At 43.1% G+C, this 239,533-nt stretch overlaps 4 protein-coding genes across 4 annotated transcripts; 2 read left to right on the top strand and 2 right to left on the bottom strand.

Annotated features, from left to right (window-relative positions):
• Positions 1-21,666: 21,666 nt before the first annotated feature.
• On the top strand, positions 21,667-68,756 carry LOC311131119 (complement C3-like). The gene is made up of 41 exons (XM_084163934.1): positions 21,667-21,772; positions 24,281-24,476; positions 27,271-27,439; positions 27,957-28,027; positions 28,227-28,315; positions 28,405-28,487; positions 30,319-30,406; positions 32,180-32,282; positions 32,448-32,568; positions 32,670-32,785; positions 32,986-33,138; positions 33,231-33,440; positions 35,395-35,589; positions 35,825-35,980; positions 40,795-40,924; positions 44,911-44,979; positions 45,377-45,571; positions 45,732-45,849; positions 45,968-46,047; positions 46,129-46,268; positions 46,534-46,746; positions 48,605-48,665; positions 49,003-49,089; positions 49,664-49,867; positions 50,559-50,634; positions 54,982-55,141; positions 55,373-55,474; positions 55,653-55,800; positions 56,012-56,175; positions 57,266-57,424; positions 57,718-57,777; positions 57,882-57,972; positions 58,197-58,245; positions 58,417-58,504; positions 63,703-63,792; positions 63,918-64,023; positions 64,349-64,438; positions 64,814-64,897; positions 65,071-65,154; positions 66,271-66,406; positions 68,438-68,756. Exons 1-41 carry the CDS (start codon positions 21,699-21,701, stop codon positions 68,580-68,582), a joined length of 4,953 nt encoding a protein of 1,650 aa, XP_084020060.1. The 5' UTR covers positions 21,667-21,698; the 3' UTR covers positions 68,583-68,756.
• Positions 68,757-68,843: 87 nt separating this feature from the next.
• LOC311131120 (nidogen-1-like) lies at positions 68,844-136,705 on the bottom strand. The gene is made up of 20 exons (XM_084163935.1): positions 136,416-136,705; positions 114,259-114,561; positions 113,628-113,860; positions 112,904-113,355; positions 111,653-111,793; positions 111,169-111,420; positions 107,925-108,125; positions 106,194-106,427; positions 88,319-88,456; positions 87,436-87,564; positions 86,925-87,068; positions 85,601-85,729; positions 81,093-81,329; positions 80,478-80,650; positions 79,444-79,570; positions 79,098-79,269; positions 78,658-78,815; positions 78,163-78,286; positions 77,054-77,166; positions 68,844-73,767 (listed from the first exon to the last, which is right to left on the bottom strand). Exons 1-20 carry the CDS (start codon positions 136,617-136,619, stop codon positions 73,649-73,651), a joined length of 3,783 nt encoding a protein of 1,260 aa, XP_084020061.1. The 5' UTR covers positions 136,620-136,705; the 3' UTR covers positions 68,844-73,648.
• Positions 136,706-139,414: 2,709 nt separating this feature from the next.
• LOC311130476 (cytochrome P450 2B4-like) lies at positions 139,415-145,183 on the top strand. Its single transcript, XM_084163213.1, has 9 exons — positions 139,415-139,783; positions 141,804-141,966; positions 142,196-142,348; positions 142,697-142,857; positions 143,183-143,356; positions 143,720-143,858; positions 144,042-144,229; positions 144,391-144,532; positions 144,689-145,183. The coding sequence occupies exons 1-9, from the start codon at positions 139,622-139,624 to the stop codon at positions 144,880-144,882; spliced, it is 1,476 nt and encodes a 491-aa protein (XP_084019339.1). The 5' UTR covers positions 139,415-139,621; the 3' UTR covers positions 144,883-145,183.
• Positions 145,184-161,494: 16,311 nt separating this feature from the next.
• On the bottom strand, positions 161,495-175,567 carry LOC311130416 (uncharacterized protein). The gene is made up of 4 exons (XM_084163140.1): positions 175,018-175,567; positions 173,828-174,069; positions 169,011-169,209; positions 161,495-163,788 (listed from the first exon to the last, which is right to left on the bottom strand). Exons 1-4 carry the CDS (start codon positions 175,352-175,354, stop codon positions 162,401-162,403), a joined length of 2,166 nt encoding a protein of 721 aa, XP_084019266.1. The 5' UTR covers positions 175,355-175,567; the 3' UTR covers positions 161,495-162,400.
• Between the last annotated feature and the right edge of the window lie 63,966 nt (positions 175,568-239,533).

Here is a 239,533-nt window from a genome sequence, read left to right as displayed (position 1 = left end):
GCATGAATTGGACCATTTTCCTATCCTGCTAAGCATTCGAAATTTAGCGAGTACTTTTGGGTGTCAGGGAAAATGTATGGAATAAAAAGTACAATATTTTCTTTAGGAATGTAGTGAAGTAAAAGTTGTCAAAAATATAAATAGTAATTTAAAGTACAGATACCCCAAAAAACGACTTAAAAGTATTTTTACTTAAGTACTTCTCACCACTGCTCACAGCCAAGGTAAAAACCCTCGATTCCAACATTGATTGTACAAACCAAAGCATGCGTGAAAATCTAATATTTTCACGGGGAGACAATCCATAATATAAATCAGCTGCCCTCAAGAGATACTCTGACAACTCCTGCTCCTGCTCCTGCTCATCCACGAAGACCCTGTTTCCACTACGGTAGCCTACATGAGGAAGCTCTCTCGACCCCTTCTCCAGTAGCTTCTTTCTCTTTGCAGAATCCATACAGTCACATTTACATTTACATTTAAGTCATTTAGCAGACGCTCTTATCCAGAGCGACTTAAAAATTGGTGCATTCAACTTAGGATAGCCAGTGGGACAACCACCACTGGGGGAGGGGGAGTGTAGAATGATTACTGTTAGACTATTCCAGGTATTCCTTAAAGAGGTAGGGTTTCAAGTGTCTCTGGAAGGTGGTCAGTGACTCCGCTGTCCTGGCGTCGTGGGGGAGCTTGTTCCACCATTGGGGTGCCAAAGCAGCGAATAGCTTTGACTGGGCTGAGCGGGAACTGTGCTTCCGTAGAGGTAGGGGGGATAGCAGGCCAGAGGTGGATGAACGTAGTGCCCTCGTTTGGGTGTAGGGTCTGATCAGAGCCTGAAGGTAAGGAGGTGCCGTTCCCCTCACAGCTCCGTATGCAAGCACCATGGTTTTGTAGTAGATGCGAGCTTCAACTGGAAGCCAGTGGAGTGTGCGGAGGAGCGGGGTGACATGAGAGAACTTGGTAAGGTTGAACACCAGACGGGCTGCAGCGTTCTGGATAAGTTGTAGGGGTTTAATGGCACAGGCAGGGAGCCCAGCCAACAGCGAGTTGCAGTAATCCAGACGGGAGATGACAAGTGCCTGGATTAGGACCTGTGCCGCTTTCTGTGTAAGGTAGGGTCGTACTCTACGAATGTTGTAGAGCATGAACCTGCAGGATCGGGTCACCGCTTTGATGTTAGCGGAGAACGACAGGGTGTTGTCCAGGGTCACACCAAGGTTCTTTGCACTCTGGGAGGAGGACACAATGGAGTTGTCAACCGTGATGGCGAGATCATGGAGCGGGCAGTCCTTCCCCGGGAGGAAGAGCAGCTTCGTCTTGCCGAGGTTTAGCTTGAGGTGGTGATCCGACATCCACACTGATATGTCTGCCAGACATGCAGAGATGCGATTCGCCACCTGGTTAAGGGGGAAAGGAGAAAATGAATTGTGTGTCGTCTGCGTAGCAATGATAGGAGAGACCATGTGAGGATATGACAGAGCCAAGTGACTTGGTGTATAGAGAGAATAGGAGAGGGCCTAGAACTGAGCCCTGGGGGACACCAGTGGTGAGAGCACGTGGTGCGGAGACAGATTCTCACCACGCCACCTGGTAGGAGCGACCTGTCAGGTAGGACGCAATCCAAGAGTGAGCAGCGCTGGAGATGCCCAACTCGGAGAGGGTGGAGAGGAGGATCTGATGGTTCACAGTATCAAAGGCAGCAGATAGGTCTAGAAGGATAAGAGCAGAGGAGAGAGAGTTAGCTTTAGCAGTGCGGAGAGCCTCCGTGACACAGAGAAGAGCAGTCTCAGTTGAATGACCAGTCTTGAAACCTGACTGGTTTGGATCAAGAAGGTCATTCTGAGAGAGATAGCAGGAGAGTTGGCTAGAGACGGCACGCTCAAGAGTTTTGGAGAGAAAAGAAAGAAGGGATACTGGTCTGTAGTTGTTGACATCGGAGGGATCGAGTGTAGGTTTTTTGAGGAGGGATGCAACTCTCGCTCTCTTGAAGACGGAAGGGACATAGCCAGCGGTCGGTCACGACATATGCCATACAACTGATCTGATTGACTTCCCCTGCTCTCCTACATCATTTGACACTCTTTTTAAAGTGTGGAGAGGTACTCCTGTCTTTATTTTCCTTGATCTAGGCATGCTACAGTATGGTTGCAAGCATCCTCAGTCATGGGATGAGACTCTATGGCGTGAGCAGACTGGTTCTCATCTTACCTAAAGCGGCACCCTACTCTCTCCATTAGGAGTGCTGAAGCAACTAGTCTGTCACTGGCCACAAGTTTCAACAGAACAAATGTGGCAGAGTTTTTCAGCAAACTAGGAGAGGTGATAAATAAATACAGCTTTGATGGCAATGACATATGGAATGTTGACGAGACAGGAATAACCACAGTACAAACACTTGATAGAGTGGTCGCGAAACGTGACACCAAACAGCTTGGAGCAATCACCTCAGCAGAAATGGGTACACTAGTGTCAATGGCATGTGCTATAAATTAATTAGGAAACTCAATCCCCCCAACTTGTGTTTTCCCATGATAAAGAGACCACGATCAATTTGTATGAGTTGGACCAATTATGGAAGTGGAAATGGCTCTGGCTGGATGCAGCAGGATGACTTCCTAATTTTCCTTGAACACTTCGCCAAACATACCAAGGTCAGCCTGAAAAGGAAGTTGGTCCTTCTTCTGGACAACCACAGCTCACACCTGTCTATCAGAGCCATTGATTTCTGTAGGCAATCTGGCATAGTCTTGCTTTCTTTCCACCCACACTGTTCACACAAGCTCCAGCCCCTGGACAGGAGTGTGTATGGGACATTGAAGAAAATTGTGAACTCTGTCAGTAATGCCTGGATGAGGATGAACCCCGGAAAGACCATGACCATATATGACATTCCAGGCCATGTCAAACAGCACTTCCAGAAACGTTCAGGTGTTTAGTTTAGCCTAGTTGTTGTTTGGTTGAGAAAGACCATTTAGTGGATTGTAAAATAATAAACATTTTACTATTTATATTTATTATTATTTCTGCCAAACAAAATGTTAAACATGGCAATGTTGCTCTCATGGTCTCAATAAAGGCGTTCAATAACTAGTTGGATGTCATGATTTATGCACTTTTTCATTCTGTTAAAATTCACGCCAAGCACTGTTACAACTAACCCAGACCATGGGTTAAAATGTAACACTTCACTCCATGTATTTAAGACAACACCATGATTTGCACTTTGATTTACATACGGTGCATTCGGAAAGTATTCAGACCCCTTGACCTTTTTCCACATTTTGTTACGTTACAGCCTTATTCTAAAATGTATTACATTGTTTTTTCCCCTCATCAATCTACACACAATACCCCATAATGACAAAGCAAAAACAGGTTTTTAGAATGTTTTACAAATGTATTAAAAATAAAAAACGTAAATATTAGATTTACATAAGTATTCAGACCCTTTTCTCAGTATTTTATTGAAGCATCTTTGGTAGCGACTACTGCCTCAAGTCTTCTTGGGTATGGCGCTACAAGCTTGGCACACCTGTATTTGGGGAATTTCTCCCATTCTTCTCTGCAGATCCTCTCAAGCTCTGTCAGGTTGGATGGGGAGCGTAGCTGCACAGCTACTTTCAGGTATCTCCAGAGATGTTTGACCGGGTTCAAGTCCGGGCTCTGGCTGGGCCACTCAAGGACATTCAGAGACTTGACCCAAAGCCACTCCTGCGTTGTCTTGGCTGTGTGCTTAGGGTCGTTGTCCTGTTGGAAGGTGAACCTTCGCCCCAGTCTGAGGTCCTGAGCGCTCTGGAGCAGGTTTTCATCAAGGATCTCTATGTACTTTGCTCTGTTCATCTTTCCCTCGATCCTGACTAGTCTCTCAATTTCGGTGAGTCTCTTATTCAATGGGTAAAGTAGTGTATTGCAACCCCAGGTGTAAAATAGTAAATAGCGGATACTTCTCAGATAATTTTGAACTGTCAAGAGGAGTTAAACAAGGGTGCCCGCTGTCACTATATCTATTCGTTATGGCCATCAAAATGCTAGCTATTAAAATCAGATCAAAAAACAACAATAGAGGATCAGAAATCCAAGGCTTAATAACAAAGGTGTCCATGTATGCCGATGACTCAAATGTTATATTAAGTCTGCAAGCTAGATCCCTGCAATGTGTCATTGAAGATCTAGACATCTTTTCTGGCCTCTCTGGACTAAAACCTAATTATGTGTATGAAGTGTACCATATTATGTCTTGGCTCTTTAAAAAACACAACCTTTACATTACCCTGCAGTTTACCTATAAAATGGGCTGACGGTGAAGTAGACATAGTTGGTATTCATATCACAAAATATATAAATGAGCTCTCCACAATTAATTTCAATAGAAAACTAGTAAAAATAGACAAGATCCTGCAACCGTCTATTTATGGAAAAATGATTAACTCCTTAGTCATATCTCAGTTTAACCACTTACTTATGGCGCTGCCTACTCCTGATGATTCGTTTTTCAAATCATATGAGCAAAAAATATGTCGCTTTATCTGGGATGCTAAACCAGACAAGATAAAGCGTGCCTACCTATATAATAAATATGAACTGGGTGGGTTGAGATTATTAAATATAAAAGCGCTAAACCTCTCTCTAAAAGCTTCACATATACACAAGTTTCACTTGAACCCAAAATGGTTCTCAAGTAGATTGCTAAGAAAATCTCATCACTTGTTTAAAAATGGCCTTTTTGCCTTTGTGCAGATTGCCATGTCTCATTTTTGATTAATTGAAAAAGAAACCTTGTTCAAAGTACTGTATCTCTCTTTTTCAAACAGACAATGCAGAAGTGGTTTTGTTGCGAGGATACAGAATCAGTAGACCATTTGTTCTGGTATTGCCCTCAGGTAGCCTGTTCCCACTCTTTCCAGACAACTACCTGTCCTCCTAATGTTTATTTATGGTTGTTCCATAACGAAGCAGAGCTTGTCAGGAAAGGTGAAGATGTCTCTCTTATGTATCTGACGCCATATTTCTTAGTATGGGACATTATGGGATTCTGCAGTCCCACATTTAAGTGTTGACTCAGATAATATGATGCTCCAAATGCGGAATTAAGTTCTTCTTCCATGTTAACCCACATTGGTCTATTAGAGTTCTCAATAAAGAGAGAGCCTATTTGGACAGTTATAAAGGCTTATGTTTTGTCTAAGAAGTTGTACTTTTAACTCATCTGTCCATATAACATTCTTCCAAGAGTCTTGATGACCATCCAGGTGCTTCCAGGTGCTTTTGGGCAAACTTCAGTCAACTTTTTGGACATTTTACATTTTAGTCATTTAGCAGACGCTCTTATCCAGAGCGACTTACAGTTAGTGAGTGCATACATGTATTTTTTATTTTTTATACTGGCCCCCCGTGGGAATCGAACCCACAACTCTGGTGTTGCAAACGCCATGCTCTACCAACTGAGCTACATCCCTGCCGGCCATTCCCTCCCCTACCCTGGACGACGCTGGGCCAATTGTGCGCCGCCCCATGGGTCTCCCGGTCGCGGCCGGCTACGACAGAGCCTGGATTCGAACCAGGATCTCTAGTGACGCCACAACACTGCGATGCAGTGCCTTAGACCGCTGCGACACTCGGGAGGCGAGATGGGTCCCATTATGTCTGGTGAAGACCAGTGGTGTAAAGTGCTTAAGTAAAAGCACTTTAAAGTACTACTTAAGTAGTTTTTTGGGGTATCTGTACTTTACTTTACTATTTATATTTTTGACAACATTTACTTCCCTACATTCCTAATGAAAATAATTTACTTTTTACTCCATACATTTTCGCTGACACCCAAAAGTACTCATTACATTTTGAATGTTTAGCAGGACAGGAAAAGGGTTCAATTCACACAATTATCAAGAGAACATCCCTGGTCATTCCTACTGCCTCTGATCTGGCGGACTCACTAAACACAAATGCTTTGTTTGTAAATTATGTCTGAGTGTTGGAGTGTGCCCCTGGCACAAGAATATGGCGCCATCTGGTTTGCTTAATATAAGGAATTTGAAATGATTTATACTTTTACTTTTGATACTTAAGTATATTTTAGTAATTACATTTACTTTTGATAGTAGTATTTTAATCAGTGATTTTCACTTTTACTTGAGTAAATTTCTATTAGGATAACTTTACTTTTACTAAAGTATGACAATTGCGTACTTTTTCCAACACTGGCGAAAACCAAACACTGCATTCCACAGTAAGAACCTCATACCAACGGTCAAGCTTGGTGGTGGTAGTGTGATGGTTTGGGGATGCTTTGCTGCCTTTGGACCTGGACGACTTGCCTTAATAGAAGGAACCATCAATTCTGCTCTGTATCAGAGAATTCTACAGGAGAATGTCAGGCCATCCGTCTGTGAGCTGAAGCTGAAGCGCAGCTGGGTCATGCAGAAAGACAATAATCCAAAACACACAATCAAGTCTACATGAAAATGGTTAAAAAGCAACAAATTTGAAGTTTTGGAATGGCCTAGTCAAAGTCCAGACCTAATCCCAATTGAGATGTTGTGGCAGGACTTGAAATGCGCAGTTCATGCTTGAAAACTCACAAATGTTGGTGAGTTAAAGCAGTTCTGCAAGATTGGGACAAAATTCCTCTGATCAACAACTACAGGAAGCGTTTGGTTGCAGTCATTGCAGCTAAAGGTGGCACAACCAGTTGTTGTGTGTAAGGGGGCAATTAGTTTTTCACACAGGGGAATTGGGTGTTGCATAACTTTGTTAATTAAATAAAATAAGTATAGTTTTTTGTTGTTATTTTTAAAACCAGGTTCCCTTTATCTAATATTAGGTTTTGGTTGAGTATCAAAAATAGAGAAAATCTGAAAGGGGGCAAATACTTGTTCACAGCACTGTATAATTACATGTTAGGGAGCTTTAATCTTCCCTTCTTTGCCTGTAATCTAGCTAGGTTCATCCTTGCACTTTTAATAGTTCAAATAAACTGAGTAATCAATTGATCTATGGTGTTAAAGGTGTAGGCAGGTATGGACAGTGGAAACATGCTGATGACATAATTGACTTTAGGAGCTATAACCATCTTTATAACATGTGGCCAGCCCCACAAGGAGATTTGTAGCTTATCCCAGTTCTTAAACTGGAGTTGAATTTAGTTCAAATATACAGAATGGAAAAGAAACATGTCCCTTCCCTTTCCCCTAAGAAACAACTTCTATTCTCACATACAACAAGAATACAAAATGACACAAGACATTCACCATTCAGTTAGTATTGGAAAAGACAAAGGAATTACACGGAACACACAATAATCACACTGGATTGATTGATCGATTGACTGTAAATACATTCAATCACCATTCAGGTAGTATTGGAAAAGATAAAGGAATTACACAGAAGACACAATAATCAAAATGTATTGATTGACTGATTGATTGATTGACTGTAAATACATTCATTCACCATTCAGTTAGTATTGGAAAAGACAAAGGAATTACACAGAACACACAATAATCAAAATGTATGTATTGATTTATTGATTTATTGATTGATTGACTGTAAATACATTGTCACCATTCAGTTAGTATTGGAAAAGACAGACATCGTACTAACAGAACAAATAATAATAATATGCCATTTAGCAGACGCTTTTTTTAATCCATACATTTTTACGTATGGGTGGTCCCGGGGATCGAACCCACTACCCTGGCGTTACAAGCGCCATGCTCTACCAATTGAGCTACAGAGGACCACAAACAATCACACTGTAACTACACTGAACAAAAATATAAACACAACCTGCAACAATTTCAAAGTTTTGACTGAGTTACTGTTCATATATGGATATCAGTCAATTGAAATAAAATCATTAGGCCCTAATCTATGGCTGGGAATACCTTAAAAAACACGTAGATCCAGAGCATCCCAAACATGCTCAATGGGTGACATGTCTGGTGAGTATGCAAGCCATGGAAGAAGTGGGACATTTTCAGCTTCAAGGAATTGCGACATAGGGCTGTGCATTATCATACTGAAACATGAGGTGATGACAATGGGCCTCAGCGATCTCGTCACGGTATCTCTGTGCATTCAAATTGCCATCGATAAAATGGAATTGTGTTCGTTGTCCATAGCTTATGCCTGCCCATACCATAACCCCACCGGCCACCATGGGGCACTCTGTTCACAACTTGACATCAGCCAACCGCTCGCCCACACAACGCCATGCACGCCATCTGCCCGGTACAGTTGAAACTGGGATTCATCAATGAAGAGCACACTTCTCCAGCGTGCCAATGGCCATCGAAGGTGAGCATCTGCCCACTGAAGTTGGTTACGACACCAAACTACAGTCAGATCAAGACCCTGGTGAGGACAACGAGCACGCAGATGAGCTTCCCTGACACTGTTTCTGACAGTTTGTGCAGAAATTCTTCGGTTGTGCAAACCCACAGTTTCATCAGCTGTCCGGGTGGCTGGTCTCAGACAATCCCGCAGGTGAAGAAGCCGGCTGTGGAGGTCCTGGGATGGCATGGTTACATGGGGTCTGCGGTTGTGAGGCTGGTTGGACGTACTGCCAAATTCTCAAAAACGACATTGGAGGCGGATTATATTAGAGAAATGAACATTAAATTATCTGGCAACAGCTCTGGTGGAGATTCCTACAGTCAGCATGCCAATTAAACGCTCCCTCAAAACTTGAGACATCTGTGGCATTGTGATGTGACAAAATTGCACATTTTAGAGTGGCCTTTTATTGTCCCCAGCACAAGGTGCACCTGTGTAATGATCATGCTGTTTAATCAGCTTCTTGATATGCCACACCTGTCAGGTGGATGGATTATCTTGGCAAAGGAGAAATGCTCACTAACAGGGATGTAAACAAATTTGTCGCCTAAATTTGAGAGAAATAAGCTTTTTGTGGGTTTGTAAATATTTTATTTGGGGTCTTTTATTTCAGCTCATGAAACATGGGACCAACACTTTACATGTTGCGTTTATATATTTTTTCAGTATAGTTTGTTAACACCATCTGCCGTAATTTGCTCTTGAAACAGTAATTCAAGAAGAACTAAATGCATATTCCAATGAACCTGATTGAGATCAAATTATTAGCATGCTGACACAATTTAGACATCTCACTGGTAAAACGTGAACAATTATCATTCATGATTGACTGTAATGATGCCATGGCCTATTTTGAAATTAGGTATGCCTAACTTGGTGTTTGAGGGTATTAAAAATTGTGTGGGCATTGGCAGACGTTGTAATTGGAGGATGTATTTTATGCATATTCTATAATGATAATCAATAGGGTACATCTGTCGGTACACACTTTGAGAAATGATGACGACATTTACATTTGTATTGCTCTCCGGCAACTAAACAATTAGCACTACACCATGAACGGAAGGGGGATTGTTGTTTGTGTGTGTCCCGCAAAATCATCCTGTTGTCCTCTATTTGGGTATTTTAAATGTGATCACCCAACTGCCATCAACCATTAATATTAGTATTTCCTGTGCAGAGCCTTGGTGTAGTGGTAACACTCCCCGGCACATGTCGCTTACAACTTTCCACCTGAGAACAGGGATCAATCCCTGCTTCCAACCTTCCCACTGTTTCTCCCATTTCCCTGTCTCATTTCATTACAGTCTGAAAAAAGTGTCAAACCACCTAATAAAAAAGTTATTAGCATACTTAAAATGTAATCTCCCCAAAATCTTGAATTAACAAAGTTGTTTCATTTTTTGTGTTAATTTCATGTTCAAAGCATCCTGAATACACATGACCTGTGTTTTTTTTTAAATAAATTGTCCACCCTGGTCATAGGCCTAAGCCATGCCAAAATACATAGAAGTGCAGGGGTTGTGCAAGAGGGCAATGAAATTCACATAGCAAATCTCACTCCAAGGTTTCTTCAAAAGTTGCCAGCCCTGATTTTGGTAGCCTTGTGAAACCAGACTGACCGTTGCACTCACGTTTTGTAACAGTTCATGTGAGATGAGGCTGGTTTAACATTTACGAGGCTAACATTTTGGCAATGTTCATTGGCTTTCACACGACTCTGTTCAAAATGTATATTGACGAAACCAGTTGATTGGTTTGGTCCCCAGGTAAAAGTCTCCAAAATGGAAGCTTCTCCAACACTGTCCCTTCCTTCCTGGCAGTAAATCACAAGCCTGCTTAACCTGTCTACTGCAGACCTGGGTCAAATAAGTATTTGTTTTCTTTCGATTAGCCAAGGTTTGTTTGATTTCGCTGACTGGGCAAGCAAAATTACCTAACAAACACTGATGTTTGGAGAGATAAGAGCTGCTGGGAAATTTGGTTTAAATGATCGATCAGTTATACTAACACAACACACACACACACACACAAATCAGCTAAATCCCAGGTATTGGTATTCCCAGGTATTATTAGGTAAGAAGGGCTCAATCTTCTGTTTGATCGAGGTTGATAGTTCAAATAGACATTTTGCATCTATCAACAACCTATGTATCCTATTGTTTTTCTCTTAAAGATGATCCCAGTTGAATGTCCAGTGTGCTGGGTCCATAGTAAGGCTTCTACAATAGCAGGATAGCTCATTTGTATTGCATGTGCACTGAATAAAGGTACACAATTGCTGTGTCAACATTTTTGTTTGGATTTGTGTCTTTCAACGTATGGGAATTTATGTGGAAAAGTGGCAACTTGATTTTAGCTTTGTAGTGTGGTGTGCGTGTTAATATACTCTTGAACTTTGTGTATTTAATTTTAATTTAGTTTTTTGAGATACCCCTACCCGAGGTAGAACAAAACACAACCATGTCTCTTATTTCTCCCATTTATGAAATGGATGGTTGTGTAAAACACCCCCTAAACAAAAAAAGTGCTTAATAAGCTATTTTAACCCAATATTGCAAGCTCTGATATTGCTCAAATGTGGAATACAAGTATTGTAATCTGCTATAAGGAAAACAAGTGGGCTCAGACATCAGAATTAGATTTGTTGGGGGTTCAAGGTTCCTTGAAGGATTTTGTATTTTCTTTGGGGCCAACATGGTTAAACCATGTGTAAATATGAATTTGTACAACTCATGCCCATAAAGAATGTTTTGGTGTAAATAACATTTATTCTGAATCAAATATGGCCAACATGATTACACTTGATTACAACATGAATACACTTGTTTATTTTGTATTGTGTATTCTGTCTTTAAAAGGGTTTCATAAGGCTCTTGGTATTACTAGGACCATGAGTGGCACTGTCATGCCTCTGGTCTGCTTGAATAGCTGAAGCCAACTAGCTTTTCAGTGTGTATTCATGTTTAAATCTCATTCACACACTTACAGCATATCAACAATGGGCAATTCCACAAAATATAATAACAACCTTTAACAACACAAGCACATACAGTGCCTTCAGGAAGTATTCATATGCCTTACTTTTGTGAGTTTAATGATAAGAATAAGGCAGATTAACAAAACAGTAGAAGCGTACTGAACGTGACCAAAACCAATACTGACTGAGGCTACTGAGGGCTAAATAGAGGGAGAGTAATCAATGTGATGATGAGGTCCAGGTGTGCGTAATGATGGGGAGCAGGTGTGTGTAATGATGGTTGCCAGGACCGGTGGTTAGTAGACCGGTGACACCGCGCGCTTGAGCGAAGGAGCGGGAGTAAGCATGACAGTACCACCCCCGACGCGCGGCTCCAGCCGCAGGACAACGCCGGCCAGGAGGACGGCCGCCGGGACCCAACAGCACTCCTCTGGGCCGTACCCCTTCCAGTCCAACAGGTACTGGAGTCGACCCCCACGACATCGGGACTCCAGGACGGACCTGACGGCATAGGCGGTGTCCCATCGATGTCCAGGGGAGGCGGAGGGGTGTCGCGGGGGACGGCACCAGCCAGGGGACCAGGAACCACTGGCCTGAGGAGGGAATTCTCTGTATCAGAGAATTCTACAGGAGAATGTCAGGCCATCCGTCTGTGAGCTGAAGCTGAAGCGCAGCTGGGTCATGCAGAAAGACAATAATCCAAAACACACAATCAAGTCTACATGAAAATGGTTAAAAAGCAACAAATTTGAAGTTTTGGAATGGCCTAGTCAAAGTCCAGACCTAATCCCAATTGAGATGTTGTGGCAGGACTTGAAATGCGCAGTTCATGCTTGAAAACTCACAAATGTTGGTGAGTTAAAGCAGTTCTGCAAGATTGGGACAAAATTCCTCTGATCAACAACTACAGGAAGCGTTTGGTTGCAGTCATTGCAGCTAAAGGTGGCACAACCAGTTGTTGTGTGTAAGGGGGCAATTAGTTTTTCACACAGGGGAATTGGGTGTTGCATAACTTTGTTAATTAAATAAAATAAGTATAGTTTTTTGTTGTTATTTTTAAAACCAGGTTCCCTTTATCTAATATTAGGTTTTGGTTGAGTATCAAAAATAGAGAAAATCTGAAAGGGGGCAAATACTTGTTCACAGCACTGTATAATTACATGTTAGGGAGCTTTAATCTTCCCTTCTTTGCCTGTAATCTAGCTAGGTTCATCCTTGCACTTTTAATAGTTCAAATAAACTGAGTAATCAATTGGTCTATGGTGTTAAAGGTGTAGGCAGGTATGGACAGTGGAAACATGCTGATGACATAATTGACTTTAGGAGCTATAACCATCTTTATGACATGTGGCCAGCCCCACAAGGAGATTTGTAGCTTATCCCAGTTCTTAAACTGGAGTTGAATTTAGTTCAAATATACAGAATGGAAAAGAAACATGTCCCTTCCCTTTCCCCTAAGAAACAACTTCTATTCTCACATACAACAAGAAGACAAAATGACACAAGACATTCACCATTCAGTTAGTATTGGAAAAGACAAAGGAATTACACGGAACACACAATAATCACACTGGATTGATTGATCGATTGACTGTAAATACATTCATTCACCATTCAGGTAGTATTGGAAAAGATAAAGGAATTACACAGAAGACACAATAATCAAAATGTATTGACTGACTGATTGATTGATTGACTGTAAATACATTCATTCACCATTCAGTTAGTATTGGAAAAGACAAAGGAATTACACAGAACACACAATAATCAAAATGTATGTATTGATTTATTGATTTATTGATTGATTGACTGTAAATACATTGTCACCATTCAGTTAGTATTGGAAAAGACAGACATCGTACTAACAGAACAAATAATAATAATATGCCATTTAGCAGACGCTTTTTTTAATCCATACATTTTTACGTATGGGTGGTCCCGGGGATCGAACCCACTACCCTGGCGTTACAAGCGCCATGCTCTACCAATTGAGCTACAGAGGACCACAAACAATCACACTGTAACTACACTGAACAAAAATATAAACACAACCTGCAACAATTTCAAAGTTTTGACTGAGTTACTGTTCATATATGGATATCAGTCAATTGAAATAAAATCATTAGGCCCTAATCTATGGCTGGGAATACCTTAAAAAACACGTAGATCCAGAGCATCCCAAACATGCTCAATGGGTGACATGTCTGGTGAGTATGCAAGCCATGGAAGAAGTGGGACATTTTCAGCTTCAAGGAATTGCGACATAGGGCTGTGCATTATCATACTGAAACATGAGGTGATGACAATGGGCCTCAGCGATCTCGTCACGGTATCTCTGTGCATTCAAATTGCCATCGATAAAATGGAATTGTGTTCGTTGTCCATAGCTTATGCCTGCCCATACCATAACCCCACCGGCCACCATGGGGCACTCTGTTCACAACTTGACATCAGCCAACCGCTCGCCCACACAACGCCATGCACGCCATCTGCCCGGTACAGTTGAAACTGGGATTCATCAATGAAGAGCACACTTCTCCAGCGTGCCAATGGCCATCGAAGGTGAGCATCTGCCCACTGAAGTTGGTTACGACACCAAACTACAGTCAGATCAAGACCCTGGTGAGGACAACGAGCACGCAGATGAGCTTCCCTGACACTGTTTCTGACAGTTTGTGCAGAAATTCTTCGGTTGTGCAAACCCACAGTTTCATCAGCTGTCCGGGTGGCTGGTCTCAGACAATCCCGCAGGTGAAGAAGCCGGCTGTGGAGGTCCTGGGATGGCATGGTTACATGGGGTCTGCGGTTGTGAGGCTGGTTGGACGTACTGCCAAATTCTCAAAAACGACATTGGAGGCGGATTATATTAGAGAAATGAACATTAAATTATCTGGCAACAGCTCTGGTGGAGATTCCTGCAGTCAGCATGCCAATTAAACGCTCCCTCAAAACTTGAGACATCTGTGGCATTGTGATGTGACAAAATTGCACATTTTAGAGTGGCCTTTTATTGTCCCCAGCACAAGGTGCACCTGTGTAATGATCATGCTGTTTAATCAGCTTCTTGATATGCCACACCTGTCAGGTGGATGGATTATCTTGGCAAAGGAGAAATGCTCACTAACAGGGATGTAAACAAATTTGTCGCCTAAATTTGAGAGAAATAAGCTTTTTGTGGGTTTGTAAATATTTTATTTGGGGTCTTTTATTTCAGCTCATGAAACATGGGACCAACACTTTACATGTTGCGTTTATATATTTTTTCAGTATAGTTTGTTAACACCATCTGCCGTAATTTGCTCTTGAAACAGTAATTCAAGAAGATCTAAATGCATATTCCAATGAACCTGATTGAGATCAAATTATTAGCATGCTGACACAATTTAGACATCTCACTGGTAAAACGTGAACAATTATCATTCATGATTGACTGTAATGATGCCATGGCCTATTTTGAAATTAGGTATGCCTAACTTGGTGTTTGAGGGTATTAAAAATTGTGTGGGCATTGGCAGACGTTGTAATTGGAGGATGTATTTTATGCATATTCTATAATGATAATCAATAGGGTACATCTGTCGGTACACACTTTGAGAAATGATGACGACATTTACATTTGTATTGCTCTCCGGCAACTAAACAATTAGCACTACACCATGAACGGAAGGGGGGATTGTTGTTTGTGTGTGTCCCGCAAAATCATCCTGTTGTCCTCTATTTGGGTATTTTAAATGTGATCACCCAACTGCCATCAACCATTAATATTAGTATTTCCTGTGCAGAGCCTTGGTGTAGTGGTAACACTCCCCGGCACATGTCGCTTACAACTTTCCACCTGAGAACAGGGATCAATCCCTGCTTCCAACCTTCCCACTGTTTCTCCCATTTCCCTATCTCATTTCATTACAGTCTGAAAAAAGTGTCAAACCACCTAATAAAAAAGTTATTAGCATACTTAAAATGTAATCTCCCCAAAATCTTGAATTAACAAAGTTGTTTCATTTTTTGTGTTAATTTCATGTTCAAAGCATCCTGAATACACATGACCTGTGTTTTTTTTTAAATAAATTTTCCACCCTGGTCATAGGCCTAAGCCATGCCAAAATACATAGAAGTGCAGGGGTTGTGCAAGAGGGCAATGAAATTCACATAGCAAATCTCACTCCAAGGTTTCTTCAAAAGTTGCCAGCCCTGATTTTGGTAGCCTTGTGAAACCAGACTGACCGTTGCACTCACGTTTTGTAACAGTTCATGTGAGATGAGGCTGGTTTAACATTTACGAGGCTAACATTTTGGCAATGTTCATTGGCTTTTTACCTAACAAAATTACCTAACAAACACTGATGTTTGGAGAGATAAGAGCTGCTGGGAAATTTGGTTTAAATGATCGATCAGTTATACTAACACAACACACACACACACACACACACACAAATCAGCTAAATCCCAGGTATTGGTATTCCCAGGTATTATTAGGTAAGAAGGGCTCAATCTTCTGTTTGATCGAGGTTGATAGTTCAAATAGACATTTTGCATCTATCAACAACCTATGTATCCTATTGTTTTTCTCTTAAAGATGATCCCAGTTGAATGTCCAGTGTGCTGGGTCCATAGTAAGGCTTCTACAATAGCAGGATAGCTCATTTGTATTGCATGTGCACTGAATAAAGGTACACAATTGCTGTGTCAACATTTTTGTTTGGATTTGTGTCTTTCAACGTATGGGAATTTATGTGGAAAAGTGGCAACTTGATTTTAGCTTTGTAGTGTGGTGTGCGTGTTAATATACTCTTGAACTTTGTGTATTTAATCATCAAAATCAATAGTGGTGATCGTGTTCGGAATAACCTGACAACCCTCTGCAGCACCCTGGCCTGCACCCCTGCCTCACTACTTTCTGAAACCAGGAGTTGCTACTACTGTACTTAGGCCAGGATTCAATCTGAGCCGCGTTATAACGCAGCTGCTCTAGACAGCCAACAATTTGCCTTTTAAAGCTAATTTCCCCTGCTTTCACTCAATTTGCATTCATGGTAATCGCTGTGGATGTCGGCTTAAGTTTACATTTCCTTTAATACATGCATTGTCGGCTGCCTAGCGCAGCTGTGCTGTAGTGCGGCTTGGTTAGAATCCCGGCCTTACACTTACTAGGCTAATGGCCAATCAAAAAAGGGCTTTAGTTTTTTGAGATACCCCTGCCCGAGGTAGAACAAAACACAACCATGTCTCTTATTTCTCCCATTTATGAAATGGATGGTTGTGTAAAACACCCCCTAAACAAAAAAAGTGCTTAATAAGCTCTTTTAACCCAATATTGCAAGCTCTGATATTGCTCAAATGTGGAATACAAGTATTGTAATCTGCTATAAGGAAAACAAGTGGGCTCAGACATCAGAATTAGATTTGTTGGGGGTTCAGTGTGTGCAAATGTAAAAAAAAACAGTGTGTGCAAATGTAGCAAGTTATGGAGGTAAGGCAATAAATAGGCTATAGTGCAAAATAATTACAATTATTATTAACACTGGAATGATAGATGTGCAAGAGATTATGTGCAAATAGAGATACTGGGGTGCAAGTGAGCAAAATAAATAACAATATAGGGATAAGGTAGATCATACCCCTCCCGGTTACGGATCAGATTGTAGGCACACCGCAGGTCCAGTTTAGTTTTTTTTAACGGGCCCTGCGGAGCTGTTCGACAGCGGCCGGCACCAACGGGATAGGATAGCGGTACTTGGTGGTGATGGAAGTGAGGCCTCTGTAATCGATGCACGGACGTAGACCTCCGCCCTTCTTTGCTGACGTAGAGAAGGTGAATGGGCGGATGAAACCCTGTTGGAGAGCCTCCTGGACGTCCCAGCACGCCAACTCCGTCTATACCTCCTCGCGCAGTCCTCTTCGGAATAGGGTGTAGAGTGCCGGCTCATTCCATCCTCTGGAGGCTGCCATGGTCCAGAAGGTGAGGGCGTAATCCGCAGCGGTCTGGGCACCCTGCCGGAGTTGGAGTAATCGCTCACCTCCCTTTCTGCCCTCCGGTGGATGGTCGAAGACTGCCATGAACAGAGCCATGAACATCTCGTAGGAACCCAGCTCTTCCTCTCCTCTCTCCAAGACGGCCGTAGCCCACTCCAACCCCCACCCAGTCAGCAGGGAAATGACCGTGGCAACCTTGGACCTGTCGGTGGTGGGGACTCCCGTCTGATGTGCGAAACAGAGGGAGCACTGGAGTAGGATGGAGTCCCGTCATAGGGACAGTCGGGCATCGCTGACCTAGGCGGACTGCTGTCTAGGCTGGGGGGCTGGTTCGCTGGGATGACTCGTGGTAGGAGGCCCTCCGCTAGTTGGAGGTAAATCCTCTCGGGTGGTGTCGAGGCGGTGGAGGACGCAGAAGACCTCATCCATAGCCACACCTAGTTGCACCAGCTGATCGTGGTGTTGACGGAGTAGGTGTCCCTGTTCGCCAGCCGTCTGGGAGATGTCTTTCTCTTCTTCTGCATCCATATTTTGGGAGCAGGAAGCAGGTGCAGAAGGTGAGTTTAATGATAAGAATAAGGCAGATTAACAAAACAGGAGAAGCTTACTGAACGTGACCAAAACCAATACTGCCTGAGGCTACTGAGGGCTAAATAAAGGGAGAGTAATCAAGGTGATGATGAGGTCCAGGTGTGCGTAACGATGGTTGCCAGGTCCGGTGGTTAGTAGACCGGCGACATTGAGCGCTGGAGCGGGGGAGTGGGAGTAGGCATGATACAGACTGTTGGAAAGCAGACTGAACCAGGTTTTCCTCAAGGATTTTGCCTGTGCTTGGCTCTCTTCCATTTCTTTTTCTCCTACAAAACTCCCTAGTCATTGCCGATGACAAGCATACCCATCATGATACAGCCACCACCGTGCTTGAAAATATAAAGAGTGGTACTCAGTGATGTGTTGTGTTGGATTTGACACAAACGTTACGCTCTGTATTCAGGGAAAAAAAAAGTAATTTCTTTGCCACATTTATGCAGTTTTTATGCAGATGAGGTAGTCATTCAAAAATCATGTTAAACACTATTATTGCACACAGACTGAATCCATGCAACTTATTATGTGACTTGTTAAGCACATTTTTACTCATTAACTTATTTAGGCTTGCCATAACAAAGCGGTTGAATACTTATTGACTCAAGACATTTCAGCTTTTCATTTGTAATTACACTGAACAAAAATATAAATGCAACATGCAACAATTTCAAAGATTTTACTGAGTTACAGTTCATATAAGGAAATCATTCAATTTAAATAAATTCATTATGCCCTAATCTATGGATTTCATGACTGTAAATACAGATATGCATCTGTTGGTCAATGATACCTTTTAAAAAAAGGTATGGGCATGGATCAGAAAACCAGTCAGTATCTGGTTTGACCACCATTTGCCTCATGCAGCGCGATACAGTACATCTCCTTCGCATATAGTTGATCAGGCTGTTGATTGTGGCCTGTGGAATGTTGACCCACTCCTCTTCAATGGCTGTGCGAAGTTGATGGATATTGGCGGGAACTGGAACACGATGTCGAACACGTCAATCCAGAGCATCCGAAACATGCTCAATGGGTGACATGTCTGTTGAGTACGCAGGCCATGGAAGAACTGGGACATTTTCAGCTTCCAGGAATTGTGTACAGATGATCCTTGCCACATGGGGCTGTGCATTATCATGCTTAAACATGAGGTGATGGCGGTGGATGAATGACAATGGGCCTCAGGATCTCCTCATGGTATCTTTGTGCATTCAAATTGCCATCGATTAAAATGCAGTTGTCTTCATTGTCCGTAGCTTATGCCTGCCCATACCATAATCCCACATGGGGCACTCTGTTTACAATGTTGACATCAGCCAACCGCTCGCCCACACTACGCCATCTGCCCAGTACAGTTTAAACTGGAATTCATCCATGAAGAGCACACTTCTCCAGCATGCCAGTGACCATCCAAGGTGAGCATTTGCCCACTAAAGTCAGTTACGACGCCAAACTGCAGTCAGGTCAAGACCCTGGTGAGGACGACGAGCACGCAGAAGATGCTTCCCTGAGATGGTTACTGACAGTTTGTGCAATTATTCCTCGGTTGTGCAAACCCACAGTTTCATTAGATATCCGGGTGGCTCGTCTCGCAGGTGAAGAAGCCGGATATCAAGGTACTGGGCTGGCGTGGTTACACTTCGTCTGCAGTTGTGAGGCCGGTTGGACGTGCTGACAAATTCTCTAAAACGACATCGGGGGCGGATTATATTAGAGAAATGAACATTAACTTATCTGGCAACAGCTCTGGTGGAGATTCCTGCAGTCAGCATGCCAATTAAACGCTCCCTCAAAACTTGACACATCTGTGGCATTGTGATGTGACAAAACTGCACATTGTCGAGGGGCCTTTTATTGTCCACAGCAAACGGTGCACCTGTGTAATGATCATGCTGTTTAATCAGCTTCTTGATTTGCCACACTTGTCAGGTGGATGGATTATCTTGTCAAAGGAGAAATGTTCACTAAGAGGGATGTAAACAAATTTGTGCACAAAATTTGAGAGAAATAAGCTTTTTGTGCGTATGGAAAATTTCTGCTATCTTTTATTTCAGCTCATGAAACATGGGACCAACACTTGACATGTTGCGTTTATATTTTTGTTCAGTATAATGTGTAAAAATGTCTAAAATCACAATTCCACTTTGACATTATGGGCTATTGTGTGTAGGCCAGAGACACAATATATCAATTGAATACATTTTTAATTCAGGCTGTAACACAACAACATTTGGAAAAGGTCAAGGGGTGTGAATACTTTCTGAAGGCACTCTAGTAGCATAACTAAGTTACAGGAAAGCAACCTACTCTTGTACTAAGTGAGCCAAGTTGATTCAAAGTCTTTGAGGTGACCAGGACATGAGTGTGTCCTAACAGGGTGAGGAGACAAAGTAGCCAGTGGTGGTTGTATTTCTGGGGCCTGACCAGCTTGCACAGCTAACTGGTCATTTTGGGCAAGCTGCAGCGACAAGGCCAGTATCCTTCCTGTATGACTGGCGGGTTATTGGGGCTGTGTGGTGATCAGTTTCAAATTCTACAACAGTTGGGTGCAGGCACTCAGCAGATGCAGCTTGCATGCCAACGATACCCTTTGACTAACTGGAATGTCAACTCAGCCTGAATGATGCTGGAGATTCTCCAGTAGTGCAGTGGTGGAAAAAGTACCCAATTGTCATACTTGAGTAAAAGTAAAGTTACCGTAATAGAAAATGACTCAAGTAAAAGTGACCCAGTAAAATGCTACTTGAGTAAATGTCTAAAATTATTTGGTTTTAAATATTCTTAAGTATCAAAAGTAAATGTAATTGCTAAAATATATTTAAGTATCAAAAGTAAAAGTATACATTATTTCATAATCCTTTAATTAAGCAAACCAGACAGCAAGATTTTCTTGTTTTTTAAATTTACCGATAGCCAGCACACTCCAACACTCTAAACGAAGCATTTGTGTTTAGTGAATCCGCCAGATCAGAGGCAGTAGGGAATACCAGGGATGTTCTCTTGATAAGTGTGTGAATTGGACCATTTTCCTGTCCTGTAAATGGTGTCAGAGAAAATGTATGGAGTTAAAAGTACATTATTTTCTTTAGGAATGTTGTGGAGTAAAAGTAAATGTTGTCAAAATATAAATAGTAAATTAAAGTACAGATACCCCAAAAAACTACTTAAATAGTGCTTTAAAGTATTTTTACTTAGGTACTTTACACCATTGCAGTAGTGGAATTGTTGGTGGTAGTGGAATGGTTTTGAAGGAGACTATCACAACAGACCTGTCCTTAGATATTTCCAATGCCTAATTTACCTGTGGGTGGTGATATTTGTTGAATGTGGCAAAAGGTCCTGCAGGTCACGTCCTACATATCTCTTTATATTCCTTTGGAAGTCGGGTAGGATGATAATTTGGCTGATATTAACTGTGGGAGGTTGGCTGTGATACCGGTCTGGGGCCGGCCCAATAGAAGATGAGGGGAGTGACAGAACCAGCGAGCTGTTCTTGCCATAATATGGACTTGGTCTTTTACCAAATAGGGCTATATTCTGTATACCACCCCTACCTTGTCACAAGAAGCATTAAGAAGGAAATAATTTCCACAAATCAACTTTTAACAAGGCACACCTGTTAATTAAAATGCATTCCAGGTGACTACCTCATGAAGCTGGTTGAGAGAATGCCAATTCTGATAAGAAAAAATACAGGGTGGGAGCGTGTTGGCACCCGTTCCAATGTGGAGGTTCAAGAGCAGAACTGAGTTAAGGTCAGGAAAATGCAACTATAAAAGCTTGAGCCTGGGTGAAGCAATTTAAATTGGACTTGAATCAGACTGCCATGATGCGGGTGGAGCTGGTGTTGCTGGCCGCTGTGGCTCTGTCTCTCCCTATGCTCTCCAATGGTGAAGTGCTGTGAGTACATCATAAATAAAATAGTTTACAATGTGGTAGAACATTTGGTCCCACAATTGTAAAGGCAATACATCAGCCATCATTCCTAGAATTGTCATGGTTAACGGGTCATAGAAACATTGATAAATAATAAATATTACTCCTAAAATTTGTAGTATTAATAGCTAGGTTTCCATCCAATTGGCGACAGATTTTCATTTGAATATTCTAGAATCCGCATAACGGATTTGTTGCGGATAAAATGGACTTGTACCAAATCAAAATCTAAGGTTCAATATGTTTCCATCGCATTTTCAACTCTACCAATAGTTTTGTCACAAAAACTGTTGCGTTAAATAGCAAATGTGCCTACTCTGGTCTTGGCACGTCCGCTCTAGCCAACAGCTCCCAGATACAGTGCGGGTAGGATAGTCTAGATGATGAGATTATTATGGATAAGAGCGAGATTATTTGTATTTGTCAAACGGCAGTCAAGCATCGATCATCATATCGCCAGAATAAGACCCTCAATATTTATTGGAAAGGAGCATCAAGATCACTGTGCATTTTTAACCACCCTGTGAAGTTCATCATAACTTCATAACTGAATCTGTAGCCTAATAAACTGCATGGTTTCCCGGATCGTAGTGGGAGGACCACACACCATATCATCGCGTGACTCCAAGTTTAGTTCGATATGATGGTTATTATATCAGTATTTGTGCATAAAGGCGTTTCCACCGCCATTTCTCGCATAACTAATTTTACCGACACAAAAAGATCACACAATCATGTCAAACGAACAAATGATTTGTCGGCATTTATAAAATTGTACCGAAACTTTCAGTTTACATCACAGCTGTCGTGATTTTATTTTATTTTATATGATAACTTTACTGTGGATGGAAACATGGTTAGTGCTATACAATTTATTGTTTACCAGTTACTGTGCATGCGTTGTGGATTTATTCATGTTTTGTTTGCATGGTCACTGCAGGTACCATAATGTTATGACACACCAATTGAATTTTTTAACCCTTGCAATTACACAAAAAAGTCAATATATATTTTTTAAAAGGATGGGGGAAATCCTTAAAGGGATTGTTCACTTTTTAAATCAAAGAGGAAGTTCAGGATTTTACAACTTGATGTTAAGAAGTTCCTCACCCTGAAAGTAGTCTATTGGCCAGGAGAAACTGTAATCTATGGTTTGGTTTTCTTTAAACAATCTCTACAAACATCAGCTTCCTTTAGCCACCATCTCCACCTCTGCTGTCTCCACCTCTGAATGCTCTGCTATGGAAAGCCAACTGACACATAGGGTACTAGGGGGTAACTAGCCACCCCTAAGAACAATGTCTAATTGCTGACACAAAAAAGCAACCTTTGGAAAAAAATTGGTATGTGAATGAAAGTCATGCTTATGTGAATAAACTATAAAGGGAAATCAATGGCTACAGTTACACTTCTTTTAGTTATTTCATGAAATGTTGTTTATAGAAAAGGGCCAGGTTTTTTTAAGTACCTGTCACGCCCTGGCTCTAGGGACTCTTTTATGTTGAGCCAGGGTGTGTAGTGTCTATGTGTTGTGTTCTATGTTCACGATCTAGTTTATGTGTTTCTATGTTGGCCGGGGTGGTTCTTAATCAGAGGCAACGTGAATCAGCTGTTGCTTGTTGTCTCTGATTGGGAACCATACTTAGGCAGCCTATTGTGCAATTGTCTTTTGTGGGATCTTGTTCTGTATAGGTTTGTGTTGTTGAACCGTTTGACTTCACGTATTGTTTTGTTGCATTGTATAAAGTACTCATTAAAAGATGTACGCCTATCACGCTGCGCCTTGGTCCGGTTCTTACGACGATCGTGACAGTACCGGGGTAATATTCATTGAAATATAATATTGGAATGGAATATAACATTGGAATATAACATTTAATAACAATAACTTAACTAATTAATTCAGTGTAACATTGATGTGGCAATTCTCTTATGCTCTGCTATTGCACAATTCTAATTTGTACATAGCCTACTAGAACCTTGTTCAGGGGGTAATACATTTCTAACACACAATGATGTTCTCTGCAGTTTACTAAATGTTGCTATACTTTATGAATGGCGTGAGAAATGGGAACTAAAAAATGATAATTATGCTGCTCCAAACACAGCATGTTTCTGCAGACAGATGCCCAATAAACACACATGCAGACAGATGCATGTACACATTGATCAGATGTCAGTCATTCCATAACAAAAAGGTCTAGGCCGTGATTCAGTGCAAGGTGTGTTATAGTGTGGTGCACTATACAGCCAACAATATGCCTTTTAAAGGCATTTTCCCCAACGTTCACAGAGATCACATTCATGGTAAACGCTGTACATTTCAGCTCAACTGTAAATTACCTTTAAAGTCTGTTATAGTGTATTGTGCTATGACGTGCCTTGAATTAAATCCCAACCTTAGTCAAATACAAATCAATCTTCCACCCTCCATATTTTTCATCTTCCTTTCTCCTCTCTTCACCACTGCAGGTATGTCATGTCTGCTCCTAACCCGCTACGGGTGGGTAGCATGGAGAGGGTCTTTGTTGAAGCACAAGATTACTCAGGGGCTGACTTCGATGTCCAAATCATGGTGAAGAACTTCCCTGCGCAAGATAAATTGCTCGCATCCACAAGTGTGTCCCTGAATTCAGTGAACAAATACCAGGCACTTAAGGATGTTAAAGTAAGTATTTATACATACTGTATTCCCTCGCATAAATTAAATGTACAGTGGCTTCAGAAAGTATTTACACCCCTTGACTTTTTCCACATTTTGTTGTATTACAGACTGAATTTAAAATGTATTACATTTAGATGTTTTGTCACTGGCCTACACACAATACCCCATAATATCAAAGTGGAATTATGTTTTTTTGAAATTTTTACAAATTAAAAGCTGAAATGTCTTGAGTCAATAAGTATTAAATCCCTTTGTTATTGCAAGCCTATATAAGATCAGGAATAAAAATGTGCTTAACTACTCACATAATACGTTGCATGCACTCACTCTGTGTGCAATAAAAGTGTAGAAAATTATTTTTGAATGACTAATAATAATATGCCATTTAGCAGACGCTTTTATCCAAAGCAACTTACAGTCATGCGTGCATACATTTTTACGTATGGGTGGTCCCGGGGATCGAACCCACTACCTTGGCGTTACAAGCGCCGTGCTCTACCAGCTGAGCTACAGAGGACCACCTCATCTCTGTACCCCACACATACAATTATCTTTAAGGTCCCTCAGTCAAGCAGTGAATTTCAAACTCAGATTCAACCACAAAGACCAATGAGGTTTTCCAGTGCCTCGCAAAGAAGGACACCTATTGGTAGATAGGTGAGAATAAAAAAAAACAGACATTGAATATATCTTTGAGCATGGTGAAGTTACAACTTACACTTTGGATGGTACAGATGAAGTCGGAAGTTTACATACACTTAGGTTGGAGTCATTAAAACTCGTTTTTCAACCACTCCACAAATTACTTGTTAACAAACTATAGTTTTGGCAAGTCGGTTAGGACATCTACTTTGTGCATGACACAAGTAATTTTTCAAACAATTGTTTACAGACAGATTATTTCACTTATAATTCACTGTATCACAATTCCAGTGGGTCAGAAGTTTACATACACTAAGTTGCCTGTGCCTTTAAACAGCTTGGAAAATTCCAGAAAATGATGTCATGGCTTTAGAAGCTTCTGATAGGCTAATTGACATCATTTGAGTCAATTGGAGGTGTACCTGTGGATATTTTTCAAGGCTTACCTTCAAACTCAGTGCCTCTTTGCTTGACATCATGGGAAAATCAAAAGAAATCAGCCAAGACCTCAGAAAAAGAATTGTAGACCTCCACAAGTCTGGTTCGTCCTTGGGAGCAATTTCCAAACGTCTGAAGGTACCACATTCATCTGTACAAACAATAGCATGCAAGTATAAACACCATGGGACCACGCAGCCGTCATACCAACTCAGGAAGGAGACGTGTTCTGTCTCCTAGTGATGAACGTACTTTGGTGTGATATGTGCAAATCAATCCCAGAACAACAGCAAAGGACCTTGTGAAGATGCTGGAGGAAACAGGTACAAAAGTATCTATATCCACAGTAAAACGAGTCCTAGATCGACATAACCTGAAAGGCCGCTCAGCAAGGAAGAAGCCACTGCTCCAAAACCGCCATAAAAAAGGCAGACTAAGGTTTGCAAATGTACATGGGGACAAAGATCGTACTTTTTGGAGAAATGTCTGGTCTGATGAAACAAAAATAGAACTGTTTGGCCACAATGACCATCGTTATGTTTGGAGGAAAAAGGGGGTTGCTTGCAAGCCGAAGAGCACCATCCCAACCATGAAGCACGGGGGTGGCAGCATCATGCTGTGGGGGTGCTTTGCTGCAGGAGGGACTGGTGCACTTCACAAAATAGATGGCATCATGAGGAAGGAAAACTATGTGGATATATTGAAGCAACGTCTCAAGACATCAGTCAGGAAGTTAAAGCTTGGTCGCAAATGGGTGTTCCAAAAGGACAATGACCCCAAGCATACTTCCAAAGTTGTGCCAAAATGGCTTAAGGACAACAAAGTCAAGGTATTGGATTGGCCATCACAAAGCCCTGACCTCAATCCTATAGAACATTTGTGGGCAGAACTGAAAAAGCGTGTGCGAGCAAGGAGGCCTACAAACCTAACTCAGTTACACCAGCTCTGTCAGGAGGAATGGGCCAAAATTCACCCAACTTATTGTGGGAAGCTTGTGAAAGGCTACTTGAAACGTTTGACCCAAGTTAAACAATTTAAAGGCAATGCTACCAAATACTAATTGAGTGTGTGTAATCTTCTGACCCACTGGGAATGTGATGAAAGAAATAAAAGCTGAAATAATTCATTCTCTCTACTATTATTCTGACATTTCACATTCTTAAAATAAAGTGGTGATCCTAACGGACCTAAGACAGTGAATGTTCCTGAGTGGCCGAGTTTCAGTTTTGACTTAAATCTACTTGAAAATCTATGGTAAGACCTGAAAATAGTTGTCTAGCAATGACAGAGCTTGAAGACTTTTGAAAAGAATAATGGGCAAATGTTGCACAATCCAGGTGTAGAAATCTGGAGACTTACCCAGAAAGACTCACAGCTGTAATCATTGCCAAAGGTGCTTCTACAAAGTATTGACTCATGAGTGTGAATACTTGTGTAAATGAGATATTTCTGCATTTAATTTCCAAAACATTTACACATGTTTTCACTTTGTCATTATGGGGTACTGTGTGTAGATGGGTGATAATTTGTTTGTTGTTGATCAATTTTGAATTCAGGCTGTATTACAAAATGTGGAATAAGTCAAGGGGTATACATACTCTCTGAAGGCACTGTATCTGAGATCACTTTATATAAGATATTAATTTCACTATTTTACCAGTGGTTGTGTACTTTGCACAAAAAATCCTCATCACTTGTGTTTTCTCAAACTTGTCAGATCCTGGAGGGACGTGGCTTCTTTGATGAGGACTACACATTGAACCAGTATGTGTACCTGCAAGCCGTGTTCCCAGGCATCATGCTTGAAAAAGTAGTCCTAGTCTCCTTTCAAACCGGCTACATATTTGTACAGACGGACAAAACCATTTACACGCCAGAAAGTGAAGGTATGGTTTAGCCCACTGACCTAAAGCCTTCGAATTAGCATCGCTCAGCAACCACCTCTGCTCAGGGGCGGACTGGGACCAGAAATCGGCCCTGGTATTTCTAACACCCCGGACCATTTTTTTTACTTGAGGCCCCCACACGGTCATGTTTTCTTCTTGGGGCCCCCAATATTAGCCAAATAATGATCATTTAGCGCAAAAACAACTAGTTAGACCGGCCGGAAATGCCAGACGGCCAGTCTGCCCATGTGAATCAATTTGATTCATTTGGGGTCAGGTCGAAACTCACATGAAACATTCATGGACATTTAGCTAGCTAGCTGGGAGATGAACATTGGGGTGCTATTTTACCTGAAATACATATGGTTCTTTTTTTTGCCAGATCTTTGTAGAATTTTGACCCAGAGTCAAAATCGTGTTTCTCTACTTAATCCACAGATAAAAGGGTGTTACTCTATATAAACCTAACATCTTAAACTACATTATTAGTGTATTAATTCAGTAATATATGTTTCAGTTAAATACAGAGTCTTCGCCTTAAACGCCGGTCTAGAGCCTGTAACAGATAGCATCAACGTGGAAATTATGGTAAGTAGTCCTCATAAAAAATGAAACTGCATTGACAATGCTTCCTTAGTAGTGGTTGATGCATATGGCCAGTTGACAAAATAGGTATTTTCTGACATCACTCATGTTTACTACTGTCAGTCCTGAGTAGTAACAGATTCATTATCTGTGATCCATCCATGTTAGTCTTTCACATTTCATGTATATTATTTATTTATAGAACCCTGATGGAATCACCTTACTGCAGCAAGATTACAAACCAGATAATGGGATGAAATCTGGAGTCTTCGCTGTCCCAGAAATCACCAGGTTTGTTTTTGTTATTCAATCATCCTAACACACTTATCAGGAAAACTTTTGCCTGTGAACTCTTCTGCTCTCATTCTCTCTTTATATAGCTTTGGAAACTGGAAAGTGGTGGCCAAGTTCAAGAATACCCCACATAAGAACTTCACGGCAGATTTCGAGGTGAAAGAATATGGTAAGAAGGGTATTGGTTTGGGTGGACTTTTATTAAAGGACAATTCCGCCACTTTTCAACCTCATATTCATTATCTCCAGAACCATACTGTACCAGTCTAGATATGTGAAAACGGCACGTTTCTATGATCTGTGGTTAAAAAGATAAGAAGAAAGGTCCAATAAAATGCTTCTCTGTGACATCACAGGGTATGATTAAAAGTAAGAAAAACAGTGATTTTCAAAACCTGCAATGAGTTTCTAGCCAGAGGGAGGGTATTTTCTTTCTCCCCACGTCAATGCAAATCTCATAATGTTTGAAAATTACTCTTTGTTTAATGTTTTAATCTCTGACAATGTCATTGGGTAGAACATTTTAGTTTATATATTTTTTCTATAAAACATAGAAATGCGCCATTTTCAATGAGATGAAAAGTGGTGGAATTGCCCTTTAAGAGCAGGCTTCACTAGTCTAGGACTTGGAGTGTTTGTACAGTGTTTGTACTGAATAAATAGGGATTATATAAACTACATAAACTGAAAAAATATATAAATGCAACATGCAACAATTTAAAATATTTTACTTAGTTACAATTCATATAAGGAAATCAGTCGATTGAAATAAATTCATTAGGCCCTCATCTATGGATTTCACATGACTGGGAATGCAGATATGCATATGTGACCAACCTTAAAAAAAGGTAGGGGCATGGATGAGAAAACCAGTTAGTATCTGGTGTGACCAACATTTGCAGCGCGACACATCTCCTTTGCATAGAGTTGATCAGGCTGTTGATTGTGGCCCGTGGAGTGTTGTCCCACTCCTCTTCAATGGCTGTGCGAAGTTGCTGGATATTGGCGGGAACTAGAACATGCTGTCATACACATCGATCTGGAGCATCCCAAATATGCTCAACGGGTGACATGTGTAGTGAGTATGCAGGCCATGGAAGAACTGGGACATTTTCAGTTTCCAGGAATTGTGTACAGATCCTTGCAACATGGGGCCGATGGCAGCGGATGAATGGCACGACAATGGACCTCAGGATCTTGTCACCGTATCTCTGTGCATTCAAATTGCCATCTATAAAACCGCTCGCCCACACGACGCAATACATGCGGTCTGTCATCTACCCGGTACAGTTGAAACGGGGATTAATCCGTGAAGAGCACACTTCTCCAGCATGCCAGTGGCCATCGAAGGGGAGCATTTGCCCACTGAAGTCGGTTATGACGCCGAACTGCAGTCAGTTCAGGACCCTGGTGAGGACGACAAGCATGCAGATGATTTTCCCTGAGACGGTTTCTGACAGTTTTGCAGAAATTCTTCAGCAAACCCACAGTTTCATCAGCTGTCTGGGTGGCTGGTCTCAGACGATCCCGCAGGTGAAGAAGCCGTATGTGGAGGTCCTGGGCTGGTGTGGTTACATGTGGTCTGCGGTTGTGAGGCCGGTTGGGCGTACTGCCAAATTCTCTAAAATGACGTAGAGAAATTAACATTACATTCTCTGGCAACAGCTCTGGTGTACATTCCTGCAGTGCAACGCACCCTCAAAACTTGAGACATCTGTGGCATTTTGTTGTGTGACAAAACTGCACATTTTAGAGTTACTTTTTATTGTCCCCAGCACAAGGTTCTTGATATGCCACACCTGTCAGGTGGATGTATTATCTTGGCAAAGGAGAAATGCTCACTAAATTTGTGCACAACATTTGAGAGAAATAAGCTTTTTGTGCCTTTGGAAAATGTTGAGGATCTTTTATTTCAGCTCAAGAAACATGAAACCAACACTTTACATGTTGCGTCTATATTTATGTTCAGTATATTAATTCATAACTAACTTCCTATCTAGTTCTACCCAGCTTTGAAGTCAAATTGAAAGTGAGCAAGTCCTTCTTCTACGTTGACGATGATGAGCTAACGGTCGACATTGATGCCAGGTTGGAGCCATTGTAGAATATCAAAATATATTTATAGTTGTTATTTCCATGGTAACTAGTGGTAGAATTGCTACTTACAGTGGGGGGGGGAAAGTATTTAGTCAGCCACCAATAGTGCAAGTTCTCCCACTTAAAAAGATGAGAGAGGCCTGTAATTTTCATCATAGGTACACGTCAACTATGACAGACAAATTGAGGGGGAAAAAATCCAGAAAATCACATTGTAGGATTTTTAATGAATTGATTTGCAAATTATGGTGGAAAATAAGTATTTGGTCACCTACAAACAAGCAAGATTTCTGGCTCTCACAGACCTGTAACTTCTTCTTTAAGAGGCTCCTCTGTCCTCCACTCGTTACCTGTATTAATAGCACCTGTTTGAACTTGTTATCAGTATAAAAGACACCTGTCCACAACCTCAAACAGTCACACTCCAAACTCCACTATGGCCAAGACCAAAGAGCTGTCAAAGGACACCAGAAACAAAATTGTAGACCTGCACCAGGCTGGGAAGACTGAATCTGCAATAGGTAAGCAGCTTGGTTTGAAGAAATCAACTGTGGGAGCAATTATTAGGAAATGGAAGTCATACAAGACCACTGATAATCTCCCTCGATCTGGGGCTCCACCCAAGATCTCACCCCGTGGGGTCAAAATGATCACAAGAACGGTGAGCAAAAATCCCAGAACCACACGGGGGGACCTAGTGAATGACCTGCAGAGAGCTGGGACCAAAGTAACAAAGCCTACCATCAGTAACACACTACGCTGCCAGGGACTCAAATCCTGCAGTGCCAGACGTGTCCCCCTGCTTAAGCCAGTACATGTCCAGGCCCGTCTAAAGTTTGCTAGAGTGCATTTGGATGATCCAGAAGAGGATTGGGAGAATGTCATATGGTCAGATGAAACCAAAATAGAACTTTTTGGTAAAAACTCAACTCGTCGTGTTTGGAGGACAAAGAATGCTGAGTTGCATCCAAAGAACCCCATACCTACTGTGAAGCATGGGGATGGAAACATCATGCTTTGGGGCTGTTTTTCTGCAAAGGGACCAGGACGACTGATCCGTGTAAAGGAAAGAATGAATGGGGCCATGTATCGTGAGATTTTGAGTGAAAACCTCCTTCCATCAGCAAGGGCATTGAAGATGAAACGTGGCTGGGTCTTTCAGCATGACAATGATCCCAAACACACCGCCCGGGCAACGAAGGAGTGGCTTCGTAAGAAGCATTTCAAGGTCCTGGAGTGGCCTAGCCAGTCTCCAGATCTCAACCCCATAGAACATCTTTGGAGGGAGTTGAAAGTCCGTGTTGCCCAGCGACAGCCCCAAAACATCACTGCTTTAGAGGAGATCTGCATGGAGGAATGGGCCAAAATACCAGCAACAGTGTGTGAAAACCTTGTGAAGACTTACAGAAAATGTTTGACCTGTGTCATTGCCAACAAAGGGTATATAACAAAGTATTGAGAAACTTTTGTTATTGACCAAATACTTATTTTCCACCATAATTTGCAAATAAATTCATTAAAAATCCTACAATGTGATTTTCTGGATTTTCTTTTCTCATTTTGTCTGTCATAGTTGACGTGTACCTATGATGAAAATTACAGGCCTCTCTCATCTTTTTAAGTGGGAGAACTTGCACAATTGGTGGCTGACTAAATACTTTTTTTCCCCACTGTAACATGTCATCTCATTTACAGTACTCCTCTATATTTCCCCCTCCCCTTCAATTCTCTGTGTTGATATTGCTGTATGGTTTGGGTCTGAAGGTACCTGTTTGGGGAGCCTGTGAGAGGATCAGGTATTGTGGTGTTCGGGGTGATCCAAGGAGATGACAGGACGAGTTTTCCTAGCTCTCTCCAGAGAGTGGAGGTTTGTGCATGTAATATGGGAGGGAGTTTATTTGTATGATTCGGTACACATACAGGTATTCACAAACATTCACCATGGGTAGTCTATATTTCATGAGCTTTATAGCTAGAATAACACAAGAAGTCTGACAGACGGACATCTTTGCTTTGTTTCTTATGAATGCAGCTTATGGAAGGAGTTGGCAACGCGGTACTGAAGATGCAGCACATTAAAGCAACTTTTCCAGACATCAATAAACTATTGCAGAAATCCCTATACATATCAGTCAATGTGTTAACAGACACAGGTAAGTAGTGTCTGTTTGTGGTACGCGCATACTTTTGCATCTTATGAAGTGTGTGTTTGTGTTCAGTCTCAAACAGGGAAGGTGTTGGTTTTATCCCTCAGGTAGTGAGATGGTAAAAGCAGAGAAAAGTGGAATCCGCATAGTCAAGTCACCGTATAAAATTCACTTCAAGAAGACCCCACTGTACTTCAAACCAGGAATGCCGTATGATGTCTCGGTACGTTTAAGAACATTCAATCACAGTGTTCTACATTCTACATTAACTCAATTACTATGCTAATCCAAAGTGTTGCCCAGTTCTTTTAAACATGGAAACCAACCAGCTAACTGTGGTCAAGGGGTAGGATGGTATATTGGGATTGCACTGTCTTTCCCACCTATTGGTCTAATTGTACCTCTTTCCATTTGTACCATTAGGTGTATGTGACCAATCCAGATGATTCTCCAGCCAAAGATATCGATGTGGAGATTTTACACAACGACAAAAAAGAGCAGGAGAAGACCAATGACAATGGTATTGCCAGAATGACCATTAACACGGAGGCGGGCACTGCTGAGCTGTCAATCAAGGCAAGTTCAAAACCAAAACTTGGTTTTTAATTGTGTCAAGAACAGTGTTGAAGCCTTGTAGTCATTCATTTTGTTGCTCCATTTCAACACAGGTGAAAACCAACGTCAATGGACTTGGAGATGACAGGCAGGATGAACAGAACATGACTGCCAAGCCCTATCAAACAAAAGACAACTCAAAAAACTACATTCACATAAACATCCATTCTGCAGAGGTCAAAATCGAAGATAAACTCAAAGTAGACCTAAGCCTCGGCAACAGACATATGATCCAAAATGACAAACATGAGATAACCTACCTGGTGTGTACCAGTCAACTTTAATCACTTAGACTTGTGCATTTGACCTAGCTGGGGTGCATTGGTTGGCAACATTACAGGGCAAAAATTATGCATGGTGTGTATGTATTTTACTCGAGTGTGGTATGTAAAAAAATATATACAGTGGGGAGAACAAGTATTTGATACACTGCCGATTTTGCAGGTTTTCCTACTTACAAAGCATGTACATGTCTGTAATTTTTATCATAGGTACACTTCAACTGTGAGAGACGGAATCTAAAACAAAAATCCAGAAAATCACATTGTATGATTTTTAAGTAATCAATTTGCATTTTATTGCATGACATAAGTATTTGATCACCTACCAACCAGTAAGAATTCCGGCTCTCACAGACCTGTTAGTTTTTCTTTAAGAAGCCCTCCTGTTCTCCACTCATTACCTGTATTAACTGCACCTGTTTGAACTCGTTACCTGTATAAAAGACACCTGTCCACACACTCAATCAAACAGACTCCAACCTATCCACAATGGCCAAGACCAGAGAGCTGTGTAAGGACATCAGGGATAAAATTGTAGACCTGCACAAGGCTGGGATGGGCTACAGGACAATAGGCAAGCAGCTTGGTGAGAAGGCAACAACTATTGGCGCAATTATTAGAAAATGGAAGAAGTTCAAGATGACGGTCAATCACCCTCGGTCTGGGGCTCCATGCAAGATCTCACCTCGTGGGGCATCAATGATCATGAGGAAGGTGAGGGATCAGCCCAGAACTACACGGCAGGACCTGGTCAATGACCTGAAGAGAGCTGGGACCACAGTCTCAAAGAAAACCATTAGTAACACACTACGCCATCATGGATTAAAATCCTGCAGCACACGCAAGGTCCCCCTGCTCAAGCCAGCGCATGTCCAGGCCCGTCTGAAGTTTGCCAATGACCATCTGGATGATCCAGAGGAGGAATGGGAGAAGGTAATGTGGTCTGATGAGATAAAAATTTAGCTTTTTGGTCTAAACTCCTTTCGCCGTGTTTGGAGGAAGAAGAAGGATGAGTACAACCCCAAGAACACCATCCCAACCGTGAAGCATGGAGGTGGAAACATCATTCTTTGGGGATACTTTTCTGCAAAGGGGACAGGACGACTGCACCGTATTGAGGGGAGGATGGATGGGGCCATATATCGCGAGATCTTGGCCAAAAACCTCCTTCCCTCATTAAGAGCATTGAAGATGGGTCGTGGCTGGGTCTTCCAGCATGACAACGACCCGAAACACACAGCCAGGGAAACTAAGGAGTGGCTTTGTAAGAAGCATCACAAGGTCCTGGAGTGGCCTATCCAGTCTCCAGACCTGAACCCAATAGAAAATCTTTGGAGGGAGCTGAAAGTCCGTATTGCCCAGCGACAGCCCCGAAACCTGAAGGATCTGGAGAAGGTCTGTATGGAGGAGTGGGCCAAAATCCCTGCTGCAGTGTGTGCAAACCTGGTCAAGACCTACAGGAAACATATGATCTCTGTAATTGCAAACAAAGGTTTCTGTACAAAATATTAAGATCTGCTTTTCTGATGTATCAAATACTTATGTCATGCAATAAAATGCAAATTCATTACTTAAAAATCATACAATGTGATTTTCTGGATTTTGGTTTTAGATTCTGTCTCTCACAGTTGAAGTGTACCTATGATAAAAATTACAGACCTCTACATGCTTTGTAAGTAGGAAAACCTGCAAAATCGGCAGTGTATCAAAAACTTGTTCTCCCCACTGTATATATATATATTTTTTTTTGTTGAAAAACTTAAAAGTGCAGAGGTGCCGCTTTGAGCAAGGAACAATAACCCTGGGTCTTGATCCTTACTTAAACCTGGAACTCTCTGACTCCACCAATCACTGGCTGGCACTCTTTTCCAGTTAGAGCCAGTTTGTCGTCCCCGTAGGGATGAATACTGACAATTACCGGTCTCTGTGTTCACAGATCTTGAGCAAAGGACAGCTCATTTACTCCAAAAAGTTAGAGTGGAAGAAGGGAAATAATCTGATGTCAGAGACACTGACGGTGAACAAGGATATGATCCCCTCCTTCCGTGTCGTGGCGTATTACCACGTGGGCCAGACAGAGGTTGTGTCTGACTCTGTATGGGTCGACGTCAAGGACACGTGCATGGGATCGGTAAGAATGTTGCCTTACTGTGCAGAGCCCATCGTCTAGTGGTAACACTCTGCTCTAGTCACATCGTCCACTCTCCACTGGAGATCGGGGTTCAATTCCCGTGTCCACCCTTTCTACTGTTATACCCATTTGCCTGTCTCCCCCTCTTAAAACTGTTGCCTTACTGTGTTAGTATTTCTATGTGAGGTATTGCATTCAAGACTTCTCAAACATTACCTCCGTCTGTGTCCCACAGCTAAATGTGGAGGCTGTCAGACCCAGTGCTAGTTATGCACCTGGGGAAATAGTCACCCTGTCTATCATTGGTGATCCAGAGGCCATGGTGGGACTTGTGGCCGTGGATAAGGGGGTCTACATCCTGAATGACAAAAGCCGACTTACTCAGACTAAGGTGAAGATCTGTAGACTAAACATTCCCTACTTCTGCCACCTAATTAATATTATCATCTAAATTGTGCATAATTGTTTTTTTATTGATGTTAGTCCATACCTACAGTGAGTCCGACATTATTGACACGCGTGAAAAAGATGTGTAATAATGACTGTATAAAAGAAATACTGAGCTACAGTGGGGGAAAAAAGTATTTAGTCAACCACCAATTGTGCAAGTTCTCCCACTTAAAAAGATGAGAGAGGCCTGTAATTTTCATCATAGGTACACGTCAACTATGACAGACAAATTGAGAATTTTTTTCTCCAGAAAATCACATTGTAGGATTTTTTATGAATTTATTTTCAAATTATGGTGGAAAATAAGTATTTGGTCACCTACAAACAAGCAAGATTTCTGGCTCTCATAGACCTGTAACTTCTTCTTTAAGAGGCTCCTCTGTCCTCCACTCGTTACCTGTATTAATGGCACCTGTTTGAACTTGTTATCAGTATAAAAGACACCTGTCCACAACCTCAAACAGTCACACTCCAAACTCCACTATGGCCAAGACCAAAGAGCTGTCAAAGGACACCAGAAACAAAATTGTAGACCTGCACCAGGCTGGGAAGACTGAATCTGCAATAGGTAAGCAGCTTGGTTTGAAGAAATCAACTGTGGGAGAAATTATTAGAAATGGAAGACATACAAGACCACTGATAATCTCCCTCGATCTGGGGCTCCACGCAAGATCTCACCTCGTGGGGTCAAAATGATCACAAGAACGGTGAGCAAAAATCCCAGAACCACACGGGGGGACCTAGTGAATGACCTGCAGAGAGCTGGGACCAAAGTAACAAAGCCTACCATCAGTAACACACTACGCCGCCAGGGACTCAAATCCTGCAGTGCCAGACGTGTCCCCCTGCTTAAGCCAGTACATGTCCAGGCCCGTCTGAAGTTTGCTAGAGTGCATTTGGATGATCCAGAAGAGGATTGGGAGAATGTCATATGGTCAGATGAAACCAAAATATAACTTTTTGGTAAAAACTCAACTCGTCGTGTTTGGAGGACAAAGAATGCTGAGTTGCATCCAAAGAACACCATACCTACTGTGAAGCATGGGGGTGGAAACATCATGCTTTGGGGCTGTTTTTCTGCAAAGGGACCAGGACGACTGATCCGTGTAAAGGAAAGAATGAATGGGGCCATGTATCGTGAGATTTTGAGTGAAAACCTCCTTCCATCAGCAAGGTCATTGAAGATGAAACGTGGCTGGGTCTTTCAGCATGACAATGATCCCAAACACACCGCCCGGGCAACGAAGGAGTGGCTTCGTAAGAAGCATTTCAAGGTCCTGGAGTGGCCTAGCCAGTCTCCAGATCTCAACCCCATAGAAAATCTTTGGAGGGAGTTGAAAGTCTGTGTTGCCCAGCGACAGCCCCAAAACATCACTGCTCTAGAGGAGATCTGCATGGAGGAATGGGCCAAAATACCAGCAACAGTGTGTGAAAACCTTGTGAAGACTTACAGAAAACGTTTGACCTGTGTCATTGCCAACAAAGGGTATATAACAAAGTATTGAGAAACTTTTGTTATTGACCAAATACTTATTTTCCACCATAATTTGCAAATAAATTCATAAAAAATCCCAATCTCATTTTGTCTGTCATAGTTGACGTGTACCTATGATAAAAATTACAGGCCTCTCTCATCTTTTTAAGTGGGAGAACTTGCACAATTGGTGTCTGACTAAATACTTTTTTCCCCCACTGTATATTGCGTGTCCCAAAAAATTGGGAAATTATATTATTTTATACTAATACAATTGCTCAGAGAAAGAGATTTTGTTTAACAACTAATAAAAATAAGGTAGGGGTCAAAAGTATTGACACCCCTAAAGATTCTTATAAATAAAATAGTCAAATGTTTAGTATACATTAGTTGATTTATTATTTTATACAGTCATTATTGCTGATCTTTATCAATGGTGTCAATTATTTCAGACCCCACGGAATGTATTTCATGTGGGTATAAAAAAAGTGACGTGCTTTTTAAAATGCATTTAAAAAAAGAATTCCCATGTGGGTACAGTGCATTCAGAAAGTATTCAGACCCCTTGACTTTTTCCACATTTTTCTACGATACAGCGTTATTCTAACATGGATTAAATAGTTTTTTTCCCTCATCAATCTACACACAATACCCCATAATGACAAAGCAAAAACAGGTTTTTAGAATTTAGGGCATATTTACATATATATAAAAAAACTGAAATATCACATTTAAATAAGTATTCAGACCCTTTACTCAGTACTTTGTTGAAGCATCTTTGGCAGCGATTACAGGCTCAAGTATTGTTAGGTATGACACTGCAAGCTTGGCACACCTGTATTTGGGGAGTTTCTCCCATTCTTCTCTGCAGATCCTCTCAAGCTCTGTCAGGTTGGATGGGGAGCGTCGCTGCACAGCTATTTTCAGGTCTCTCCTTCGATCGGGTTCAAGTCCGGGCTCTGGCTGGGCCACTCAAGGACTTTCAGAGACTTGTCCCGAAGCCACTCCTGCATTGTCTTGGCTGTGTGCGTAGGGTCGTTGTCCTGTTGGAAGGTGAACCTTCGCCCCAGTCTGAAGTCCTGAGCGCTCTGGAGCAGGTTTACATCAAGGATCTCTCTGTAGTTTGCTCCGTTCATCTTTCCCTCGATCCTGTGGAACCTTATATAGACAGGTGTGTGCCTTTCCAAATCATGTTCAATCAAGTGAATTTACCACAGGTGGATATCTCAACATCTCAAGGATGATAAATGGAAACAGGATGCACCTGAGCTCCATTTCAAGTATTATAGCAAAGGGTCTGAATAGTGATGTATGTTTTTTTTTATATATACAGTGGGGAGAACAAGTATTTGATACACTACCGATTTTGCAGGTTTTCCTACTTACAAAGCATGTAGAGGTCTGTAATTTTTATCATAGGTACACTTCAACTGTGAGAGAAAATCCAGAAAATCACATTGTATGATTTTTAAGTAATGAATTTGCATTTTATTGCATGACATAAGTATTTGATCACCTACCAATCAGTAAGAATTCCGGCTCTCACAGACCTGTTCGTTTTTCTTTAAGAAGCCCTCCTGTTCTCCACTCATTACCTGTATTAACTGCACCTGTTTGAACTCGTTACCTGTATAAAAGACACCTGTCCACACACTCAATCAAACAGACTCCAACCTCTCCACAATGGCCAAGACCAGAGAGCTGTGTAAGGACATCAGGGATACAATTGTAGACCTGCAAAAGGCTGGGATGAGCTCCAGGACAATAGGCAAGCAGCTTGGTGAGAAGGCAACAACTGTTGGCGCAATTATTAGAAAATGGAAGAAGTTAAAGATGACGGTCAATCACCCTCGGTCTGGGGCTCCATGCAAGATCTCACCTTGTGGGGCATCAATGATCATGAGGAAGGTGAGGGATCAGCCCAGAACTACACGGCAGGACCTGGTCAATGACCTGAAGAGAGCTGGGACCACAGTCTCAAAGAAAACCATTAGTAACACACTACGCCGTCATGGATTAAAATCCTGCAGCGCACGCAAGGTCCCCCTGCTCAAGCCAGCGCATGTCCAGGCCCATCTGAAGTTTGCCAATGACCATCTTGATGATCCAGAGGAGGAATGGGAGAAGGTCATGTGGTCTGATGAGACAAATATAGAGCTTTTTGGTCTAAACTCCACTCGCCGTGTTTGGATGAAGAAGAAGGATGAGTACAACCCCAAGAACACCATCCCAACCATGAAGCATGGAGGTGGAAACATCATTCTTTGGGGATGCTTTTCTGCAAAGGGGACAGGACGACTGCACCGTATTGAGGGGAGGATGGATGGGGCCATGTATCATGAGATCTTGGCCAACAACCTCCTTCCCTCAGTAAGAGCATTGAAGATGGGTCGTGGCTGGGTCTTCCAGCATGACAACGACCTGAAACACACAGCCAGGGCAACTAAGGAGTGGCTCCATAAGAAGCATCTCAAGGTCCTGGAGTGGCCTAGCCAGTCTCCAGACCTGAACCCAATAGAAAATATTTGGAGGGAGCTGACAGTCCGTATTGCCCAGCGACAGCCCCGAAACCTGAAGGATCTGGAGAAGGTCTGTATGGAGGAGTGGGCCAAAATCCCTGCTGCAGTGTGTGCAAACCTGTAACGTAACAAAATGTGGAAAAAGGGAAGGGGTCTGAAAACTTTCCAAATGCACTGTATTTAACAAAATTGTACTTGGGAAACTGGTTGGCTTGATAAATCAAATTAATGTATGATGAAATTCAGCTTGGAGAATCTTTCAAATAAAAACAATATGCTAAATGGGTTTTTGATAGATGCAACATTTCCGTTCGTACTATGTCCTCTTAGACTTAAATACATTTGGACAAAACAGAAGATAGCACCCTCCTTGCCCACCAACACTTGCGAATGTTTTGGGACTTAGCTGATTTGTGTGTATGTGTGTTTTTGGTTTTACTATCCTTGTGCGGACCAGAAGTCCTCACAAGGATAGTAAAATAGGAAAGTGGGGACATTTCGCAGGTCCCCACACGGAAAAGGTTATTTTAGGCTTAGGGGTTAGGGTTAGAATTAGGGTTAGAGGTTTAGGTTTAGCGTTAAGGTTAGGGTTAGGGTTGGGTTAGTGATTAGGGAAAATAGGATTTTGAATGGGAATCAATTGTTTTGTCCATACAAGGATAGTAAAATGTGTGTGTGTGTGTGTGTGTGTGTGTGTGTGTGTGTGTGTGTGTGTGTGTGTGTGTGTACATGGCATGGGTATGTACATGAATCCATCCTTAGATCTGGGACATAATAGAGAAACATGACACAGGCTGCACTGCAGGGAGTGGAAAGGACAGTATGGGGGTTTTCTACGATGCTGGGCTGGTGTTTGCATCCAACACTGCAGGGGGCACCCCTCAGAGGACAGGTATGTGAAGCATAAGGCCTCTACATAAAAGCTGCAATACACATTCAGGCCTGCCTGGTCTTGTGTGGCCAGCCTTCCAAAATCCTTTCTCGTTCACTTGACTATTGGAAGTCAGGCGAACTTCACATTTGGATTTCTAGTTTGAATGGGAACGGTCGGAGTCAATTGCATTCAGCGCTCGGATTTTATTGCCTTAGTAGGCGCACAATTGGCCCAGCGTCGTCCAGGGTAGGGGAGGGAATGGCCGGCAGGGATGTAGCTCAGTTGATAGAGCATGGCGTTTGCAACGCCAGGGTTGTGGGTTCGATTCCCACGGGGGGCCAGTATAAAAAGATATTTATTCACTAACTGTAAGTCGCTCTGGATAAGAGCGTCTGCTAAATGACTAAAATGTAAATGTAGAGGCATTTCCTTGTATTTCGCTTTTTTCCTTGTTTTGTCCGTGTCTCTGTTATGGTAGCCTATGCAGCATTTGTTTTGTATCTTATGCATTCTAGCTTGTTGCAAGTCAGAGGTATTTTTTAAAACTCAATGTCTCTTTGGAACTGCACCTATTCAAAATACTTTATTGGTTTGATAGAAGCAATGCGTCACTACCAACTGAGCACAAACTGGTTGAATCAATGTTGTTTCAACATCATTTGTCAACATATTGTAATGTTGAATCTATGTGGAAAATACATTGGATTTGAAAAAAGTAATCAACGTAAACTGTTGTTTTGAGGGTGAAATTTCAACCACAGGATTATGTCATCATGGTGACCAAATTTCAACATAGACAAACCTTTGAATTTGTACCTTTAAAACAACGTCAGATCTTCAACGTTATATCCAGTATCAGAAAAAAAAACTATAGGCTGGGCAGCACCTCCAACTGGAGACTTGATCTATCAACAGCTACCCTTTGGTCTCCCATCTAGGGTTTTAACCAAGCCCTGCTTAGCTATGATATGTGTCACTTACTATTACTATGTATTTTATTTTTATATAACTAGGCAAGTCAGTTAAGAACAAATTCTTATTTACAATGACGGCCTACCCCGGCAAAACCCTCCCCTAACCCGGACGACGCTGGGCCAATTGTGCGCCGCTAGCACATTAGACCGCTCCGCCACTCGGGAGCCCAATTATTACTAATGTGCTATCATGAGAATGATTGTTGTAAGAGCTCCACTTAAAAACGAAATAGATTCACTTTTGCTATCGAAGTCATTCCAATGGGTAGTTTTAACAGAGCAAATGAAATGTGACCATACTTTATCACTCATATACAGTGCATTTGGAAAGTATTCCGACTTTTTCCACATTTTGTTACGTTACAGCCTTATTCTAAAATTGACACACACAATACCCCATAATGACAAAGTGAAAACATGTGTTTAGAAATGTTTGCAAATTAATAAAAAATAAAATACAGAAATACCTTATTTACATAAGTATTCAGACTATTTGCTATGAGACCCGAAATGTATCTCAGGTGCATCCTGTTTCCATTGATCATCCTTGAGATGTTTCTACAACTTGATTGGAATCCACCTGTGGTAAATGTAATTGATTGAACATGATTTGGAAAGGCACACACCTGTCTATATAAGGTCCCACAGTTCACAGTGCATGTCAGAGCAAAAACCAAGCCATTAGGTCGAAGGAATTAACAAAATGTGGAAAAAGTCAAGGGGTCTGAATACTTTCTGAATGCACTGTATCATGAATTTGCAAAGTCATCAACAGCTATTGTTTCAATTCAACACAGGATTTAACAACAATTATAAACTGGGTCGTTCGAGCCCTGAATGCTGATTGACTGACAGCCATGGTATATCAGACCGTATACCACGAGTATGACAAAACATGTATTTTTACTGCTCTAATTATGTTGGTAACCAGTTTATAATAGCAATAAGGCACCTCGGGGGTTTGTGGTATATGGCCAATATACCATGGCTAAGGGCTGTATCCAAGCACTCCGCGTTGCGTCGTGCTTAAGAACAGCCCTTAGCCTTGGATATTGGCTATATACCACACCCCCTCAGGCCTTATTGCTTAAATAGACAATACATATTGTAGGACTAGGGTTTCAAGCTCTGGTTGATTTCAAAATTAATTATATTTATTGATATTGAATTATGTTTGGTGGCCAACGCTGTATCTTCTGCTTGGTAGTTCCATCTTTGCCACTGACTTAGTCTGTCTTTAATTCCAGTTTGTCTACAAATTAATAATATATATATTGGATTCACGCCTCCTTCTCAACCAAAAATCAAAGATGAAGAATAGGACTAAATCAAATCAAACTTTATTTAAAGTGCAAATGAAGTTTGATTTGATTTAGTCCTATTCTTTCATTTAGATTTTTGTTTGGGATGGAGACGGTAAATTGTCTAAAGATAAGGCTATTTTACAAACTAATGTAACATTCAACCTTAAAATGAGTAACACATCCTTGGCCACATATTGAGGTTACTGTAACTATAAATGTCTTCTTATGTAATCATATAAAGCATGCATGTTCAAGATAGCATGCATAGGTCGTCGCAGCTCTGTGGAGATCTTCACATTGCTGTAATAATCTGCGCAGAATCTCAAACAGCAATAATCATTTGGACCATGTACTTTTAACCTTTATTTAACTAGGCAAGTCAGTTAAGAACAAATTCTTATTTTCAATGACGGCCTACCCCGGCCAAACCCAGATGACACTGGGCCAATTATGCACCGCCCTATGGGACTCCCAATCACGGCCAAATTGTGATACAGTCTGGAATCGAACCAGGGTCTGTAGTGACGCCTCTAGCACTAAAATGCAGTGCCTTAGACTGCTGCGCCACTCGGGAGCCCTAGTAATCTCAACTGCAATCCAGGTGATTTGGTTCAGCTATTAGATGAAGCACAGTGATAACGCATTAATCTGTTGTATAAATAAACAAAATATCTGACATTGTATTCCCATTTGAACTTTGCTGTGTTTTTAAATGGTTGAAAGCGCAGTGATAGACATTTGGGTGACAACTAAACCAAAAATCGGACATTGTTTTTCCATTGGAATTTGCTTTTAGATGTTTGAAAGCATAGTGATAACACATTAGAAATTCAATAACTGTCGGCAGTTTTTTTGAGTGGGTGAATATAGGTTGTAATCTCATTGATCAATGCTAGCAATTTCCTTCACACTGCACGCAGAGACATAAAAATGGTATCCTTGAGTTAATCTGAACATTGACAAATTGACAATCTCTTTAACCTGATCTGAATGTGTGCAAAATATGTGTTGGCCGAAAATTGGATGTTGTGTGTCTCCCAAAACCACAGGCAGTCAGCTTAATTCTACTTCTGACCTCATAAGGGTTGATACCTTGGTTGGCCACGCAGAGTTGTTAGCATTTCTAGACATTTTGTAAAAGTCTTACAACATAGTGTCACGGTTTCGGCCGAGGCTGCTCCTCCTGTGCAGTAAAGTCGGTTTGACTTAGCTTCTGTGTCCTGCGTGTGACTCCTCCACCACATTCACATCAGCCGGTTCTGACACATAGCAAAAAGATACCAAGGACTACTAAGCGTTTGTTTTCGGACACACACAACACCTGCTCACTCATTCGTACACTGATACATCACTCTCTTTCCCTTCGTTGAGCCCTCCCTTTACTTTGTTTCATGCTTTTGTTTAGTCTGGCTTTGTTTTGTTTTGATTACTGTATTTTTTTTTCATTTCTACAATTGTAAAGCGACTTTGGTTCTTTGCAAAGCGCTATATAATGCTATGTATTATTATTATAATTGTTATTATTACTTAAGTTAAAAAATACACTATTGGCAGATTACAATATCACATTTCAGCAGGTTATCAGCTGATGTATCATATATCACTTCACCATTGTATCTGAGTTTGGTTGATGTAGGCCTAATACATTTGTCCTTAATATTGTCTTGCCAAGTTTTCCAGGTATGTTTTGTGCATTGAAATCAGTCTTGTTCTTCGTGTGCTTTAGTCTCCGGCTGCCCTGTCAACTCAAGGAGACGACGAGCAGTGACTATAAATGATGTCGTAACCACACTGGGTAGGACAAGAGTTTCTCTGCTTTCGATGCCTGATCATAAAACTGGATGTTTTTGTTTTAACTATGTACTGTATGTATCTATGTACGCATGTACATATGTATTTATTAGTAGAACTTAGTACTACTTTCTTACCAAATAGACATATGTTGCAAGGATGTCAAATAGTGTTTTATTGTTTATGTTTTCAACCTCTGGGAATGAGAACCAATTGTGAACTAGGAAGACCGCTGTCCAGATTGGCCACTAAACAAACTTCAAATGATGTTCAGATGTTCGTATTTTTATTCATTGAATTGTGTTCATTTAAAATTCCTTTAACTCTCAGCAATGGGTTTCCCCAAAGCTTTTGCAGATCACTCTGCCATCCCACTGACAATGCACTTCTCTCTGTCCTAGCGAGCCAGTACACAGGCATGGAGAGACAGTGCTGCATGGACGGTATAAGGAAGAACATTCTAGATTACACTTGCGAGCGGCGTGCCCAATACATCAGCGATGGAACAGAGTGTGTGGAAGCCTTCCTGAAATGTTGTAGAGAAATGGCCACCAAACGCGAAGAGACCAGGACTGACCAGCTCATATTAGCCCGCAGTAAGTAAAACAACTGTAGTGGACTGGAACACTATGGAAATCCAGTGTGATAAACAAAACCAGTGTGAATGTATAAAATATTCTGGTATTCCCTTCTATGTAAAAGAGAAATACATTCACAGTGATGTGAACTGTCTGACTTTTTGTCACTCTTGGTAAGGTGAGGATAAGGATGACGATTTTGAAAGTTTTTACAACATCATTTCCCGTTCCTTCTTCCCTGAGAGTTGGCTATGGAATGAGGAGAGTCTGCCACAGTGTCCTAACAAAAAGCAGTGGTAAGATCAGTATTTAGTGAGATCGTTCAATGCACTACAGTAAAATGCCTTCTTATGCATATCCCTTTTCCCTTGTAAAGAAAATCCTACCTATTTTCTTTCTCTTTTTACCATTTAGTGCTAAACAGAAAGAAATAGAATTACCGGGTTCCATCACCACCTGGCAGATCACTGCCATTGGCCTGTCCAAAACACATGGTACTGTCACTTATTTGTGCCCCTCTTTCTATGTTGATGCCTACTCTTTCTACATCTTATGGCAACTCTCTTGCTCAATAGGAATCTGTGTGTCTGAACCCTTTCCGCTGATTGTTTGGAAGAAGTTCTTCCTTGATCTGAAGCTGCCCTACTCTGCCGTACGCAATGAGCAGCTGGAAATCAAAGCCATTCTTCACAACTACAGGGAGGACACTATAACGGTAAACTTATTGTAATTTAAAAGCAGGCACGCAACCCAGACCGTCTTGAGTTGAACCTGCAGATGCAGGTATACAGAGTAAATGGCTAGATTGCCCAAATATTTCATTCTAAAATCAGTATGACCCCTTCTGTGCCTGATTATTATTATTATTATTATTATTATTATTATTATTATTATTATTATTATTATTATACCATTCAGTGTGGTATTTATCAGATTAGATGCACGGTGATGTGACTACACCCTCTCCACCTTAATGGCAGGTCCGTGTAGAACTGAGGGAGACATCAGACGTGTGCAGCTCTGCCAGCAAGAAAGGGAAGTATATTGTTACTGTTATGGTGGACGCCAGGTCCACACGAAGTGTCCCCTTTGTCATCATCCCCATGAAGCTGGGCCTCCATACCATCGAGGTGAAGGCCTCCGTCCGAGGTTGGGGTGGTCAAGACGGTGTTAAGAAGGAGCTACGTGTGGTGGTAAGGCAAACCATCGCTTCTTGACAGATGAATCTAGTATCTACCCTGAGGATGATATGGAATTTATATATGAACATGTGTCGATCAGTGTGAATCTGATTGATTGAGTCTGAAATCCCAGTCCTTGAAAAATAAGGGCAGCCATCTTACCGTTATGCTAATAGGTAAAACCTGGAGAAGAGTAGAAGGCGCTCAACCAATTTGAGATGAGGTGCCACATAAAAAAATAATAATCCAATTGTAACCAATAAGTGGGGTTCTCTGGGCCAACATAGGGAAGAGGCCCTTGCCCTTCACAGAAACATCCTGTAGTCAATGTAGCCGTTTTCAAATGATAAAGTTATTGAAACAAGGTTTTGACTCATTAAGAATGTGACCTTTCCCAACCTATCCGAGGTGCAGGTTGGCAATATTTGGTGCCATCCATGTAACCTTCAGTCGAACTACACTGTAAGAGGGCGTCAAACTTAAAATAATTAGTGTTGCAGGAAAAGAGGAAGGTGGACTGGTATCAGTTCTTAAATCAAGATGTTCTGGTACCTTGAAGTTACCTGTCTTTATGATAAGATGGCAGAGTAGAAAGCTCCCAATATCAAACACAATGGGTCTGCCTGTCCAGGCCCTTGTGGATCTTCAGTTACGTGTAGAAGAGGGGGATGTTGGACATACAGGAATACTCTCATTTTCTCCTCAGTGATTTAACGCTTCCACCAATGTCTCCTTTGACCCCTTTTTCGTGATATCCAATTGGTAGTTACGATCTTGTCTCATCGCTGCAACTCCCAACGGGCTCGGGAGAGGCGAAGGTCGAGTCATGCGTCCTCTGAAACATGAACCGCCAAGCCGTGCTGCATCATAACACACTGCTCGCTTAACCCGGAAGCCAGCCGCACCAATCAACTCACAACCGATGTCAGCTTGCAGGCGCCTGGCCCACCACAAGGAGACGCTAGAGCGCGATGAGCCAAGGAAAGCCCTCCGGACAAACCCTCCCCTAACCTGGACGGCACTGGGCCAATTGTGTGCTGCCCTATGGAGTCCCCGGCTGGCTGTGACACAGCCTGGGATCGAACCCCAGACTGTAGTGGCGCGTCAGCACTGCCAGTATCCATAATCACTGTCGCCCACCCTGGTCCACTTGATGAAAATATTGAGGGTAGGATCAGACTGTAGTTTTTTCAGGGACTCCTATTGGCTCAGATTTTTTGTTTTTGTTTTGTTTATTCTGCTCACACCAGACTTTTACCTCGTCTTCCACAAGGTATTAATGGGTTTGAACTGCATCTCTTCAAGACAGGTGGATTGGGTAACACTTGTGAGGGGAAAAAACACATACTCTGGTAGTGCTGAACATTTTCTGGTCAATAGAAATGTTAAAGTCAATAATAGGTGTTTTGTAACAAAATATGAATATTGATTAAGAAGGGAGATTTCAGCTGGTGCAAGGTGCTTTTCGAAGAGGTTGACTATTTGGCTCGTCTGGCGTTGTACTGGTGCGTCAAAACCTGTCAGCAAATACAGTAAGCTCTTCTTTAATGTAAAATATACCCAATGGGACTCCTTGTACTAACATCTGATGGTCCATGAGACCATTGTCCTCATTTTTGATACCAAAGTAATGTGGCAGTTCTTGAACCATGAATCTTTGGTAACTGGAAAGCCCAGCTATTTTACTATGATTCCAGACTATTCCCATAAGACGTAGGCCTATTTGTTGTTCAAGTAAATACTTTATCGCCCCTATTTGGATAACCTAGGCCACCAGGTGAATTGTTGTAATTCAAGCAAAAAACATGTATGTTGAGATGATAAATAAGCATAAGAGCAAATTACAGTGTTTTCATTCTAACAATGACAGGCCGAAGGGGTGCTGACAAGGCTTCTGGTGAAGAATGTGGAACTGGATCCCGCAAGACATGGTAAGTGTATGGTAGCATATACAGATGTAGATCATCTATAGTTCCAGTGACAATGTTGCCATTCGTTGCACTGATGAGTATCATGATGGTTGATAATAAACAATTTCCTCTCTTAATATGCAAGTCAAATTGTATGGCTCTACCTGTAGGTGAGACTGAATGGAAAAACTCGTAACAACTGTTTACATTGTTTGCTCTCTCTCTCTCTCTCTCTCTCTCTCTCTCTCTCTCTCTCTCTCTCTCTCTCTCTCTCTCTCACTCTCACTCTCACGCTCTCTCTCTCTCTCTCTCTCTGTCTCTCTCTCTGTCTTTGTCTCTGTCTCTCTCCGGTTAAAAGGGGGGACTGATACTGTGCGTGTTAGGAGTGGTGCACTGACTAACCAGGTTCCAAATACACCTGCCAGAACACACATAAGTGTGACAGGTGAGACAGCATGATCTGACACACACATGGACCATTTAGAAATGTACTGTGAATACATGTTAACAACATTACTTGAATAAGCTAGAGTTGCCCTAGGCTCACTAGTCTCGTCTGGATTCACAAAGCTAGATGACCACAGAGTGGCAAATGTATCTGCCATGGCTATTAAGATCATCAGTAGGTCTATAGAATAAAACATTTTGTGGAGCTTCGGAAGCTTACACTCTTAGAAAATGGGTTCTTCAGCCTCTGGGGAAAGGGTTCTAACCTGTAACCAAAAGGGTTATTCTATGAGGACAGCCGAAGAACCCTTTTAGGTTCTAGATAGCACCTTTTTTCTAAGAGTGTAGTGTAGGGATAAGTCGAGATCCGTAATAATGCTGTTGTAGTGTAGGTCTATTGCTCATTTTCTGCTATGAAAATATCTTTGTCATGTTGTCACTGACCATTGAGTAAGTCATATTCCAGTTATTATTATGTTTAATTGTCTGTATTTATAATGTTTTAATGTCTGCATTTGTTATATTTTACTGTCTGCAGATATTATTATGTTTTACTATCTGCATCTTTTTAGGTGAGCAGTTGGCCCAGACGATAGAGGCTGCCATCAGTGGTTCACCCCTGGGCGACCTCCTTCGCCAACCAGGTGGCTGTGGGGAGCAGAACATGATAGGCATGACTTTACCTCTCATCGCCACACATTACCTGGACAAGACCAAACAGTGGGATAAGGTGGGATTAGAACGCAGAAAGGAAGCAGTCAACTACATTGAAAAAGGTGAGAAAGTTATGAATGGAGTATTTAGCATTGATAACATTGATTGGAGTATTTGCATTATAGTTATGCTATTGGCCTAATGTTACAGTGAAGTTTTAGCAATTCATGTTTTTGTTTATCACATTTGATTTGGTTAACAACAACACAAAAAGCAATAGTTAGATTTTGGAAGTTTTTTTATTTTTATGCTTGAACAGATCAGGGGTGGGTTTCCTAGACTTTGTAGCGAACTTGGTACTTTATCTCTCGACAATCAGTGATGTAGGTGTAAATTAAAATAGGTGGGTAAATGCCCACTTTGGGGTGAGTAACGCGCCCTATATTTTCAATGCATTTTTCCGCGATTCGTGGGTAAACGCCCACTCAAAATAAGTGTGTTTACTTCCACTACACTACTGTTGACAACCCAGGCTGTACGCTACTAGTACAAAAGAAAATTGCTTCATTTGTCGACGTTTGTTTGTAAACGCACAGAAGATTGCCAGTTAAACATAGATTTGTATCATTGTTACTCTCACACTGCTTTGTGACTGAGTTGTGGAACGAAATAACATAACACGTTAGCTACAAAGGCTTTGGGAAACTCACCACACTGCCTGTGGTGTTATCAGCACAAATTCTTTCTTATCAACACAAAACCAATCAGCTTTGATTATCTTCATGGTTCTTGGTTTTCTTTTGTTATATCAAGGTTATAATCAGGAACTGGCCTATCGGAAAAATGATGGATCATATGCTGCCTTTGACCATGAGCGTAGTGGTACCTGGTGAGCCACACCTTCCCCCACTCCCACTCAAACGTTCTCTATATACTCCAATGTTCCACAATACCAGGGACACAACATTAGATATACAACAGATAGGCCTAGGTCTAATGTATGTTAAAGCAACAGTCTGCGATTGGTACATCAATTTGTTTTACAAAATTAATGACATTGCCATTGATTCTTGAAGAATTTAACAGCTGTTTTACCCCATTAGAACCCAAAATATAAGCTCATTTTTACTAAATTGTTTGTAAAAATGTTTACTGTTTTTTATATCATGAATGGTCAGTCCTTGCATCCACTGTTCCCCGGATGCCGATGACGTGGATGTCGATTAAGGCAGCCCTCCGCACCTCTCTGATTCAGAGGGGTTGGGTTAAATGCAGAAGACACATTTCAGTTGAATGCATTCAGTTGTACAACTGACTAGGTATCCCCCTTTCCTTTTCCCTTTCATAACTCTGTCTGCAAATTTGAGAGTGGTCAGTCCTTGCATCCCTCAGCTGTTTACCAAAACAAGTAACAGCCATTTTGTTGTTTTTCGAATTGCAGACTGCAGCTTTAACTGAATTGTAAATATAAACAAAAAAGATGTGAAAATGTTAAATGTTTGTTCATACGACTCTAACCTATAATTGAGTTAAAATTGTTCAGAGAAAAAAATCTTGAAATTATTATTTTATTCAAAAACATGTGTGTCACAGTTGTTGGCAGCCCAAGAAATTCTTATGAACAAAATCTAATTTATATATATTCCGATTAAAGATTTTATTTTTTAAAGTTCATCTGAGTCTTTGGGAACTCTTAAGTGGTCAATGACTTCCTGTTTCACTGGGGTATAAATATGAAGTGACACACAGGCTAAACTCCCTTAGTCATCCATCAGTGTGGGAAAGACCAGAAAACAGATAAATGAAATAAGACAAAAGGATGTTGGCCTTCACAAATCAGGCAATGGCTATAAAATAGATAGCTAAATGCCTGTTGTCTCCACTGTTAAGGCAATAATTAAGAAATGTAAAATAACTGGAGCTGTGATGAACATGCCTGGAAGAGGACGCAAGTGTATTTTGCCCCCACGCACAGTGAGAAAGATGGTTCAAGTGGCAAAACAATCTCCTAAGATCACAGTTGGAGAATTGAAGAAGTTGGTTACATCTTGGGGTCACCAAGTCTTCAAAACTACAATTAGACGCCACCTTCATGCCAACAAGTTATTTGTAAGAGTTGCCAGAAGAAAGCCTCTGCTGTCACCAAACCACACATTTAAGCACCTGGAGTTTCCTAAATGTCATTGGAACTTTGATTGGAACCAGGTTCTGTGGTCTGATGAGACTAAAATATAGCTTTTTGGCAACAAACACCAGAGGTGGGTTTGGCGTAAAAAGAGCCATGTTCATGCAGAAAATAACCTAATCCCCACTGTGAAGTATAGTGGCGGATTTGTGATGTTGTGGGGCTGTTTTACTTCCAAAGGCCCTGGCAACCTTGTTAGGATACATGGCATCATGGACTCCATCAAGTATCAGGAGATTTTAGGCCAAAACCTGTCTGCCTCTGCCAGGAGGCTAAAACTGGGTTGTTGTTGGATCTTCCAGCAGGACAACGATGCAAAGCATACCCCCAAATCCACACGAAAATGGTTCACTGACCATAGAATCAAGCTTTTGCAATGGCCATCCCAGTCCCCTGACCTAAACCACATTGAAAACCTGTGTTGTGAGCTGAAGAGGAGAGTCCACAAGTGAGGACCAAGGAATCTGAAGGATCTGGAGAGTTTCTCTATGGAGGAATGGTCTCAAATCCCATCCTATGTGTTCTCCCACCTCATCAAACATTATAGAAGTTGACTCAGAGCTGTTATCTTGGCAAAGGAAGGGTGCACAAGGGACTAAATGCAGGGGTGCCAATAATTGCGAAATGCATGTTTTTGAATAAAATTATTATTTCTTGATGACGATTTATTTTATTTTCGTAACAATTTTAACTCAATTAAAGGTTAGATTCATATGATAGTTTAGTGTAAGATCAAGCTGATAAACAACAAATACATTTTTCACAGCCTTTTTGGTTCATATTTACCTAGGGTGCCTATAATTCAAGACAATAAGACCTCATAATGGTGAGAAAAGACCAGAAGCAGGTTACACTGTGAGGAATCCACTTTAAGGAATCACAAATTAAGGCAATTTACAGTGCCTTCGGAAAGTATTCATACCCCTTGACTTATTCTCAATTTTGTTGCGTTACAGCCTGAATTCAAAATGTAATCAATATTTTTAAAAATCTCACCCATCTACACATAATACCCCATATTGACAAAGTGAAAACATGTTTTTTGAAATTTTAGCAAATATATTGAAAATGAAATATTGAAATATCTAATTTACATACACTACCAGTCAAAAGTTTGGACACACCTACTCATACAAGGGTTTTTCTTTATTTTTACTATTTTCTACATTGTAGAATAATAGTGAAGATATCAAAACTACGAAATAACACATATGGAATCATGTAGTAACCAAAAAACTGTTGGAACCAGGTTCTGTGGTCTGATGAGACAAAAAAATAGCTTTTTGGCAACAAACACCAGAGGTGGGTTTGGCGTAAAAAGAGCCATGTTCATGCAGAAAATAACCTAATCCCCACTGGGGGCAGCGGCGTCAGGAAGTCCAGGACCCAGTTGCACAGGGCGGGGTTCAGACCCAGGGCCTCGAGCTTAATGATGAGCTTGGAGGGTACTATGGTGTTGAATGCTGAGCTATAGTCAATGAACAGCATTCTTACATAGGTATTCCTCTTGTCCAGATGGGATGCAGCAGAGGTAACTCTGGGTCTTCCATTCCTGTGGTGGTCCTCATGAGAGCCAGTTTCATCATAACGCTTGATGGTTTTTGCGACTGAACTTGAAGAAACTTTGGACTTATTTGAGCTGTTCTTGCCATATTATGGACTTGGTCTTTTACCAACTAAAAGCGGTGAAGTTGTCCTGTCCCCTTAGCAGAAAAACACCCCCAAAGCATAATGTTTCCACCTCCATGTTTGACGGAGGGGATGGTGTTCTTGGGGTCATAGGCAGCATTCCTCCTCCTCCAAACACGGCGAGTTGAGTTGATGCCAAAGAGCTCGAATTTGGTCTCATCTGACCACAACACTTTCACCCAGTTCACCTCTGAATCATTCAGATGTTCATGGGCAAACTTCAGACGGCCCTGTATATGTGCTTTCTTGAGCAGGGGGACCTTGCGGGCGCTGCAGGATTTCAGTCCTTCACGGCGTAGTGTGTTACCAATTGTTTTCTTGGTGACTATGGTCCCAGCTGCCTTGAGATCATTGACAAGATCCTCCCGTGTAGTTCTGGGCTGATTCCTCACCATTCTCATGATCATTGCAACTCCACGAGGTGAGATCTTGCATGGAGCCCCAGGCCGAGGGAGATTGACAGTTATTTTGTGTTTCTTCCATTTGTGAATAATCGCACCAACGGTTGTCACCTTCTCACCAAGCTGCTTGGCGATGGTCTTGTAGCCCATTCCAGCCTTGTGTAGGTCTACAATCTTGTCCCTGACATCCTTGGAGAGCTCTTTGGTCTTGGCCATGGTGGAGAGTTTGGAATCTGATTGATTGATTGCTTCTGTGGACAGGTGTCTTTCATACAGGTAGCAAGCTGAGATTAGGAGCACTCCCTTTAAGAGTGTGCTCCTAATCTCAGCTCTTTACCTGTATAAAAGACACCTGGGAGCCAGAAATCTTTCTGATTGAGAGGGGGTCAAATACTTATTTCCCTCATTAAAATGCAAATCAATTTATAACATTTTTTACATGCGTTTTTCTGGATTTTTGTTGTTGTTATTCTGTCTCTCACTGTTCAAATAAACCTACCATTAAAATTATAGACTGATCATTTCTTTGTCAGTGGGCAAACGTACAAAATCAGCAGGGGATCAAATACTTTTTTCCCTCACTGTATGTATGGCAGGACCAAATCAGAGAGATAGGTAGGAGAAAGTCCATGTAATGCTTTGTAGGTCAGCAGTAAAACCTTGACCTCATTGACTCAAGATGTTTCAGCTTTTAATTTTGTTATTCATTTGTAAAAAGAAATAAAAAGAAATTTAAAAAAAAGAAATACATAATTCCACTTTGACATTATGGGGTATTGTGGGTAGACACGTGACAACCCCCCCGCAATTGTATTAATTTTATCTTCATGCTGTAACACAACAAAATATGGAAAATGCCAAGGGGTGTGAATACTTTCTGAAGGCACTGTACGTGTTGACATTTAATTCAAGGCAGGGCAAATGATACCTAACTGTACCTAAATCTCATCCTTCCATCTAGGCTCACAGCTTATGTTGCTAAGGTATTTGCCATGTCAAACTCATTCATCGTTATTTCGGATGATGTCCTGTGCAGTGCAGTCAAGTGGCTTGTCATGGAAAGACAGCGTCCCAATGGCATTTTCGAGGAATCTGGCAAACTCCTACATCCCACCATGATGGTACTGTTTGTGTTGTTGGCAGAAATTATATTTAAAAAAATAATAAACATTTTATTAATCATATTTTATTTCAGCTCATAAAACATGGGGCCGACACTTTATATGTTGCCTTTATATATTTTTTCAGTGTATTTCTCTGTTGTATCTTGGGTTTTTGAGAATGTAAAATATTCAACAACAAACCCAGATATCTACTTAGATATGGTCATTTCTGTCTGTGCCTGTCTACAGGGAGATGTACTGGGGAAAGACGTGGATGACACACTGACAGCGTTCGTGCTCATAGCCATGCAGGAAGCACACACAATATGTGAACATTACGATGGTATCAATGTAAGTGAAATGTATACATTCTCATGTTTTCCTATTCATTCTTTCATACCCATGTTTTCTATGGCCATGCATAGTCGAACAACAAAGGCAGTATTTTAAGAAGTCTATTGAGTAGTTTTTGAATGCCTTTTAGGATACTTTAAGAAGTTAGCAATTGCCTCTCTTCTTCTCTCTCCAGAACCTGCCAGACAGCATGAAAAGGGCTAAGCAATACCTGGAATCTCGGAATCAATACCTGACCAACCCTTATTCAGTGGCTATGACCTCATACGCCCTGGCTAACGAGGGCAAGCTTAACAAGGATATCCTATTCAAACACTCATCAGGTGACAGGATACATCCTCCTTTACACCAGTATAGTAGGAAATATTGAGCAATTGAAACCTATGATGGACAGTATTATGTAGCCTAACCCATTTCTGACTCTTATAGCCCGGTGCTCTCTGCATCAAAGAGCTACATTTTGCCAGTGTAGCAGATGTGTTTTTGTACATTTTGGTTTTGTAATAATAAATAATGTTTGTGTTTCCCCCACAGACCGTACCCACTGGTCTGTTTCAGACAATCACCTTCTCACACTGGAGGCCACAGCTTACGCCCTGTTGGCCCTGGTGAAGGCTGATGCCTTTGAGGAAGCTGGTCCCATCGTCAGATGGCTCAAAAGCCAGGGGTTTCAAAGAGGAGGTGACTCATCCACTCAGGTACAGCCAGACACATGTAACACGTAACATCAAGCATCCAACAAGGGCAAACAGGCTGGCTAACTAACCTTGGCTAAGATGGGCTAATGTCCATACATCATTTGAAACAGGCTGCTTCGGGGTCATGCAACATTATAATACAATATATGGAAATATGCCGTGTGGAATGCATAATGTTGGAGAAAGCTGCATTTAGGATACAACAAACACAACACTTAAGAGCCATTTTGTTTTAAGTATTAATTTTTTTCTAAAAAAGGTAGGGGTCAAAACAGGGGAGGTTAGCAAATAAAATCAAGTCAAATCAAATTTTATTTGTCACATACACGTGTTTAGCAGATGTTATTGCAGGTGTAGCAAAATGCTTGTCTTAGGGATATGATCTTTGACCCTCAGTAACTTTCTCACTCATTGTGATTCATGATTAATCCAGGATTATCCGTAATCATGGTAGCATCCCCATTAATGTAGAAGTGTTTAGAAATATATTATATTCTTATTTACAATAAAAGTGACTCCAAAATGAGACCAAACATTATGTACCATTCATTTCTATTGGGCACAAAATAATCTGAAACACAACCAAAACTAACTGAAAATACATCCAACAAGTTTGTAGAGTCCCAACAAGTTTGATGTAGTCATTACGTGCTAGGACTATGGGACCAAATACTAAACTTTATTTATAAGAATCTTTAGGGGTGTCAATAATTTTGACCCCTACCTTTTTGAGAAAAAAAAGTATTACTTGTAAAAACAAAAATCTCTTTTTCTGAGCAATGGTATTATACTTAACAAAAATATAAACGCAACATGCAACAATTTCAAAGATTTTACTGAGTTACAGTTCATCTAAGGAAATCAGTCAAATGAAATAAATTCATTAGGCCCTAATCTATCGATTTCACGTGATTGGGAATAAAGATAATTTCAAAGCAATTTGCAGCATACAATATGGCTCAGTATTTGAATTCTTTATTTTATACAGTCATTATTGCTCATCTTTATCAAGGGTGTCATTCATTTCGGACCCGACTGTATATAGGTGTGGTACACTTTTAACCCCCTCCTTCTGTTTCTTCCAAAATAGGCCACTATCATGGTGTTCCAGGCTGTGGCAGAATACATGACGAAAGCAGGAAAAGTAAAAGACATTGATCTGAATGTGGATATTGATATCTCAGGGAGAGCTCAAGTCATCAAGTTGTCATTTAACAAGGGTAACGCCTTACTCACACGCACCAACAAGGTAAGGACCTATGTACACATAAGCCCCTTTGTAACACGTGACAAGTACAAACCTATTGTCCACGAGCCTAGAACACAGTCTTGCCAAACTTTTGGGTCACTCGAATCACCCTTCTCAGTCAAAATGTTGTGGGTGTGAACATGGTTCCCTGAGGAAAGGAACAAAGCAACCTGCATCACAGAAATGTATGTTAGAGGAAGTGAATTAAAAGAATAGTTGATCACAGTGAGAGACAAAGGAAGGCTATTTTGTCTGTTAGGCAGGTCTTAAATGAAAGTTTGTATTCTGTATAGGTCCAACTGCATGAGAACTTCACAGTAACTGCCAAAGGAACTGGTCAGGGGGAATTATTGGTAAGAATAATGTTTGAAAACATTTGATTGATAACATAAAGATAAAATGAGTACCCAAGGCTAACCAAGTAACACCAACCCTCTCCTTGCCTATCCGTGTCAAGGTTACAACCTTATACTATGCCATGCCCAAGGAGAAGAACCAAGACTGCAAAAACTTTGTGCTTAATGTGGAACTAGTAAAGCAGGCTAAAGGTAGGCTACTTGTCATGGCTATTGTATTTGAACTTGTTTCCACTCAACAGTGATAATTGAAGTTTTGTTTGTTTTGTTTTATTTCATTGAAATGGGGAAGTGCTAATAGTGGCAGATTTAAGTTTTGTGGTTGTTGATATCTGCAAGGCTTTAGTTGCCCCACTGTGTATGATGATGTCATATTGCTAAATCTACCTTCAAAATTACATCTCTTGTTTTTTAAGTTTCACTCAATGGAGCTAAAGAGACATATAAACTCTACATTGACGTGTTGTAAGTAAAAGAAAAACCTGAATTCTCAGGATATACTGTAATCACTGTCATACTGCCATAGGCCAATATTGTTATATTTGATTCTTATCTAGTGAGGAATAGGAAATACATCCAAAAATGAAATCAGCTAAAATCAAGTCTTCCTTATGGACACTCCCATTCTCTCCTAAGGTTTAACTCTGACAGAAAGGCCACCATGACCATTTTAGACATCGGCTTGCTGACTGGCTTTGTAGTTGACTTTGAGGATCTGAAAGAGGTGAGTGATCAATGTTGATATAGCAGATGGCTTGTGGTGCATCGCTACTGCCTTTCTGAGGCCTAGAAGTACTGTTGCCCAGGCCTGTATCCAGAAAACGCATTGGCATGTACTGGGTCAGTAGTATTGACTGTGCTTCTTGCAGATAGCCTCGACTCCAGGCATTCCAGCAGGTTTCTCCAGAACGCCTGGATTCATTGGATGTCAGAGAGGGATCACAGTGCTCCTTTTGGCTGAACAATTTCTGTGATACATACCTAGCAAAACAGCTTGCAGATATGCTATCTTAATTTGATCACTCCGTTGTCGCAGAGAAATGCAAATTGTACTGTATTTGAGGTTTAAAAAGGCTTCTAAAGTTTCCACAAATCAGACTTGATTTGCCCTAATGAAAAATGTATCAACCCCTACAAAAATGTTCAGTAGTTATAATCCACATGATAATTCACATTTCTTGTTGCTACAGGATTATCTTCCTGCTGTGAGAAACATGGTCAAATTAAGATAGCAGATCTGTACAGTGGGGAAAAAAAGTATTTAGTCAGCCACCAATTGTGCAAGTTCTCCCACTTAAAAAGATGAGAGAGGCCTGTAATTTTCATCATAGGTACACGTCAACTATGACAGACAAATTGAGAAAAAAAATCCAGAAAATCACATTGTAGGATTTTTAATGAATTTATTTGCAAATTATGGTGGAAAATAAGTATTTGGTCACCTACAAACAAGCAAGATTTCTGGCTCTCACAGACCTGTAACTTCTTCTTTAAGAGGCTCCTCTGTCCTCCACTCGTTACCTTGAAAACAGAGTGGCAAAAAGTAAAGCTTAGATACCGTACTATTAACACATACTGGGTCCATCTTTATGAACATTTAAGTTTAAACTTTTTCTGTCTCAAAATACACATCAGGCAATTCAAATCATCAATGTAGTTGCACGTGATACATGTACATTTTAGTCAGTTATCCAGAGCGACTTACAGGAGCAATTAGGGTTAAGGGTATATCAACAGATTTTTCACCTAGTTGGCTCAGGGATTTGAACCAGTGACCTTTCGGTTACTGGCCCAACGGTCTTAGCTGCTAGGTTACCTTCCGCCCTGTATAGCTGTTCCCATAAGATAACCTGGCACATTTAGCCCTATGCTAACCTGACAAGCTCGCCGGTGATTATTTCCTGTGACAAATTCTTAGACTTTATATCCACCAACCAATGGCATTTCTTAAAATAGGTCGATTTGGCCACCAGAGGGATATTTTAAACCTCCAAATGTAAGGTTAACTTTTGTTTCACTTGGTTTGTAAAGTGTAGTGTCCCAATATTGTATGATCCTTGACCAGGCTACTAGCTACTAACGTTAGACAAAACTAAAAAGGCATGTTTTTTCCCATATATGACAAAATCGCACATTTTTGCTTATCCGTTTCACACACATCCATGTGCTTTTACAGGGAAAAGATAAAGGAGGTCTATACAACATTTAAGTTTATCGTACATAGTAAAAAAAAAGTCTAAGAGCCTTATAGTCTTGTTAAATAGCTGTCATGTACCTCCATTACAATCGCTGCCAGGTGGCATACACGCTAAACCGGTTCACTGTGAATCTGCGGGGTACAGTATCAGTGGGTTCGAGGCCCCCTTGTGTCAAGCTTTTTTGTTAAGGAAAACATTGTTCTCTGCTGGTCCTCAATGATCGATTCAAATATGTGACGAAATAGATGATTATAATAATGCATGTAAAACGTTGTACATGTACAGTGGGGAAAAAAAGTATTTAGTCAGCCACCAATTGTGCAAGTTCTCCCACTTAAAAAGATGAGAGAGGCCTGTAATTTTCATCATAGGTACACGTCAACTATGACAGACAAATTGAGAATTTCTTTCTCCAGAAAATCACATTGTAGGATTTTTAATGAAGTTATTTGCAAATTATGGTGGAAAATAAGTATTTGGTCACCTACAAACAAGCAGGATTTCTGGCTCTCACAGACCTGTAACTTCTTCTTTAAGTGGCTCCTCTGTCCTCCACTCGTTACCTGTATTAATGGCACCTGTTTGAACTTGTTATCAGTATAAAAGACACCTGTCCACAACCTCAAACAGTCACACTCCAAACTCCACTATGGCCAAGACCAAAGAGCTGTCAAAGGACACCAGAAACAAAATTGTAGACCTGCACCAGGCTGGGAAGACTGAATCTGCAATAGGTAAGCAGCTTGGTTTGAAGAAATCAACTGTGGGAGCAATTATTAGGAAATGGAAGACATACAAGACCACTGATAATCTCCCTCGATCTGGGGCTCCACGCAAGATCTCACCCCCGTGGGGTCAAAATGATCACAAGAACGGTGAGCAAAAATCCCAGAACCACACGGGGGGACGTAGTGAATGACCTGCAGAGAGCTGGGACCAAAGTAACAAAGCCTACCATCAGTAACACACTACGCCGCCAGGGACTCAAATTCTGCAGTGCCAGACGTGTCCCCCTGCTTAAGCCAGTACATGTCCAGGCCCGTCTGAAGTTTGCTAGAGTGCATTTGGATGATCCAGAAGAGGATTGGGAGAATGTCATATGGTCAGATGAAACCAAAATAGAACTTTTTGGTAAAAACTCAACTCGTCGTGTTTGGAGGACAAAGAATGCTGAGTTGCATCCAAAGAACACCATACCTACTGTGAAGCATGGGGGTGGAAACATCATGCTTTGGGGCTGTTTTTCTGCAAAGGGACCAGGACGACTGATCTGTGTAAAGGAAAGAATGAATGGGGCCATGTATCATGAGATTTTGAGTGAAAACCTCCTTCCATCAGCAAGGGCATTGAAGATGAAACGTGGCTGGGTCTTTCAGCATGACAATGATCCCAAACACACCGCCCGGGCAACGAAGGAGTGGCTTCGTAAGAAGCATTTCAAGGTCCTGGAGTGGCCTAGCCAGTCTCCAGATCTCAACCCCATAGAAAATCTTTGGAGGGAGTTGAAAGTCCGTGTTGCCCAGCGACAGCCCCAAAACATCACTGCTCTAGAGGAGATCTGCATGGAGGAATGGGCCAAAATACCAGCAACAGTGTGTGAAAACCTTGTGAAGACTTACAGAAAACGTTTGACCTGTGTCATTGCCAACAAAGGGTATATAACAAAGTATTGAGAAACTTTTGTCATTGACCAAATACTTATTTTCCACCATAGTTTGCAAATAAATTCATTAAAAATCCTACAATGTGATTTTCTGGATTTCATTTTCTCATTTTGTCTGTCATAGTTGACGTGTACCTATGATGAAAATTACAGGCCTCTCTCATCTTTTTAAGTGGGAGAACTTGCGCAATTGATGGCTGACTAAATACTTTTTTCCCCCACTGTATGTACTCTTATCCTTAGTAGTCTTTCATTAGCCTAACTGTAATATTTCCCTGTAAAATCAATTGGGTCCATACTTGCGAACATAAAAAAAAGTGTTTGTTTAAGATTAAGCATCAACCAATTAAAATCGTTGATGTAGTTGCACGTGATCAAAGGCTACATGTTAGCTGTTCCCATGACATAACCTGGCATATTTAGCCCTATGCTAACCTCACTATATGGCCATGATTATATCCTGTTCAAATTCCATATTAGCCAATTAAAATCGTTGACGTAGTTGGACGTGATATTACACTTTTCCTTAACAGCAGTCAAACGGCACCATCTTCTAATCAGTTACTAAAACGCTCACCAATTTCTAACTGGACAATTAGCTCACCTGGTGAGGTTAGCATAGGGCTAACGTGCGCCAGGTTATCTGATGGGACCAGCTACAATGTAGCGTTCTATCACGTGACACTACATCAACGATTTTAATTGGCTGATGCTTAACCTTAACCTTGAACTGAAACTTTTTTGAATGTTCGTAAGTATGGTCCTACGTATTTCTATTTCACATAATATAAACATGTAGCTATACATACAGATGAGAGGAGGCTGGTGGGAGGAGCTATAGGAGGATGGGCTCTTTGTAATGGCTGGAATGGAATAAATGGAACTGAGTCAAACACATCAAACATATGGAAACCACGTTTGACTCTGTTCTAATTATTCCATTCCAGCCATTACAATGAGCCCGTCCTCCTATAGCTCCTCCCACCAGCATCCACTGATACAGAAAGAAACAACTGAGTGTGGCAGAATATGGCCAAAATGCATAAAACTGTTAAACATTACATTCAGCGTCACCAGATTATATAAACCATTAAATTGTGTCTATAGTCTTCTGCAACCATACCGTCTGCACTAAAGTCCCTTTGTAGCAGACAACCATACCGTCTGCACTAAAGTCCCTTCGTAGCAGTTAAGTACCTTACTCTTATAGTTTCCCATTAAAATGGTCAAAAATAAGATTTTTCTTTTAGCATTTGAGCAAAAAATAATTTCCCAAGCAATAATTTTGCTAGGACTATCTGGGAGTGGTCTGAGTGAGGGGCCTAATTGGAGTGGCCTAATAGGAGGGATATGTAACCTGAAAACTAGCTGTTATTTATTAATGGTTTATTAACTTATATATAAGCCAAAACTCCACCCATGCAAAACCTCTTGATTACAAGGTCCTGTGTACATTTTATTTTCAACCAGCAACTATCAGGTATAACACAGATCAATTTGTTTCACACTTTTACAGTGTCAATTTCATCAGCTGTTGTACAATAGAATACAAAACACAGGAAAAACATAATTTTGAGTGCACTGGGCCTTACACGTGATTACACCTTTGACGGAATTGTTACTGGGGAAATTATAACATATTGTTTTTATATACATGCTTTTACATACCTGTAGTAGTCGATAACCGGACACAAAAGTTACTGTGTTTGCAGTTCTGGCGCATTCTTTATTCTGAAGAATCTCGTGCGTGGCCAGAACTTCTTCCATCCCTACTACCGCTACAGAGTAACAGCGCTATCTATTGGATTTATGGTAGAACTACAGCTACAGCTTGAAGGAGATAAATACGAAATTGATTAGACAGCTTAACTTTAGGTTTAAAAAATATCAAAAGCGTGTCTCTTTTTCAACCATTGCAACTGCTTAATGCAGCTCTGGTGTAGTTATGGCAATACTCTTAATCACTCCTAAGAACACAGTTTTTCTTCATTTCAGATTTTTTTGTGGATAATACAATAAACATTAATGGTTCAAAGTTCACTCTTGTGTTTCTGCTTGCAGTTGTCAACCGGGAGGGAAAGGTACATTCAGAAATTTGAAATGGACAAAAAGTTGTCTGAGAGGGGCTCCCTCATCATCTATCTTGACCAGGTATCTGTTTGTGACTGCATGCCACACTGGTATTGACATGGATTTATTCTTCTCAGTGACATGTATACAATGACGTAACTTCATTTTATTATTCAACTTTCACTATATCTCCGGTATTCATTAAGGTATCTAATAAACTAGCAGACAAGGTGGCGTTCAGAATACACAAGGTACAAGATGTAGGTCTGATTCAACCTGTTGGGGTCACCGTTTATGAATACTATGCTCAAGGTATGCTTTATTTGAGAGGAAATATGAACCAGACCTGGTTTAAATAGAATTCACATTTCTTTAAAATACTTAACCTGTGCTTGATTCAGCTTGTCTGGTGGAATGGAACCAATGGAATAGTCCCAAAAGTATAAACCCTGCCCATCTAGCATTCCAGGCAGGCTCAATCAAACACTCAAAGTATTTAAAAGAAAACAAATACTATTTGAACCCAGGTCTGATATATGCACACACACTCACATGTACCTCATAGACTACAATGCATTCACTAGAAATGCCAACACACAGAAGAAATAGTCTTGAATAGGGACTTTTGTCATTTTAGAGAACCGCTGTGTGAAGTTCTACCACCCAATGAAGAAGGATGGAACCCTGAACAGGCTTTGTCAAGATGATGTGTGTCGTTGTGCTGAAGGTACCATGCCTCGGTTGCCAAATTGCTGCCAAAAAGTAGTTGCAGTTATAGGATGAGCTTACCCTACTCTGATCCTTTTACCATTGTCAACAATCCCTCCATCATCCATTCAAATATCATGTTCTATTTTCACATGGAATTATCACTTTGCCTGTACAATAATATGTTAATGTAGCCTGGGTACCAGTCTGTTTCTGCCATCAATCCACGCCAAACAATGACACAGAGTACAAGGAGTGGAATGTTTGTACAAAACAGGTTCTGAATTTCAGCCTAATGTTAATATACTGTATGCCAAAGTAATACTGTCCTCACTATATAGATTGGCTGGTTACTTTGACATTTTCATACTCACACATGATCTTTCTTTCATAGAGAGCTGTAGCTACCAGAAGAAATTTGGAGACGTGAGTAAAGTGAAACTGTTGGACAAAGCCTGCGAAGCTGCTATGGATTATGGTAAGTCTCTAGTCTTTTGAGACAAACAATTGTGTTCAGTAGTATGGCACAGCGATGCAAAGTGCTTTGCAATGGAAAATGTGTGTTTTCTCCCTACTGGACATGACTCAGGTATTATTAAAGTGAACAAAATTATATGTTTACTTATTCATATGACTTTGTATTTTTCACAGTTTTCAAAGTCTCCTTGGTTAATGCAACACTGGAGTCCTACATCGATACATACCGCATGAAAATAGAAAGGATTATCAAAGAAGGTAGGATAAGTCCTTAATGTTTAGTCATGAGTTTCCACACGATAATCATTCATTGCTGGATTATATGGAGTAGGACTATGAATATCAACAGTGACTGTTGATATTTTGTTAACATTTTCAAATGCTCCTCTCACTTTAACGCAAATGTGTCATTCCACAAATAGAGTGCCTATTGAGTAGTGTAATTTGTCAAAAATATATTTTTTGAATTTTTCACCTAATTTTCACATTCTGTTCAACTTTTAAAAAATAACATGTTTCCCCATCTCAAGGTTTAATTAAGAAAAATAACTATAAAAGTAACAGGGTTGATCGTAACAGTGTTCACGATTTCATCTTGAATCAGCCATAACTTCCCTTGTGACAGGGCAAATGGAAGCTTGTTGTGTGCAACAGGGAGGGGCAATTTAAATCAAGCTTAATAAAAATATTTTACTTGTTAAAATATTTCTAGCCTATCTATCGATGGGTAACAGTGTTGACTTGTTATGTTCAACGTGCTCAGTTTTCCACTATTAAACACCAGAAAATGGCCAACTCACATGCTTTTACACTTTGATTTGACTATTAGACATTCTTTTGAAAAAATATTAGTTTTACCAGGTTAAAACGAGACTTCAGTTCACATTACAGGGTTGACCTTAAAACTGAGGGACAAATGTTAATGAATCACTAATCACATGAAATAAGTAAACATCTTCAGAAATGACTTTCCCAAAGCAACAAAATAAATAGGGCTTTACAATTATGGTGAAAACTTGTGAAAATCTTGGGGTGATGTGGGTTAAAATTGGACAAACATGATGTGGGACATGCCAAAATGGTGATTTTCAGAGAAAACAAATCACTTATTTGAATAAAAACACATTGCTATTGGAATTTTTAACATTGTTAAGTTAGAGCATAGATGTTTGTGATCCAACTGGTAAATTGAGTGTTTTATCAACATTTACACACATAATGTCTGAAGTACATAAAAGGCAATCTATTCATAGAGCGACCTAAATATTTCCTAGACGGTTTTGCACACACATGCAAATGTTTTTGTTTTTCCAGAAAGTTTAAAACCAAGTTCTTTAGAAATGAGATCAATGTTAATGTTCAATTTCTCTTTAGGCACTGACCATGTGTTGGACGGGGGAAAGCGTTTGTTCCTGGCCCACCCCTCCTGTAGAAATGCACTGGATCTGAAAGAAGGCCAGAGCTACCTGCTCATGGGAGACACTGCAGATCTTATCCAGAGTGGTGACAGGTAAGAAATGTCTCTCATCATTTCAGCACTTTGAGTCATTTAGAACCTTTTTACACTACGCTAGTTTCAAAACGGTTTTGAAGAGAAATCTTGCCCACAACTCATATTTTTGCGGTGTTAAAGAGTAACTTTCATGAAGAAAAAAACAATTAATCGAAAACCAGATGTTTTAGGCTCAGTTACAGTGGGGGAAAAAAGTATTTAGTCAGCCACCAATTGTGCAAGTTCTCCCACTTAAAAAGATGAGAGAGGCCTGTAATTTTCATCATAGGTACACGTCAACTATGACAGACAAATTGAGATTTTTTTCTCTCCAGAAAATCACATTGTAGGATTTTTTATGAATTTATTTTCAAATTATGGTGGAAAATAAGTATTTGGTCACCTACAAACAAGCAAGATTTCTGGCTCTCACAGACCTGTAACTTCTTCTTTGGCCCACTATGGCCAAGACCAAAGAGCTGTCAAAGGACACCAGAAACAAAATTGTAGACCTGCACCAGGCTGGGAAGACTGAATCTGCAATAGGTAAGCAGCTTGGTTTGAAGAAATCAACTGTGGGAGCAATTATTAGGAAATGGAAGACATACAAGACCACTGATAATCTCCCTCGATCTGGGGCTCCACGCAAGATCTCACCCCGTGGGGTCAAAATGATCACAAGAACGGTGAGCAAAAATCCCAGAACCACACGGGGGGACCTAGTGAATGACCTGCAGAGAGCTGGGACCAAAGTAACAAAGCCTACCATCAGTAACACACTACGCCGCCAGGGACTCAAATCCTGCAGTGCCAGACGTGTCCCCCTGCTTAAGCCAGTACATGTCCAGGCCCGTCTGAAATTTGCTAGAGTGCATTTGGATGATCCAGAAGAGGATTGGGAGAATGTCATATGGTCAGATTAAACCAAAATAGAACTTTTTGGTAAAAACTCAACTCGTCGTGTTTGGAGGACAAAGAATGCTGAGTTGCATCCAAAGAACACCATACCTACTGTGAAGCATGGGGGTGGAAACATCATGCTTTGGGGCTGTGTATCGTGAGATTTTGAGTGAAAACCTCCTTCCATCAGCAAGGGCATTGAAGATGAAACGTGGCTGGGTCTTTCAGCATGACAATGATCCCAAACACACCGCCCGGGCAACGAAGGAGTGGCTTCGTAAGAAGCATTTCAAGGTCCTGGAGTGGCCTAGCCAGTCTCCAGATCTCAACCCCATAGAAAATCTTTGGAGGGAGTTGAAAGTCCGTGTTGCCCAGCGACAGCCCCAAAACATCACTGCTCTAGAGGAGATCTGCATGGAGGAATGGGTCAAAATACCAGCAACAGTGTGTGAAAACCTTGTGAAGACTTACAGAAAACATTTGACCTGTGTCATTGCCAACAAAGGGTATATAACAAAGTATTGAGAAACTTTTGATATTGACCAAATACTTATTTTCCACCATAATTTGCAAATAAATTCATTAAAACTCCTACAATGTGATTTTCTGGATTTTTTTTTCTCATTTTGTCTGTCATAGTTGACGTGTACCTATGATGAAAATTACAGGCCTCTCTCATCTTTTTAAGTGGGAGAACTTGCACAATTGGTGGCTGACTAAATACTTTTTTCCCCCATTGTATCTGCAATATTAAAGCTGATCTACCCACACAAATAAAAATTTAAAAAAAGAATAGATAAAAAATTAAAAAATTAAGAATACAAAATAAACATCAAGCCAAATATGGAGTTGATTGTAATTGATTTCAGGTGATTTGGAGAAATAATTTTTTTACATGCTCACATGCCCCCATCACTTTCAATGTTTTTTTGCTAGCGGTGCCTAAATTTGTAGTGACTGTTTAAAGAAAACTGAACCATGGATTACAGTTTCTCCTGGCATATAGAATACTTTCATCTAACATCAAGTTGTAAAATCCTGAACTACTCCTTTAAGTAAAAGCTATAAATGAACCATTTCATTATTTGTAACTATATTTCCTCACACTACTAGACGGCACCCTGCTAAGAGCTATGTCTTTGTTTCTAGATTCAAGTATGTTTTGGGTGAGCGGACATGGCTTGAATACTGGCCCTCAAGTGATGAGTGCAATAGCCGGGGTCCGATCAGGAGAAGATGTTTGGAAATCGAGGAATTTCTTAACGAAATGGAAAGCGTGGGATGTGTAAACTAGAGTGAACATGTGTTATTCTGTTGTTTTCATTTTTCACAGTACATTTTTTCCTTGCAAAATAATGTATTTGCACCAAATTTAGCCTATATTAGCACTACAGTTGTCAATCAAATGCTTTGTTAGTTATACTGGAAGATGCTTGCAAAGAAATCATGAATAAAGATGTTATACACATTTTCTGGGTTGACAGCAGTCTCAGTCCAGGGGTTAAACCAGGGTCATCCATGTCCCTACCTGTCCCATGTGGTCCTGTGTGGCTAAGTTGGTAAAGCAATTGACTTGCAACGTCTGGGCCCACCCATACGAAAATGTATGCATGCACCAGTTAAGAGTAAAGACATATATCCATGAAGGCCTGGCTGGTTGGTGTTGTAATGCCATGCAGTACTTTTTGAAAACCAACTTTTAAATAGATCCAAAAAACAAACTCTACCAGTAGGTGGCCCACTTCCACAGACGGACGAAATCACTTTGTGCTTAAAGCTGAGGTTATAACGAGTCTGCACACATTTTAATGGTGTCTCTTCGCTGCTCAGTGGACGTTTAGGAGAAAATGATGTCGTCAGTTATATGAAATGGTGCCAATATTATACTGTCACTAAGTATGATCATATTTATTTTACATTTATAAAGTGAAATCTTATAGTAAGTCATTTATAATTTGATTGTTGTTATATTTAGAAAGCATTAGTCCCACTTTTGTTGAATAGGAAAATCATACGATTTTTTATTATATGTGTACTATGTACTTGAGATTGTGTCCTCAAAAGTGTGTACACCTCAGCAATTTATAACAATTTTTACCAGAAAGATGAGTTCCAGACCTTCTAAAACTATGCAACATTACCAGTTATTGTTTATGGCCATCCCATGACAAATAATTACGTTTAGGTATGTCTATGTAGGCGGAAATCAACATTTTGCCCTATCATACAGTGCATTCGGAAAGTATTCAAACCTCTGGACTTTTTCCATATTTTGTTATGTTACAGCCTTATTCTCAAATGGATTAAATCGTTTTTTCCCCCACTCATCAATCTACACACAATACCCCATAATGACAAAGCAAAAACAGGTTTTAGAAATTTCTGCACATTTATAAAAATTTACATAAGTCTTCAGACCCTTTATTCAGTCCTTTGTTGAAGCACCTTTGGCAGAGATTACAGCTTCGAGACTTCTTGGATATGACGCTACAAGCTTGGCACACCTGTATTTGGGGAGTTTCTCCCATTCTTCTCTGCAGATCCTCTCATGCTCTTTCAGGTTGGAAGGGGAGGGTCGCTGCACAGCTATTTTCAGGTCACTCCAGAGATGTTCGATCCGGTTCAAGTCCGGGCTCTGGCTGGGCCACTCAAGGACATTCAGAGACTTGTCCCGAAGCCACTCCTGCGTTGTCTTGGTTGTGTGCTTAGGGTGGTTGTCCTGTTGGAAGGTGAACCTTCACCCCAGTCTGAGGTCCTGAGCGCTCTGGAGCAGGTTTTCATCAAGGATCTCTCTGTACTTTGCTCCGTTCATCTTTCCTTCCACCCTAACTAGTCTTCCAGTCCCTGCCGCTGAAAAACATCCCCACAGCATGATGCTTTCACCACTGTGCTTCACCGTAGGGATGGTACCAGGTTTCCTCCAGACGTGACGCTTGGCATTCAGACCAGAGAATCTTGTTTTCATGGTCTGGGAGTCCTTTTTAGGTTCCTTTTGGCAAACTCCAAGCGGGCTGTCATGTGCTTTTACTGAGGAGTGGTTTCCGTCTGGCCACTCTACCATAAAGGCCTGATTGGTGGAGGGCTGCAGAGATGGTTGTCCTTCTGGAAGGTTCTCCCATCTCTACAGAGGAACTCTGGAGCTCTGTCAGAGTGACCATGGGGTTCTTGGTCACCTCCCTGAGTCTAAACTTCTTCCATTTATGAATGATGGACGCCACTGTGTTCTTGGGGACCTTAAATGCTGCAGAATTTCTTTTGTACCCTTCCCCAGATCTGTGCCTCGACACAATCCTGTCTCGGAGCTCTACAGAAAATTCCTTCGACCTCATGGCTTGGTTTTTGCTCTGACATGCACTGTCAACTGTCTGACTTTATATAGACAGGTGTGTGCTTTTCCAAATCATGTCCAATCAATTGAATTTACCATAGGTGGACTCCAATCAAGTTGTAGAAACATCTCAAGGATGATCAATGGAAACAGGATGCACCTGAGCTCAATTTCGAGGTCTCATAGCAAAGGGTCTGAATACTTATGTAAATAAGGTATTTCCGTTTCTAAAAACCTGTTTTTGCTTTGTCACTATGGGGTATTGTGTGTGGATGGATGAGGATTTAAAAAAAAATCAATTTTAGGCTGTAACGTAACAAAATGTGGAAAATGTCAAGGGGTCTGAATACTTTCCGAATGCACTGTATAAGAGGATAACTGGCCAACTCAGTGGCCTCGTTGTTAGTGTCTCCTCTGAGATTGGAAGTTTAGGGGTTCAATCCCCTGTTGAGTCATACCAAAGACTTACAGTGGCTTGCGAAAGTATTCACCCCCCTTGGCATTTTTCCTATTTTGTTGCCTTACAACCTGGAATTAAAATTGATTTTTGGGGGCTTTGTATCATTTGATTTACACAACATGCCTACCACTTTGAAGATGCAAAATATTTTTTCTTGTGAAACAAACAAGAAATAAGACACAAAGACAGAAAACTTGTGTGTGCATAACTATTCACCCCCCCATGTCAATACTTTGTAGAGCCACCTTTTGCAGCAATTACATCTGCAAGTTTCTTGGGGCATGTCTCTATAAGCTTGGCACATCTAGCCACTGGAATTTTTACCCATTCTTCAAGGCAAAACTGCTCCAGCTCCGTCAAGTTGGATGGGTTCCACTGGTGTACAGCAATCTTGAAGTCATACCACAGATTCTCAATGGATTGAGGTCTGGGCTTTGACTAGGCCATTCCAAGACATTTAAATGTTTCCCCTTAAACCACTCGAGTGTTGCTTTAGCAGTATGCTTAGGGTCATTGTCCTGCTGGAAGGTGAACCTCCATCCCAGTCTCAAATCCCTGGAAGACTGAAACAGGTTTCCCTCAAGAATTTCCCTGTATTTAGCGCCATCCAACATTCCTTCAAATTCTGACCAGTTTCCCAGTCCCTGCCGATGAAAAACATCCCCACAGCATGATGCTGCCACCACCATGCTTCACTGTGGGGATGGTGTTCTCGGGGTGAGGAGAAGTGTTGGGTTTGTGCAAGACATAGCGTTTTCCTTGATGGCCAAAAAGCTAAATTTGAGTGTCATCTGATCAGAGTACCTTCTTCCATATGTTTGGGGAGTCTCCCACATGGCTTTTGGCGAACACCAAACGTGTTTGCTTATTTTTTTCTTTAAGCAATGGTTTTTTTCTGGCCACTCTTCCGTAAAGCCCAGCTCTGTGGAGTGTACGGCTTAAAGTGGTCCTATGGACAGATACTCCAATCTTCACTGTGGAGCTTTGCAGCTCCTTCAGGGTTATCTTTGGTGTCTTCGTTGACTCTCTGATTAATGCCTTGTCCGTGAGTTTTGGTGGGCGGCCCTCTCTTGGCAGGTTTGTTATGGTGCCATATTCTTTCCATTTTTTAATAATGGATTTAATGGTGCTCCGTGGGATGTTAAAAGTTTGGGATATTGTTTTTATAACCCAACCCTGATCTGTACTTCTCCACAACTTTGTCCCTGACCTGTTTGGAGAGCTTCTTGGTCTTCATGGTGTCGCTTGCTTGGTGGTGCCCCTTGCTTAGTTGTGTTTCAGACTCTGGGACCTTTCAGAACAGGTGTATATCTACTGAGATCATGTGACAGATCATGTGACACAGATTGCAGACAGGTGGACTTTATTTAACTAATTATGTGACTTCTGAAGGTAATTGGTTCACCAGACCTTATTTAGGGGCTTCATAGCAAAGGGGGTGAATACAAATGCACGCACCGCTTTTCCGTTATTTATTCTTTTGAATTTTTTTAAACAAGTAATTTTTTTTCATTTCACTTCACCAATTTGGACTATTTTGTGTATGTCCATTACATGAAATAAAAATAAAAATCAATTTCAATTACAGGTTGTAATGCAACAAAATAGGAAAAACACCAAGGGGGATGAATACTTTTGCAAGGCACTGTACAAAATGGGACCGATGCCTCTGCTTGGCACTCAGAATTAAGGAGCTGGATTGATGGTATAGCCCTTTGATAGACTAATGACGTGTGATTTCACAAACCTCAAACTGGTATTATAGTTACTGTATGCTTTAAAAAAATACAAATAGCTTTCTGATAACTAACATGTTACTGTACTAACAAGAAATAAGACACAATGTACACCAAACTTGTAAAAAAAAAAGTTTAATAGGACAGCTGTACAGAATGTAAATGTTCTTGTTTTTTCTCTGTCACCGCACAGCTGCACACACAGTACATGCATTAACCTTATGTAAAACTCCTATGGTGGGCTGTCAACCCTCTTATGGGGAGAATGAGGTCATCAAAAGGCGCTGGGCCAACTTCTCTCCAGGTGGGCTTGTGGCTACCAAACACCAACAACCTGGCGTTATGCCCAACAACCTGTACACCTTCACAGTAATAATCAGCTATAACTGGTCATCAAGAGCACCACTGGAAACCTGTACTTCAGATAATACGTCTATATTTCAGGTATTTATTTACAATACAAAAAAATAAAATGTTACTTTTTTTCAAATGTATCAGAAATCAGCAAAATAATTTGGGAGGTTTCTAATACACACCGTAACAGTAACAAGGTCAAAGGACTAGATGTGTAAGCGATAGGATAACAACTCCACCTAACCAACCAGAGAACTACAGTAGAGATCACCATCATATCTTTACAAACTACCCAATCCTCTCAGATCTGCCAGAGGGGAACTGAGCAGTAGAGGCCTAGCAATCTGAATGGATTTGGCCACAGAGTAACCCCCAGCCGGATGCAGCTTATCATTCTTCCTTTAAAGAGGAAGTTGGAAGGCACACGTGTCACAACCCCTTTGTGCAGTTAGCAGGAGAATCTACTGTTCTTTCTTCCGTCCTTACAAGTTCCTCTCCACACAGCTTCCGTCCACCACGTCTGGACACCGGCACGTGAAGCCGCCGCGGCGAGGTAGACAAAGGTGTGAACAGCCTCCGTTGTTCGAGCAGTAGTTATATGCTGCGGGAGACATTTGGATAACATTACCATCATTTACAGGAGTTTCTAGTCATTTGGCACAATTGTACTTTGAAATCAAATAAAATGTTTTTCATATGATCTGAATAAGAATAAGAGCAAACCCCACCAAAAGCAGTAGTAGGGATATTCAGTGCTATAACAACATACAGGCCCTCCTGTAGCTCAGTTGGTAGAGCATGGCGCTTGCAACGCCAGGGTTGTGGGATCGATTCCCATGGGGGGCCAGTATGAAAAATGTATACACTCACTAACTGTAAGTCGCTCTGGATAAGAGCGTCTGCTAAATGACTAAAATGTAAAATGTAATACACAGCTACATACTCTTACACTAAAAAGTGTTTAATTGATAACATGGGACATTTCACACACCCAAAAAACATTCACTGTATGCTTTGGGAGGGATTCAGGCTCCCAGAGTACTTTGAAAAAGACAGTCAGGACAGATCTACGCTGTTCATATATCTAAAATTGGATCTGCGGTCTTGGTTCTGCAGTAACGTAAACCAGACTGAGGGATTCAATCAAATCAAATTGTATTTATCACATGACTTTACAGTGAAATGCTTGCTTACAAACCTTTCCCAACGATGCAGAGTTTTAAAAAATATAATCAAATATGAAATAGTAACTTACACAAGGAATTAAATAAAATACACAAGAATGGAGCTATATACAGGGAGTACCAGTGCCAGATCAATGTGCAGAGGTTTGAGGTAATTATGTACATGAAGGCAGGGTAAAGTGTCTAGGCATCCTGATAGATAATAATAAGAGTCAGATAAAGAACAGTAGCAGCAGCAAGTGTTGTGTCTGTTATGTGTATGTGTGCATATGTAGTGTTTGAATGTGTGGGAGTGACAGTGTAGTGTGTGTGGGTGTGTATATATAGTGCGTAGAGTCAGTGCAAATAGTTTGGGTACCATTAATTAACAATTTAGCTGAAGCGTTACAGAATGCAGTCTCCGCTAACGTGGGAACATTGCCTTTAAATTTCAATCACACTGTAACGCTGAACTTCCGCGATACGGATTAAATAGAGCCCTGAGAGAGTCTTTCACAGGGCTAAGTACAGTCCAATCAAACCATTTGTACCTCTACATTAGCTTTAATGTAAGGCAGGGACTGCTGTATGTTTAAACCTAAAACACCTTGAATCCAAATGAAAACAGACTGTCTTGATGAATGGTTAAAAGCAGTTGGCCGACGGTTGGCTGTCCTAAAGCCTTTGATCACACAACATCGGCTGTCATTTTCTGTTCATTTCCCGACAATTCTGCATGTTGAATGGCCACCGTTCGTCGACACTCAACAGGCGATCTACTGCACACAGCCGACTATCTATACTATAAGTACTTACTGTACTACTCATACTGTACACAAAATAAGAACAGCCCCCCATGGTGGATTGGACCAGACCAGATAAATCCAGCGGGAGCGCAGATGTACGAATATGGCAGGCGGTGCACATTCCACCAGACCCGAGTAATTGCATCCAGACAATGTGAGGATATATATGTAGGAAGGGGGGGGTGGGAAAATCGGAGGTTGCTGAGTAAAGTGAATCTCTGCATAGCCAGCTGTAACATTACGATTATGAGACTGTCAGCTGTACCCATGTACAGCTGTGTATTTAAAGCTATGTATCCAACTTCACTGATTCTGCTTCAGTGCTATATAACTAGTCTAGAACCACAACCATTAGAGTTGGGATCAATTCCCTGTCAATACAGGAATAGAATTGGACATACATTCAGAACACATAAGTATGTGTTTATTGTATAGACCTAGACCAGTGGTCACCAACCGGTCGATCTTCAAGGCATTCTTAGCCGATCACCAAACATTCTGTAGAAAAACCGAAGATAAATGCATAAAGGATTGCGGTCCCTTTGTTTTGTGTTGGCTGTTGGTGCACATGATTTAGAAGCCCTGCGCACCAGTTTGAACCATTTAATTTGTCTGAAAAGATCAACTCCGCCTACCCGGCGGACCAGGAGATCTTTGGCTAAATTGGATAGCTCAATTCACCGTGCCTACCTACAGCTTCCACAACCCCGGACACAGCAAAGGTTGATACTAGCCTATAAGAGATTTCATAACTTTTAAAACCATGTCTGAAACTGTTAAAGAATACAGAAAATCGCTGCTGTTTTTATGAGTGAGTTCATGTCTAAGTTTTATTCAGCACTGTCAACACTGTTTTTATTCAACACTATTACAAAACATAAAATGTGTTTTTCTCTACTTCCACTCGCTTTGCAGCTGCAATGAATGAGTAGCCAAGTGTATCGATAGCCCTGCGTTTTTATTATTATTAGCAGCTTGTCGTGTCTATTTTAATATCGAATAATATTTCACTTTCTCTGGTCATGGGAACAAGATGAATTTGTGCCTGAGGCAGATGTGCCTGAGGTGACTCTAGTTTCGCCATCAGCTGGAAGACTGTGTCCCCGCTCTCTGGACAGCCTCACCGGAGGAAAGAAAAGAGAGAGCAGTGACCGTGAGAGGCAGACCCTCTGCTGCTCTCTCCCTCCCTCCACTGAGACTAATGCTGTGTTCAAAACAACTGGGAACTCGGAAATCTCAGACTTCCGACTTCAGTGCGTTCACGACAACTGGGAACTCTGAAAAAAACTAGATCCGACTGGGGAAAATTTGTTTTGATCCGTCATCCAACTCGGCATCATTCTAGAGCTCCGACTTTCCGACCTGATGTTCACTGACGTCATAATTTGACCTCGTTTTTTCCGAGTTCCCAGTTGTATTGAAAGCACTATGACCATCAGATGCAGGTACCTACCATCAGTCCAGTAAAATAAAAAAGCAAATTATTTCAATTTATGCTCAGCTGTGCCTCGCAAGTGCTACACCAACTGATCTATTTTGTTATCAAAGCTCGTGTTTTGAAATATAATATGGTCAGAGAAGAACAATATTGGCAGGCCAAGCATATAGCCAATATGCTTTGATAATGTATTAGGCCTACTGCACAAACCTCATTCCTACAGAACTGTTTTTATTAGGTTAATGTAACATTTTTTAAGTCAAGTTTTTTTTTTTTTATCTGAGCGGCAGATCTCGGCTTCCTTTTTGACTACAAAAGTGATCTTGACTCAGAAAAGGTTGGTGACCACTGACCTAGACAACGTCCCAAATGGCACCCTATTCCCTTTATAGTGTACTTATTTTGACCAGAGCCTATAGGGTGCCATTTGGGATGCAAACCAAGGCTATTGAGAGAACTAGGAAGTGTGAGGAGGCTTACCTTGTGGGCATTGAGTTGGGGTCGTGGCAATGCCATACACTCGCGAACGCTTCTGTGGCAGAAACTCGTCCGTCTCTCTGTCCGTTGTGCGGTCCACGGCTACCACCGCTTCCCTGGCAACAGCAAACGACATTATCAGAACATTCTCTAAACATTCGCTGGGACCCCCAGGACCACACACCAATGTTTGAGCCACGTCAAATACACATTGGCATTAAACAAACTCACGTTTTTAAATAAATAGTACAGTTTCAAATGGCTACTACCATTCTTATGAAGGCTCTTACTCTATTGACTACCATGAAACAATTAATTCTACATGAAAATAATCCTTTCTATCATTCATTGCCAAGGTTATTGATTTATTTTCATGAATCTATTGAAAATGGGGCAATATACTGACATGGTGTATACAAACCTGTGCATTTTAAGTAATGGGAAATGTATGCATGCTCATGAAATAGGTGTGTATGAATGAATTAATCAAATCAAATTGTATTAGTCACGTACACAGCTTACAACAGGTATGAAAGGTGCAGTGAAATGCTTATTGTTACACATCATGAAATATATTTAGGCACAAATTACAGACAGTAGCCGACAATTAGCTAATTAGAACTCAAATAATTGATCATGGAATGTATTTTAATATGATTTAAATATATAGGGATATGTAGCCTATAGTTCTAGGCCTACTGTATTTCTATTTTAATGCAGTCATCTCTGTTTTTATTTGAAGCATATTTTTATCCTTCGCTTGTTTGTAACAATTGCAAAGACATTGGCGACTTAGTATTTGTAGTCAACTTCGTTCTGCAGTTATCGTCAGTCACAGAGAGACAGATAGGCCTAAACGTCTTGATTCTATGTATAGCAGAGATTTTCTGTGTATAGTAGGAGAATCTACGGAAGGGCAAAAAAGCATCTAACGACGCACTTAGCCGAGTGGTCTGAGGCAGTCTGTAAATAACAAGCATTTTCAAGTGCAACTTTAGTAACAATAGTTTTAGGAAACAGCTCGGAGATTTAACGATGTTCCTACGAAGGTTCAAACAATGAACTTATTAGCCTTAAGATGCTTTTAGGAAACCGTGCCCAGGTGATCATACCTTCTCCAGTCAGTGTAGTAAAGGTTCCTCCCATGGGATACGATGGCGAAAGGATACTGAATCCCCTCCACAATGGTCCTACGGTTCCTACCGTTGGGGTCCATACACTGTACCTTACGAGTACCTGGAAAGGTAAAAAAAACATGCAGGAGTCAAACCAACATCCCTGCTGCTAGCACCATGCTCCAACTATCTGAGTCATCTGAACTGCCTCAGTACAGTGGGATTTTCCCATGGATTGCTACATAGCATGTTTAGCTAACGATATCAATAGTGTTAGTATGTTTAGTGTAGCGTCTTTACCGGCATTGATAGGGTTAGCATGTTTAGCATAGCTTCTTCCCAGCATCACTAGTGTTAGCATGTTTAGCATACCTTCTTAACAACATCAATAGTGTAAGCACGTTTAGCATAGCTTTTTACAGATAGTGTTAGCATGTTTTATAACTTTTTACCAGCATCGATAGTGTTAGCATGTTTAGCGTAGCCTCTTACCAGCATCGGCCCAGCACAACTGCTGGCTCTCAGGGTCGTATGTCAGGCCGTTGGGCAACCCCAGGTCGTCCTTAACCAAGACTGTCCTGTCGGTTCCGTCCATGTTGGACATCTCGATTTTGGGCCCGTCTCTGTTCCAGTCTGCCCAGTAGAGTCGTCTGGACAACAAGCAAGAGAAAACATGTTCCTGTCATGATGTTTAGAACCATATTTTTAAACCAACAGCTTTAAAATGAACACAGCACTGGGGATTTCTGTTGTCAAACCTACGTTATGCTATCTAAACCATGAAAAGGCTAACCTGCCAGATTCGCTAGCAAAATCATTCCAGGCCTTAGCGGTTAAGGACAATACATCTTCAGCACAAAGAACGAACTGCTTATTTAATCACAAATTTGCATCAAAGGAATCAAAGTCAGACATTGTCCAAAGACACGTACCCATAGGAGGGGTCAGCGACAATGGGCCGAGGGTTTACCAGGTCGGTGTCGAAGAGGACACGGCGCTGGCTTCCGTCCAGTTTGGCCACCTCAATCCTGTCCTTCATAGAGTCCGTCCAGAACATTAGCCGGGCCAGGTGGTCGATAGCCAAACCCTCTGGGCTCTCCAGGTCTAAGGAAGAGAGAAGGAGGACATCATTACGCCTAGTTCAGACATTTTGTATATATAGTGTACATTGAAAGACTACAATGAATGGCAATCCGTCATTTGTCCGTCTTGTTTCACACATGTCAAAAGATGGTGTCTCCTTCCTCCAGGCTGACCTGAGACCTGTGTACTGCGCACCTGTTGTGACGAGAGAAATTATGTCTCCACCCTCCAGGCTGGCCTTGCTGATGGAGGGCCCTGTGATGTCCGTCCAGTACACCATCTTCTCCACACAGTCGTAGGCCACAGCAATCGCCACTCTGTCCTGGGAGCAACACATAGAGACGGTTTTATTGATTTATTGATTAATGGTTTATTTAGATCGGGACAGATACAAACACATTGAAACATTCAATAGACCAATCATCTGATGCACAGTCCTTGTGCTTTCCCTTCTTAACTGCTAATTGGAAACCATGCGAGCGTCAGAATATAGGATGTCACACACACTCAATAGAGCCCCTGTTCAAAGCAAGAGAACATTGCAGTAATGTTATACTACTTTAATAGTGTTAATGTTAATATCTCACCCCATTCATTTCACAGATGGGTTCAACCAAATTACATAAGATGTACACAATGTTACATTACATTTCAAAATGGCAGAATGCGGCTAGCCAAACAATTGAAGCTTTTATTGGGAAGAATCCCTCTGTATGTCCAGTTACATGTTCTGCCAGACCATTCCACGCTAGTGAGAAGAAAGAAGAAAAGCCTGGGGACGAGTATGGATGGTCAACTCACACAATCAGGAGATTGTTCAAGTGGCATTTGGGACATTCCAGAGAGTGGATGCGTGGACCCACAACACCCATCAACGCACTCTCAGTCCGGCCAAAGGAAATATCTGACATGCGACGAAGAGATGATCAAATCCCCCTCTTTTCATTCAACCTAAGACTGGGGGTCTGAGAAGACAGCTCTGGCCATCTGGTGAGCGGCCATCTTGACAAAGCGTGGTAGGCCAGGGCTTACAGAGGAGTGAGTTACTGACTGAGTGAATCATTAACTCGAGAAGAGAGTGAGTGAGTTAAAGTTTGTGAGTCAATAAGTAACTTCCCACAGTGCTTGTAACGAGTGATGTGCAGTGCTTGACTGATTAACTGACTGACTGTCTGTCTGTCTGACTGAGAATGTGAGGTGAGTTGAGGTGCGTCAATGTGAAGCCTCACAGGCAGGTGGAGCAGGGCTTTGGCCTCCCCTTTGTTCATGCTGTATCCGTCCAGGGGGATGTGCTCGATCTTCCCGCTCTGGGCAAACAGCAAGTGGGTCCCTGGGGCCACAGGAGAGACATCCGGCCTGGTGGTGGGTCCAATCGGGGGAGGAATCACTCCCTGGTCAATACCTGTCAAGGGAGGACAACTGAAGTTACAATGTCATTTCCCACTGGGCACAGATGTCCTATCAGCGTCTAGTTTTGATTTATCTATGATTGAGTTTTCAACTAACCTGAATTAAATGTGAAATCAACAAAACTTTCAACCATGCCATTGAATTTAGGTTAAAAGTTACTTTACTTTGATTACTTTTTGCAAATCCAATAAGTTTTTCATGTTGATTTAAACACATATAATTTTGGGGTTGAAATGACATGGAAACAATGTTGATTCAACCAGTTTGTGCCCAGTGGGTTCCTACAGTATTTTTATTTAGCATGCAGGGGCAAATATTGAATATAATGGAATAGACATGAGTGCTATGAATGCATGAATATGTTGAATATGAATATTAAGGTACAAGCCAAGGATGACCGATCGGCCTCTCCATCTTTTGAGGCAGTCACTCACACAAAGGTTTTTGGCCGGGGCCAATTCTAGTGTTGGGGATCTCCTGACCATTGCCGTCCACACACCAGCACTGTCCAATGCTACCGTGGCACTGGGTGGGCTCGTAGGCACCATGCTGGTCGCAGGTAGGAACGTACTGACTGACGGTGGGGCGTGGGCGGAAGAAGGAAAACGAGCCTGTGTTGGAGGAGACCTGGATGCTTTCTCTGTCTCGCTCGCACTGCGTCTTCTCACGCTCTGGAATAAAACAGAAAGACGACATGAGGAGTAATAAAAGTAATAGAGGAAATTAAGAAAGGTTTCTAAGAAATTGCTCTTTCTTTTTAAAGTGCTGTTTAGCTTTGGTTTAAATATAATTGCCTTAATGTACGACATGGCACATGGCAGTTCAAAACTAAAGTTACTTGTCCACTACTAATATGGAAAACATGGATTCAATGTAGAGTATTTCATTTTTGCGGTCACGTAAATCTGACATAGGGGACACGGTGACATCTGGAATATAGTGTCTCACTGAAAGACTTATCCCCAGGGTATCTGTCTGGTTAACCACAGACTAGTCATAACAATCTCAAACAGCCGCAACATACAATCTGCGCTATGCACAACGTCTGGCCGCAACAATCAACAAAAGCCACCAAAAAAAGACAACTAGTCAACATTGGGAACTGTTGTCTCTGAGGAGGCAAAGATCAAAGCAGTTTTTATCAGACAGTCATCAACCATCAAAAAGCGAGGAAGATAACCAGGTCAACTCTCACAAGGTCCAGACACTACAGTGTCTACTACAAGTACAAGTTCAGACAAAGGAGGACAAAATGATGCCCCTTTTCAGACAGCTTGTTCAAAATATGACAAAACTGTGGAGGCAGAGGAGAAGGAGCTATAATTAGCGTGGTGGAGTAAATACATGCAGTTGACACCTGGATTGGACTTGAACAAAGAGGTAACGGCTGAGAAAGATGCCGACTCACAAACACCCAAGGCTCCAGTACATGACATGAAAGCTGAAGCCTATACAGTGAGGGAAAAAAGTATTTGATCCCCTGCTGATTTTGTACGTTTGCCCACTGACAAAGACATGATCAGTCTATAATTTTAATGGTAGGTTTATTTGAACAGTGAGAGACAGAATAACAACAAAAAAATCCAGAAAAACGCATGTCAAAAATGTTATAAATTGATTTGCATTTTAATGAGGGAAATAAGTATTTGACCCTTCTGCAAAACATGACTTAGAACTTGGTTGCAAAACCCTTGTTGGCAATCACAGAGGTCAGACGTTTCTTGTTTGCACACATCTCAGGAGGGATTTTGTCCCACTCCTCTTTGCAGATCTTCTCCAAGTCATTAAGGTTTCGAGGCTGATGTTTGGCAACTCGAACCTTCAGCTCCCTCCACAGATTTTCTATGGGATTAAGGCCTCTTCTTGAGCCACTCCTTTGTTGCCTTGGCCGTGTGTTTTGGGTCATTGTCATGCTGGAATACCCATCCACAACCCATTTTCAATGCCCTGGCTGAGGGAAGGAGGTTCTCACCCAAGATTTGAAGTTGTCCTGTCCCCTTAGCAGAAAAACACCCCCAAAGCAAAATGTTTCCACCTCCAAGTTTGATGGTGGGGATGGTGTTCTTAGGGTCATAGGCAGCATTCCTCCTCCTCCAAACACGGCGAGTTGAGTTGATGCCAAAGAGCTCGATTTTGGTCTCATCTAACCACAACACTTTCACCCAGTTCTCCTCTGAATCATTCAGATGTTCATTGGCAAACTTCAGACGGGCCTGTATATGTGCTTTCTTGAGCAGGGGGACGTTGCGGGCGCTGCAGGATTTCAGTCCTTCACGGCGTAGTGTGTTACCAATTGTTTTCTTGGTGACTATGGTCCCAGCTGCCTTGAGATCATTGACAAGATCCTCCCGTGTAGTTCTGTCCTGATTCCTCACCATTCTCATGATCATTGCAACTCCACGAGGTGAGATCTTGCATGGAGCCCCAGGCCGAGGGAGATTGACAGTTCTTTTGTGTTTCTTCCATTTGCGAATAATCGCACCAACTGTTGTCACCTTCTCACCAAGCTGCTTGGCGATGGTCTTGTAGCCCATTCCAGCCTTGTGTAGGTCTACAATCTTGTCCCTGACATCCTTGGAGAGCTCTTTGGTCTTGGCCATGGTGGAGAGTTTGGAATCTGATTGATTGATTGCTTCTGTGGACAGGTGTCTTTTATACAGGTAACAAACTGAGATTAGGAGCACTCCCTTTAAGAGTGTGCTCCTAATCTCAGCTCGTTACCTGTATAAAAGACACCTGGGAGCCAGAAATCTTTCTGATTGAGAGGGGGTCAAATACTTATTTCCCTCATTAAAATGCAAATCAATTTATAACATTTTTGACATGTTTTTTTCTGGATTTTTTTGTTATTATTCTGTCTCTCACTGTTCAAATAAACCTACTATTAAAATTATAGACTGATCATTTCTTTGTCAGTGGGCAAACGTACAAAATCAGCAGGGGATCAAATACTTTTTCCCCCTCACTGTAGAATAATAATTTATAGTATGGAACACTTGAATACACATACCCTATATTCCCAAATATACAGTGGTGAAGGGGAACTAGTAGAGTTGAATCAAAGAGAAAATTGATTGGTTGTTAAGTCAATAGGGGCAAGTCCTACTTTTTCCTAATACTTCAGTTGTTGTTGTTTATTAAATGTTTCAATTCCTGGTTGTAACTCCAGGGTAACTTTACCTTTATGTTCAACTAACTTGGACTATGGGCCCTGCCCCAAAGTAGTGCACTATATAGGCCATTAGGGATGCAGCCCAGGAGTCTGTATTCGGGAGTGTAGGAGCATTGGCTCTGTTCCAGCACATCCATGTGACTTGTTCCAGGCCTTTGGCCCTAATTGCATGGAGAATGAGCAGCTATGTTGATCTTTTTCGACGGGGATCGTATGTTGTGTCAACACCAACCTCCGTTTCCATTCCTTTATCCTCCCTGCGTAACATCTGTGTGTTGTTATACCCATCCCCGCGCAGGAAGGATGCACAGTGTCAAATGTCAACCTTCAAATGTCTTTCAAGGGGGAAGAGGGAGACATTTGGTCAAGGCACAACAGAAACCAACAGACACTCAGTTCAGAGTGAGTTTCAGTACCCCGAAGCACACACACACGCACACACACCCTTCATCCATCCTCCCTCCCCCTAACAGTTCCATATTTTAGCACGCAGTCTCATGGAGTCTTATATCAGGCTTATGGAAGTACACACTGTTCAGGCCTTCGCCTCAGTCCATGTTCTACCATGGGTGGCAGGTAGCGTGGAGGGTAACTGCGTTGTGCCAGTAACCGAAAGGTCACTGGTTCTAATCCCCGAGCCGACTAGGTGAAAAATCTGTCGACGTGCCCTTAAGCAAGGCACTTAACCCTAATTGCTCCTGTAAGTCGCTCTGGATAAGAGCGTCTGCTAAATGACTAAAATGTAAAAAAAAGTCAGTGCCAGGTGATGACGCAACACTGATAGACTTGTTTAACTTAGCGAACAGACCTCCATTAGTAAAATGCACTGTATATACTGTTTAGTCCACTATGGCTTGTGTGGACGTTCAATATAAACAGTTAGTCTCTGGTATATTATGCTTTCCTTTGATGACAAATCTGTCTCACTCCCCCGCCTCCCCCTCCCTCTCTCTCTAAACCAAACTAAACTGTTAGGAGCTTCACATGTTCCAGCTGGGGGCACTAAGACAGAACAAGTATAGCTACGCGAATCCTAACGTTTTGAGTGGAAGAAGACGCCTGATGAGAGCTCTAACTATCCCCATGCAATGTACAGTATTTACATACTTCCGGACATAGCCGTACAATTTAGAGGTTCCTTCTGAATGCATTTCTCTTGCCTTCCCTTGCACATTTTGGACTACACTGCCTCTGGCTGCTGTTTAACTTATAAATATCAGTAGCATTGTCTGAGACAGAATGGCCCATAGGGTAGGAGCCTATATCCTGTTTCTGCAGCATGAGCCAGCCCCCTGTCCATTTCCTTAAAGGGCCAATCTGTACAACACAACTTATATTATAAATGTTTCATGAACTTATTTCAACTGCCGTACCCCATCAGAACCCAAAATATAAGCTTATTTTACTCCAATGGTTGTAAACATTGTAATTGTAAACAAACAATGTATAGCTTTAAAACCTGATTAAAACTATCATTTTGATGTCATGGATGGTCTGTTCTTGCATCCATAGCTCCATCTATAAATTTGAGAATGGTTACATTTCTCCAGCCCCATCCCTGAGATATTTACCAAAACACTGGCCGGGTGCCCACTTTGTTATTGTTCGAACTGCAGATTCCCCAATTTTTTGAGTCATTGGTATGACTTGACCGGGGATCAAACTTCTGTTTGGTTCCAAATGAACATGACCCCGAGAAGAACTCCTCTCACACAACTTGCGGTTTGGAAAGGTGATTTATTTACACCAAAAAGCACAGGGGTTACATACCCGGGGAGCCAGAGGCACACTGGAAGCCATCGCCATGGAAACCAGGGTGGCACTGACACGTGAAGGAGCCCTGAGAGTTATAACAGACGGCGTCCCGGTGACAGCGACCTTGCTCGCACTCGTCAATGTCTGTGTGTGTGAGAAACAACAGTCAATAAGAAACAATAGGGACACAGATGCTAAGTTCAAATGAAAGCAATGTATAAAAAATTTTCAATATATAGCTGAAATATACACAGTCAATAGGAATGTGAATATTAAATCCTGCTATGGAGATATACAAAAAATACACAGTTGTTATTAGTATTGGTAGTGCACTAGACTGTATGCCTATATAAAGTATCTAAATGTGAAATATACATTCATGAAATGTCACATCCTGTGTTATGTGATGATGTTAGATGGGGAAAGAAACATAATTATGTAGAAAAGTACAGTCAATAAAACATAGCAGCTGCATAACTAAAGTACTGTGTACACATGTTGAAGCTTAGCGTTCGATAGGGATAGGGATACCATTCTTTTGGATGCAACTTGTATGTAACACACCCAGCTCACTACCCCAGCTCACTACTATCTCTAAGGACAACAAATGAAAAAGGACTTATACAAATCCTACATGGAAATTCATACGGCTTTCGTTTGGTGGCTGGCCAAGTCGCATTGGATGAGGGAAAATAAGAAATACAGGGATGGATGGATGGATGAATAAAACGCATGACCAATGAGCTCCCCAGCTGTAGGGCCGGGTTGTGTTTGCATTTCCTGTCCAGGTGGACACATTTCCTCTCGCAGGGGCCTCGGTGTGGGTGCATTACAACGAGGAGGACTCAGAGGGTTCAACATAGAGAAAACCAGTGGAGAGTTTAGAGAGAAGACATGGTCTGTTTTTTTTTTAAGCTGAAGGGTGTGTGTGTTTCTGTGGTGTCCGGGGGGGTTCTGAGAAAAGCAAAAGACAACTTTATTTTGCATGTTGGACAGTAACGTTATTCTAATATGGCCTAGTAACTAGACAAGGGCTGCAAAGGCAAGTCTAGACATATCACCTGACGACAAATGCCATGAGTGAGTTCAGATCATTTAAGTCAACGGATATGGAATGGATGGATATGGATTAATTGTATTAGTAAAGAGGATTTTCGACTTCTTTTAGCTTTTTTCTGTAAAGATTTAAAAAAGTCCTTCAACCTCCGAAAACAGGACGTCAACACCATTCAGTCGAATAAGTTATTAATGGTTCTCTCTCCGCTGGTGTCTGCCGCCACCACACACACTCACACACACACACACACACACACACAGAACTGTTTAAGTGTCACCCTACCCTGGCAAGTATGACCATCACCCACGAAGCCGGGCAGACAGGAGCAGATATAGGTGGACGCCCCCGTGTAGCTACAACGTGCCCGCTCTGGGATGTCGCAGTTATTGGTGCCCCTCTGGCAGTGGTCTATGGGACGGTCCACTTCTACAAGCGATAGGGGGGAAAGGGGGAGGCAGATTTTAGACTTGGTGGAGATAGAAATCCCCTGAATCCTTTGTTTGATGAAACTAAAACCCTAAAAATGAGTAGCAAATGTGAGAAAGTTCTCAGTAGACAGTTTTTCTCAGTAGACGGTTTGATAGACAAATGAAAACAACAGATTAATAGACTGATATGGCCTAGAAACTCTTAAATTGGAGTTTAAGATGAATCTATAAATGCTATGAAAAATCTGTAAACGGTTAGTGTATTTAAGTGTGTATTAATGTTGTGTGAACTGCAACAGTTATATTGGGGGCCATCCAAACAAAGAACAACACAGCTGCAAACACACTTTTTCAGCACTACATACCGACACAGGTCTTGCCATCGCTGGCAAACTGGAAACCATCCACACACTCGCAGCGGAATGTTCCCGGTTGGTTGTTGCATATGGCGTGAGAACCACAGATCTCGGGCGTCTCTCTGCACTCGTCAATGTCTACAAAATAAGCACATTCAATTAAATTAAACTCAACTCAATTAAATTCAAACAACTTTATTTGTCCCCTGAGGGCAATTCTGTTGCACCAGATTCATGTTTACTGCAAGTCATATCAACAGCCATAATAATAATTACATTATTTCATTGCATATTTGTAATAAATTATTGAATGTGATTATTTGTGTCATTTGTAGTTTATGTAGCAATATACTGTACATTACAGTATATTAATAATATGAATTATTAGTGCTGAGAATTTCTGATGACATTGCTTGTTTTCCTATGCCACAGTCTGTCTCAGTCCTGCAATGGTTGTTAATCTCTTTGTGCGGTCTTGCCCTTTACTAATGTAAAGCGTCTTTGAGTTCTTAGAAAGTGCAAAATAAGTCAAATGTAATATCATGACCACTACTATGAAGATGCCATCTTACTAATATTACCTATTTTAGGAAGATCAGTCATGAAAGGTCATGAGCTGTTTTCACACCAAACATACAGATCTAGGATCAGCTCGCCCAATCCTAACCTTCCCCCAATCCTTAGTGGGGAAAATGCTAAACTGACCCAAGATCACTGTCTAAGTTTATTAGATAATAATGTAATAAAGTTATTACCATGCATCCTTTAATGAATTACCAGGTAAATATGTAAAATAAAGTATAACCCAAACTTCAATAGACTTTTCCCCATGTCCATTATGCATCAGCTGCTGTAGGTTTAAGCTGGTATGTATAGTGTGCAGGGCCCCTACCATAGCATTGACGTCCGTCCCCAGTGAAACCAGTGGAACACTCGCAGGTGAACTGGATGCCTTCTCCGGGTCTGCAGGCAGCGTTGGTGTCGCAGCCGTGTCTGCCGGTGAAACATGGGTTCTGCTCTGGTGGGCCACCTGTCAATCAAAGCAAACGTCCATTCTCTTGAGAGGCAGCAGTGGGATCCGTGTTAGTGGGTGATGCCATCAATGACTAGTTCAGGGTTAGTTCTGATGTTATAGCTAGAATTTAAGTGAAATAATTGCAGTAAACATGGTAGGGACCAATTGGTTGGACAAACAGCAATTCACTTATAGGCTACATGTAGTCCTTCAGTAAGGCTTTTGTGAGGCTGTTTTCAGATTATGGATTTTGTAAATCAAGGGATCAGGGGAGTTCTACTTTGGTGTTACTTATGTCTTTGGATACTTCAGTCTGAAAAATCACAGTTTAGTACTACAACCTGAAATGAATAGATTCCTAGAAACCCTCACATTAGTTATTGTTGAAAATGGCTGTTGAATAGCTGGACAAGATGTTGTGACATCACACACACCAACACACACACAATGTCTCCGTTTTGTAGACACAGGCATGTAAGACACCTCTCCTGGCTGTTAGAGGGGATGTGCCGACCGTTTATCAGACAGCTGCTTATTAGGGGGGTTGGGGGGCACGTTTGAAGTCCCTGCTCCTCCAGACCCCATTGCGTCCTCACAGGAAACTCGGCACAGATGTTACACTTTTGCCAATAAACTCCAGCTGAGTCAAGTTTGCTTGCATAACCTACCACCGGCCCCCTGACCGCCACCCCCGGCCATCCCCTATGTACCTTTACCCCTCTCCCGGTGCCTTCCTCTTGCCCTCCCCTACTCTCCCCCTTCTTCTTACACCTCCTACCTGCAGTAAATAACCTTGTGTGAACTGAAGCACGGCCCCTTGTTTACCTTAGCCGCTATCCTTTACCCTGTCAAGGGTTTGGGTGTCTTTGAAGGGCCAGCTGAGGAAATACAACAACACTAGGTTTTTGGTTTACCTACGGATAATGTTACACTATAGATAATTACTATTCATTTGGCTCGCATTCCATACTGTGTATAGTCAGGAATTCAAACGCTCTTGAAGAGAAATGTATGTAATACGATGGTCCATTGAGACAACAAATGAGTGGTAACAACATCCCCCAGATGTCTAAAGAAGACACACTTATGAGTAGAGACAGAAGAATCTGTTGGAGAAATGTATACATGGACAAACTACGGCCCGCAGGTCGAATTCGGCCTAGCACCGTCACTCTTCCTGCCCCGCGGGCCATAGTTTGCCCATGTATGATTAACACTGTTGTTTGCATGTTTCATAGATATAGCTATCAATATTTGTGGAAGAATTTGAGTTGATTCTAAATGATTGTCCAAGTATTTTTGGAAGGCTTCATAGTCATATAATGAGGCATGGAGATTTAGTATATTTAGTATTTTAGTAGGATCCCCATTAGCTACAGCCAAAGCTGCAGCTACTCTTCCTAGGATCCACACAAAACATGGTATAATAATATATAACATTAATAGACAATTACAGCTGAAGGACATAACTACATAACATGACATAATACATAATGTTAATAGACATGTACAGAACTACATACATGTAAAATAAGAATACACACTTTCATATTCTTATGCCTTAGCAATCCATGTAACAGGTGCTCATTCTAATGGCTACACTGCAGTTATCCATTTCGTTACAGATGCTTACTGTTACAATTGCAGGTCCTGATCCTAATCTCTTAGAACCAGCTGTTCTGTAAACACCAGCAAGAATCTCACAACATTAGGAACCACCAGTGTCCTTGGTTTTCCCGTTTGACGTCAATACGCTTCATAATAATAATGTGATTCATAGATGCTACAAGTGCAACGAAAACGACAATGGAAATGCTACAATTCTTCCAGTTAAGGCTTCAACCACAGTTTTCACCCTAGCAACCATGCCATTCAGCTCATAAATGAGCTATGGATGGAGTTTCCTCCTCGCTTCAATTTAATCCTTCATCTCAGCAACCGTATTGGAGTTTCCTACAGCTAAAGTTTAAATGTAATCCTTCACTTTAGCTACATATGTGGACTTTTTAGAGATCCATCACTCCACTCCGTTCAATAAATTGAACAGTCATCATTATCATCAGATGGGCTTCACATACGTCCATCGCCCGGTCTAGTGCATAGAAATGAACTAAACCAAACATTTGCCGTGTTACAGTCTATCCGCCCATAAAGGGTTAGCTAAGGTATAGTGCGTGGCCTTTGGACATAAAATGAATAAAGTCCCCTTGATATGGAGTTTCGTCCGAGTCTCTTATGGAGTTTCGTCTGGTTATCATCAACTTGTTTTGCATTTCCATTTTCATTCCCCGCACCACACTCACACACAGCAGCATCCACCAGTCACAAAATAAGAATACACTTTCATACACTTCAATAAAACTTGGCTCTACTGACTAACATCAGTAAGCTGACCAGACCAGTAAGTCCTTACTCTACTGAGGTTTTGCTTACAATTGCTTTCTCTGAGCAGTCCTTGATATCCTGATGCCAAGGGCACATCTTATCTTTAACTTTAACTCAAATACCAGATGTGCTAGGGAGGGAGATGCTACAGCTATTTAGGTCAGAGGCGTTGTGATGTGCAGTTTAAATAATTTCTTTAAACTACTTTTGCTTGCTTGAGTGATTTGAGATGGGAGGGAGTTCCATGTTATCATTGCCTTGAATTTGTTTTGGCTTTAGGGACTATGAAGAGACCTTTAGTTGCATGCCTTGTGGAATATTAATGTCTGTCAGAGCTGTATGTTAGTTGATTGAATAGATGTTTTGGAGTTTTTAATACATGAATATTTCTAACAAAATGGAGAAGTGATGCAGACAATGTCTCCTGTACTTTGAACCAGGAAAGGTCAACATGCATTTTGTTGACATTAGCTCTCTTGGAACATTGCAAGGCAAGACATGCTGTTCTGTTTTAGCTTTATTATGTCTTTCTTTGCAGCACCTGACCATATTACTGGGCAATAGTCAAGATATGATACGACTACAGCCTGTATGACTTGTTTGGTTAGTTGTGGTGTTAAGAATGCTGAGCATCTCCTTATCACAGACAGGCCGCTCCCCATCTTGTCAACAATTTAATCAATATACATTGACCATGACCATTTACAGTCTAAGGTGACACCAAGAAGTTTAGTTTCCTCAACTATAGTCACATCTTTCATAACCAGAACCATCTTAGGTCTAGAGCTTAAAGGGATACTTTGGGATGTATCTACTTCCCCAGAGTCAGAGTTAGAGTTGCAGTGATTTCACTAGCTGTAGCCGCTGATGTGTATAGGGTTGAATCATCAGCATACATAGATACACAGGCTTTGTTTAAGGCTAGAAAACAGTAACGGGCCTTGTGGAATTCCATACTTTACATGTATTACGTTAGAGAGGCTTCCATTGAAGAAATCCCTCTGAGTTCTATTAGATAGATAGCTTTTAATCCACGATATGCGTGTAAAACCATAACACATACGTTTTTCCACTAACAGATTATGGTCAATAATATCAAAGGCTGCACTGCAATCTAACAGTACAGCTCCCACCATCTTCTTATTATCAATTTCTTTCAGCCAATCATCAGTAATTTGTGTCAATGCAGTACATGTAGAATGCCCTTCTCTATAGGCATGCTGAAAGTCTGTTGTTAGTTTGTTCATAAAGAAATCACATTGGATCTGGTCAAAAACGAATTATTTCCAAAAGTTTGCTAAAGCCAGCAGTAGACTTATTGATCTGCTGTTAGAACCAGAAAAGGGCGCTTTACCATTCTCGGGTAGCGGAATGACTTTAGCTTCCCACCAGGTCTGAGAATTGTTTTTCTCTCCAAGCTCATATTGAAGATGTGAGAAATAAGAGCGGCAACATATCCTACTATCCTCAGTCGCTTTCCATCTAAGTTGTCAATACCAGGTGGTTTCTCATTATTGATGGCCAGCAACAATTTTTTCACCTCTTCCACGCTAAGTTTATGACATTTAAATGAACCTTGCTTTTCTTTCATAATTAGGTATTTTATGCATGAATATGATGGCTCACAGTTTGTTGTTGGCATTTCATTCCTGAATTTGCCCACTTTGCCAATGAAGTAGTTGTTGATATAATTGACCACATCAAAGGGTTTTGTGATGAATGAGCCATCTGATTAAATAAAAGACGGTGTTGAAAGTCTTTCTGCCCATAATTTAATGTTCTCCAAAGCTTTTTTTCATCATATTCTATTTATCTATCTTTTATCATAGTTTCATAATACAGTTTCTTCTTCTTTTTGTTTAGTTTAGTCACATAATTTCTAAATTTACAGTAGGTTTGCCAATCAGATGTGCAACTAGACTTACTAGCCACTCCACTCTTTTTTTCAGTTCCTCATCAGTCCACGGCGCCTTAGCAGTTCTAACAGTCAGTTTCTTAATAGGTGCATGTTTATCAATAACTGGAAGGAGCAATTTCATAAATGTATTGCAGCATCTGGATGCTCCCCATTACACACATTTGACCAATCAATCTTTACATCTTCAGCATAGGAATCACTACAAAAATGTGTATGATCTCTTAAACACTATTTTAGGCCCTGCCTTTGGAACTTTGGCTTTTCTGGATACAGCTATTATATTGTGGTCACTACATCCAATGGGTGTTTATGCACCTTTAGAACAAAGTTCTGTAGCACTACAAAAAATATAATCAATACACGTGTGTCATTGGTACCGATGTGGATGTGGTGGAGGAGTCAGGCGCAGGACACAGAGGTAAAGTCCAACAGACTTTAATTGTCACCAAAATGCAAGTGAACACCTCCGACCTCAAAACAGACAACGGGGCGAGGGAAAAATACGCACAAGCGTAAACACTAAGACATGAAACAAAACGGGAGCAAACACATAGCTCCGACACAATGGCAGGAAGCAACAACACACAAAATTACTAGAAAAAAACAAGGAACTTATAGGACACGTAATCAAGACACAAATGGACACAGGTGATACAGACAGACAAAAACAATCAAATGCAGACACATAGAGCGGTGGCAGCTAATACTCCGGGGACGGCGAACGCCGAAGCCTGCCCGAACCAGGAGGAGGAGCAGCCTCGGCCGAAACCGTGACAGTACCCCCCCCTTGACGCGCAGCTCCAGCCGTGCGCCGACCCCGGCCTCGGGGACGGCCAGGAGGACGCGGACCCTGGCGCGTGGGATGCCCATGGTGAAACTCAGTCAGGAGGGATGGATCGAGTATGTCCCTCCTGGGCACCCAGCACCGTTCCTCCGGACCGTACCCCTCCCACTCCACGAGATACTGGAGACCACTCATCCGGCGCCTCGAGTCCAAGATGGTCCGGACCCTGTACGCCGGGGCCCCCTCGATGTCCAAAGGGGGCGGAGGGGTCTCACCTATCTCATCCTCTTGGAGTGGGCCAGCTACCACCGGCCTGAGAAGAGACACATGGAACGAGGGGTTAATATTTTTATACTCTATGGGCAGTTGTAACCTGTAACACACCTCGTTCAATCTTCTCAGGACTTTGAAGGGCCCCACAAACCGCCGACCCAGCTTCCGGCAGGGCAGGCGGAGGGGCAGGTTTCGAGTCGAGAGCCAGACTCGATCTCCCGGTGCGTACACCGGTCCCTCACTGCGGTGGCGGTCGGCGCTCGCCTTTTGCTGACGGATGGCACGCTGCAGATGGACATGGGCAGCGTCCCACGTCTCCTCCGAGCGCCGAATCCACTCGTCCACCGCAGGGGCCTCGGTCTGGCTCTCGTGCCATGGTGCCAGGACCGGCTGATAACCTAAAACACACTGGAAGGGTGTTAAATTGATGGAGGAGTGGCGGAGAGAGTTCTGGGCCATCTCTGCCCAGGGGATGAACCTAGACCACTCCTCTGGCCGGTCCCGGCAATAGGACCTCAAAAACCTACCCACATCCTGGTTGACACGTTCCACCTGCCCATTGCTCTCTGGGTGGTACCCCGAGGTAAGGCTTACCGAGACCCCCAACCGTTCCATGAACACCCCCCAAACTCTGGAGGTGAACTGGGGACCTCGGTCAGACACTATATCCTCGGGTACCCCATAGTGCCGGAAAACATGGGTGAATAGGGCCTCAGCGGTTTTTAGGGCAGTAGGGAGACCCGGCATGGGAAGGAGACGACAGGCCTTGGAAAACCGATCCACAACGACCAAAATGGTGGTATTCCCCTGGGAGGGGGGAAGGTCAGTTACGAAATCCACCGATAGGTGGGACCATGGTCGTTGTGGAACGGGCAGGGGATGTAGCTTACCCCTGGGCAAATGTCTAGGCGCCTTACACTGGGCACACACCGAGCAGGAGGAGACATAAACCCTCACATCCCTGGCTAACGTTGGCCACCAGTATTTCATGCTAAGACAGTGCAATGTCCGGCCAATACCTGGATGTCCAGAGGAGGGTGATGTATGAGCCCAATAAATAAGTCGATCACGAATCTCGAGCGGAACGTACGTCCGCCCCACAGGACACTCGGGGGGAGTAGGGTCGGTACGCAGTGCCCGCTCGATTTCTGAATCGACCTCCCATACCACCGGAGCCACCAAACAAGACTCCGGCAGTATGGAAGTAGCCTCGTTGGACCTCTCCTCTGTATCATACCGCCGGGACAGGGCGTCTGCCTTACCATTCTGGGACCCAGGGATGTATGTGATCTTAAAAACGAACCGTGTTAGGAACATGTTCCACCTAGCCTGACGAGGGTTCAATCTCCTAGCTGCCCGGATGTACTCCAGGTTACGGTGATCAGTCAGAATGAGGAAAGGGTGTTGAGCCCCCTAAAGCCAATGCCTCCACACCTTTAGGGCCTGGACTACGGCTAACAGCTCCCTGTCCCCAACATCATAGTTACGCTCCGCCGAGCTGAGCTTCTTGGAGTAGAACACACAGGGGCGGAGTTTAGGTGGCGTGCCGGACCGTTGTGACAGAACTGCCCCAATACCGGTCTCGGACGCGTCTACCTCTACTTGGAATGGTAAAGAGGGATCCAGATGCGCCAGCACAGGAGCCGAGGTGAACAGGTTCTTTAGTTTGACAAATGCCCTGTCCGCCTCAGCCGACCACTGCAAACGCACCGGACCCCCCTTTAGCAGGGACATAATGGGGGCTGCAACCTGTCCAAAACCCCGAATAAACCTCCGGAAGAAGATGGCTGCCGTTTTACAGCCCTCTAACCAATTGTACTATTATGTGTGTTTTTCCGCGTTATTTGTAATTTATTTTGTACATAATGTTTCTGCCATCGTCTCTTATAACCAAAGAGAGCTTCTGGATATCAGGACAGCGATTACTCACCTCGCGTTGGACGAAGACTTTTTCTTCAACGAGGCGTTCGCGAAGGATATTCTACAAACACCCAACAAGGCCCAGATCCCCGTCATTCGCGTGAGGAAGAGACGGAGATATCGTGGACGCAGATCCGGGTGCCTTGTAAGGATCCGACGGCGAACGAGTAAACTGCCTCTCCCATCAATCCTATTAGCCAACGTTCAAGCTTTTGAGAATAAAATGGACGATTTAAGATTACGGTTATCCTACCAACGGGACATTAAAAACTGTAATATCTTATGTTTCACGGAGTCGTGGCTGAACGACAACAATGACAACATTCAGCTAGCAGGCTATACGCTACATCGGCAGGACAGAACGTCTGACTCTGGTAAGACAAGGGGCGGCGGTCTGTGTATATTTGTAAACAACAACTGGTGCACAAAATCAAATACTAAGGAAGTCTCGAGGTTTTGCTCGCCTGAGGTAGAGTATCTTATGATAAGCTGTAGACCACACTATTTACCAAGAGAGTTTTCATCTATATTTTTCATAGCTGTCTATTTACCACCACAAACCAATGCTGGCATTAAGATTGCACTGAATGAGTTGTACAAGGCCATTAATCAACAGGAAAACGCTCATCCAGATGCAGCGCTCCTAGTAGCCGGGGACTTTAATGCAGGGAAACTTAAATCCGTTCTACCTCATTTCTACCAGCATGTTAAATGTGCAACCAGAGGGGAAAAAACTCTAGACCACCTTTACTCCACACACAGAGACGCATACAAAGCTCTCCCTCGCCCTCCATTTGGCAAATCTGACCATAACTCTATCCTCCTGATTCCTGCTTATAAGCAAAAACTGAAGCAGGAAGCACCAGTGATTCGGCTAATAAAAAAGTGGTCAGATGACGCAGATGCTAAGCTACAGGACTGTTTTGCTAGCACAGACTGGAACATGTTCCGGGATTCTTCAGACAGCATTGAGGAGTACACCACATCAGTCACTGGCTTCATCAATAAGTGCATCGATGATGTCGTCCCCACAGTGACCGTACGTACATACCCCAACCAGAAGCCATGGATTACAGGAAACATCCGCACTGAGCTAAAGGGTAGAGCTGCCGCTTTCAAGGAACGGGACTCTAACCCGGACGCTTATAAGAAATCCCGCTATGATTGAATCATACTACACTGGCTCTGACGCTCATCGGATGTGGCAGGGCTTGAAAACTATTACAGACTACAAAGGGAAGCACAGCCGCGAGCTGCCCAGTGACACAAGCCTACCAGACGAGCTAAACCACTTCTATGCTCGCTTCGAGGCAAGCAACACTGAAGCATGCTTGAGAGCACCAGCTGTTCCGGATGACTATGTGATCACGCTCTCCGTAGCCGATGTGAGTAAGACTTTTAAGCAGGTCAACATTCACAAGGCCGCAGGGCCAGACGGATTACCAGGACGTGTACTCCGAGCATGTGCTGACCAACTGGCAAGTGTCTTCACTGACATTTTCAACATGTCCCTGACTGAGTCTGTAATACCAACATGTTTCAAGCAGACCACCATAGTCCCCGTGCCCAAGAACTCTAAGATAACCTGCCTAAATGACTACCGACCCGTAGCACTGACGTCTGTAGCCATGAAGTGCTTTGAAAGACTGGTCATGGCTCACATCAACAGCATAATCCCAGAAACCCTAGACCCACTCCAATTTGCATACCGCCCCAACAGATCCACAGATGATGCAATCTCTATCGCACTCCACACTGCCCTTTCCCACCTGGACAAGAGGAACACCTACGTGAGAATGCTATTCATTGACTACAGCTCAGCATTCAACACCATAGTGCCCTCTAAGCTCATCACTAAGCTAAGGATCCTGGGACTAAACACCTCCCTCTGCAACTGGATCCTGGACTTCCTGACGGGCCGCCCCCAGGTGGTAAGGGTAGGTAACAACACATCTGCCACACTGATCCTCAACACGGGGGCCCCTCAGGGGTGCGTGCTCAGTCCCCTCCTGTACTCTCTGTTCACCCATGACTGCATGGCCAGGCACGACTCCAACACCATCATTAAGTTTGCCGACGACACAACAGTGGTAGGCCTGATCACCGACAACGATGAGACAGCCTATAGGGAGGAGGTCAGAGATCTGGCCGTGTGGTGCCAGGACAACAACCTCTCCCTCAACGTGACCAAGACAAAGGAGCTGATCGTGGACTACAGGAAAAAAAAGAGGACTGAGCACGCCCCCATTCTCATCGACGGGGCTGTAGTGGAACAGGTTGAGAGCTTCAAGTTCCTTGGTGTCCACATCACCAACGAACTATCATGGTCCAAACACACCAAGACAGTCGTGAAGAGGGCACGACAAAGCCTATTCCCCCTCAGGAGACTAAAAAGATTTGGCATGGGTTCTCAGATCCTCAAAAAATTCTACAGCTGCACCATCGAGAGCATCCTGACTGGTTGCATCACCGCCTGGTATGGCAACTGCTTGGCCTCTGACCGCAAGGCACTACAGAGGGTAGTGCGTACGGCCCAGTACATCACTGGGGCAAAGCTCCCTGCCATCCAGGACCTCTATACCAGGCGGTGTCAGAGGAAGGCCCTCAAAATTGTCAAAGACTCCAGCCACCCTAGTCATAGACTGTTCTCTCTGCTACCGCACGGCAAGCGGTACCGGAGTGCCAAGTCTAGGTCCAAAAGACTTCTCAACAGCTTCTACCCCCAAGCCATAAGACTCCTGAACAGCTAATCATGGCTACCCGGACTATTTGCACTGCCCCCCCACCCCATCCTTTTTACGCTGCTGCTACTCTGTTAAGTATTTATGCATAGTCACTTTAACTCTACCCACATGTACATATTACCTCAACTACCTCAACTAGCCGGTGCCCCCGCACATTGACTATGCAACGGTACCCCCCTGTATATATAGCCTCCCTACTGTCACTTTATTTTACTGTATATATAGCCTCCCTACTGTCACTTTATTTTACTTCTGCTCTTTTTTTCTCAACACTTTTTTGTTGTTGTTTTATTCTTACTTTTTTGTTTAAAATAAATGCACTGTTGGTTAAGGGCTGTAAGTAAGCATTTCACTGTAATGTCTGCACCTGTTGTATTCGGCGCATGTGACCAATAAAATTTGATTTGATTTGATTTGATTAGTAATTAGCAAAACCCAAGAACTGCTGCACCTCTTTTACAGTGGTTGGAGTTTGCCAATTACGCACAGCCGATACCCGGTCTACCTCTATCTCCACGCCAGACGCGGACAACCGATAACCCAAAAAGGAGACGGACTCCTGGAAGAACAGGCATTTCTCTGCCTTGACATACAAGTCATGCTCCAACAGTCGTCTCAACACTCGGCGCACCAGGGCTACATGCTCGGCTCGTGTAGAAGAATACACTAGGATGTCGTCGATGTACACCACTACACCCTGCCCATGCATGTCCCGGAAAATCTCGTCAACAAAGGATTGGAAGACTGAAGGAATATTCATTAACCCGTATGGCATGACGAGATACTCGTAATGACCCGAGGTGGTGCTAAATGCTGTTTTCCATTCATCCCCCTCCCTAATGCGCACCAGATTGTACGCGCTCCTTAGATCCAACTTTGTGAAGAACCGCGCTCCGCGTAATGACTCCGTCATCGTAGCAATCAGTGGAAGTGGGTAACTGTATTTCACTGTGATCTGATTGAGACTACGGTAATCAATACACGGGCGCAATCCCCCGTCCTTCTTCTTCACAAAGAAGAAACTCGAGGAGACCGGAGAAGTGGAGGACCGTATGTATCCCTGTGCCAAGGACTCGGCTATGTAAGTCCCCATAGCCGCAGTTTCCTCTTGAGACAGGGGATACACATGACTCCGGGGAAGAGCTGCTCCTGTCTGGAGATTTATCGCACAGTCCCCCTGTCTATGAGGAGGTAGCCGTGTTGCCCTCGATTTGCTAAACACGAGTGCTAAATCATCATACTCAGGGGGAATGCGCAGTGCGGGCACTTGGTTCGGACTCTCTACCGAGGTCGCCCCTACGGAAACACCTAGACATCTCCCTACACACTGGGCAGACCACTCCATAAGAGCCCTCTGTTGCCACGCTATGGTAGGATCATGGGTGCTTAACCAGGGAAGGCCCAACACCACTGGGTACGCAGGAGAGTCAATCAGATAGAACTGAATGATTTCCTCATGACCCCCCTGCGTCGTCATCGTCAGCGGTGCTGTGACATCCCTGATCAGACCCGACCCCAACGGCCGGCTGTCTAATGCGTGGACAGGGAATGGAACTTCTACCGGCCGAAGGGGAATTCCTAACCTAGCACAAAATGCCCGATCAATAAAGTTCCCAGCTGCGCCTGAATCTACTAGCGCCTTATGCTGGCAATGAGGTGCCACCTGTGGAAATCTCACAGGAATACTCATGTGACCAACAGAGAGCTCTGGGTAAGTGGGGCGCCTACTCACCTGAAATGACTCCCCAGTGCGTGGCCTGCTGTCACCTCTCCCAGGAGACCCTCCCCAGCACCTGGCCGCGGTGTGTCCTCCACGACCACAGGTGGTGCAGGGGATGGCCTCCCTCGGGTTCCCTCTCCTCCTCTCTCTAGCACCAGCACCCCCGAGCTCCATAGGAATCGGCTCGGAGGTGCTGGAGGGTGGAATGGACGACCCCCACTCGGGACGTCCGCGGGTAGCCAGCAGGGTGTCTAGACGGATGGAGATGTCCACCAACTGGTCGAACAACAGGTTGGTGTCCCTGCAGGCCAGCTCACGACGAACGTCCTCTCGTAGGCTACACCGGTAGTGGTCGATGAGGGCCCTCTCATTCCACCCCGCATCCGCTGCTAGTGTCCGGAACTCCAGTGCGAACTCCTGTGCGCTCCTCTTCCCCTGTCGGAGGTGGAATAGACGCTCTCCCGCCGCTTTCCCCTCAGGTGGATGATCGAAGACAGTCCTGAAGCGGCGGGAAAACTCTGCGTAGGTGATGGTTGCGGGGTCTATTCCCCTCCATTCGGCGTTGGCCCACTCCAACGCCTTGCCGGAGAGACAGGAGATGAGGGCGGAGACGCTCTCGTATCCCGAGGGCGCCGGGTGTATAGTGGCAAGGTAAAGTTCTAACTGCAGGAGGAAGCCCTGACACCCAGCTGCAGAACCGTCATATGCCCTCGGGAGCGAGAGCCGAATACCACTGGGTTCCGGTGCTGAGAGAGGAGGACTGGCCGTTGGTGCTGGGATGGTGTGAGAAGGCGTGGGCACCTCCCGATTCACCAAACGGCGCAGTGTGTTGGACACCTCGTCCATGGCGGCCCCGAGTTGCCGGATCATGGTGTCCTGGTAATTGATCCGGTCCTCCAGGGATCCGGGTGCCGCCGCTGTTCCTGCTGACTCCATAATGGGTGTGTTGTTCTGTCATTGGTACCGATGTGGATGTGGTGGAGGAGTCAGGCGCAGGACACAGAGGTAAAGTCCAACAGACTTTAATTGTCACCAAAATGCAAGTGAACACCTCCGACCTCAAAACAGACAACGAGGCGAGGGAAAAATACGCACACGCGTAAACACTAAGACATGAAACAAAACGGGAGCAAACACATAGCTCCGACACAATGGCAGGAAGCAACAACACACAAAATTACTAGAACAAAACAAGGAACTTATAGGACACGTAATCAAGACACAAATGGACACAGGTGATACAGACAGACAAAAACAATCAAATGCAGACACATAGAGCGGTGGCAGCTAATACTCCGGGGACGGCGAACGCCGAAGCCTGCCCGAACCAGGAGGAGGAGCAGCCTCGGCCGAAACCGTGACAACGTGGATGATATACAGTAGTTCCTGTACTGTTTGTAAACACCCTGGTAGCTTGATTAATAACCTGAAGCAGATTACACTTGATGAAAACCTATATTTTTAGGTCACCTGGAAAATAGAACTCTGTTAACATCATATACACTATCAAGCATTGCACACATATTATCCGGATAATGAATGTTAGTACTTGGCGGCCAATAGCAGCACCCCAAAAGAAGAGGCTTTAGATGAGGCAGGTGAACCTGCAACCACAACACTAGAACAACCTTTGGCATGAGATCCTCTCTGAGCTTCACAGGAATTTGGCTCTGAACATACAGCACATTCAGAAAGTATTCAGACCCCTTGACTTTTTCCACATTTTGTTACGTTACAGCCTTATTCTAAAATGGATTATTTAAAAAAATAATCCCTCATCAAATCTACACACAATACCCCATAATGACGAAGCAAAAACAGGTTAAACTATTTTTTTGGCAAATATATAAAAAAGAACAATCTGAAATATCACATTTACATAAGTATTCAGACCCTTTACTCAGTAGTTTGTTGAAGCACCTTTAGCAGAGATTACAGCCTTGAGTCTTCTTGGGTATGGTGCTACAAGCTTGGCACACCTATATTTGGGGAGTTTCTCCCATTCTTCTCTGCAGATCCTCTCAAGTTCTGTCAGGTTGGATGGGAAGCGTCACAACACAACTATTTTCAGGTCTCTCCAGAGATGTTTGATTGGGTTCAAGTCTGGGCTCTGGCTGGGCCACTCATTCAGAAACTTGTCCTCAAGACATTCAGAGACTTGTCCTGAAGCCACTCCTGCATTGTCTTGGCTGTGTGCTTAGGGTTGTTGTCCTGTTGGAAGGTGAACATTCGCCCCAGTCTGAGGTCCTGAGTGCTCTGGAGCAGATTTTCATCAAGGATCTCTCTGTATTTTGCTCCATTAATCTTTCCCTTGATCCTGACTAGTCTCCCAGTCCCTGCCGCTGAAAAACTTCCCCACAGCATGATGCTGTCACCACTGTGCTTCACCGTAAGGATGGTGCCAGGTTTCCTCCAGGCGTGACGCTTGGCATTCAGGCCAAAGAGTTCAATCTTGGTTTCATCAGACCAGAGAATCGTATTTCTCTTGGTCTGAGAGTCCTTTAGGTGACTTTTGGCAAACTCCAAGCGGGCTGTCATGTGCCTTTTACTGAGGAGTCGCTTCCGTCTGGCCACCCTCCATAAAGGCCTGATTGGTGGAGTGCTGCAGAGATGGTTGTCCTTCTGGAAGGTTCTCCCATCTCCACAGAGGAACTCTGGACCTCTGTCAGAGTGACCATGGGGTTCTTGGTCACCTCTCTGACCAAGGCCCTTCTCCCCCGATTGCTCAGTTTGGCCAGGCGGCCAGCTCTAGGAAGAGTCTTGGTTGTTCCAAACTTCTTCCATTTAAGAATGATGGAGGCCACTGTGTTCTTGGGGAACTTCAATGCTGCAGATATTTTTTGGTACCCTTCCCCAGATCTGTGCCTTGACACAATCCTGTCTCGGAGCTCTACGGACAATTCCTTCGACCTCATGGCTTGGGTTTTGCTCTGATATGCACTGTCAACTGTGGGACCTTATATAGACAGGTGTGTGCCTTTCCAAATCATATCCAATCAATTTAATTTACCACATGTGGACTCCAATCAAGTTGTAGAAATATCTCAAGGATGATCAATGGAAACAGGATCCACCGGAGCTCAATTTCGAGTGTCAATGCAAAGGGTCTGACTACTTATGTAAATAAGGTAATTCTGTTTTTTAGTTTTTAATACATTTGCAAACATTTCTAAAAACCTGTTTTCGCTTTGTCATTATTGGGTATTGTATGTAGATTGATGACGAAAAAAATGTATTTGATCTATTTTAGAATAATGCTGTAACGTAACAAAATGTGGAAAAAGGGAAGGGGTCTGAATACTTTACGAATGCACTGTATACAGAGACACTGTCCCCATATTTATTCCTGTCTCTTCTATGGATGTTATATCCCTGTATTGCTACTGCTGTGTTGTCAAATTAATTATCTAAGTGAGTCTCAGTGATGGCTAATATACACTATATATACAAAAGTATGTGGACAACCCTTCAAATTAGTGGATTCGGCTATTTCAGCCACACCCGACTTTCAACGTGGCACCGTCAATGGACGCCACTTTTCCAACAAATTTCTGCCCTGCTAGAGCTGCCCCGGTCAAGTGCAAGTGCTGTTATTGTAAAGTGGAAACGTCTAGGAGCAACAACGGCTCAGCCGTGAAGTGGTAGGCCACACAGGCTCACAGAACGGGACCGCCGAGTGCTTACATTTTTTAAAACATTTTTGTCATTTAGCAGACACTCTTATCCAGATTGACTTACAGTTAGTGAGTGCATACATTCTTTTTTTCAATATATTTTGATTTGTTTAACACTTTGTTGGTTACCACATGTCTCCATATGTGCCACTGCATAGCTGATGTCTCCACTATCACTCCACAATGTAGAAAACAGCAAAAATAAAATAAAAACCCATGAATGAGCTGGCGTCCAAACTTTTGACTGGTACTGTATGTGAACAAATTTGACTAGTACTAAAGACATTGTGTTATCATAGGTAGATTCCGTGATATGGAGTTACTATACATAGTAGGGGTACATTGTTTGCATCTGTTGTCAAGCATCGATCACTGAAGGGAACGAATCCCCCTCTTATTCATTCATAGGTTTAACTCTTTAGCTTTAGCTTTAGCTGAAGCGCGTAGCACGTAAAAATCGTCTGTCCTCGGTTGCAACACTCACTACCAAGTTCCAAACTGCCTCTGGAAGAAACGTCAGCACAATAACTGTTCGTCGGGAGCTTCATGAAATGGGTTTCCATGGCCGAGCAGCCGCACACAAGCCTAAGATCACCATGCGCAATGCCAAGCGTTGGCTGGAGTAGTGTAAAGCTCGCCGCCATTGGACTCTGGAGCAGTGGAAATGCGTTCTCTGGAGTGATGAATCATGCTTCATCATCTGGCAGTCCGACGGACTAATCTGTTTTTGGTGGATGTCAGGAGAAGGAAAACACTACCTGCCCAAATGCATAGTGCCAAATGTAAAGTTTGGTGGAGGAGGAATAATGGTCTGGGGCTGTTTTTTATGGTTCGGGTTAGGCCCCTTAGTTCGAGTTAAGTGAAATCTTAACGCTACAGCATACAATGACATTCTAGACGATTCTGTGCTTCCAACTTTGTGGCAACAGTTTGGGGAAGGCCCTTTGCTGTTCCAGCATGACAATGCCCCCGTGCACATAGCGAGGTCCATACAGAAATGGTTTGTCGAGATCGGTGTGGAAGAACTTGACTGGCCTGCACAAAGCCTTAATCCTTTGGGATGAATTGGAACGCCGACTGCGAGCCAAGCCTAATCGCCCAACATCAGTGCCCAACCTCACTAATGCTCTTGTGGCTGAATGGAAGCAAGTCCCTGCAGCAATGTTCCAACCTCTAGTGGAAAGCCTTCCCAGAACAGTGGAGGCTGTTATAACAGCAAAAGGGGGACCAACTCCATATTAATGCCCATGATTTTGGAATGGGATTTTCGACGAGCAGGTGTCCAGATACTTTTGGTCATGTAGTGTATGAATGCTACCTGAGGTTAGCAAGTTATTGATTTCATTAACCTTATTTCTTAGGCTGCATATATTAATATGGACTATTTTTTGCCCTTTCCTGGGTATCTTATTAGAGATAGACATAATATGGGAAACCACAAACAAAGCATGCCATCAATCAGGGTGCAGGGGTTAGGCTATGAACCCATCTGCTTGGTTCTCTCACCCCTTCCAGGCTTTTGGGTGGGAGGGCGGATAATGAGCCTGTCGTTACGGATGTGAGCAATGTCCCCACGCTCTCTGGCAGCTTTCATAGCTGGGATCAGTTTCAGAGTAGTCCTTGTTGAGGAAGATGTTGGTTCCTCAAGTTCTTGGCTCTCTCCATAACAGCCACCTTGTCCTTGTACCGCAGTACCTTTACCACTATCAACCTGGGTCTGTCACCTGGGCCAGATATAGGTTTTCCAATCCTATGGGCGCACTCCACCTCACTCTTCTTATGATCTATCTGCAGCTTTTCATCAATAATTTTTCTCACTTTCTCCTCAGACTCCGTCCAGGTCTTGTGTGGAGATTGGGATTCCACCCACAACAATGTTATTTTGCCTTGATTGTCCTTCTTGGTACTCCTTTTTGCCTGTCATTATTAACATCGATCATACAATCTTGTTGCAAATCCACACATGGCTTCCACCACCATTTAAATGTAAGCATCAGGTGTCTGTCTTACAGCCACATCCAGCCAAACATAGAGGATAAGCCATATGTAGCCGGAAAGTTAGTAGAAAGATAGCAGAACATTAGCACAACGTTAGCTGAAGATGATCAGTATTTACACGATAGGCTATACTCACTGAGGATGGGCCCAATCCTGTTAGCAGAGGGTTAGCAAAACATTAGCAGAATATTAGCAGAAGGTTAACACAACTAGCAGAACTTTAGCGGAACATTAGAAGAATGTGAACACAACTAGCAGAACATAAGCACAAGGTTAGCATAACATTATAGGAGAACATGAACAAAGATTAGCTGTAACACAAGAGGTTCTACTCACTGTGGATGGAGCCGATCTTGTTGCTCATAGCGTAGCGGATCAGCTGGTTGCCCGAGTCGTACATGACGAAGACCTGGTCGACGCTGAGCTTCTGGGTAGGCTGCACGGCCCTGACCGCCTCGTCATGGGGACAGCTCTGGTAGGTGATGGTCTGACGCCACTGGTAGGTCTTGGTCTGGACGCTGCCGTCCGGTAGGCTCACGGTGTAGTCGCGGTTGGAGGAGGAAGTGATCACTGAAGAAATGGAGTGTTACTACATTGAACATCCATATACAGTTGGTATCATAAGTATTCACCCCCTTGGCTTTTTTTCACAGTTTGTTGCGTTACAAAGTGGGATTTAAAAATATTTCATTTGGATGTGTTGTCATTGATCTAGACAAAATAGTCCATAATGTCAAAGTGAAAAGAAAATTCAACAAATGTTTTCAAATTAATACAAATTCTATAACTAGAATATAGTTGTTGCATAAGATTTCACCGTTTTTGTTTAGGCAAGCCTAAATTAGTTCAGGAGTCAAATTTGGCTTAACAAATCACATTGTGTGAAATAATACGGGTTGACGTGAATATTTTACCCATACATACAATATCTGTAAGGTCCCACAGTCAAGTGTTGAATTTCAAGCACAGATTCAACTACAAAGACCAGAGAGCTTTTCCAAAGCCTTATAAAGAAGGGCAGTGATTGGTAGATGGGTAACAATCACAAATCAGTCATTGAATATCTCTTTAAGCATGGTCTAGTTAATAATTATGCTGTGGATGATGTATTGAACCACCCAGACAGTCGTCCTTCTGAACTTAGCTGCAGGACAGGAAGGAAACTGCTCAGGGATTTCACCATGAGGCCATTGGTGATTTTAAAACCGTTACAGAGTTAAATGGCTCTGATGGGAGAAAACTGAGGATGGAGCAACAACATTGTAGTGACTCCACAATAATGACCTAAATGAAGAATAAACATTTGCAGAATATATACAGAATAGTCCACTATGCAACCAGGCAAAAAAAACTACTGCAATAAAACCACACAAAGGAATACACTTTTTGGCCTAAATGGAAAGCCTTATGTTTGGGGCAAATCTAACACAACACATCACTGAGTATTTGCCTCCTTATTGTCAAGCATAGTGGTGGCTGCATCATGGTATGGGTATGCTTGAGGCAAAGACTGGAGTTTTTCAGGATAAATAGAAACGGGATGGAGCTAATCACAGGCAAAATCCTAGAGGAGACCAAATCTGCACTGGAGTTGCTTACCAAGTTACAGTTTTGACTTAAATCTGCTTGAAAATCTATGGCAAGACTTGAATATTTCTGTTGACACCTTGACAGAGCTTGAAGAATTTTTAAAAGAATAATGGGCAAATATTGCAACAATCCAGGTGTGCAGAGCTCTTAGAGCGTTTACCCAAGAAGACCCGCAGCTGTAATTGCTGCCAAAAGTGTTTCTAAGACTATGTGTCTCGTGAAAAGAATAGGATAGACTTCTATCTGGCCGCACGTAAGAGCACTTTGAGTAATAACAACATTGGGATGAATGCTGACCTTTCTTATGTGATTTGATGTACTACAAACTGTGACAGTGTCGAGTTCCAGGATTGGGATCAATTCCATTTAAATTCAGGAGATCAAAATAATTTTAGTTTACTTCCTGAATTGACTAAATTGAAATGGAATTGACCCCAAGTCTGCATTCCAAGTTATATTGGTGTGGTCGTAACTTACGGTTGCTGCCATACTGGTAGATCTCCTTGTAGGGGTCGATCTGGACAGTGGAGCCGCGGGGGACCTCGGGGAGACGGCCCTCCAGATTGGTGCTCACCACCAGGTGGTCGTGCTCGTCGATGCCCTTGAACTCCTGCTTGATAGTCAGCCTCTCGTTGCCCGGTAAGAAGGTCACCTCGGCCTGCCTGGAGAACACGCCACCTGGAGGGGGAGCAGGGGGGTTGAGGGTATTTGTGTGCGTGTGTGTGTGTGAGCAGAGATGGGGGTGGGAGAAGGAAAGAGAGAGACAACTAAATCTCAGAGGTTCTCTTCAGCTCCTGAGCACAGATCTAGGATCATCTTACCTTGCCCAAAAGCTAACCTCAACCATTATGTGATGAAACACAAAACCTAGCCGTACCTAAGATCAGCATTTAGGGGCAACTCCATTCTGCATCCACACCCATACCCTTGAGTGTATCCTCCCACTTTCAGTTCTCCCTGGAGCCAAGAATATTACACATCAAAGGGGAACATTTTGAAGGAACTGAAGCCAGCTGGAAGCAATGAGCTGGAGCAACATTTTGAGGCCGAAAAGCAGAAAAATTCACAGAAAACAGGAACACAGAACAAATTCCCCATAATTTTCCCCATTATCGTTCTACCAACAAATCATGTCCAAGTGGAAGACTAAAGTGGAGTTCAACTTGTTGAGGAGTGCCACTTGGCACAATTCACTCAGACTTCCACGTATACCACTCAAAAGCACAGTAGAGCATCTACTTTCCCTGAGCAAAGAGATTGGCAGAGTCCAAATACCCTTACTTGCGTTCGAAATAGTAGACATTTTGGGTATGCAAATAAATAAAGTTTGATAGTACGTACACTACAGGTCAAATGTTTTAGAACACCTACTCATTCAAGGGTTTTTCTTCATTTTTACTATTTTCTACATTGTAGAATAATAGTGAAGACATCAAAACTATCAAATAACACATATGGAATCATGTAGTAACCAAAAAAGTGATAAACAAATCTAAATATATTAAATAGCCACCCTTTGCCTTGATGACAGCTTTGCACACTCTTGGTATTCTCTCAACCAGCTTCACCTGGAATGCTTTTCCAACAGTCTTGAAGGAGTTCCCACATATGCTTAGCACTTGTTGGCTGCTTTTCCTTCACTTTGCCGTCCGACTCATCCCAAACCATCTCAATTGGGTTGAGGTCAGGGGATTGTGGAGGGCAGGTAATCTGATGCAGCACTCCATCACTCTCCTTCTTGGTAAAATAGCCCTTACATAGCCTGGAGGTGTGTTGGGTCATTGTCCTGTTGAAAAACAAATGATAGTCCCACTAAGCCCAAACCAGATGGGATGGCATATCGCTGCAGAATGCTGTGGTAGCCATGCTGGTTAAGTGTGAATTCTAAATAAATAATGGACAGTGTCACCACCAAAGCACCCCACACCATAACACCTCCTCCTCCATGCTTTATGGTGGGAAATACACATGCGGAGGTCATTCGTTCACCCACACCGCGTCTCACAAAGACACCAAAAATCTCAAATTTGGACCCCAGACCAAAGGACACATTTCCACCGGTCTAATGTCCATTGCTCATGTTTCTTGGCCCAAGCAAGTCTCTTCTTATTATTGGTGTCCTTTGGTAGTGGTTTCTTTGCAGCAATTCGACCATGAATGCCTGATTCACACAGTCTCCTCTGAACAGTTAATGTTGATATGTGTCTGTTACTCTGTGAAGCATTTATTTGGGCTGCAATTTCTGAGGCTGGTAACTCTAATGAACTTATCCTCTGCAGCAGAGGAAACTCTTTGCTTATTTGAGTTGTTCTTGCCATAATATGGACTTGGTCTTCTACCAAATAGGGCTATCTTCTGTATACCCCCCTTACCTTGTCACAACACAACTGATTGGCTCAAACGCATTAAGAAGGAAATAAATTCCACAAATTCCAGGTGACTATCTCATGAAGCTGGTTGAGAGAATGCCAAGAGTGTGCAAAGCTGTTATCAAGGCAAAGGGTGGCTATTTGAATAATCTCAAATATAAATAATTCCATATGTGTTATTTCATAGTTTTGATGTCTTCACTATTATTCTACAATGTAGAAAATAGTAAAAAATAAAGAAAAACTCTTGAATGAGTAGGTGTTCTAAATCTTTTGACCGGTAGTATATGTGAAATGTCCAAAAAAAAGTATGCTTTAAATGCCAGGATGTCATACTCATTTAGGCTTTTAATCTAGTAGAATTCGCTGCACACTATTGAGGAATAGAATCGTCTTTCGAGACCAACATGTGTTTGACAATAATAATAATAATAATAATAATAATAATATGCCATTTAGCAGACGCTTTTATCCAAAGCGACTTACAGTCATGCGTGCATAATTTATTTTTATTTTTTTGTGTATGGATGGTCCCGGGGATCGAACCCACTACCTTGGCGTTACAAGCGCCGTGCTCTACCAGCTGAGCTACAGAGGACAACAGCTGATAATCAGCTGAGGGGACACGCTGTACCAAAATGAACGAATGGCGGGAATCAATGCAATTGTGCATTAGATTACACATTCTCAGTATGGATGAGCCTAGTATGGTGATATTTGTTGCTTACTGCATTCATTTTTGCTAAACAGTATGTTCTTAATAGTATGTAGTACTATTAATACACAGTATGCAGTTTAGGTAAGTAGTAGGCAAGCCAGATTTCGGACATGGCCTCTGACTATACAAAAAATATGTAATTCAAAGAGTGCAAATAAATCAAGCTAATTAAACTTAACTTGAAAAAATGTTGACCTAAGCAGCAATCCCACAGCAGTCATTCACACCTCAATCTTTGGAGGACATCTCATTAGACCACAGCAAACAAAGCCCCAAGCCCCAGGTGCCTTTGCTACAATGGAAGGAGCAGTAAAACCAAATGCAACCCAATACACATGAGAAAAGCCAAATGTATTCAAATCAACTGCTGCCTTTTTAATGACACTATGGCACTTTCTCAACTGTTTTTCCTAGATTCCTTGATGATTCGTCGCCTCTTTCTCCAAAAGCATTTTAGCAGAAGATCAGAGTTCCCTTCTCATGGACATTCTCGGGGGCAAGGAAGTCTTGAGAAAGACGCTATGAATCAAGGAAGCGAGGAATCACTTTTGTGATTCACCCAATGTCAGCTCTTACCTTAAAATAACTCTTAATGACACAACAATGTGCAAGACAATCGGCGACCAGCTCTTACCGATGACGCTGAAGCCGTTCTCGTAGCCGGGCTGCTCCAGAGCGAAGGCCCAGCCGATGACCCCTCCCAGGGAAGAGAGGGGCTGCAGGGAGGGTCCCAGGCCGGCCGGGATGGTGCTGATGGCCACGTAGGCGCGGCCATCATTGGCCACCACGTACGAGTGCAGGTCGTTGTTGGAAAACTCCAGCGGCGAGGGCGAGTTGCCCACGAACACCCGGCCGTTCACTTTGCCGTTCATCCGCTGGGGCTTACCTGCGTGTGGAATGTGAGGAAATTAACTTAATTTAATTAGATTTTAATTAATGTAACTTCAAATGTAACTGTGTGACTGTGTGTCAAGCATTATCAGGTTTTCAATTTCTTTATAAAATATGGAATCATTCTAAAACTTTATTTCATATATTTCATTAATGAATGTAGCAAGCTAACCCTAACCCTTATTACACAAATACTGTATGTATTTGGGGTATGGGGTTACTCCTACCTTCAGCCACACAATCCTTGCCATTGCCATAGAAACCAGGCCTACAGTGGCAGCAGTAGCCATTGGTGTAGTCCTTACAGTCGGCGAAGGACGAGCACTTCTGCCTGTTATTGGTGCATGTTTCAGAATTGTACGCAAACACTGCCGAAAAAGAAGACAAAACCACATTCTTAGAAAAAATACAATTTCAGAAAAAAAGGTGCTATCTATAACCTAAAAGGGTTATCTGGCTGTCCCCATAGTAGAACCCTTTGAAGAACCCTACATTAAACCCTAAAGGGTTCTACCTGGAACCAAAAAGGCTTCTAACTAGAATCAAAATTGATTATTCTATGGGGACAGTCAAAGAATCCTTTTGGAAACCTTTTTTTTCTAAGAGTGTAATTTCATTGGAGCTCTTGTTTGCTACAAAATACTTTAGCAGGCCGGTTAAACAAAGCAGCATGGCTCAAAACAAAGAAGCTCAAAACATAGCAGCACACCTTGCCCTAACTGCACACACAGAACTAACATCAACAACATGCATGATAGTCTTTCATGGTTGAGGGTTGAGGAGAAATTGACAACTTCTGTTCTAGTCTTTTTAAGAAACGTGTTTGTTGAAAATGCCTAACCACTTGTATAATCTATTTGCACACTTCAAAATAGACATACATACCCCACCAGACACACCACTATGGGTTTCTTCACGGTACCCAAACCAAAAACAGATTTAATTTTTACATTTTAGTCATTTAGCAGACGCTCTTATCCAGAGCTTAATGCATCGCTCAGTTATGTATAGAGCCACGTCATCGTGGAATGCTCTGCCTCCAGAGGTTACTCAGGCAAAAAGCAAGTTTAGCTTTAAAAAACGGATAAAAAAAACATATTTTATCACAGCGCCTCTCCTCTTTCTGAAGATCTAATTTAACTGTATATAAGAATATGAATATGTATCTATGAATAGTGTGTAAATAGTATTTTTGTTGTCTCTTGGTGTCTTTCCTATATATAACTTGTTTTATTTTTTTGAATTGAATATAATATCTTATGTTGTTCTTGTTTATTACTGTTCGGTACTTTGTCATGTATTTGGACGTTTTATGTGGACCCCAGGAAGAGTAGCTGCTGCATGTGCAGTAGCTAATGCAGATCCTTATAAACTAAACTAAACCAATGTTTCTCTCATGGCAATCTTGACTAGAATTCTATTTCCGTCCACAATTTTCAGACACAGATTCAATTGTTGTTGTTTCTTTCATGGCTTACCATCAACATCAAGGTCATCATCTTCGTCCACGACCACCACCTGTGGGGTTTGGGGCTGGTAGCGGGGTGGCTGCGGCTGGGCCGGCTGGACAGGCTCAGGGTATCTGGGCTGGACCGGCTCAGGGTATCTGGGCTGGACCGTCTCAGGGTATCTGGACTGAGGCGGCTCAGGGACAACAGGGTATCTGGGCTGGTACTGGACCGTGTGGACAGTTGGGGGCAGCTCCGGCTCAGGTGTCTCCTCTTCCTCCTCGCGCTCATAGGGAGGGAATTCAATCTCCTGTTGTTCTCCAGTGTTTCTGGGTGGAAACTCTGGCACCGGCTCCACCTGCCCACCTGCCACGCCCTCCTCCGGGGACAGGTTGGTGACCTGGCCTGGGGTGATGGAGGAGAAGAACGGGGAGGTGCCGATCTCGTACACCCACACACCACGCCTACCTGAGTTGGTCTCCCTAGCGGAAGACAGAATGGATCATTAGGAGACCTACCTCTATGAAGAAGCTTTATGCATATGTCAGGTTATATGTAATCATTACATAATTATCATAATGCAATGTAACTATGCAAATACAAGGTCAAAACATAATGACAGAAGCATAAACAAGTTTTCTATGAACATCACTTAGTAAGCCTATGTAAAAAACTTGCAGCATCTGGAAGCGCACTATAGAAATCCAATCAATCAACCAACCCAACCAACCCACCCACCAACCAATCAACTTACTCAGAGAGCTGTCTGACGGACGCCTCGTCGTCGGTAGTGATGCGGTAGTAGGACCCCTGGCTGCTGCTCCAGCTGAACCAGGCCTGGACCAGGCCCTGGCTGAAACCGGCGTGGACTGGCTCGCTCTGGCCCGCCACAGGCGTGGAGATGTACTGCAGCCCCTCCCTGGGGTAGAACAAGATGGCGTAGGAGGCGGACGCCATGGACGCCACCACCAGCTGGAACGTGTTTCTCTACATTGTAGAAAGAAAAAATAGTGCACTACCTTTGGCCTTGAGTTTGGCTTGGTAGAGTGAACTGAATATAGAACAAAACAATCTATGTAGCCCACCACAAAAACTGCAAACAGGTAACACAGTTGGAAGGACTATGTAACCATGAGTATCATCACTCTAATTATACTGTACCTGCATACCTGTAACTAAATTGTAAAATGTATGGGTTTTAGGCAACTTCATATTAGGTGGATAGAAAAGATGGTGTAAAATTATAATTTCAACTGCTATCCATATCAATGTGGCATTAAAACAAGTTTATCAACAGTTCAATATATCCAATGACATTTTTTTAAAGACTTGTATCAAAATGAAAATGACCCCTATCTAGGCCAAGCTATGAGGGTCCTCCATACCTTTCTGTCCAGCCCATCTCCTCGACCAGGCGCGCCGTGGGCCGCCACGTTCTCCCATGTGATGATTAAGGCGTGGGTGGGCTCGATCTCGTCGTCCTGAGGGAATGCCTGGCTGATGTGGTCAATGGTCCGGAGAAGCACAGAAGGCCTGCTGTCCTGTCGGTAGTACACCTTCCCCACTCCGTCGCTGTTGTCCAGATCTCCGAGGAAAGCCGCTATCATTCCGAAGCTGGCAGGCATCTTTCCCAGGTACTCAGACTCAACCTTAGGTTCTTCTACTGCCAGAAAGCCATTGGTGTTGATCTGGGATTGGAATATCACAAACTTGTTATCATCAGCAAAGACATGGATGATCATTTACAGCCTACAGTTCAAATAGCTTTTTGGATAATTATGTTTTTGAACCACAATGTGGTTGATGTCACAATTGTCAATGTCCATGATACAATCAGAGATCCTGTCACTTTTTACCCAACAGCTGCTGTGAATGACCGGCTGACAGCATGGCATTTGTGGGGTTCAGAAATGTAATTTTATCATGATGACTTCAACTAGAATTGAAATCTTAGGAATTTTGACAACGGTAAGCGATTGTAGCTTTGAAAACATGCTCAAGAGAACCCTCTCCTGCTGCAAACTCGGTTAAGTAAATATCCAGTTTTACAGCACGGTCAGGGTCCTCGCGAAAATAGTTGCCCAATAAATCTTAACATGCCATGACCCCTCCTTCACATAAATTAAGGCTTCCTCCCCTCCCCCCAGGGAAAATTGGGTATCTCTCTCCCCCTATTGTGAAAGATGTCTGAGGTTCCCCCTACAGATCTAGGATCAGTTTATCCTAGAGCAGACCTTATAAATGCGATATGGTTCTCCTACTGATCTAGGAACAGTTCAACCTTGACAAGGCCTGACTGCCTTATTTATACACTACATGACCAAAAGTATGTGGACACCTGCTCGTCGAACATCTCATTCCAAAATCATGGGCATTAATATGGAGTTGGTCCGCCCTTTGCTGCTATAACAGCCTCCACTCTTCTGGGAAGGCTTTCCACTAGATGTTGGAACATTGCTGTGGGGATTTGCTTCCAGTCAGCCACAAGAGCATTAGTGAGGTCGGGCACTGATGTTGGGCGAATAGGCCTGGCTCACAGTCGGCGTTCCAATTCATCCCAAAGGTGTTAAATGGGGTTGAGGTCAGGGCTCTGTGCAGACCAGTCAAGTTCTTCCACGCCGATCTCGACAACCATTTCTGTATGGACCTCGCTTTGTGCATAGGGCATTGTCATGCTGAAACAGGAAAGGGCCTTCCCCAAACTGTTGCCACAAAGTTGGAAGCACAGAATCATTTAGAAAGTCATTGTATGCTGTAGTTTTAAGATTTCCATTTACTGCATTCCATAGATTAGGCACAAATTAATTTATTTCAATTGACTGATTTCCTTAAATTAACTGTAACTTAGTGAAATCTTTGAAATTGTTGCATGTTGCATTTATATTTTTGTTCAGTGTAGTTACCTGTCCACATTTCTTATCAGTAACATAACTTTTGGATTACCCAAACTCAGTAATGTAATGTGATTACTTTCAGTTACTTTTAGATTACTTTCCCCTTAAGAGGCGCATGTTAGTAGTTGGCACAGCCACAAACCCTTATCAAAAGAAACAGGCTTCCGGCAAACATTTGTGGCAAACCTTTGGCCAATTTGTCGCAAATTTGCGACAAGCTCAGATTTGAGTTTTTTGGCAAACTGTTCCGGTAAATTTTCCTAGCCCAAACCATGAAAAACAGCCCCAGACAATTATTCCACCTCCACCAAACTTTACAGTTGGCACTATGCATTCCGGCAGGTAGCGTTCTCCTGGCATCCGCCAAACCCAGATTTGTCCATTTAATTGCCAGATGGTGAAGCGTGATTCATCACTCCAGAGAACGCGTTTCTACTGCTCCAGAGTCCAATGGCGGCAAGCTTTACACCACTCCAGCCGACGCATGGCATTGCGCACGGTGATCTTAGGCTTGTGTGTGGCTGCTCGGCCATGGAAACCCATTTTTGTACTGACGTTGCTTCCAGAGGCATTTTGGAACGATTTTTACATGCTACACGCTTCATCACTCGGCGGTCCTGTTCAGTGAGCTTGTGTGGTCTATCACTGCGCGGCTGAGCCGTTGTTGCTCCTAGACGTTTCCGCTTCACAATAACAGCACTTACAGTTGACCGTGGCAGCTCTAGCAGGGCAGAAATGTGATGTATTGACTTGTTGGAAAGGTGGCATCCTATGACGGTTCCACGTTGAAAGTCACTGAGCTCTTCAGTAAGGCCATTCTACTGCCAATGTTTATCTATGGAAATTTCATGGCTATGTGCTCAATTTTATACACCTGACAGGTGTGGCTGAAATAGCCGAATCTACTCATTTGAAGGGGTGTCCACATACTTTTGTATATATAGTGTAGTCAAAACATAATAAAGAACAGAGAAGAAAAACTGGTCTAAGGTCAATGCTTGGGAACTTCATCCTATACTGTGAATGGATATGGATATATATACACAGTGCATTCGCAAAGTATTCAGACCCCTTGACTTTTTCCACATTTTGTTACATTACAGCCTTATTCTAAAATTGATTAAATAGTTTTTTTCCCCTCATCAATCTACACACAATACCCCACAACGACAAAGCAAAAACTGTTATAATTTTTTTGTGTGCAAATGTATTAAAAATCTAAAACTGAAATATCACATTTACATAAGAATTTAGACCCTTTAATTAGTACTTTGTTGAAACACCTTTGTCAGCGATTACAGCCTCGAGTCTTGGGTATGACGCTACAAGCTTGGCACACCTGTATTTGGGGAGTTTCTCCCATTCTTCTCTTCAGATCCTCTCAAGCTCTGTCAGGTTGGATGGGGAGCGTCGCTGCACAGCTATTTTCAGGTATCTCCAGAAATGTTCGATCGGGTTCAAGTCCGAGCTCTGGCTGGGCCACTCAAGGACATTCAGAGACCTGTCCCAAAGCCACTCCTGCATTGTCTTGGCTGTGTGCTTAGTGTCGTTGTCCTGTTGGAAGGTGAACCTCCACTCCTGTTCAGAGGTCCTGAGCGCTCTGGAACAGGTTTTCATCAAGGATCTCTCTGTACTTTGCTCCGTTTATCTTTCCCTCAATCCTGACTAGTCTCCCAGTCGCTGTCGCTGAAAAACATCCCCACAGCATGATGCTGCCACCACCATGCTTCACAGTAGGGATGGTGCCAGGTTTCCTCCAGACGTGACGCTTGGCATTCAGGCCAAAGAGTTCAAACTTGGTTTAATCAGACCAGAGAATCTTGTTTCTCATGGTCTGAGAGTCCTTTATGTGCCTTTTGGCAAACTCCAAGCGGGCTGTCATGTGCCTTTTCTGAGCAGTGGCTTTTGTCTGGCCACTTTACCATAAAGCCCTGATTGATGGAGTGCTGCAGAAATGGTTGTCCTTCTGGAAGGTTCTCCCATCTCCACAGAGGAACTCTGGAGCACTGTCAGAGTGACCATCGGGTTCTTGGTCACCTCCCTGAGCAAGGCCCTTCTTCCCCGATTGCTCAGTTACAACCCCTGAAGGTCACAAACTGTACTATAGTGTCATGTTTCACGGCTCTCAGTCAAGGCTTATCTTGAAGACAGGTCAGTTAGAATAATTACTCCTAGCTAAAAGTTAAGCTCTTTTTAGTGAACCAGTAAATCTCAACGTTTATGCAGGTTAAAGGAGAAGTTTGCTTCATCACAACCAAATCTCTTGTTTTGAGAAACTTAGCCCAACCAGCGATTCACTTCCTCATCCTCGTTGTGCAGTATGGGGGCTCTGTAAAAACATGAACTATTTGGGTGTTGTTGGAGCCTTTGTTCATGTTTTTACAGAGCCCCCATACTGCACAACGAGGATGAGGAAGTGAATCGCTGGTTGGGCTAAGTTTCTCAAAAACAAGAGATTTGGTTGTAAAGAAGCACTTAGCCCAACCAGCGATTCACTTCCTCATCCTCATTGTGCAGTATGGGGGCTCTGTAAAAACATGAACAAAGGCTCCAACAACACCCAAATAGTTCATGTTTTTTCAGAGCCCCCGTACTGCACAATGAGGAACTCAATCGCTGTTTGGGGGAAGTTTTTAAGAAAGTGTCTGTACCCTTCCAAACCATGCCATTTACATCAGAAAATTAAACTTTTATTGTAAAAAAGCTACATTCTCCTTTAACTCGTTAACCTGCTCAACCTACTTTAATTAAATATCCCCCACACTGAGTAGCTCTCTCTTCAAAACTATGCACAAGAATGAAAACAACAACAATGTATGTTAAAACTCAAGCTATAACGCTCTTATCAAGAGCGACTTACAGGAGCAATTAGGGTTAAGTGCCTTGCTTAAGGGCACATCGACAGATTTTTTACCTAGTCGGCTCGGGGATTAGAACCAGCGACCTTTCGGTTACTGGCACAACGCTTACCCACTAAGCTACCTGCCGCCCGTATAATTGCCTCATCAACACAGACTCAACACTATACACGTCAGCTACCACAGTGACTGAAATGACAGCAACACTTAACAAAGAGCTGCAGTTAGTTTCAGAATAGGTAGCAAGGAATAAGTTAGTCCTAAATATTTCAAAAACTAAAAGCATTGTATTTGGGACAAATCATTTACTAAACCTCAACTAAATCTTGTAATGAATAATGGAAATTGGGCAAGTTGAGGAGACTAAATTGCTTGGAGTAACCCTGGATTGTAAACTGTCATGGTAAAAACATATAGATACAACAGTAGCTAGGAAGGGGAGGCAACAGCTAATGGGGATCCATGATAAATACAAATACAGTAGGTGAACTTGACACTGTGGACAGACCTAGCTGAAATAAAAACACCCAATTAAGGCAGTGTCTCCCACCCATTGTCTGCAAAGTCTGCAAAAACACTACAGTGAATACTGTAGTACTTCTTGTAGTATACTGTAGTATTTACAGTTAACTATAGTATAAATACTGTAGTAAAAAACCTGTAGTATATACTTGTCACGGTTTCGGCCGAGACTGCTCCTCCTCCTGGTTCGGGCAGGCTTCGGCGTTCGCCGTCCCCGGAGTACTAGCTGCCACCGTTGAATGTTTCGTGGTGTGATTGCTTTGGTCTGTCTTGCACACCTGTGTCTGTTTGTGTTCTGATTACGTGTCCTATAAGTTCCCTGTTTTGTATTGGTTAGATTGTGTGTTGTTTTCGCCTGTCCGTTGTGCTGCGTGTTTTTTCTCTGTTTGTTGTTTTTACGCATAGTTGCGTATTGCTCGCCTCTGTTGTTTTTGAGGCCGTTTATTTTGTATCTGTGCCTTTTGATACATTAGTAAACTTTTGTTGGACTAAGCTTCGGTGTCCTGCGCCTGACTTCCACACCACATACACCTCAGCCTTGACAGAACAACACACCCTCTATGGAGTCAGCAGGAGCATTGGCGGCACCCAAGTCACTGGAGGATCGGATCAGCAACCAAGACACCATGATCCGGCAACTTGGGGCCGCCATGAACGAGGTGTCCAACACGCTGCGCCGGTTGGTTACTGGAGAGGTGCCCACGCCTTCGCACACCATTCCATCACCAACGGCCAGTCCTCCTCTCTCAGCACCGGAACCCAGTGGCATTCGGCTCTCGCTCCCGAGGGCATATGACGGTTCTGCAGCCGGGTGTCAGGGGTTCCTCCTGCAGGTGGAACTCTACCTGGCTACCATACACCCAGCGCCCTCGGGATACGAGAGCGTATCCGCCCTCATCTCCTGTCTATCCGGCAAGGCTTTGGAGTGGGCCAACGCCGAATGGAGGGGAATAGACGCCGCTACCATCACCTACGCGGAGTTCTCCCGCCGCTTCAGGGCTGTCTTCGATCACCCACCTGAAGGGAAGGCGGCGGGGGAGCGTCTGTTCCACCTCCGACAGGGGAAGAGGAGCGCACAGGAGTTCGCGCTGGAGTTCCGGACGCTAGCGGCGGATGCGGGGTGGAATGAGAGGGCCCTCATCGACCATTACCGGTGTAGCCTACGAGAGGACGTTCGTCGTGAGCTGGCCTGCAGGGACACCAACCTATCCTTCGACCAGTTGGTGGACATCTCCATCCGTCTCGACACCCTGCTGGCTACCCGCGGACGTCCCGAGTGGGGGTCGTCCATTCCACCCTCCAGCACCTCCGAGCCGATTCCCATGGAGCTCGGGGGTGCTGGCGCTAGAGAGAGGAGGAGAGAGAACCCGAGGGAGGCCACCCCCTGCACCAACTGTGGCCGTGGAGGACACACCGCGGCCAGGTGCTGGGGAGGGTCTCCTGGGAGAGGAGACAACAGGTCACGCACTGGGGAGTCATTTCAGGTGAGTAGGCGCCCCACTTACCCAGAGCTCTCTGTTGGTCACATGAGTATTCCTGTGAGATTTCCACAGGTGGCACCTCATTCCCAGCATAAGGCGCTAGTAGATTCAGGCGCAGCTGGGAATTTTATTGATCGGGCATTTTGTTTTAGGTTAGGAATTCCCCTTCGGCCGGTAGAAAACCCCTTTCCTGTCCACGCCTTAGACAGCCGGCCGTTGGGGTCGGGGCTGATCAGAGAGGTCACAGCACCACTTAAGATGACAACGCAGGGGGGTCATGAGGAGATCATTCAGTTTTATCTGATTGACTCTCCTGCGTACCCCGTGGTGTTGGGGCTTCCCTGGTTAAGCGCCCATGATCCTACCATTGCGTGGCAACAGAGGGCTCTTATGGAGTGGTCTGCCCAGTGTGTAGGGAAATGTCTAGGTGTTTCCTTAGGGGCGACCTCGGTAGAGAGTCCGAACCAAGTGCCCGCAATGCGCATTCCCCCCGAGTATGAGGACTTAGCTCTTGTGTTCAGCAAAACGAGGGCAGCACGGCTACCGCCTCATAGACGGGGGGACTGTGCGATAAATCTCCAAACAGGAGCGGCTCTTCAGCGGAGCCGTGTGTATCCCTTGTCTCAAGAGGAGACAGCGGCTATGGAGACTTACATAGCCGAGTCCTTGGCACAGGGATACATACGGTCCTCCACTTCCCCGGTTTCCTCAAGTTTCTTCTTTGTGAAGAAGAAGGACGGGGGTTTGCGCCCGTGTATTGATTACCGTAGTCTCAATCAGATCACGGTTAAGTACAGTTACCCTCTTCCACTGATTGCGACTATGACGGAGTCATTACGCGGAGCGCAGTTCTTCACAAAGTTGGATCTCAGGAGCGCGTACAATCTGGTGCGCATTAGGGAGGGGGATGAATGGAAAACAGCATTTAGCACCACCTCAGGTCATTACGAGTATCTCGTCATGCCATACGGGCTAATGAATGCTCTTCAGTCTTCCAATCCTTTGTTGACGAGATTTTCCGGGACATGCATGGGCAGGGTGTGGTAGTGTACATCGACGACATCCTAGTGTACTCTTCTACACGTGCCGAGCATGTAGCCCTGGTGCGCCGAGTGTTGAGAAGACTGTTGGAGCATGACTTGTATGTCAAGGCAGAGAAATGCCTGTTCTTCCAGGAGTCCGTCTCCTTTTTGGGTTATCGGTTGTCCGCGTCTGGTGTGGAGATAGAGGTAGACCGTGTGTCGGCCGTGCGTAATTGGCAAACTCCAACCACTGTAAAAGAGGTGCAGCAGTTCTTGGGTTTTGCTAATTACTACCGGAGGTTTATCCGGGGTTTTGGACAGGTTGCAGCTCCCATTACGTCCCTGCTAAAGGGGGGTCCGGTTCGTTTGCAGTGGTCAGCTGAGGCGGACAGGGCATTTGTCAAACTGAAGAACCTGTTCACCTCGGCCCCGGTGCTGGCGCATCCGGATCCCTCTTTACCATTCCAAGTAGAGGTAGACGCGTCCGAGTCCGGCATTGGGGCAGTCCTGTCGCAACGGTCCGGCACGCCACCTAAGCTCCGCCCCTGTGCGTTCTACTCTAAGAAGCTCAGCTCGGCGGAGCGTAATTATGACGTTGGGGACAGGGAGCTGTTAGCTGTAGTCCAGGCCCTAAAGGTGTGGAGGCATTGGCTTGAGGGGGCTCAACACCCTTTCCTCATTCTGACTGATCACCATAACCTGGAGTACATCCGGGCAGCTAGGAGATTGAATCCTCGTCAGGCTAGGTGGAACATGTTCCTAACCCGGTTTGTTTTTAAGATCACATACATCCCAGGGTCCCAGAACGGTAAGGCAGACGCCCTGTCCCGGCGGTATGACACAGAGGAGAGGTCCATTGAGCCTACTTCCATACTGCCGGAGTCTTGTCTGGTGGCTCCGGTGGTGTGGGAGGTCGATGCGGAAATCGAGCGGGCACTGCGTACCGACCCTACTCCCCCTGAGTGTCCTGTGGGGCGTACGTACGTTCCGCTCGAGGTTCGTGATCGTCTGATTTATTGGGCTCATACATCACCCTCCTCTGGACATCCAGATATTGGCCGGACAGTGCACTGCCTTAGCGTGAAATACTGGTGGCCAACGTTAGCTAGGGATGTGAGGGTTTATGTCTCCTCCTGCTCGGTGTGCGCCCAGTGTAAGGCGCCTAGACATTTGCCCAGGGGTAAGTTACATCCCCTGCCCGTTCCACAACGACCATGGTCCCACCTCTCGGTGGATTTTGTGACCGACCTACCCCCTTCCCAGGGGAATACCACCATTTTGGTCGTTGTGGATCGGTTTTCCAAGGCCTGTCGTCTCCTCCCAATGCCGGGTCTCCCTACTGCCCTACAGACCGCCGAGGCCCTATTTACCCACGTGTTCCGGCACTATGGGGTCCCCGAGGATATTGTGTCTGACCGAGGTCCCCAGTTCACCTCCAGAGTCTGGGGGGCGTTCATGGAACGCTTTGGGGTCTCGGTGAGCCTTACCTCGGGGTACCACCCAGAGAGCAATGGGCAGGTGGAACGAGTCAACCAGGATGTGTGTAGGTTTCTAAGGTCCTATTGCCGGGACCGGCCGGAGGAGTGGTCTAGGTATATCCCCTGGGCAGAGATGGCCCAGAACTCTCTCCACCACTCCTCCACCAATTTAACACCTTTCCAGTGTATTTTAGGATATCAGCCGGTCCTGGCACCGTGGCATGAGAGCCAGATCGAGGCCCCTGCGGTGGACGATTGGATTCGGCGCTCGGAGGAGACGTGGGACGCTTCCCATGTCCATCTGCAGCGGGCCATCCGTCAACAAAAGGCGAGCGCCGATCGCCACCGCAGTGAGGGACCGGTGTACGCACCGGGAGATCGAGTCTGGCTCTCGACTCGAAACCTGCCCCTCCGCCTGCCCTGCCGGAAGCTGGGTCGGCAGTTTGTGGGGCCCTTCAAAGTCCTGAGAAGATTGAACGAGGTGTGTTACAGGTTACAACTGCCTATAGAGTACAAAAATATTAACCCCTCGTTCCATGTGTCTCTTCTCAGGCCGGTGGTAGCTGGCCCACTCCAAGAAGATGAGATAGGAGAGACCCCTCCGCCCCCTTTGGACATCGAGGGGGCCCCGGCGTACAGGGTCCGGACCATCTTGGACTCGAGGCGCCGGATGAGTGGTCTCCAGTATCTCGTGGAGTGGGAGGGGTACGGTCCGGAGGAACGGTGCTGGGTGCCTAGGAGGGACATCCTCGATCCATCCCTCCTGACTGAGTTCCACCGTGGGCATCCCACGCGCCCGGGTCCGCGTCCTCCTGGCCGTCCCCGAGGCCGGGGTCGACGCACGGCTGGAGCCGCGCGTCAAGGGGGGGTACTGTCACGGTTTCGGCCGAGACTGCTCCTCCTCCTGGTTCGGGCAGGCTTCGGCGTTCGCCGTCCCCGGAGTACTAGCTGCCACCGTTGAATGTTTCGTGGTGTGATTGCTTTGGTCTGTCTTGCACACCTGTGTCTGTTTGTGTTCTGATTACGTGTCCTATAAGTTCCCTGTTTTGTATTGGTTAGATTGTGTGTTGTTTTCGCCTGTCCGTTGTGCTGCGTGTTTTTTATCTGTTTGTTGTTTTTATGCATAGTTGCGTATTGCTTGCCTCTGTTGTTTTTGAGGCCGTTTATTTTGTATCTGTGCCTTTTGATACATTAGTAAACTTTTGTTGGACTAAGCTTCGGTGTCCTGCGCCTGACTTCCACACCACATACACCTCAGCCTTGACAATACTATAGTAATTAATGTAGTGTTTTTGCGGATTGTAGTATACTGTAGTATTTACTGTAGTGTTTTTGCGGACTGTACTATACTGTAGTATTTACTGTAGTGTTTTTGCAGACTGTAGTATTTACTGTTGTGTTTTTGCGGAAATTACTGTAGTACAGTGCCTTCAGAAAGTATTCACACCCCTTGACTTTTTACACATTTTGTTGTGTTACAGCCTGTATTTAAAATGTATTTTGTGTCACTGGCCTACACACAATACTCCATAATGTAAAACCGGAATTATGTTTTAATACATTTTTACAAATTAATAAAAAGCTGAAATGTCTTGAGTCAATAAGTATTCAACCCCTTTGTTATGGCAAGCCTAAATAAGTTCAGGAATAAATATTTGCTTAACAAGTCACATAATGAGTTGCATGGACTCACTGTGTGCAATAATGTTTTTGTTTTGTTTTTCAATAATAGTGTTTAACAGGATTTCTGAATGACTACCTCATCTCTTTACCCCACACATACAATTATCTGTATGGTCCCTCAGCCGGGCAGTGAATTTCAAACACAGATTCAACCACAAAGACCAGGGAGGTTTTCAAATGCCTCGCAAAGAAGGACACCTATTGGTAGATGGGTAAAAATGAAAATATAATAATAATAAGCCATTTAGCAGACGCTTTTATCCAAAGCGACTTACAGTCATGCGTGCATACATTTTTGTGTATGGGTGGTCCCAGGGATCGAACCCACTACCCTGGCATTACAAGCGCCGTGCTCTACCAGCTGAGCTATAGAGGACCCCTAAAATATCCCTTTGAGCATGGTGAATTTATTAATTACACTTTGGCTGGTGTATCAATACACCCAGTCACAACAAAGATACAGGTGTCCTTCCTAACTCAGTTGCCGGAGAGGAAGGAAACTGCTCAGGGATTTCACCATAAGGCCAAAGTTGACTTTAAAGTTTAATGGCTGTGATAGGAGAAAACTGAGAATGAATCAACAACATTGTAGTTACTAAAAATACTAACCTAAAATGACAGAGTGAAAAGAAGGAAGCATGTACAGAATACATCATGTTGCATCATGTTTGCAAAAAAGACACTTAAGTAAAACTGCAAAACAATGTGCAAAAAAATTAACTTTATATCTTGAATTTGAAGCATTATGTTTGGGCCAAATCCAACACATCACTGAGTACCACTTTTCATATTTTCAAGCATGGAGGTGGCTGCATCATGTTATGGGTACGCTTGTCATCGGCAAGGACTAGGGATTTGTTTTGGGATAAAAAATAAACGGAATAGAGCTAAGCAAAGGCAAAGTCCTAGAGGAAAACCTGGTTCAGTGTGCTTTCCAACAGACACTGCGAGCCACATTTCACCTTTCAGCAGGTCAATAACCTAAAACACAAGGCCAGATCTACACTGGAGTTGCTTACCAAGACAACATTGAAAGTTCCTGAGTGGCCTAGTTGCAGTTTTGACTTAAATCTGCTTGAAAATCTATGCAAGACTTGAAAATGGCTGTCTAGCAATGATCAACAACCAACTTGACAGAGATTGAAGAATTTTTAAAAAGAATGTGCAAATATTGTACAATCCAGGTGTGCAATGCTCTTGGAGACTTAACCAGAAATGTAATCAAGATATATTAGTGTTTTCTTTTTCATATTTTATAAATGTTAGAATTTTTCTTCTACTTTGGCATTAGAGTATTTTGTGTAGATCGTTGCAAAAAAAATCTAAATTATATCCATTTGAATTCCACTTTTTAACACAACAAAATTTGGAAAAGGTCAAGGTGTGTGAATACTTTCTGAAGGCACAGTATTTATTACAGTGTTTTCGTTTTATTATCTTTGACATAGAAGAGTGGCTTTCTCCTTCAGGAAACCTGCTGGAGAAATACTCAAAGAGCGCAATTGCCATAACCTGTAGGTAGCTAAGGCTGGGGTCTGAACGGATAGTTCAGAGCTTCTGCTCTTTTCAATAACCTGTAGGGAACACAATATATGGTCTATACTTTATACTAGCTACCAGCCAGCAAAACCATAAGACTCAGGTGCCTTTGCTACAAAGGAAGAAGCAATGCGACCCAATACACATCCGACAAGTCTCGTGTATTTAAATCAACGGCGTTTAGCCTAAAGACAAATAGTTCAAATAGTATCTGACATCTTTCAAATAGTTTAGCTGTCCTTGAAAAATCTTTAAAATCCTTTATCTGTGCTTGACTGAGCTTGCCTGGCACAATGGAACCAATTTAGTAGTCTCAAAAGTGCACATGGCAGGCGCAAGCAAACACACATACAGTACCAGTAAAAAGTTTGGACACACCTACTCATTCCAGGTTTTTTCTTTATATTTACTATTTTCTACATTGTAGAATAATAGTGAAGACATCAAAACTATGAAATAACACATATGGAATCATGTAGTAACCAAAAAAGTGTTAAACATATCAAAATATATTTTATATTTGAGATTCTTCAAAGTAGCCACCCTTTGCCTTGATGACAGCTTTGCACACTCTTGGCATTTTCTCAACCATCTTCATGAGGTAGTCACCTGGAATGCATTTCAATTAACAGGTGTGCCTCGTTAAATTTGTGGAATTTATTTCCTTCTTAATGCGTTTGACCCAATCATAAGACCAAGTCCATATTATGGCAAGAACAGCTCAAATAAGCAAAGAAAAACGGCAGTCCATCATTACTTTAAGACATGAAGGTGAGTCAATATGGACAATTTCAACTGCAGTCGCAAAAACCATCAAGCGCTATGATGAAACTGGCTCTCATGAGGTCCGCCACAGGAAAGGAAGACCCAGAGTTACCTCTGGTGCAGAGGATAAGTTCATTAGAGTTACCAGCCTCAGAAATTGCCTCAGAATCTGGTTTGCGCTTAGTGGGACTATCATTTGTTTTTCAACAGGACAATGACCAAACATACCTCCAGGCTGTGTAAGGGCTATTTGACCAAGAAGGAGAGTGATGGAGTGCTGCATCAGATGACCTGGCCTCCACAATCACCCGACCTCAACCCAATTGAGATGGTTTGGAATGAGTCGGACCGCAGAGTGAAGGAAAAGCAGCCAACACGTGCTCAGCATATGTGGGTACTCCTTCAAGACTGTTGGAAAAGCATTCCAGGTGAAGCTGGTTGAGAGAATGCTAAGCGTGTGCAAACCTGTCATCAAGGCAAAGGGTGGCTACTTTGAAGAAACTAAAATCTAAAATACATTTTGATTTGTTTAACACTTTTTTGGTTACTACATGATTTCATATGTGTTATTTCATAGTTTTGACGTCTTCACTATTATTCTACAATGTAGAAAATAGTACAAATGTAAAACCCTTGAATGAGTAGGTGTGTCCAAACTTTTGAGTGGAACTACCTGGAGGAAACGGAGGATAACAACTACATAGAGCACAAAGAGAAAGAGCGGAACTAAACCAATGTTAAGTCCATTCTCCCATCCGGTTGAATGACTTTGAAAAGCCGGAGGGATTTAGCTGGCTAAACTATCTGAAAGATTTCAAATACTATTTGCACTATTTGTCTTTAGGCTACCGTTGACACCGTTGATTTAAATACATGAGAGTTGTATACACACATGACTGAAAGTCGCTTTGGATAAAAGCGTTTGCTAAATACCATAGATTATTATTTTATTATTATTATTAGCTGGCGATAGCCTTTGGCTTGGACCAAAGTAGAATCTACAGTACAGTACTACATATGGTTCAGGCTCTCAGGCTCAGCCCTCGCCTCTACACGACACTTCCTCCAAAGGAATGCATGAATGACAAAAGCATTTGGGTGAATAGCCGCCCTCACAGCAGGTATTTGACTTGAAGAAAATGCCTGCAGTGCAAGAGTCGCTTGGCTGCAATGTGACAAGAAAGGGGGGCCTTTGTGGCTAATACATTTTTTACATTTTAGTCATTTAGCAGATGCTCTTATCCAGAGCAACTTACAGTTAGTGAGTACATACATTTTTCATACTGGCCCCCCGTGGGAAGCGAACCCACAACCCAGGCGTTGCAAGCGCCATGCTCTACCAACTGAGCTACAGGAGGCCCTAAATAATAGCTATCAGAATCTGGTTTAAAGTCCTCCAGGGATTGAAAAGCGAGGAAGCCCTTCTCTTTGGTTCGGTTATGGTCTCAGACATCAAGCTAAAGCCGCCTGGAGGCATTACCAATATCACTTTAAGAGACGGTTTCCATGTACGCTGTAAAGTTATCTTTGAGAACGCTTTCCTGAGAGGTATGAACAGGAACAGCATCTTGGTTACATCATACAGACGCCTGGGATCATAATTATCAGTTGAGGGGAAAAACAAGCAGACAGAGAGAGAGAGAGACAGAGAGAGAGAGAGAGAGAGAGAGAGAGAGAGAGAGAGAGAGAGAGAGAGAGAGAGAGAGAGAGAGAGAGAGAGAGAACCAGTCTTGCCTCCTGTCCAACTTTCCAGATGTGTTAGTCTAATAATGGCATTCGTGGATATATCCTTAACATTCCCACTGAAAAAATGCGTACTTGGGTCATTCTACGAAAAGAGTGCCTTTTGCGTCCCTTTGATATTTTAAGCAGAAATCGTCCACCAATATTGCATTTTAAAAGCCTTTTATATTAAATAAGGTGCACTTTAATATACACTGAGTGTACAAAACATTAAGAACCTCGTCTTTCCATGATATAGACTGACCAGGTGAATCCAGGTGAAAGCTATGATCCCTTATTGATGTCACTTTTTAAATACACTTAAATCAGTGTAGATGAAGGGGAGGAGACAGGTTAAAGCATTGAGACAATTGAGACATCGATTGTGTATGTGTACCATTCAGAGGGTGAATGGGCAACACAAAAAATGTAAGTGTCTTTGAACGGGGTATGGTAGTAGGTGCCAGGCGCACCGGTTTGTGTCAAGAACTGCAACACTGCTGGGTTTTTCACGCTCAAAAGTTTACCATGTGTATCAAGAATATATAATAAGCCATTTAGCAGACGCTTTTATCCAAAGCTACTTACAGTCATGCGTGCATACATTTTATTTTATTTTTTTGTGTATGGGTGGTCCCGGGGATCGAACCCACTACCTTGGCGTTACAAGCGCCGTGCTCTACCAGCTGAGCTACAGAGGACCACCACTCAGAATGGTCTACCACTCAAAGGACATCCAGCAAACTTGACACAACTGTGGGAAGCATTGGAGTCAACATGGGCCAGCATCCCTGTGGAACACTTACGACAGCTTTTAGAGTCCATGCCCTGACGAATTGAGGCTGTTAGGAGGACAAAAAGGAGGGGTGCAACTCAATATTTGGAAGGTGTTCTTAATGTTTTGTACACTCAGTGTACAGTATGAACTGTATGTTACAGAACTGTCCTTTTTTTCTAAAGATAACATTATATAGTTCGTCAGAAGTTCACGGAGTTAGAGAATCAACACTGATCATCTCAATGCACTTTAACACCCAGAATATAACAAGTCTCAAATCACCTAAATATATTTGTTTCTTCCTGAACAAACACACTAATGGATAAACACAGTCTTCTCCCACTCCTACAGAGCACTGAAAGTATTCAACTCCCCAACCCCCCACTCACACACATCCACCCCTCTGCCAACCTCTAAACATTCTCTCCCGGAGGTGTGTGTGTGTGTGTGTGTGTCGGGGGCAATATTAAAGACAGCTGCTGGGACTGCTGGAAAGGCACTGACTACAGCAACACAGCCTCGACCTGCGGATCAGAGGAGGGGGAGAGGGAAAGAGGGAAGAAACAGAGGGAGAGAGGGAGCGAAGGTTGGAGGGAGGGGTGGCTCTCAGCATCTGCTGAAGCTCTACAGACCGCGATTGAGAGTGAAGGGGAAATCCCACATGCACAACGGGTGTGGGAGCAGAGTTTGGTGGGAGGAAAGCAGACTTTAGAACTCGTTGCTTAAGCTTCCAGATGATGACACGCAACAGACCGTGACTGTGAAGGGCAGCAGGAAAACGTCATTCTGATTTATCTTAAACAAACTCACACCAGTGACCATACAACATTTGCAACAGTTTTACTTCTTCCGTCTGCAGTCGTGCATTGAAATATTCTGGGCTTTTTGTGGGGGGTTTAGAAGGAAATTCCATCAAAACTGTACAGAAAAAACATGCAATGCATGATTCCATTGTAATCCCAAAAAAATAAATATATACACTGCTCAAAAAAATTAAGGGAACACTTAAACAACACATCCTAGATCTGAATGAATGAAATAATCTTATTAAATACTTTTTTCTTTACATAGTTGAATGTGCTGACAACAAAATCACACAAAAATGATCAATGGAAATCAAATGTATCAACCCATGGAGGTCTGGATTTGGAGTCACCCTCAAAATTAAAGTGGAAAACCACACTACAGGCTGATCCAACTTTGATGTAATGTCCTTAAAACAAATCAAAATGAGGCTCAGTAGTGTGTGTGGCCTCCACGTGCCTGTATGACCTCCATACAACGCCTGGGCATGCTCCTGATGAGGTGGTGGATGGTCTCCTGAGGGATCTCCTCCCAGACCTGGACTAAAGCATCCGCCAACTCCTGGACAGTCTGTGGTGAAACGTGACGTTGGTGGATGGAGCGAGACATGATGTCCCAGATGTGCTCAATTGGATTTAGGTCTGGGGAACGGGCGGGCCAGTCCATAGCATCAATGCCTTCCTCTTGCAGGAACTGCTGACACACTCCAGCCACATGAGGTCTAGCATTGTCTTGCATTAGGAGGAACCCAGGGCCAACCACACCAGCATATGGTCTCACAAGGGGTCTGAGGATCTCATCTCGGTACCTAATGGCAGTCAGGCTACCTCTGGCGAGCACATGGAGGCTGTACGGACCCCCAAAGAAATGCCACCCCACACCATGACTGACCCACCGCCAAACCGGTCATGCTGGAGGATGTTGCAGGCAGCAGAACATTCTCCACGGCGTCTCCAGACTCTGTCACGTCTGTCACATGTGCTCAGTGTGAACCTGCTTTCATCTGTGAAGAGCACAGGGCGCCAGTGGCGAATTTGCCAATCTTGGTGTTCTCTGGCAAATGCCAAACGTCCTGCACGGTGTTGGGCTGTAAGCACATTCCCCACCTGTGGATGTCGGGCCCTCATACCACCCTCATGGAGTCTGTTTCTGACCATTTGAGCAGACACATGCACATTTGTGGCCTGCTGGAGGTCATTTTGCAGGGCTCTGGCAGTGCTCCTCCTGCTCCTCCTTGCACAAAGGCGGAGGTAGCGGTCCTGCTGCTGGGTTGTTGCCCTCCTACGGCCTCCTCCAAGTCTCCTGATGTACTGGCCTGTCTCCTGGTGGCGCCTCCATTTTCTGAACACTACGCTGACAGACACAGCAAACCTTCTTGCCACAGCTCGCATTGATGTGCCATCCTGGATGAGCTGCACTACCTGAGCCACTTGTGTGGGTTGTAGACTCCGTCTCATGCTACCACTAGAGTGAAAGCACCGCCAGCATTCAAAAGTGACCAAAACATCAGCCAGGAAGCATAGGAACTGAGAAGTGGTCTGTGGTCACCACCTGCAGAACCACTTATTTATTGCGGGTGTCTTGCTAATTGCCTATAATTTCCACCTGTTGTCTATTCCATTTGCACAACAGCATGTGAAATGTATTGTCAATCAGTGTTGCTTCCTAAGTGGACAGTTTGATTTCACAGAAGTGTGATTGACTTGGAGTTACATTGTGTTGTTTAAGTGTTCCCTTTATTTTTTTGAGCAGTGTATATACACACACAGTGCCTTCGGAAAGTACCCCTTTACTTTTTCCACATTTTGTTACGTTACAGCATTATTCTGAAATGGATTTTAAAAAATGTTTCCCTCATCAATCTACACACAATACCCCATAATGACAAATATGAGACTCGAAATTGAGCTCAGGTGCATCCTGTTTCCATTGATCATCCTTGAGATGTTTCTACAACTTCATTGGAGTCCACCTGTGGTAAATTCAATTGATTGGATATGATTGGAAAGGCACACATGTCTATATAAGGTCCCATAGTTGACAGTGCATGTCAGAGCAAAAACCAAGACATGAGGTCAAAGGAATTGTCCGTAGAGCTCTGAGACAGGATTGTGTCAAGGCACAGATCTGGGGAAGTGTACCAAAAAATGTCTGCAGCATTGAAGGTCCCCAAGAACACAGTGGCCTCCATCATTCTTAAATGTAAGAAGTTTGGATCCACCAAGACTCTTCGTAGAGCTGGCTGCCCGGCCATACTGAGCAATCTGGGGAGAAGGGCCTTGGTCAGGGAGGTGACCAAGAACCCGATGGTCACTGACAGAGCTCTAGAGTTCCTGTGTGGAGATGGGAGAACATTCCAGAAGGACAACCATCTCTGCAGCACTCCACCAATCAGGCTTTTATGGTAGCGTGGCCAGACGAAAGCCACTCCTCAGTAAAATACACATGACAGCCCGCTTGGAGACTCTCAGGCCATGAGAAACAAGATTCTCTGGTCTGATGAAATCAAGATTGAACTCTTTGGCCTGAATGCCAAGCGTCACATCTGGAGGAAACCTGGCACCATCCTTACGGTGAAGCATGGTCGTGGCAGCATCATGCTGTGGAGATGTTTTTCAGCGGCAGGGACTGGGAGACTAGTCAGGATCGAGGGAAAGATGAACAGAGCAAAGTACAGAGAGATCCTTGATGAAAACCTGCTCCAGAGCTCTCAGGACCTCAGACTGGGGCAAAGGTTCACCTTCCAACAGAACAACAACCCTGAGCACACAGCCAAGACAATGCAGGATTGGCTTCGGGACAAGTCTCTGAATGTTCTTGAGTGGCCCAGCCAGACACCAGACTTGAACCCGATCGAACATCTCTGGAGAGACCTGAAAATAGCTGTGCAGCGACGCTCCCCATCCTACCTGACAGAGCTTGAGAGGATTTGCAAAGAATAATGTGAGAAACTCCCCAAATACAGGTGTGTCAAGCTTGTAGCAACATACCCAAGAAGGTGCTTCAACAAAGTTCTGAGTAAAGGGTCTGAATACTTATGTAAATGTGATATTTCCTTTTTTATATATATATATATACACACACACAAATGTCTAAAAACCTGTTTTTGCTTTGTCTTTATGGGGTATTGTGTGTAGATTGATGAGGGGGGAAAAAACAATTTAATCCATTTTAGACTAAGGCTGTAACGTAACAAAATGTGGAAAAAGTCAAGGGGTCTGAATACTTTCCGAATGCACTGTATATAACAGCTTCTGCTAAATGACTATAATGTAAATGTAAAATGAACAGTAAGACTTGATGAAAAACGTGATCAATGTGATTGTTCCCTTCCGCAATTCCATTTAAGTACAATGTAGCTCTGATTGCTTCTAGGCCTTGGGGTCGTTCTGCAATTAGTGGGTGGTATATTATCTGGCAATCTAGTTGGAAGGGGTTCAAGTAGCACTGGGAATATTACTAAACTACATTTTGACTCTAATTGTAAACATTTTTTATCTGAGCCAGACAGGATGTTGGGAGGGGTGGAAGTTGTTCTGGACACTTAAAAGCAGCCTTTTTTTCAGGAAACGTGTGGTTTGTATGGAAGATGTCGTTTTAGTGAATTTTATGTCAACAAAAGGAAAAGAGATAGATGTGGTGAGAAGTGAGAACAACAACAAGCGTGTTGGAATCTCGGTTTCCAAAAGAGGATATTTGCAAAGCACACCTCTATGTCAAAAGAAGAAAAATCTGTCTGAGCAGTTGAATGGTCTCAAAAGACAGAATGTTAACTGACTTAGCTATGTAATTGATTACCAAAAAAACTTGATATGCAGAGACAAATTCCCTACTAATATCCCTAAACAATGACAAACAATGCACAAAAAAAATCTGATTTAGGGTAGAGAAAAATAATCTTAAATCGAATCAAGTCAAGTCAATATGGTAAGCATCAGGATTGGCTATCAGTTGGAGTTGAGCTCGCACAGAGCATGAAACACACCGAGAATCTCACTGCTTATAGACTGCCGATAGGTACTTATCAAAGTGGGAGGACATTCCTTCTCTTGCTTGAACAAAAGCGGTACCTGCTGCGTGCTAACCCGGTAGCGACGAAGCAATGCTTGTCAGTGGCCAACAACTTGACTTCAAGCCAATCAGAGCGCACAAACCCCCACGTGGGTAGCCAACAAAAAAAATTGAATAAATATTTTCTCCTTACATCCACGAATGAGACAGTCACACTTCATATGCAATGTAGGCTATGGGATGGTAGCTAGCTAAGTGCATAGACACAATGCACACAACACTAAATACTTCCTCCAAGCTAGCTAACCACTGTAGCTAGTATTGACATTATAATAAAATCACAATGGATTAGCTAGTTTCCATGAAACAGCTGCCTGTGTTAGCCGTCGAGTTAGTGCAGTGTCCTTAGCTAGCTAGCTATGTTGTGCTAGCTAGCAAATATGCTAACGTTAGCTAGGTAGCTGAATATTTTGCCATGGGCTGTTACTGGCAGTATGGGATTATGGAGAGTAAATTAAATAGTTTCTTCATCATCTTGCTAGGTACTGTAGTTATCTAGCTGTGGCCATCTGGCTAGTATTTAGTTTAGTTTATTAGGATCCCCATTAGCTACTGCACACTCAGCAGCTACTCTTCCTGGGGTCCACATAAAATGTACAAATGCATGACAAAGTACAGAACAGTAATAAACAAGAACAACATACAGTAGTATCAACAAGGGCTTTCTACAAAATAGCAACATTAGCGCAGATAGCTTCGAATCTAGGCCATAAGCAATACACACGGATATGCATTGCCAAACAATGCTACTGCCACCGTCTGGTTTGGAGTATTTTAACAAGGCTGAGTGGCTGACGACTTCCAAGGTCTTTGCTGTGTGAACACGAAAGAGATTGACTGCCGACACTCTGTTCAGAGGTGCTAAGTACTGTCGGCAGGCAAACGTTTGACAATCATACCGGTGTGTCTGAGCTTTAAGGTCACTCTGGAGCCTCTTTGGAGATAAGTCACACAATAGGCCTGCTGTGTGGCGACCTCATCATTTCTCTGTGCCGTCTCTGTCTTTTGATCCGACAAAAGGTGGGTCACGTCACAGACAAAGCTGCTTTCTAATGGGGCACGGGGATGAGCTTGCCTGGGCCTTCTGGGGTTAATGTTTTGTCAATCTACAACAATGGGGATAAGTGCTTTTTAATGAACAGACAAGTTATTGTTAGGGTTAATTAACCCTTATACTGCACCGTCTGGGGTCCATAGCTAAAGGGGGAATTAATTTATAATGCAGTAGATACATCATACACAGATGTAGGTGAGAGCGAGAGAGAGAGAGAGAGAGAGAGAGAGAGAGAGAGAGAGAGAGAGAGAGAGAGAGACAACAGGGGAGACAATTGTCAATGTGACATCTTGGGCAACTTTCAGGTGCTTGGGATGATCTGAAACATTCTAAACTAAATACATATGTGGATCAATGAATGTATCATTCTCTATCAACCATCATCACATGATTTGTTGGTATGTGATATTCTACAGTATAAGGAGGCACAGAGCCAAGCCAGTGTTTATGAAGGTGGGCGTTGATAGCCTTATCAGTCACATAATGAATTTATTGACATTCCAAACCCTCCTAGCAACATTCCACATAGCCTTTCATCACCCCAAATCATGGGATTTGAGCAATTTATGCTAATTTGATTATCATCAAACAGTACTTTAATTTGTGAACAGATTTTGAATTATGTGATATGTGGCATATGCATGAGGTGGTAAACTAATTGAGAACATAGGATGTAATTGTTTTGTTAGCTACCTTTCATGGATAAAATAGCCTATCACAATGCATGCATAGGAAGGGGTTCTCAACAGTCAACATGCATGTGAATATCATAATTGATGGATGTGCATGTTTGGCATTGATATATTTGGCAGCTATTCTCGTGCATAATTAAGATACTATTTGCGCATGTGCATAAAACATAATTACTCACATAAACAGTGTCATATGCGCCATCGAAGAAGAACATTGACTGGTCCAAAATAAGTGCTTGAGTTTGGTCGGTACCCTGCTCCAACAGTTGGTCTCCAGCTTGCTCTCCGTAATCAAACATGTCGCGTTTGCTCAAACTGTTCACTGATAACGCAATGGCAAAAAGAGTTGCCCATTCTAACCAAAGTCGTTGATGAAGATCCATGTTTAAATACGTCTATGCCCAGAACTGTTATTAGTTTTGACCTATAGGCTTGGCTACCCAGTTTGCCAAAGCGGTTCCGATGCGGTGCACACCTCAGGTCGCACAATAGCGGAATGAATCGGCGGTAGCAAAAGCCCATATAAAGGGTGGGTGGAGTTGGAGGCGGAGAAATATGCATGAAACACTTACGCGGGGTTGCCTGCCTCAAATGCCGCTTTCCAGTCTTTACAATCATGCATCTGTCCCGACGGTTTAACCTTCTCGCTTCTAGATATGCTAGATAAATTAAACATGAAACATTTTATTTAAGTGCCTTTGCCTTTACTCGCAGTCTTTCACCAAACAAACTGAACCTTGTTCTTTCATGAATTGATAACCACATATTTAAGCAATTTATGAGTGATGATTTTGGGTGCAGAATTGCAGATCATTCTATATAAGAAATCATTCTGTAATGTTTGTCCAACAACATACTGGTGGTTAAAACGTTTGTAAATGTATAATTAACCAAGCTACAGCAACTAACGTTACAGCGGCAGGTAGCGTAGAGGTTAAGAGCGTTGGGCCGAAATATTGCTGTCGATGAGCCCTTGAGCAAGGCACTTAACCCTAATTGCTCCTGTAAGTCGCTCTGGATAAGAGATTCTGCTGAATGTTAAAATGTAAACAACAACGCTGTTGAGTAGAGCTTCATGCAAATATATTTAGCTGCTGAAAAGTGTTGCCTTTGTTCAACTTCAACCCACATTTTGTTCCAAGTTAAGTAACAGATTGTAAACAATTGCAAACGATTGCAAAATAACTATATAATATGTGTGCAACATAGAGTAGTGTTGCAATGGTAGGTCGCCATTTTCTTTTTCCAAACCAGATTAACTAGTTTAGCAAATTAATAACAAGGGAGAGAATAAAAATATAAACTACTTGAAACATATAGCCTATTGCTTGTAGTTGCCTTATTTTTTAACTTTATTTTTCATTTGAAGACACTGCCACCTGCTGACTTGTGTCTGAAATGTGATGTCAAAGAGAATTTAACAATCCATTTTTAATGGATGAGGAGGATTTCATAATCTCTTTTTTTGTGTGATATATTTTCTTTTTGATTTAAATGAAAGCTACATTTACCTGTTTTACAAATGTAGTCACTACATTCAGAGGTAGTATTGTACAACCCTATTGCTATCAGGGCCTGGTCAGTTTGATGTACAGTGCTCCTAGTCTTTACTGACAGACGTTAACTTTAACTCAAATGTAAATGGTGAATAAAAACAATTCACTGACTGATTGTTTGCTAATTAAAATATGTAATAAAATATTTATGTATGCACTCACTAACTGTACGTCGCTCTGGATAAGAGCATCTGCTAAATGACTAAAATGTAAAATGTAAAAATGTGTAGTTCCCACCGTAAAGCATGGAGGAGGAGGTGTTATGGTGTGGGGGTGCTTTGCTGGTGACACTGTCTCTGATTTATTTAGAATTCAAGGCACACTTAACCAGTATGGATAACACAACATTCTGCAGCGTTATGCCATCCCATCTGGTTTGGGCTTAGTGGGACTATCGTTTGTTTTTCAACAGGACAATGACCCAACACTCCTCCAGGCTGTGTAAGGGCTATTTTACAAAGAAGGAGACCTGGCCTCCACAATCCCCCGACCTCAACCCAATTGAGATGGTTTGGGATGAGTCGGACGGCAAAGTGAAGGAAAAGCAGCCAACAAGTGCTAAGCATATGTGGGAACTCCTTCAAGACTGTTGGAAAAGCATTCCAGGTGAAGCTGGTTGAGAGAATGCCAAGAGTGTGCAAAGCTGTCATCAAGGCAAAGGGTGGCTATATGAAGAATCTCAAATATAAAATATATTTTGATTAGTTTAACAATTTTCTGGTTACCACATGATTCCATATGTGTTATTTCATAGTTTTGATGTCTTCACTATTATTCTACAATGTAGAAAATAGTAAAAATAAAGAAAAGCCCTTGAATGTGTAGGTGTGTCCAAACTTTTGACTGGTACTGTACGTATCAGCAACCACAGCTAATGAAGTCACTGAACCCTTAACGAGTTGCAGTCTGTTTTGGAATGGGTGGCCAGTAGTAAACTGATCCTGAACATCTCTAAAACTAACAGCATTGAATTTGGTACAAATTATTCCTTAAGTTCAAGACCTCAGCTGAATCTGGTAATGAATTGTGTGGCTGTTGAACAAGTTGAGGAGATTAAATTAATTGGTGTTACCTTAGATTGTAAACAGTCATGGTTAAAACAAAACATATAGATTCAATGGTTGTAAAAATGGAGAGAGGTCTGTCCGTAATAAAGAGATGCTCTGCTTTTTTGACACCACACTCCACAAAGCAAGTCCTGCAGGCTCTACTTTTATCTTATCTTAATTATTGTCCAGTCATATGGTCAAGTGCTGCAAAGAAAGAGTGGCACGTCTTGCTCTTCATTGTAATCAGAGGGCTAATATTAAGTTGAGGAAAGACTGACTACGTCACATCTTGTTTTTATAAAAAACATTAATGTGTTGGAAATTCCTAATTGTTTGCATAGTCAACTTACACACAGCACTGACACACACACTTAACCCACCAGACATGCCATGTCATGTCTTTTCACAGTCCCCAGGTCCAGAACAAATTCAAGGAAATGTACAGTTTTATACAGAACCATGAGTGCATGGAACTCCCTTCCATCCTATTTGTCAAAAAAATAGTATTAAGTCCTGAATCAGGGCTGTAAACCTACTAGTCTCCCATAGGCAGACAGGTTACCTCCCACATTAACTGTTGCCCTAGATCTGGGATTTCCGAAACTAGGCTTACTGTAAACTTAGAGTCAGCAAATATCCCTCTGATAAACCTCTGCTGCCTAGTGTTCAAAACAAAGTCCACAATTTGTGTGGGTGACAACCGGCATCTTTAAATCAGCCAGCTTTAAATCGTGAAGTAGCCTAGCATACAGCATACACATTTCCTGAAGCCCAGTCGCCATGCTAGGGTCGGTGGTGTTGTTGTGGCTCTTTATCCTCCTTCTATTCTTCTTCATCAGGGTCCGCCGACCTAAAAACTTCCCACCAGGACCCCGTCCCCTGCCCATCCTCGGCAATCTGCTACAGCTGGATCCTGTCAACCCCCTCAAAGACCTGGAAAGGGTAAAGTGGGCTATACGTTGTAGGCTAGGGTTACATACTGACTAGACCGGGCGCCGTCGCACGCATGTTGATTTTGTACACCCACACCAGACACGATCAGGACACACAGGTTGAAATATCAAAACCAACTCTGAACCAACTATATTAATTTGGGGACAGGTTGAAAAGTATTAAACATTTATGGCAATTTAGCTAGCTAGCTTGCTGTTGATAGCTAATTTGTCCTGGGATATAAACATTGGGTTGTTATTTTACCTGAAATGCACATGGTCCTCTACCCTGACAATAAAGCCACTGATAAAGGGTAAACAGAGTTTGTTTCTAGTAATCTCTCCTCCTTCAGGCTTCTTCCTCTTCTTTGGATTTTATATGGCGGTTGGCAACCAACTTTAATGTGTTTACGCTTTTCGACCTGGTGTAGGTAGACAAAATCAACATGCGCACGCAGACGCACCTGCGCCCTGGTCTAGACAGCATGCAAGACCTACTCTCGCTCGACCTACTCTCGAGACCTGCTACGATAACCCTGCTGGAAATCACCTTTTTTTGGTGACGCTAATATTTTGGATAAAGCTTTCTACAAGCAACCCGTAATATAAGTCAACGGATTCCTATTATTCTGTATAGTAAATCCGAGACACTCCATTTAGTATGTATGATATGTTACGTTTCGTATGGTATGTATTATGGATGTCCATCACCCATTTCTTATGATATGTTACGAATTACAATTTGTATTATATGTCACGAATTTGCAAAATGTACAATATGTATTGAATTTGCCGCGCCCTCCCTGCGCGCACACACCACGTCTATTTCTATGGGCACAAGCACTGGTCATGACACAAACTGTTCACACCCTCTTGTTGGTGGAGAGAATTTTGCAGGTTTAAAGCTATTTTTCTTGCAATTCTATAAATTTTGCCATGGCTAATGTGTATTCATGTGATATTTGAGTGACAAAAAAATGACAACAACATCTATGGGTTAAAAACCTAAATAAAAAATGGTAGCTGACATGGGCTAGTTGATCTGATTTCTGACAAGTTATAAATAGCTCTCTAAGGTATGCAATGACTAACATGACAAGAGGAACTGATGATGCACTACCCAATTTCGAAATTGCACTACTATTACAACCTTCAAGAGTAAGTTTAAAGCCGGAGAGTTCTTTTAAAAAATAATTGGGGAACCACTGCCTTAAGTAACCATCTGTCTCATGTAACCATACCAAAGGTAACATATCATACTAATTTGAGTGTCTCGGATCTACATTTACTATGTTACGTCTAGTCTATGAGACCAGGCTGACTGTATGGGTATTAAGTGTGATGTAGGCTAAAGTTCTAGGACAATGAGCAGCAATAGTGGAATCAGTGGTTCGCCTTCAAAATAAAGGTCTCGCATTGAAACTGATGCAAACGGATACAAAGAGTGGAATCATGCTACAATTGGACTAGAAAATTCTCAAAAAGGTTGTAATGTCATAACACAATTTCAACAAAACACAATGTTTTATTAATTTGACAATAAACAGAAATAATGATATCATTTAGTGTAAAGTTTTGAAAGAATGAGTGAAAATTGTGGATAAGAACCACGCTTTCCATTATTTCTAAACCGAATTTTTTTATGGGATTTATAAACAAGGAAAAAATATTTAATAAAAAAAAGGGAAACACTTTATTATCCTGGGTAGAAATGGTGTAATTACACACTAACAACACTGTGTAGATATGTTGTGAATACGGTTGAGCTTTTTTGTTATTACACATAAGAATGGAAACCAGGGACACTGAGACTCAATGTTTAATATCAGAGTGCTATGCAACTTGTAAAGGGACAAAATAATAGTAGTCAGCCAAGAGTTACTCCTGTAACCACTCTAAAACTCAAGACTGAAAGCTTATCCATCAACCCTTGCGTTTTCTCCCAAGTGCCTGAATAACATTTCAAAATAAAAGTCCCACATTATATTCTCACAATAAATACTTACTGTCTCTCTCCTTCTGTGCTTCAGCTGAAGAGGCGCTATGGTAATGTGTTCAGTATATACATCGGCTCACGGCCTGCAGTGGTTCTGAATGGCCTAGAGGTGGTTCATGAGGCACTGGTGACACACGCAGCGGAATATGCTGGACGACCAACCCATCTTCTGATCAGCCACCTCTTCGAAGGCAAAGGTAGTAGGTTCTTGACCCCTTTTATAATATGTGGTATAATAATGGGTACTGTGTGTGTGCCAGTCGGCGGTATCTGAGCCCTGGTCTCCCACGGGAGAAACCAACATCTTAAGAATTAGCCCAATAGGAAATCCCCCCTTGGGCTGAGGGTGACACAATAGCAGGCATGAGACCGTGAGCCCAACCCATGTCCGCTCCGTGTGTGTTTGTATGTGTGTGTGCCGATCAGGGATCGTCATGGCCAATTATGGCTCCAGCTGGAGGGACCACCGGCGCTTTGCTCTGACCACGCTGAGGAACTTTGGCCTTGGCAAACACTCCATGGAAGAGCGCATCCTAGAGGAGGTGTCCCACATTTGCACTGAGCTGGAGAGCAGTGCTGGTACAGTCCCACACACACAACGTCCTAGTAATCATAGTCATCAACGTACATATTCATGTCATTATCGGCACTTAGTATTCACCCCAAAGATCCTCCAATACTGTATCAAATAATTACACTATTAACTATTAGTTGTAATAAACTTCCAAAACCACACATACTTGTCAGAAATAAGATACTCTCAGTAATACTCCCAGTATGACAATATTTACTATACTGTTTTAATATTAGGTATAAAGACTGTGGTGGTTGTTACTTTATCTATCCTGTCAGCTTGTTCAATTCAGTAGCTCTGTGATCGTCGTTCTTACCTTGTCTGTGTGTATTGCCTTGTGCTGTGATTGGTAGGCGGTTCGATGGACCCTCAGCACCTGTTCCATCTGGCTGCGTCTAACATCATCTGCTCCCTGATTTTCGGAGAGAGGTTTGAATACGACGACCCGGTCATCCTCACCCTCATCCAGAGGTTAGGGGAGTTGACCAAGGAAGCTCTCGGACCTTGGGCCATGGTACAGTCTAAGCCCTGTGCCACTCCATGCTTACTAAAAAAGGGTTCCAAAAGGGTTCTTTGGCTGTCCCCAGGTAGAACCCTTTTGGGTTCTAGGTAGAACCCTCTGGGGAAAGGGTTCTACACTGAACCCAAAAGTGTTCTTCAAAAGTGTTCTTCAAAGTGTTCTCCCATGGGGACAGCCAAAGAATCCTTTTAGGTACCAGATGGAACCTTTTTTTATAAGAGTGTACATGATCCTCACTGACCTCTCTGTGCTAGACATGACACACTGATCCACATTCCCCTCTGTTTTACATCCATTTCCTCCAATCTATCTTTTGTAGCTCTATGAAATCATATCGGTCTTGAGGCCCCTCCCTTTGCCCTTCAGGAACGTTTTCCACAAATTTAATCAAATGAAAGAACATATCAAGAAGGTTGTGACCAAGCACAAAAGTTCAAGGGTCGCAGGAGAGCCCAGAGACCTCCTTGACTGCTACCTGGACCAGATTGACAAGGTAGGAGAAGGTCATGAGCCTATCTCCTGTTTCTGTAGCATTAAGCAGCTTGATGTACAAGTACACCCCTGGATAGGACACTAGTCTGTTGCAGGGCTTTACCCTGAATCCATCTGCCAATCAGAGAGGCATCGGATCCCATTTTTAGAGTCTTTGGTATGACTTCCGTAAACAGGGCAAACATTTTCATTGGGCTGGTGGAAGAGGAGGAAGTACTTTACAGGATGGCGCAGGGTGGAATGCAGAATTTAATTCAGAGGCCTTTGGTGTGTGTGTGTGTGTGTCTGCGTGCATGTGTGTGTGTGTGTTTGCGTCCATGTGTGTGTGTGTGTGTGTGTGTCTGCGTGCATGTGTCTGTTTCAGACAGCTGATGGAGACTCCACATTTAATGACACTCAGATGGTGTCTCTACTACTTGATCTGTTCCTTGCTGGGACAGACACGACTTCCAACACCCTCCGCTCTGCCATGCTACACCTGATGACCAACCAACATGTACAGGGTGAGGAAATATACACACACTGGCATACATTTAATTCAATTTGATGGCGCTTGTAGACAATGTGTCCGCATTCACGGTAAACACTGCATATGTCGGCTCAATAGGACATTTGCTTTGAATATCAAACGATCTACAAACCTTTATTGGATTGAATCCCAGCCAAAGAGTGTATGTTTGTCCCAGATCACTGTCACCGAGAGATCACCGATGTTCTTGAGGGACGTGCAGACGCTTCGTTTGAGGACAGACATGCCATGCCGTATGTTCAAGCCACGATCCACGAGGCACAGCGCATGAGTGACACCATTCCTCTTAGCGTGTTCCATACTACCTGCAGCGACACGCAACTACATAGCTACCAGCTTCCCCAGGTGAGCATTACCATGACGACTGATATGCTGCCTGTTGGTGACCTTTGAACTATAAAGATCTCCTGGGCTAGAGTGGTCATTATGGGTGCTGTCTCAGTCTTTAGTGTACCTCTCCACCTCTCCTTCTCACCCTTAATCCCTCTCTCCCTCGTCTGTTCCAGGGCACGATGGTGATTCCTAACCTGTCTTCGGTGCTGCATGAAGAGGGCCAGTGGAAATTCCCTCACGAGTTCAACCCTGAGAACTTCCTCAACGAGGTCGGAGAGTTTGTGAAACCAGAAGCCTTTCTGCCATTCTCAGCAGGTGCCTTTTTGCAAAAGCATCAATATCTGAGGCTTATCAATGATACTATGTTGTACAGCGACAGGAGAATATGTTGACATAAAATACCTGGCTGCATGCACATGAAGGTATGAGTGAAATGTTGTTCTCATTGATAACCGTGTGTGTGTTCCCCAGGACCTCGTGTGTGTCTGGGGGAGGGGTTAGCGCGAATGGAGCTCTTCCTGGTTCTAGTGACATTGCTTCGGCGTTTCCGATTCGTCTGGCCTGAGGATGGAGGTGTCCCAGATTTCAGCCTCATCTTTGGTGGGACACAGTCTCAAAAGCCCTACCGCCTGGGAGTGCGCCTGAGGAGCAGTGAGAGAGGGTGAACTACCTACAGTCTCCACGAGAGCACTAGTTCTGTCAGACAGCTAGAGATCTTATTCTGTAATAATTCACCTTCATCTCAGTAAGTCATCAGATGACAAGTAGTTTTTCAACAATGTGTAACCCACCATTAATTGCCTTATAATCTGTGTCAGCTTCTGTAAGGATCAGATATTGGAATGCTCATTCACAAACTAGATCATTCAGTATGCTTGCATGTATTTTGTAATACATGTTACTGACAACTAATTGTATTTTCTTTTCAAGTGTTTGTAAGTAAAATAACAATTACTAAAAACGTGATTTTGATTCAAAATGTGGACCTCTGATTTTATGCCCTCCCATTCCCTTACCTGCATCTATAACTCTTATGTTTGAGGTCAAAACTCCTGCACCAAACAAAAAATGTAGATTAAGCTCTATATGAGCTGCAATGCTTAGCCTACTCACAAAAGTACTGCAGAAGCTATCTGCCTCCTAGATAGCATATGGTGAATTTAAAATAAAATAGTTTCTTACATTTTTACATTTTAGTCATTTAGCAGACGTTCTTATCCAGAGCGATTTACAGTTAGTGAGTGCATACATGTTTTTTTCATACTGGTCCCCCGTGGGAAACTAATAGTAATGTTAAATAGTAATGTTAAATAATACACTTTGGCTGTTAAGCGAATTATATTATATGACTGTTGCCTCCTGTTTAAGTTTATTGTGATGGTTTGTTTTTTATGATAATTGTTAGGTGGGGGTTGCTAGCTACAATGGTACAGTATCTTCAACCTAGCCTAGCTTTTAGCTAGCTGCTCTGCAGCGCAAGCTAGCTCGACTTGCAATAAAGTTAGAGAAACAAGTTGAGGAAAAGGTAACTTAACAAAATATGTTTTATTATCATTGAACAAAAATATAAACGCAACATGCAACAATTTCAACAATTTTACTGAGTTACTGTTCATTTAAGGAAGTCTTTCAATTGAAATAAATTAATTAGGCCCTAATCTATGGATTTCACAAGACTGGGAATACAGATATGCATCTGTTGGTCACAGACACCTTTAAAAAAAAGGTAGGGGCGTGGATCAGAAAACCAGTCAGTATCTGGTGTGACCACCATTTGCCTCATGTAGTGCAACACATCTCTTTCGCATAGAGTTGATCAGGCTGTTTATTGTGGCCTGTGGAATGCTGTCTCACTCCTCTTCAATGGCTGTGCGGAGTTGCTGGATTGGCGGGAACTGGAACACGCTGTCGTACACGTCGATCCAGAGCATCCCAAACATGTCTGGTGAGTATGCAGGCCATGGAAGAACTGGGACATTTTCAGCTTCCAGGAATTGTGTACAGATCCTTGCGACATGGGGCCATGCATTATCACGCTGAAACATGAGGTGATGGCGGCGGATGAATGGCACGACAATGGACCTCAGGATCTCGTCACGGTATCTCTGTGCATTCAAATTGCCATCGATAAAATGCAATTGTGTTCGTTGTCCATAGCTTATGCCTGCCCATACCATAACCCCACCGCCACCACAGGGCACTCTGTTCACAACGTTGACATCAGCAAACTGCTCACCCAATATGACGCCATACACGTGGTCTGCAGTTGTGAGGCCGGTTGGACGTACTGCTAAACTCTCTAAAATGACATTGGAGGCTGCTTATGGTAGAGAAATGAACATTCCATTCTCTGGCAACAGCTCTGGTGGACATTCCTGCAGTCAGCATGCCAAGTGCCACGCTCCCTCAAAACTTGAGACATATGTGGCATTGTGTTGTGTGACAAAACTGCACATTTAAGAGTGGCCTTTTGTCCACAGCACAAGGTGCACCTGTGTAATGATCATGCTATTTAATCAGCTTCTTGATATGCCACACCTGTCAGGTGGATGGATTATCTTGGCAAAGGAGAAAGGCTCACTAACAGGGATGTAAACACATTTGTGCACAAAATTTGATACGAATACGTTTTTTTGCGCTTATGGAACATTTCTGTGATCTTTTATTTCAGCTCATGAAACATGGGACCAACACTTTACATGTTGCCTTTATATTTTTATTCAGTGTATTTATCCTGTCTCGAATGAAAAGTTCATACTTAGCAATCTCCCCAAATAAATGCAATCTCAGACGAGAGACAGGCTCCCCTCCATCTTGCATTAAACACTACACCGAAGATTTTTATAACTAACCCAAGACAGACCAGAACCTGTCGTTTTCAATGGGAGCAAATGAACCATTTTTGGCAGAACAAGCAAGGAGGTGGGAAGAGCCAAGCACGAGCTAGTGAGATCCTATCCTACTCTGTGAAGTGCGAGTGTGTAATAACTCAATTCGCCCTTGCACTCCTTCTAAATAACGACATTTTTTAAAACTTTGGCAAAGGGTAAAGTCTACAAAACGCAGTCCACTTTGGAAACAGAAAACTGTATGGAGATCAAATGTTTCATCAATGAGAAAATTAGCAGAATGTTGGCCAAAATCTATCTCGCTCCATCTTCTCCCACTGTCGGCCACTGGGCTCCTCTCATCACCATATTTGGTAGTGAGTGGAAACACCAACTGGATACTTCACATTTATACATCTGGTGAAATATCCGGTTAAATACCCGGTCTGATCTGCGACTACACTTGTATGTTCAGTAGCGGGGCAAGACTCCGTGAAGATGACGTATAGCGTAATGAAATATGTCACGATGTGAACGGGGCATCAGAAGTAGGTTTGGATGTACTAGACTCCATGACCACTTTACTTTTTCTTTTTTGTTCGCCACTGTAATCAATTCCTTCTCACTCTTGTCTTCACTCGACGCGCCATCAGTATCAAACAAAACATCAGTTTCCGCCATCTTGTGAAAATGTATGCACTCACTAACTGTAAATCGCTCTGGATAAGAGCGTCTGCTAAATGACTAAAATGTAAATGTAAATCTTCACGTTCGCCTCCGCTTCTGTAGCTGCGACATCCCGGGTCACGGATTTTTGGAATCCTTGATAAGAGTCCCGTCCTGTATACTTTGTAAATTAATAATTAAGGATTAAGGAAAATTATGGAAAATGTGCACACTCATAGTCGCGGGAAGTAGAGGTGCTGAAGCACCCACTGATAAATTGAAATGTACTTTTTAAAATTGTTAATTAACATAAACACCTTTAGCATCTCCAGGCCTCCATGCATACAAGCCACATACAAGCTGCTGATGCACGCTTTTGGAACATCTACATATAAAAAAGTAAATTAATATATACCATCACAATAAATCCATTATTTATTTTAGGCAGGTGTTGGGATTTGTTTTCTAATAATTGGATTGAAGTGATGAATAGCTTAGAAGGAATGCATTAATGAGGAGCATAGGTTTGTACTATACTGATATAAATTGTTTCACATAACAGGCTGTGATTCATGTGTGGAACGTTAGGGGAAGGACAGATAAGACTTGTATTTCTTACAGATACGAACACTGCCTCTTTGTTGTCTGTGAACCGTCCTTGGATGTAGGAACGTACAGTCTTTTGGGTGCTGACTCTACAGGTTGTTATGATAAACTTATGCCTGGGAACGGTGGAGCGCCAAGGGGTGGGACTAACCCGTGCGCCAACGGATTGGCTGAGTAAAGTCTAAACCACACTCAGTCCTTTACTCTGATTGGCCAACAGAAGAGGTGGGAACTCTCTGTCAGAGTATTTGAGAAATAACCTGTAAACAATGGATCAGTTCTCTGAGTGCCCTGCGAGGTATTTCAGTGGACCCGTATATACGAACCTTCATACTTATCATACATACATTTTGCATATAATAAATTAAGCTTGGATTGAAGATCTCTTGATTCTTATTCCAATACCAGATTTGAATTACGCAATTTCTAACACAGGTCTAAAGAAACATAATATGAAGAAAATGTATTTCAGAAGAACAGAATAGGAGTTGGCCTACTGTATGTTACAGTGGGGGAAAAAAGTATTTAGTCAGCCACCAATTGTGCAAGTTCTCCCACTTAAAAAGATGAGAGGCCTGTAATTTTCATCATAGGTACACGTCAACTCTGACAGACAAAATGAGAAAAAAAAATCCAGAAAATCACATTGTAGGATTTTTCATGAATTTATTTGCAAATTATGGTGGAAAATAAGTATTTGGTCAATAACAAAAGTTTCTCAATACTTTGTTATATACCCTTTGTTGGCAATGACACAGGTGAAACGTTTTCTGTAAGTCTTCACAAGGTTTTCACACACTGTTGCTGGTATTTTGGCCCATTCCTCCATGCAGATCTCCTCTAGAGCAGTGATGTTTTGGGGCTGTCGCTGGGCAACACAGACTTTCAACTCCCTCCAAAGATTTTCTATGGGGTTGAGATCTGGAGACTGGCTAGGCCACTCCAGGACCTTGAAATGCTTCTTACGAAGCCACTCCTTCGTTGCCCGGGTGGTGTGTTTGGGATCATTGTCATGCTGAAAGACCCAGCCACGTTTCATCTTCAATGCCCTTGCTGATGGAAGGAGGTTTTCACTCAAAATCTCACGATACATGGCCCCATTCATTCTTTCCTTTACACGGATCAGTCATCCTGGTCCCTTTGCAGAAAAACAGCCCCAAAGCATGATGTTTCCACCCCCATGCTTCACAGTAGGTATGGTGTTCTTTGGCTGCAACTCAGCATTCTTTGTCCTCCAAACACGACGAGTTGAGTTTTTACCAAAAAGTTCTATTTTGGTTTCATCTGACCATATGACATTCTCCCAATCCTCTTCTGGATCATCCAAATGCACTCTAGCAAACTTCAGACGGGCCTGGACATGTACTGGCTTAAGCAGGGGGACACGTCTGGCACTGCAGGATTTGAGTCCCTGGCGGCGTAGTGTGTTACTGATGGTAGGCTTTGTTACTTTGGTCCCAGTTCTCTGCAGGTCATTCACTAGGTCCCCCCGTGTGGTTCTGGGATTTTTGCTCACCGTTCTTGTGATCATTTTGACCCCACGGGGTGAGATCTTGCGTGGAGCCCCAGATCGAGGGAGATTATCAGTGTCACGATCGTCATGAAAAGTGGACCAAGGCGCAGCGTGATATGAGTACATACTTTAATAGGTACTTACACAAATACAAAACAACAAAACGAAACGTGAAGTCCTCGGTCAATAACACAAACCTACACGGAACAAGATCCCACAAACGACAAGTGCACAAAAGGCTGCCTAAGTATGGTTCCCAATCAGAGACAACAAGCAACAGCTGATTCTCGTTGCCTCTGATTGAGAACCACCCCGGCCAACATAGAAACACATAACCTAGAACAGAACATAGAAAACAGAACATAGACACTACACAAAGAAACGAACACCCTGGCTCAACATACAAGAGTCCCTAGAGCCAGGGCGTGACAATCAGTGGTCTTGTATGTCTTCCATTTCCTAATAATTGCTCCCACAGTTGATTTCTTCAAACCAAGCTGCTTACCTATTGCAGATTCAGTCTTCCCAGCCTGGTGCAGGTCTACAATTTTGTTTCTGGTGTCCTTTGACAGCTCTTTGGTCTTGGCCATAGTGGAGTTTGGAGTGTGACTGTTTGAGGTTGTGGACAGGTGTCTTTTATACTGATAACAAGTTCAAACAGGTGCCATTAATACAGGTAACGAGTGGAGGACAGAGGAGCCTCTTAAAGAAGAAGTTACAGGTCTGTGAGAGCCAGAAATCTTGCTTGTTTGTAGGTGACCAAATACTTATTTTCCACCATAATTTGCAAATAAATTCATAAAAAATCCTACAATGTGACTTTCTGGAAAAAAATATCTCAATTTGTCTGTCATAGTTGACGTGTACCTATGATGAAAATTACAGGCCTCTCTCATCTTTTTAAGTGGGAGAACTTGCACAATTGGTGGCTGACTAAATACTATTTTTACCCATTGTATCTGGCTATGTGCCATGCCATAGGCTGTAGGCTTGTTCATTTAGCAGACAAGATATGCGTATGATTTTATAGTAAGAAGAATATAACTGAACTTAAAATAGAAAGGATATTTTGCCCATTCTGGAGCGTAAGTGATCATTTGAAACAGGTTATATACGCTAGATTTAGAGTTATTTAGCAACTTTAGTTGTGAATGATACAAACTTTAGAATGTCTTAGAAAACAAAACATATATAGGCTGTATGATGCGACTATAGGCTATTGATGATTTGAGAAAGTTGCAAAAAAAACATGCGCTCTGTTCCTTGCCTCAGGCTGCACTGTGATGAGTGTGAGTAGAAGGAGTCAGGCGCAGGAGGGTAAATCACCGAATACAGAGTTTATTCCATCGTACACAGTTCCGCTGGATAGTGACAACAAAATACAGGCACAAGGGAACAATCTACCCTGGCAATACAAGGTACGGGTAGCTCTAACAAAATACAGGCACAGGGGAATAATCTACCCCGGCAATACAAGGTACGAGTAGCTCCACCGAGCTACACTCAACTCACATAAAACAATCACCCACAAGGACAAGGGGGCAGAGGGAACACTTATACACGGACTAATGAGGGGATATGAACCAGGTGTGTGTAATTGACAAGACAAGACAAATGGAATGATGATATATGGAGCGGCAGTAAGCCGGTGACAACGAACGCCGAAGCCTGCCCGAACAAGGAGGGGAGGCAGCCTCGGCGGAAGTCGTGACAGTACCCCTCCCCCCCCCCCCTCCCCCCCTTGACGCGCAGCTCCAGCAGGGAGGGATCGAGGATATCCCTCACCGGGACCCAGCACTGTTCCTCCGGACCGTACCCCTTCCACTCCACGAGGTACTGAAGGTTCCCCACCCGACGCCTCAAATCCAGGATGGAACGGACAGAGTATGCCGGAGCCCCCTGGATGTCCAGAGGAGGTGGAGGGACTTCCCGCACCTCAGACTCCTGAAGCGGACCAGCCACCACCGGCCTGAAGAGAGACACATGAAACGAGGGGTTAATACGGTAATCAAGGGGAAGTAATAACCTATAGGTGACCTCGTTAATTCTCCTCAGGACTTTGAACGGCCCCACAAACCGCGGGCTCAGCTTCCGGCAGGGCAGGCAGAGGGGCAGATTCCGGGTCGGGGCTTCACTGCAGTGGCGGTCAGCGTTGGCCTTCTCACGACGCACGACGTGTTGGAAGTGAACGTGGGCAGCTTCCCACGTCTCCTCCGCGCACCGAAACCAGTCATCCACCGCAGGAGCCTCGGTCTGGCTCTGGTGCTGCGGTGCCAGAAAGTAACTTACCTGCTGGGAGGTGCCTAGGTGCCTTACTCTGGGCGCACACCGAGCAGGAGGAGACATACACCCTCACGTCCTTAGCCAAGGTAGGCCACCAGTACTTTCCGGTCAGGCAGCGCACTGTACGACCGATACCTGGGTGACCAGAGGAGATCAGCCGATCACGGATAAGAGCAGGCACGTACCGCAGCCCAGCTGGACACTGAGGTGGAGATGGATCTGTGCATAATGCCTGCTCTATATCCGCGTCCATCGTCCATACTACCGGCGCCACAATGCAGGAGGCAGGGAGTATGGGGGTGTTGTCTCTGGGCCTCTCCTCTGTGTCATACAGCCGTGACAATGCGTCTGCCTTCACATTCTTCGTACCCGGCATGTATGACAGTGTAAAATCGAACCGGGTGAAGAATAGGGCCCACCTGGCCTTTCGAGGATTCAGCCTCCTCACTGCCCGGATGTACTCCAGGTTACGGTGGTCCGTCCAGACGAGGAAAGGGTGTTTTGCCCCTTTGAGCCAATGCCTCTACACGGTCAAGGCTCGGACAACAGCCAACAGCTCCCGATCACCAACGTTGTAGTTCTGCCCCGCCGGGCTGAGCTTCTTAGAGAAGAAGGCACAGGGGCGGAGCTTGGGTGGTGTGCACGAGCGTTGAGACGGATGGAGCATTCATCAAACCGTAGGGCATCACCAGGTATTCATAATGCCCGGTGGTTGTGCTGAATGCTGTCTTCCACTCATCCCCCTCTCAGATAGGCACCAGGTTGTACGCACTCCTAATTTGGTGAAGAAGCACGCCCCATGCATTGACTCAATCACTGAAGGAATGAGGGGGTAGGATAACTCAATCTTATCGTCTCCTTGATCAGTGGTTGATAATCAATGCAAGGGCACAGACCGCCGTCTTTCGTCTTCACAAAGAAGAAACTCGAGGAGGCGGGTGAAGTGTAGGGACGTCTATACCCCTGGCGCAGAGACTCGGTGACGTATGTTTCCATAGCCTCCGTTTCAGCCTGCGACAGGGGGTACACATGACTCCTGGGAGGTACAGCATCTACCCAGAGGTTTATCGCGCAATCCCCCGCCCGATGAGGTGGTAACTTGGTAGCCTGCGTTTTTGAGAATGCGTGCACCAAATCGAGGTATTCGGGGGGAATGCGAACGGTGGAGGTACTGTCTGGACTTTCCACCGTGGTTGCACCAATGGAAACACCTAGACACCTACCCTGACACTCTCGCGACCACCCTGTGATAACCCTCTGCGGCCATAAGAAGGTGGGGTTGTGGAGTGCTAACCAAGGGATCCCTAATACCACAGGGAAAGCAGGGGTTTCAATAATTTAAAAAAAGTGATCTGCTCACAATGAGTCTTCTGGGTAATCATGGTGACTGGTGCAGGAACTTCCTGAACAAACCCCGACCCTAATGGTCGACTATCAAGTGCTCTGATGGGGAGCGGAATGGATAGGGGAACCAATGAAATGCCTAGACAGCGTGAGAATGCCCTGTCCATAAAGTTCCCAGCTGCGCCTGAATGCTCCTGGACCCGTGCCACGACTCCAGGCATGTGCTCCTCTCCTGCTGACTCCATAGCGGGTGGGTGATTCTGTGATGAGTGTGATTAGAAGGAGTCAGGCGCAGGAGGGTGTTTAAATATAATGTGGAGAATCTTTACCCTACTAAAGTGAAACTTATGCTATCTATGTGTATTTTATAACAATTACTTCCTACACTTCATGTTTAAAGTCAGATTTTGAGTGGTAAAATGGTAAAAAGGTGGTAAACAAGCGTACCTGTGGTAGGTAGGTGGGAGGGAGGGAGGCACAGCTGGCACTTACTGCTGCCTTTCCCTTGGCTAGGAGGAGGAGAGAGAAGTGAGGGAGAAACAAGTTAATTAATTGTCCTCTTATTTAATGCTTTGGCAGCATGGGATTACTCACATCACACTAATTAAACTATTCACTAATGAAGGAACTTTGCAAGAGTGAGTTAGAAAGAGAAAGAGAGAGAGTGAGTTAGAAAGAGAAAGAGAGAAAGTGTATTCTGACCTGTAGGTGTGGAGGGCAGGTCAGGGTCGTGGGGGACTTGCTGTCCCAGGGGGGCGGAGTAGGGAGGAGGGGGCATGTAGGCCTCAGGGTCATCAAACGCTGCAGGGTTGGGGTAGAATTCACCTGGAAAGAAACAACAGACAGTGGTTAGATATGAGATGCAATAATACATGAACTGTTTTTTGTGATTAAACAATTTTTCAATGTTCAATTAGACAAGTACAAAACATTAAAGGAAGACAACAGTAGTCTTCATGTCTGGTCAGTACCTGGTGGAGTGGGGTTGGGGTAGGAGTACCCAGGTGGGGGTCCCGCCAGGTACCCATTGGCTGGAGGAGGGACAGCCCCCAAAAGCCAACACTCACAGGCTGTCCTCTCGACGCAGCAAAGGGGAAGAGGAGAGGGGGAAACACATCCATTTAAACTAGCTATTTCAAACGAGCTAGTCATTGGGTAAAATGGTAACAGAATCCGTTCCAAAAGTCCTTTACCTTGTGCACTGACCTGTAACATGTACTGCCCAAACACTATGGCTCCTCCAGCAGCAAACACCAGCTTAAAGGTGGCATAGACTCGCTGCTCATTTTGCGCCCCTTAAAGAGTTGGCAATCAGCATTACGTTTTTAATATTGGCATGCATATTGCACCATACATAATCGATTGTGTGTCGATAAAATGTACAGTTATGAAAATAACTTATAGTCCCTGAAGGAGGGAACGAGGCATAACATACTATAGGGAGTCAACGACCATTCATATTCATCTCAAGAAAACTGAAATCACGCCCAACGGGTCATCGACTTTTGTTCGACAGGGCGGTGAAACAAAGGAATAGCTCGGTCGAGGGGAGCATGGGTTTTGTTGGGACAGTCGAGTGGAAAAAGGATACAGAGACAAGCGGGAACCACAGGAATTTCGGTTATGAGTGTGGGGACATACTGCCTCTACCTAAACTGCAGGAGACAGTCTTCTGTTTCAGCTGTGATGAATGGAAGAGAAAAAAGAGGAAGAAGGCGTCGAAGAGAATGAGGACAGCAGAGGTTGAGGTTGAATTTGATGAAGATGGCGATGACAAATGTTCCATCCTGAGAATAAATAACTTTTCTCTCCTGGGTAACACAGTATTTCCGCCAAAACCGGAAGTGTCATTCAAAAAAAAAAGCATATAAAGCATATAAATAGGCCTATGTCTGGATTTGATTAGAGATTTAATTGAAAATTCAAGCCTGATGCTACCTGAGCCTGATGAGCCGTGCATTAAAAAATTTTTATGAGCCATACATTAAAGATATTTTATGAGCCCATGAACCAAAAAAAACAAGTGATTGTGCCGTTATCCAATACATACAGTGGGGAGAACCAATTTTCACAATCTGTAGAAGCAATGAGAATAGAAAGGTTCAGAACTTTTGTAAAACATCACAGTACGGTTGAAATATATATGGCAAATAGAAATCCTATATGGATGGTGTTAAGAGATAGATGGGAGGTATTGAATAGAGTTGAAGGATGGGACTAATAACAAATAACAACAGATAATAACAAAGATCGCTAATAATGTAAGCATACTGTGTCCATAATAAGTATATAGGTTGTATGTTGGGAGCTTTTGGGAAAGAGCACAGTTAGAAAGATATGGCATATAGAAGCAAACCGGATGGACATCATGAAAATGATCGGAGAGGTTGAGAGTAGAAGAAGTTCAGGAGCAAAAACAATAATAAAAAAAAAATATATATATATATATAATAGAATTATTGTAAAATTAACTCTGTCCATAAGGTGTAGATAGTAAGTATAGACCGGAAGTAGAGGCCTGGGCATTGTTGTTCACTAATTTACTCCAAGTAGGGAAAGGATGGTGGGGTTGAAAAGTAATAAAGGGGAGTATATATATATATATATATATATATATATATATATAAAAAAAAAAAAAAAAAAAAAAAACATGGGGGATTGGAAGTGATGCAGACAATTACATTGATAGAAGATACAATCTATCTGCAATATTAAGCTGATCCATTCCCCCCCCCAACATTTTTATTTTTTAAATAATAATAAATAAATAATAAATAAAAAATTAAGAGTCTCCCGAGTGGCGCAGTGGTCTAAGGCACTGCATCACAGTGCTAGCTGTGCCACTAGAGATCCTGGTTCGAATCCAGGCTCTGTTATAGCCGGCCGCGACCGGGAGACCCATGGGGCGGCGCACAATTGGCCCAGCGTCGTCCAGGGTAGGGGAGGGAATGGCTGGCAGGGATGTAGCTCAGTTGGTAGAGCATGGCGTTTGCAACGCCAGGGTTGTGGGTTCGATTCCCGCGGGGGGCCAGTATGATTTTTTTTTAAATGTATGCACTCACTAACTGTAAGTCGCTCTGGATAAGAGCGTCTGCTAAAATGACTAAAATTTTAAAAAAATACAAAATTTCAAAAGAATGGCATAGCATCTATACAGGGATATTCACATAACAGCATACACATTTACAGCAGTATCTGAAATATACATAAACTGCAGCAGTACTCTACAGCTACAAATGTAACAAGGTTATTAGGCCTAAGGTAATTGCTTGCAGTCAATCACCATAACGTAGCATTAACCCTCCCGACAATAAACCCCACAACGCAAAATCTTTCTAAAATAAACACACTGATAACTTTGTCGGCAACCTAAGTGCGTCTTCATCTGCCGACAATGATAGCCACTCTGACCTGGAGAGGGAGGGGTCAGAGTCCAAATGTGCATTCGGGCACTCTGATTGGTGAACCAAGAGGCTATGACAGACAGCTGAGAAGGGTAGAACTCACCCCACCGGACTGTGGGGAAAGTCGTGTTCACAGGCATGGCCTTTTTTTACAATGGGACTGAATAAATAACTACAATAGCCTACCACCGTCGCGTGTTCGTTCTTCTTTCAAACTACCCGTGAGTTGTATTGGCTGCTGTACTTAACATTCAGCAAACAAGAGCTTGCATCCCTCTTCAAATAGTCTATTAGTATAAGAAATGCTACAATCTTTTTTACGGCAAGCTATTCTAGTCTAGTTTTTCCTGCATGGAACTCCAAGTGCTAAGGAGCGTTTTTTAAGGAGCGAGGCCAGCGGAGCACAGGTGCGTGCTTATTGCGTAAGAGACAGAGGCTATAAATTAGAAGCTTAATATGCACAGTGGCGACCCGTCATTCAGGGGCAGAGCCCCACCTGTTTCCCCCCCCCCCACATTTCTGTAAGAACGGCCCATGTTCTGAATTCTGTCGCTGTACATTTTCAAAGTGCTGAACAAATAGTTATATTGACTACGTCCGTCCTAGCTCGCTCATTAATGTCTTAATCGAAATTACGGATTGCCTCTTATCCACTTGTCGTCCCCTTATGCCATAGTTTGTACATCTCAATTGTCAGTAGAAACCACATTTGTTTAAGCAAGTCAGTCATATCAGCTACAGTATGTTTTTTTAAAGGCAGTAAATTAGGCTGAATGAACTGTTTCGCTGCCAGACAAGGCTCTGCTGATATTTAGATGTAGCAGTGTTGGGACTGCTGTTGGGATTCTGCTGTTGGGACAGCTTTATGTAGGGCACCGTTTGTCACCGTTATAGTGCAATTAATGTATTGTTTAGAGTTGTGTTGTGTTGTGTAGTGGCTGTACTGGCACACATCCCAATTTGTTTTTGTTTTTTGACCCACCAAGATATACATGCTAAAATCGCCACTGATTATGCATAACCCATCATTCATTAGCTAAAGATAACGTTAATAATGAATTGAATTTATTACCTGAAAGAGGTAGGCTATATAATCTTGAACAGGATTATCTACACTTTTGTGGGGAAAAACTAATTCTGATTGGCTGGGCCTGGCTCTCCAGTGGGTGGGCCTGGCTGCCAAGTGGATGGGCCTATGCCCTCCAAGGCACCCATGGCTGCACCCCTGCCCAGTAATGTGAAATCCATAGATTAGGGCCTAATTAATTTATTACAATTGACTGATTTCCTTATATGAACTCTAACTCAGTAAAATCTTTAAAATTATTGCATGTTGCGGTAATATTTTTGTTCAGTATATTTTGGATGCAATTTGAATGGAATTGATGGAGAGAAAGACTGCGAGAGAGTGCTTGCGCATGCATTGATTTAATGCAACTATATTTGAGTGATAGGCTGTTTTAAAACTCTGCAGCTGCAATAAATAAATATCTTTACAATTCAAAAATACGGTGACCCCCAAAAGACAGATGGAGATGTGTAAATTAGACATGCATTCGGTCCTTATACAGTGGGGGAAAAAAGTATTTAGTCAGCCACCAATTGTGCAAGTTCTCCCACTTAAAAAGATGAGAGAGGCCTGTAATTTTCATCATAGGTACACGTCAACTATGGTTTTCACACACTGTTGCTGGTATTTTGGCCCATTCCTCCATGCAGATCTCCTCTAGAGCAGTGATGTTTTGGGGCTGTCGCTGGGCAACACGGACTTTCAACTCCCTCCAAAGATTTTCTATGGGGTTGAGATCTGGAGACTGGCTAGGCCACTCCAGGACCTTGAAATGCTTCTTACGAAGCCACTCCTTCGTTGCCCGGGCGGTGTGTTTGGGATCATTGTCATGCTGAAAGACCCAGCCACGTTTCATCTTCAATGCCCTTGCTGATGGAAGGAGGTTTTCACTCAAAATCTCACGATACATGGCCCCATTCATTCTTTCCTTTACACGGATCAGTCGTCCTGGTCCCTTTGCAGAAAAACAGCCCCAAAGCATGATGTTTCCACCCCCATGCTTCACAGTAGGTATGGTGTTCTTTGGATGCAACTCAGCATTCTTTGTCCTCCAAACACGACGAGTTGAGTTTTTACCAAAAAGTTATATTTTGGTTTCATCTGACCATATGACATTCTCCCAATCCTCTTCTGGATCATCCAAATGCACTCTAGCAAACTTCAGACGGGCCTGGACATGTACTGGATTAAGCAGGGGGACACGTCTGGCACTGCAGGATTTGAGTCCCTGGCGGCGTAGTGTGTTACTGATGGTAGGCTTTGTTACTTTGGTCCCAGCTCTCTGCGGGTCATTCACTAGGTCCCCCCGTGTGGTTCTGGGATTTTTGCTCACCGTTCTTGTGATCATTTTGACCCCACGGGGTGAGATCTTGCGTGGAGCCCCAGATCGAGGGAGATTATCTGTGGTCTTGTATGTCTTCCATTTCCTAATAATTGCTCCCACAGTTGATTTCTTCAAACCAAGCTGCTTACCTATTGCAGATTCAGTCTTCCCAGCCTGGTGCAGGTCTACAATTTTGTTTCTGGTGTCCTTTGACAGCTCTTTGGTCTTGGCCATAGTGGAGTTTGGAGTGTGACTGTTTGAGGTTGTGGACAGGTGTCTTTTGTACTGATATCAAGTTCAAACAGGTGCCATTAATACAGGTAATGAGTGGAGGACAGAGGAGCCTATTAAAGAAGAAGTTACAGGTCTGTGAGAGCCAGAAATCTTGCTTGTTTGTAGGTGACCAAATACTTATTTTCCACCATAATTTGCAAATAAATTCATTAAAAATCCTACAATGTGATTTTCTGGATTTTTTTTTCTCATTTTGTCTGTCATAGTTGACGTGTACCTATGATGAAAATTACAGGCCTCTCTCATCTTTTTAAGTGGGAGAACTTGCACAATTGGTGGCTGACTAAATACTTTTTTTCCCCACTGTATATAACAAACCGTATTCAAAAACACCTTGTGTTATTTTGTAGGCTAATGGTACCCTCCTTCTACATTTTTATGTTTCTTTTCGTTGGTTTTATTATTTTAAATTGATTTACTGAAATCAGTTGCCGTCCCTCAATTGTTCGCAGATTATGTGTCTCCTCCTGGGCAGCTCACAGTAAGGGTCCGGTCTGGGCGGGTCCTCGTCCTCTTTTGGTCAGATGGGAATTTCCCTCACGCTTCATGAAATGCGCCACCGGTTTTCCTCGCAGACCCCCACTGGAAAGCTCCGCAGGCAGAATCAATAATATATTTTGTGACGCCAAATTGTTGTGGAAATTCTATACCATGTCGTGGAAATTACCACTAGGGACACTCGAAGTCAGTCTTAAATGAATAATTGTTTATTGTCAGCGCACTGGAGAGGTTCCAACCAACTCAATGCACCATATGTACACGTCGACCATGAGCTCTGCTGGGGGAGTCCCAGCAGTTGTCTTACATACGGCTATACACAGACAAGTTATATTTGCATGATTTAGCATAATTAATTCATCATTAGCGTTTTGTTTCATTCATGTGACTGACCAATACTGGTTCATTAAATGTGACAGACCAATACCTCACAAGGCTTCTTCTCTCTAAGCTGAGACTTTGGAACTGAGATTTATTCTGTTCTCAAAACAAAGGTCTGGGCGTACTGCCAAATTGCAACTATTGATAGTGAGGATTCCTTCAGTCAGTCACTTGCATGAACACAGAAATTGGTTTATAGAAAAGCACAAACATAGAACATAGAAATGTATAGAATAGAAAAGCACAAACATTAAAATGTCCATCACAAAGGCTACTCACAACTGCTGTCCGGGACATTTTCATGATAATAAGTGTTTAAGACTTTCTCCCTGAATTTTTGACTAGCTGATTATAGCGAAGAAAATACATCTCCATTTCCCACTGAGTAAACACATAAATTCTCATGGCAAATACACTCAAGATAAAGCCTGATAAACTTGTGGAATTGATATTCAGAGCTTAAACAGCAAAACATGTTCATCTTAAGCCTTTGACAGGAACCAGGACTAATAAATCCTGCATGTTTTACAAACGGTACCACATGGATGGGCACAGTGTTGTAAAAATACTTTCAAGTACTACTTAAGTCGTTTTTTGGGGTATCTGTACTTTACTACATTCCTAGACAAAATAATGTACTTTTTACTCCATGCATTTTCCCTGGCACCCAAAAGTACTCGTTACATTTTGAATGCTTAGCAGGACAGGAAAATGGTCCAATTGACACACTTATCTAGGGAACATCCCTGGTCATTCCTACTGCCTCTGATCTGGCAGACTCACTAAACACAACTGCTTTGTTTGTAAATTATGTCTGAGTGTTGGAGTGTGCCCCTTGCTATCCGTAAAAAAAAAATTAAAACAAGAAAATTGTGTCCTCTGGTTTGCTTAATACAAGGAATGTGAAATGATTTATACTTTTACTTTTGATATATTTTTGCAATTACATTTACTTTTGAATCTTAAGTATATTTAAAACCAAATACTTTTAGACTTTTACTCAAGTAGTATTTTACTAGATGACTTTCACTTTTACTTGATTTATTTTCTATTAAGGTATCTTTACTTTTATTGGGTACTTTTTCCACCACTCTTCCAGACTTAGACCTGAGGGGGTATACAACAAAGCAGGATCAATGAGTTAGCCAGCTAACTTTTTTTGAAAGATAGGGGTGAAATGGGCATGGTCTGAATAAATCAACAACCACATTTGCATACCTATGTTTAGATTTCTTAATGAACCAGACAATCGATACATAGTTAATCCATGGCTAAAGTATTGATCCTGCTTTGCAGTACACCCCTCTGAATATGAATAAATCGGCCTACAGTTAGTATATGAATTGTACATTTTTCTCAGTTATTTTTTCACATTCCCTAAAAGCCACACTCTGTAAGATACATATGCAATGCAAACATAAACAACAGAGCAAATGCATCACATGCAAATAGCACTTGATTAACACACACAGTTTGAAAAAGTATCATTTAATCACAGAGCATTAAAACTTACTTACTCTATATTGAAATTGACTTACTCCAAGTTCAATTCGTGTTTTAAAACATACAAATGTATTTTTGTGTACACTTGTACAATTTGATTTCATGTGGTATAAACAAAAACACATTCTCAGGAAAAAGAATGTATAGGAGCATTGTGTGTAACTCATGAATGTTAAGTTTATGTGATGTGAAAGCGCTCACTGGGAGCAATGGTAAGGCAACTCCCCTGTTTCCTCATGGTCTTTCAAGTGCCCAAACTGGAAAATAGCTTTCCACACTGGGAGAAATATATATTTCTCTGCAGTGTGGATACTTTCAAGACTTCTCTGCAGAGTGTGTTTGCGCATGTTTTTTTCAAGTATCTTGACTAGGTGAAACTCTTTCCACAATGGGAGCAGCGGAAAGGCTTCTTCCCTGTGTGTCATCTCATGCATTGTAAGGTGTCCTAACCAGGTAAAAGCTTTTTCACACTAGGAGGATTGGAAAGGCTTATTTCCTGTGTGTGTCATCTCATGGGTTTTCAATCTCCTTAACCTGGTAAAACCCTTTCCACACTGAGAGCATTGGAATGGTTTTTCTCCTGTGTGTATTGTCGTGTGATCTTTTAGATGAGATGACTGGATGAATCTCTTTCCACACTGAGAGCATTGGAAAGGCCTCTTTCTCTCTACTAAGTGTGTTCTCTCATGTGATTTCCGGTCCCCTGATGAGAAAAATGTATTTTCACACTGGGAGCACTGATACGGCTTCTCGCCAGTGTGTGTTCTTTCATGTACTTTTAGATGCCCTGATCGCCCGAAACCCTTCCCACAATGAGAACAGTGGTATGTTTTCTCTTCCCCTGTATGTATTCTCTCATGCGCTTTCAGGCCCCTTAACTCAACAAAACCCCTTCCACACTGTGAGCAGAGGTGAGGCTTCTCTTCTGTGTGTGTCCACTCATGTGTTTTCAGGCTCCCTAACTGGGTAAAACTCTTTCCGCACAGGGAGCAGTGGAAAGGCTTCTCGCCTTTGTGTATTCTGTTATGTTTTTTCAGGCTCCCTAACTCAGTAAAACTCTTTCCACACAGGGAGCAGTGGAAAGGCTTCTCCCCTGTGTGTGTCCTCTCATGTGTTTTCAGGTGCCCTAACTGGGTAAAACTCTTTCCACACACGGAGCAGTGGTGAGGCTTCTCTCCTGTGTGTATTCTCTTGTGCATTTTTAGGTTCCCTAAATGGGTAAAACTTTTTCCACACTGGAAGCATTGGAAAGGCTTATCTCCTGTGTGTGTTCTTTCATGGTCTTTCAGGGTCCATGACCAGGTAAAACCCTTTCCACACTGAGAACATTGGAATGGTTTTTCTCCTGTGTGTGTTCTCTTATGCTCTTTCAGATGTGTTGACCGGATAAATCTCTTTCCACACTGAGCGCATTGGAAAGGCCTCTCTACACAGTGTGTGGTTTTTTTCCCAGTGTGTATTCTCTCATGCGCTCTCAGGTTCCCTGACTGGGTGAAACCCTTTCCACACTGAAAGCAGTGGTAAGGCTTCAACCCTTTGTGTGTTATCTTATGGTCTTTAAGGTGCCCTAACCGGGTAAAAGTCTTTCCACATTGGGAGCAGGGGTAAGGCTTTTCTCCTGTGTGTGTCCTCTCATGCGTTTTCAGGTGCCCTGACTGAGTAAAACTCTTTCCACATTGGGAGCAGTGGTAAGGCTTTTCTCCTGTGTGTATTCTTTCATGATCTTTTAGGTTCCGTAACTTAGTAAAACTCTTTCCACATTGCAAGCAGTGGTGTGGTCTCGCTGGTTTGGGCGTCTCTGGGTCTGGTTCCCCTGAAGTACACTTTCCGCTGTTCAATTGAGACTCTAGTCTCTCTCCTGCCAAAGACAAACAGAGTGTTTAGTTAAATACTAAACAGAGACCTGAATGAAACCTCCACATGATAAAACTGCCTTCCTATGAGGTTTAATCCAGACTAGATCCATCAATAAAAACAGCAGCGCCCGTCATCACAGAGTGGCTGTAGTGTTTTGTAGCCTAATAAAAACACTTTTGAACTTGACTGTTATGCATTTATTAGACCTAATGGATTACAATTACATTGTATACAAACAATGAAGTAAAACAAGCTTACATTTGGGGTTCTGAGGGGTATATTACAATGCTAGCTAGAGCTACTTATGGTATTTTAAAACTAGCCAGCTTCAGTTAGCTTCAGATTCCAGTTCAGGCTTCATCCATGTTACGATGGTCGATATTGATCCTGCAGCTGCCACTAACTCCAGCCAGGCATGTAACTGCTTGTCCATGTAGCACGTGGACAGCCTAGTGAGTCGAACGCCAAACTCTTTATTGAGACAAAACTGAAAACGGCGATCCATGGGCGAGACAGTGACACATTTTCATTTTTGACTAAATTAAAATAAAAGTTATCCTGCAAATTCAGCAGGCTATGGTGGGAAATATGCTATTAGAAGTGCCGTCTTTCTTTTATTACGCGTATCATAATGCCATTATTGGTGTGCTTATCAATACACAAGCACCTTCTTTCCCACTCATTTAATTTTATTCATACGAAAGTTTTAATGTGCATGAAGTTTCAAATGCATCCTGTCATTACTAAATGTGTAGTGTGATATGTATTAGAATGTTTTTTTACACAATAACATTTTACTAATCAAATATTTAATTGTCTAGAGAATGAAGGGGGTGATAACGCACTCTGAGCTCTATTTTATCAAACTTAACGCAATAGTAAATCTTAACACTGGCGGTAGCATTATAGGTTCGAGGGGGGGGTCCGAAAAATGTTCTATTGTATAAATAGAAACGCAACATGCAACAATTTCAAAGATTTTACAGTTCATATAAGGAAATCAGTCAATTGAAATAAATTAATTAGGCCCTAATCTATGGATTTCACATGACTGGGAGTACAGATATGCATCTGTTGGTCACAGATACCTTTGAAAAAAGCTAGGAGCGTGGATCAGAAAACCAGTCAGTATCTGGTGTAACTACCAATTGCCTCATGCAGCGCGACATCTCCTTCGTATAGAGTTGATCAGGCTGTTTATTGTGGCCTGTGGAATGTTGTCCCACTCCTCTTCAACGGCTGTGCAAAGTTGCTGGATATTGGCGGGAACTTGACACACTGTCGTACACGTCGATTCAGAGCATCCCAAACATGCTCAATGGGTGACATGTCTGGTGAGTATGCAGGCCATGGAAAAACTGGGACGTTTTCAGCTTCTAGGAATTGTGTACAGATCCTTGCGACATGGGGCCGTGCTTTATCATGCTGAAACTTGAGGTGATGGTGGCGGATGAATGGCACGACAATGGGCCTCAGGATCTCGTCACGGTATCTCTGTGCATTCAAATTGCCATGGATAAAATGCAATTGTGATCTTTGTCCATATCTTATGCCTGCCATACCATAACCCCACTGTCACCATGAGGTACTCTGTCCACAACGTTGACATCAGCAAACCGCTCGTCCACATGTCTGCCATCTGCTCAGTACAGTTGAAACCGGGATTAATCTGTGAAGAGCACACTTCTCCAGCGTGCCAGTGGCCATTGAAGGTGGCGACGCTGAACTGCAGTCAGGTCAAGACCCTGGTGAGGACGACGAGCACGCTGATGAGCTTCCCTGAGACCGGTTCTGACAGTTTGTGCAGAACTTCTTCGGTTGTGCAAACCCACAGTTTCATCAGCTGTCCAACGTTGTTGGAGGCGGCTTATGCTAGAGAAATTAACATTAGATTCTCTGGAAACAGCTCTGGTGGACATTCCTGCAGTCAGCATGCAAATTGCATGCTCCCTCAAAACTTTAGACATCTCATCTGTGGCATTGTGCATCTGACAGAGAAAATAGCCAAACTGACTTGCGCAAGTTAGACAAATGTGTTACTGCGATAGGTTATCTATCATCTCATCTGGTAGTGTCTGTCTTGACTGCATCAAATCGATGTAAAGAAGCTAGATAGCTACACTAGCCAGCTAAGTTATTTAGCCAGCTAGCTAGCTAGCAATTATTAAACAACAGTCTATCTGTTGGTTGATCATTGTAGCCTACTCCTTCTCATTTAGTCAACTTAATTCCCTTAATTGTAATTAAATGTTGCATTGATTACAAATCTCCCACTTCGCTTGCTACACATGGAGCTTCTGACAGTAGTGCTGCTTTGATTGACCGACAATAACAAGCTACATGCGTGAAAAGTGTGTAGACTACCAGTACGTCTTTTTTATGGGGTGCACTCATAAAAACTGTCATACAACTGTTGTTTTATTAAGATGTCTAATGTCATGGTCAATCCTTGTATGTAGCAATGTCACATAGACAATTTAATACAATTTTGGACTCCAGCCAGGCATGTAACTGCTTGTCCATGTAGCACGTGGACAGCCTAGTGAGTCGAACGCCAAACTCTTTATTGAGACAAAACTGAAAACGGCGATCCATGGGCGAGACAGTGACACATTTTCATTTTTGACTAAATTAAAATAAAAGTTATCCTGCAAATTCAGCAGGCTATGGTGGGAAATATGCTATTAGAAGTGCCGTCTTTCTTTTATTACGCGTATCATGTTGCATTGATTACAAATCTCCCACTTCGCTTGCTACACATGGAGCTTCTGACAGTAGTGCTGCTTTGATTGACCGACAATAACAAGCTACATGCGTGAAAAGTGTGTAGACTACCAGTACGTCTTTTTTATGGGGTGCACTCATAAAAACTGTCATACAACTGTTGTTTTATTAAGATGTCTAATGTCATGGTCAATCCTTGTATGTAGCAATGTCACATAGACAATTTAATACAATTTTGGACAAAGCCTTTTCATTAAAAGATGCCTATATTTTATTCCTTCTCAAAAATGAATACACGCAAGTAACGAATACTAACGTTCCTTCGGATATTCGTATAACCGTGCCCTTCCCTATTTTAATCCTACTCTGTGATGTCACAGCGAAGCATTTTTTAGGACCTTTCTTCTTATCTTTTTAACCACAGATCACATATGTAGAAACTGGTTTGGTGCTGGAGATAATGAATGAGGTTGAAAAGTGGTAGAATTGCCCTTTAACGCCAGAAAATAGAGCCTTCTGTGCTACAGGGAGGGAATCTGATTTGATTGGTCCTTAACTCACACCTCAAACACTTCATTCAGGTTACAGTGGAGTTAGCCTGCCCCGGAAAAACTTGACAAAAAAAACTGTATTGTCATTACTTTAACCCTTTACACTTGTACTTGTTTACAGGTTAAAAATGGCAGATTTGGGCGCTGATAAATGCCTAAATTGGAACGCAGTGGCTGTACAGTAACATGCTATACATGATGTCAGAGCTCTGGCTCTGCGCTCCACAGCGCTGTATTGGTTTTGACTGACAGCTGTTCTGAAACTGAGCACCTCGCACAACAAGAAGGTTCCCCCCATCCCTCCCGCTAATTGGACAGCTTTTGCAAATGTTTTGTTGTCTGAGTGAGGGAAATGCTGTAAATTAAAGAGTATGTATTTGAAAGATGAGACGTTGAGGATTATAATAAATACTGCTTTGATGTCATACAAGCAAACCAAACACCCGTGAGTCCAAATGTGCACTTCACACTTCCATATCATACAACTCATGTCATATACACTGAGTGTACAAAACATTAAGGTTAGGGTTAGGGTTCTTTCCATGACACAGACTGACCAGCTGAATCCAGGTGAAAGCTATGATCCCTTATTGATGTCACCTGTTAAATCCACTTCAAATCAGTGTAGATGAAGGGGAGGAGACAGGTTAAAGAAGGATTTTAAAGCCTTGAGACATGGATTGTGTGCATGTCTTTGAACGAGGTATGGTAGTAGGTGCCAGGCACACCGGTTTGAGTGTGTCAAGAACTGCAACACTGTTGGGTTTTTCACACTCAACGGTTTCCCATATGTATCAAGAATGGTCCACACCCAAAGGACATCCAGCCAACTTGACACAACTGTGGGAAGCATTAGAGTCAACATGGGCCAGCATCCCTGTGGAACGCTTTCAACACCTTGTAGAGTCCATGCCCCAACGAATTGAGGCTGTTTTGGGGACAAAAGGGGCTGCAACTCAATATTAGGAAGATGTTCCGAATGTTTTGTACACTCAGTGTACAGTGTCAACGTTTATGATCACTATGTTTGATGTGCAGTTACAAGATCACATGGCGTCATACCCTGGGTTGTTCTGAACAGAACGAGCCTATGTTTGTCTATTGTGAAGACAATTAGCATACGGAACACGCATTTGCTAAATATAGGCCTTTAATATGTTACATACATTCACTGATAAAATTCATTCTAAATTTGACTGCTGAAATATTTAACGTAAAATTGACTACGGAATGGTGGAGCTCAAGAGCTTTTGAAGGTGATTTGGTGGTTCCCGGAACAGAAAAGGTTAGGAACCGCTGACCTAGAGAGCTAACATCACTTGAAGCAAGGTCACCGATGTCCTTAACCCGTGAAACATACATTAGAATTCCCATTTTTAATAGCTTCCTATCCACATGTGGTATAGACATGTGAAGACAAGTACTGTGGGTTCCCTCTCCTTTGTTGTCCACGCTACACCAATTACTTTATCAAAAAGCGGCTCGTGAGTAGTTTTAGAATGGCCTGCGACATGGTTTATGAATGTAAAATGCAGTCCCGCCAATTTGCGATAGAAAGAAGAAAAAAAAAGCGTTGGTAATATGGGTCCTACATTTTGAATGGCTTGGGCTAGAAAGACGTGGTTTTCTCTGTAGTAATGGTGCAAGCATTCAGTGTACTCAGTGTATTCGCTATGGCACTCAGAGGCTGCAGTACAGAAAAGTAATCTGGGTGATTTTTTTTCTAAGCGTACTGGTGCTCCCAAATAAAAATTCCGGGTTGCACAGCAACATATTTAGGAGCATTTGAGACCAAAATGGTTGGGCTGTTGAGCCCTGACAGATGAGCTGCTAATCAACACTGAATAGCTACGTTTTGCAAATATGGGTCAATGAATAAATATTGATCAATCAATGAACTGTTACAGAAAAAGATTGTAGTCTAATCCACACACACCATTGTTCTTACTTGATGACATCGAATCTGAATCTCCCTTTCCTTTTTCCTCCTCTTCATCTCCTTCTCTCGCAGTTCCACTCAGCCCCGGTGTTTTCCTGCAATCGACCAGCCGCACAGACACCCTCTTCAGACCCCACAGTAAGGAACTAGCGGGAGAGGCACGACCTGGGAACTCCGGGAGAGGGGAGGGGGGTGGGAAAGACTTGTCCTGGAAAACACATACGTAAATAATGACAGAATCAATTTAGGGTGGGAAACAATCTCCTACCTGTCAAGGAATTTTGAATTCTCAATAGTCTCAGCAGTCTTTCTTTGATTCTTCTCATTCTCTGGACCTCCTTCTCAAAATGCATTAAAAGAAAAGTCCAATCAGAATCACCTTTATTTGCCAAGCACATTTACATATATTTACATTCACATTTACATTTTAGTCATTTAGCAGACGCTAAGAGCGACTTACAGGAGCAATTAGGGTTAAGTGCCTTGCTCAAGGGCACATTGACAGATTTTTCACCTAGTCGGCTCGGGGATTAGAACCAGCGACCTTTCGGTTACTGGCACAACGCTCTTAACCACTAAGCTACCTGCTATATAGGACATTTGGAGGAACCTCAAATATTCTCCTCCAAGGTATTTAAAGAAGGAGGTCGAATTATCTGTTTAGTGCAATGGTGGAGAGTGGTTTCCAATGTTAATATGCTAGCTAATGTGCTAGCTAGCCAACGTTTAATTTTTTTGCTGCGTTATGAAAGGAACTAGACACGGACATGAATTATCTGTTTAGTGTGTTAACACACTCTTGGTATGCTAGCTAGCTAGCGGGTAGCTACTGGTAATGTTTATTGGTAATTATCTGTTTAGTGCAACGGTGGAGAGTTGTTTCCAATGTTAATGTGCTAGCTAGCCAACGTTTAATTTTTGCTGCGTTACGAAAGGAACTAGACACGGACATTAATTATCTGTTTAGTGTGTTAACACACTCTTGGTAGTTTGTTGTAACCAAGTATTGGTGCTAAACTGTGTGTTATTGGATGCTAGCATGCTAGTTAGCTATGGCGTCATAGCTAGGCATCGTGGGCTGTTGTGGGTAGTTACTGTGGGTTGGCATTGTTTTTCGGCGGTGCCGGGGGTAGCACGAAGCTAGCTAGCTAGCCGTTCTTCAAACAAGGTCAACACAGTGGCCATTGCTAGCTAGCCAACAGACACGGACACGAATTATCTGCTTAGTGTGTTAACACACTATTGGTGGTTTGTTGTGACCAAGTGTTGGTGCTAAACTGTGTGTTTTTGGATGCTAGCATGCTAGTTAGCTATGGTGTCATAGTTAGCTAGCTGAATAAAGTGGGTTGAGTCTATTCCTTTAAACATTGAACCGCTGTGGTTCACAACAATTCTGATTTCTAAAGGTGGAAGTTGGTAGAGTTTTTGTTCGGGTGGTTCAGTGAAACAATTATAGTTTCTGAGGTAGAAGTTTTTGGTGAGGGAGGCCCTGCTCTCTACTCTCCCAGATGTTTAGTTCATTTCATTCCGATCTCCTCTGCATTATTGTAGCCATTTGCTACAGCCTGTCAACTATGCCTCTGCCTATCCCTGTTCTCTCCTCTCTGCACAGGCTACACAAACGCCCCACACCGCGTGGCTGCTGCCTCTCTAACCTGGTGGTCCCTGCACGCACCCCACACCTGGAGTTCCAGGTCTCAGGCAGCCTCTGGAACTGCCGTTCTGCTGCCAACAAAGCTGACTTCATCCCAGCCTATGCTAATCTCCAGTCCCTCGACTTCCTGGCGCTGACGGAAACATGGATTACCACTGAAAACACTGCTACTCCTACTGCTCTCTCCTCGTCTGACCATGTGTTCTCGCATACCCCGAGAGCATCTGGTCAGAGGGGTGGTGGCACAGGAATCCTCATCTCTCCCAAGTGGACATTCTCAATTTTTCCCCTAACCCATCTGTCTATCTCCTCATTTGAATTCCATGCTGTCACAGTCACTAGCCCATTTAAGCTTAATATCCTTGTCATCTATCGCCCTCCAGGTTCCCTTGGAGAGTTCATCAATGAGCTTGACGCCTTGATAAGTTCCTTTCCTGAGGATGGCTCACCCCTCACAGTTCTGGGGGATTTCAACCTCCCTATGTCCACATTTGACTCATTTCTCTCTGCCTCCTTCTTTCCACTCCTCTCCTCTTTTGACCTCACCCTCTCACCGTCCCCCCCTACTCACAAGGCAGGCAATACGCTTGACCTCATCTTTACTAGATGCTGCTCTTCTACTAATCTCACTGCAACTCCCCTCCATGTCTCCGACCACTACTTTGTTTCCTTTTCTCTCTCGCTCTCCTCCCACACTACTCACTCTGCCCCTACACAGATGGTAATGCGCCGCCGCAACCTTCGCTCTCTCTCTCCCACTACTCTCTCCTCTTCCATCCTATCATCTCTTCCCTCTGCTCAATCCTTCTCCCTCCAATCTCCTGATTCTGCCTCCTCAACCCTCCTCTCCTCCCTTTCTGCATCCTTTGACTCTCTGTGTCCCCTATCCTCCCGGCCGGCTCGGTCCTCCCCTCCAGCTCCGTGGCTTGATGACTCATTGCGAGCTCACAGAACGGAGCTCCGGGCAGCGGAGCGGAAATGGAAGAAAACTAAACTCCCTGCCGACCTGGCATCTTTTCACTCCCTCCTCTCTACATTTTCTTCATCTGTTTCTGCTGCTAAGGCCACTTTCTACCACTCTAAATTCCAAGCATCTGCCTCTAACCCTAGGAAGCTCTTTGCCACATTTTCCTCTCTGCTGAATCCCCCCCCCCCCCCCCCCCCCTCCCTCCCTCCTCTCTCTCTGTGGATGACTTCGTCAACCACTTTGAAAAGAAGGTTGACGACATTCGATCCTCGTTTGTTAAGTCTAATGACACTGCTGGTCCTACTCACACTGCCCTACCCTATGCTTTGACTTCTTTCTCCCCTCTCTCTCCAGATAAAATCCTGCGACTTGTGACTGCAGGCCGCCCAACAACCTGCCCGCTTGACCCCATCCCCTCCTCTCTTCTCCAGACCATCTCCGGTGACCTTCTCCCCTACCTCACCTCGCTGATCAACTCATCCTTGACCGCTGGCCATGTCCCTTCCGTCTTCAAGAGAGCGAGAGTTGCTCCCCTTCTCAAAAAACCAACACTCGATCCCACTGATGTCAACAACTACAGACCAGTATCCCTTCTTTCTTTTCTTTCCAAAACTATTGAGCGTGCCGTCTTTAGCCAACTCTCTTGCTATCTCTCTCAGAATGACCTTCTTGATCCAAACCAGTCAGGTTTCAGGACTGGTCATTCAACTGAGACTGCTCTTCTCTGTGTCACGGAGGCTCTCCGCACTGCTAAAGCTAACTCTCTCTCCTCTGCTCTTGTCCTTCTAGACCTGTCTGCTGCCTTTGATACTGTGAACCATCAGATCCTCCTCTCCACCCTCTCCGAGCTGGGCATCTCCGGCGCGGCTCACTCCTGGATTGCGTCCTACCTGACCGGTCGCTCCTACCAAGTGGCGTGGCGAGAAGCTGTCTCCGCACCACGTGCTCTCACCACTGGTGTCCCCCAGGGCTCAGTTCTAGGCCCTCTCCTTTTCTCCCTATACACCAAGTCACTTGGCTCTGTCATATCCTCACATGGCCTCTCCTATCATTGCTACGCTGACGATACACAACTAATCTTCTCCTTTCCCCCTTCTGATAACCAGGTGGCGAATCGCATCTCTGCATGTCTGGCAGACATATCAGTATGGATGACGGATCACCACCTCAAGCTGAACCCTGGCAAGACGGAGCTGCTCTTCCTCCCGGGGAAGGACTGCCCGTTCCATGATCTCGCCATCACGGTTGACAACTCCGCTGTGTCCTCCTCCCAGAGTGCGAAGAGCCTAGGCGTGACCCTGGACAACACCCTGTCGTTCTCCGCCAACATCAAGGCGGTGACCCGCTCCTGCAGGTTCATGCTCTACAACATCCGGAGAGTACGACCCTGCCTTACACAGGAAGCGGCACAGGTCCTAATCCAGGCACTTGTCATCTCCCGTCTGGAATACTGCAACTCGCTGTTGGCTGGCCTCCCTGCCTGTGCCATTAAACCCCTACAACTCATCCAGAATGCCGCAGCCCGTCTGGTGTTCAACCTTCCCAAGTTCTCTCACGTCACCCCCCTCCTCCGCACACTCCACTGGCTTCCAGTTGAAGCTCGCATCCGCTACAAGACCATGGTGCTTGCCTATGGAGCAGTGAGGGGAACGGCACCTCTGTACCTTCGGGCTCTGATCAGTCCCTACACCCAAACGAGGGCATTGCGTTCATCCACCTCTGGCCTGCTGGCTCCCCTTCCTCTGTGGAAGCATAGTTCCCGCTCAGCCCAGTCAAAACTGTTCGCTGCTCTGGCACCCCAATGGTGGAACAAGCTCCCTCACGACGCCAGGACAGCGGAGTCACTCACCACCTTCCGGAGACATTTGAAACCCCACCTCTTTAAGGAATACCTGGGATAGGATAAAGTAATCCTTCTACCCCCCCCCCCCCCCCAAAAAAAAATTGTAAAGTGGTTATCCCACTGGCTATAGGGTGAACGCACCAATTTGTGAGTCGCTCTGGATAAGAGCGTCTGCTAAATGACGTAAATGTGCCCTTGAGCAAGGCACTTAACCCTAATTGCTCCTGTAAGTCGCTCTGGATAAGAGCGTCTGCTAAATGACTAAAATGTAAAATATGTAAAAATGTCGAAGAATCAAGAATGAGAGGAATCAAGGAAGGACTGTTGAGAACCAAAACACTAAATGACTGGGAAATACTCACGCCACTCTCCCTCTGCTCTGTTGTGTACCTCCCTGGAGCTGAGTCCACCTCCAGCCGGTTGCTAGGAAACCAATCCTTGTCCTCCACATCCCATTCTTTGTTGCAGTGAATAGCATTGTCGTCACAATCAACAGTCTGGCTGGGACTCATGGGTGCCAACCTATATTCTTCCTGTATCTTTCTGATGTCCTCTTTCACTATAGAGGCCTGGGAGGGCCAGGAAACAGCATTTTGCCTTGGCTCTGTAAAGGGAAGAGTTCGACTATTAGTACAAACAAAGGGTGTCGCTTGCTCTCTACCTGATTCCAGGCATATCACTCTCTTCATCATAGGACCTTCAGTCGGAGAGCAATTGGCGAGCGAACTCTGAATACAAACTAAACGAAAACGAAAAACAAATTAATAAAAAACGGAGGTCAGTGGAATGCCTCTAAAACCACACATTGGTTCAACAACTGCACAGTTTGTGCCCCTGTTTTTAAGACAATACCAAAGATTTGTATAACTAACCCAAGATACACCACAGTCTGTTGTTTCCAATGGGATAAAATGAAGCATAGTGGGCAGAACAAGCAAGGAGGTGGACAGAGCCATTGGCGTGTTCTAACATGCATATTTCCATTATGGTATGCCTACTCGGTGAAGTGCGTGTGTGCAATAACTCTATTCGCCCTTGCACACCTAAACACCACCATTTTCTACAACTTTGGCAAAGGGTAAAGTCCACAAAACATACAACTCTGTTCGTAACATATTCTTGTTTTGGGAACAGAGAACTGTATTGAGATTAAATGTTTCGTCAATTTGGAAAATTAGCTGAATGTCGGCCCAGTTCCATCTCACTCCATACTCTCCCACTGCCGGACACTGGGCTTCCATCCTCTCCTCACCATAATTTATGGGGAATGGAAATTCCAACCAGATGCTTCAGATTTATACATCTGGTGAAACATCTGGCTCATTGTTCTATAGTAATGTCTAGATGGGATACAGCTTTTGTCAGATTGACGTCAAAAGTAGATTTTCTGAGGCATTTTAGCTAACCCTAACCCTTTTCCTAACCTTAACCTGCTACATTAATTATTCTAACCTGCTGCATAAGTTCTCCTAAACCTGCTACGAAAAGTCAATTTTGACAAAAGCTCTATCCCTTCTAGACAAAACCTTGTTCTATCTGTGACAATACTCACTGGTGTCTTCAGTCTCCTCTCCTTCCTCCTCTTTTATTGAGATCGCAATCTCTTCCTCTTTCTCTTCTTTCACTATACAATCCTCCTCTTCTTCTTTCAATGTGAGAGTCTCCACTTTCACTACAAAAGGTCCTTTCTCTTCGTTCACTTTAACAACCCCCTCTTCTTCTTTCAATGTGATTGGCTCCTCTTTCTCCTTTATCGTTCTGAAAGCTTCTTCCTCTCCTTTTACTGTATCCTCCTCTTCTTCTTTTACGACAATGTTCAGCCCCAGAGGTTCTTTCTCTGTCCAGCAGACCTCGTTTTTAGCAGGCGGGGAGTAGCTTTGAGAGCTCATGGTCGGGGATGTTAGCTAGCTAGCACGAGCGACTACCCTAGTGCTAGGCTCAGTATCAATCTTAAATAGCAAATTACGTTTAAATCAACTAGTACATACGTTATCAGAATTGTGTTTAAAACACTGATATTCATGTAGCTACACAAAAAAAGAGTGTCTAAAGAGATGCAATGGGTCGGTTTTATGTTGGCTACAGAGGTGGTTGAATCAGTAGCCGTGTTGTTGTTGTTGAAGAAGCGTCTTCTTCTACTAGTATTCTGCCAGCAGCACAATCAATGACGTCACGTTTGTATGGTAATGTCGAAACCTAAATAAAAGCGCGCATTTCAAAACATTGCAATGTGGATAACTCATTCACAAGATATTGAATTTTAATCAATGGCCACCCTTTGTGACAACAAGAAAATGCAATGAGTAATTTATGAAAACAAATCAAAAATATGGTTTTAAAAACCTTTTTGAACACCAATAATTTAAAAAAATACAATGTTGATACTGGGATGTTGAGAATATTCAGCTGTAGAGAGAACTTTTCTACCTGTCTCAGCTAAAGTGGGATGAAATATGGTTCGTTTTGGAGTGGGGCTAATGCTGGCTTTTCACTCCGCCCCATCTATAGTCCCCAATGCAATACAATGTAGACCTGTCTGCTGCCTTTGATACTGTGAACCATCAGATCCTCCTCTCCACCCTCTCCGAGCTGGGAATCTCCGGCGCGGCTCACTCTTGGATTGCGTCCTACCTGACTGGTCGCTCCTACCAAGTGGCGTGGCGAGAAGCTGTCTCCGCACCACGTGCTCTCACCACTGGTGTCCCCCAGGGCTCAGTTCTAGGCCCTCTCCTATTCTCGCTATACACCAAGTCACTTGGCTCTGTCATATCCTCACATGGCCTCTCCTATCATTGCTACGCTGACGACACACAACTAATCTTCTCCTTTCCCCCTTCTGATAACCAGGTGGCGAATCGCATCTCTGCATGTCTGGCAGACATATCAGTATGGATGACGGATCACCACCTCAAGCTGAACCTTGGCAAGACGGAGCTGCTCTTCCTCCCGGGGAAGGACTGCCTGTTCCATGATCTCGCCATCACGGTTGACAACTCCGTTGTGTCCTCCTCCCAGAGTGCGAAGAGCCTTGGCGTGACCCTGGACAACACCCTGTCGTTCTCCGCTAACATCAAGGCGGTGACCCGATCCTGTAGGTTCATGCTCTACAACATTCGGAGAGTACGACCCTGCCTTACACAGGAAGCGGCACAGGTCCTAATCCAGGCACTTGTCATCTCCCGTCTGGATTACTGCAACTCGCTGTTGACTGGGCTCCCTGCCTGTGCCATTAAACCCCTACAACTCATCCAGAATGCCGCAGCCCGTCTGGTGTTCAACCTTCCCAAGTTCTCTCACGTCACCCCGCTCCTCCGCACACTCCACTGGCTTCCAGTTGAAGCTCGCATCTGCTACAAGACCATGGTGCTTGCCTACGGAGCTGTGAGGGGAACGGCACCGCCGTACCTTCAGGCTCTGATCAGTCCCTACACCCAAACGAGGGCATTGCGTTCATCCACCTCTGGCCTGCTGGCTCCCCTACCTCTGCGGAAGCATAGTTCCCGCTCAGCCCAGTCAAAACTGTTCGCTGCTCTGGCACCCCAATGGTGGAACAAGCTCCCTCACGACGCCAGGACAGCGGAGTCACTCACCACCTTCCGGAGACATTTGAAACCCCACCTCTTTAAGGAATACCTGGGATAGGATAAAGTAATCCTTCTACCCCCCTTACCCTAACCCAAAAAAAAAAATATTATATATATATATATAAAAAACATTGTAAAGTGGTTATCCCACTGGCTATAAGGTGAATGCACCTATTTGTAAGTCGCTCTGGATAAGAGCGTCTGCTAAATGACGTAAATGTAAATGTAAATGTAACAGTGGTCATCAACCTTTTCTGAGTCAAGATCACTTTCTGAGTCAAAATTCAAGCTGAGACCGACAACTCAGATTTTTTTTTTTAAACATTACTTTAAACATGTAAGCCTATGCAACATTACAAATCATTCTGTAGCAATGAGGTTTGTGCGGTTCCCTACCAATGTTGTTCTTCTCAGACCATTTTGAAATTACATATACACTACCGGTCAAAAGTTTTAGAACACCTGCTCATTCAAGGGTTTTTCTTGTACCATATGGTCTGCTTTTACCTGTCTGTCACAAGTCTTAGGATGTATGGCATTGGCATAGTCTCCTTTAACAGGAAAACCTTTGCTTAATGGCTGCACTTGAACATGACATGCGTTGCGTTGCATAAATAAGTAACTGACTCAACATCTCTATAACTGTTTGCAGAAAGACCTACACAATCAAAGTGATAACAATTTGCATAGATATCACATGCTAGTATTGCTGGTTTACTGCTATTTGGTGATTTACACAAACAAAATAGTGTTTCGGGTTTCTTGTGCTGTGTGACAAACCAATAAGTATCCCAGGCACCGTGTATTGCGTTGCAGTGAATGGGGTGGGTGGAGTAAGGAGTCACCAGTACTCAGTATTAAACCCGTTGCCTAGACCCATTTAAGTTTTGCAGACTCTATTGAGTAATTCCAATAACATATATTTGTATTTTATTAAAAGTGTATTTCTTTAAATATAGTTCACACAATAGCTTTAATACCAGTATTTGTGTAAACTTTCAAAAGAAATGCTGGTATAAATAATACAATATAAAAAATAAAATACGTCAAATTATCCAATATTTTTTTCAGCAGTGGTTGCAATGCTGGAAAAAAAAACAGTTGTACTGCACTAGAGTTCTAAAAAAAAATCTAGATTGCCAAAGTTTATCATGTCTTTGGGTGGGGACTCTTATTTTGAAGAAAAAAAAAGAAGATCTGAGCTCATGCTGCCAACATAATATCCCGCTTCTTCTTCTGCTTCTGCGTCTTGATTCTTCTTCTTCTTCTTCTTGTGGCTTTCCGGCAGACTAGATGATGTGCGTATTGCTGCCTTTCACAGGTCGGAGTGAGGATTGCACATTTTGGACACCCACATTTTTTGAAAAAGGGAATGGGAAAACCTTAAATTGCACCAGCATCTAACCCTGCACCTTTACACTATCCCCAAAAACCCACCACCACATCCCACTACTTTGGCCCTAAATGATCCCACCCCAGGCCGTCAGCCTGGGAGGATGGAATCCCTTCTCTCAAAACTTCTTGTATATCTTTTTTTTTTTTTTTTTTTTTTTTTAGTCATTTAGCAGACGCTCTTATCCAGAGCGACTTACAGGAGCAATTAGGGTTAAGTGCCTTGCTCAAGGGCACATCGACAGATTTTTCACCTAGTCGGCTCGGGGATTAGAACCAGCGACCTTTCGGTTACTGGCACAACGCTCTTAACCACTAAGCTACCTGCCTACCTGCACTACAATCTCTCACACCCAAATGTTTATCTGCTGTGGCAACTACCACATATATCTTCTGTGATTTCCCCTCTATCAGTGCAGTGCAGTTGATCACAATGGCTATAAATGCAAGAAATCCAACCTTACTAAAACTCATCCTCTCTGGCTCTCTCTCTTCAGGCCTACTCAATGGCGGCCTCCCAGTCGACTCACTCCCTCACCCTTGGGCTATCCTCTACTCTCTTCACTGCCTCAGCATAAGAAACTTTCTTCCCCACTCCAACTCTGGCAATCTCAACCTGTCTCTCTCTCACAGGGCACTTCGGATGCCCAGCTGCATGGGCAGTTGACACACAGTGCTTTCTCGATTCCAACTCTGACCTCCTGCACATTTCTCACATCGTGGGATCTCCATTCTACATTGAAGAAGCGTCCCATCCACTACATTATACGTCACGCAAGAAACATCACCTGAAAAAGAAATGTCCATGTACATACTGTATTACCTCAATTACCTTAACTACCTTGTACCCCTGCACATAGACTAAGTACTGGTACTCCTTGTATATAGCCTCATTATTGTTTTTATTGTGTTACTATTTCCTTTTTATTTAGCAAGTAGTTGTCTTACTTTTTAACCTCTGCATTGTTAGGAATGGGCTCGTAAGTAAGCATTTCACTGTAAAGTCTACACCTGTTGTATTCTGCGCATGTGACCAGTAAAATTGAATGATTTGATAACGTCACACAAACACAGTGCCTTCAGAAAGTATTCACACCCCTTGACTTTTCCCACATTTGTTTTGTGACAGAGTGAATTTAAAATGGATTTTAATCACTGGCCTACACACAATACCCCATAATGTCAAAGTGGAATGATTGCAGACATTTTTACTAAATAAAAAGGTGAAATGTAAAAAATGTAAAAAATGTGCTTAACAAGTCACAAAATAAGTTGCATAAGGTTTTCCAATGACTCGCAAAAGAAGTGAACCTATTGTTAGATAGGTAAAAAGAAAAGAAGCAGACATTGAATATCCCTTTGAGCATGGTGAAGTTCTGCTGTATCAATACACCCAGTCACTACAAAGATACAGGCGTCCGTAATAACTCAGCTGCCAGAGAGGAAGGAAACCGCTCAGGGATTTCACCATGAGGCCAAAGGTGAATTTAAAACATTTACAGAGTTTAATGGTTGTGATAGGAGAAAACTGAGGATGGATCAACAACTCTGTAGTTACTCCACATTACATTTTAGTAGACACTCTTATCCAGAGCGACTTACAGTTAGTGAGTGCATACATTTTATTTTATTTCATACTGGCCCCCCATGGGAATCGAACCCACAACCCTGGTGTTGCAAGCGCCATGCTCTACCAACTGAGCTACACGGGGCCACTAACCTAAATGGCAGAGTGAAAATAACGAAGCCTGTACAGATTACAAATATTCTAAAACATACATCCAGTTTGCAATAAGGCACTAAAATAAAATAAAATAAAACTAATGTGGCAAAGAAATTAACTTTATGTCCTGAATACAAAAGCGTTACATTTGGGGCAAATCCAACACAACACATCGCTGAGTACCACGCTTCATATTTTCAAGCATGGTGGGGGCTGCATCATGTTATGGATATACTTGAATTTGAAAAATAATAATGTGCAAATATTGTACAATCCAGGTGTGTAAAGCTCTTAGATTTACCCAGAAAGACTCACAGTTGCTATAATCGCTGTAAAGGTGATTCTAACCCGTATTGACTCAGGGGGTTGAATACTTATCTAATCAAGATATATTAGTGTTTTATTTTTCATAGCATTTGTACAAATGCTAGAATTTTTATTCAACTTTGATATTAGAGAAGTTTGTGTAGATTGTTGGGAAAAAAATACTATTAAATAAATGTTAATCCCACTTTGTAACACAACAAAATGTGGAAAAACTCAAGGGGTGTAAAAAAAAAACGTCTATCAAACGCATTTGGTGTGTCATCATAGTAGTCTCTGACTTTTAACTGATGACATGTAATCAGTTACTCCCCAACCCTGACAAGAGAGCATATGCATCACATGGAAATAGCACTTGATTAACAACACACACACACACACAGAGTGAAAACAAACAGAGACAGAGTGGGAAAAATGACCATTTATTCACAGAGTTGAATCTGATGTAGTCTACATATTCAATTCACGTATTGAGATTTTGTATTTTTATATAATCATGTTGTGTAAAAAAACACAATGTTTGTTAGGCTTTATCCAATTTGATTCCATATGGCAACAATGGCATTAACAAAAGCACACATTTTCAATAAAAAATTTGAGGCAAGTGTGTGTGTTAACTCATTAATTTTGTGGTCCTCTGTAGCTCAACTGGTAGAGCACAGCGCTTGTAACGCCAAGGTAGTGGGTTCGATCCCCGGGACCACCCATACACAAAAATGTATGCACGCATGACTGTAAGTCGCTTTGGATAAAAGCGTCTGCTAAATGGCATATTATTATTAAGTTTATGTGATGTGAAATATCTCTTTCCCCACTGTGAGCAGTGGTAAGGCATCTCCCCTGTGTGTGTTCCTTGATGGTCTTTCAGATTCCCCTAACTCATGAAGAGCATTCATAACATATTCTCTCCGGTGTGGATTCCATGTGATTTCTGTTGCCTTAACCAGGAAAATGTAATTCCACACTGGGAGCAGTTGTAGGGCTTTTCTCCTGTGTGTGTCCTCTAAAGTGATTTCAGGTTACCTAACCGGTTAAAACGCTTTCCACACTGGGAAAATTGGAAAGGCTTTTCTCCTGTGTGTATTCTTTCATGCTCTTTCAGGTTCCATACCCCCCTAAAACTCTTTCCACAGTGGGAACAAAGGTGTGGTCTTGCTGGTTTGGGCATCTCTAGGTCTACTTCCTCTGACAGACTATTCCGGCTGTCAGAGTGAGAGTCTAGTATTTTTCCTGCCAAAGACAAACAGATTATTTAGCTTAACAGAGACCCTGAATGAAACCTCAGAAATATGTGGAGGGCGCTCAACCAACGTGAGTCGAGGTGCAACCCAACATTTTTATTATCATTGGAAATGAACAGGCGCAACGCTCGCTCACTATTAAAAACATATTGTTTTATTTAAGCAAAGCTAAAAAACGTGACGTTTCGGCCATCAATGGCCCTCATCATAACCTTTAGAGGTACGAGTTGCCATACATGTATGGGAAAATCTACAGAGTTCCCTACAACTGAATGTACTGGTGACTCTTGGGTTCAAATTGTTGGTTGGGGACATATTTGCTGAGGAATGTCATTGTTTTTCTTGAGTGTGTTTATACTTTGTTATTATATTGTATGTTGTAATTTGTGTATATGAAGGGCTCCCTTGCAAAAGAGACCTTGGTCTCAATGGGACTCCCTGTTAAAATAAAGGTAAAATACAAATCTGAACAATGGCACAAAGGGAATGGGGAAGACGATTAGGAAGAAAACTCTCTACAATACAAGTTGGTCCTCACGGTACGAGGCACTGTGGTCAATGGCTTCACCTACGATTGTAATGATGAAGGCCATCGATGGGCGAAAGTTATGCTTTTTAACTTTGCTTAAATTAAACAATTTGTTTTTAATGGTGAGCGAGCATTGAGCCTTTTCCTTTCCTCCTGAATGAAACCTCCACATGATAAAACTATCTTCTTCTGAGGTTCAAACCAGACTAGATCCCTCAATAACCTAAGGCCACTTTTTCCGAATGTTTAATCCAAACAAAAAATGATCCTGCATTGTCTTAATTATGTTCCCTTTATCTTTTGAAAATAAACAGAATGCCAAGATTTCAACCAAATGTCATGAAATCAGACCTGAGTTGGTTGTAATTATAAGCTACATGATGTGGTATCATAGAGATTTTAATCAGATCTGTATGTCTTACCATATAGCTAAAATATTAAGGACCTAAAAACACTATTGACAATTTCAAAACAAATTATGTAGATCAGGGTTCCCCAATTGGCTGCCCTTGGACCAAATTTGGCCCTTGGGTGATTTTATTTGGGCCCCCAATGATTGTTTTTATCCCCTACTGCACATCGTTGCCTTCAGGCAACAGAAAACATTTTTGCCCCTCACACCACATTATTTTCTTATTCCTACACATAACAATATGTGATATTTATTTTTATGAAAAACCAAAATATGTGCTGTGGAGGGTTAATTGTTGGACATAAAAGACTGTAAAACTCTGCAAATCAGCTCCAAGTGATTTTAATTTAGGAAATCTGTTCCAAAGTATTTCCATGCATAATAGAGAGATATATGTGATAGTATACAAATGTAAGCAAGATTTGAAATGATTATGTTTTGGTCAAATATATCTGTTTGGGCTTCTTGTGGTCAATGTGCAGTCTACAAATTATTTGTAATTATGTTCCGGCGCGGTGACCATCCACTCATGAAATAAATCCTCCCGCAGTTGATGATCTCTGATGTAGAGCTTAAAATCCTGTTTGCTCTCATGGGATGTCAAATATTTTAACTGAGCAAAGCATTACAGAAAGAGATATATTCAGAGACATCGGTTCAACAACTGCAGAGTTTGTAGCCCATGTATCTGATGCTATCTGGTTAAAAGACATGCCATACTCTTTTTGGCGGGACAGCATCAGATACATGGGCTACACATACTGAGACAGAGGGGCGCTGTTTCGCTCGCTCAGATGCTTTATCTGAGATTGATGCGTCTTTCTGTTTAAATAGTTAAATATTTTATTTGTAAGGGCAAGCAGGTATGGTAAGAAGAATACATCTTAAAGATTGTTGCATCCTACCATTTAAAATATATATACAGTACCATTCAAAAGTTTGGACACACCTACTCATTCAAGGGTTTTTCTTTATTTTTACTATTTATATGGAATCATGTGGAATCGTGTCGTAACCAAAAAAGTATTAAACAAATCAAAACGTATTTTAGATTTTACATTCTTCAAAGTAGCCACCCTTTGCCTTGATGACAGCTTTGCACACTCTTGGCATTCTCTCAACCAGCTTCATGAGGAATGCTTTTCCAATAGTCTTGAAGGATTTCCCACATATGCTAAGCACTTGATGGCTGCTTTTCCTTCACTCTGCGGTCCAACTCATCCCAAACCATCTCAATTTGGTTGAGGTTGGGTGATCGTGGAGGCCAGGTCATCTGATGCAGCACTCCATCCCTCTCATTGGTCAAATAGCCCTTACACAGCCTAGAGGTGTGTTTTGGGTCATTGTCTGGTTGAAAAACAAATGATAATCCCACAAATGATAGAACCACACATGCGGAGATCATCCGTTCACCTACTCTGCGTCTCACAAAGACACTGCGGCTAGAACCAAATATCTCAAATTTGGATTCATCAGAACAAAGGACAGATTTCCACTGGTCTAATGTCCATTTCTCATGTTTCTTGGCCCAAGCAAGTCTCTTCTTATTATTGGTGTCCTTTAGTAGTGGTTTCTTTGCAGCTATTCGTCCATGAGGGCCTGAGTCTCCTCTGAACAGTTGATGTTGAGATGTGTCTGTTACTTGAACTCTGTAAAGCATTTATTTGTGCTGCAATCTGAGATGCAGTTAACTCCAATGAACTTATCCTCTGCAGCAGAGGTAACTCTGGGTCTTCCTGTCCAGTGGCGGTCCTCATGAGAGCCAGTTTCATCATAGGGCTCGATGGTTTTTGCGACTGCACTTGAAAAAGTTTTCAAGTTCTTGAAATGTTCCGTATTGACTGACCTTCATGTCTTAAAGTAACGATGGATTGTCATTTCTCTTTGCTTATTTGCGCTGTTCTTGCCATAATATGGACTTGGTATTTTACCAAATAGGGCTATCTTCTGTATATCACCTCTACCTTGTCACAACACAACTGATTGGCTCAAGCGCATTAAGAAGGAAATAAATTATGCAAAATAATTTAACAAGGCACACCTGTTAATTGAAATGCATTCCAGGTGACTACCTCATGAAGCTGGTTGAGAGTATGCCAAGAGTGTGCAAAGCTGTCTTCAAGGCAAAGGGTGACTACTTTGAAGAATCTCAAATATAAAATATATTTTGATTTGTTTAACACATTTCTGGTTACTACATGATTACATATGTGTTGTTTCATTGTTTTGATGTCTTCACTATTATTCTACAATGTAGAAAATAGTAAAAAATAAAATAAAATAAAAACTTCAATGAGTAGGTGTCCAAACCTGATAGGAATATGATGGTATGTTACTTCTGAATGTAGTGACTGTGTAAAATCCAATTAGCTTTCATTAAAGACAAATAATATAGGCTACATAAGAGCGATCATCATATGTCGCTTATCAATTGAAATTGTAGTTTTATTGTATTATTATTAAATGCTTGAGATGAACAGCGTATCTGGTTTGGTAATAGAAAACGATGATTTGCCATTTTACCACCACTTTTTTATACCCCAAAAAAATAGAACCCCTGCACTCTAAAAAGTAAAGGCTCCTGGAGGTTCCTTAAATTGAAACTGTGGGGGAACCCCTATAAGTTATTTGAAGAACTCTTTAAAAGGGTTCTTCAAATAACCCCTTTTAATGGTTTCTCGAATAACCTTTTGAAGAACCTTATGGGGTAAATTTTTGAACTTCTCCCCCCTATTATTATTATTAGTAGTAGTAATGCGTTAACAATAACAACAATAACACAATATTGAAGTTGTCAGTGTTTATTAGGATTTTAGTGGCAAAGCAGAATAAAAAAATCAAAATATGAGGTAAACTCACAGAAGAGCCCCAAATCCAATGGGTATATCCTCTGGCATGTTGATGTTAATGTGTTGATGTTCTCCGTATTCATAACCAGAATGATTTTGCAGTGCATGGTGATCGAACAGGTTTCCTGTTATATTCATCAGAGGTGTAGGGAGGGTCTGTGAATCCAAAAAAAAAAGTTATTATACAGATTATTAACAAAACATACACATACAGTATTCAACACCCACCCGTAGTATGCGCTCCAGCAGGTATATCTCACTGGTCATCCCCAAAGCCAACACCTCCTTTGGCCGCCATTCCTTCCAGTTCTCTGCTGCCAATGACTGGAACAAATTGCAAAAATCTCTGAAGCTGGAGACACTTATCTCCCTCACTAACTTTAAGCATCAGTAGTCAGAGCACCTTACCGATCACTGCACCTGTACACAGCCCATCTGAAATTAGCCCGCCCAACTACCTCATCCCTATATTGTTATTTATTTTGCTAATTTGCACCCCAGTATCTCTATTTGCACATCATCTCTTGCACATCTATCATTCCAGTGTTAATACTAATTGTAATTATTTTGCACTATAGCCTATTTATTGCCTTACCTCCATAACTTGCTACATTTGCACACACATTATATATATTTTCTGTTGTATTTTTGACTTTATGTTTTGTTTTACCCCATATGTAACTCTGTGTTGTTGTTTTTATCGCACTGCTTTGCTTTATCTTGGCCAGGTCGCAGTTGTAAATGAGAACTTGTTCTCAACTGGCTTACCTGGTTAAATAAAGGTGAAAAAAATAAATTATATACATGTTTTAAAAACATTACAAAACATACTTTATTTATCCATTATAAAAATCAACAGTGTACATTTAGTACAGGATATGAGAACAATGTAATGATAAAATGAAACTGACATTTGTCAGTGACCACAAGTTCAGATGTGTGAATCCAGCTATGAAAAATTGTCAATTGTCCAAAATAACATGGAAATTATATATTATTACAATGCAGTTATACAAGAAGAAAAAACTATATCAAGGCGTGAACGCCAAATGATAATGTACAATTTGTGCTTGAAAAGGAACCTCTATAATTACAGTGCATTCAGAAAGTATTCAGACCCATTGACTTTTTCCACATTTTGTTACGTTACAGCCTTATTCTAAAATGGATTAAATCGTTTTCCCCCCTCATCAATCTACACACAATACCCCATAATGACAAAGCAAAAACAGGTTTTTAGAAATGTTTGCAAATGTATTAAAAATAAAAACTGAAATATCACATTTACAAAAGTATTCAGACCCTTTACTCAGTACTTTGTTGAAGCACCTTTGGCAGCAATTACAGCCTTGAGTCTTGGGTATGACACTACAAGCTTGGCACATCTGTATTTGGTGAGTTTCTCCCATTCTTCTCTGCAAATTCTCTCAAGCTCTGTCAGATTGGATGGGGAGCGTCGCTGCACAGCTATTTTCAGGTCTTTCCAGAGATATTCGATCAGGTTCAAGTTCGGGCTCTGGCTGGGCCACTCAAGGACATTCAGAGACTTGTCCCGAAGCCACTCCTGCGTTGTCTTGGCTGTGTAGTTAGGGTCGTTGTCCTGTTGGAAGGTTAGCTGAAATTAGCCCGCCCAACTACCTCATCCCTATATTGTTATTTATTTTGCTAATTTGCACCCCAGTATCTCTATTTGCACATCATCTCTTGCACATCTATCATTCCAGTGTTAATACTAATTGTAATTATTTTGCACTATAGCCTATTTATTGCCTTACCTCCATAACTTGCTACATTTGCACACACTGTATATATATTTTCTGTTGTATTTTTGACTTTATGTTTTGTTTTACCCCATATGTAACTCTGTGTTGTTGTTTTTATCGCACTGCTTTGCTTTATCTTGGCCAGGTCGCAGTTGTAAATGAGAACTTGTTCTCAACTGGCTTACCTGGTTAAATAAAGGTAAATAAAAATAAAATAAAATACCTTGGTTTTTGTGGTAAATGTGAATGAAAAAAACTATTTTGATAATGGTTTTCATACACATACCTTGTCCATAACGTAGAGGCCTGTGGGATTTTCATTGAAGAGGTAAGGGAAGAGGATGGTACATGTGATCTGCAGAACATACCAATTTACATACCTTTGTATGCCTCCTCATCTGTAAACCTGCAGACACAAAAGTGAGCAGTTCAGTCATCTGCACCCAATACAGCTGGCCTTCAACATATTCTTATAGCATACATATTCTTACCTCTTTGTCGATTGATATCCATTGAATTGTATCCATTTTCTGTTTTAGAAAGATTTGCACAAACATGAAAAGTTAGATGGTATCATCATAAAACAATATCAATTGATATCAGACAAGGGACAACCCTTACCTTAAATTGAGATCTTTACATTTTTCAGTTAAGTGCCTGCACCTGCTGTCCTTTCAAATTCAAATCCAAATATTTCAGTTGGGCTGTTAGGTTCCTGCAAGAACCCACACCAACTAATGGGGTTCCTCAATGAAACCCACCTCCAATGGGGTTCATGGAATAACCTTTTGGAGGCAATTTTCAGTGCCAAGAACCCTAACGTTCTTCGAATAACTTTGAGGATCTTAGCAGAACCCTTGTTGAACGCTTAATTTTTTGTGTGGTATAGCTGTTGCACATGCAGCATACATGTCACGACTTCCTCCGAGGCTGCCTCCTCTCCTTGTTCGGGCAGGCTTCGGCCTTCGTCGTCCCGGCCTTCAAGCCACTGCCGCTCCTCATCTCATCATTCCATTTGTTTTGTCTTGTTTATTACACACACCTGGTTCATATCCCCTCATCCGTTGCTGTATAAGTGTTCCCTCTGCCCCTTTGTCTTTGATTGTTTATTGTGAGGATAGTGAAGCTCCTAGTATTTTGTATCGCCGGGTTATTTTCCCCGTGCGCCTTGTTAATTCCAGTGCGCCTGTTTTGACGCATTACTGCTTAACTCTGTTTCCCCGGAATAAATCCTGTTATTCACCCTCCTGCGCCTGACTCCTTCAAATCACCCATCACAATACTCGTGTCATAGCCTAGCCTACATATTTATTTAGCAATTACTGTATGATAATAGGGTGTAATATTTTACTAAACGTGGTTGTAAGTTGAAGAGGAATTACAGTACACTAAAACACCCGACTTTTCAGCAGTTACATGTGTTGGTATAATGCTTTAGTCACCAGTGTTGCTTTTAGTAAGGACACAATTCTAACATACTGGACATTACAAACGTATTTCTTATCCACTATCAAATAATATGCATTCAAAACTTGGTAATGACACATAAACACCACCATTTTATCGACTTTATGCATTTTATTTGTAACACACTTGACAGAATGCAAAACACAATGTTGAAATAAATGCATACAGGAGGATTAGTGGCAATATATCCATGCTATAACACATACTTGGTTGTTAATTCATTGGAGACAGTATCTTGCCCTCACCCGTGTCTTTGGGATATGTGCCTTTAGGCATGAATTCATCTCTCGTTGCATTTACATTTTAGTCATTTAGCAGACGCTCTTATCCAGAGCGACTTACAGTTAGTGAGTGCATACATTTTTTTCATACTGGCCCCCCGTGGGAAAGGAACCCACAACCCTGGCGTTGCAAGCGCCATACTCTACCAACTGAGCTACACCGGGCACTATGCACAGCTTTCACGGGCCTTGTTCCTTGTCGATCTGCGCACCTGGCTCTGCGTCTTCATTTCACAGACTGTGTGCTGGATGGGTGCGAGGGGAGGAGGCGGTGCGGCCTTGGTCCTCATGTGGTTCTTACGAAGCTCCAATGCCAGATCCATGATGAAATCGCTCCTCGGCATGGTCTTGCCGGTGCATTGCGTGAATAAAACATGTGCGTTGATTGCAGCCAGGTCGAGAAGGTTGTAGAATACACCAACAGGCCAGCGGTGTGAACCTCCTTTCTCCAACCCGGTCACAACCTCCACCGTATACTGCCTTGCCATCTTATTTACATCAACCTATTGGATAGAATACAATTGATTAGCATTACATCCCCAAATGAAAAACCAACAACCCCATTTGGTAGGCTGCAAATGCATGACAGGTGTATGTGATGATGTTTAAAATATCGTAATGTGAAATCTACCATGTTGCAATTATAGAACGTCACGGTCTCCGGTTCTCTCCTTCGGTCGTTCCCGATGGCGACAGTCGGATGTATAGTGCTCAGGATACAGACGTTCTTTCTTGGTTCACTTCTGTAAACCGTAAGTGTTGCTTTGTCATGCTTTAGCACCGTAGTGGAGTATAGCTTTGTCTGTGCCTGATTGCACATCACCGGAGGCAGCTCTCGTCCGCAATGGCTCACGGCCCCGACCATGTTGGTTTTGTTGGCAAGCAACTTATTTGCTAATGGCAGGGATGAGCAGAACTTGTCCGTGGTGACATTTCTCCCCGCGCCGAGGTAAGGTTCCACAAGCTTCAGTGCCAGATGTTCAGGCTTCTGAATTACATGAGGAATGACATTTAGCACGTACTTGCTGTCTACGTCAGCGGTCAACGAAAACTTGATGACCTCCCCACTTGTGAGGAACCATTGCTCCTCGACAGAAATGTTCAAACCTGGCTTGTAACATGCAACGCAGTTCTGTACAAACGCGTTCCAAACTTCTGAGACCACGGCGAATTTGTTCGAATTTGTCATGGGGCGTCTGATCTCTCTTGTGTCAAAACGCAGGTACCGCATGATTTCTGTGAAGCGGTCCATTGGCATGGTATCTCGAAAGAAATCCAACTTAGAACATGACCAGAAGACATCCAAAGACGCTAGTCTATTGCCGTATAGCCCACGGACATACAGGAACGCAATGAATGCTTGCAATTCCTCCACAGACAAGTCCCATGTTTTGTTTTTTCCTTGCACCCGGTGCGCCTCAGCCACAGTACAGTCCCTGATGCGTTGCAACATCTCCATGTCACATAAACAATGAAAGCTGCCGTATGCACTGTCGATTTTGTCTTTTGCATATGGTGTAGGGCCTGACTCCACTCTGGTTTCGTTCTGTGTTGATAATCGACCCGTGGCGTTACCAAGAGGCTGTTTCATCCAAACTGTGCCGTCCATCCCCGTGTTCTCTCTCTCCATCTCAGGTGGGGCTTTATTGCGCCCATGTTGACTATAGTGGCTGCCGGAGCTTTGCTGCTTGCGTTGTGGTGCCGCTGGCACCATGGGAGGGGTCCCATACGTCTCACAGTCAGAATCGGAATCAGAATCGACTGAAAACATGCCATATTTATCATCATAGATCTCTTGATACATCTCATCAAGTTCCCCCCTTGCGTCTGAATCCATGTAATCCATCTCAAGCATCGCAAAACATTGTAGAACTTCCCTTCGCATTTGCCATTTCGCCATTGTAAATTACGCACGCTTCTTTTTTGCAGGTCACGTCTCCTCCAGCAGTACAACTCGTCTGAATTCGATCCCACCAGAGTGGCTTTTATATACCATTCCCAGACCCACTTCAGTTTGGAGATTATAATTAGGCTACTGTATTGCCCCGCCCACGTCTTCATTCACATTAAGGGTTGATAATTACATTTTACATTTTAGTCATTTAGCAGACGCTCTTATCCAGAGCGACTTACAGTTAGTGAGTGCATACCTTATTTTTTTATTTTTCATACTGGCCCCACGTGGGGGGTATTGGATACTTAATTAGTAATGGATTGTTCATATTGTTAATCTCTCTCTCACCTATAGCCATCAGACAGTGGCCAGCACCCTTCAATGTGGTATTATTAGGTGTTGGGAGAAAGGCTGATACTAACGCTAGAAAACGGTCAAATCAAATCAAAATGTATTTGTCACATGCGCCGAATACAACAGGTGTAGACCTTAGTGAAATGCTTACTTACAAGCCCTTTTGGGAAGATATTGCAATAGATTTTATCGCAATGATATTGTCTGTATGCCTACTAAAACATATAGCCTAAATCAACGTTAAAGGAAAACTCCACGCAAAAACTATCTTTTGGTATTTTTTATCATTAGACCACTGTTGATACAGTCCCAAAATGTTTTGCATGTCAGCAGTCACGTTTTGCATATATTGGACTTTCAAGAAGCAAAGTGTCACTTGCCATATCACCATGACACTTTGCTTATGAAAATCCTATATCTTGAAAACGATAAAGGTAATTTGAGGTCCGTCCTCCCGAATTATTACCAACACATTGACTGTCCCACTGGTGTAAATTGCACGCTTGACCACTGCTCCACGTCTTTTAGACACAGGTATAAGGCTGTGTTCCGTCCTCCTTTCGGAAAATCTGACAACGACTTGATTTTGCAGATAACATCAATGAATATGCCAATTCAGTCAACGGTTTCATCAAAGAATGCATAGATGATGTGATACTGATAGTGACTTTCAAAACTTACCTGAATCAATAACCGCGGATTGATGCCAGCCTTGTAGGGAAACTGAAGGAGAGAGATGCTGCTTATTTTATTTATTTTACCTTTATTTAACTAGGCAAGTCAGTTAAGAACAAATTCTTATTTACAATGACGGCCTACACCGGCCAAACCCGGACGACACTGGGCCAATTGTGTGCCGCCCTATGGGCACTGCTAGGTGACCGGGGGCAATAGTATGGTTAAACAGTACAATTATGACCTACAGTGCCATCGACGAGACCCGCTACCAAGGACTGTGGGCTCTCCTTCTCCGTGGCCGACGTGAGTAAGACATTCAAGCGTGTTAACCCTCGCAAGGCTGCCGGCCCAGAAGGCATCCCTAGCCACGTCCTCAGAGCATGCGCAGACCAGCTGGCTGGAGTGTTTATGGACATATTCAATCTCTCCCTATCCCAGTCTGCTGTCCCCACTTGTTTCAAGATGTCCACCATTGTTCCTATACCCAAGAAATCAAAGGTAACTGAACTAAGTGCTTTAAGAGTCTAGTTAAGGATCATATCACCTCTACCTTACCTGACACCCTAGACCCACTTCAATTGGCTTACCGCCCCAATAGATCCACAGACGATGCAATCACCATCGCCCTGCACACTGCCATATCCCATCTGGACAAGGGGAATACCTATGTAAGAATGCTGTTCACTGACTATAGCTCAGCATTCAACACCATAGTACCCTCCAAGCTCATCATTAAGCTCGAGGCCCCGGGTCTGAACCCCGCCCTGTGCAACTGGGTCCTGGACTTCCTGACCGCCACCTCCACTTCGCTGACCCTCAAGGGTGCGCGCTCAGCCCCCTCCTGTACTCCCTGTTCACCCATGACTGCCTGGCCACGCACGCCTCCAACTCAATCATCAAGTTTGCAGATGACACAACAGTAGTAGGCCGGATTACAAACAATGACGGGACAGCCTACACAGAGGAGGTGAGGGCCCTGGGAGTGTGGTGCCAGGAAAATAACATCTCACTCAACATCAACAAAACAAAAGAGCTGATTGTGGACTTCAGGAAACAGCAGAGGGAGCACCCCCCTATCCACATTGACGGGACCGCAGTGGAGAAGGTGAAGTTTCTTGGCGTACACATCACTGACAAACTGGAATGGTCCACTCACAAAGACAGTGTGGTGAAGAAGGCTTAACAGTCACCTCTTCAACCTCAGGAGGCTGAAGAAATTTGGCTTGGCACCTAAAACCATCACAAACTTTTACAGATGCACAATTGAGAGCATCCTGTCGGGCTGTATCACCACCTGGTACGGCAACTGCACCACCCGCAGGGCTCTCCAGAGGGTGGTGCGGTCTGCCCAACTCATCACCGGGGGCAAACTAGCTGCCCTCCAGGACACCTACAGCACCCGATGTCACAGGAAGGCCAAAAAGATCATCAAGGACAACAACCACCCGAGCCACTGCCTGTTCACCCCGCTATCATCCAGAAGGCGAGGTCAGTACAGGTGCATCAAAGCTGGGACCGGGAGACTGAAAAACAGCTTCTATCTCAAGGCCATCAGACTGTTAAATAGCCATCACTAGCACATTAGAGGCTGCTGTCCTATATACATAGACTTGAAATCACTGGCCACTTTAATAATGGAACACTAGTCACTTTAATAATGTTTACATACTATGCATTACTCATGTGTATATTGTATTCTATTCTGTTCTACTGTATCATAGTCTATACCTCTCTGACATTGCTCGTCCAAATATTTATTTATATATATATATATATATATGAAAAATGTATGCACTCACTAACTGTAATTTGCTCTGGATAAGAGCGTCTGCTAAATGGCTAAAATGTAAATATATTCTTAATTCCATTCCTTTACTCCAGATTAGTGTGTATTGTTGTGAATTTATTAGATAATACTTGTTAGATATTACTGCATTTCGCTACACCCGCAATAACATCTGCTAAACACGTGTATGTGACCAATAAAATTTGATTTGATTCAAAAGTAGAGGAGCAATTCAGCGGGTCGGACACGGATTACAAAAAGAAAGCTAGCCAAGTCGCGGACATCAATGCCGCCCTACCGGACAAGCTAAACATATTTTTCTCACTCTTCGAGGACAATGACGACTCTGAGCTGCCAAGGAGAGCCCCAGACGACAATGAGGGCTGCGTGCTTATTGTCTCCACGGAGGACAAACGTGTCAACCAAGTTACAGCTAAAACCAGCTTTTGGTTTTGCTTGAAATTAGCACTTGGACAACTGTGCCCTACTCCATTGAATTTTGCAGTTGTGTCAAGATTTTTTATTTTATTTTGCTCAAAATGTATTTGTTTACACTTTAGTGTGTTCACTTTACTTGTTTATATTTGCGTTTCAACAGTAAAAGTTCAAAAATAGCTGGAGGTGTCACACCCTGATTTGTTTCACCTGTCTTTGTGCTTTTCTCCACCCCCCTCCAGGTGTCACCCATCTTCCCCATTATCCCCAGTGCATTTATCCCTGTGTTCTCTGTTTGTCTGTTGCCAGTTCGTCTGGTCTCGTCAAGCCTACCAGCGTTTTTCCTGTACTCCCGAGTTTTTCTCTAGTCCCTGTTTTCTAGTTTTCCCGGTTTTGACCATTCTGCCTGCCCTGAGCCTGCCTGCTGTTCTGTACCTTGTGACACTGCCCTGCATTACTGACCTCTGCCTGCCCTAGACCTGTCGTTTGTCTGCCCCCTGTTTTGGTAATAAACTTTTGTTACTTCGAACTGTCTGCACCTGGGTCTTCTCCTGAGAGGTGATAGGAGGACCTCTTTAAAGATAAAGAAGAGGAGGAGAACATGGGGATTTAGTTAATAAGCAAGTTATACAGGTTTCATATAGATGGTTCAATGTTTACCTTTCTAATGAAAGCATAGACTACCACCTGCTGACTTTTGCTACATTCAGAGTTAAAACTGTACCCCCCCCCCACCCCCCCACCCCCATTTACTATCAGGGCCTAGCCAGTTTGATGTACAGTGCTTCAACTGAGTCTCTCATTACAGACATTTACATATGCAACTCAAATATAAAGATGAATAAAAGAACACGACTGACTGATTGTATGCTAATTAAAGTATTTTCCCCCCCCAAAAGTATATGATGCTGCAAACCTCAAGAGGTACATGTGTTTCTGTGTGTGTGAAGGCACACAAACTTGTTTCTAAGAGTGTGTTTTCCTTTACTTATACCAACTAAACAGAATCTAGTTCTCTTATCAATTGATAACCATTCAAATTCCATCCATTCAAGCCATGTGTGGGCAGCTGAAATCATCTCCAATGGCTCTTTAACGCACTATAGTGGGATTGAATGAAGGAATGAATGGGAATCACCTCCCCTTCTCAACTGCCCTCTTCTTCCTCTCTTCCCTAACCCCCAGCCTTATCTCCACCACAGGAACCATCACATCAACACTGATTGTTCTGGTATGGACATGCTAATGACCACCATATGGCTTAAGTCTGAGATATACACCATCTACATATTTATTTGGATGTGAAGCTAAAACGTTTAATTTGGCTCTATACTCCAGCATTTTGGATTTGAGATCTTTTTTTTTTTTAAATATGAGACTACATGAATGCAATTTAGAAATGAATGCAATTTAGTTCCATATTCCTGAGTGAGAAAGTTACTGATGCACAAAGATCATGCCCCCAAGACATGCTAACCTCTCACCATTACCAATAACAGGGGAGGTTAGCATTTTGATATTTGATACATAATATGCCATTTAGCAGACGCTTTTATCCAAAGCGACTTACAGTCATGCGTGCATACATTTTTGTGTATGGGTGGTCCCAGGGATCGAACCCACTACCTTGGCGTTACAAGCGCCGTGCTCTACCAGCTGAGCTACAGAGGACCACAATACATGATATTTATGCCTATGTAACTTTCTCACTCACCATTATTCACGATTCATTCATGATTATCCGTAATCATGGTAGCATCCACATTACCGTAGAAGTGTTCAGAAACATATTAACTCTGAAGGTAGTAAAAGTCAGCATGTGGTAGTCTATGGTTTAATTAGAAAGGAGAACATTGAACTCTCTGGATGAACCCTGTATTTGCCATAACTTGCTTATTAATTAATCCCCAATGTTCTCCTCCTCATCTTGAAATTTCACAATTGAAACGCAATATCCCAAGGATAAATACAGTAAAATGAGCACACTAAAGTGTAAAAAACAACATTTTGAGCAAAATAGTGTTTTTTAGACACAACTGCAAACTTCAATGGAGTAGGGCAGAGTTGTCAAACTCATTCTTCGGAGGGCCAAGTGCCTGAGGGTTTTCACTCCTCCCTTATACTTGACTGATGAATTAAGGTCAAAAATTAGTAACTTGAAATATTGCAGACACTATGACCTCCATTGAATGAGTTTGACACCCCTGGAGTAGGGCATTCAAGGAGTTGGTCTGATGGGAATCCTGTGATATCATCGGCCTCCCTCCTAGCTTGAGGAACAATAGAGGAGCAATAGAGAACAAAAAAGCAAAGCCCCCACCCCCTTCTCCCCGCCACACACACACATACCTGGACCACCTATTGAGATGTACCTTTTGTTATGTAAACCAGGTGTTAAATGAGATGAAAAGGGGTCTGGAGAGTCACTTGACATTCAGCTCCATTGTTTGACTGACTTCAACCTCTTGGTCCTCCCCTGTGCATGCCACACCCTCTCCCAATGTAGTGTACATGTGAACACATTTCAAACAATGGCTGCATTAAGTTCTGAGGTGCTTTAACATAAAAGGAACAGTTGTGGTAGACTTGAGCCATCAGAGTTAAGTTCACGGCTCTTTCATAATGAGCATTTAGGTGATAATGTTGTACCCTGAAAAGGACCATTGATAAACAGCAGAGCTGTAAAAGATCTACATGTATTGCACAATCAACTGGGTCAAGGATTTCAATGCAGACTCACATTCAATTTGCGCAATAACATGCAAATGTCTGGCAGCAGATTTCAAAGCCAGTCAGGTGTCCTCAAATGCACAAAAGGCACAAAATCTACTTTTTGCATGTTATTGCATGAATTGAGTGTGAGACTGTGTTAATGGGTAACCGGGCTGATGTGTTATGCGCCATGTGCTTAGTTTTCCACTGCAAAACACCAGAGCAGAACCAGTTCACCTGCTTTTACAATATGTTCAATGTTTCTTTCGATATATATACATTTTTTTTTTTATAATAGTTTTACCATATTAAAACAAGAGTTCAGCTCATGTCACATGGTTGACCTTAACCCTGATGGACAAATGTAAATGTCTCAACCAGCTGCAGAACATGTTTTGACAGTGGATTTAAAAGTGGATATTATTTTTTTCTCTCGCTTTAACTTGATTGGTCAACTCCCCCAGCACTTCTGCATTAATTTACATTAGCAGCACCCTGCCCTTAAGGGCGGTATAAATCATTGGAAATTATTCATTTGATTCAATGCAATTCCCCTTCTGCAAATTAAAAATATGTTTATCTGTTTAGCTTTTTGGTCTCTGGATATAACAATATTTGTAAGCATTATACAAACTCCATAAGCCTATTTCATGTGGGATGGCACATGCTTTCTCTTTCAAAATTCAATGTTGTGACAGGTCTACCATAAACCCATGTTATCCATTTAAAACACATTATAAACTGGATGGTTCGAAGCCTGAATGCTGATTGGCTGAAAGCCATGGTATATGAGAACGTATAACACGCGTATGACAAAACATTTGTTTTTACTGTGCTAATTATGTTGGTAACCAGTTTATAATAGCAATAAGGCACCTCAGGTGTTCGTGGTATATGCCCAATATACCATGGCTAAGGGCTGTATCCAAGCAATCCGTTGCATCTTACATAAGAACAGCCCTTAGCGGTGTTATATTGGCCATATACCACACCCCCTCGAGCGTTATTGCTTAAGTAGAAAAATAGGGAATAATGTTTTAAAGTCATTCACAGTGCTCAGTTGGTAGAGCATGGTGCTTGCAATGCCAGGGTTGTGGGTTTGTTTCCCACCGGGGGGCCAGTATGAAAAATGTATGCACTCACTAACTGTAAATCAAATCAAATCAAATCACATTTTATTGGCCACATGCGCCGAATACAACAGGTGCAGACATTACAGTGAAATGCTTACTTACAGCCCTTAACCAACAGTGCATTTATTTTTAACAAAAAAAGTAAAAATAAAACAAACAAAAAAAAAGTGTTGAGAAAAAAAAGAGCAGAAGTAAAATAAAATAACAGTAGGGAGGCTATACATACAGGGGGGTACCGGTGCAGAGTCAATGTGCGGGGGCACCGGCTAGTTGAGGTAGTTGAAGTAATATGTACATGTGGGTAGAGTTAAAGTTACTATGCATAAATAATTAACAGAGTAGCAGCAGCGTAAAAGGATGGGGTGGGGGGGCAGTGCAAATAGTCTGGGTAGCCATGATTAGCTGTTCAGGAGTCTTATGGCTTGGGGGTAGAAGCTGTTGAGAAGTCTTTTGGACCTAGACTTGGCACTCCGGTACCGCTTGCCGTGCGGCAGCAGAGAGAACAGTCTATGACTAGGGTGGCTGGAGTCTTTGACAATTTTGAGGGCCTTCCTCTGACACCGCCTGGTATAGAGGTCCTGGATGGCAGGAAGCTTGGCCCCAGTGATGTACTGGGCCGTACGCACTACCCTCTGTAGTACCTTGCGGTCGGAGGCCAAGCAGTTGCCATACCAGGCGGTGATGCAACCAGTCAGGATGCTTTCGATGGTGCAGCTGCAGAATTTTTTGAGGATCTGGGGACCCATGCCAAATCTTTTCAGTCTCCTGAGGAGGAATAGGCTTTGTCGTGCCCTCTTCACGACTGTCTTGGTGTGTTTGGACCATGATAGTTCGTTGGTGATGTGGACACCAAGGAACTTGAAGCTCTCAACCTGTTCCACTACAGCCCCGTCGATGAGAATCGCTCTGGATAAGAGCGTCTGCTAAATGACTAAAATGTAAATGTAAATGTTTGATTTAATAAATATGTTTCAGATAGGCCTATGTTTAATTTTAGATTTTTAAAAACATTTTAGTCATTTAGCAGACGCTCTTATCCAGAGCGATTTACAGTTAGTGAGTGCATACATTTTTCATACTAATCTAACATGTCCAAGCAGGAATGATGATAAATATATTTTTAGGTGCAACACTTAAACCAGTGATTGGCATACATTTTGGGTCGACAAATTGTCGTGAACAGACGACAATTAGGCATTGTTGCTATAATTTTACAGTCCAGAATTGCAGCTTTATTTTTTGTGTACAAATATCTAATTATTTTGGGGCTAATTCACCATCTGAGGAAGTGGAAACTTAAAACACATTAGTTATATCGCTAAATATAATTTCCTGATAGTTAGTGGTGTAATTTATTAATCTACAAGTAAATTATATGTCTTAAAATACTTTGCAGCATAGGATGTCGCCTCTATAAAGGCATAAGAATGCTGAACAGCTAATCAAATGAATACCCGGACATTTTGCATTGACCCCTCCTTTTTTTTACGGTGCTGCTACTCGCTGTTTATTATCTATGCATAGTCTTTTACCCCTACTTACATGTACATTACCTCAATTACTACGACTAACCTGTACCCCCGCACATTGACTCCGTACCGGCACCCCCTGTATATAGCCTCCTTATTGTTATTTTATTGTTACTTCTTTATGTTTTTACTTTAGTTTATTTTGTAAATATTTTCTTAACTCTTATTTTTCTTAAAACTGCATTGTTGGTCAAGGGCTTGTAAGTAAGCACTTCACGTTAAGTTCTACAGCTGTTGTATTCGGCGCATGGTTTTATTTGATATGCAACCACTTCGAATGGCAATTGCGCGCTTCCGGCGTTACGTAGCCTATATCACAAAGACCCTGAGACCTTCCTCTCTCCAAAAGTCAAAACAAAGGTTCGCAAAATGAGATGAATTGTAGGGTTATTATGTAGGCTAGGGCTGGTCCTGCATGCCCATTGCGCACGCCAAACATACACTACATCAGTGAGGCTGACTAATCTACCAGCTCACGTTTGTTGAATTAGGCTAGTATCTTATTTTAATGATTATGTACATTGTTTAATTTGACAGCATTATTTGAAAGTATTTGATAGTTAGTTTGAGTTTGGGAAAACAGGGCAATGAGTAATGAGATATACGGTTGGAGTTACGCACGGGCCCTCCTTAGACAGTAAGACAGCAGCGCAGTTGTTCTCAAATATACTGAACAAAAATATAAACGCAACATGCAATAATTTCAACGATTTTAATGAGTTACAGTTCATATAAGGAAATCAGTCAATTGAAATAAATAAATTAAGGCCTAATCTATTGATTTCACATGACTGGGCAGGGGCGCTGCCATGGGTTGGCCTGGGAGGGCATAGGCTCACCCACTGGGGAGCCAGGCCCAGCCAAACAAAATTATTTTCCCCCCACAATATGGCTTTATTATAGACAGAAATACTCCTCAGTTTCATCAGCTGTCCAGGTGGCTGGTCTCAGACTATCCCGCAGGTGATGTGGCATTGTGTTGTGTGACAAAACTGCATATTTTAGAGTGGCCTTTTATTGTATTGGTTGTTGCTGCCTTCTTGGCCAGGTCTCCCTTGAAAAAGAGAGTCTGGGTCTCAGTGGGCTTTTCCTGGTTAAATAAAGGTTAAATAAATAAATTGTCCCCAGCACAACTTGATACATCGGTGGCATTGTGTTGTGACAAAACTGCACATTTTAGTGCCCTTTTATTGTCCCATGGACCATGATAGTTTGTTGGACATCAAGGAACTTGAAGTTGTCAATCTGTTTCACTACAGCCCCGTTGATGAGAATGGGGGCATGCTCAGTCCTCTTTTTTTTTCCTGTGGTCCACAATCATCTCCTTTGTCTTCATCACATTGAGGGAGAGGTTGTTATCCTGGCACCACACGGCCAGGTCTCCCTATAGGCTGTCTCATCGTTGTCGGTGATCAGGCCTACCACTGTTGTGTCATCGGCAAACTTAATGATGGTGTTGGAGTCATGCCTGGCCATGCAGTCATGGGTGAACAGGGAGTACAGGAGTGGACTGAGCACGCTCCCCTGAGGGGCCCCACAGTTGAGGATCAGCGTGGCAGATGTGTTGTTACCTACCCTTACCACCTGTGGGCGGCCCTTCAGGAAGTCCAGGATCCAGTTGCAGAGGGAGGTGTTTAGTCCCAGTTTCCTTAGATTAGTGATGAGCTTTGAGGGCACTATGGTGTTGAACGCTGAGCTGTAGTCAATGAATAGCATTCTCACGTAGGTGTTCCTCTTGTCCAGGTCGGAAAGGGCAGTGTGGAGTGCAATATCTGTATCATCTGTGGATCTGTTGGGGCGGTATGCAAATTGGAGTGGGTCTAGGGTTTCTGGGATAATGGTGTTGATGTGAGCCATGACCAGCCTTTCAAAGCACTCATAGTCATTTAGGCAGGTTATCTTAGTGTTCTTAAGCACAGGGACTATGGTGGTCTGCTTGAAACATGTTGGTATTACAGACTCAGTCAGGGACATGTTGAAAATGTCAGTGAAGACACTTGCCAGTTGGTACACGTCCTGGTAATCCATCTGGCCCTGCGGCCTTGTGAATGTTGACCTGTTTAAACGTCTTATTCACATCGGCTACGGAGAGCGTGATCATATAGTCATCCGGAACAGCTGATGCTCTTATGCATGCTTCAGTGTTGCTTGCCTCAAAGCGAGCATAGAAGTAATTTAGCTCGTCTGGTAGGTTCGTGTCACTGGGCAGCTCGTGGCTGTGCTTCACTTTGTAGTCTGTAATAGTTTGCAAGCCCTGCCACATCCTACGAGCGTCGGAGCCGGTGTAGTACTTGTGTTTGTGATGTGTCACTGTGTCAGTGTGTGTGATGTGTCACTGTGTCAGTGTGTGTGATGTGTCACTGTGTGTGTGTGTGATGTGTCAGTGTGTGTGTGATGTGTCAGTGTGTGTGATGTGTCAGTGTGTGTGTGTGATGTGTCAGTGTGTCAGTGTGTCAGTGTGTTGTGCTCTTTGTATATCTGTGGTTAGATGTGTATCAAAGTTTATGATGAAATTCTTGTTGTGTCTTGTTACTGTATATCAATACTTCCTCTTGCCTGAGGTCGCTGACAACTGTGGGCCCAGGTCACGAACGTGTCATCAGCTGGGGACCCTGGCAGGGCAATATATGTGTCATTATCCCGAGACGTAGGCGGGTGCTTAGTTTGACATCAGTGTTGCTAGCCTCGAAGCGAGCATAGAAGTGATTTAGCTCATCTGGTAGGCTCGTGTGGGCCCAGGTCACGTACGTGTCATCAGCTGGGGACCCTGGCAGGGCAATATACAGTGTGGAGAACAAGTATTTGATACACTGCCGATTTTGCAGGTTTTCCTACTTACAAAGCATGTAGAGGTCTGTAATTTTTATCATAGGTACACTTCAACTGTGAGAGACGGAATCTAAAACAAAAATCCAGAAAATCACATTGTATGATTTTTAAGTAATTAATTTGCATTTTATTGCATGACATAAGTATTTAATACATCAGAAAAGCAGAACTTAATATTTGGTACAGAAACCTTTGTTTGCAATTACAGAGATCATACGTTTCCTGTAGGTCTTGACCAGGTTTGCACACACTGCAGCAGGGATTTTGGCCCACTCCTCCATACAGACCTTCTCCAGATCCTTCAGGTTTCGGGGCTGTCGCTGGGCAATACAGACTTTCAGCTCCCTCCAAAGATTTTCTATTGGGTTCAGGTCTGGAGACTGGCTAGGCCACTCCAGGACCTTGAGATGCTTCTTACGGAGCCACTCCTTAGTTGCCCTGGCTGTGTGTTTCGGGTCGTGCTGGAAGACCCAGCCACAACCCATCTTCAATGCTCTTACTGAGGGAAGGAGGTTGTTGGCCAAGATCTCGCGATACATGGCCCCATCCATCCTCCCCTCAATACGGTGCAGTCGTCCTGTCCCCTTTGCAGAAAAGCATCCCCAAAGAATGATGTTTCCACCTCCATGCTTCACGGTTGGGATGGTGTTCTTGGGGTTGTACTCATCCTTCTTCTTCCTCCAAACACGGCGAGAGGAGTTTAGACCAAAAACCTCAATTTTTGTCTCATCAGACCACATGACCTTCTTCCATTCCTCCTCTGGATCATCCAGATGGTCATTGGCAAACTTCAGACGGGCCTGGATATGCGTTACTCCACATTACATTTTAGTAGACACTCTTATCCAGAGCAACTTACAGTTAGTGAGTGCATACATTTTTTTAAATTTCATACTGGCCCCCCATGGGAATCGAACCCACAACCCTGGTGTTGCAAGCGCCATGCTCTACCAACTGAGCTACACGGGGCCACTAACCTAAATGGCAGAGTGAAAATAACGAAGCCTGTACAGATTACAAATATTCTAAAACATGCATCCAGTTTGCAATAAGGCACTAAAATAAAAATTTTAAACTAATGTGGCAAAGAAATTAACTTTATGTCCTGAATACAAAAGCGTTACATTTGGGGCAAATCCAACACAACACATCGCTGAGTACCACGCTTCATATTTTCAAGCATGGTGGGGGCTGCATCATGTTATGGATATACTTGAATTTGAAAAATAATAATGTGCAAATATTGTACAATCCAGGTGTGTAAAGCTCTTAGATTTACCCAGAAAGACTCACAGTTGCTATAATCGCTGTAAAGGTGATTCTAACCCGTATTGACTCAGGGGGTTGAATACTTATCTAATCAAGATATATTAGTGTTTTATTTTTCATAGCATTTTTACAAATGCTAGAATTTTTATTCAACTTTGATATTAGAGAAGTTTGTGTAGATTGTTGGGAAAAAAATACTATTAAATAAATGTTAATCCCACTTTGTAACACAACAAAATGTGGAAAAACTCAAGGGGTGTAAAAAAAAACGTCTATCAAACGCATTTGGTGTTTCATCATAGTGGTCTCTGACTTTTAACTGATGACATGTAATCAGTTACTCCCCAACCCTGACAAGAGAGCATATGCATCACATGGAAATAGCACTTGATTAACAACACACACACACACACACACAGAGTGAAAACAAACAGAGACAGAGTGGGAAAAATGACCATTTAATCACAGAGTTGAATCTGATGTAGTCTACATATTCAATTCACGTATTGAGATTTTGTATTTTTATATAATCATTTTGTGTAAAAAAAATACAATGTTTGTTAGGCTTTATCCAATTTGATTCCATATGGCAACAATGGCATTAACAAAAGCACACATTTTCAATAAAAAATTTGAGGCAAGTGTGTGTGTTAACTCATTAATTTTAAGTTTATGTGATGTGATGTGAAATATCTCTTTCCCCACTGTGAGCAGTGGTAAGGCATCTCCCCTGTATGTGTTCCTTGATGGTCTTTCAGATTCCCCTAACTCATGAAGAGCATTCATAACATATTCTCTCCGGTGTGGATTCCATGTGATTTCTGTTGCCTTAACCAGGAAAATGTAATTCCACACTGGGAGCAGTTGTAGGGCTTTTCTCCTGTGTGTGTCCTCTAAAGTGATTTCAGGTTACCTAACCGGTTAAAAAGCTTTCCACACAGGGAAAATTGGAAAGGCTTTTCTCCTGTGTGTATTCTTTCATGCTCTTTCAGGTTCCATACCCCCCTAAAACTCTTTCCACAGTGGGAACAAAGGTGTGGTCTTGCTGGTTTGGGCATCTCTAGGTCTACTTCCTCTGACAGACTATTCCGGCTGTCAGAGTGAGAGTCTAGTCTTTTTCCTGCCAAAGACAAACAGATTATTTAGCTTAACAGAGACCCTGAATGAAACCTCAGAAAAATGTGGAGGGCGCTCAACCAACGTGAGTCGAGGTGCAACCCAACATTTTTATTATCATTGGAAAGGAACAGGCGCAACGCTCGCTCACTATTAAAAACATATTGTTTTATTTAAGCAAAGCTAAAAAAACGTGACGTTTCGGCCATCAATGGCCCTCATCATAACCTTTAGAGGTACGAGTTGCCATACATGTATGGGAAAATCTACAGAGTTCCCTACAACTGAATGTACTGGTGACTCTTGGGTTCAAATTGTTGGTTGGGGACATATTTGCTGAGGAATGTCATTGTTTTTCTTGAGTGTGTTTATACTTTGTTATTATATTGTATGTTGTAATTTGTGTATATGAAGGGCTCCCTTGCAAAAGAGACCTTGGTCTCAATGGGACTCCCTGTTAAAATAAAGGTAAAATACAAATCTGAACAATGGCACAAAGGGAATGGGGAAGACGATTAGGAAGAAAACTCTCTACAATACAAGTCGGTCCTCACGGTACGAGGCACTGTGGTCAATGGCTTCACCTACGATTGTAATGATAAAGGCCATCGATGGGCGAAAGTTATGCTTTTTAACTTTGCTTAAATTAAACAATTTGTTTTTAATGGTGAGCGAGCATTGAGCCTTTTCCTTTCCTCCTGAATGAAACCTCCACATGATAAAACTATCTTCTTCTGAGGTTCAAACCAGACTAGATCCCTCAATAACCTAAGGCCACTTTTTCCGAATGTTTAATCCAAACAAAAAATGATCCTGCATTGTCTTAATTATGTTCCCTTTATCTTTTGAAAATAAACAGAATGCCAAGATTTCAACCAAATGTCATGAATTCAGACCTGAGTTGGTTGTAATTATAAGCTACATGATGTGGTATCATAGAGATTTTAATCAGATCTGTATGTCTTACCATATAGCTAAAATATTAAGGACCTAAAAACACTATTGACAATTTCAAAACAAATTATGTAGATCAGGGTTCCCCAATTGGCTGCCCTTGGACCACATTTGGCCCTTGGGTGATTTTATTTGGGCCCCCAATGATTGTTTTTACCCCCTACTGCACATCGTTGCCTTCAGGCAACAGAAAACATTTTTGCCCCTCACACCACATTATTTTCTTATTCCTACACATAACAATATGTGATATTTATTTTTATGAAAAACCAAAATATGTGCTGTGGAGGGTTAATTGTTGGACATAAAAGACTGTAAAACTCTGCAAATCAGCTCCAAGTGATTTTAATTTAGGAAATCTGTTCCAAAGTATTTCCATGCATAATAGAGAGATATATGTGATAGTATACAAATGTAAGCAAGATTTGAAATGATTATGTTTTGGTCAAATATATCTGTTTGGGCTTCTTGTGGTCAATGTGCAGTCTACAAATTATTTGTAATTATGTTCCGGCGCGGTGACCATCCACTCATGAAATAAATCCTCCCGCAGTTGATGATCTCTGATGTAGAGCTTAAAATCCTGTTTGCTCTCATGGGATGTCAAATATTTTAACTGAGCAAAGCATTACAGAAAGAGATATATTCAGAGACATCGGTTCAACAACTGCAGAGTTTGTAGCCCATGTATCTGATGCTATCTGGTTAAAAGACATGCCATACTCTTTTTGGCAGGACAGCATCAGATACATGGGCTACACATACTGAGACAGAGGGGCACTGTTTCGCTCGCTCAGATGCTTTATATGAGATTGATGCGTCTTTCTGTTTAAATAGTTAAATATTTTATTTGTAGGGGCAAGCAGGTATGGTAAGAAGAATACATCTTAAAGATTGTTGCATCCTACCATTTAAAATATATATACAGTACCATTCAAAAGTTTGGACACACCTACTCATTCAAGGGTTTTTCTTCATTTTTACTATTTATATGGAATCATGTGGAATCGTGTCGTAACCAAAAAAGTATTAAACAAATCAAAACGTATTTTAGATTTTACATTCTTCAAAGTAGCCACACTTTGCCTTGATGACAGCTTTGCACACTCTTGGCATTCTCTCAACCAGCTTCATGAGGAATGCTTTTCCAATAGTCTTGAAGGATTTCCCACATATGCTAAGCACTTGATGGCTGCTTTTCCTTCACTCTGCGGTCCAACTCATCCCAAACCATCTCAATTTGGTTGAGGTTGGGTGATCGTGGAGGCCAGGTCATCTGATGCAGCACTCCATCCCTCTCATTGGTCAAATAGCCCTTACACAGCCTAGAGGTGTGTTTTGGGTCATTGTCTGGTTGAAAAACAAATGATAATCCCACAAATGATAGAACCACACATGCGGAGATCATCCGTTCACCTACTCTGCGTCTCACAAAGACACTGCGGCTAGAACCAAATATCTCAAATTTGGATTCATCAGAACAAAGGACAGATTTCCACTGGTCGAATGTCCATTTCTCATGTTTCTTGGCCCAAGCAAGTCTCTTCTTCTTATTGGTGTCCTTTAGTAGTGGTTTCTTTGCAGCTATTCGTCCATGAGGGCCTGAGTCTCCTCTGAACAGTTGATGTTGAGATGTGTCTGTTACTTGAACTCTGTAAAGCATTTATTTGTGCTGCAATCTGAGATGCAGTTAACTCCAATGAACTTATCCTCTGCAGCAGAGGTAACTCTGGGTCTTCCTGTCCAGTGGCGGTCCTCATGAGAGCCAGTTTCATCATAGGGCTCGATGGTTTTTGCGACTGCACTTGAAAAAGTTCCGTATTGACTGACCTTCATGTCTTAAAGTAATGATGGATTGTCATTTCTATTTGCTTATTTGCGCTGTTCTTGCCATAATATGGACTTGGTATCCCACGGGGGGCCAGTATGAAAATAAAAAAGAATAATGAATGCACTAACTGTAAGTCGCTCTGGATAAGAGTGTCTGCTAAATGACATAAATGTAAATGTAATGTATTTTACCAATTAAATAGGGCTATCTTCTGTATATCACCTCTACCTTGTCACAACACAACTGATTGGCTCAAGTGCATTAAGAAGGAAATAAATTATGCAAAATAATTTTAACAAGGCACACCTGTTAATTGAAATGCATTCCAGGTGACTACCTCATGAAGCTGGTTGAGAGTATGCCAAGAGTGTGCAAAGCTGTCTTCAAGGCAAAGGGTGACTACTTTGAAGAATCTCAAATATAAAATATATTTTGATTTGTTGAACACATTTCTGGTTACTACATGATTACATATGTGTTATTTCATTGTTTTGATGTCTTCACTATTATTCTACAATGTAGAAAATAGTAAAAATAAATAAAAAAATAACTTAAATGAGTAGGTGTCTGTCACGCTCTGGCTCCGGGACTCTTTATGTTGAGCCAGAGTGTGTTCGTTCTGTGTGGGTTATTTCTATGTTGGGTGTTCTAGGTTGTTGTTTTCTGGGTTGGCTTAATTGACTCCCAATCAGAGGCAACGAGTGTCAGCTGTTCGCTGGTTGTCTCTGATTGGGAGCCATATTTAAACTGTTTGTTTTCACTTTGTGTTTGTGGGTTCTTGTTTCGAGGTAGTTTAGTTTCACCGTGTACTGTCACGTTATCGTCTTTGTGTGTTTTGATCGTGTTTCATTTATTAAAGAAGATGTTTGCTTGCAACGCTGCGCCTTGGTCTACTCCTTACCTTGACGATCGTGACTGAAGAACCCACCTTAACCAGACCAAGCAGCGTGTTCAGGAGCCATCGCTGGCAGATCTCCGTGGCAACCTCGACTGGATCAAGCAGCGTGACGAGGAGAGAGGATGGACGTGGGAGGAGATGATTGCGAGTCTGGCAAGAGGGAGGAGAGACCCCCAGGAAATTTTTAGGGGGGGGCTCACGACGTCGGGGCAGCAGGTGTACGGGTTAGAGCGGTGCAAAGCGTTGGCAGAGAAGGCCGCCAGGTTAGGGGGGCCACTGGGCACAGAGGAGAGGGAAAGTGTGGAGGCACGGCGAGAGGTACTGGGGTGTGTTACCAGTCCGGTCCGGCCCGTTCCTGATCCCTGCGTGGGGCCAGTGGTGTGTGTCCCCAGTACAGCCCGGCCTGTTCCTGCCATTCCCACCAAGTCAGTGGTGTGCGTCGACAGCCCAGCCCGGCCTGTTCCTGCTCCACGCACAAAGCCTACGGTGTGCGTCGCCAGCCCAGCCCGGCCTGTCCCTGCTCCACGCACAAAGCCTACGGTGTGCGTCGCCAGCCCAGCCCGGCCTGTCGCTGCTCCACGCACCAAGCCAAGGGGGCGCATCGTCAGCCAGGTCCGGTCCGTTCCTGCCTCACGCGCCAAGCCAGGGGTGCGCGTCGTCAGCCTGGTCCAGGCCGTTCCTGCTACTCGCACCAAGCCAGGGGTACGAGTCGTCAGCCTGGTTCAGCCCGTTCCTGCTACTCGCACCAAGCCCGGGGTGCGAGTCGTCAGCCAGGTCCGGCCCGTCGCTGCTCCACGCACCAAGCCAAGGGGGCGCATCGTCAGCCAGGTCCGGTCCGTTCCTGCCTCACGCGCCAAGCCAGGGGTGCGCGTCGTCAGCCTGGTCCAGCCCGTTCCTGCTACTCGCACCAAGCCAGGGGAGCGAGTCGTCAGTCCGGCACAACCCGTGCCTGAGTCATCGGTGCCAATTCAGGTACCGCTCAACTGCTCCACTAAGGAGCTGAAGCCTACCGCTCCTGCTACGTCCAGTCCAGCTCCAGCCAGCAGGGCCAGACCGGACCAGGGGCGCTATGGGGGGTTTGTTGTAGGGTTTTGGTCAAGCCCGGAGCCGGAACCGCCGCCGAGGAGGTATGCCCACCCAGCCCTCCCCTGTTTTGCTCTTTTGAGGCGCGGTCGCAGTCCGCGCCCTTAGGGGGTGTACTGTCACGCTCTGGCTCCGGGACTCTTTATGTTGAGCCAGAGTGTGTTCGTTCTGTGTGGGTTATTTCTATGTTGGGTGTTCTAGGTTGTTGTTTTCTGGGTTGGCTTAATTGACTCCCAATCAGAGGCAACGAGTGTCAGCTGTTCGCTGGTTGTCTCTGATTGGGAGCCATATTTAAACTGTTTGTTTTCACTTTGTGTTTGTGGGTTCTTGTTTCGAGGTAGTTTAGTTTCACCGTGTACTGTCACGTTATCGTCTTTGTGTGTTTTGATCGTGTTTCATTTATTAAAGAAGATGTTTGCTTGCAACGCTGCGCCTTGGTCTACTCCTTACCTTGACGATCGTGACAGTGTCCAAACCTGATAGGAATATGATGGTATGTTACTTCTGAATGTAGTGACTGTGTAAAATCCAATTAGCTTTCATTAAAGACAAATAATATAGGCTACATAAGAGCGATCATCATATGTCGCTTATCAATTGAAATTGTAGTTTTATTGTATTATTATTAAATGCTTGAGATGAACAGCGTATCTGGTTGGGTAATAGAAAACGATGATATGCCATTTTACCACCACTTTTTTATACCCCAAAAAAATAGAACCCCTGCACTCTAAAAAGTAAAGGCCCCTGGAGGTTCCTTAAATTGAAACTGTGGGGGAACCCCTATAAATTATTTGAAGAACTCTTTAAAAGGGTTCTTCAAATAACCCCTTTTAATGGATTCTCGAATAACCTTTTGAAGAACCTTATGGGGTTAATTTTTGAACTTCTCCCCCCTATTATTATTATTATTATTAGTAGTAATGCATTAACAATAACAACAATAACACAATATTGAAGTTGTCAGTGTTTATTAGGATTTTAGTGGCAAAGCAGAATAAAAAAATCAAAATATAAGGTAAACTCACAGAAGAGCCCCAAATCCAATGGGTATATCCTCTGGCATGTTGATGTTAATGTGTTGATGTTCTCCGTATTCATAACCAGAATGATTTTGCAGTGCATGGTGATCGAACAGGTTTCCTGTTATATTCATCAGAGGTGTAGGGAGGGTCTGTGAATCCAAAAAAAAAAGTTATTATACAGATTATTAACTAAACATGCACACGACAGTATTCATACACATACAGTATATACTCCTGAGTGGCGCAGTGGTCTAAGGCACTGCATCGCAGTGCTAACTGTGCCACTAGAGATCCTGGTTCGAATCCAGTCTCTGTCACAGCCGGCCGCGACCGGGAGACTCATGGGCGGCGCACAATTGGCCCAGCGTCGTCCAGGGTAGGGGAGGGAATGGCCGGCAGGGATGTAGCTCAGTTGATAGAGCATGGCGTTTGCAACGCCAGGGTTGTGGGTTCGATTCCCACAGGGGGCCAGTATAAAAAAATATGTATTCACTAACTGTAAGTCGCTCTGGATAAGAGCGTCTGCTAAATGACTAAAATGTAAATGTAAAATGTATTCAACACCCACCCGTAGTATGCGCTCCAGCAGGTATATCTCACTGGTCATCCCCAAAGCCAACACCTCCTTTGGCCGCCATTCCTTCCAGTTCTCTGCTGCCAATGACTGGAACAAATTGCAAAAATCTCTGAAGCTGGAGACACTTATCTCCCTAACTAACTTTAAGCATCAGTTGTCAGAGCACCTTACCGATCACTGCACCTGTACACAGCCCATCTGAAATTAGCCCGCCCAACAAACTCATCCCTATATTGTTATTTATTTTGCTCATTTGCACCCCAGTATCTCTATTTGCACATCATCTCTTGCACATCTATCATTCCAGTGTTAATACTAATTGTAATTATTTTGCACTATAGCCTATTTATTGCCTTACCTCCATAACTTGCTACATTTGCACACACTGTATATATATTTTCTGTTGTATTTTTGACTTTATGTTTTGTTTTACCCCATATGTAACTCTGTGTTGTTGTTTTTATCGCACTGCTTTGCTTTATCTTGGCCAGGTCGCAGTTGTAAATGAGAACTTGTTCTCAACTGGCTTACCTGGTTAAATAAAGGTAAATACAAATTTTAAAAAATACCTTGGTTTTTGTGGTAAATGTGAATGAAAAAAACTATTTTGATAATGGTTTTCATGCACATACCTTGTCCATAATGTAGAGGCCTGTGGGATTTTCATTGAAGAGGTAAGGGAAGAGGATGGTACATGTGATCTGCAGAACATACCAATTTACATACCTTTGTATGCCTCCTCATCTGTAAACCTGCAGACACAAAAGTGAGCAGTTCAGTCATCTGCACCCAATACAGCTGGCCTTCAACATATTCTTATAGCATACATATTCTTACCTCTTTGTTGATTGATATCCATTGAATTGTATCCATTTTCTGTTTTAGAAAGATTTGCACAAACATGAAAAGTTAGATGGTATCATCATAAAACAATATCAATTGATATCAGACAAGGGACAACCCTTACCTTAAATTGAGATCTTTACATTTTTCAGTTAAGTGCCTGCACCTGCTGTCCTTTCAAATTCAAATCCAAATATTTCAGTTGGGCTGTTAGGTTCCTGCAAGAACCCACACCAACTAATGGGGTTCCTCAATGAAACCCACCTCCAATGGGGTTCATGGAATAACCTTTTGGAGGCAATTTTCAGTGCCAAGAACCCTAACGTTCTTCGAATAACTTTGAGGATCTTAGCAGAACCCTTGTTGAACGCTTAATTTTTAGTGTGGTATAGCTGTTGCACATGCAGCATACATGTCACGACTTCCTCCGAGGCTGCCTCCTCTCCTTGTTCGGGCAGGCTTCGGCCTTCGTCGTCCCGGCCTTCAAGCCACTGCCGCTCCTCATCTCATCATTCCATTTGTTTTGTCTTGTTTATTACACACACCTGGTTCATATCCCCTCATCCGTTGCTGTATAAGTGTTCCCTCTGCCCCTTTGTCTTTGTGTGTGATTGTTTATTGTGAGGATAGTGAAGCTCCTAGTATTTTGTATCGCCGGGTTATTTTCCCCGTGCGCCTTGTTAATTCCAGTGCGCCTGTTTTGACGCATTACTGCTTAACTCTGTTTCCCCGGAATAAATCCTGTTATTCACCCTCCTGCGCCTGACTCCTTCAAATCACCCATCACAATACTCGTGTCATAGCCTAGCCTACATATTTATTTAGCAATTACTGTATGATAATAGGGTGTAATATTTTACTAAACGTGGTTGTAAGTTGAAGAGGAATTACAGTACACTAAAACACCCGACTTTTCAGCAGTTACATGTGTTGGTATAATGCTTTAGTCACCAGTGTTGCTTTTAGTAAGGACACAATTCTAACATACTGGACATTACAAACGTATTTCTTATCCACTATCAAATAATATGCATTCAAAACTTGGTAATGACACATAAACACCACCATTTTATCGACTTTATGCATTTTATTTGTAACACACTTGACAGAATGCAAAACACAATGTTGAAATAAATGCATACAGGAGGATTAGTGGCAATATATCCATGCTATAACACATACTTGGTTGTTAATTCATTGGAGACAGTATCTTGCCCTCACCTGTGTCTTTGGGATATGTGCCTTTAGGCATGAATTCATCTCTCGTTGCATTTACATTTTAGTCATTTAGCAGACGCTCTTATCCAGAGCGACTTACAGTTAGTGAGTGCATACATTTTTTTCATACTGGCCCCCCGTGGGAAAGGAACCCACAACCCGGGAGGCAGGGCTTTCTCCTATAGATCTCCATTTTTATGGAACAGTCTGCCTACCCATGTGAGAGACGCAGACTCAGTCTCAACCTTTAAGTCTTTACTGAAGACTTATCTCTTCAGTAGGTCATATGATTGAGTGTAGTCTGGCCCAGGAGTGTGAAGGTGAACGGAAAGGCTGGAGCAACGAACAGCCCTTGCTGTCTCTGCCAGGCCGGTTCCCCTCTCCACTGGGGTTCTCTGCCTCTAACCCTGTTGCAGGGGCTGAGTCACTGGCTTGCTGGTGCTCTTTCATGCCGTCCCTGGGAGGGGTGCGTCACTTGAGTGGGTTGAGTTACTGACGTGATCTTCCTGTCTGGGTTGGCGCCCCCCCCTTGGTTTGTGCTGTGGTGGAGACCTCTGTGGGCTATACTCGGCCTTGTCTCAGGATTGTAAGTTGGTGGTTGGGGATATCCCTCTAGTGGTGCGGGGGCTGTGCTTTGGCGGAGTGGGTGGGGTTATATCCTTCCTGTTTGGCCCTGTCCGGGGGTTTCTTCGGATGGGGCCACAGTGTCTCCGGACCGCTCCTGTCTCAGCCTCCAGTATTTATGCTGCAGTAGTTTATGTGTCGGGGGGCTGGGGTTAGTTGGTTATACCTGGAGTACTTCTCCTGTCTTATCCAGTGTCCTGTGTGAATTTAAGTATGCTCTCTCTAATTCTCTCGTTCTCTCTTTCTCTCTGAGAACCTGAGCCCTAGGACCATACGTCAGGACTACCGGGCATGATGACACCTTGCTGTCCCCAGTCCGCCTGGCCTTGCTGCTATTCCAGTTTCAACTGTTCTGCCTGCGGCTACGAAACCCCTACCTGTCCCAGACCTGCTGTTTTCAACTCTTAATGATCGGCTATGAAAAGCCAACTGAGAGACCTGAGCCCTAGGACCATACGTCGGGACTACCGGCCGTGGTGACTCCTTGCTGTCCCCAGTCCGCCTGGCCTTGCTGCTATTCCAGTTTAAACTGTTCTGCCTGCGGTTATGGAACCCCTACCTGTCCCAGACCTGCTGTTTTCAAACTCTTAATGATCGGCTATGAAAAGCCAACTGAGATTTATTCCTGATTATTATTTGACCATGCTTGTCACTTATGAACATTTTTGAACATCTTGGCATGGTTCTGTTATAATCTCCACCCGGCACAGCCAGAAGAGGACTGGCCACCCCTCATAGCCTGGTTCCTCTCTAGGTTTCTTCCTAGGTTTTCGCCTTTCTAGGGAGTTTTTCCTAGCCACCGTGCTTCTACACCTGCATTACTAGCTGTTTGGGGTTTTAGGCTGGGTTTCTGTACAGCACTTCGAGATATTAGCTGATGTAAGAAGGGCTATATAAAATAAAATTGATTGAAATTGATTGAACCCTGGCGTTGCAAGCGCCATACTCTACCAACTGAGCTACACCGGGCACTATGCACAGCTTTCACGGGCCTTGTTCCTTGTCGATCTGCGCACCTGGCTCTGCGTCTTCATTTCACAGACTGTGTGCTGGATGGGTGCGAGGGGAGGAGGCGGTGCGGCCTTGGTCCTCATGTGGTTCTTACGAAGCTCCAATGCCAGATCCATGATGAAATCGCTCCTCGGCATGGTCTTGCCGGTGCATTGCGTGAATAAAACATGTGCGTTGATTGCAGCCAGGTCGAGAAGGTTGTAGAATACACCAACAGGCCAGCGGTGTGAACCTCCTTTCTCCAACCCGGTCACAACCTCCACCGTATACTGCCTTGCCATCTTATTTACATCAACCTATTGGATAGAATACAATTGATTAGCATTACATCCCCAAATGAAAAACCAATAACCCCATTTGGTAGGCTGCAAATGCATGACAGGTGTATGTGATGATGTTTAAAATATCGTAATGTGAAATCTACCATGTTGCAATTATAGAACGTCACGGTCTCCGGTTCTCTCCTTCGGTCGTTCCCGATGGCGACAGTCGGATGTATAGTGCTCAGGATACAGACGTTCTTTCTTGGTTCACTTCTGTAAACCGTAAGTGTTGCTTTGTCATGCTTTAGCACCGTAGTGGAGTATAGCTTTGTCTGTGCCTGATTGCACATCACCGGAGGCAGCTCTCGTCCGCAATGGCTCACGGCCCCGACCATGTTGGTTTTGTTGGCAAGCAACTTATTTGCTAATGGCAGGGATGAGCAGAACTTGTCCGTGGTGACATTTCTCCCCGCGCCGAGGTAAGGTTCCACAAGCTTCAGTGCCAGATGTTCAGGCTTCTGAATTACATGAGGAATGACATTTAGCACGTACTTGCTGTCTACGTCAGCGGTCAACGAAAACTTGATGACCTCCCCACTTGTGAGGAACCATTGCTCCTCGACAGAAATGTTCAAACCTGGCTTGTAACATGCAACGCAGTTCTGTACAAACGCGTTCCAAACTTCTGAGACCACGGCGAATTTGTTCGAATTTGTCATGGGGCGTCTGATCTCTCTTGTGTCAAAACGCAGGTACCGCATGATTTCTGTGAAGCGGTCCATTGGCATGGTATCTCGAAAGAAATCCAACTTAGAACATGACCAGAAGACATCCAAAGACGCTAGTCTATTGCCGTATAGCCCACGGACATACAGGAACGCAATGAATGCTTGCAATTCCTCCACAGACAAGTCCCATGTTTTGTTTTTTCCTTGCACCCGGTGCGCCTCAGCCACAGTACAGTCCCTGATGCGTTGCAACATCTCCATGTCACATAAACAATGAAAGCTGCCGTATGCACTGTCGATTTTGTCTTTTGCATATGGTGTAGGGCCTGACTCCACTCTGGTTTCGTTCTGTGTTGATAATCGACCCGTGGCGTTACCAAGAGGCTGTTTCATCCAAACTGTGCCGTCCATCCCCGTGTTCTCTCTCTCCATCTCAGGTGGGGCTTTATTGCGCCCATGTTGACTATAGTGGCTGCCGGAGCTTTGCTGCTTGCGTTGTGGTGCCGCTGGCACCATGGGAGGGGTCCCATACGTCTCACAGTCAGAATCGGAATCAGAATCGACTGAAAACATGCCATATTTATCATCATAGATCTCTTGATACATCTCATCAAGTTCCCCCCTTGCGTCTGAATCCATGTAATCCATCTCAAGCATCGCAAAACATTGTAGAACTTCCCTTCGCATTTGCCATTTCGCCATTGTAAATTACGCACGCTTCTTTTTTGCAGGTCACGTCTCCTCCAGCAGTACAACTCGTCTGAATTCGATCCCACCAGAGTGGCTTTTATATACCATTCCCAGACCCACTTCAGTTTGGAGATTATAATTAGGCTACTGTATTGCCCCGCCCACGTCTTCATTCACATTAAGGGTTGATAATTACATTTTACATTTTAGTCATTTAGCAGACGCTCTTATCCAGAGCGACTTACAGTTAGTGAGTGCATACCTTATTTTTTTATTTTTCATACTGGCCCCACGTGGGGGGTATTGGATACTTAATTAGTAATGGATTGTTCATATTGTTAATCTCTCTCTCACCTATAGCCATCAGACAGTGGCCAGCACCCTTCAATGTGGTATTATTAGGTGTTGGGAGAAAGGCTGATACTAACGCTAGAAAACGGTCAAATCAAATCAAAATGTATTTGTCACATGCGCCGAATACAACAGGTGTAGACCTTAGTGAAATGCTTACTTACAAGCCCTTTTGGGAAGATATTGCAATAGATTTTATCGCAATGATATTGTCTGTATGCCTACTAAAACATATAGCCTAAATCAACGTTAAAGGAAAACTCCACGCAAAAACTATCTTTTGGTATTTTTTATCATTAGACCACTGTTGATACAGTCCCAAAATGTTTTGCATGTCAGCAGTCACGTTTTGCATATATTGGACTTTCAAGAAGCAAAGTGTCACTTGCCATATCACCATGACACTTTGCTTATGAAAATCCTATATCTTGAAAACGATAAAGGTAATTTGAGGTCCGTCCTCCCGAATTATTACCAACACATTGACTGTCCCACTGGTGTAAATTGCACGCTTGACCACTGCTCCACGTCTTTTAGACACAGGTATAAGGCTGTGTTCCGTCCTCCTTTCGGAAAATCTGACAACGACTTGATTTTGCAGATAACATCAATGAATATGCCAATTCAGTCAACGGTTTCATCAAAGAATGCATAGATGATGTGATACTGATAGTGACTTTCAAAACTTACCTGAATCAATAACCGCGGATTGATGCCAGCCTTGTAGGGAAACTGAAGGAGAGAGATGCTGCTTATTTTATTTATTTTACCTTTATTTAACTAGGCAAGTCAGTTAAGAACAAATTCTTATTTACAATGACGGCCTACACCGGCCAAACCCGGACGACACTGGGCCAATTGTGTGCCGCCCTATGGGCACTGCTAGGTGACCGGGGGCAATAGTATGGTTAAACAGTACAATTATGACCTACAGTGCCATCGACGAGACCCGCTACCAAGGACTGTGGGCTCTCCTTCTCCGTGGCCGACGTGAGTAAGACATTCAAGCGTGTTAACCCTCGCAAGGCTGCCGGCCCAGAAGGCATCCCTAGCCGCGTCCTCAGAGCATGCGCAGACCAGCTGGCTGGAGTGTTTATGGACATATTCAATCTCTCCCTATCCCAGTCTGCTGTCCCCACTTGTTTCAAGATGTCCACCATTGTTCCTATACCCAAGAAATCAAAGGTAACTGAACTAAGTGCTTTAAGAGTCTAGTTAAGGATCATATCACCTCTACCTTACCTGACACCCTAGACCCACTTCAATTGGCTTACCGCCCCAATAGATCCACAGACGATGCAATCACCATCGCCCTGCACACTGCCATATCCCATCTGGACAAGGGGAATACCTATGTAAGAATGCTGTTCACTGACTATAGCTCAGCATTCAACACCATAGTACCCTCCAAGCTCATCATTAAGCTCGAGGCCCCGGGTCTGAACCCCGCCCTGTGCAACTGGGTCCTGGACTTCCTGACCGCCACCTCCACTTCGCTGACCCTCAAAACTGGGGCCCCACAAGGGTGCGCGCTCAGCCCCCTCCTGTACTCCCTGTTCACCCAATTTGGTTGAGGTTGGGTGATCGTGGAGGCCAGGTCATCTGATGCAGCACTCCATCCCTCTCATTGGTCAAATAGCCCTTACACAGCCTAGAGGTGTGTTTTGGGTCATTGTCTGGTTGAAAAACAAATGATAATCCCACAAATGATAGAACCACACATGCGGAGATCATCCGTTCACCTACTCTGCGTCTCACAAAGACACTGCGGCTAGAAGCAAATATCTCAAATTTGGATTCATCAGAACAAAGGACAGATTTCTACTGGTCTAATGTCCATTTCTCATGTTTCTTGGCCCAAGCAAGTCTCTTCTTATTATTGGTGTCCTTTAGTAGTGGTTTCTTTGCAGCTATTCGTCCATGAGGGCCTGAGTCTCCTCTGAACAGTTGATGTTGAGATGTGTCTGTTACTTGAACTCTGTAAAGCATTTATTTGTGCTGCAATCTGAGATGCAGTTAACTCCAATGAACTTATCCTCTGCAGCAGAGGTAACTCTGGGTCTTCCTGTCCAGTGGCGGTCCTCATGAGAGCCAGTTTCATCATAGGGCTCGATGGTTTTTGCGACTGCACTTGAAAAAGTTTTAAAGTTCTTGAAATGTTCCGTATTGACTGACCTTCATGTCTTAAAGTAATGATGGATTGTCATTTCTCTTTGCTTATTTGCGCTGTTCTTGCCATAATATGGACTTGGTATTTTACCAAATAGGGCTATCTTCTGTATATCACCTCTACCTTGTCACAACACAACTGATTGGCTCAAGCGCATTAAGAAGGAAATAAATTATGCAAAATAATTTAACAAGGCACACCTGTTAATTGAAATGCATTCCAGGTGACTACCTCATGAAGCTGGTTGAGAGTATGCCAAGAGTGTGCAAAGCTGTCTTCAAGGCAAAGGGTGACTACTTTGAAGAATCTCAAATATAAAATATATTTTGATTTGTTTAACACATTTCTGGTTACTACATGATTACATATGTGTTGTTTCATTGTTTTGATGTCTTCACTATTATTCTACAATGTAGAAAATAGTAAAAAAAAAAAAAAAAAAAAAAAAACTTCAATGAGTAGGTGTCCAAACCTGATAGGAATATGATGGTATGTTACTTCTGAATGTAGTGACTGTGTAAAATCCAATTAGCTTTCATTAAAGACAAATAATATAGGCTACATAAGAGCGATCATCATATGTCGCTTATCAATTGAAATTGTAGTTTTATTGTATTATTATTAAATGCTTGAGATGAACAGCGTATCTGGTTTGGTAATAGAAAACGATGATTTGCCATTTTACCACCACTTTTTTATACCCCAAAAAAATAGAACCCCTGCACTCTAAAAAGTAAAGGCTCCTGGAGGTTCCTTAAATTGAAACTGTGGGGGAACCCCTATAAGTTATTTGAAGAACTCTTTAAAAGGGTTCTTCAAATAACCCCTTTTAATGGATTCTCGAATAACCTTTTGAAGAACCTTATGGGGTAAATTTTTGAACTTCTCCCCCCTATTATTATTATTATTAGTAGTAATGCGTTAACAATAACAACAATAACACAATATTGAAGTTGTCAGTGTTTATTAGGATTTTAGTGGCAAAGCAGAATAAAAAAATCAAAATATGAGGTAAACTCACAGAAGAGCCCCAAATCCAATGGGTATATCCTCTGGCATGTTGAAGTTAATGTGTTGATGTTCTCCGTATTCATAACCAGAATGATTTTGCAGTGCATGGTGATCGAACAGGTTTCCTGTTATATTCATCAGAGGTGTAGGGAGGGTCTGTGAATCCAAAAAAAAAAGTTATTATACAGATTATTAACAAAACATGCACACGACAGTATTCATACACATACAGTATTCAACACCCACCCGTAGTATGCGCTCCAGCAGGTATATCTCACTGGTCATCCCCAAAGCCAACACCTCCTTTGGCCGCCATTCCTTCCAGTTCTCTGCTGCCAATGACTGGAACGAATTGCAAAAATCTCTGAAGCTGGAGACTCTTATCTCCCTCAATAACTTTAAGCATCAGTTGTCAGAGCACCTTACCGATCACTGCACCTGTACACAGCCCATCTGAAATTAGCCCACCCAACTACCTCATCCCTATATTGTTATTTATTTTGCTCTTTTGCACCCCAGTATCTCTATTTGCACATAATCTCTTGCACATCTAGCATTCCAATGTTAATACTATTGTAATTATTCTGCACTATAGCCTATTTATTGCCTTACCTCCATAACTTGCTACATTTGCACACACTGTATATATATTTTCTGTTGTATTTCTGACTTTATGTTTTTTTTACCCCATATGTAACTCTGTGTTGTTTTTATTGCACTACTTTGCTTTATCTTGGCCAGGTCGCAGTTGTAAATGAGAACCTGTTCTCAACTGGCTTACCTGGTTAAATAAAGGTGAAATAAAAAAAATAAAAAAACAGAGCTACAGGACAGGAAGAAAACTGCTTAGGAATGTCATCATGAGGCTATTGGTGATTTTAAAACAGCTATTGAGTTCAATGGTCAGATCAACAATGGACAGATCAACAACATTGTAGTGACTCCACAATAATGACCTAAATGACAGAGTGAAAAGAAGAACACAAATATACAAAATATATTCCAAAACATACATATATATGCAACAAGGCACTAAGTAACTTTTTGGCCTAAATGTAAAGCACATCACTGAGTAACTGCCTCCTTATTTTCTAACATGGTGGTGGCTGCATCATGGTATGGGTGTGCTTGACATCAGCAAAGACTGGTGAAGGTTTTTAGGAAAACCTACCTCAATCTGCTTTACACCAGACCCTGGGAGAGGAATTCACCTTTCAGCAGGACAATAACCTACAACACAAAGCCAAATCGACACTGGAGTTGCTTACCAAAAGGACAGTGAATGTTCCTGAATGGCCAAATTACAGTTTTGACTTAAATCTGCTTCAAAATCTATGGCAAGTCTTGAAAATTGCTGTCTAGCCATGCTTGAAGAATTTAGAAAATAATAATGGGCAAATATTGCTGAATACTTATCTAATCAAGGTGTATTAGTGTTTTATTTTTCGTTCATATTTAAAAAAATATATATATAATGTTCTGCCACTTTGACATTACAGAGAATTTAGTGTAGATTGTTGACAAAAAAATGACAATTTTAATGCCACTTTGTAACACAATAAAATATGAAGAAATCCAAGGGGGGTGTAGACATTCTATAGGCACTGTAAATGCCAGCTGAAAGTACCAGTGGCCTGGCTCTGGCCCCATGTGAGAGCAGGTCCACCAGAGCCATGGCCCAGTGAGACACGGGTAGTGGCCCACGTAGATTGAAACAGAAAAGTATGTTGTGTAAAACACTGGGGTAAATCCTGTATGGAAATGGGCCATGGTATCAGATGAAGACAAATTGTCTAAGACTCCAGCCACCCAAGTCATAGACTGTTCTCTCTGCTACCGCACAGCAAGCGGTACCGATGCACCAAGTCTGGAGCCAACAGGACCCTGAACAGCTTCTACAACAAAACTATAAATAGCTTTAACTAACTATTTAACTTCTTGGTATGACGCTACGAGCTTGGCACACCTGTATTTGGGGAGTTTCTCCCATTCTTCTCTGCAGATCCTCAAAGCTCTGTCAGGTTGGATGGGGAGTATCGCTGCATAGCCATTTTCTGGTTTCTCCACAGATGTTCAATCTGGTTCAAGTCCGGGCTCTGGCTGAGCCACTCAAGGACATTCAGAGACTTGTCCCGAAGCCACTCTTGCGTTGTCTTGGCTGTGTGCTCAGGGTCGTTGTCCTGTTGGAAGGTGAACCTTCGCCCCAGTCTGAGGTCCTGGGCGCTCTGAAGCAGGTTTTCATCAAGGATCTCTCTGTACTTTGCTCTGTTCATCTTTCCCTCGATCCTGACTAGTCTCCCAGTCCCTGCCGCTGAAAAACATCCCCACAGCATGATGCTGCCACCACCAAGCTTCACCCTCGGGATGGTGCCATGTTTCCTCCAGACGTGATGCTTGGCATTCAGGCCAAAGAGTTCAATCTTGGTTTCATCAGACCAGATAATCTTGTTTCTCATGGTCTGAGAGTCTTTAGGTGCCTTTTGGCAAACTCCAAGCGGGCTGTCATGTGCCTTTTACTGAGGAGTGGCTTCCATCTGGCCACTCTACCATAAAGGCCTGATTGGTGGAGTGCTGCAGAGCTGGTCCTTCTGGAAGATTCTCCCATCTCCACAGAGGAACTCTAGAGCTCTGTCAGAGTGACCATCGGATTCTTGGTCACCTCCCTGACCAAGGCCCCTTCTCTCCCGGTTGCTCAGTTTGGCCGGGCGGCCAGCTCTAGGAAGAGTCTTGGTGGTTCCAATTGATTTGACTAGTAGCTTTCTGGGTTTTAAGAGGTAAAAACCTGATGGCAGTACTGCATATTGGCTGTTCAGTGGATGTGTGAGATTCAAAATGATTTCTTTACCCCTCTTATATGTGTGCACTCTTTGTAAATGTCTTGGAGAGCCTTTTGCTTTCTCCCTATAATCTTACCACTGACCTACATGACTCTCTCTATGGGTATTCTGACTTGCCCATGTGAGGGAGCTAAACAAGTAAACTACACTAAATGTGAAGACTGGCTCAATAAAACATCTGTAAAAGGATTGTAAAACAGATTGATTGACATTCAGCCTTCTAAGTTTATTACATTTACGTCATTTAGCAGACTGTCAAGGGCTGATGTAAGTGTGGTGTGGAAGTCAGGCGCAGGACACCGAAACTTAGTCCAACAAAGTTTACTAGTAAACCACTAGGCAAAAAATACAATAAACGGCCTCAAAAACACACAGAGGTGTGCGTAAACACCAAAACAACAAACAGAGCAAACACGCAGCACTAACTGACATGCGAAAAACAACACACAACCTAACCAATACAAAACAGGCAACTTATAGAACACATAATCAGACACAAACGGACACAGGTGCAATAGACAGACAAAAGCAATCAAACATAGAAACATTCAACGGTGGCAGCTAGTACTCCGGGGACAACGAACGCCGAAGCCTGCCCGAACAAGGAGGAGGAGCAGCCTCGGCAGAATCCGTGACAGTACCCCCCCCTTGACACGCGGCTCCAGCCATGCGCCGACCCCGGCCTCGGGGACGGCCAGGAGGACGCGGACCCGGGCGCGTGGGATGCCCACGGTGGAACTCAGTCAGGAGGGATGGATCTAGGATGTCCCTCCTAGGCACCCAGCACCGTTCCTCCGGACCGTACCCCTCCCACTCCACGAGATACTGGAGACCACTCATCCGGTGCCTTGAGTCCAAGATGGTCCGGACCCTGTACGCCGGGGCCCCCTCGATGTCCAATGGGGGCGGAGTGGTCTCTCATATCTCATCTTCTTGGAGTGGGCCAGCTACCACCGGCCTGAGAAGAGACACATGGAACGAGGGGTTAATATTCTTGTAATCAATAGGCAGTTGTAACCTGTAACACACCTCGTTCAATCTTCTCAGGACTTTAAAGGGCCCCACAAACCGCCGACCCAGCTTCCGGCAGGGCAGGCGGAGGGGCAGGTTTTGAGTCGAGAGCCAGACTCGATCTCCCGGTGCGTATACCGGTCCCTCACTGCGGTGGCGATCGGCGCTCGCCTTTTGTCGACTGATGGCCCGCTGCAGATGGACATGTGCAGCGTCCCACGTCTCCTCCGAGCGCCGAATCCACTCATCCACCGCAGGGGCCTCGATCTGGCTCTCGTGCCATGGTGCCAGGACCGGCTGATACCCTAAAACACACTGGAAAGGTGTTAAATTGGTGGAGGAGTGGCGGAGAGAGTTCTGGGCCATCTCTGCCCAGGGGATATACCTAGACCACTCCTCCAGCCGGCCCTGGCAATAGGACCTCAGAAACCTACCCACATCCTGGTTGACTCGTTCAACCTGCCCATTGCTCTCTGGGTGGTACCCCGAGGTAAGGCTCACCGAGACCCCCAAGCGTTCCATGAACGCCTCCCAGACTCTGGAGGTGAACTGGGGACCTCGGTCAGACACAATATCCTCGGGGACCCCATAGTGCCGGAACACGTGGGTAAATAGGGCCTCAGCGGTCTGTAGGGCAGTAGGGAGACCCGGCATTGGGAGGAGACGACAGGCCTTGGAAAACCGATCCACAACGACCAAAATGGTGGTATTCCCTTGGGAGGGGGGAAGGTCGGTCACAAAATCCACCGAAAGGTGGGACCATGGTCATTGTGGAATGGGCAGGGGATGTAACTTTCCCCTGGGCAAATGTCTAGGCGCCTTACACTGGGCGCACACCGAGCAGGAGGAGACATAAACCCTCACATCCCTCGCTAACGTTGGCCACCAGTATTTCACGCTAAGGCAGTGCACTGTCCGGCCAATACCTGGATGTCCAGAGGAGGGTGATGTATGAGCCCAATAAATAAGGCGGTCACGAACCTCGAGCGGAACGTACGTCCGCCCCACAGGACACTCGGGGGGAGTAGGGTCGGTACGCAGTGCCCGCTCGATCTCCGCATCGACCTCCCACACCACCGGAGCCACCAGACAAGACTCCGGCAGTATGGGAGTAGGCTCGATGGACCTCTCCTCTGTGTCATACCGCCGGGACAGGGCGTCTGCCTTACCGTTCTGGGACCCTGGGATGTATGTGATCTTAAAAACAAACCGGGTCAGGAACATGTTCCACCTAGCCTGACGAGGGTTCAATCTCCTAGCTGCCTGGATGTACTCCAGGTTACGGTGGTCAGTCAGAATGAGGAAAGGGTGTTGAGCCCCCTCAAGCCAATGCCTCCACACCTTTAGGGCCTGGACTACAGCCAACAGCTCCCTGTCCCCTACGTCATAATTACGCTCCGCCGAGCTGAGCTTCTTAGAGTAGAACGCACAGGGGCGGAGCTTGGGTGGCGTGCCGGACCGTTGCGACAGGATGGCCCCAATACCGGCCTCGGACGCGTCTACCTCAACTTGAAATGGTAAAGCGGGGTCCGGATGCGCCAGCACCGGAGCCGAAGTGAACAGGTTCTTCAGTCTAACAAATGCCCTGTCCGCTTCAGCTGACCACTGCAAACGCACCGGACCCCCCTTTAGCAGGGACGTAATGGGAGCTGCCACCTGTCCAAAGCCCCGGATAAACCTCCGGTAGTAATTAGCAAAACCCAAAAACTGCTGCACCTCTTTTACAGTGGTTGGAGTTTGCCAATTACGCACGGCCGACACACGGTCAACCTCTATCTTCACACCAGACGCGGACAATCGATAACCCAAAAAGGAGATGGACTCCTGGAAAAACAGGCATTTCTCTGCCTTAACATACAAGTCATGCTCCAACAGCCTCCTCAATACTCAGCGCACCAGGGCTACATGCTCGGCTCGGGTAGAAGAGTACACTAGGATGTCGTCAATGTATACTACCACACCCTGCCCATGCATGTCCCGGAAAATCTCGTCAACAAAGGATTGGAAGACTGAAGGAGCATTCATTAACCCGTATGGCATGACAAGATACTCGTAATGACCCGAGGTGGTGCTAAATGCTGTTTTCCATTCATCCCCCTCCCTAATGCGCACCAGATTGTACGCGCTCCTGAGATCCAACTTTGTGAAGAACCGCGCAATGACTCCGTCATAGTCGCAATCAGAGGAAGAGGGTAACTGTACTTAACCGTGATCTGATTGAGACTACGGTAATCAATACACGGGCGCAAACCCCCGTCCTTCTTCTTCACAAAGAAGAAACTCGAGGAAACCGGGGAAGTGGAGGACCGGATGTATCCCTGTGCCAAGGACTCGGCTATGTAAGTCTCCATAGCCGCTGTCTCTTCTTGAGACAGGGGATACACACGGCTCCGCGGAAGTGCCGCTCCTGTTTGGAGATCTATCGCACAATCCCCCTGTCTATGAGGTGGTAGCCGTGTTGCCCTAGTTTTTTTTTTTTTGAGAACTCTGTTTATTAAGTTTTACACACACACAGACAAGACAAAGCAATATAAATAATATACTCAACTAGACAAAAATACAAATAATACATATTAAAAAAAAAAAAAAAAAAAAAAAAAAAAAAATTACTTTAAAGATACCATACTTTGGACAAGTTAAACACACCAGGCAGAAGGCTACAAAAGGTTAAAGGGCAATCTATAGTATAGGGACAGAGCAAATACCTCACCATTGTTCCTGTAAACAGTTAAGGGATGGGGTGGAGAAATGCAACCACTCACAGACAGTCAAGGCCACAGACCAATGATCCACTGGACCAAAAATAAAAAGTTACAATGCTTTAAAATAAAAAATGAATATTGATAATTTTATGTAGGCGTGAACAGAATTAAAAAAATAAAAATATCTGGGAAAAACAAGCTCACACCTTAGTCTCTGCCCGGGCGAGATGAACAGGGCATCCGCAGGTCACAATCAATAAGCACATCAGCCTTAATGCCCCCCACCCCCACCCCAGAAAAAAAACACAGAGAAATGCTCATCCAACCCCTAAGTCACAGGGGGGTCAAATACAGACTTATTTTGGTTTTAATAGGAATGCTATCAGAGGATGGACTGTTTAAAGTAAGACCGGAATGGAGCCCAAGCCTCATTAAACAGTTTGGGGTTCCCACGTGAATTGAATTTAATTTTTTCTAGTTTCAGAGAGCACAACACATCTCTCACCCAATATTTATAAGATGGGGGAGCTGCCATCTTCCAGTTCTGTAGTATTAGCCGTCTAGCTAAAAGAGTTGTATAAGCAACAGTGTCCGACTGGATTCTTGACAGGGGGGTGCTTATGGGCAGTACCCCAAAAAGGGCTGTAAGGGGAGAGGGATCTATAACAGTGTTATATATATCAGAGAAACATTTAAATATTAATTCCCAGAAACCTGACAGTTTATGACAGCCCCAGAACATATGCAACAGTGTGGCCGGTTCAATTTTACATCTGACACAGGTAGGATCAAAATCAGAGAATATTCTTCCAAGTCTGGCCCCAGACCAGTGGATACGGTGAACCACCTTGAATTGAATGAGGCTGTGTCTAGTGCTAAAAGAGGACGAATGCACCCTGCGCAGCACAGATTCCCAGGTGTCTTCCCCAAGTTCCTCCCCCAAATCCTTTTCCCATCGAGTCTTTAAAGGCACCAAAGAAGGGTTCTGTAAGTCATGAATGATTGCATATACATCTGAAATTGCGCCCCTAGGAAGCTTGTTCAGCTCCAGGATGCTCTCTATAGCTGTATTCACAGGCCTATGGGGAAATTCAGGTGTGTTAGCTCTGACAAAGTTCCTAGTCTGGAGATAGCGGAAAAAGTGGGATTGGGGGAGGTTGAACCTTTCCTGTAGCTGAGCAAAAGAGGCAAATGTATCATCAAAGAATAATTGGGCTAGTGAGGAGAGGCCTAGTGAGTGCCAGATGTCAAAAGCCCCATCATTCAAAGATGGAGGAAATAAAATGTTCTGATTGATTGGGCCTGATAGAGAAAAGCCTCGGAGGCCAAAGGCTGAGCGGAACTGATTCCAAATTTTAAGAGACTGCTTTACAATTGGGTTGACACACCTTTTGCCTAGGGACACTGGGAGAGACGAGCACAACACAGAAGAAAGTGCAGCAGGTTTACACGATTCAGACTCCATCTGGACCCAGATTGGTCTAGGGCCAGTAGGATCAGTCTGCAGCCAGTACAGAAGGGCTCTGAAATTTGCAGCCCAATAGTATGTCTGAAAATTTGGTAGAGCTAAACCCCCCAATGACTTAGGCTTCTGTAAATGTTTTCTACCAATCCGTGGTACCTTGCCATCCCAAATAAAATGCATGAATGTTTGATCCAGTGAAATAAAAAAAAGATTTTGGAATAAAAATGGGTAGACATTGAAATAAATATAGAAATTTGGGCAACACACTCATTTTAATGACATTAATCCTTCCGATAAGAGAAAGAGGTAGCGCATTCCAAAAAGCAAAAGATTGTTTCAAACTGTCTGCTAGAGCAACCAAGTTTTCCTGAAACAGATTTGAATATTTCCTTGTCACTTTGACTCCCAAGTAGGTGAATTGATCCCGGACAATCCTAAACTGAGAGCTTGTAAAAGAGCACTTTAAAGCAGCCTTGTTTACAGGAAAAAGCTCACTCTTGCCTAGATTCAGCTTGTACCCTGAGATTGATCCAAACCTTTTAAGAACAGATAAGGCACGTGGCAATGAGGTATCAGGGTTAGAGATAAACAAAAGGAGGTCATCCGCATATAGCGAGACTTTCTGCTCTGAGCCCGTCCGGATTATTCCTTGAATGGCATCATTAGAGCGTAATGCAATGGCGAGAGGTTCGATTGCCAAAGCAAACAACAAGGGGGAGAGTGGACAGCCCTGTCTGGATCCGCGGTGCAAGGGAAAATAGTCAGAGGACAAGTTGTTAGTCCGTACCGAAGCCATGGGGGAAAAATAAAGAATCTTTATCCACGCAATGAATTTGGGGCCAAAGCCAAATCTATAAAGGGTGGCTGTTAGGTAATCCCACTCAACGCGGTCAAACGCTTTTTCTGCATCAAGTGAGACCACCACCTCTGGGTCCTCCGACGCAGGGGAGTACAGTATATTCATAAGGCGCCTAATATTGAAAAACAAATGCCTATTTCTCATAAAGCCAGTCTGGTCAGAGTGTATTACTTGATGCAGCGAGCCTTCCATACGGATGGCTAAAAGCTTGGCTAGGATTTTGTAATCACAGTTTAAAAGCGAGATTGGGCGAAAGGATCCACATTCCAGAGGGTCTTTGTTTTTCTTTAATAGTAATGAAATTGAAGCTTGATAAAGACTAGGCGGTAGCTTTGAGGTATTAAGGCACTCTGCAAATAGTCGAGACAAGAATGGGCAAAGCAGACCAGAAAACGTCCTGTAAAATTCGGTTGGAAAACCATCCGGACCCGGTGATTTACCGCTTTTCATTGCGGACACTGCTGTTGCAATCTCCTCAGGTGTAAATTCTTCTTCTAGATAGTCATGGGTGTCTGTATCAATTGAAGGCATATTCAGGCCATTAAAGAAGGAATCAATCAGCAAAGGGTCTTGAGGGGATTCAGAGGTGTATAGCGCAGAATAAAATTGTTTGAATTGATCAATGATCTCTTTATGTATAACTGTGGTGGCACCAGACGGGGTCCTTATTTGTGGGATTAAACGTGAGGCCTCAGATTTACGGATCTGATGTGCAAGGAGTTTACTGGCCTTGTCGCCTTGTTCATACACTCTGTACCGAGCTCGCAAGAGTAGCTGTTCAGCTTGCCTGGTAGAAAGCTCATCAAATTCAGATTGGAGCAGTTGGCGCTCTTTATGCAGATCAGAGGAAGGAACCGTGGCATACTTCTCATCCAATGTGGCTATGGATTCGCTCAGGTCCCGAAGTCGCTGAGAACGAACTCTGTTTTGGTTGGCTGTATAAGAAATAATTTGGCCACGTAGGTATGCTTTGAGAGACTCCCATATGGTAGAGCAGGACATACCTGGTGTTGAATTAGTTTCTAGGAATAAGGTGATTTCAGAAGAAATGAAATTGACAAACTCCTTATCTGAGAGTAAAATGGGGTTAAGACGCCATTGATAACACATAGGAGGTCGCTGGGGAAACTCTAGTTCAAGCACTAATGGTGAATGGTCCGAAATAACAATACTCTTGTAAGTACACTGCCGAAGGTTAGGCAAAAGTTTTTTGTCCAAAAAGAAGTAATCAATCCGGGAGTATGTTTGATGAACATGAGAATAAAAGGAATACTGTCTATCTGTAGGATGTAGGAAACGCCAGGCCTCAAACATGGCATATTTCTGAAGAAAGGCTTGAATAAGTAGGGCACATTTAGATGGGCCTGTAGTTGTTCGTGAGGACTTGTCAAGAACTGGGGACATTTTGCAGTTGAAATCCCCCCCTAAAATCAATAAATGAGAATCTAAATTGGGTATAGCAGACAAAAAGGAAGAAATGAAACTTGTGTCATCCCAATTGGGAGCATAAACACTAGCCAAAACAAGAGGGGTAGAAAACAGTTTACCGGTTACTATGACGTATCGTCCCTTAGGATCAGCGATAACCTCAGAAGCTACAAAGGGAGTGACTTTATCAACCAAAATGGCAGCCCCTCTTGATTTACTATGAAAGTTAGAGTGGAACACTTGACCAACCCAGTCCCTACGCATCCTAAAGTGCTCACCAGTCCTCAAGTGAGTCTCTTGTAGAAATGCAACATTTGCATTCAAACCCTTTAAGTGTGTCAACACCCTCTTACGTTTCACTGGGTTATTAACCCCTTTGGTGTTCCACGAAATGTATTTGATCGCATTGTTTCGGCCCCTCTGGGCATTCCCGTTATACAACCCCGTCATTAGAGCATAGAATGGAAAAGCAATGAGCGCCCAGAAACCCCAGAATAACTTGTCTCAGAGTAATAATGTACGGTGGTAGATGTTGAGAAAAAGTACCGAAAAAAAAACAAAAAAGACAGAATGACAACATTAGAACTGAACAATTCAACCCCTCCCCCCACCCCCTCCCCCCATCCCAGACAGTACCTCCCCAAACGAGGTACAAGCCTAAATAGAGCATGTTCTCTTCGCACAGTATGTCTGTGAGAGTGCGGTCTTAAACCTAAACCCACAGTCCCGCTCTTTAAAGTCGTGTTTTGTTAGTGGATCAAACAGCAAAAAGAGATAATCATTTTTTAAATAAAAGAAATTAAGGTGAATCCCTTGTGCAGACGAAATTACAAAAGCACCACTTGTAAATGTATATAATTATATTCCCAGTCTTATAACAGGCATTTGAGAGAGAAAATAAAGAAACTAAATAGAATGTGTAATGGCTCTTAGCCGAAAACCTAATTTGAAGTAAGGAAATCGTAGTAAGACAATCAAAAATTATAATAATTATTATTATTATAATAGTTGTCTAGTTGAATGCTGAGACAGCTTACAACCAAGACCAAAAAACTACGTGTGCGCAACGTTTAACGCTTGCTGGGCATAAATGACGCTCTGAGCCTTAAAATTTAAGTGAAGACCCCAAAAAAACGTGTCGCCTCGGGAAGCATTTACTGTTTACTGGGTCAATGCAAACGGATGCAGTAAGCAAATAACCAAGAATATTTTGAGTCACTGAGACACTATGTAAACAAACTGAATAGGTGAGCAAGACAGCCTAGAAAACACAGGAGTATAGTAAAACCGCAATACAGTGAGATTAAAATGACTGAATGCTTGTAAGGCAAGCACACTAGATGATCAAAACATTAGATCACATCAAATAAGCCTGAATGGGTACGCCAACCCCCAAACTATACAAAATTAGCATGTTGTAGCTAAACATAGTTGTACCACAGGTGGGTTACTTACTATCCACCGTTCGCTAGCAACAGTTGCTGAGCTATGAGCAAGTTCAAGACTTCTTGATGTGACGTTGAATGTGAGAGAGAGCCTCATCCGGAGATTCAAATGTGTAGTCTTTACCATCATGAGATAGCCATAAACGGGCCGGGAATCGCAGTCCGTACTTCACACCTGGATGGTCCCGAAGTAGTCGTTTGGCCTGTCCGAAAGCTGCGCGCTGCCTGGAAACAGTGGGGGAGTAGTCCTGGTAGATGGAGAAGTTCTGTCCTTGAAAGCTCAGAGTGGTATTGCGGGCTCGTCGGAGAATCTCCATCTTCTCATGGAAAAAGTGCACTCGAAGAATTATGTCACGGGGCCTCTCCCCATCCCTGGGCTTTGGGCGCAGCGACCGGTGGGCACGATCAATCAGGGGCTTTTCATCCAAGGCTAGAACATCCTTCAGCAGCCCAGAAACGAAATCCGTGGCGCGAGGCATTTCCGCTGACTCTGGGACTGATACAAGTCTCAGGTTATTGCGGCGAGAGAATCCCTCCAAACTTACACAGCTCTCCTTCACCTTTTTCAAGTCCGCAGCTAGGCGTTTCACATCAGCCTCCAGGGATGTAGTTAAGTCGGAGACATTTGTAGCGAAGGTCTCCAGTGCTGCAATCGTTGTAGTGTGCGACTCCATTGTTGTTTTGAGTGATGCGATTGCCGGCACTGTCTCGTTCCGCAGGATGGTTAGATCTGCTTTTAAAGTATCAGAAACCTCCTTTATTCGGGCCTCAATCGTAGCAACCACCTCCGTTTTCATTTCAACTATCTCAGAGCGTAGTAGTTTGATGGCCTCGAGAATGTTCACTTCAGCGCCGCCAGGCCAAGCCGCCCCCCCGGGTAGAGTATCAGTCCCCGGGTCGTCAGGCTCAGGGGAGGGCGGTGATGAGAGTGTGTCTTGTAGGCCGGGTTTTCTCAAAGTCATGCTTTTGGCCTTATGTTTCGTCGACATGCTGATATTTGGAAGTAAAGTAGTCTTGGTTTTTACGGGAAGGGATCACCAAAATAATATATGAAAATAAATACGGTTTTGCTGCAAAATTCACATAAACTTTAAAAATACCACGGGAGCAAACGGAAAACACGTCAGTCGCACATGGCGTCCCTCCAATCCCCCCCGTGTTGCCCTAGTTTTGCTGAACACAAGTGCTAAATCCTCATATTCAGGGGGAATGCGCATTGCGGGCACTTGGTTCGGACTCTCCACCGAGGTCGCCCCTAAGGAAACACCTAGACATTTCCCTACACACTGGGCAGACCACTCCATAAGAGCCCTCTGTTGCCACGCAATGGTAGGATCATGGGCGCTTAACCAGGGAACCCCCAGCACCACGGGATACGCAGGAGAGTCGATCAGATAAAACTGAATGATCTCCTCATGACCCCCCTGCGTCGTCATCTTAAGTGGTGCTGTGACTTCTCTGATCAACCCCGACCCCAGCGGCCGGCTGTCTAGGGCATGAACAGGAAAAGGGGCTTCTACCGGCCGAAGGGGAATTCCTAGCCTATAACAAAATTCACGATCAACAAAATTCCCAGCTGCGCCTGAATCTACTAGCGCCTTATGCTGGGAATGAGGTGCCACCTGTGGAAATCTCACAGGTATACTCATGTGACCAACAGAGAGCTCTGGGTAAGTGGGGCGCCTACTCACCTGAAATGACTCCCCGGTGCGAGACCTGTTGTCCCCTCTCCCAGGAGACCCTCCCCAGCACCTAGCCGCAGTGTGTCCTCCACGGCCACAGTTGGTTCAGGGGACGGCCCCCCTCGGGTTCTCTCTCCTCCTCTCCCTAGCGCCAGCACCCCCGAGCTCCATGGGAATCGGCTCGGAGGTGCTGGAGGGTGGAATGGACGACCCCCATTCAGGACGTCCGCGGGTAGCCAGCAGGGTGTCGAGACGGATGGAAATGTCCACCAACTGGTCGAAGGATAGGTTGGTGTCCCTGCAGGCCAGCTCACGACGAACGTCCTCTCGTAGGCTACACCGGTAATGGTCGATGAGGGCCCTCTCATTCCACCCCGCATCCGCCGCTAGAGTCCGGAACTCCAGGGCGAACTCCTGTGCACTCCTCTTCCCCCTGTCGGAGGTGGAACAGACGCCTCCCCGCCGCCTTCCCCTCAGGTGGATGATCGAACACAGCCCTGAAGCGGCGGGAGAACTCCGCGTAGGTGATGGTAGCGGCGTCTATTCCCCTCCATTCGGCGTTGGCCCACTCCAACGCCTTGCCGGATAGACAGGATATGAGGGCGGAGACGCTCTCGTATCCCGAGGGCACCGGGTGTATGGTGGCCAGGTATAGTTCCACCTGCAGGAGGAACCCCTGACACCCGGCTGCAGAACCATCATATGCCCTCGGGAGCGAGAGCCGAATGCCACTGGGTTCCGGTGCTGGGAGAGGAGGACTGGCCGATGGTGATGGTAAGGTGTGCGAAGGCGTGGGCACCTCTCCCGTAACCAACCGGCGTAGAGTGTTGGACACCTCGTTCATGGCGGCCCCAAGTTGCCGGATCATGGTGTCTTGGTCGCTGATCCGATCCTCCAGCGACTTGGGTGCCGCCGCTGCTCCTGCTGACTCCATAATGGTGTGTTGTTCTGTCAAGGGCTGATGTAAGTGTGGTGTGGAAGTCAGGCGCAGGACACCGAAGCTTAGTCCAACAAAGTTTACTAGTAAACCACTAGGCAAAAAATACAATAAACGGCCTCAAAAACACACAGAGGCGAGCGATTACGCAAACTGTGCGTAAACACCAAAACAACAAACAGAGCAAACACGCAGCACTAACTGACATGCGAAAAACAACACACAACCTAACCAATACAAAACAGGCAACTTATAGAACACATAATCAGACACAAACGGACACAGGTGCAATAGACAGACAAAAGCAATCAAACATAGAAATATTCAACGGTGGCAGCTAGTACTCCGGGGACGACGAACGCCGAAGCCTGCCCAAACAAGGAGGAGGAGCAGCCTCGGCAGAATCCGTGACACAGACGCTCTTATCCAGAGCGACTTACAAATTGGTGCATTCACCTTATGATAGCCAGTGGGACAACTACTTTACAATAAATAAATAAAATATATATATATATTTTTTTTTTGTAATAGTTATTTTTTTTATTTTTTTTATTTCATTAGTTTTAGTTTTATCTTCCGGAGACATTTGAAACCCCACCTCTTTAAGGAACACCTGGGATAGGATAAAGTAATCATTCTACCCCCCCTTACCCCACCCCAAAGAAAGAAAGAAAGAAAGAAACAAAAAATAATCATAATAATAATAATATTGTAAAGTGGTTATCCCACTGGCTATAAGGTGAATGCACCAATTTGTAAGTCGCTCTGGATAAGAGCGTCTGCTAAATGACGTAAATGTAAATGTAAATGTTATATATATTGTTGTTGTCTATTTATTTTTATATGTTTTTTTATTTTATTTTTATTATTATTATTATTATTATTATTATTATTATTATTATTATTATTATTATTATTTTATTTTTTGTGGGGTATGGGTAGGGGGGGGGGTATAGAAGGATTACTTTTATACTATCCCAGGTATTCCTTAAAGAGGTAGGGTTTCAAGTGTCTCCGGAAGGTGGTCAGTGACTCCGCTGTCCTGGCGTCGTGAGGGAGCTTGTTCCACCATTGGGGTGCCAGAGCAGCGAACAGTTTTAACTGGGCTGAGCGGGAACTGTTCTTATGAAGAATAACAGGATTTACATTTATATAACATGCCCACTGGTGGTTGCAAATTGCGGTGTCTTTATACTGCAATTTAACTGTGATAGTTTTTGTAACAGCAAATTTAGAAAAATTGATTTTACATGATTTTGTCTGTGTGCCTTCTAAAAACATGTATAGCCTAAATCAGTGGTACTCATTGCGCGGACCGCAGGCCGAGCCCTTAATTTGACGCTGATTTTCCTATTTTTCATTCATAATACATAACAATGATACAATTTCAATTCAATGTGTTCAATGCAGGCCTGAATCACTTCATTGAATACATCTATTGTTCATTGGACGGCAGATAGATGGCAGTATAGCGCAGCTGTTGAACAGAAAGGCCGAAATAGAACGTTTGGCGAAATAGAACGCAACAGCTCAGCGACACATATCAGCTTGCTACTAGGTAATTTTGCAGTCTGGTCGACATGGATCGATTTATTGTAAAAAAATAAATAAACGTAAATCTATTGACAATGAAAATGAGGAGGAAAAGTTGGAGAACAACGTGAATTTGTTGCAAGCAAGGGGGGAGAGGAGCCAGAGCTGGATGATCCACAGTGGATATTAAAGCTGGCTTTTTTAACTGACATCACCTCGGCCACCTGAACACGGTGTCTCCTGCTCCAAGGGAAAGCTAACACTTCTGGCAAAATGCTGCCTGTGATCACAGCATTTCAAATTAATATCACCATGGTGTGCATACCTCACAGACAGTTTGTTCATTTCCCAAAACTCAGAGCAGTCACCACATCCAACCCAGACATACTGCAACATTTTAGCTATGATGCATTTGTGCATGTGTTGGAAGAGTTGAAGTTGGAGTTTGAGTCAAGATTTCAGGATATCATGGAGTACAAGGAGTTTTTCAACTTAATTGAGAACCCCTTTCATGTGCTAGTGTCATCTCTGACCCCAGTCATCACAGCCCTCTGTCCTGACCGTGCTGGAATAGAGAGTGAGATAGTGGCGCAGCATGCAAATGACACATTGCAAGGTGAACTAAGATCAGGTGTTACCCATTTATGGAGCCTTGTGTCAGACACAGGGTATCCACTTCTGAAGCAGTGTGTGCAAAAGGTGACTTCATTTTTTGTCAGCACTTATTCATGTGAAGCAACATTTTCAACAATGAACATTGTGAAACAAAATCAGAGAAACAGACGGACCAATGTACACCTGGAGACTATACATTTAGAATGAATTCAGTCAAGGAGCAGAAGGGACATTTTCACTCATCCAACTACTGAGGTAACACTTAATATGAGTCTTATACATGTGATGTAGCCTATTTGATGTGTGTATGTAGGCCTCCTGTAGCTCCGTTGGTAGAGCATGGTGCTTTGCAACGCCAGGGTTGTGGGTTCGATTCCCATGGGTGGCCAGTATGAAACATGTATGCACTCACTAACTGTAAGTCGCTCTGGATAAGAGCGTCTGCTAGAATGACTAAAATATACACCGCCAGTCAAAAGTTTGGACACACCTACTGTCGTAGTAAATATTAAAATGTTATAGCTTGGTCTGACTAAAATCTTGTGCATGACCCATTTTAATGTTAGGAGCTTGTTTTCAATCAATGCTGTTCCTATGCAAGAACAATGGACAGAGCCAATATCTTCTCAAGGACAACACCCACGCCACAGGCCACAATCTGGTTGCTCCCCACGAGTCTTTCCTTTGAGAACATACACACATTCACACACACATCTCCATGCATACGCACACTCATCCTCATGCCTCACGAGTTACGCACACACACAAACTGCACTTCTTTCTACTGGTCGGGTGCCAAGGGCAGAGGACTCTGCCGTGCACCAAAGGGGCTTCTACTCTGGACAGAGCAGACCCGCCTCCTACGCCTCGGGAACCAATCAAGGGACTAGAAGAAGGACCCCTTCCTTTGTGTTACATTGTATAAAGTAATGCTGTAAACTCTGTTTTGGATCCTTCTCAACTGTCTCCATAAGAGGCAATTGATTGGGTCCATGCATTGGGCCCATGCATGTAGCTTGAGCAGTACCAGCTATCTCTGTGTTTAATAAACTGCCTTTTGCTTAAGCATATTCCTCTCTGTCTAGCGTCGTTGGTTTGTACTTCCTCTCCTTATGGTTTCACCAACACTACTTATTCAAGGGTTTTTCTTTATTTTTACTATTTTTTACATTGTAGAATTATAGTGAAGACTATAAAACTATGACATAACACATATGGAATCATGTAGTAACCAAAAAAGTGTTAAACAAATCAAAATATATTTTATATTTGAGATTCTTCAAATAGCCACCCTTTGCCTTGATGACAGCATTGCACACTCTTGTCATTCTCTCAACCAGCTTCATGCGGTAGTCACCTGGAATTCATTTCAATTAACAGGTGTGCCCTCTTAAAAGTTAATTTGTGGAATTTATTTCCTTCTTAATGCATTTGAGACAATCAGTTGTGTTGTGGCAAGGTGGGAGGGTTTACAGAAGATGGCTCGATTTGGTAAAAGACGAAGTCCATATTATGGCAAGAACAGGTTGAAATAAGCAAAGAGAAACGACATTCCATCATGACTTGAAGACATGTAGGTCAGTCAATACGGAAAATGTCAAGAACTTTGAAAGTTTCTTCAAGTGCAGTCGCAAAAACCATCAAGCGCTATGATGAAACTGGCTCTCATGAGGACCACCGCAGGAATGGAAGACCCAGAGTTACCTCTGCTGCAGAGGATAAGTTCATTAGAGTTACCAGTGTCAGAAATTGCAGCCCAAATAAATGCTTCACAGAGTTCAAGTAACAGACACCTCTCAACATCAACTATTCAGAGGAGACTGTGTGAATCCGGCCTTCATGGTCAAATTGCTGCAAAGAAACCACTACTAAAGTACACCAATAAGAATAAGAGACTTGCTTGGGCCAAGAAACACGAGCAATGGACATTAGACCGGTGGAAATGTGTCCTTTGGTCTGGAGTCCAAATTTGAGATTTTTGGTTTCAACCGCCGTGTCTTTGTGAGATGCGATGTGGGTGAACGGATGATCTCCGAATGTGTATTTCCCACCGTAAAGCATGGAGGAGGAGGTGTTATGGTGTGGGGGTGCTTTGCTGGTGTGTCTGTGATTTATTGGTGTGGGGGTGTGGGGGTGCTTTGCTGTCTGTGATTTATTTAGAATTCAAGGCACACTTAACCAGCATGGCTACCACAGCATTCTGCAATGATACGCCATCCCATCTGGTTTGTGCTTAGAGGGACTATCACTTGTTTTTCAACAGAACAATGACACAACACACCTCCAGGCTGTGTAAGGGCTATTTTACCAAGAAGGAGAGTGATGGAGTGCTGCATCAGATGACCTGGCCTCCACAATCCCCCGACCTCAACCCAATTGAGATGGTTTGGGTTGAGTCGGACTGCAGAGTGAAGGAAAAGCAGCCAACAAGTGCTCAGCATTTGTGGGAACTCCTTCAAAACGGTTGGAAAAGCATTCCAGGTGAAGCTGGTTGAGAGAATGCCAAGAGTGTGCAAAGCTGTCAAGGCAAAGGGTGGCTATTTGAAGAATCGCAAATGTAAAATATATTTGGATTTGTTTAACACTTTTTTGGTTACTAAATGATTCCATATGTGTTATTTCATAGTTTTATGTCTTCATTATTATTCTACAATGTAGAAAATAGTAAAAATAAAGAAAAAGCCTGGAATGAGTAGGTGTGTCCAAACTTTTGACTGGTACTGTATATATTATATATGTGCTGTACATCAAATCAGTTTTATGTACTCTATTACTCTGAATTTGCTCTCAATTGATAATTGATCATATTGGAAGAAAAAATTAAAGATCTGTGCGGCCCTCTGAATGATTGTCTCAACCCAAAGTGTCCCCCTTACAAAAAATAGTGAGTAACACTGGACTATACCAACGCTAGAAAACTGTCCTTGTCGCTAGTGAGGAGTAAAAGGGCCTAATAATATATTTATTTGTTTATGAT

The sequence above is a fragment of the Coregonus lavaretus genome, assembly GCF_964263955.1.
Source record: "Coregonus lavaretus genome assembly, chromosome: 6".
Lineage (NCBI taxonomy): Eukaryota > Metazoa > Chordata > Actinopteri > Salmoniformes > Salmonidae > Coregonus > Coregonus lavaretus.
Note: the sequence above shows the minus strand (reverse complement) of the source record. Positions and strands in the feature narration are given on the sequence as shown.

Excerpts from the sequence above, each read along its gene's own strand:
- LOC311131120 (XM_084163935.1), bottom strand. The coding sequence starts at position 136,619 with ATGGATCTTCATCAACGACTTTGGTTAGAATGGGCAACTCTTTTTGCC. Across the intron at positions 79,571-80,477 it reads AAGCCCTGCTCCACCTGCCT|GACAGAGTGGCGATTGCTGT; the intron begins GTGAGGCTTCAC and ends TGTTGCTCCCAG. Across the intron at positions 77,167-78,162 it reads TACTACACTGACTGGAGAAG|GGAAGCGGTGGTAGCCGTGG; the intron begins GTATGATCACCT and ends TGCTGTTGCCAG.
- LOC311130416 (XM_084163140.1), bottom strand. The coding sequence starts at position 175,354 with ATGAGCTCTCAAAGCTACTCCCCGCCTGCTAAAAACGAGGTCTGCTGG. Across the intron at positions 169,210-173,827 it reads CAGAGCAGAGGGAGAGTGGC|GACAAGTCTTTCCCACCCCC; the intron begins GTGAGTATTTCC and ends TGTGTTTTCCAG. Across the intron at positions 163,789-169,010 it reads TTCAGATTCGATGTCATCAA|GAGAGAGACTAGAGTCTCAA; the intron begins GTAAGAACAATG and ends TGTCTTTGGCAG.
- LOC311130476 (XM_084163213.1), top strand. The coding sequence starts at position 139,622 with ATGCTAGGGTCGGTGGTGTTGTTGTGGCTCTTTATCCTCCTTCTATTC. Across the intron at positions 143,859-144,041 it reads GACCAACCAACATGTACAGG|ATCACTGTCACCGAGAGATC; the intron begins GTGAGGAAATAT and ends TGTTTGTCCCAG. Across the intron at positions 144,533-144,688 it reads CTTTCTGCCATTCTCAGCAG|GACCTCGTGTGTGTCTGGGG; the intron begins GTGCCTTTTTGC and ends TGTGTTCCCCAG.
- LOC311131119 (XM_084163934.1), top strand. The coding sequence starts at position 21,699 with ATGATGCGGGTGGAGCTGGTGTTGCTGGCCGCTGTGGCTCTGTCTCTC. Across the intron at positions 49,868-50,558 it reads AGTCAACTACATTGAAAAAG|GTTATAATCAGGAACTGGCC; the intron begins GTGAGAAAGTTA and ends TGTTATATCAAG. Across the intron at positions 56,176-57,265 it reads GAGGTGACTCATCCACTCAG|GCCACTATCATGGTGTTCCA; the intron begins GTACAGCCAGAC and ends CTTCCAAAATAG.